Here is a 230,903-nt window from a genome sequence, read left to right as displayed (position 1 = left end):
TTTTTGAAGCTTTCTTTGATAGAGTCGTAGCATTCTTAACTGCTGATTTGGCTTTGCCATTAGACTGGCTGTGGCATGGTGATGCTGTACTGTGACTGAATTCCCATTCCCAGCTAAAGTGCACTAACTATCTGTAGATGAACTGGAGTTCCGGCTCTGAAATTGCCCCGCGTGGGATACCAGGCTTGCTGAAATGCTTTGTTTACAATGGTTGCTGCAGTAGCTGGGTCGACTTAACTTTTGAGTGTAGACCTGGCATTAGTAACCTTTTAGCAGCTTTGCTGCAGGGATGAACTAGTGGGTTGTCTATCCTGGGTATGTTTTTGTTTTGCTTGCATGTCTACTGTCTGGTTCATTTGTCCCTGGGTTACTGTCACTAGAACATAAGAACAGCCGTACTGGATCAGACCAATGGTCCATCTTCCCTAGTAGCCTGTCTTCCATCAGTGGCCAATGCCAGGTGCTTCAAAGGGAATGAACAGAACAGGTAATCATCAGGTGATCCACCCCGTCACCCATTCCCAGCTTCTGGCAAACAGCTATCCCTCTAGTTTCATTAAGTCACCTGTTTTATCTGAAGTATGGCTTCATGTTGTCTGCACTACCTGAAAAAAGTATACCCAGACCATATACGTCTCCTTGTTATTCTGCTTCGTAATCTGCATTGTACTGGTGGTATTATGGTCGTACCACTGTATAATTTTAATTTGACTTTAGTTGGCTGCAATTTTCATTTCTTCTCTTTCATAAGGCTGAGGAAGTCTTTGTAGCCTGGCACATTCACTGATGCCCCACTGTCTATCTATCTGTATTTAGTTTCCTGCTGCTGCCTTGCCTTTGAATCTGAGCTTTCCAGATCATTTGTTTTTAGTGTTTTGCACTGCATTAATATCATATGTGCAAAATCTCATCCTCTCAATCTCTGCTTGCTTCCTCAATATGGTGCATTTTTTTCTTTGCTTCTCTTGTTGGCACGCTTTGGCATAATAATTTCTCGTGCCTCAATTATTGCATTTGACCCCTTCTGCAGGGCATTTTCCATTAGCATGTTTTTCTCCACGGTACCACAGGTCTTCCTTTACTTTTAACTTATCTCCTCTGCTTTGTATTTGCTTTTGTACAACATTTGCTGTATTTTTCCTTGTATTTTCATGCTTTCCCTGTGCTACTTGGGGAATTAGCTCTGTTTGCTCCACTTGTTTGCTCCACTTATTCGCTCCATTTGGATGTGAGCTTGTTCACTAGCTTTGCACCTAGCTATAACTCTTGGTAGAGTGCCTGGGTGCTCCTGAGCATTTGCATTCAAGCTACGGCATCCTTTGTCCCCATTACTAACTGGTCACAAATTAGTTCATCTTCTCAGATGTGATAATCCCGTGACTCAGCCATTTTGTCCAGTTTGCCCAGCTCCGTTCCATCTGTAGCAACTTGGATACCTATGGGCAGATTGTGCATGGCATGTTAGAGAAGGGCCACGAATGGGACATGCATCAGTGCCATTCGATGATCAAGAAGCTGAGGCAGGCGTACCAGAAGGCAAGGAAGGCAAACTGTCATTCTGGTGCGGTGCCTAAGACCTGCCGCTTCTACAAGAAGCTGGATGCCATCCTCAGCGGCGAACCACCTCCACCCGCAAGGAGGTCTAGAGGCAGCAGCCAGCGGCGTCACCCCCAAGGATGACAAGGAAGTGGAGTTGGCGGAGGTTGTGGGAGAGGTAACAGGGTCATCTGGTAGAGTAGCAAGTCAGGATCTCTTCTCAACTCCAGAGGGGTCTAGCCAGTCACAGCACTCTGGCTCTTATGCGCCTGACACAGGAGAAGGGAGCTCTTGTAAGTACTCATTTCGATTTGATACTGCGTGGTGCCATGAGGTGGAGCTGCTCTTTATTTTGTTATATGTTAGACGTGGGATACGGGATAGAAATTAACAAGACTAGCACTGTTTGCATCTGCTTCCCATTCCTCAATTCAGCTACCAGTGGGGGCCTTGAGGAAAAGTTTGTTAATGCAGACCACGATTTCACAGGACTCCTCCAGAGAGATCTCTAGGAAACTTTCCCAGAGGTACTCACCAATCCTCTGTCGAAGGTTCCTTGGCAGAACTGCTTTGTTTCTCTCCCCACTGTAGGAAACTTTGCCGTGCCAAAGGCCAATTACTTCTGCAGGAACCAAAGCGGCGCCCAGACAAGCAGCATACGGACCCAGACTGAAGCCACACGCATGCAGGAGATGCATCCTTGGTTACCTGCAGGAGGGAGATATCGGCTTTGATTACCCCTGCCTGTGGAAAATGGTGCCAGAATTTACAATAGTGTCTCTAGGCACTGGCAGTGATCCCCTTTGGAAACCACCCAGACCCTTTGTCCCATCTTGGCCCTTCCCCTGGGTCAAACTCACCATGTTTAGGGCACTCGCCAAGCTGTGTGCTTGGCATGGGAGAGTGAGAAAGAGGTGTCCTTAACTGTTAGGATTCAAGGCTGTGAGTGCACAAAACTGCCTCTGTTTTATTGTTTCTTGTGCTTCTGCAGATGTGCCCTTGAGGCACCAGCGGCACGCCTCCGTCAGCTAAAGAGGTGAACCAGGAGGAGTCATGAGGCCATATTCAGGGAAGTGCTGAAATCATCTGATGCTGCCGCTAGCAAACACAGGGAGTAGAGAGAGACAACAAATTAACAATTACAAATGGATAGCCAGGAGAGGAAACAGGGGCAGGAGCAAATGATAGAGGGGCAGAAGTGGGTGATAAAGGGCAGGGGTGGATGATGGAGGACCCAAAAGAGACGCCGAGGGCCCTGGTTGCGCTGCAGTTAGAACACGTGTGCGTGAATCTTGCTGCGGCCCATGCAGAACGGCACTCCATGACCTCCCCAGATTCCCCACACACATTCCTTGCAAGTTCCTGGCCCATCGCAGTCCCTGTTGCTCTCCACCCCTAGGGACGGGTGTCAGAATGACAGCTGGACTTACACACAGCGGTGAGAGCCTCAATTCAGAGAGAGCCCCTCAGTGTCATTGCCCTTGTAAGACATGGAAATCTGTGTATTGCTGTGTAATAAAAGTTCTCTCGGAAATAAAATGTATCTTTATTTGTGTCCTTCACATGCTGGTTGCTGCTAGAATCATACACTGTGCTAAGTGGCACATCTTCAGACTACAATTAACCTTTAGGCAGCAATCATTACAGGGGGTCATTCAAGGTGGCAAGTAAACAAAGCCTGGCCAATGCATTACAGAAAGGCACATTACTGGGGATCATTGTCAAAATGCTGCTTCAAAGCCTCCTGGATTTGAATAGACCCCCCCCCCTCTCCCCACCCACTGAGCCCCTCTAATAGCCCAGGTATCTGACTGCTCAAAATCAGCAGCCAGGCAATCCACCTCAGTGCTCCACCCCCCCGTGGGAACTTTTCCCCTCTTAGCTTCACAAATGTTATGCAGCGTACAACAGGCTGCTATGACCAGTGGAATATTTTCCTCATTGAGGTCTAACTTGCCAAAAAGGCAATGCCACGCCCTTTTAATCTGCCAAAAGCACATTCAACAGTCATGCTACAGCTGCTGAGCCTGTTGCTGAAGCGCCCCTGGCTGCTGTCAAGGTTTCTGGTGTAAAGCTTTATGAGCCACAGAAGTAAGGGGTAGGCTGGGTCTCCCAGCGCACGATGGGCATTTCCAGATCACCTCTTGGAGTCTGCTGGGCTGGAAAGAACGATTCTGCTTGCAGCTTTCTGTACAGGCCAGTGTTCCTGTCCCTTCCCTGTCTGCCCCGTGTTGATAACAGCGAAATGAGCCTGATGAGCCACCAGTGCCTGCACTAGCACAGCGAAATAGCTCTTGATGTGTGCTGTCACAACACGGGCGGGGACCAAAACCGGGATGTGTGTCCCATCTATCGCCTACAGTTAGGGAAGCCCATTATCTCAAAGCCATCCACTATTCCTCTCCACATTGCCCAGAGTCACAGCCCGTCATAGCAGCATGCGATTAATGGCCGCGACCCCCATGGTGGCCGGCCCAACTCCAGATTCATGACTGACCGGTAGCAGTCCAGCAGGGCCAAGTGCCACAGGGCTCGTGCCTCTCACTTCACCACCGTGAGATGTCATGTGAGTGTTTTGCGCCACAGGGCCGTGGGCGAGCTCTGCAAGGTCATGGACAGTAGCTTTGCGCAGCCAAAAGGTCTGAACCCACCGTTTAGCAGCCCACACCTGCATAAGAGAACCAACCGTGTGCCCTTGTTGAGGCAGCTGGGTGCTGTTGGTGCCAAGCGGGCTAATGTCATACTGGGCTGCATTAATAGGAGCATTGCCAGCCGATCGAGGGAAGTGATTATTTTCCTCTATTTGGAACTGGTGAGGCCACATTTGAAATAGTGTGTCTAGTTTGGGGGCCCACCGCTCCCCAGGAAGGATGTGGACAAAGTGGAGCAAGGCCAACGGAGGGCAATGAAAATGTTTAGGGGGCTGGGGCACATGGCTTATGAGGAGAGACTGAGGGAACTGGGCTTATTTAGCCTGCAGAAGAGAAGAGTGAGGGGGGATTTGATAGCAGCCTGCAACTCCCTGAAAGGAGGGTTCCAAAGAGGATGGCGCCAGGCTGAGCTCAGTGGTGGCAGACGACGGAACAAGGCGCAATGATCTTGAGTTGCAGTGGGGGAGGTTTAGGTTGGACATTCGGAAAATCTTTTTCACTAGAAGGGTGGTGAAGCACTGGAATGAGGGCTGGAATCGCCATCCTTAGAGGGTTTTTTTAAGGCCCAGCTTGACAAAGCCCTGACTGGGATGATTTAGTTGGGGCTTTGAGCAGGGGGTTGGACTAGATGACCTCCTGAGGGCCCTTCCACCCCTAACCTATGACTCTCCTACGATGCAATCCCAAAACTCAGCACTTGCTTTCTGAGCCCAGTAGGGTCCATCCTGTGCAGCTGCTCCGTGAGTGCCAAAAGCAATCTGGAATTGTGTCTTTCCATGGCCCGCAGCAGAGCAGGTGCCACAGCTCATGAAATACTGCAGGAGCAGCCGCATTGGGTTCAGAATGGTTATCACAAGACTGGAGAGCAGTGCAGGAGCCATGCTTTCAGCCAGAGATGCCAGGCATGAAACGTAGTGGAAGCCCATGGAATGATGGGATGGGGAAACCTGCATTATAGGCTGGTGAGCCCACACCCAAGATGCACTGCGAGCCATTCCCAGAATGCCTAGTGGCAGAAGGTGGTGAGTTGCACAATGGGATAGCAAGCCATGGTGCACTGCTTTCTTTGTCAATGCTAGAGCACCAACTCTGGATGCATACTGCCGATAAAAGGAGCGTTGTGTGAACATGCACAAGCCAGGTAATTATAGCGGTTTAGGAGCCTTGGTGTAACGTGAGGCGACTTAACTGTAGTGTAGACATGGCCTTAGTCTCTGGTTTCGCAGCCCTGAAATAACCGGTGCAATTCTGCTACCAGGTGCTGTAGTGAATCGTGTGAGAGAGACAAGATTGTGCAACAGTCAGGCTCTATTCCTTTTTCCACTGTGGTGAGGGTGGCCTGTTCTTCCCTTTCGTGGGTCATGCACCCTCTTCAGCTATGCCGGCGATATGCCTGGGTGGGAGCATGGGGAGGAGGGGGGGGAGTGGCCCGGTCCCACCCTCTGCCCCGGGCCCCGACCCAGGGACCCTGTGCGGCGTCGTCTCAAAACTGCTCAGTCCGTGACTTACTCCCTTCCGTGGGTCGCCTGTCCTTGGCCCCATTGCTCACGGTCCGCTTCCTGGAACCGGGTGGGGAGGGGTTCTCCCTCAGGCCTGTGTGCCTTGGATCCCTGGCCGTGCCCAGACGGGCACCCCCCTTGTCTCTGGGACCTTTTGGGGTTATGGTAGCAACAGTATTTGCTCCAAGCCCTGTAGCCGCGCTCCGCTCCTCCTCTTAACTCCCTTCCAGCTGCCCCCAGCTGCCTGACCAGGAGGCTTTTAACTGCTGGGGCAAGCGCCTTGTTTGGCCTCAGCTGGCCTAATTGCCCTGGAGTTGCCCCAGCTGGATCACCCAGGAAACAGGGATTTGTTGAGCCTGGGGCTAATATAGATCCCCTCCACTACTCTCCTGTAGCCATCAGGTCTGGCCCTGTCACACCACTTACACAATCTTCTCTTAGCAAATACGTCCCCAATGTACGGCCGTTTCCTAAATTCCCAGACACACGCGTGCGATCAGCCTATAAAGCCCCCTGCTGTGCGTTAGCTAAATCATACCCCACCGAGGTAAACACACACTGTGCTGTGGTGGGCACCTGCAGTGACCTGGTGAGTAGCCAGAGTCGAGCCATCCCGTTACTGGCATGCTGCTGGCTGCTCAGCCGTGTGCAGCTGAAATTTACACACACCACTGCCCCCATTCCCCACCCCCGCCATGGTCAGGAGACCAGTAGCTGGCCAGCTCCCACTCTGGGATTGCTGGGAACATTTGGTTTCCATGATGAGACCATCCCCCCTCCCCCCCCCATCCTTGTGTCTCTACTCTGCCCCCCAAAAACCAGCCCTCTGGCTCGCTCTTGCTCATGCCTGCTAGCTTTTATGCTGGTCTTAAGCTTCCTGGTGCCCCAGTGGGTCTTCTGTGTGGGCCCTGGGCTGCCCTTTGACCCAGCCATGGCCTGCACCTGGCCCTGCTGCCATGGCGGCTGGCAGGTGACAAGTGATAGCCATGCTCAGTGTACACTTACAGGATTGGGCCCCCAGCGAGAGAGGCATTCTCCCACCTCATTGAGTGTCCAGCCTGAGCCCGGAAGTCTACGCTGCAGTGAAACAGACCTGCAGCCCCGAGCCCTATAAGTAGAGCCCTGCAAAGCCGCAGAAATCTGCGGACCTTTTTTTGTGGCGCGGATGCATATCTCAAAGTTGAGGTCTCAAAAGGGGACAGATCTCAAAGGTGTCCACAGCTCATAAACTTGGAGGCTGCTTCCCCACCTCCACAAGCCAAGGGGTTGATGACTGGCCATCGATCAGCTATTCAGCTGTGACTGGCCATGCAACCACTGATCGGTGGCCAAACAGCTGATCGGGGGGGTGAGTGTGATCCCCAAACACCTGATTGGCACCCAGGGCCTGTGGGTGCAGTGCAGGTGGGGATAGATGGCGTGTGGTGTGTGGGTCAGATAGATGTTGATTCACGCGGATGCTGAGCCACATTTTTTTGTATCCACCCAGGCCTCTGCCCATGAGCCTGAATCAGCTGGCACAGATCAGTGTGTGACTGGTGGAGCGTTATAATTATTTACATTCCACGGCAATAAGTGGCCAAACAGCCCACCACATCCTGTAAGCAGGGGTCCATGATCATCCTACAGTTACGGGGGGGTAAAAAGAAGATGATTCCACAAAGGGGAACATGACCGAAAGACAAAAAGGATGTGGAATTTGAAGGCTGTTTTGCAGTTCATTATGAACTTGCAAATGGAGTCACTTTACCCATCCTTTAAATGGGCCCCTTGTTCAATGACTATGAGCCAGACGGCACCAGAGGTGAACTCCCAAATGTTTTCAGCGATAAGCAGACTTTTCTTTTGTTGTGTTGGGGAAACACAAGCTATGGTAAAAATTTTCACAGGAGCTTGTGTAGAAATATTCTCGTCCATTTTCATACTGCGCTAATATGTGGAATTACTGTGTGTGGTTGAGCGTAGCTGTGTGGGCTGCAGGCCACATCTCTGCCACTCAAGACAACTCTAAAACTACAGCACCTGCTTCCTTTCTTTCAGGTATATTATTGTTATCTGTATCACCTAGGAGCCCCAGTCACAGACCAGGACCCCCATCGCGCTAGTCATTGTACAAACACAGTGCAAAAAGATGGTCCTGCCCCAGACAGTTTACAATTGACATATAACCCTTACATGCTTTCTCTGCCTAGTTGTCTCCGTCAGTCCTACAATCCAGCCTGATCCTCTCCTGTATCCCCTGAGTAGTCCTTCCAAGGGACTTTGAAGTCAGTAGTGATATCAACGGACTGCTTGCATGCTTACAGGTTTGGTGCACAAAGTTAGCTTTCTCATGTACCAAGTTTTACTGGTAAGAAGTTAGAGCCCATAGGCTTCATTGTTCTGCTCTTTGTTTTGCCTTGTTACATGGTCTATTTTCTTCAGTTTGCCTCTAACACTCATTATTATGAGGGCCTGCCCAAGAGCCCTTAATCACATGACTTAATTGGACCCAGGTTATGGGAATAAATGTTGCAGGATTGGCCCCCTCCACTCCTTTGTCTGATGTTTACATCCACACAAATGTGGCAGCTGCTGGTTTTTTGCCGTGTTTTAACCAAGCTGCTTTATAAAATACCTTGAAGGATAATATAAAATACAATAAGTCATTTGAAGAATGTCTTGTTCCATATTTTATTGATTGTTTGGAAGCTGAGACATTTTATATTGTCAGTAGCAACTTGTCATAAAAAAATAAAATACATAAAATATATGACAGTTTGAATATATTAACAACTTTTTTGTAATACAAATAGTTTAAATACAGGGAAGAAGAATAAATTATGGCTCAGCACAGGAGCACTTGCTGTATTGAGAAGGCAACTGGAGAATAACAATGCCCTGAGAATGAGGTAGCAGGATTTTAAATACACAGAATTACAAATATATAAGTTAAAATGTAAGATGCAAATTCCAATCACTGGCCTCTTCTTTTAGGTCCCAATTAAATTTAAGCACACACTTACACACTATCCTAAATCAGGACTTTGGTCTTGAGCAAATAATTTTTAGAACATACAATATAAAAATAAGTTACCTTTAAATAAAATACAATAATAAATAAAATCAAGCAATATTGTACCACTGAACTGCTAAAAGCATTAAAGCAGTCCAATAAGCTGTCAATATTTTACACAATCCTGGATTTTTACTATTAATGATTTAAAAGGACACTGTCAATATCAAAGTCATATATTAAAAATTATTTACCTTTTGTACTAACAATACCTAGATTATTACATTTGAAATAATTCCCACCCATCCGCATTGTTTGATGTTTTGTTCAACGCTTCCACTTTGCCCAGCTTGGAGAGTGAAACCAATTTCACTTTCTAGTTTTATCTTGCCAATCGATATAACTGAGGTATTTCTAATATATCTATCTCCTTGGGATTTAAGACATTCTCATGCACGGAACAAACTTGAGCTCACCACTGCCCTATAGAGGAATGCTGACACACCTGAAAATGTTTTCATAGGTTGCTTTCTTAAAACATGTCTTGAAAATATTTCTATTGGACTTTCTAATTCTTTTAACCTAATTTTGGTCCCTTTGTGAGGATGATGAAATGCACAGTTTTTATCAAAGGGAATAACAAGCAGATTGATACACCTACTCTCTGCCTCCAAAAACCAAATGAATAAATGACATCCTTACCCCTGAGGGCTCTGTTTCAGGAGAGCACTTCAACATGCCCTGAAAGTTAAGTATGTGATTAGATGCTTTCCTGAAGAGGGACACTTCCTTGAATCAGACTCTATGCTCTGTGCTCTGTTCTCCCATATCACAGCCCACCTTCGCCTCCTGGGAATATTGCCAGCCAGTTTCAGTATTGCCATAAAAGCATTTTTATGAAATAGAGATGAAATTTACCCCAGTGCAGAGGTCCCACAGAAAGCCCCCTAGAGTTTCCCTATGTGACCTTGACCATGGAGCGGTCATGCAGGGGCTCCACGTCAGCCCGTTGCAGGCTGACTTGAAAAGAGCCGTTGAGGATAGAAGGAGATTATTGGCTCTAGTGGTATAAAAATCCTAAGGACAAGGAGGGGACTGAAGCTACCTCCTGCCGGTGAGCTTTTAGTTGTTTGTTTTAGGTACAGACAGACACACAGATATACAGACACTTTTACATATATATGCCGTGCAATAAGAGAATGTCCCTGGGCATTGAGTGAAAATGTAACAAAACCAACAATTCCAGTGTACTGCGTGGAGGATGCCCCACAGTTACTCCAGTTCAACAAGCCTAACTATGTGCACTTGAGTGGTTCCACTCAAGTCAACGGAACAAGTCACATGCTTACAGCTAGTAGCATGCTAAGTAGCTTGTTGAACTGAGGCGTGTGTGCAGAAGGGGCAACTTCACGTTGGACAAACAGTGTAAACTAATTTTAATGCTGACCCATTTACAATTAAATTGAGCGCTGGCATTGGATGGGTTAGCATACAAATTAACTAACACTAACTTGCCCAAAGCTGAGGAAACGCATGCTGCATTTATCAATTTTACAACCTATTTTAAGAGCTACTAGACAGAGATTAACGGGCACTTGGTTTTAAAATGTCAGCTACAGCCTTCACACCGATAAAAACACTCGTTGCATTCAGTTTCCTTTTAAGTTTCTGAAGAGTCCTTGGGTGTAGTTTCCCAGCTGAGGCAAGAAGTTTCTCAGATAAATCTCATCTCCATTTTCCATGGAGCAGTTCTAAAAAAAAAAAAAAAAAAAAAAAAAGGGCAGGTCAGAAATGGTTAAACAAAGCCAGCAGCAATTTTCAATCTCTCAAGAAACAAATGGCTGTCGTGTTTCTCATTTATTTCTTTTAAGACCCAAATAAGTAAGCAAAATCAATTCTATGAAATAACCACCTGGTGGCAAAGCTGTCTCTACTGACTGTGGAGACAATGACCAGAACTTGGTATGTAAATATTATGCTTCCCAGGTCATTGATTTTCTCTGTCAATAAGATAAAAAGTATGTATATCTATGGAGCTTCACAAATAATAAATAATGCTAGTATGTTATGTTCAATTAAAACAGGTGTGTACTATGAACCTGGAGGTCAGGAATTTTGCCTTTCTAGGAAAAAATGATGAGAGAAGACCTTCAAGTTCAGAACAAAGCAGCCCCTGTCCTATTTATTATATTAGAGTTACTATTATTATCATCCCTAGTGTGCCAGGTGCTTTACTGATAGTAAAGGGCCTGCCTTTTACAGACTACTGAATATGTTTTTCCGTGATCTGAAAAAGATTCAAAGATTGCTTTTATTTGTATTTTGGAGAAGGAAACAGAATATTATTTCATTGCTTTACTTCCATTAAGAAGACATCTTTCTAATCCATCACTGAATGACCTCCTCAATTATGATCTGCCAACAGCTCACAGCTACCACAAATCTGAGCCATTCTTGGATAGGTAGACATCTTGCGTTAAATGTTCCGAGCAACATTTATTTCCATGACACTGACACCACCGAATTGGGTGTGCATTCATGATTATTACAATCCTCATAAAATCTTGTACCTGCCTGGAACTGATTCTTAAGATCTGTACAAGCTTGTTGTGAGTATGTTTGAGGTTCACTCTCTGAGTGCAATTAAATTGCAAAAGAGCACAGGTTTAAAATACAAATTTGCTGTGTAACAAATAGAGATGAGGAACAAGAATATCATCAGAAATGTAAAATATTTGCCTGACAAACACATTCTTAACTGTAATATGGTCTTTCAACAGATACTTACGTTACTTCCATGCAGATTGAGCAAATTGCTTAGGATTGGTTCGTAATAATCTTTACATTTAGTGACGCTCTTCAGAACCTCTGTGGCTTGACATAACTTTTCAGATTCAGGCAGCTATTAAACACAAAGACAGCAGGACAAAAGATTAAAACCTTTGCAATTGCTTTAAATAGTCTAGTTTAAATAGCTAATGTTTTTGGGGTATCTCCTCCCATTGAAATCAATGGGAAATCAACCACTGACTCCCTAAACCACAATCCTTTTAGTTGCCCTTCACAGGGTATTTTTAATTTAATCTATATCCTTCCTACATGATAAATGACCTTGTTTATGCACATATATTCTCTGTAGTCTTATATAGCCACAGAGCAGTTCCACTGACGTGAAGTGGTTACATTGTCAAGTTATCACCAGCAGACCAAATTTGGTGCTGAATCCTGGTCATGTGTCACCTCAGGCACATTGCACATATGCTAAGAAGATCACATGATAACAAGATGCCTTTGATGAGAATTTGTGAATTGTCAGGCCTGGGAACTATTATAAACATGGCCTGTGTTTAAATCAGCCCTGTGCTATATGAAAACTTAGCAGAAATTGCATACTATCTACCAACTGGTATATCTTTTAGCAGTTTTAATTACTGAGGTCTCCCTCTTGGCTCATGTAAAACAAGCCTTCGCTGCAGATTTCTGTGCAGAAATTCAGAAAAGTTGTATTTTTAAATCAATTTAGTTAAACTAGTGCAAATTTGTGTGAAGACAAGCTAGTGGTATGATTCTGATTTCTGTTTGCTGAGTAATACAAATACTGTAAATATATCAAAGTAAAGCTTTAATTATTTCTATGTCTTAAATATTTTTTCTGTATACTTCTATATCATCTCTTACCTTTGGATCAGTGAATGTGACCCTCATCACTCTGGTATTATTGCAGGGTATCTGGAAAAGCAACAAAACAATAGCCATAAGAATGAGAATTTACTCAGAGCGAGTCAAAGCAAAACTGAATATGTAACTGGCAATTTTCAGTAGCCTTGTGAATGTAGCGTAATCCCACTCCCAGGGCGATTAAGCAAAGCTTTGTGAACTATCTATGTGTAATGTATGTCCTTATAAATTCCTGTGGGAGAAAAAAAACCAAACCAAACCTTTTGTCCCCATTCTTTATTATAGACTCTTTCACCCTCAATCTTTGGTGCCGAATCAGGCTCTAGAAGAGCAAAAGTAGCCACTGCTACCAACAAGAATAAATGTTTTTAAGAAATAACTTAAAACTAGAGTCTTAAATAAACTGAATATTTTTCAACTTAACATAAAGTTCTTTTGACAAAGCCCTCATCTATTGTTTAGTTAGTCACATCTGCCTTTCTAAATGATCCAGCTAATGGTCTGGGCATTTGTTCCAAGTCCGACAGATTTCTCAAGTGCTAGGTGCTCTGCTCTCTGGCACCTTGCCTCTTCACTCAGCCTAGGCACCTGACTAGCACACAACACACTATACCGCGTTATGTGTTATTTCTTACATCAGAACCCGCCTTCCTTTAACCTCATAATGGCTTGATATTATGGCTATGATGCGAGTCCTGTCCTCAGTCATATGGGCATAGCTCCTATGGACTCAAATGGATCTAAAACTGACTCCTATACGTTAAACAGTAAGGATGGAATTTTCAAAAGTTTCAGTAGAGCAAAGCATGGCGTGCAGTGATTGTGGGATAAGAGCACTCCTTGGGTGTCTGACAGCAGAAGGATCAGTCACATGTGGTAAATTTAAACACGTCTCTCTTTATTGGAGTGTATGACTTCATCTAGAATTTGACTTTGAGCGATTAAAAAAAGAGAGAGAGAGAGAGAGCTAGACAGGAAATGATTCAAACTGTATTTCAGCATATCATCACAACCTTGATTAGCCAATCAGATTACTCCTTCAGTCCTGCCCATTTTCAAAACATAGATACTACAGACGCATAGGTGACTATTGTAACAGTTGTTACTACCATTTGCTAGAGCGCAAGAGAAAAATGTATCTACACAAGCCACAAACTACCAGCTGTGTAATAACAAAAGCAAGAGGGACAGATTCTGCCGCCCATATTCACAATGAATAATGCCTTAAACCCAAACATTTAAGGACGTACTTAACTGTAAGGACATAAGCAACCCATCTGAAATCAATGGCACTATTTACGTACTTGCAGTAAAGCGTAGATGTTTGCAAGAATGAGGCCTTCCGTTAACAGCCCCAAGGAAGAAAATGCGTGGCAGAATCTGGCCTACAATTATCAAATATATATTATGCACTGGATACCAATAATTACAAAATGCTGATACTTTTCCTTAGATATTATTAATTGAAAACATCCTTTAGACATATTTACCTGAGCTCCTGAAGTTATGTTGGTGATTTTCTTGACTATTTCTTTCATGCTCAATTCCTGACGATGAGTTGGTCGGGAAGAAATATGAGCTATCAGACAGAAAAGAACAAAAGTTGCCTTTAACAAAATGAACATCCTGGCTTGTCTGGTCACAACTCTTGGTATTGCCTGGTTAGAACTGTTTGAGAAGTCCTCTCTGTTTATGCACCTTCCGAGCTAATTGTTTTTATAGTGTATAAGAGGAAAAGTTGGTGACGTAAACTAAACTATTCTGCTGTATGGATTTTGATGACATGCTGAGATTTATTTTTAAACAAACCCACGTCACCCTATGATCTGATAAGGAGTTAAATAGCACAACACGGATACAATATCAATATCATTTTGCTATTTGTTACACGTATTTGCATATAAAAAAAGTGTTTTCCTCTTAATCATTTTTTCCAAAACGTCTACCGGGTAGACCTGGATGAGGAACTCATGATTTGGCATATTTGGTCGGTGTCCCCTTCTGAACCACAATATGAGTTTTGTTTTTATCAGATCTAGTGAATAACTATTACTGGCTGTAAACTTAGACTCTGTTAATAATATACATATATATTAATATGCATAGTAACATGCATATAATATAAAGCCTACATATAATAAACATTATATGATAAACCATTTCCATTATTGTATGTAATAATGTACTCTATTAGCAATACACACATACTCTATTTTTTATTGTTTATAATAATTTTATGTGTGTGTCATCCACCATTAAATAAAAACAAATAACATTTAATAAAAACCCACCCACTTAAATTGCATACACACAATAAATTCCCATTGAGTAAAAGGCTCTGGATCAGAATCATTATTAATATACATATAATATGTACCTTACATTTATATGTTAGATATTTTAAAAAACCAAATGCATTACTCTACATAATATAGTGTATTATTAATATACATATATTCTCTTGTATTATTTATAATAACATTAACTACAAAAAAGATTCCCTCCAAAGTGCTCATGGTTCTGCACAGCAAAATAAAACATATATAATATAATGAAATTATAACCACCCTCTTAAAATACATGGACACAAAACAAGTTACAAATGCTATCACTATTTTGAGCTTCACAGAGCTTGTCTTCAGTTCTCCTGCATGCTAATTATAGGAGATCCGAATAAGACTATTAGAGCTGGGGGGAAATCTTTGGCCAAACTTTTTTTTGATAAAAAAATAAAGATCCGACAATACTGAAATATTTTGTGAATTCATGATGATTTTGCCACATTGTTTTGGTTAAAAAAAATCATTTGGCCATTTATGAAATAAAACATTTTTATTTTTTGGTTCAAAATTTCCTTGAATTGTATTTGAAAAACAATAGAAAACATTTTAAAAAAATGCTCAGAATCAAAATGTAACCAATTTTTTCCAACCTTATTTTGATTTGAGTGAACCATTTTTTTCTAGATTTTTTTTTATATTGCCAGCACACCAAAAACAAACAAACAAGAACAAAAAAACCTGTTATTTGAACAGTGCTAATCTTTATTACTGATGATCATGCATAGTCCAGAAAGAATGCAGGGTTGATTTTTTCAGATCCTAGGCTGAGTTTGCAACGCTGCCAGGTACAACAAACAACTGTTCATCTGTAAGCTAAGTAAAGCAGTGACAGTAATCACAGAATCGCAACTAGACCTGAAGAGCTCTGACTACGTGAAGTGTTTTTTGTTTGTTTGTTTTCTTAATTTTCTGTATTCTATGAACTGGGCACATAATACAAATCTAGCACAATACCTTCAAAAGCTAAGCCAGTGGCATCCACAACACTTGGCAGTGGCAAGAGTTCTGTGGTGGCTAATCTATAATAAATAGTCAGTTTAAAGTTGGAGCATGGTTTTCCCTTTCAGCCTGAACTTTTAATATTATAGGCTAGTATTTGATGGGCACACTAGTCTAGGATAAGCCAAGTTATTCCATAGCAGAAACTTTTTCAAGAACAGACTTACACACTTTCTAACACGCTCTTAGAAAAACCAGGCTCCAAAATGCAGAGGTGCTGTGTTGCTTAACAAGGACTCCTGCTTCATTTTTACATCTGAAGCATTATGGCACAGATCCTCTGTTGCATCTGGTTTACGCTAATACTATAAAAAAGGAGGATCGTGGGTCACAGAGCTGATTATAGCTACTTAGGTCTTTGCCCAACCCTAGCCTGAAGCCCAGGTTAACTCTGTGAAAGCTGCCCCTAGGGATCATACTAGAGCTGACTGGCAATTTTCTGACAAAATGTTCTGCTGCCAAAAATTGTTGAAAATTAAATATTTTGTGGAAACAGATAGGTTTTGATGAAACGTTCTTTTGGGGGGAAAAAATTGAAAAAAAGCATTTTGACCAGGTTGAACTGTTCTGTTTTGACTTTTTAGGAATGTGATGTTTTGATTTTCCATTTTGAAACAACCTTTAGTTAAGTTATATTAATTGTATTATACTGCATAAACTAGAAAAGTCAAAATTGGAATGAAATGGTTTGATTTTTATCTAATGTTTTAATTGACCTAAAACTCAGTTATTACTGGAATTGTGTTTTGTGGGAAACTTAGAAATGTCTTTTTTCATTCCATTTTGGAATGGAAAAAAACCCCAAAAACTGTGGAATTTCCTGCAAATTGGAAAATCCACTTCACACCCAGCTCTAAAGTCAGGGATTGGGTCACTCCTCTACCTGTCCGCCCCACCCTCTCAGCCAGAGGTCACTGGGCCAGAGGGTTAGGGATTGGCCGTGCTAGGGGCATGCCTACTGGGGACTCACAATTCCAGGGATATCACTAACTAAGTAGTTAAGGTCAGTCTCCCCGTGCCGGTCAGGAGGTCCAAAGTGAATGGAGTGGAACAGAGCAGCTGCTCCAATATGATTATTCGTGAAATCCCTGAACAGTGCTTGCAGTGCTGCACAAAACAGATTTAGACAGTTCCTGCTGCCAGGAATGCATAATCTAACAATCCAGCCCCCAATCCTGATGTAAGAATGCAGAAGAAATTTCACCACCTCAGGGAATTTTGTGGTGCCAATTCTGGAACGGTGCCTGTCAGATTTCTTCAATGTGACTGGAAAGTGAGTGATTTGGGGTTGGCGGGAGACGGCCTCCAACGAATTTGGAGTACTAAAAGCATTACAACTAATTGTGGTAAATATGGGTCTATCACCCAGGAGGGAGATAGAATCTTTTACCAGACAAATGACAGAATCTGATTCTAGATACTGTAACAGTTAAACAGCTGGGGAAAGACTACCATACTCATGTCAGTTCAGCCAGTGTGGGTGGAATGCAACAGAGGAGACTGCGGAGAGAGATTCTAAGAAACAGCACTAATCTATAGGTTTAGTTACCAAAACACTCAAGCACAAGGTGGAGGAAAAGAGGTCTTATCAGTTGACCCAGTATGGAGGTGTAATGGGGGGAAGTAGGGGGGGAAAGAAGACAAAACTTCCTTTTACAGATTAGTCTCTGATTACTGAAAGTACTCAAGCAAATTCAGCAACTAAGGGTACGTCTACACTGCAATCACAGGCTGTAATTTAATCTAGCTACTTCAGGTACTTGAGCAGTGAACCCATGGCAGCATAGGCCTCAGCAGGGACTGTACAAGGCTGCCTCTAACCCTGGTTCAGGGATAGAACCCTCTAACTCAGGTTGTTAGCCTGCACTGAAGCCCCTGCTGCTGCAGCTTCACTGCTCCAATTCTGAACTAGCTGGTTTAAAACCAGCTCAGATATGTCTACATGAACTGCAATTGCCCCCCATGACTGAAGTGTGGACAAACACTAAGGAAAATGATGAAGTATAATTACCCCCTACCCCTGCAAATCTTGAATTTGTGCAACAATTTACAGTTCTTTTTTTGTTTCATGGAGTGAGAAGTGTCTGTTCTTTTTTGCTTCAACCTTTGACACTATAAAGCTTAATGTTGTAATATCCTGGGAATATCACGAGTCACTTCCTGTGAAGGTGAACATCCATCTTCCTGCCAAGCTACATTTCCCATGCTTTTCATGCAAATTTGGGTATTTGAACATTAAATACCAATTTGTGCAAGCAAATGCAAGTGCACAAATGCTTGTGCATTGTTGTGCATGCAAACGGGCTCTTTCCTGTTGAAATGGGGCCTTGGATGGTTGATCTGAGTCTTCGCTGTTTTCAGAGTGGGTGAAAAACTTTTGAAATGAAACCAAGCAAATGTCACATGGATTTGGCATTCATGACAAAACCAAAACTTAGGCCATCGTTTATTAACAGGGTATCGCTAATGAAGGAGGGAAGGGGCAGAAAGAAAACATTTGCTTTCCGTTTTGTTGTCGGCGGAAGGTGGGTAAGAGCATGATCAATTAAATTTAAAGCAGTGCAAAAAATGAGCTTATTTTTTAAAAGCAGAGCCAAAACCAACATAACCCTGAAATCTGGGGGAAATTGGAAGCCTTATTAAACTTCAGGGCTGGTCCAACCTGCAGCTCTACAATGGGCTGAGTCAAAATCCAAAGACTCCTGAACTCTGAAGAGGTTCTGATCTGATCCAAACTTGGGAGTTCAAGTCCATTAAAAGCAGCGCTGGGAAGCTCTAAAAAACATTCCATTTAGTGCGCTGTCCAGACCTGTATTGACCCATGTGACATTTATTTCATTGCCTCTTTATTCCTGAATACATTTATGTGAAAACAGGATCTTTGTTTTTGAAGTGTACCCGTGCTTTTGCTCATTCCCAGCTGGAAGGCATCATCGTCTCACAGTTCCCAGAAACCAGCTGCGATATGTCGGAAGGACCGAAGTTTCGCACTGAAAGCAGCTTTGTCTTTAATGAGCCAAAGACCCAGTTATGCACTGGTGTAAAATTGCTGCATTTATCTTTGTTGAAAAGTGCATTCACTGCCCAGTAACACGTCTGAGATAATTGCTTGTTTTAGATTGTCTGCTCTTCTGGGACAGGCTGCCTTGATTTGTAGCCTACATAGTGCCAAGCACGCTGGCAGAGCTTCATAAATAACATGGACCACCTTTGCCTTTTTTTCCCCTGCTCAAGAGAGGCAGCTGCTTGTGAGGGCATGGAACACCATTGAAAGCTACTAGAAAATTAAACTGTACCCACAGCAGAAAAGGTGTTTACCATTAGCATTGAAGCTGAAGCCACTTTACACCCTACAAATTTGAATACTGGACTACTGAAGGCTCCCAATTAAGGCTCAGGATTTCAACGTTCGTGCTTCTGGATGGTGACATTGTTAAAGGGTAACTTGGAATGCCTAATTAGGTCTCCACTGCAATGGAAGCCAGACAACGCCTTGCTGCCCCTTATAAGCACACCAGACTACCTGAGAGCAATGAAATTAACTTCAGCTGAAATAAGCCTTTCCTGTTTAAATAACCCATAGCCTTATCTTATTGCTTAAGATATGTTGCAGTGTGGAAACTAGGTGTGTTAAGCAATTACACTGATAGTAAGCCTTGGTTTGCTTCTGCACAGTAGTCAAAGTTTTACAATGCTGTCACTTCGCACCTCACTAATAATTCTCCTTCTCTACCTGAGTGATTGAGGAAGACCTGCTTCTTCCATGCACTTCTTTCTTTGACCCGTTCTTGATATTAAGCCTGGAAAAAGGACCCATACTGGAATCAGAATAAGAGTTATCGTGGCTTCACCTTTTACTTTATTATAGGCAGGGCTGGGATTATTTCCTGCCTATTATTAAGGTTGCTCACCATTTTCCAGTATAAGACCCTGTTTTCAGTTGCTTACAACTGTGCCAAACTTTAAACATTTGGGCTGAAATTCTCCATGCTGGATATCTGCCTCAGACTGAATTTATTTCTAAAAATTTCTGCCAGAACGGTTCAGTCGTTTCTGAGAACGAAGCTAAGGAAACAAACGTTCTTGGGTTCATCAATTAAAAAATTCTTGAGACATTTTCTTTGAAATGCACTCATGCTCTCATGCCTTGGAAGAGGGACTTGAAATTTGGCAATGGGTTGACCTTTGTTTCAGGGGTGTGCCTTTTGCCATCCCCAAATTTGGCCACGTTACAAGCCTTTTAAAAGCTCAGTCAGTCTAATTGCATATGCTCAATGGAGACTGTAGAGCAGTGTTTCTTAACCTGGAGTTTTAGAGGGGTCGCAAGTGCAGAGCTGGTATTGGGGGTGGCAAGAAAGGTAATTGCCTGGAGCCACAGGGGCGCCATGAAACTAAGTTACATGCCTCAGCCCCGTGGGGGTGGGACTCAGGCTTCAGGGGTACAGTAGTTTGGAAAGGTTAAGAACCACTGCTGTAGAGTTTAATAACTAACATCTTCAAAAATCTGTCCTCACTGATTGTGCTAGAGATTCTCATAAGCTCCTAGCACTGACTGGACTATGAATGCTCCATCCCCTCACAATGCCTGCATGTAGCTGGAGACTGAATGCACCGGCCCAAGAGTAACTGAAAATGGTCTGTCCTCTCACAGCTCCTGCGTCTGTGACCAGCCTGCACAGGAGCCAACCCCCCAGAGCAACTAAGCATGGCCAGCCCAGTGCTACACGGGCTCAGAAGGACTTTCTCTATAATTGCTACTCTGGGCCAGATTGTCTCTCCCTTAAGTGGCCCCCCTCAGACCTTGGCACCTGTACGTGGGGGGCGGGAGGAGGAAGCTGTGTGAGTAGAGGAGTTATTTGCCTTTGTATTTGGCATTGATGTGACCGCAGCCCCAGGAACTCAATCCACAGATCTTAACAAAAAGAAAGTTTAGGGGTGACTTGATCACAGTCTATAAGCATCTACATGGGGAACAAATATTTGGTAATGGGCTCTTCAATCTAGCAGAAAAAGGTAAACACGATCCAATGGCTATATGTTGAAACTAGACAAATTCAGACTCAAAATAAAGTGTAAATTTTTAATAGTGAGGGTAAATTAACCATTGGAACAATTTACCAAGGGTTGTGGAGGAGTCTCATCACTGGCAATTGTTAAATCAAGACTGGAATTTTTTCTAAAAGAGATGCTCTAGTTCAAAAGATATTATTTTGGGGAAATTCTATGGCCTGTGTTATACAGGAGATCAGGCTAGATGATGACAATGGTCCCTTTTGGCCTTGGAATCTAGGAATGGATACATACCAAGGGATTAAATTATGGTTGCACAGGCAACCTTAATTTTTGCATTACATAACTTCTGAGTGCTTGACTTCACAACTTTAATAATGTTATTTTATCACTGTTCTGAGTATGCAATACCAGTATAACTTTCCTGTGCTGACAAGACCTGAGAGTATAGATCCCCAAAGAAGGAAGGATTTTTCTAGAGTTTTTGATTGTTGCACTCTTTACTTTTAGACGATGATGTAGGAGTTAAATTAATTTTTTTATAACGTGAATAGTACCAAATATGAGTCACAATATCTCTCATGTCAGCATGTGTAGTATCTCTTAATCAGTGGTTGATTTTATAAGCCATTTTTGATAAGTATATTGGAAATATACCAGAGTCACATTTTTAGTAAGCAAATCATTTGGCTACGTAAGCAAATGTAAATGATTGATACAGAAAAATTCAAATAGCTATTCATTATTTTAGATAGATCAATTTTGATGGAATTAAAGAAGGATGGACTAAGGAGAATTTGTAAATTGCATCAAGTTTGCCAAAGTTGAAACTTTTCAGTTGTCATGTACAAGTAGATGACAAAATGTTGGTTAGATACATCTTGGCCAAGTAGGTAGCATAGAATTATCATACTGAAGTAGATTAGGACAGATATTTAAATGTTGTTTATTATTTCAATTCCTGTACAATTACAAGGAGATATTAAAAGATCAAACATTTAAAAGTGTCATCTATATTTACGTTAACAAGTTTTGGGTTGTGACTGAGTTTTTGCGAAGTTGCATTTGCTCACGTACAGATTAGCCCTCTTTATTTACCTTATTTGGATATGCAATTCTTAGTTTTAGGGCATGCAAAAACTTGATTGACTATAATTATGCAGGCAAAAAATATGAACTCCCAAGTTAGAGACTATGCTGAGTATTTGTTCCTTGAAGAACAATTGGTTCTTTTCTTTTCTTTTTTCTTTCAACAGTCAGGGAATACAGGTTTGGGAGCAAGGAGAATTGGGAGAATTTCCAACTTCCCTAACTGTAGAACTCTAAAATAAAGACTGAAATCTCTTCTGGGAGAGGACCTTGTCTTCATATCTGTCTGAAAGGGCTTAGCACACTATTTTTGCTACATAATAAATAATAAAATTGATCATGATGTGTATATTTTTTTCCGTACTAATGAAAAAGCAGATTAGAAATACTGTTACTTATTTTACTATTTGGTGTTAGCATGAATGTATTCAATTTATTTATTGGCATTTCTATAGCATTCGTTACTGTAGTATCAGAATAGCAACTTGTTTATTAAATGTGAAGAATTCAAGTAGACATAGGGCATAGCAAAAATAGCAGCTTAAAGTCATTAATATTTTAGAAAACATAAATGATGGCTATAACGGAAACAAGCCAGTTTTAGACCATGTTACCTGATGTATGTTTCCCTTGCTCTTCAGATCCTTGAAGACAGAGTCAACATGGTATACAGAAAAAGTGTTGGTGCAGTATTTAAACTATGCTGTGATGGGTTGCCATGTGTGAGAAATAGTTTATAGAAGTCATCACTGAGGATTAGTAAAAGATTTTGATGTGGAAAAACTCCACCCTGAAAGTGGCCAGAAACCTAGCATTTGTAGATTCTAGGGGTTTCGAACAGAAGCCAGTTCATATATGAGCTCCCACACAGAGAAATTATCTCCCATCCCTTCTACGCAGTGGTCATCATGCAGGAGCAGACCCAGGACCATATCGACCCTGACAAGCTGGAAAGTTGCCAAAGGGCACAGAGGAATCAGGATGATTAGAAGATTGATTGAAGTAAGTAGGAACATGTAGTCTCACAAGTAGTATGATCTCTTCAGGAGGGAGACAGAATACAAATCTCACTGGACAGCTGGCAGCCAGTAGGCACTGAAACAGAACCAGAAAGGGAACCAAGATGTTCTGAGAGATATTCATATTCATATTTTGCTCACAGGACTTGGTAGTTCTGTACCTGGAGTTGGAGTCAGGCAGAAGAGTACTCTTTCAACCCATATAGGTCTAATTTCTTTGTGTTTTTGTCTTTAGGTGTACCCTGTGATGACATGTATTTTCTCCTGGACTATGGACACCACTGAAGATCCTGGAGCTGGTGGATGTAAAAATGTTCAAAACCTTCAGAGGCATCTGGTAACTTTTTTCCACCTCTTTAGATAGGGGAGGAGAGTGGCTGGGTTCTACCAGAGTCCCGTAGCTGCTTCCAGTATGCCTCACTGATGGGGAGGACAACCCTGGCTAGAGTTGTCAAGCTTAAAAACCACCCCCAAAAGCACATGGGGCTTCTCTCATACAACTACTATTTCAACATCCAGGGTCTCTGCAATGTTGGACAGGAGATCCTGGAATGCTTTGAAGTCATCAATTCCCAGGGCAGGAGCTGTTGTTACTGCCGCCTCAGGTGATGACATCTGGACAGTGATGCTGCTGGAGAATGGGATCTCCTCCTCTTCCTGGATGCATGAAAGGGGGATCTGCTCCAGGGCATGTGCAATGACAGTCTCCAGTTAGGCCAGTTATGGCTAAGGTGGCATGGGATACTGATTTGCTTGAGGCTGGTTGGCACAGTGCCACTTATGCCTTGCCTGGGGTAGAGATCTTAGCAAGGGACTTGTGGCACTGTCCTTGGGATTGCTCTCTTAAGGCAGGGGAAAGGCATCCCTCCTTGATGCCAGGAAGGAGTAAGCCAGAGTAAGAGAGAGGAAAAGTAAATTTCTTCAGATGGCAGTGCCACGGATTAATGTGGCCTCTGCACTGGTTGCCATTCTGGAGCGGGGGATGCTGGAGCCTCTTTGGGGAGTAATCGGGCCTATAATCAGCTCAGCCGTCAGCACTAGTACGAGTGCCAGGCTTCCTCCCCCCTGTGCCACATCTTATTTACTAGAGGCCTTGGGAGGCTCAGTCCTTGAAGGAGTTGTTTTACATCCTCCTTGTGGGATGATCCCATTTGCTTTTTGGACCTACATTTGTGCTCTGTGCAGGTTTGTCTCTTGGCATTGCCTTTCTGTGTCAGCGACATAGATGTCAGCTCCATTGTTGAGATTGTCTGCGTCAAAGTCATCAGTGTTGAGGATGTTGGTGCTGAAGTTGTTGGTGTTGACACTGATGGTACAGGTTTTGACTATGGTCCTTCCTTTTTCTGCCTGATCTCAGGACGTGGTGTTGGCTTGGGGGAGTGCTGACTGATGATGGCTCTTTTAGCTCCATCTTGGTTGACATTTCCTTTGGGTCTGAAGTGGACATGTGCTCAAGCAAACCCATACTGGTTCCTTGAGTACGTGTAACTTGAGTTGAATGTCCCTTACATACAGGTTCTGGAGGAAAACAACCTGCATACCAAACACCTGTCTTGGATGTGGCTCTCTCCAGGTAGAAGAGTCAAAGGTTGTACAAATCACTGAGAGGGATGAGTCCATCACAGGATGGCCAAGGTTTTAACTTTGATGGTTTAGCGTCTACCATGCTGGAATACAGTGTATGTGTGTCTGTCTCCTTTTGGGGAGGAATGGGGGACAGTCAAATCAAAGAAAACTTGGAAGAAGGGTGGAGATAAATTTTTTTCAGCAATTTAACTGAAAAAAAGACAAATCTGAAGCTCTGAAAAGTAGAAGGTTGGAGACTTGCTTGGTTCCATCTTGCTGCCACAGGCAGTTAGAAGGAACTGAGGGATGGTTGGATACTCCACCCTTTATGCCCTTGCACAGGAGCTCAAGGAGCCACAGGGCACGTACACAGCCCTGACAGACACTGCTATTCAAAAGAAACTGACCTTGTATGCATGAGACACATGTGCATCTACAATGGAATCCATGCTGAAGAACATGCCTTTATTTATATTTTGAAAGCACCGTGTACATTTATAGTGCTATCTAAGCATTTTGTAATAATTCAAAATCCTCCATATTTTTGTATTTATATTTAAAACAAGAACAGAAATTTGTATCTTCTAGATTTATTTTTTTAAAGTTGCAGAGCTTAACTATTTAACTACTACTTAACTAGAATTTAAACATTCAGCTATAATTTTTTTCATAGTCAGAAAATATAGTTCCTTTCTTCATATCCAGGATCTTAATTTTTGCTGTGTTACTGAGTCATCCCACAATACAAAATTATTTGAAAGTTCTAATGAACATAGGAACCTAAGGAACTGACATTGCTCTTCACAATCTCAGAACACTGGTCAATGTTCTTCTTTATCCTGTAGAATTTCTCCACATATTCAGAACGGCCCAAAAGTTCCACAAAATCTTCATCATGTGTTATCACAAGAAGCTGAAAGTTGCGCTGTTGTGAGCGGCTTTTTATTATCCTATGAAAGAGTTGAAGTTTAGGACGCATTTATGGAAGTTGCAAACTAACTTTACATAAATTGCAAATAAACAAAATAAAAAACTCTGAAACAACATTAATGTGATATTCTAATAAATATTATATTCAATAAAAAAGTATCATGCTAGTTATTATCCCTTCATTTTTAATTTAATTTTTCTTATATGAGAAAATGTGATTAACTACTTGAGTAAAACAGGAATGTATTCGAAACAAACACAGGCTCTCTCTCATTCATCTAATCTATCCATTAGTCAAATGTGTCACAGCTCACACTCTTTGTCTCTGAATATCATGGATGCAGTGAACTCTTAGGCAAAGATAAAAGAATAAAGAGCTTTGACCCATATTAATTGCATGACTAAAAAGTCTTTCACTGTTCCTGTGGTAGCCCTAATGTGGGTGCACCAAAACAAGGGGCATGAATTGTCAAACAATCTAACAGCCAACGTTCATGTTACTTCTTGGCTATGTGTAAAATGAAAGAAAATAGTGATACAATGCTTCTCTTCTCTTCTCTTCCAAATAAAGGAGCAGAAATCTAAAGCTCTCCCTGCCCAAAATATGGTAAGAGATGTACAGAAGCGGCAACCCATTAGGCAAGATTTAAAAAAAAAAAAAAATCATTTCTAACCAGTAGTTAGACCTGATTCTGTTCTCACTTAAAACTGTATATATCAATAGAGACAAAGAAGTGTAAAACCAAATCTATTTGGAATAAAAAATCCACCTTACCCAAGTCTATTAAAACTTAAAAGATACCCATCCCAAAAGACTCCAAATGAAAGCCAAACTTACTCCACCAGAGCATGTGCAAGAGACTCAATGTTCTCTCGATCAAGATTGGTAGTAGGCTCATCCAGTGCAAGAATGCCACAGTTGAGGCAGAACGTTTCTGCCAGAGCAAGACGAATAATGAGGGAAGCAAGCACCTGAAAGATAATAAAAACCCACTGTTCAGTATATTAGAAAGCATCGATGTACATAACTTCAATTTATAACATCAAGAACAGCAGCCGCAGGCGTTTAGAGTTAAAAGGCAACATGCCTGATGTTTGTAAATGTCCATTAACAGATTCATTCATTCCTAACAGGCAAAAATAAATTTAAAAATGCTAATTTAAATCAAATAATTAATTAAAAAAAGCGATGCTAACAGAATGTTGTTAAGGTTGGAAAGTGAAGCACTCAAAACTTAGGAAATAACAGAATTAAGTATGTTCCAGGAACCTTAATTCTGTACCTGTGTAAGAATGGATTATGAAACAGTCTTTAATTAGGTGGGCACGTTATTTTGATCCACTCCAACACCTTTTGACACTGGATGGCTGAGATCTGTGTGCATATCTTAATATATCTAGTTCTTTTTTGGGCTACTGAACCACTGATAATTTTTCTCAGATTGAGACACTTGAATTGCCACCACTCAGGCTGATAGAACAGTTACTTACCTATAACTGCTGTTCTTCGAGATGTGTTGCTCATGTCCATTTCCAATTTAGGTGTGTGTGCACGCCACATGCACCTGTGCTGGAAAAAATTTTCCTCTAATGGTACCCGTACGAGCCGGCTCTAGTGCCCACTGCTGCACAGCACACCTGTGCCCACGTATAGGCACCACTGGGTTCCCCTCCCTCTCAGTTCCTTCTTGCTGGAACTCTGCCTGAGGGGAAGGAGGGCGGGTGTGGAATGGACATGAGCAACACATCTTGAAGAACACAGTTACCAGTTACAGGTAAGTAACCATTCTTTCTTCTTCGAGTGCTTGCTTATGTCCATTCCCGACTTAGTGACTCACCAGCAGTGTCTCCGGAGACGGACAGGAGTTCATGGATGTGACCACTGAAGCACCACTCTACCGAAACCAGCATTGTCTTGAGCTTGCTGTGTCAAGGCATAGTGGGACATGAAGATATGCACCAATGACCAGGTAGCTGCCCCGCAGATGTCCAATATAGGGATGTGTGCCTGGAAGGCCGCAGATGATGCCTGCACTTTTGTTGAGTGGGCTGTCAGGGCCACTGGAGGTGTGACCCCAGCTTGCTCATAGCAGGTCTGGATACAGGCTGTAATCCACTTCGAGAGATGCTGAGAAGAAACTGGCAGCCCCTTCATTCAGTTTGCAACCACCATGAAGAACTGCGTCGACTGGTGAAAAGTTTAGTTCTGTCGATGTAAAATGCCAGGGCCTGTTTCACATTGAGAGAATATAAACGCTTCTCTTCACTGGAGGTGTGAGGCATGGGATAAAAGACAGGTAAGAAAATATCTTGGTTAAGGTGGAAGTGAGAGACTACCTTAGGCAAAAAGCCTGGGTGTGAGCGTAGTTGGACTTTGTCCTTATAGAACACTGTATGAGATGGTTCTGATGTTAACGCCCTAATCTCAGAAACTTGCCTGGCAGACTTAATAGCCACCAGGAAGGCCACCTTCCTGGACAGTTACGTAAGGGAGCACGAAGTCATGGGTTCGACGGTGAGTCTGGAGAGGACCAAATTCAAGTCCAACTGAGGAGAAGGCTCTCTTATTGGCGGGAAAATCCTTTCCAATCCCTTAGGGACCCTGGCTGCCATCTCGTGCGAAAAAATTGTTCTAACCCCTACCAAGGGGTGGAATGCAGATATGGCTGCCACATGGACCTTGATGGATGAGAAGGCCAGACTCCCTTGCTTCAAATGGAACAAGTACTCCAAGATCGTTGGAACTGATGCCTTCATTGGGGAAATGCCACGGTTGGCAGCCCAACAGAAGAAGCCTTTCCACTTAGCTCTATAAGCCAATCTGGAGATGGATTCCTGCTCTCTAAGAGCACGTGCTGAACCTGGGATGAGCAGGCCTGCTCCTCCTGACTCAGCCATGGAGCAGCCATGCCATCAGGTGAAGGGAGGCCAGATCCGGGTGGAGCAGGCGACCTTGGTCCTGGGACAGGAGATCTGGTTGCAGCGGCAGGGACCATTGCCTGGGACCCGCCAGCTCCAGCAGCACCCTGAACCAATGTTGTCAGAGCCACGCTGGTGCTATGAGAATAACCTGAGCTTTGTCTCTCTTCACTTTCAGGAGGACCTTGTGAATTAGAAGAGTTGGGGGGAAAGCGTACAAGAGACTCCCTGACCAGAAAAGAAGAAAAGTGTCGGTGATAGAGCCTGAATAGAGTCCCTAATGGGAACAGAGGCGGTGGCACGTCCTGTTTGTCCTGGTGGCGAAGAGGTTCACTCAGGAATTGCCCCACCTTTGGAAGATTCAGCTCACTACTGCTGGATGGAGGGACCACTCATGGTGAGAGCAGTGAAGATCTCTACTGCTACCAGGAATCAGAGGAGGACACAGTGCCGGGATCGACGCTCGCAGTAGCGAGGGACCCTTCTGAGGCGGGGAGGAGTGGCGGCCTGACATGGGTCTCACCTGATCCCCTTTGGCTTTCTCTGTGGGGGGAGTGACCGCATTCCACACAAGTCTTCTTTGGCCTCTTCTTTGGTACTGGAGACGGTGACCGGTGCCGAGAGGAGGAAGATGGCGCTGGAGGTGCACTATGTGCTGAGGCCATTGTGCTCGGTGCCGAGTCTGATTTGCCGGGCTCCGACACCAGTCTGAGTGCTGACTCAATCAGAATAGCCTGGAGACAAATATCTCAGTCTTTCTTAGTCCATGGGCAAAAACCTTTGCAGATTTTACACTTCTCACTAACGTGCACTTCACCCAAACACTTCAAACAACTCTGATGCGGATCGCTCCGTGGCATAGGCTTTTTACACAAAGTGCAGGGTTTAAATCCCAGGGAACAGGGCATGCCCCGACCCTGGGACTCTAACAACTAACTAACTAGAACTAAGAAACAAACTATGTACACTAGAACAGAGAATAAACCACTAGGTTTAGTGAGAGAACTTGCGAAGGCAAGATACGTTCCAGCACCGTCACTGGTGGCAAGAAGGAACTGAGAGGAAGGGGGAGCTGGTGGTGCCTATATGTGTCACATGTGCACGCCACTACAGGGGGCGCTAGAGCCGGCTCATACAGATACCACTAGGGGAAAAGTTTTCCGGCACCAGTGCATGTGGCATGCACACACACTTAAGTTGGGAATGGACATGAACAAGCACTCGAAGAAGAAGAAACTATGTTACTAAGCCTGATTGATTAGGGTCTCGTGATCTTATGATCACGTGAAAATTATAAACTCATCATGGGAACTGTAGCACGAGTATACTCTTCTAAAGGACACTTTCCAGTGACCATGGATGCAGGCATCCTATTTCCTGATGAAGTAGATCTCAGAAAATGACTAAGAAGAAGAAGAAACTAACATGTTCCACTCTCATTTACAAAGGGCTCCCACGCAACATCCTAGGCTACTTTCAACAGTGTTTTTATTTTATGTTTACACTGCTGTCTGGTAAAAAGTTTTAGATTTTCCTCAAAATATAATGTGTGGAATTTTTATATATATAAAAAAGGACAAAATTGCTTTCAGCAAGAAATTAATTTGAGGGCATTTCCCACACTTATATGACATGTATGCATTTTTTCATAGAATATCCTTCCAATGTATGAGTGTCATGGAACACCCAGAAATATTTTGCATCACTCATTTTAATTTTGCGGTAATTTTTTCCTTTCCTTATCTTCACTTCTAAAGATCCAGAATATGCCTATTCTCCCAGCTAGCCAATCCTCCCACAGACTTCTTGTCCCTCTAATGTGCATTTAAATAAAACGATGTAACATACCTTTTGCCCAGCACTACATCTCCCTCGCATATCGAGAGCAGTATCTCCTTTTATCATTACTACTCTATAATTGTAGCTCCTCCTTTTATCAGATGCTGAAACATTTTCATCTGCATCAGAACGAATTTCTATATATTCAATATCTAATATGGAAAGAAAATGCAATTACATGATAAAAAACATGTTTTAAAACAATGGATTGAGACAGGAAGGTGATAAAATGTGTAACAGTTAAAAACAGTTGGGAAAGTAGAGAGAGTGCTACCGTAGGCAATATAATTATACAAACAATGCATCTTTGACATTGGCAGATTTATTTATCCACATAGGGAAAACTAAAGAAGTGTGTTTAATGGCACAAGGTTTTTCTTTGGAAGGATGCCTGAACTTTGGAAAATATGGGAATGGAATGAATTACCTCTGATTATTCCAAACTCTGGTTAACCACATACTTCATTACTACTACAATCTGCTCACATTTTAAAGTGGGATAGATGCAGATTCTAAAGAACAGCACCTTCTCTATTTTGATATCTTAGCTTTTCATATTTTGAATACACTGTTTTTATTATAGACCATTCTATACCTACTAGACAGCATCTGGAGACTGATACTGATAAACTGAAACTACAAAAAATAATTTAGGTACCTTGCCCTCTGTAGGTGCTTCGCCAAAGATCACGAATGATTTTGTTGATTTCTTCCATTTTCATGCTGTGAAATGTCATTATTGCTCTAAAAAAGGAAAAAAACCCTATTCTATTTGTTTTGGATGTAACTGTGTACTGCAGCTGACTGCAAGCTCCTTGGAATAAACACCAATTTTCCCTCTATGTCTTCCAAGCAAACAGTTGGTACCCAAATACTCTTTAAAAATAGTAATTTATAATGGTGACTAGAAATACCCATACAATAAATACATTACAGACAGATAAGTATTCCCTCGCTTATGCATCCTTTTATTTTTTAATGCTAACATATTTTCGTCTTGAGAGATGTTGGAGAAATGGAAGCAAAATTCTTTGTCTGCTCTTCTTAGGGCTTGTCTACATGGCGATTTACAGCACAGCAATCCAGGATGTGAATCTACAGCGCGCCAGCTTGTGTTGTAGCCACCACATTCTGGGACTTTTACTGCACTGTGGCTGTGATCACATGAGAAGGTACCCCACGGCAAGCTGGTATATTGTAGCTTCACACCCTCACTTGAAGCGCAGTAACTTGCCATGTAGACAAACTCTTAGATTTGCAATCATTCACTGAAGAACAGGGTTACTCACTTGTAATGTAATCATGTCACATGTAAAATCTGCATTTCAAACCTTTCAAAATAAGTCTCCACAAATTTGCAGTGAATATGAAGCAATTCTGACTACATTATATTAGGGTTATTACATTATGTTTAACATTAAAGTGACAAAAACAAATTCAAAGTTATAGACGAACCACATTATTTTAAAAATCTCAGTGAACTTTCACAAAAATGAGACCTACTTAAGATTCTGAAAGTTATGAACAGTAGACTTAGGCCCTGATCCTGGAAACAGTTTTGCTGGTGACTATCTTTACATATGTAAGTATCCTCACTGAGTTCAAAACATGAAGTTACTCAAATGCATACATGTTTGCAGAATCAGTCTTTCTTGGTTTTTCTTTCAGAGAAAATGACATCACAACTATCACAAACAGAGATTTGAAAAAAACTTTCTATTCTAAATTTCTAGCTTCATTCCCTTTTGTTTATGTAGTTGATGTCTGTCATTCTGTCAGACATACCAAGTCTACAGCTCAGATTCTTGAGGAGTTTAGAGAAGTAATTTTTAAAAAGACGGTGCTAGTTACAATTTTATTAAACAAACTTTTTTGTTCCTTTGAGATGTTGCTAACATTTAACTTTTATTTACTTTTTTTATTAAAGGAACAGAAAAAAAAGCACTGCCTTTTACCTTTATGACTGATTCTACATAATGGTTCCAAATTTCAAAGAAGTTCAGGGAATTTAGCTATTCATTTAAAATGAATGGAGGTATATGGCTAAGTACCCTGGACTTCTTTGAAAATCTCAATCAGTATTTCTAAATATTGAAGCACAGAGGTAACTCTTACGCACTGATTTTCAAACCATTCAATATTTAGGCACACCAGGAAGGCAAAGGGATTTCATCAAGAATGGTGGGCTTTGAAACTCCCAGAAATACTTCTCAGCCGTGTCTTGCTTTACAGACACTTGTATGCTTCTGACAGTGTGCATATACATGGCATCACACCTCCTGCCCCATTCTATCTATTTTTTCCAGATACTGATACTTTTGAAGCACTCAGAGAAATATTGTATATTTTGACAACTTGCCCTGTATGCAAAAACAAAGCAGACTAGCAGAGTGGAGAACAACACCATGTGCAAACAGAATGGTATTTTAAGTCACATTTAGGGATTTGTCAATTTTGCAAGTGAACCTTTTAAGAATTTTTTCTTTCTTCACTACAAATGTCCATCTTTATCAAATTTAAAAGTACAGATATGCCTTCATTTTTTAAAAACACAAAAATAAAATCATTTTAGCAGTGAACAAGATCTGGCAAGAGACTAATGGACATCATATAACATATCACAATCAAAGATTGTGAAGCTTGGACTGCAATCAGCATACACTGCTAAAAATTATGGATTGGTCACTAGGCAAACTTATAGTTACAGACTATAGTGGAATGAGCAAACAACCTTATACCAGCACAGGATGGCTCACCTTCCCTGCCTTTTAGCCCAGCCAAAGTATATTAAAACTATTAAAAAAACATGAAAATTAAAATTAAAACCATGGTTGCAACAGAAGCAAAAATGTTAACTCAGTCATCTCCTTTTATTTTAACAAATTCTTACTCTTTTGGACAAGACTGGAAAATCACTAATACTAGGAGGCATAGTAAAATATTTACTAGATAGATACTTGATTGTTTTGGTTCTCTCTCTTAAGGATGGAGAAGCAAACCTTGCCAGAACACACTTTTCATAAATTTTAAGGATATGTAGGACCATTAAGATAATCTAGTCTGATGTCACTAGTAAGGCTATTAAATTCCCAGATTTTTAAATGGTAGTGAATGCAAGAGATGAGATCTGAACTCTTGATCATATGGCTCCCAGAGCACTGCACCTTCTCCTAAACAGTATTTTTAATGCACAGTCCCTTATAAATTCTAATAATTTTCTTCAGAGATAAAACTTGTAGTACAATATTTCCCTGTGGCCAACTCTTTTGACCAAACAATGGTCCTTTGGGTCAAGGATTTCTTAGTTCACACTATTATTTAATTTTTCTTATCTTTGTGTTGTCTTGTAGACAACCTGAAGTAATTTCAGAGATTTTGCAATTATCTATCTATCTTGGTGTTTTATACTGTTCCATCAGCATAGTATATGAGTATCTGGAAAGTAAAACCAATGGCAAAAGCAAAGTCACTAGCAGATCTAATGTAATCTCTGGCATGTTTCCCTTTTCAAGGCAAAACCTTTGCTTGGGGTAGGAGGGTGGGTTTTTTTCTTTTTGTTTTAAAGATATTACTAATTTTCTTTTTATTATTGCAGGTAATTTATTGGGTGGAAGGGAACATCAGAGATGTGAGCATCATTCTTGTGGTGGAAACAATTTTTGTATTAATAGTCATGGATAATAAAAAAATATACATGGGTCTTTTGCTGACGTGTATATAGAAAGGTATGCTCTTTTTCTCCCTTTTAGCTAGAAACATTTTTGCTCCATTAGTATTTTGAAGGAATTAGCTTGAAAAGTCAACTCAGGCACTCATTCTGCAGTCAAGAAGTCAAGTCAATAGCGCGTTGAGCTTCGAAAGTAGCAGATATTCAGAGGAGATAGAGTAGTATCTTCTTGATTACAGAGTGCAGGGGACTCTTTCCTCCCTTCTGCCTCTACCAAGAATACTGTCTCAATCATTTGGAAATGCTTAATTCTAGTTATAAATTCCATCCACCTTGTCCTACAGTACTAAATCTGACAAAGATTTTACTGATTCTCCATCTAATAATATCAAGTATGTATGTTCTTTATGTTGAATCTTTTTTTTTTTTTTTTGCGGCATAAAGACCTACTAAAAGTAAGCACCGAAAGAAAGATGCATTTTTGAGTTGACCTTTAAACAGAAAGCAACGCTCAACCTGGTGCTCTGCTATAATATCAGATAAGAACATGGAAATAGAAGTAGATTGCTGGCTCACGTCATTTACATGAATGTTTCTTTTTTCCTTTTTTAAACGGGCAATAAAATGTGCCGTTTAAAAAAATAATTTTTCCCACCTGCTCATCAACAGGAACATTCTCCATGTGTTGGTGAGATATTCGAAATTCCCAATACCATTAATCAGAATTGCTAAAAATGAATGAAGGAAAAAACCTTCAAAAAATTCTCAAGGATTTTAGGAATTTGTGACTCATCAATATTTATTACCAATGTTCAAATTTTAAAACAATAAAACTAAATGAAGAAGAATGAATCTTATAGCAAAACCTCTGACAGAACAAAAGTGCAGACAAAACGCTGGTTTTCCCAGCCTACATGTAGAGATTTCAAACTCTGACCATTAGAGGCAACATTTCTTCTCACTGATTATTGTAGATTACCAATAAGTGATGCTTATCTGTTTTTTCTTGAAATTACATGACTGGATTTCCTGTATTGCCTTAAACAGACACACAACAGAATCTATACTATGCAAGTGAGTTCTGAACTCAAAAAGGGAAAACTGCAGGGGAATTCCTGGAGAGCATGGCCATTTAGGTTGCAATGTAAAGAATTGTACACTCTAAATTTCAACACTCACCATTTAATGAATTTTGGAGAAGCTTACACTGGAATATTAACAAATCTTTAACTGAAATTAATCTTTTTTAGTAATAAATTTACTTTTGTTTTACTAATTTAGTATTCTGAAAAAAATCTACATGTAAAGAAAGTGGTTTCACTGGAAATCAACCTTTGAACATTGCAGCAAAACACAATGAGGTAAAAGGTACTAAATGCAACTGTAATAAATTTAAATTTTAATCCTTGTTCATCTATAAGCATCTATATGCATCTCTGGTTAAGTCATTATCTATGGAAGACTAACATTTATATGTTCACAATACATCAATAAAAGACTATTATGATTGTGATAATTTACTATTATACACTAAGTAGCTGTGTTCTTTGTGTCTCAGAATCTTTATAAATTACAAAAGAGACTGAAAAATATTTGTTTTGGTTTAAATTCCATTGTAAAGTAAACATGTAGATTACCTTTACAGGTGAAAAATTATATGTCCAGTAGAAATGAAAACTGAGTTTATTGCTTTTTAAAAAAATTATGGAGGAAAAGCAGTCCCCAAGAGCTTGCTTTGCCTTTTCCTTTCACTACCATAGACCCTGGGCATGAAGCCATTAGCCCTTAGGAAACTCCCACTAGTACAGAATGCTTCACCACATCTCTTCAGCAGCATGGGCTACCATAAACACATGCAACCTGTCCTCCACTCTCTACTCTGATTTCCTATATATCAATACAAATTCAAGTTCTCAATCTTTATCTGTAAGGTGTTCAATAGCCTAGACTGGCTGAGCATATCTAAAAGATCAACTAAAGCTTTGGGATGAAGACAGTGGTTAACAGCTCTTCTCCTCAGGGACAATGGAGCTTTCTAACAGAAGGGAAAGCTCATCTGTGCAAGAGAAAAGTCTTTCTTGAGGGGGTCATTCTGAGACTAGAATGAGCTTCCATAAGATGTAAGGATCATCACAAACCTCACCACATTCTACTCTAAGGAGCATTTGTTCAATCTTTTCTTCACTAATAGAAAACACAGCATGTACGTTAAAAAAAACCGTTAAATGCCATCAAACCAAAACACTACACTGCACACACACTTCTCCACTTGATATGAAAGAGAGAGAGCATAAACCACTTGGACAAATGTTAATCATACTTATTAATGCATGATTAGAAGGTGCTAAGATAGTATGGTGATGAGGGTAGTACAAGGAAAGAAAAGATGGGGTTGGCATCCAAATACCAAAACGGATTCCACATTGCTCATAACTGTTATTCTGGACTTTTGTCTTATGGGGCTATATGAAATAAAAACTGCAGTAAGAAATCCCTGATTATCCATAACACACAATTATACCTTGTGTATATTTACTAAGCCCAGAGTCCACTATCCCAAAGAAAAACCTCTGGGAGGTGTGCCAACGATCAGAGGGAGGGATGAAAAAATGAAAACTCTGTGTGACTCTCCTTATGCAGTTTCCTAAAAATTCCTTTATGTGGGAAAGGATCCATAGGAGAACAGGGCCATCTGCATGGAGGCCCTGTGCTTCCATACCACCTTTGGATCCTCTTCTGGTTCCGAGACAACCCTGCTGCTATTGAACTGTGCTGCCTGGGTTTCCCCTGCCTGTAGTTGATCTGGAGAACCTAGCATAGAGAGGTTCCAATGATCCTGTGTTATCATTTAGGTTAATTCATTGTAGAGTTTTGCTGAGTATAATGATATGAGTCTTCTTCTACACCTTCTAACATGTACATAAGGGACCCAAAGAGTATCTTCAAAAAACTGCGAATGGAAGGGGTATAAGACAGTTAAGAAGACAACTTTGTTACTGATTTGTAACTTAACTGGTTCAGCTGCACTGCATATATGAAAATGGAGTGGATGACATGATGACAGATATACCTTAACGTATGGGGGCTTTCTTTATGGTTCCAATCTTGTGCAATGTGCTGAATTACTTCCTTCATTAATAAAATTTGTTTTAAGAAAACAGCTATCTTCATCTCATCTTCTAGATATAAAGAAGTTCTGGTTGCAAGTTTTCAGGATAAATATTACAGAACCATTTAAAAAGAAAACCCGCACATTTCTACAGGAATTTTAACTTAAATAACAGATTTTATATCTGGGAAAGATATAAAATCAAGAATTTTTAAGAATTAATTTGCTCAGTATTTCTAATTTATCCTAGAAAGCTTGAAATTGAAAGCTGTTTCCATACCACAACTCTTTCCCTTCCTGTTGTATTCACCCACTGGTTTGTTTTTCACTGTTGTTCATAAGTGTGGGCTACTGTATGAATAATATATTTTTATAAAACTGAAGAATTTGTTTTGATCAAACCTTAACCAATTTGGCCCAATCAACCTTGGCAATGTCCTTATAAAATTACACCTGAGGAGGAAAGAATATTGATCAGACATTTTTTCCAATGGTTACACATGATAAGTCAACTTTAGTGACATGGTTTGCACTGCAAAAGATAACATTGCATTTCATAAGTTATTTTAGTTTTAGGCTCAACAAAAGAGAGATTTGTGGCATCATTAATTGTAAAACAGTCTGCAAACATTTAGAGGCCACCATCATATTACAATACTCACTGATCAAGTGCCTTGTAGTATGTGTCTAGGTCCTTGTTTACCAGCTCTGTTGTTCTCATAACAATCATCATTTCTCGGTACTTTTCCTCAGCATCTTTGAACTGAGATTCTTGAAGTTCTTTCTTAAATCGAATGATCTCGTCCTCAAATCCACGCTGCCGACCTACTGCCAAACTGTGATTTCTTTTCAATTCCTCTATTTTCTCCTCAAGACATTGTTGTTCACTGTCAAGTAAGAGAGGAATCAAGATATATAAAGTGTTCTGCATTTATGGCTTCACATACAAATGTTTTTAAAAAAATGCTCTATTTCCCTACTTGTGCCAGAAAGTAACACTTTGTATAGAAACATAAGTACTAGAAATTAATCCACCAGGCCTAAAGTAAGTTTATTAGTCCAAAAGATGGAGCTGTACCGTAGAAGAATATTTACTATTAGCAAAACGTAAGAATATTTTTGATAGAACTTGTTTAGAGAATAAGTGTAAAGCCACTATCTACTTAGAGAAAACAAAGTATCAACTTTGGAGGCTCTAATGCTAGAAATACATAAAATAACAAGTTTGACAATAGGGACCTAATTATTCATGATGCTGCTCAGCAACAAGATTATTATTGATTATCTGTTAGGTTTCAATACTATATTTGGCAGTGTACAAACAAATATAATAGATAGCTACTGCTCCAACGAATTTACAATCCAAGGGATTAATACCAAACTGCTGAAATCAATGGAAGATCTGTTACTGGCTTTAATATAAGCAAGATTCAGCATGAAGAAAAGAGACATGAAGACAAGATATAGTTGTCCAGAGAAAGGAATTAATTCCCCCACATACTGTTTGGATTTATTGTGGAAAAGTCACTGAAACCATTCAGAGTGTAGCAACAACAAAGAGGGCAAAGATACTCTCCCAGATACTCTTTTTTAAAATTAGACAATCATACATGATATTTTTAATTTCATATGACAAAACTATAAGAAAAGATACAGTGTTCAGAAGATATTAAGATGTTAGATATGGGATATAATAGAAAATAAAAGTGTTAATATTATTATTTTATAATTCTATCTGATATGATGCTTGCAGGATTGGTCTCCACAGTAGTCATAAAGTATAGATATAATTACATTGGGGTTTGATCCTGCAAACACACAACATCAAATGGACTTATGTGTGTATCTTTACTCGTGTAAGAACTGTTTGTAGGATTGGACCTTTGGAAATTTTGTAAAGCTGCCATCCTCAAAACTGTGTTTCTGAAGTATTTGATGATCAAATGGTGCTGGCCTCCCTCTTAATTCCAGCTGCTTAATGTCACAATAAGACAGGAAAATATTTAATGTTCTTTTAATTAGCACCACTTTTCAATTTAAACAATTATCTTATGCTGTAGCTGACATAGAGATTTTATGCAAGCATGAATTTGGAAGAGAAGTATTCTGTGTAAGAGGGAAGAATGGTGATCCATGAAACAATCTCTCTGTTAAGAAGAGGTCAACTTCTAGAAAACTCCTGCTTAATATTTAAGAAGTTATTATTTAAAAAAAGATTATAAGATAAGCCTACTTTTTCAGTTGTGGGACTTTCATTTCCCCCATCTCCTTCAAATGTTTTTTTCTTTCTTCTTCAACTTCTTTTAGCTCTTCATTTCTTTTTCTTAATGTAAGGTTATCCTCTAGCCATCTTTCCTGTATCTAAATTCAAATAAAATCAAGCAGTTTAACAGATTAATGTATTTTTCAAAATCCATATATTTTTACATAAATACATAATTTTCAACACCTAAATGATAGCTTTGGATTACTTTGAAACATGCATGTATTATACAAACATTATAAAATTAACAATATTTCCTCCAATCAGAGCTGTCAGTTCATTAATGGCTCTGGATAAATAAGTCTTTTGAGATGAAATTTGCCACGAACCATGTATGCCTCAAAATGCCTTTAGGCACTACAATGAATATTATTAATAATAAAATATCAGACATGCCAGTAGGATTTTTGCTTGCAAATAAATAAAAATTTAGATGTAACTATAATACAGTATTCTGATTAAACACACAGTATGGTGGAATAAAAGAGGGATAAATCCAATCTAATGATTGAGTGTATAAACAATTTTTGATAAATGCATCACCAACACATTTCAAGTATTAAAAAAGCACAAGTACAAGCGGATAAACACATTCAAAAAGAGTGACTAGTGGCTTCTGATGCCTTGATTTCCAAGTATCATTAAAGGGCCCTTGTACTTAGAAGGATTAACATTCAAAATTACTAGTCACTTTTGAAAATTTAGGCTGTTAATTACACTGTGTATTTATTCCTTTTGGACTACCATGTAAACTGAATATTATAGACCCAACCATTCAAGAAAGCATCTACTTAAGCATGTGTAAATCATGGACTTTTCTGGGCTGAAACATACATGGTAATTATTCTCACTGCTCATGCAAATTGATCTATGTGGGAAGACTCTTGTGCCAGTGAGGGTCACTCCTGAATCAACACAGCTTTGCATGTGGTGCTAGGGACCACCCTGCCTGGACCTGACTGCAGGATCAAGGCCTAACCATTCAGCATATGGTCTATCATAAACCAAGACCAATACGAACCTACCTTCTGAGTATCAATGTCTTGTCTAATTGTTCCCATTTCTTTACTTATCTTTTCTTTCTGTTTCTCACAATTGGCTAGTTGAGTTTTTACTTCATCAAGTTCAGACTCTTTTTGCTATAGGAAAAGGAAACTTTATTAGTTTAACAAAAGATAAAGTTTAACAGTATTTTTATTCTCTTTATTTTAGAATTACCTTTTTATATTCTTCTTTTCCTCCCTGAATATAGTTCTCAATTACTTTCACATAGTCATGGATATTTTTAACTTTCTCTTTGATCTCATTTATCTGTGGAAAAAATATTTAATGAAGTATAGGTTTATGAATAAGAAGTGTGTGTGTATATATATATATATAAAATTCACAGAACTGCATACATTTTAAGTATAGAACATTTTCAAAATACTGTCATCATAGCTGAAGCTTACTTAGCTGTGAAACAATTTAAGACCGGTATAATCCAGTTTACTTCACATTACCATATTTTTCAAAACACGTTCAAAATCTTATATTCTCTAGCAGTGAGATGCAAAATTGACTTCTATTGACTGTGGTTACAAAGGATTTTTCCCCTTAACAAGGCTATTTATGATATAACATTTTATAGATTTTTAATTAATTGTTATCAGAGTTGTAAAGTAGCCAGCTGCTTTTGCAATTGGTACCAATATAAATTCTAAACAAACAATCTCACACATTTGATAGTTTGCTTCACATTAAGTCTTTTACTATGTAAATCCGCCACAATCCTCAACAAGGCAAACCTCCTTATGATAAGGATCCTCCACCCTTGTCTAAAAAAGTGAATTATTTTAATTGACTGAATTTCTACTATCACAACCTAAGGAAAATACATTTTATTGACGTGTGATAAGCAGTCTAACCTTCTCTTGTGTTACTTTGTTACTTGTGTTCTTTTTGTTGATTAGATCTACTCGCTCCTGCTGAAGTTTTTCTAAAGTTGCTTCCAAAGGAAATAGCTGATCCTTTGCTTCCTGGGGAGGGGGAAAAAAGCCAAAATGCCAATTTTCCATTAGAAATCCATCCTTACCTTCTCAATGCCTTAGAGATTGTTTCCTGTTATTGCTTGTAAAATTGTGAAAAAAGCTTATGTGAACACACCCAGTTTTTCTGTGATCTCGAATGTTTTTTTAAGGAACAGTGTTTATTTTTCAGTGTTAATGAAATGAGATGGAAGGTTGTGAAATATGCAGATAAAGCAAGTGCTATAGGACCCCAAATTTATACAGTGGCAAAATAAACAGGAGGAATTTTTAAAAATCTTAATTTTCATGATAGCTGATAATGTTAAAATAGGACAAATCCTAGTGCACCACAGTTAAATTCAATATTCAATAAATATTCAATATTCAGTCTTTCCACAAAAGTAAAGAAATTACTATTGGATTTTCTTACTTTGATCTCTCTGTATAAAGAATGAACCTCAGTGGACAATTCCACAGTCTGATCCTCCAGTTGTTGCCGGCGCTGCATACTACTGGAAATTTGTAGCTTCTCTGCTTTAAGTTCATTCACTGTACTCTTTAGCTGCTGGATTTGAGTCTGCTGGTCCTGTTTAATTTTTTGCTTTAACTCAATTTTACCAGTAACTGAAGAAAATTTTTTTAAAAATACACATTTAATCCATCTTAGACTAACCAAAACTTTTTATGCTGCACTAACTGAAATCTTACTTTTCTATCAGATGACAGATCATAACATACAAAACATTCAAATGAAAAATGAGAAGCAGTATGCCTGAAATACGATTTAATTAAAAAATATTAAATAATCAACTATTGCTTTAAAACATTAAAAAATATAAATGAGCATATACTTTAAAATATAGACTTTCATAAAAGAAGTTTTAAAATGTTTCAATATTCAAAATGCATTGAGGCTGGCAAACTACCAGTTTGTTTACTTGTTTGATTTACCTGTATCCAACAAGTGTTTTTTTTCTTGTTTTTCCTGGTTTACTTGTAGAACAGTTCGACCTAAGTCTACTCCTTGCAGCTTATTGGCCTGCTGGGCAATTTTTCGTTCAACATCCCTTAGATCAGTCTGAAAATAACAGGAAAAAAAGTTAAGATTTTTGTAGTGTTCATTGCTGTATTTAATAACTTTAAGAATAAATCTTGCACTTAAACTACTTCAAATTCAGAGCAGTTAATTATTATCACTTAATTATGGGGCAAGCCCTGCCCCCACATATGTGGATGGAGCAATAGCAAAGGATGGAGTTATAGCAATGGAGCAATATTTGGAGAGGCACACAGCATGAAGCCCAGATGCAGGAAGAGTTGGAATAGAATGGTAGAAGGTTGGGGCTGTAAAGGACAGTTCAGTCACTAAGTTGGAGTAACTTTCAGAGTGGTTATGTTCCCACCTTAAGGCCTGGAGAACACAGGAAAAGGATCTCTCTCCCACTTCCACCATGGAGTTCCACAAAACCCAGAGATTCTTGTGAATTGTTTGTTAAGCACTTTAGGATCCTCTGTAATTAAGGGCACTATATAAATAGATAATATTATTACCACCCATAATCACCTGTGGTAGCTCTGGGATTTTATTTTTTTAAATCCTCTTTTTCCTTTATTGACTTTGAGATCCTTCAACATTTTAAGGCACTGTGATGTACTGCATACCAAGGTAGTATTAAGGGAGTGTTATTTTATTAATTAAGAATTCTAGTAGACTTACCTGATACCTTTCCATAAGTGTTATATCTTGTAAACATGCTTTGGCACTTTCCTCCTCAGGCATAACTGTACCTAAGAGAGTTTCCTGCTCTTCTACATCACTTTTTAGGCGTTGAATATCTCGGTTTACATTCTGTAGCTTGTTTCTTAAGTCTGGTATGTCCTTTTCTTTAAGTTCAGTTATGGTATGCCTTAACATAAAATATAATTGCCCATTTAAAAATAGTAACATAAGCTCAATATAATGGGTAAGTTGTGCTACGATTTAAAATTGGAACAGATGGAACTATTTTACAGAAATTGTCACTTACTGAAACCTGCCCACCTGATCATCTCATTCATCAACCTCTGGTAACATCCTATCCTCTCAGTCAGCAGAGGTCAGATCAAAGCCAAGAAAACTTATCAAAGCAATGTGCTCATGCTAGTCTCAGATCTTACAGAAAACCACTATACAATACTACCACCTTGTGAAGGAAAAACATTTCAGCTTTTTATATTATGTACTTTTTTTCTCTCTTACATACTAAATCCCATACAACCCCGAGCTCTAAATCCCATGCAACCAGACTCTACTAGAATACGAGTTCCCAAAACTTCTTGAGGCTGGAAACCCTTCATCTCTTTGCAAAATCCATGCTTTTTCCACCTCAACCCCAAATCTTGTTGGTACTGATGTGAAAGCTCAGGAAACTGACCAAGCTTTTTTTTCAGTTTTGTTTTGGGGTTTTATTTTGGGGAAGTGGTGGGGAGAGAAGAAAAGGAGGATAATTCAAGGTGCTCTCTGTAATACGTTTTTTCCCAGTAGAAAAGATGCAGACAATTTTGAAGCAAGGAGATTTAATCTTTGTAGAGATATCTGCAGGGATCCTTCCTATGATTTTTTAAAACATTACCTCTATCTGGTGCCATCTGGCAAATTCCAAAGACAACAACAATTAAACTGTTCCTTAGGAATATCTAATATTAAGGGATAACATTCAATCCATGCAGGAATGGGTTAGCAGTATACAGAGACAAGGACGGATTCCAAAAAAGGCAGGAAAACACACACACACTTGAACCTCAGGAATAAAGAGGAGATGCTGGGGACCCACAAGGAAGTCCCTGCAGACCCCAAGTTAAGAGCTCCTGCTCCAGAAGGCCTGAATACACACAACCTTCTCAGAAACAGAAAGAGATTAATACAAATAATTGATTGATTTTCTCCTGTAACAAAATGTTTCTAAAATGGTGAGCTTGATTAACAGTGTTTTTAGCAATACAGCCTACACTTCAGCATTTATGGCAAACAAATTTAACATGAAACACAATGAAGACATTTTAGTAACAGCATAAATCATTTCACCATTTTAATTATAAGGATGTTAAAAAGTGGGGAAAAAACAGTTTTTTTTATACTGGAAATGACCATGAAAAAGCAATATTTAATCAATTCCTCTGCCTAACCTCCTACAGAAATGTGGAAGTACTGTAACTGTCAAACAATAGCACAGCCTAAACAGAGTAGAGAACAAAGCTCTTGGTTATTATATGACAGTTCTGTGGGTTAGTGTTTTGAGAGTTGAATTATCTACTCCCAAAGTATTTTCCTCATGATTCCTTGTAAAAGCGTGTAACAAGAGGCATAGCATACTCTGCTTGGTACCTTACCTTATTGGTTTAAGCCCCATCATTTCATCACGTTTCTTTTCTCTTCTTTTAAGCTCAGACTCTGTTGACTTTAGTTTATCTGGAGCAAGACGTAACTTGGACTGGAGATCGCTAATTACATCTTGCAGTTCTGACTCTGTTTGAAAGACCCTCTGACAAACTGGGCAACATGACTGGTTCTCATCTGTCAGCTGTGTAATAAACTGTGAATAAACTGCTGTGGCTCCAGCTAGCATAGCTATTTTTAAAAGAGTAAATTAAAGTTTGTCAATTAAAGCAGTGAATAATCAAATCTGCAACAATAAATTGTAGCACTGTAAAGGGAAACAGAGTTGATACCCATGAAATTAGAAGAAAAAGGGAATATTTTATCCTAAATTGCTCTCTTAAATAAATGAATTGTGAAAGTGACTGTAATTTTCTTTGAATACTACCAGATCTTTCTGCTAACATTAGGTATGACAAGCCACATCTGTGACCACACTGCAGTTGCTAGTTTGCACTGATTTGTATAGCTGGCAGATCCAGGGAACGGAATATCCTCCCAGGTTTGACACAATCCAGGATCAGGTCTTACGTATTTACTAAGTCAACACAGCTACCAATAAATTTAGAAGAATGAAGTAATAAGGTAGCAAATTGATTGAGAGAATGAAAATATTTTTGTGGCTGTTTACATGCAATCTAGAACTAAAAGAATAAACCTAAGAAAGACTGAATTTCATTTTATTCTTTAACATGGCATCTTTGGAGTGGGCTGTATATCAAATTTTATATTAACTATTGCTCATCTCCCAAACAAAGATAAGGACCCACTACTGTATATAAAAGCAATTTTACTGTCTTAAGCGTTGGAATTTAAATTTTAAAATAACTTTAGAAGACAGTGAAGAAATACATAAACTTACCTCGCTGCTTTGAAGTTTTTTCAATTTCATCCCGAAGTTTAAATAGATCACTATCAAAATCTTGGCTTCCACAAATATCAAAAAGTTTGTCTTCATAATTGGATAATTGCTCTTCTTTTTTCCTTAGCTCAATACTGATATGATTTTTATTTTGTTCTGCTGAAGCTAGTTCTTTGCTGAAACAGGAATGTGTGAATTCTTGTATTAAAGAAGGGCACCAAAACAAGCTTACAAACTATTATAGCCCAGAAACTATCAGGTTAGCTTGAATCTCAAATTCACATTGGACAGATTCTGCCAGTTTTGTCTGAAAAACTAATCTATAAGGAATACTTTCCAATACTATAAGTATTGGACAACACTGTTTATTTGCTTATTTGAATAATGGGATAAAATGTTGCATTTCAAAAGTCTACTGCCAAGATATTACTTTTGTTTTCTAGCTTATTCCTGGAGTCCATTTCTAGAAATGAAATCTGAATTTCATTTTTATTATTCCAGAGGGGTAGCTGTGTTAGCCTGTATACAGCAAAAACAACGAGAATTTCTGCAGAAATTAAATTTGTTAGTCTTTAAAGTGCTACAGGACTCTCGTTTTTATTTTTATTATTGTTTACTCCACTTATGTACTACACAATTTTAAAAAAATATTTTGAGCCAGCTTTTGGCTTAAGTATTCTTGCGAAAGGGTGTTAAGTCACATAAGGAATATATATCTTTGTTAGGAGTTCTAAAATTAGACTGCTTCCTAACAGTTATAAGCAAATAACGTAAGTCCATTACAGAATGTACCTGGTAAGTGGTATTTCCAATATAAAAAATTCAGACCTATGTTCTTGAATAAAATATTGATTCGACAACCATAGAGGGAAGAAAACCAATCCAAATTGTCTCTCTTCTTCAAGAAAAGTATCTTTCTTGACTGATCATTATGTTTCATGTTTCTGAATCTTGTAGTATCATTATGCTCCAAATCTTGTAACCAGAGCTGCACGAATAGACCCTTATATTTATATGGAGTATCATGAACTTCAACTGGATTCTGCACAGCTATAGAAGGTCTGCCAATATTTATCCTATTGCAGGACTGGGGCCTCAATAATTTTTAAAACAGAAATTATGGGCTTGATGTAGAGATTTCTGGGTGAGATTTTTTGGCCTGTGTTATGCGGGAGGGTAGTCTAGATTAGCATAATGGTCCCTTCTGACCTTAAATATGCATTAATTTTAAGATGATGAGCCGTAGCTGCCTACTACAAATTAAATAGCAGCTTTTGGAAGAAGCATCAGTGTTCATACACTTAATTCATAAACTCTGGTTCAATGTCTTGCAGTACATATCAGGGAAAATAAAGAGTGGACCTAAATTAAATAAAAGAATTGGGGTTAAAAAAAAAAACAAAAAAAACACTGCTAAAACTAGTAGCAGTAAAAAAAATCAAATCTAACCTAAACAACATATACAGTTTATTTTGTTTACAGAGGTGTGATGTATATCATTAGTGTGCTGATGTTACTAAATCTATTTGTCAAATCATTTCACAGAATCAAAATACAATTACAGATACGTAATCATACAAGAGAAACATGATACTCCAGTTAGGAAACAATCAGTCTGTGACATGTTTAGGAAAACCAAAGACTAATTTACTTATTCAAATAATGCAATCAATGACACTCGTTCAGCAGGGACTATATAATAGCAAAGAAGTCTAAAATGTTGCTTCAATGCAACACAGGAAATATTACATGTTGCAAGTGACTTTAATAGTAAGCACTGTTTTATTTGCTATTAGTTATGAATTAAATAACCAGCAGTATATTTTGTTGCACACTGCAACAGTAAACAACAACCATTATAAAACTGTAACTGTAGTAAGGAAACAAAAATAATGGATTAAACTCTCCAATTCCAAAATGAACTAACTTCAGAAATTAATTCTGAATCCAGAATCAAGTAAATGAATACTTACTTAAGATGGGCAAGCTTGTCTCTTGTCTGATTAATCTCTCTAGTTTTAGTATGAAGCCAATCCTCAAGCTGTTTTTTATTAGGAAAATATCCCAGCAATGAGGTCAATTCATCAACATGCCTAGATTTTATTTTTCTGATCTGTTCCTCTTTGTCAACCTTGGGGAACAAAATAGTCTTAAAATAAACTTTTCTATATTCCCAAACTGTTATTTTATTCAGTGTGTAGTACTTATAAAGTTACATATTTTTTTAAAAGGCACAAACAATTTTTATCCTATTAATGATGTAAGATTCTGACAAATAACTGTTCCTCATAAAGCCTCTATGAAAGATATTAACTTCATGTAAGTTTCTTAATAAGGAGATAATATTAGGAAAATAAAAAGAAATACACTACTTTGTCTTTCCTCAACATATCCATTTGGGTGATTGTCGTGGTATGCAAGTTTATCTGTTCCATCTCCTGATCCAATTTCCGAAGAACCTTGTCCAGGTTTGCTTTCTCATTTTGAAGTTCTTGTACCTCCAAATCAAGAGCTTCTACAGTGCTATTCTTCTCAGCCTTATCGAGTTCACGTTCCTAAACAGAATAATAAAATTAACTAAAGATTTATTTTTAAATGTGATTTATAATTATGCCAATTTTGAGGAACAAGACTAATGAAGTCAGACTGACAATGAGGCAAGAGAAAGGGAGTACTTTTCATTACTCAACAGCAATATCTCTGGTGGATAAAGGAATGACAATTACATCATCTAAAAACACTCCACATAATAGGGTGAGACCTATGACATGGGACGGTAAGCAAGGGATGTAAAACAAAGAAAAGAAGGCATTTGATGCTAAGACTCCAAAAAGATTGCACAGCCTCCCCAATTGCTCATCCACTATGTTGATGGGTGCTAATATAAGAGAAGAAAAAAGAGTTTTCATTTCCCTAAGAAGGTGCTAGATAGCTAGAACATGGCTTCAATATGCCTCATCCACATCCAGTTTGCTCTTTGGTTTTTGGCATCCAGTGAATGTTAAACGATACTTAAGAGTTTTCCTTAAAGGAAAGACTACGTGGAGAAATTCCATGATGCATTCAATTCTTCAGTTGTAAGCAAAGAACAAAATATTTTGCTAGAAAGGCACAAATAAGGAGTCAGGAATTGGATAACTTGCTTTTGAATAGGGATGGCTTGTTACAAGCTTATAATTAAAGCAAAGATTTTGTCATGATTATTTTTAGTCAAAGTCAGGGGCAGGGTTCATGGAAACCCATGACCTGCCCCTGACTTTGACTAAATATAATGGTGACAAAATGGGGGGGGGGGGGGGAAGAGAGTTCGAGCCCCGCTTGGGTTGAGGTGGGAGGGCCCAACACCCGCTGCTGCTGCAGCTGACAGCTCTAGGGCCCCTGCTGCCTGTGGCAGTTTGGTGCTGCGGCTGGCAGCTCTGGGTCTGTGGGGCCTGCACTGCCTGCAGCTCAGAGCTGCAGGGCCCCCCCCCACAGCAGCTTGGAGCTCCAGGTCTGTGCGCCCCCCTGCAGCCCACAGTAGCAGGGAGCTCCAGATTCCCACACTGCCTATGGCAACTTGGAGCTCTGGGGCCAGCAGCAGGGAGATCTGGGTCCCCATGCAATGGCAAGAGGCTCTAGCTTTCCCCGCCACCAGCAGTGACTTGGAAGTCCGGGTCCCTGTTGCCCACAGCAGCTGGGAGCTGCGGGGGCCGCTGCTGGCTGACAGCTCCGGTCCCACCCTTACCTCAAACACCCTCCCCCAGGGCTGAAGCACAAAATGTCATGGAGGTCTCTGGAAGTCATGGAATCCATGACTTCTGTGACATAATCTTACCCTTACTTATAACTGTGAAAAACATGGCACCATGTGCACTTCACTCATGATTTTTCTTTGTCCCTGATTCCAACAAGTAAAATATAGTTCACTCAGAGAGAATATAATATAGGTTTTGGGGTTTTTTGGGATGGCAGGAGTGGTCAAGTTTTTTCACTATGTCACTGCTGTCCACATTTGTAATACTTTGATCAGAAGCAGCAAGACAACTGAATATGCTTTCAGTTGTGTATTTGTTTAAATTATTCAAATATAAAAATCTTACAGCCTTGACGAGTTCCTGATCCAGTTCCAGTATCCTGTCTGAAGACCCCTCCAACTTATTCAGTTCATATTTCATATTCTTCAGTTCAAGCTGTTTCTTATTTTGAATGTCTGACTTCAGGTCAATGGTTTTTTCCAGTCCAGTTTTCTTATCTCTTATTTCATCTATCTGTTTTTGTTTCATTGTTTCTTTTTCTGCAAATTCTCTCTGAACAAAGAAGCCATCCAACACGTCACTAAGCAATTACATGCAGCTGAATTCTTTATACATTCCCCCTACATATTTTTTTTCTAAGCAATCACTATGACCAGATTGGCACCTATCCAATGCAACATGCTGAAATATTTTGGAACATTAACTGAGCTGGTTGGAAATTTTCCATTAAACCATTTTTCTGTTGGAAAATATCAACTCGTCGAAATCAAACTGTTTTACAGGGAAGTGTTGATTTTGACAAAATTTTTTGACAGAAACCAGGCAAATTTCCAACAAAAACTTGCCTGATTTCCTGCCAGCTCACCTGTCTACCTTCCTAGCTCCTCAGCTGTTCACCTGGTGGGGAGCTTGGGAGCTGTGGCTCCCTGAATGCCTGGGAAGGCGGCTCCCTAAGATGGGCAGCCCACAGAGCCACCTGTCTGGGAAGTCAGGTATCCTGACTCCTTAGTTCCCCTAGCAAGAGTCAGGCAATCATGTAAGCAAGCTGAAAAATTCCATTTCAGTTCTCCTGCTATGGGATAAAAGCTTTTTTTCAAAAATTCAAAATTTTTCATGGGCAAGAAGAATTTTTTTCCAGCCAACTCTAGACATTCATGTTAAACCTAATTATTATTATTATTATTATTATTTGTATTTCCATACTACCTAAGGGCCCCAGTCATGCATCAGACCACCCCTGCACTAAGCACAGTATAAACAAAGAACAAAAAGATGGTCCCTGCCCAACAGAATTTACAATCTAAGTATTAAATGGGTTTTCACTACATTAGAGCTCGTAATAAATTACATTGTCTTTGTAAATAAAAAAAAATACATATATAAGATGTCCTTGCAAGGTCTTCCTGGCTGAAACAACTTACAATGCCAAACATATTCTAAAGTTGTTGACAGTTGTGTGTAATATTAGAATTGTGAGATTAGGATGCACATAATGGTAATGTAGGTTCCTTGTGAACATTTGACTAGGAAATAAAGAACACAACTCCTGATGACTTCATTGCTGTCAACTCACATGCATTATAAGAACCAATATTATGGGAATTAATTATGATAATGCATTAAGGTGACAAAATCGTTACCATTAACTGACTGGCAGTTTCTGCTTCTCTTTCTTGTCTCTCTTTCACAAGCTTGTGAAAATTGTTAATTTGTCTTTCATTAAAAGGTGCTCGTTCAAAACCATCTAATTCCAACTGTGCTGCCAAAGCCTGGATTAACGAATCCCTGGTCCTGATGTCCTGCTGGTGACGATCTGCTTGCAGCTGAAGACGACCTTCACACACATATTTGTACGCATACATGCACAAACACACACAAAAATAGGATTTACACATTTAGAATTATATACATCAAGAATAGATTATGTTACTTATATCTGATAATGTTTAATATGCAAATCATTTGGGAGGGATGTTTCTACTCAAATTTTTTAAATTGCATGCATCAATAAATGAATTTTAGCAGCTTCTAGGAACTAAAGAAATAAGTTTCATTTCTTATATTATTAATGCCACTTTAGCTTTATTAACACAGGGAATTTAGTTTACTTATCACTATTTATGCTAGCTGTTTACTTTTTGAACTTCCCTTAGCTTGGACAATGAACATAGATTAAATAAGGTCACGTTTATTTTTAGTCAGGTCTGCTCTACACACACAGTTTCACACTAAAAGTGTGATGCTAAATCAATTTAATTAAAATAGGGCAACTTTGTGTATGGACCCTAAAATAATTTCTACATGACTTTTACCAGTTTAGTCTTCACCGGTAAATTTACAGGAATAACATACAGAATACACCCATATTTAAAACAACACAGGTGTGCCCACACAGTGGGTTGCAACAGCTTATCTGAATTAATTTAGTTTTTAAACTGATTTATGTTAAACCAATGTAACCACAGTGTATAAACAAGTCGTAAGGGGGACACAACTGAAAAACAAACAAAAAAATCCAACTCACTTCTGTTGGAAATTTGTTTTTACCCACTATTGTTTCAAGTAATTTATAATATTTCTAGAATTGACAGACATCAGAGGAAAAAAATCCTTATTTTTTCAATTTTTTACTTTGCACATCTGAAAGAACGTTGTCACTTTTCCCCCCAAGTAGTCAACAGTTGAACCTTGCAGCTGAACTCGGTGGGACTATGCTCATTTGCCTGTGAACGTGTTTGCAGGACTGGACCTTTAGTCAGTTTTCCCTGTCCGTGTGGGCCTTTTAGACAGCAGCAGGGGAGAACTCCCTCCTCCTTCCAATTTTTTAAAATAGGAAAACATGATTATAGAGCCACAAACACTGGGATGGCTGTCTCATGTAGTATCCATAACATTTATCTGTATTTTTTTTTTAAAAGACTAGATTTTAAGTTTGATGTTATCCTTTTAAAATAAATAAAAATATTAACTAATTTTTTAAAAAATGCTTCTACAAACAATCTTGTAAATTCCCTTTTTAAAAAAAAAACATTAAAATTGAATTTTGTGTCTAAACTACCTGACAATACCCTTTTAAAGGTCTATTGGTATTGCCATTATTCCCGCATTTTGAACATTTTATCATTTCCCTATTTTAGGCCCCATTTGTAGACCTCAACATGATCTACATTTACACTCCATGAAGGCAGAGTCTGCACTAGTAATTCTTAACGGCAGATCACAGCTTTAACTTGCCTTGCAATGAAACAAGGCATTTCAGTTCTCAGTCTGTATTTTGTACAGACTTTAAAAAAACTCTAAAAGCAAAATGTGTTTTCTTTGACCAATTTAACAAAAAGCCATTTCTTCTAATGCAATAATGCTAATTGGTGGGGCAAAGAAATGCAGTGGCAGATCAGCAGGAGATAAGATGCCACCAGTATTTAGGATTATTTTCACTTTTCTATTGTAAGTGCCTATTTTGTGACCTTAATCATTCAGCCAATTCAAATCACATAATTCTGAAAGTAACATTAAACTGCCAGCTCACATTCACATTTTTCTCTTTCTAAATCCATACAAAATTCAGTATATAGGTTTTTAAATTGTTTTAAGTAGAAAAGCAATAACCTCCCTCCCTTCCATGTGTATTAATTTAATTTATCCTATTAAGGAATTTTGGTAATTGTCTAAACCAAGAACAAAGAACCTAAGAGGTTAATTACCACAACACCAAGAAGGAATATTAAACATTTAAAAGTCATGCTTTTACTATCTGAGTAATCCTGTTCCATTTTATAATCCTTCCAAAGATAATTATTACCTATACCATCCCATATTGATATTATTTTAACTGTATTTATGACATTTTCTGTTTACAGAAATTTTCATAAAACTTGTAATTAATGTACATATCCTGAAATAATTAATAAGCTATACAGAACAAGATCCACGGTATTTAGGGGATGTTTTGTATTTAGGGAATTTTAGAGAAATCACATGAAATACAACCTGCCTGAAAAACAACCTGGAAAATTGAAATTTGAAACTGACAAGCTGCCGCAGAAATTGAAGGAGCTGGCAGATTTCCTGGATGCACACCCTAATGAAATGTGTTGCGCATGCCTATGTATTCGACAATATTTTTGCATTAATTATTTTTTAAAAAATCAACCTATTATACCTTGTTCAACAAGTAATTCTGATTTCTCTTTGTTGAATCTCTGACACTCTTTGCTTGCTCTATCCAGCTCACGTTGACAGTCTGTTAATCTCCTTTCCTTCTCCTTTACTGTTCTCTGATGGTTCTGGTACATATCCCTTAGTTGCTCATCTGTTCCTTGAAAAACCTGTGCAGTCAGTATACAGCAGCATTAAAAAGTTAGCTTTTTAAACCGATTTATAACAAAGCATTTTGCCTGTGCTTATAAACTACATTATGCATTTTCCAAATGTTAAACACAGAATAAAATAAAAAAGGATAACATTATCAGACTTGTAATTTTTTACCATAAGAGGATTAAAAGGTATTTTGGATTAGCTTCACTAAACTTTTTTACTGCAGGAGTTAAGTCACAAGAACTAAGTAAAATTATCTGGGTCCAATAAAGAGATTCCCCTTTTTCACATTGATAAAAAAATATGATATATACTTTCTGTGATATGCGCTCCTGGACAAATTCTTTCTAGCTATCAAAACAATTTAATATATTTAGCACATAATGAAAGAACCACTAACTCTTTCACTGGCTATTTTAAATAGGAAGATTTGAGATGTTAATGGCAAGAGATGCCCTTGTACTTGTAGGTCAAGTTTGGGTTGCTCTACTGCCAATTAACGCAATTCATATATGGTCATGATCAGTCATCACTACTTTATAAAATCATTGATCCCATTGTTCACCACACTGAGCAGTTCATTCTATTCTGTAGATCTTGAAGGGAAAGGTAACAACAGTTTTAATCCCCATCTCTCCACTAAATCAAAAAGTAATACACCTTCATGACATTGTATTCTAACAGCTATTTGCTGTATTTAAGCCATTTATTTCTAGAGACCATTCTGATGATGGTGGCCACTCCTTAATACACATGGTTGTCAGGTTGCTCTTCTCAGTGAGAGCTGCAGCATGCTGAAAATTCACTTTATAGTATCATTGTAAATTGCACAGAAATCATACATGCAAAATAATGTTTATAGATATCTGTATTACTACTTAACTACATTATGCAACAACCTATTGCATCTCACATGCTTGAATACATCAACCAATGCTGGTGACTGATGATAAAACTGTATTGATTAGGAGGGTCAGCCACACTTTAAATTTTAAAACCATAGCCACTATCTCTCATGGTTTCTTTGCACCTTTTTTACTGAGTTTTTATAAACTTTGCCTCCTGATCCAGAAAAACACTTAAGCATATGAGTAGTCCCACTGAACTGAATAGGACTATTTGAATTTTTAAGTGCTTTCTTGGGCTGGGACTTTGCTAGTGGGGGATTTTTTTAAAAAGTATTTTAATTATTTATTTATCAAAGAGTACGCCACGGAGTACATTTAAAACATTCAGATCTTTCTGCATTCAGTTTTACAATTGTGGCCCAAAATGTCTGTAAAATAAAACCAGCAGAACAAAAATACACTGTTCTGGGTATGAGTACACAAGTTTTAAAAAATTTATGGTTCATTCTATAACAAATGTATATTTCACTCTGTAATACGTGACTGCTGCTGATTTTTTTTAGGATGAAGGATGGTGACATGGGATTTATAAGGCAAACCTTTGCCATCTTCTGTTGCAAATCCTGGTTATCTTTTTCCATCTGCCTTTTCCTGCTGTCCAGAGCTTTAATCTCATTGTCAAGTCTCATTACTTTTGCAAGATTCTGTTCAATTTCTGACAGACGGTTCTGAAAAAAAAAAAAAGCTAAAGTAAATTAACTTCACTACAGTTTCTGGATTTTATAATCAATATTTCTGTTTAAATACACTATATTTTAAAAATGGGTCATGTTCAGCACCTACATGTTCATAAGGAGTTTTAAACAGTAGGGCAATGGTTCTCGAATCTTTTCATACCATGCCCCACATGTTAATCAAGACATTGTTTTGTGGATCACCTCCCATCCTAATGAGACAGCATTCCTGCAGCAACTACAGTAGATACTTACATGGAAAAGTAATATTAGCAAATTACTTGAAATCTTAGCCTTCAAAGAATTTCCCCCACTGCTGATCACGCAGGTTTCAGACCAAACCTCAGTGCCTGTGATTAAATGCTGGCACTCACTGAGAATGGCCTTCAGAGCAGGCAGAACACAGCTGCAATATTCCTAGACCTTACTATTACATATGACACAATCTGGTATACAGGCCTATTATACAAACTGTCATTGATCCTACTAAAGTGGGTTGTCATGGCTGTGGAACTATTGCTGAGAGGCTGCTAATTCCAAGTTATGCTTGGACAAAACAAACAAACAAACAAACAAACAAAAAAAAACCCCAAAAGCAACAACAAACAGCTCCTGGAGGTTTCAAAACAACGGTTTACCTCAATTCTAACACCAACACATTTCAATCTCTTCACAAATGACCTTCCCAATACCACTCCACATGTTTTAGCTATGTCATGACATCTGTCTGGTAGCACAGTACCAGGATTCCAATCACCTACAACTCCTGAATGCTGACATAAAAGAGGTGGCCTACTATATTAAAAGATGGAGACAAACCTAGTACCAAAAAGACAGTTTCCAGCTCCTTCCATCTATATCACCTAAAGGCCAACAAACTGTCAACATCCTCCTGAATAGACAAAGGCTGGACGATGACCCAAAGCCTATGTAGCTAGCTGTTCTACTGGGCTGCACTTTGATTTTCAAGGAACACCTTACCAAAACATTGCTGAAAATGAAGACAAGAAACAGCCTAATCAGCAAATTGAATGGTTCTAACTGGGAAACCAATGCACAGCCAGTAAGAATCCCTGGGCTTGCCTTGTGCTATTCTGTAACACAGTGCTGCTCCCTGGTGTGTCTTGTCTCACTTCACACAGGACTACTGGCCATTCAGTTGAATGAAACCATGCATATAACAAGCACCATAAGACAACACTGCTCCTCTTGACATCAGACAACAAGTAGCCTTGCAGAATCTGCTCCTTAAGGTGTAAGACATGCCATATCTACCCGTTTAAAACATTTGTTTAATCCACTGAACCACCATCTCAGTTTAAGGCACCCTGCCTGGACAATTCCCCTATGGATCCTCAATATCACTTCCAGGTGGCATAGTACGTGGTAAGAATAAGCTTCAAACATAGCCAATGCCCATCTTATGACACATCCAACAGTCCAACCCTCTGGTTTTGACCTTCCATGTCATTTTTGGGTAAAGTGCAATCTCTTTAGAAGTGCAGTGATCAGATGTGCTGCTAATGACTATAAGCAGGGCTTCTGTAATTCCCTCCTTTGCTGCTTGGCCAGTTAGAATATGTAGGCCACATACCTACAGGCTGTACTCATCAGCAAGGGCTGCCTGGTTCCCTCATGGACTTGCATAAAAAAAAATGCTCTTCCCTCAGCTACTGAATAGTTAAGGTGCTTAGCACATTTGACTTGATTGTCTAAGTAGATGCAGCACAATATGTAAGCAATGTATTTAATATCTTTAAAAGAAGTTAAAATATATCTAGTAGTCAATTTTCTGCATACTGTGGTTAAAAACTTCTGCACTAGGATGCCTCACTGTACTACTAATGGAAGAGTTACAGGAACAAGAATTGCTATAATTTATCTGTACTGGTTGTAGATATGGAATGTGTCATGGCACCATTGTAAAATAGGCTCTAGGTATTATTTACTTAGAGGCAGGAAGTGGGTTTTGTATAGATGTTTTTCTCCCCATTGCTGATGGCATATTCAAGTGTTAATATATTGTTTCAGGGGAAGTTAATAGATAAGAAAATATGCCACCGTATGAAACTAAAGCAGATACTATAATCAATCTTCCAAAATCAGCTGTTGAATAAATGTTGAAGATTGTGAATTTTTCCAAAAGTTTTGTTACTCAACCAGACATCTTAAGACAGGAAAGATACATGTTCTTTCAAAGTTTGGCCTGAAAATCCCAAACTGGAAGTAAATTAATTTAAATATAAGAAAAAATAAATTGATCCAAGATGGTGTAAAGATAAGATCAGATCATTTCCACCACATCTTTGAATATAAATTCTACTCGTACAATTTCATTATTTGTCATGATGAAAATGACCTCTAAGTTCTGCTCTGAATTTTATGGTTAAATGGGGAAAAAAAATCCCCCATCAAAACAAAACTGATACAAAACTATTCAAGATAGTTAAGTCCAAAGCAGAATTCAAAGAGTTATAAAGGGATCTCACAAAACTGGGTGACTGGGCAACAAAATGGCAGATGAAATTCAATGTTGATAAATGCAAAGTAATGCACATTGGAAAACATAATCCCAACCATACACAACCTGTGGAACTCTTTGCCAGAGGATGCTGTGAAGACCAAGACTATAACAAGGTTAAAAAAAGAACTAGATAAGTTCATGGAGGATAGGTCCATCAATAGCTATTTTAGCCAGGATGGGCAGAGATGCAAAACCATGCTCTGACGTGCCTCTAGCTTCTGTTTGCCAGAAGCTTGGAATGGGCAACAGGGAATGGATCCTTGATGATTACCTGTTCTGTTCATTCCCTCTAAAGCACCTTGCATTAGCCACTGTTGGAAGACAGGGATATTGGGCTAGATGGACCCTTGGTATGACCCAGTATGGTCATTCTTAAGTTCTGATGATAATACAATATTAAGCTTGAGAGATTTTAATCATACAGAAGTCAGGAAATTCCTATAGCAAGCAACCTTTACTCTCTCTCTCCTAGTGAACATGTACAGTATTACAATAAAAAAATTAATTACATCATCATACAAACAAAATTACCTTTAGAGGATTAAGTTGATTCTCAATAGATTTTACATTTTCCTTAGAAGCAGCCAGATGAGCTTCCCTATTACTAAGATGATCTTGAATTTCATGTGCTTTTTCTTTATTCTGTTTTAGATATTTCAGTTCTGTTTGACACTCTTTTACCTTCAGGCTTTGCTTCTTACGTACCAGACGAAGAGTTTCCAATGCTTTAATATACCTTTCAAAAGGAAAGCCATGTGTAAATTTCAAATCCTATTGGCACATGCATCTTTGTGAATGAAATCAACACTGTAGCATGAGCATTTTAGTGAGCATTTAAACAATTAGAATTAAATCGAAGGCATACTTTACAGTAATAATGTTCATTATGGAAAGAACTAAACCTTGTTGCTGAGAAGATCTCATCAAATTTTTGTTTCAGGGCCTTTCCCTCACTTAAAGGCCAGTTGGAGTCTTCTTGATGACAGAAAATGACATTGTTAATCACAGATTTGGAAACACCAAGGGCGCTGATCATCTCTCGGTCAATTTCTGCACACTTGGAACTGAGACTGACCTTCTCTCCAAGCCTGTGTATATAGATTAAGAAAGTGCATAACAATAAGATGACTAGTGGTTGCTGTACAGCTATGATTTTTTTCTGAAATAAATAACATTCTGTATAATTTCAACATTCTAACCCCACTTGTTTTGATACTAAGTCACAAATTATTATTTTTACAACGGTAAATGTTTTTGCCCCTCATTATTCTCACTCCTCTTCCATTTTTAACTCTGAATACCTCATTTCCAACCAAATGGATTTTGATACAGCATTCCTTTGATTTCAAACAATTTTTCTTTAGCTTAATGTCACGTTAGTTGTGTATATAGCATCAGTTTGCTAACTGTGACTGCATAACCAGCAGAGGGAGCAAAAAACATAGTGATTAATGAAAAAGAAATGCTCTTTTTAAAAAAATGTCAGAGATGAGAGTCGAATAAACAGATAGATACTTGGAATGAGTTGCAATGGGACTATTTCCTCACCAAATTACATTAATTGACTTCTTCAGTGCCAACAGGACATAAAGTGAATATAGTGTATAAACAACTCCTTCACAATTAAACTATCACTGAGTGACTTAGGTGCTGAAGTCCACTGAAAATCAACGAGACTTCAGCAATTTTGAAAGTTTTACCCATTAAATCTTGGGATTTCTTGTAATAAATAAAACATATAGACTATACTGTTTCAACCTGTGGTATGCGTATCCCTGGGGGTATGCGAGACACAGGCAGGGGGTATCCGGGGAAAAACAGAGTGAAGGGGAGGTGGGTGGCAGCTGCTGACTTCTGGGGAAGCCAGGCAGCAGCAGCCCACTTCCCACCTGGTCCCAGCTCCAGCTGGGAGGCATGTGGCAGGCCCTGGCTTCTGGGTAAGGCAGGTGGTAGCCCCCACTTCCCTCCCAGTCATAGCTCCCAGCTGGGAGGCAGGAAGCAGCCACTGGCTTTTGGGGAAGGCGGGCGGCAGCCCCCCGCTTCCTGCCAGATCCCGCTCCGAGCTGAGAGGCAGGCAGCAGCCCCCTGCTTCCCGCCGGGTGTCAGCTCCCCGATGGGAGCCCAGTGTTAGCCTCCTGCATCTTCTGAGCTGGGCTCGCAGCTGAGTGGCAGCCACCCGTGCCCCGGCTTGAAGACAAGCAGCAGCTGCCTGCCCACATCCCGGGGTCCTAGCAGGAATGGAAGTCTCCTCTGCCCCAGCTTGGATTGGGTGGCAGTCATCCACCTCCTGGGCTGGCAGCTAGGCGGCAGCTGTCTGCAACTTGCCCAGGTGGCAGCCCCCCTCCCTGGCTCAAAGCCCAGTGCCCAGAAAACTTGTCAATTTCACTGCTCTATGACAGCCCCAGATTTTACCAGTTACCCTCTTTTCCTGACTCTCTATCACCTTCCTTCCCTGTCTCTCTCTCACCCCTTCCTCCTCTCAAATCTATGGCAAAAAATTTGGTACAGCGCTTTATATTCCCCAGCATTGGCATGCCGCTCAAAGCCTCCTAGCTTTGGCCAACATCACCTTTAGCACAGATACATACTTGACTTCTTCTACCTCTGGTGTAAAGGTGGTAGCCCTGCCCACACTAGATCTAACATCTGTCATGTTACGGCCTTATATACTCAGTCCTTCTTCCACCATATGGCTCATTAGTCTGTAAATATAAAATCCTGTGGAATAATGAGTGTTGGGGTATTTATTAAAATTTTCAGAAGTTAGGGGGTACTTGCTTCTTAAAAGATTGAGAAACACTGATATAGACAACGCAATAGGACTACATGTAACTTTTTGTTAATTTAATCTGAAAGAGTAGGTGAGTTTTGATAAATTATCCGCTTACCTCTTTTCTTACATGTAAAGTTACATATAAAACAAATGTATACTCATACTAAGAAACAATGTTTAAAAAACCTACAACTTACTTTATTCTGGTAATGACACCTTCAAGAGTTTTAAATTCTGTTTTCTTGCCTTTCTGAGTACAAACCATGGATCGCTGGACAGCTACAAGCTCTCCATTAACATCACGAAATTGCAGTCGAATCTGAGCTCTGACATCTGTTTCATTAGCAACCTTTGACAGGAAAATAATATGAAAACCTGTTTAACAAAGAAAACTTTTCTGGGCATCCAAGCATATGTTCCAACGTCATAAGTGAAATCTTGGCTCCACTGAAATCAATAGTTTTGCCATTGACTTCAATGAGGCCAGGATTTCACACAAATTCTTTTTTTGACCTATAGTTTATTATCCAGAATGGTTATGCATACCTTGCATTTTGGCTATCCTTATACCCTAAAATGCAAACACTCCTCCACACCCATCTGATAAACAGTTATCAGAGGACCTCCCCTCAAGTAAATAGAACAGAAAAATAACCTCCTTTAAGATTGACACCAAACATTCATGTGCAAGTCATGATCCAGGCCTAAATCATGCAGAGAGTAAATCTCTATACTGTAGGTGTGACCCAGAATCAAATATCATCTCAAATATAGAAAGGCTAACTCATATGCAACACCCATAAAATCTTAGTTATTTAGTTTATCAGTAACTCGGAAGGAATAGCCCATGTTCAAAACACTCTGTTAAAACCATCAATTTACTAATGACTAAGACTAATGACAATGACTAAGAAAATACCAAACAGATATTTGATAGACTTTTTGTATCAAATGGTATTATTTTTATTCTTGTATACAATATTTTCTGGCAACTAACACTTATAAAATATATTGACAGAGAATAAATGACACAGATATTCTCACACTGAAACTAAATACAGTTACAAACATGAATTTAGCAAATTTTTTAAAGATTTAAACAAATAAACCAATTTAGTATCTCAGGTGTTGTACATGCGCATATGGAAACCTTTCATAAAGTTAAATTAAAAGATAAATTTAACTGCAAAACAATCTACAGTTTGTAATGTTAAGATTGTGAGAAAAAAGAGAACCAACACGTTTAAGATTTAAGATTGACAACTCATTTCTTGTAATTTCTCCCTCCCAACTTCAATCCTCGCTTTTGTATTACATTAAAAGGGATGATTTAAATAATTAACACTTACTGGACTACCTCCATTTGGTGGCATACTCCAGTGTTCATTAAATATTTTGTCATATCCAGTACCAGTTAGACATACAAACTAGCCACCGTGATTCCTACCTTTGGATCATGAACAAATGAGTGTCCTTTTGTTCCTGGAGGGAAATCACCAGTAGAAATATATTTAAGGCATTCAATGATAGTCTACAGAAATGGAAATAAATATGTATCAGTATATCAATTTAGAGCTAGCAAAAAGCTGGACTGAGGAGGGAACAGAATAGCAATCCGTAAATACCTGAGAACCAAGAAATAGACATAATGGGATTAAATTAAGATAAAAGTATTCTTTCTGATCTTTTCAGGAAAAGCTTCATGACAATAGCTCTAATTAGCTTGTGGAATAGTCTCTTAAATGGAGATATCCAAGTCAATGGTGGATTAAAATTAGACTGGACGAAACACTAGTAAATGTACAATATGGCATAATTCTGCATTGGCAAGCAGATTGAGAAATACTGCATTAGATCATCTAATCAATCTTTTTGATTCCTGGGATCAGCTTGCTGCCTTCCTAAACTGTGTCAGGGAGTTCTACAGGACTGGTGTTAGTCCAAAGACCAGTCGTCAAGAAACACTGAATAGATCTTTCCATATCTAACTTCTATGGCTAATATCTAGTGCATAAACAGGTATTCGTAAAACAACAAAGGCTCCAACCTTGCAAGGAGCACTGTGCAGGCAGAATCCTGCACCCACATGGAGTTCGTTGTAGAATGCAAACCTGAAAGTGGAGTCCAAATTATGCAAGTGTCACATAATGCAAACTGTTTAGTTTTTATAATGTCATTAATTATAAATTCATATAAACGATCACTTGTTTGTATAAATTTGTGATTATTTATAATGACATGAAGCCTGTCTGCACTGTACAAAAGTCTTACCGTTTTTCCTGCACCATTTGGCCCCACCAAAATGGTTAAAGGATTAAAGAAAGTGATAACTTGTTTGTCTTTGTCCTCTACACCAAAACTCCTCACTCCCAGGATGCTCATCTTCTCAATTTTAGACATTTCTGCAGGATATTTTTTTCTTTTTTTCTGAATCCCAAAAATTAATTTTCACAAATCCTATAAAATAAACAGTTACATTTAGTGATGATTTAGGTACCAAACATTATCCTGTTTCTCCCAAAAAAATCGTGTACTATCAAAAAAAAGTATGTTATGTGTAATTTAAGACAGCAAAGATTCTTTGATTCTGGTTAAAGATGTGGATTACAGAGACTCCTTTAAATTATTTTTTAATTAAAACTTTATTCTTGGTTTAGAGATTTTCTCTTTTACAGTGAAAAGACAACCAAAACACAGAATGGTAAATTAAGAAATTTACTATTTGTTACTTATTCCTCACTGCAACTAAACAACTTAGGTCATCCTAAAAATATCTAACATTCCCTGAGTGTTTAGTAAAAGAAATATCCTGAATTAACTTTAGTAAAAACTATAACTCAATTTTTATGAGCTTTTGCTCAGAAGGCGTCAGTAAGAAAAAGTTATAGAAATTAACACATTTTCTTGAAAAACTTCAAAATTTGCTTTTGCGCAACAAACATAGCATCAAAACTCAAGAACATATGGACTGGCTTTCACGTTGTTCTACAGTACTCTCTCTCCCAAGGCCCCCACACAATCTAACACTTTAATTCACATAAGGCCTAATGCTAGGAGATATTTTTATCTTTGCTAGATTTACAGACCTAGACGCACAATCCTACAATCATGCAGGCTCGCCATGGCAGACACATGGAGTTCACATAGAGAAATAAGGGGAGTGCTGTACAGGCAATAGGGTCAGCCCATGTGGAGCTGTTACAGGATTGCTGGGCATAGTACTTAGGGGCAGGAGGTGTCTTACCTATCAGTATTTGCCAATAAGATTTATTTACAATTTAAGAAAAATAAACACAATACAGAACCCAAGGCAACAATCCAAAATAGGAGGGTAAAGGGATTGTTGATAATGAACACAGAGAAAGGAATTGCTGGATGAAACCAAGATAAGTATTTTAATTGTTTGGCTGTTATTTCATTAGGTGAAGCATGGAGCAGTTTGTCCTGTGCATCATTTGCTGTCAGTGATCACTGCAGTGGGGGGAGGAGGAAGCACAGTATTTCTTGAGGATGAAAGATTATTTCCCATGACAGGCAATTTACTGCAGCAATAGATGGGGAGTAGAAAAAAGAAATTTCTCAGCAATAATAGATCATTGTGCCCGATTCCACATATTATTTATTATCATTCCATTCCACAGATTATGATGTATTATTTGTACTACAGTAGGTCCTAGAAACCCCAAATAAGATCAGGGGTTCATTGTGTTACGCACTGAAAAAACATAGTGAGAAAGTTTGTCCTGCAAATTGCTCTCAATCTAGACAGATAAAATAGACAAATGTGAGGTGAGATTGCAGCACAGACAAGTCAAGTGACTTGCCCAAGATCATGCTATAGGACAATGGTTGAATAACATGCAAGACAGGTTTCCTGAATCCCAGTCCAGTGTCCGATCCACTAGGCCGTGCTAGCAGGTTACTCTGGTGGGAGTGGGCACAGAGAATTTCCTGGAGATAGCAGGATACTAAAATAATAGTAAGCAAGGGGAATTTCCCTAAAATGGCATGTTTCTGTGGTGGGGGTGGAAATTTTCCTGGTATGGCAGATTAAGACACTGGGAGTGGGTGCAGGATATTTTGCAGAGATGGCAGATAACCAGAGTGAGCAGGGGCATGAGACATTTTTCAGAGATAGCAGATTATCAGGGCAAGTGTGGGCATGGTGTATTTTCCAGACATAGCAGATTACGAGGATAAGAGTTGTGTTGGGGTATTTTCTAAGGATGAAGAGTTAGGGGCGTGGGCGCAGAGTGATTTCCAGGGATAGCGGGTTAATGGATGGAATGATTTCCAGGGATGCCAAGTTACCAAGGTAGGAGTGGGCATGGGGCATCTTCTGGGGATGGTGGGTTGGGAGCACAGGGGTGGGCACGGGGCATTCTCCAGGAACGGTGACGTCATCAGCACAGGGCATGTCCAGCGGTGGCAGGTTAGGAAGCTGGGAATCGGCATGGGCCACTTCCGAAGGTGGCGAGTGAGGGGGATGGGCACGGGCCATTTCCGGGGGTGGCGGGTGAGGGGGGATGGGCACGGGCCATTTCCGGGGGTGGCGGTGACTGGGGGCCTTTTTCAGCGATGCCGGAGCCCGGCTCGGGGGCGGACGGTGCTCTGGGGCTGGGACACCAAGGCCCCTTCACAGACACGTCCTGTCCCTCTGCCCGGCGCGCGCCTGAGCCTTGGGCCGGGGAGCAGCCGCCCAGCGCTCCCCATCCCCCGCTTTCCCAATGCCCGCCGCCCCCTCAGGAACAACCGCAGGGTCACAGCACCCCGTGCACCCGGGTCCCGCCGCCCCCCCGGCAGAGACCCGCGCCGGTCACCTCACCGAACAGGCCGCAACTAGACGTAGCTCACACGCTTTGCCCGGCTCGGCTCGGCCCGCCCAGCCCCAGCGGCAGCGCGAGCTCGGCCCCGCCCTCCGAGTCCCCACAGTTCAGGAGAGCCCGGGCCCGGCCCGACCTGACCCCAGCTGAGCTGCCTGCTCTGGACCGTCTGGTCTAAGCGCGTGGGCGGGCGCTGTGCCCCAAGGAGCGGGCGCCTGGGCCGGTAGGGCCTGCTAAGAACAGACATGGGCCGAAGCCCAGCCAGCCACCAATGGTTCCTACACCCATTTCAGACACCCTTCCCCCAGCGACCCCCACATTTACAGCGACCCCCACCTTAGCCCCCCATGCTCATATCCGGCCCCCAGTATACCCACCTCAGACCGCATCCCCCCATGCCCTTGTCAACCCCCACTATAGCCACATCAGAACCATCTTCCTCATGCCTGTATCAACCCCCCATACCCATCTCAGACTCACATCAGCCTGCCCAGTACACCCTCCTCACACCCGTCTGCCCCATATCATTCTCCCCCTATCTACCTCAGCCCTCCCCACCCCCAGGTCCCCACATACCCTCAGCCCTTTCCCCCATGACGGTCAGGACACAATACAAGACACAGCATAAGAGCAGTTGGACCTTTTTTATGAGTTATCCCCCCCTTTTTTTATTCCTAAATTAACTGTTGTGGGAACTTTGTGTTGCTATCCCATCCCCCTTCTCTCCCTTTTTCCTTCACTCCCTTCTTTGCCCCCTTTTTCCTTTGTCCATGTCACCACTGGAAATGGGGGTAGGAGGGAAAGTGTGAAAGGCGAGAGGAAAGAACGACAGAAAAAAAAAAGAGAAATTGTGAAAAAAAAATTTTTTCACAAAGCTACCATTTCTGGAGCAGCTCTCCACAGTAGTTTGGGCACCTGACGAGGGCCATCCTTGGGTTACTGATTGGGCTGCGAGTGCTCTTTCTTGAAAAAAGTTATTTAATCCAACTCTGAAGATCTGTGGGGGAGGTGTATTAAAGCTATTTAAATATCTAGTTATTATTTTAGATCAGTACATGCTGCCTCCCTGATGTCAAATCACCTCTCACTATTTTGGCTTTAGTAACCAAGGCCAGGCAAAAATTCAGGGTTGTCCAAAACACAGCAGCCAGCCTTCTGAGCTGAGCCACAAGGAACACATTGGACAAATGCTCTACACTCTATGCTGGTTGCTATTCATTTTTTTGGGTCCAAATCTTTAAAGTCCCTATTAGGCTGAAACTAGATTATTTTATCATGTACAACATCCCACTCCTCAAGACTACCTCACTCATCAAGGACACCAGAGCAGTTTGCCCACACAAAGACAATTGAGAGGTGAAGGCTAAATGTTATCTACATTTGACTCTAGATATGAAACACCTCACTGGGGATCAGAATATGCTGTAGTCTGTCTAGTTTCAGAACCCAACAGAATCCCCTCCTTTTCATGACAGTTTACCTAAGCTAACAGGTAGTATGCTGATAATTATATATATATAGTACAAGTGATCAAACCAAAGAGGAGTAAGAACACAGGCTTTAGTTTTTATTTTTAAGTCCACTTACTCTGTTCATACTTCAATACCATCAAAATAATTATTCTGTGAAAAACCTAAGATAAATAATGTTCCAGGTCAGTGGGTAAGAGTGCCATCAGAGCTGCGCTATGCATCTTACATGTCACAACAATTCCAATCGTATTCTTGGTAATTGTGCATGCTTGAGGGGACTTTTTTCCACATTCATGGCCTGGGTTTGCATATCCGTGGGAGAGCAGTGGTTGTACCATGACGCTGATGTCAGTCTAAGCCATGCAGCTGCTCTTCCTCAGTGAAAACCTTGAGTCAGAATATGGTTACAGGCTGTAGTCTAAACAGTTGTATGAGTTAGCAATTTATGAATTTGAGTGAGAAGTTCATAAATTAATACAAAAGACAAAAAAAATTCCATTAAAAAATATTAGTGCTTATTGTAGGATTAGGATACAATTGGTAATGTAGCTTACTGTAGGATTATTATTTTTAAATTTAATTTTTTGGGGAAAAATGTTCATTAAATCTACCTGGAAAATAAATAGTGTTTAGAGATTAATGTAGTGACATTAACTTGTGAATCTCAGTGCCATAAGGTATTAATGAAGCTAAGGACTTAATAGGATTCCAAGAAGGATCAAAAGTGTAGATGAATAAAAGCATGGTGGTGCACATAGTATAAGAATCTAAGATGGAATACCTTCAATTACATTATATAGGATAACTAATTACAAGGGATCTAAACCCTCATGTTTCAGTACATGTTTTACATCCTTATTTAATAGTAATCTTTGTATTATTTAGGTGATAAAATACCACTATTGCGGCATGAAAACGTATATAGCCTTTCCTTAACCACCTTTAGAAAAAAAATTTCCCCATAGGCACACTATCATGTAGATTTTACATCTTCCTCTGAAGATGCCACTGTTGGAAATAGGATACCAGATTAGAGGGACCATTTGGTGCTTAATTTGTAATGAAAGAGGTGCTGGGGCTCAAGCAATTTTTTAATATTCATAATGCATGCAGCAAGCCTACAGGTGCCAGGGCTCAGATCTGGCAAGCCCTGGCACAAATTAAGCACTGGGACCACTGGTCTGATTCAGTATGGCATTTTTTATGTTCCTAAATGCTATAATTATGGTTGCATTTTCTCCATCACAAATCCCTGTTTTTAGTTGTTTATAACTTTCTGAAAGTTGTGGGCTGAATTTTTTCAGTCTGAGCCCAAGAGTTTTTTTTTTTTTAATGGAACTATGTTTGAGTTATCGGCGAGTGAAACAAAACAAAAAACCTTAACTTTTTCCACTGAAAAAAATTAAGATTTCTGTTGCTCACCAAGTCACTCTAAAATCGCTGAACAAGAACAACTTTAAACTTTCTATGTGTTTAGTCCTCAATAAAAAATTAGTATCTTTACTTATTTGGAAAACAAACAAACACCCAACTAAATTATAAGAAAATTTAAAACAATTAAAAGTTGCTTCCTGATCTATCCAATGGGGAATTGCTAAATACCTTAGTCAAGACCCCATGTAAGTCTATTGCCACAAAATTTCCCATAGAATTTTGCCAGTGGATCTAAGATGTTTTCTTGTACGCAAACAGCTTACAGACACTTTCAATCTGAATTAGTTATTTTAGATGAACAGAACAAATAAAGAAACAATAGTAAACTCCATATGAGCACACACTGTGTCTCCCCTTTGCTGCAGTCTGTATTGGACTGTCATAACTATGACAGATGGCATAATTTGGATTCCACATTTAGTGAATAAACAAGTATTTATAACACAAGAACTAGAAGCTACACCTAGAGAAGTCATAACAGGAACAACCTGCTAATGTGTTTGTCGATCTTTGGATATAGTGGCAGATGCTGAAGCAGTGAGGCAGCTGGTTACTGATGAGGGTTGCTGGGATGAGGAACTAAGAGTTCAAGTCACTGTCATAAATTTCAGCTCTGACCCTACCCACAATGGAGAGAAAAAGAAGAGATGCATCCCTGCCCCCATTGCAAGGAACTTCAACCACTTCCTTGGTGGATAAAAGTCCCTAGCCACCTCCTGTACTTTTCTGGGTACCTCTGAAAACCTTATATTTTGCATTTGTTGATTTTTTGGTATTGAACTTGTAACCTTAACATTTTCATTAATATAGTTTGTTACATACATTTAATATACTTTTGGTCTGTTCTAGAGATGGAGCTCAACTAAAATCTGGATCTCAACATCCTTTAAGGTTTAAAAGCCAAAGGTGGATCTGAGTTTTGCGACTGGTCCTTACTTCTATAATGGGAGGGCCAACCTTCTACATTTGCACACCCCCAAACTTTCTGAATATGTATTTTCCATCTCAGACTCATCTCTGATTTAAGTGATTGACAGATAAATAACAGATGAAGTTGATCTAGCCCTCACATGAGTTCTGGTCAGAGAATAGTTTTGTAGCTGATAATTCAGGCAATGACTATGAGCCTAGTCCAGTCCACTGATGAAATCATTGTGAGTGTAGTGAACAGGTATTCGTGGAGTTTGAATAAGCTTTGAAGTATTAGACTTTTATTGGTAAATATTGATTTCACCAGACACACACAAACCAATGAAAAATATTTCCATTGATAACAACAACAATTCACAGATAAAAGCAAAGTAAAAAAAAGAATACTGCTTGAGAACTTATTAGAGTTTGATTTAAGGATATTTACTTTGTATGTTTTGACATTTTATGTTGACAATTTGGGTTTTAATGATTATGGCTTTCTGAATTTAAACATCTACTGTCATTAAATAATTATTTTCTGACTTCCCCATTGTTTGACCCCCGCAGCATCTACTGTCATTAAATAATTGTGACCCCCCATAATTTCATACAACTGAACACTGAAATTCATAAACATCTAAAAAAAATGCTGAAAATAAACATTTGTATTATCTGTCAAAATTATAAAAAATAAATAAAAACTGAATTCTGGCAAGCCAAGTGTAAGTAAAAGTCAGACCCATTATCTGTCAAGGGCACGTACAACCCATGCAGAACAGGATTACATGCTGTGTTTTGGACCTGATCCCTTGTGCCTATTTATCATGACTGTCCAGTCATGATCCAGTTGCTACATAACACAATGGCTTCTCTGCTGTCTCTCTGTTTTCTCCCAGGGACATAGTTTTTCCTCATTACTTTTTAATGAGGCTCTGTCTTTAATAACATCCTACCAAGATTTATGTCATGAGAGACTTTACCCATTCTAGCATTTTCTGTTGTTCCTAATGACAATTTATTATCTCCCAATGAACATGCAGCTTGGTACCTAACTCAGTATTGGAGTAATTGAGGGATGAGATAATGGGAGTGCATTGCATTATTCTTGAGCAGTTCCTTTGGCTGGCACTCAAAACAGAGTCCAGATTTCCAGAAATGTTTTTAGTTTAAAAGGGTGAACAGATTTGTAGTCATACCAAGATATAAATGTGGAGTTGTGGCCCCTAATTTCACACATTGCCACAATAATGAGTATGGCCTGAAAGCCATAACACTCCACATTTGCTCTAAATAATATGGACAATTAATGGCTTAGATGTGGATTTCCCCCCTCCCTTAAGATAGGCTAGAGACATCGTAATGGGAGGTGTTCACAGAAACTCATATTCCACAGCTGTCTTTGTACATTTTTCCACACCATCTCATTATGAACCCATAATGCCACAACTCTCTTTTCTTTCAAATTCCTTTTCAAGACCCATTGTTATCATGATGCCTACAAGAAATTGCCAACTGATAGACAAAAGTCTAGTTTATATCTATTTAAAAAATTGCACATTTTCTCTCTTCCCCCCACGTCCCATATAATGATAGTCATCTTAGACTTTAAGGAATTTGGGGCAATCATCTTAAATGTCTGGTAAGTGTTTAGTGCATTGTAGCTGCTACTGTAATCCAGATGATGACAGTAAATAATAAAGTGTGACATAACACATGGTCCCCATCTGGCTAGAATAAACATTTTATTTAATTTTTTTGTTTTAATATTACAAATAAACACCAGTTTCTGTTTCATATCCACAATGTGGGAAAAGGAAATCTTCTCTAATCAGAGAAAATGTTTTTGATTTCTGTCTTCCTCCCCAGTTGTTCAAAGCTACTGCTGCCTCTTTTTGTCCCTCTACCTCTAGCTGAGCCTTGGATATCCTATTTGTGGATAATGGTGTAGGCAATGAGCCCTATCTTTAAGAATTCCAAAATGTCCTTTCAATCAATTGATGAGTTTTCTGAACTTCAGTGGATCTTTATTTTGCTGAATTTCAGGATTAGTTGAGATGGAAAAAACCACAGCTTTTAAATTTAAATATTTTTAGGCACCATATTCTGCAAGACTTAATACATATCTGTTCATATTCATAAAATTAGTATGGTATCCAGAAAATAAGTTCTGCCTCTGCATAGATGGTTGACTTATCTATGTAACATCTTCTGTTGCCTTTACAAAGGCTCTATAAAGTATAAAAAAGTTCAGAATTCTTTCTGTAGCACTGAAACATGATGACTTTTCTCTCCTGTTGTTCAGAGGTATGTGTTTAACATTTTTAGCAAGATTTTTATGACCAATTTTTGTCTTCTAATGAGCACTTGGCAAACATCTTAAGTTAGTTTTTGTTCTTTATGCAGACTTTGCAGACTTTTCAGCACATGCACCTTCCCTTGAAAAATTGAAGGACTTCACTAGATATACAACACATTTTAGGGGACTTTGGTTGCTAGTTTCTACCCTTGTTTCTATCATGGATTAACTAATTGACTTTGGTCAACTCACACTTTCTGCACTTTGGTTTCTCCATCTGTAAAGTATACCTAGTGCACTTCACAGAGGATGGTGAGGGTTAATAAAATAAGTTTGTAAAATGCTCAGAGATTCTTTGGGTGCTTAAAAGTGAGCTATTATTATTTACAAGGGTGAATGCTGTCTTTACAACTTTGATCCAGAAATCAAAACTCCCACTGAATGGAGGATGTCATGTAAAATAAACCAAATGCAAATGTCCAGATTTCTAACAATCTGACGTCCTTGATGAGAAAGTAAGAACGGAATCACACATCTATATTTAACAGTATGAGGAATACTCCCATTTCCTTGGTAAAAGTTTAGGTATCATGTGGCAAAATGACAAATCTTATCTGCAAAGGTATTTTTTTTTATTTGATGTCAGAGTGAAAGGAAACCCCCGTCTCCCCAAGTGAGGCCTCCCACAATGCGTCAAATAATTAGCACTATGTATTTGTACCATTTCCTATATGAGAAAAATTTCCCTTTATCCTACACAGTTAATTTAATATGCAAGGTGTAGGTGAGTATATATAAACACATCCTGATGTCAAAAATGCATCAATCAAATATAAGCTTTCCTAGAAGTGAAAATGCTGCTTCTCTATTTGTGCTTGTTTGGTTGTTGCTTATCACTCACTGTGGGCAATGAGATAGAAGAATTTAAAAAAAACTTGGAAGATGTTTTGAAGTTGACAAACAAACAGGTGGGCCATTAACTTTTCCCCCTTCATTTTCTTTCGCTTTTTGCGTTGTAGGATAAAGTCGATGTTTGTTGCTTTCAACTCTGGTTTACAGAGATGGTTTCTTGTTTGTTACAACTGAGATGTTCAAGGTACTGTGTTGTTAAGCCTTCTCTGAAGTCAGTGCGGCAATTGCTTCCCCAAAGGAAGTTCAGAAATAGACATGTAGATGAAGATGATATGAAGCTAGAGATAATGAACAATGCAATCTATGTTTAAAAATATCTGCTTACAGTATTCCTTTTTTAAAATTTTAGATCTTTCTTCCAGTACCAAAAAGGATTCAGGAGGTAAGAATTTTTTTAGTTTATTTATTGTTATAATTATTGAATTTTATGAAAGTCCATCTAATGCAAATTACTAATATTTATCTGTAATACACTGTTAAAAAAGAAGAGAAAAATAGAAGAGAGTCAAATTATTAAATAAAGCCCCAAATCTGCAAAGATTTAAACATGTGCTTAATTTTATGCATGAGTAGTCCCATTAAATTCAATTAAACTACTCACATGCAGAAAGTGAGGCCAAGTATTAATAGGATCAGGGCTTTTGAGGCTCAGTCTTGCACCTACTGAAGTCAATGTCAAAACTCTCATTGATTTCAGTGGGAGTAAGATCAGATTTTTCATGGTATTGTTTAACAACTTACTGTCCTCAACATTATCGCCATTAAATATGACCCTAGAAGTCTAAAAACATTCAATTAAAATGTAACAGAATTATTAATAATAATAATAATGGAAATTCTTAAATGTACTTATATCTCAGATAGATTAAACCTTTGAAATAAAATGCATTTAATCTATAGTCTTCTATGTTAATATACTCTTTCTACTAAACTACAGTACATATCTGCTACTGTCACTGAGTTCAGTTATAAAGCAGGGAAGATGAAAAGTAATGTTACATTACCTTTCTGAGCCCTCTACACAGATAATAATGGAGTCATTGAAAAATGACTCTGTCCATCCCCATAGTGGATCTCAGCCATGTTAGCAAAAGTTTGTGGTCAATATTATCTAATAAAATCAGCATGGATGCTTGCCTGTTACCCTGTAAAACTGAAGTAACAATGGATTCTGCACCATTTTACAACCATGGTATGTGTGGTGATTTCCTATTTGTCCCACTTTTTTATTTAATTTGTTTTCATATATGCACTAGTTTGCTCTTTCCTGTAGCTTTTCACCCACGAGTGACAGGAATTACAGAAAAACACAAAACATTACAAATGTTTTTTAAAAAAGAAAGCAAAAATCCTGAGCAAAATCATATACAAAATACAAAAGAAGGTAAAAAATAATTCTGTCTAGTATATGAACTGCTGTGCATATAGCTGGTTACTGAGTTGTGTGTGAGTGATTAATATTTAATTTATTTGGGTAGAATATAATTTTCTCATTGTTTTATTTTTTAGTGCAAATGTGCTCATGATTACCTCAGTAATATTGTGAAATATCTGGAAAAATTAACACCAACATTTAATGATGAGGAAAAGGTGAAGAGACATCTTAATCTCATGTATTTAAATATGAAGCATCTGATGGCTAGATTAAAGAAAGGAGATGAAGTAAGTTTATTGATATGTTGCTGATAATGGTTAAGCAGGTGGAAACCTGAGGTTACTGCTACAGGTCTGCTTATTTGTCTGCATTCACAAAAACAAAAACAACTCTAGCCAAAATTCTGGCCCCTCTGAACTCAATGGCAAAATTCCTTGACGACAGTGGATACAGGATTTCACCCTCTGTATGTATCTACAAATTGTGCAGACAGCTAGTCTGTGCAAAATCATATTTATATCGCTATTTGACCAGCCTCCTCTCTCATTTGTTTGTTTCACCTATCTGTTCCATCTTGTCTTAAACTCTTTAAGGACTCAATCCTGCAAAGTACTGAGCGCTCTGGCTCCCATCCAGCAAAGCACTTTTGCACATGTTTAGTTTTAGGCATGTGAATAATCCAATATAAATTAATTGAGTTTGGTTCAGGCCCTTAGTCCCCTAAAAAACGTATCAGATTTTAAACTAAAGGTGCATTTGAGATTAGCTAAAAGACCAAAAAGATGTGTGATAGTCAATCAAAACCCATTAAAGACACATAAAATAACTCAAAGAGAAATATTCCTGTTTTTCCAATATCTTATTTTCTTTGTTCACTTATGCAGATGATTTCTCTCTCTCCTTTTACTGAAAAATTTGCATCGGACAAAATGTCATTCTTAATTTATGCTGCTTTTTTGTTTCAATCAATGTTTCCTTTTCTAAAAATGTTGATTGCTTATAGCAAGTGCACAAATATTAACTTTTTAATTTTTCTAGGTAAATTCATCTAAAAATTGTGGAAAAAGAGAAAAAACCATGAAGAATGCATGGCACTCATATATATTGTTCTTTGAAAGCCTGAATGAATTTAATTGCTTCGAATCCCAATGACCTGAGACCAGCAACACATTCTAGTTGGATGTATGTTTTAGGTAACACTCTATTAAGTATGAAGAAAATACTGCAAAATTACCATGGATATCCATGAAGTCACACACAACATCAATGTGAATATCTAAAACATATCAAATGTTTGTAACTTCAATTTATAGTGCATTTATTTACTTATTTATTATTTTAGAGGGTGCCTTTATATTTATATAAAGCCATAGCATTCAAACTATGTTTCTGAATGAAAGGGGCAATTAAAATAATGAATTCCATTTTATTCTTTGATGAGGTACTATATAATCTAATATATTTTTAAATGGTCAAAATGAAATCCAGTAAATGAAAATTATTTAAAACGCATATTAGATGGTAGAATTTAGAATTCTATCTGCAGACATCTTTGAAAACACAATAAAAACTGGCATAATCATTACAACTCCAAATAATGAAACCACTTAAGAAAATACTTACCTTTAAGTCCCATAGATGTCAATGTATCTTCCTGAATCAGGGCCTAACTGCATTTCTATAGCACCCATTATGAACAGTATATTTATAGTATCAATGCCACATACAGTGGTTTTCAACCTTTTTTCACTTGCGGGCCCCTAAAAAATTTCAAATGGAGGTGCGGACCCCTTTGAAAATCTTAGTCTGCAGATCCACGGACCACAGGTTGAAAACCACTGTTATAGTATATTTATGTTAGCAATAGTATATTTATGTCAATATATTTATTATGGATACAGAATGTATATATTTTATTTAATTCCAGAGTAATATTTATTGTCAAATATGTTAGTTTGTAAGCTCTTAGGGCAGGGATTATGTCTTTATATCTATTCGTACAGCACCTAGCACAATGGGGCTCTGATCCTGACTAACTTTTAGCACTACTGCAATATAAATATTATATCAGCGTAATAACAATAAATAATTATATAAAGTTTAATTTTAATTTGGATGTACTGGTTTTATCTAAAATGTTTGGAATAGTTTTGAGTTAGTATTTTTATAAAAATAATTCAGCATTCATGGTTTATTTTCATAAATAAAGATATCGCTTTTTTATATACACTACAGTGTGAGATGACTAATCTATGGATTTTTTCCTCCAATCATCATTTAAAATATTCTAAATATAAAAAGAAATTGACCACATTTTTACATCCTAGAAAAGATTACTGAAATCAAAGGCAAAGGTATCTTCAACACTCATTAATTTAGATAACTTTTTGGGCATGGAATACAGTACACTACACACTGTAATCTATGCATTTTTTATCATGATAAAGACGTGTAATTTTATCATAATGAAACAGACATGTAATAGGGTGATAAACAGATACAGATAACAATAAACAGACGTTATTTTATCATAATGAAAGAGACACATGTAATAGGGTGGCTGACTGGCACAGTTAGGCCCTAATCCTACAAACACTTACACATATGCTTAACTTTATTACTGTGCTAAAGTTAGCACATATATAAGTGTCTGCAGGATAGAGGTCTTAATTTCCTTAATTTGCTACTCTTATTCATTATGGGGCTATGATGCTGGTAGACCAGATGCAAATTCTTGCCAATTCTGTTGGCGTCAGCTGAGCACTGACATATTCATAGCTGGAAACCAGACCTGCTCACCTGTATGTTAGTATTGTTCAAGATAGGTGTTGGACTTGTAAGGCTGTTTTTAGACTCTAAAATGCTTGTAAGTAGCTGCATACATTAATCTTACTGGTAATGTCTGTATCCCCTGCTATAAGGTAATATGTAAGTTTTACTTTATAACTATAAAAAAGCCTGCTCTGAACTTGTCAACTCAGGCAAGAGGAGTGGTTCACTGGCCCATCAAGAACAACTATCAAAACTAAGTAGGCCATTGTGGAGCATCACGATAAAAAGATTAGGGTACCTAAGACCCTCACACACCCTTAAAAGTGCTACATGCAAGGAAGCTTGTCCCATCAACCTGAATTGTGGAAGAAGAAAATAAAGATAGCTGACATGAAAATTATTAATCTGTTTGCAGTATGAACTCTTAGCAGGCTGGAGCTAGGAAACAAAAGCAGAGATCACTGGAATAAACTTGGGTTAGCCCTAAAAGACATTCAGTGCCTGACAGATTACATCTCTGTCACCTTTTGGAACCACAGACTGTAACTCGTGTATATATGTTGCCTTCTTCAAGCTGTAAATAACTCTCATTGCTTCCTTTCCACTTAATAAACCTTTAATTAGTTTATTACAGGACTGGCTACAAGCACTGTCTTTGGTGTGAGATCTAAGGTACCAACTGACCTTGAATAAGTGACCGGTCTCTTGGGACTGGGAGCAACCTGAATATTCTGTGATCTTTGGTGTAAACAGCTTACATGGGTGGCAAGATAGACCGGAGTGCACAAGGGGACTGTCTGTGACTCCATGATAAATCTATTATAGTTCTTCAGGAGTTCAGATTTGTTGCTGGGTTAGTGAAATCTACTGATAAAACATACCACCAGTTTGGGATGTCTACCCTGCTTTTTGACACTGTCACTTACGGTCATGAACGACTCCAGACAGCATGATAGAGCCAATGAGTACTAGTAAAATGATCTCAAATTTCAACTTTGCTATTTCCATCAGGGGTCATCAAAAAGTAAATCAGTCTTACACACTTTTAATCAATTAAATACCCTTTGGCTAGAATCTGGATTAAATCATTATGATGAAATTCATCAAACTCATCAATGCAGGTCTGAAAAAATCCAATATTTGAAATCTGAAATTTCTGTCACAGGTCACCAATTAGTAATTGCGATGCAAGGCCACATGCATCCCAGAGTAGGAAATGGAAGGACTCAAGAAATAGAAGAGCAAATCCCAATTTAATAGCAACAATTAAAAAAAAACAAAACAAAACCCAACAACTTAGAAACAATCTGTGCCTCTAGCCCAGGCGCCCTTACAGAGGCCTGCGCCCCAAACCTTAGTGCCTACAGATCTTACCAGACTTTGACCCAGACTCCCTCCAATCTGTTAATTCTCTCATTTTATATCTTGGATAGGGTTCCCAGCATCCCCTTGCTCTTAAAGGGATAGTGCCCTATCAAGCTGATCAATTTAGTTTTACAAAAGAAGTCACTCTCTAAGGACATTCTTAAAGAGCCTGCCTAGGATCCAGTGAAAGGCTGCAGGCTTCCACTCAGAATAGGAGTAAAATAGGAACATTCCATAGTGACTGTGGTGAAAATACTCAACAGTAAACACAAGGACATAAACTAAAATCTGAGCACCTTGGAGCACCCCTAGATACGGTGCAGAAAGACTTATGTGAGAAGAATTTCTGAGGTAGATTTCAGAAGCTGCATTTCCATATGTAGATCCCATTCACCAACTGCAAATAAAGAGGAAAAGGTGGAAGATTTAGAAAAGATTAATTTAAAACTGGTCAGAAAGAAAAGCAAAAAGAAGAGGGAGGTTTACTGGTAAATTGCTCATGGGCCACTTCTCAGGAAATTAGGTTAAAACTGATTGTGGAATGAGGATATTGCATAAAACAATTGGGAGGATATCAGCGTTGGAGCAATGAGGGGGAATGTTGGAATAGTGCAGGAAAGAGTGGGGTGGAAAGTAGGGGGTCAGGGCTGTGCAGTGGGGGATTTGGGTGCTTCAGCTCTGTCGTTCCAAAAGCCCCATGGCCATCAATCAATTATAGGTTCTTAAATGGCCCCTTCTCACTGTAGTATCTGAGCACTCCCCAATCTGTAATGTATTTATCTTCACAACAGCCTAAGAGGTAGGACAGTGCTATTATCCCCAATTAAAGATGGGGCTGTCAGGCACAAACAGACTAAATGACTAGCCTATGGTCACACAAGAAGTTTGTCAGAGAGCAAGGATTTGAACCCAGGTCTTCCACTTCCTAACCACTGGTCTAGCCTTCCACTGGCTCTTCTGATTTCACTCTAGGCCCTGCAGCCTCTCACCAGCTCCTCAGCCAGTGGTTCCTATGCTGATACCTGCCATTCCATGGAGTAGATGGCTGTGGAAGGAGAACCAGATTGTACTTTACATCAAGAGATATGGGAGACGATGCAGACGCAGTGAAGGGACTACCATGCAATCAGTGCATTCTGTGTCCAGGGTAATCATTGCCAAGGAACCAAAGGCTGTGGAGGGGGAGAGCTAGGTTGTGGTAAATGAGGGTGCCTTTTAAAAACCACGGAAATTAAATGCTCAAAAATGTAGTTAACACAGAGTTAAGGGTATCTAGTGTTCCGTAGTGGCCTTCCATAATGTGGAGAGTGGCTAAATTTAAAACAATAAAGACCAGGAAATGAAGAGTTAAGTTTGTACAAATTTAAGCCACTGAAAAACAGGCAATACAAAGTTAAAGTACAGGCCAACCTCCCAAGTGGTGGCAGGAGGAGGGCTGGCTAGAATGGGAGGGGAGAGGGCCCACTTGGAGAGGGGGTACAAACTGGGTGGGCCATGGTCATGGGAACTGTGTCAAAAACCTTACTAAAAATCAAGATAGACGTGATATATTTTGATTTTAGTAAAGCTTTTGACACAATCCCACATGACGTTAACATAAACAAACTAGAGAAATGTAGTTTAGATTAAATTACTATAAGGTGGGTGCGTAACTGATGGACAGGCCATACTCAAAGAATAGTTATCAGCGGTTTGCTTTCAAACTGGGAAGGTATATCTAGCGAGGTCTCACAGGAGTCTGTCCTGCGTCTGGTACTATTCAATAATTTCATTAATAGGTTGGATAACGGAGTGGTGAGTATGCTTATAAAATCTGCACATGACACTAGATGGGGAGAGGTGGTTAGCACTTTGGAGAACATGATTAGAATTCACAATGACCATGATAAATTTGAGAATTGGTCTGAAATCAACAAGATGAAATTCAATAAATACAAGTGCAAAATACTACCCTTAGGAAGGACAAATCAAATACACCAATAAAAAATGGGGAATAACTGGCTTGGTAATAGTACTGCTGAAAAAAATCCGGGGACTATAGTGGCTCACAAATTGAATGAGTCAACAATGTGATGTAGTTGTGAAAAAGGCTAATATCATTATGGGGGATATTAACACAAGTGTTGTATGTTAAACACAGGGATGGGGTAATTGTTCCCGTTTTACTTGGCACTGGTGAGGTCTCAGCTGGAGTAGTGTGTCCAGTTCTCAGCACCACGCTTTAAGAAAGATGTGGACAAACTGGAGAGCATCCAAAGGAGAGCAACAAAAGGTTTAGGAAAACTGACCTATGAGGAAAGGTTTAAAAAAATGGGCACATTTAGTTTTGAGAAAGGAAAACTGAGAGAGGAACCTGATAACAATCTTCAAATGTCTTGTGGGTTGTTATACAAAGGACAGTGATCAATTGTTCTCAGCAGGAAAGCAGATTTAGGTTAGATATTAGAAAATTCTTTCTAACTGTAAGGATACTTCAGCACTGGAACAGGCTTCCAAGGCCAACTTTAGAATCCCCATAATTGGAGGATTTTAAAAACAGGTTAGACAAACAACTGTCAGGGATGTCCTAGATCTGCTTGGTCCTGCTTCAGCCTGGGGGGCTAGACTAGATGACCTCAAGTTCCCTTCCAGCCCTACATTTCTATGATTTGATGGCTTGGGAGGTCTGGCCAGAGGGGGGGCAGGGCGCCCAGCTGACGCGGAGAAGCATCTTGGAGCCAGGGCTTGAGCCTAGGTAACCAAGGAAGTGTGAGACTCCAGTAACCAGCTGCTTCTGATATGAGTTTGCAGCAGCAGAGGGCACCAGATAGGAAGAAGCAACTTTTTACATGCTAGCTAATGGCTTCTCAATGGCTTAATGGAACTGCCAACCCCAAAGGGTCAAAACTCTAGTGTCAGACCCCAAAATCAAGGAGATTGGCCCCAAAATTACAAGTTATTTTTGTTTTTAAGATTATATCATGTTTTTTTGGGTCTGCTTTTTGATTTTGGGATTCCCCCCACCCATCTTCAGGGCGTGTATGTGTGTCACTATTAGTATTACTCCCCCTCCCAAATTTAGTGGGAAAGGGCCTCGTGGGCCTCATTGCAGGAGCTCTCACTCCTGTATCTGCCCATCCCCTGCCCAGCAATTAGTTCTGTGCCCTAGTCTCCAAATCAATCCTGTCCCCCACTTCCCACATCAGTTCTGCCCCTCCATCAGCCTAGCCCTCCCGCATCCCCCACATCAGTTCTATCCCCACAAGCCGCACTTCTGCTCCTTCTGCAGCTCCAAGGGTCCTTTCACTTCCCTCTCCCAGTCCTTGGGTGGGGAGCAGCTGCAGCAGGGTTCTCTTTTCCCCCTTCCCAGGGTGGCTGTTACAGTGAGGGAAAAGGGAAGGGGTGCAGCAGAGCGGAGCCTTGCTGTTGCTCACAGGAAGGGGAAGGGGGGCTGGAAGCAGAACTCTGAACTACTGGGCTTTCTGCTCCCTCCTTCCCCATCTCCTCATGTAAGAATAATGTCAGCTCCTGAAGGGAGAGGGAGAAAGCTCTGCCCAGGGGTGGGCAAGTGGGGAAGGCAGCCAATCGGAAGGATTCTCTCCCCCCACCCCCATGCAGGGCTAAAATTGCTGCGTGGGGGTGGAGCATCTCATGTGAAATTCCATGACTTGTGAAAAAATCCCAAATTGGCAACACTAGGACATGGAGGGTAGAGTTATCTGGAAATGTTGGCGGGGAGGGGAGACTATATATTGTGGGGGATGATAGGAGAGAGAGGAGGAGAGACACACCCCAGTCTTCATTCACAGGCTTAAAGTTATTGTAACCATCAGACGTAGACCATGTTGTCGATTTCTCGCACTGGCCTTCTTGGCAACTCCCCTCTCCAAACATTTCAAAGCATGACCCTCACCATTTCACAACAACAGAGTGTATAGGATGATGGAAGATCTCTTAGGAGTCACATAAGCACCCTTCATCATCTAGCTAGCTCTAGTAGCTCCTCCACTGAAACTTATGTGACAACTACAACTTCCTAAATGACTACCAACTTCTACAAAACTTTCTGGCAAAAAGACAAAACCGAAAACTGAACTAGGAAATTCACTGACAAATTTTGTTGACACTGAATTAAGGTTGCCCAGAGGAATCATCTGCTCTTCTGAAACATCAAGTTCAGCAAAACCAAACCTCAGAAAACTAGAAAATAAAAAAGTCATGCGCATGCCCGCATAACCTTAACTCCACCCAATACACCCCTAATAAACATCCTTGCACTCTGCCTTTGCCTGGAAATTGGGCACATGATGACTGGAGAACAGAGTCTAATGCCTTCGTTTTGCTAAAGCAAAACTTGTGTCTAGGTGTTCTGAACAGCATTTACCCACAGCTGTTGTGCACTTAGACACTTAGGCTATGCCACAAAAATAACCCCCTACCTGCTATGGTTTGCAATCCCTTGCCCAGGCTAACAACGTCACCCTTACATACAGGCTTCCATCTAAGACAGCACTTTTTCTCACCCATCATAACATCCCCATCCTACTTTCATATCCCACCTCACTGCTAAAATCCCCACAGAAAGGAAATCCCTGGGTATTGCTACTGACACACACTACACAACTTCGCGCCGAAATGAGGCAAACCGCATCCCTGAGTACACACGCACCTGTTTCCTTTCATTATGCATATGCGGTGAAGGGCAGACAGTCACGCAGACCCTCTTCTCCTGTGAAGCACAGCCCCCCATGTTACCTCATATCACAGCCACAGCTCTGCCAAGCTTCTCCAGTTAATCTCACCACCGTTCAATACAACTACAATTAATACACTGAACGTTGCTGGGTGCATGCAGATAATTCCCAGTGGTAACCACCAGCTCTGTGGGGGGCAAAAAGATGGTTACTTACTTTGTAACTCTTGTTCTTCGAGATGTGTTGCTCATATCCATTCCATTGTAGGTGTGTGCACGCCTTTGGCATGGTTACCAGAACCCTTTTCCCTTTTGCAGTACCTGTAGGGCCAGCTTAGGGGCTCCCTGGAGCCCCGCACACATGCCGCAGTATATGAGGCGCTGCCAGCCCTATGCCCCCTCAGTTCCTTCTTGCCGCCAACTCCGGCAGTGGAAACAGGGAGTAGGTCATGGAATGGACTTGAGCAACATATCTCGAAGAACAACAGTTTACAAAGTAAGTAACCTTGTTTTCTTCTTCGAGTGCTTGCTCATGTCCATTCCATTGTAGGTGACTCACAAGCAATACCTTGGAGGTGGGCCGGAGTTACGGACGAGCTGCCTGCAGCACCGCTCTGCTGAAGCCCATGTCATCCTGCGCCTGCTGGACGATGGCATAGTGGAACGTGAAGGTGTGTACAGATGACCAGGTGGCAGCCCTGCAGAGGTCTTCCACAGGTACTCTTGCTAGGAAGGCTGCAGATGAGGCTTGAGCTCTGCTTGAGTGGGCTGTAACTATCCCCAGAAGCGGCACCTTCGCTTGCTCATAGCAGAACTTGATTCAGGAAGTTACCCACGATGAGATGCACTGTGTGGAAACAGGTAAGCCATTTATCCGATCAGCCACTGCAACAAAGAGTTGTGTAAATCTCCAGAACGGTCTCGTGCGCTCGATGTTGAATGCTAACGCCCGTCTAACATCTAGCATGTGTCACTTCCTCTCCTCCTCCGAACCATGCAGTTGGGAAAAAACACAGGGAGAAAAATGTCTTGGTTATAATGAAATTGGGAAACCACCTTAGGCAGGAAGGCTGGGTGCGGCCGCAACTGAACCTTGTCTTCATAGAACACAGTATAAGGAGGTGCTGAGGTCAGCACCCTAATCTCAGAGACCCTCCTTGCTGAGGTAATGGCCACCAGGAAGGCCACCTTCCATGACAGCAGCAGTAAAGGGCATGTAGCCATGGGGCCCCATGAGCCACAAGACAACCAGGTTTAGATCCCAGGGAGGCAATGGATCACGGACCTGCGGATAAAGCCTCTCCATTCCTTTCAGTAATTTAATTGTTATAGGGTGGGAGAAAACTGATCTCCCCTCCAAAGGCTGGTGGAATGCCGATATAGCTGCTAGGTGGACCTTCAGGGAGGCCACGGCTAGCCCCTGGAGTTTTAGTTGCAACAAATACTCCAGAATCGACTGTAATCAGTGACAACCCTGGGACTCTGCCCAACAGGTAAATCATTTCCATTTAGCCTGATATACGACCTGTGTGGAAGGTTTCCTGCTACCCAACAGGATTTGCTGGACTTGTGCCGAACAGGCTTGCTCGTCTGTGCTCAGTCATGAAGCCTCCACGCCGTGAGGTTTAGGGAGTCCAGGTCTGGGTGCAGCAAGTGACTATGATCCTGGGACAGGAGATTGTGCCATCTCGGAAGCTCCAGCGGGGTGGGAAGGGTGATCGATAGGTCCAGCAGCATGCTGAACCAGTGCTGGTGTGGCCAGGCCAGTCCAATTAAGATAACGTCTGCCCTGTCCCTCTTGATTTTCAGCAGGACCATGTGAAGGAGAGGAATGGGCGGAAACGCGTACATGAAGCTCCCCGACCACTGCAGAAGGATGGCGGCGGAGAGTGACCCAGCCTCCAGACCGTGGAAGGAGCAGAACCGTGGGCATTTCTTGTTCCATGCTGATGTGAACAGGTCCACCTGGGGAGAGCCCCACCATTGTAAAATCATAGGGAGCGTATCTGGATGCAGTGACCAGCTGTGGCGGCGTAAGAACGATCTGCTGAGGCGGTTCACCTCATTGTTCCTTACTCCCGGGACATGAGAGGCTATTATGTGAAAATTGTGCCTCGCCGCCAAGTGTCTCAGATAAATGGCTTCCTTGCAGAGGGCTGCGGAATGGGTTGCCCCTGGCCTGTTGATGTAATACATAACCGCTGTATTGTCTGTCAGTACCTGCACCACCTTGCCTGCAATAAAGTGGAGGAACACCCCACATGCTAGTCGAATAGCCCTTAACTCTCCCATGTTGATGTGCATGCACCTCTCCCTCGACCAGACCCCTTGTGTGCTGAGGTTGGTGCTGATATGGGCCCCCCCACCCTAAGTCCGAGGTGTCCAATACCAGGGTGACTGAGGGGAGTAGCTCTTTGAACATCACACCCCTCAACACTGCCCGGGGGCTCTGCCACCAGTCTAGTGTGGCCAGGATCTGGGAGGAAACTGTGACCACCTCATCCAGGGAACTTCTGCTCGGAGCATAAACTGAGGCCAGCCACGACTGAAGTGGTCTGAGTCTTAGGTGAGCCAGCCTCACCACGTAAGTGCAGCTGCCATGTGGCCTAACAGCTGCAGACAGTGCCTGGCTGTTGTCGTCAGCAGAGGTGCAGGTGAGCAATGATGGCAGACGCTGCCTCAAAGCATGGCTGGGGTAGGAAAGCTCTGGCTTGGGAAGCATCCAGAACCGCCCGGATGAACTTTATCTGCTGCACTGGGGTTAATGTAGCTTTCTGTCCGTTTATTAGCAGGCCCAGCCAGCAGCAGGTGACGCATGTCAGATCTACACTGTTCTGGACCTGGGCCCTGGACCTGCCCCTGATTAGCCAGCCGTCCAGGTAGGGGAACATTTGGACCCCTTTGTGCCTCGGGTGCGCTGGCACCACTGCCATACATTTTGTAAACACCCTCGGGGCTGAGAAAAGGCCAAAGGGGAGCGCAGCTAACTGGTAGTGGGAGCCAACTACCATGAAATGCCTGTGGCTGGGGAAGATAGAAATGTGAAAGTATGCGTCCTTTAGGTCACGGGTGGCATAGCAGTCTCCTGGATCCAGAGAGGGAATGATGGAGGCAAGGGAGACTATGTGAAATTTCAGTCTCTTGAGATATTTGTTGAGATGATGCAGGTCTAGTATGGGTCTTACCCTTTCGCTTTGGGGATGAGGAAGTACTTCGAGTAAAACCCTTTTCCCCTCATGTCCGGTGGAACCTCTTCTACGGTCCCCAGGCTGAGAAGAGTCTCTACCTCTTGCATGAGGAATTACTCATGAGAGGGGTCTTGAAAAAGGATGGGGACGAAGGGTTGTTGGGATGGGTAGAAGCAAATTGGAGGTCATAGCCTGCTGAAACTATGCCAAGGACCCAGCAGTCCGAAGTGACCTTGGCCCATTCGGACAGGAAGGGAGCTAGGCGGTTTAAGAAGGGACAGGAGGGATCCAGAGAACAGGCTGGAATGCCACCCTCAGGCGCACCTTCAAAATGCCTCCTTTGATTACCGGATCGCCTAGACAACCGTCGCTGGGGGGGTTGAGGAGGAACCAGGCGTTGGTTGACGTCTCCTATATCCCCTATTTCTGTCCCTCTGTCTGTAGGGCATGAACTGTTGTGGCTGGTACCTCTGCTGTTGCTGGCCCTGAGGACGGAACTGGCATCTAGAGGTCTGGGGCGTATAAAGACCCAAGGAGTGGAGCATGGTCCTCAAGTCTTTCAGACCATGCAACTTCACATCCATCTGGTCCGAAAACAAGACCGACCCGTTGAAGAGGAGGTCCTGGATGGACTGTTGGACCTTCTGGGACAGCCCTAAGGATTGCAGCCACAAGCACCTGCGCATGCAGATGGCGGAGGCCATGGCTTTGCCCGCTGAGTCTGTTGTGTCCAAGGATGCCTGCAGCGCTGCTCTGGCCATCGTGATACCCTCCTCCAAGATGGTACTAAAGTCCAGCGCCTGGTCCTGGGGCAAAGCGTCGGTAAAGTGCTTTAGTGTGCCCCAGAGGTTGTACCTACTCAGGAGAGCCTGCTGATTGGCAATTCGAAACTGCAGGCTTGCCGTTGAATAAACCTTTCTCCTGAACAGATCCAATTTCTTGTTCTCTTTATTTTTTGGTGTGGAACCGGGCTGTCCCTGCCTGTCCCGCTGGTTGGCCGCATCTACCACCAGGGTTCTGAGAGAGGGGTTGGTGAAAAGGTACTCGAATCCCTTGGCCGGGACATAATATTTTTTCTCAGCCCCCTTAGAGGTTGGGGCCACTGATGAAGGGGTCTGCCACAGGGCCTTCACTATCTTCAATACCCCTCATGCACAGGGAGGGGAACCCGGGCTGGGGCAGCCGCAGCCAGGACATTAAACAGACTGTCCTCTGCCTCGTTCAGCTCCTCCACCTCCAACCCCAAATTGGAAGCCATCCTCTTGAGATGCTCTTGATGCGCCCTGAAATCATCCAGGGGCACTGAGTGTCCCTGGGCGACCACCTCGTCTGGGGAAGAAGAGGAGGACTGGAGGAGCGCAGTGGGAGGCGGCATCGTTCCTGCCGACGAGGGGCCTCAACAGAGGTCCCTTCCTGGGGGTCTGAATCATCAGAGGCCGAACAATGGCCCTTCTCTGATGCCGGTGGTGCGGACTGCACCCCAGACAACCTGAACGACTGCGGACCCGGCCTGACCGGAAACCCCCAGGATCCCCAATATGGCCATTGGGGTGGCCACTGCCCCTGAGGACACCCTGGGGCTGCCTGAGCCGAAGGGTGCTCTGGCATCTTTTGCTGGTGGCGATGACTCACCCGGTGGCCATTCTCTCAAGAGGACATTGACTCATTGTAAGATAACCATGGCGGGGCTGCCTCGTAGGTTCCCACTGTATGGTGCCGAGTAGCGGGGGAGCAATGACCTGATCTGTGGGTGCTCTGGCGCTCTGGAGAATGGCCTCCTGGTGTCATCAATCCTGATGACGAGACCTAATACCGGTGCCGCTACAGGTGCCGATGTGGGGAACCATGCTCCGACTGCTAACTGGAACGCCAAAAGCAGTGCCTGGGCACCGATGACCTCTGGCAACTGGGTTCGGTGCCGCACTGGTGTGGCACTCCTCGGTGCCGGGGAGTGGGAGCAGTGCCGACTTGCCCCTGGGGAGCGGCCTCCTGCAGGCGATCCAGACAGGTGTTGCCTCCTGAAGCAAACTTCGCCTGGTGCCGGGGATCGTGACTTGTGCTGGGAAGGCAACCTCGCTCCGTGCCCTGGCAGTGTGGGGTGCTCCGCCGACTGTGATCTGGAGCAACTTCTGGGGGAGCAGCGCTATGTCGACCCCTCCACCCAGGACGACCGGGTTGTTGGAGATCTTCCTCCCTGCTCTGGGGATCGCCTAAGCCAACCAGGGGGTCCCAACGTGGGCTTCCCCTGCAACACCAGCCCGTTCTGTTTGGGCAGAAGCTGGGGCAGCATGGGCAAGCCAACAAGGTCCGTGCCACCTGCAATGCCTCCAGTATCGACAGGTGCAGAGATGCCTTCCCACTCCCAGGAGTTGGGGGTGGTTCTCTGGTTGGAGACATAGGCTCCGGCAAGCAAGTCTCCACTGTCTGACTTTGGTGCAGCCCCGTGCTCAGCCCCCCTTTCTTGGACAGTGCAAGGGAGTGACCCCGCTCTGTGCGCTGCTTTGGCTGCTTCTTCCTCGACGGAGAGGACGAAGTCTGGTACCAGGGAGGGGCCAGTGCCGATGGCGCACTCTGCACCAATGTCACGCTCGGTACCAAAGCAGAACAGGTTGGTTCGGAGGCTGGTCTGAGTGCTGCCTCCATTAGTAAGGCTTTCAAGCGGATCTCTCTGTCTTTTTGGATCCAAGGTCTAAGAGCCTTACAAAACTTGCATTTGTCCTTACGATGAGCTTCCCACAGGCACTTTAGACAACTATCATGGGGATCACTCAGTGGGAAGGCCTTCCCACAGGAGGCACATGGTTTGAAGCCCGATGACCAGGGCATACCCCACTCCCAGCAAAGTCCCAGCCTGGACTATCCTAAATGACTAACTACCACTATTAACGACACTTAAGGTCTAATCTACCTAACTAAGACAAACAAACAATGATTAAGTAGAACAAAAAGGAATAAACACTTGCGATACAAGCCGAAGCAGTTCCAGCAACCGTCACAGGCGGAAAGAAGGAACTGAGGGGGTGGCAGCGCCTCATGTACCGCAGCATGTGTGCGGGGCTCCAGAGGGCACCGAAGCCGGCATTATGGGTACTGTTAAAGGGAAAAAAGTTCCAGTAACTGTGCACAAAGGCGCACACACACCTACAATGGAATGGACATAAGCAAGCACTCAAAGAAGAAGAGAAGGTTATAGTACATGCCAATGCAAATTTCATTCCTGCTTTCCAGAGGTTTGAGTTGTGCTGAAATCACTATTCTAGAAGGGCACAAGATATCCCTGGGCAACCTTAACTCTGCATTAATTAAGTGTGTTTTTGTCAGTGAATACAGTTTCTCTGACCTACATAACCACATGCTTATCTAGATCAAGTGAGCAAAAACTGCCATACCAGACAGTTACAATTTCCACACAATGATTCCAGTTACAGGTTTTAGGGTTTACATGTTGTCAGGCTACCATGCACTAGTTCCCGTAAATAATTTTACTTCTGTCCCCTTTGTGTAGTCCAAAATTAGTAACTTATGTCATTCTTCATCTTTTCCTGTCCTTTTAATAATTAAAGGGCTTGTTTCTGCGTTCTGCAAGATCAGAGTGCAGTATGTGTAGGCACAAAGGATCAGGAAGGGATAGAACAGAAAGGACCCAGGCCGTGCATCAACAAGGGTGCTGCTTGTGGGTGCCTAGTATCAGGAGTGAGGCTTAAGAGGAAAACACATAGCTAAGCACCTCATTAGCACGATGAGCTTCAAAGTTAAACCTGGCCATCAGAGAAAAAGATAGTGGGGTCACAGTGAGCAGAGACTTTCCACAGCCTACTGATTACACCTAAAACTTAGTTTTACTTGCATCCACATGCATAAAGGAACTGTGCCATGATTTTATCAGACCTGGTTTTCCACATGATGCTCCAGTGTCCCAAGAACTTCCTTCTGAAAAGTCCTGGTTTTTCAGTTCATCAATCAAAGCGTTCAGGGTTGTTGTTGTTGTTTTTTAAATAAATACCAATGTGTGTTGGAGATGTATTGCTTTTGCTTCATACATCCCTGTTCTATTCTTGTCACGTAACAAGCGTGTTTCATGTCAACCATTGCTCAAAGCCAAAGCTTGCCATAGTGTGCTAGGTGACAACATTGCAATAGAGTTCCAACAAATTGATAACTTGGGAGGGGCTGTTCAAAGTCAGGATCCAGAATGAGGAGCACTTGAGTACTTCATGACGCCAAAAAATGTTGCCACAAAAGTGTCCTGATATATTATTTTGAAAATATGACACTTGTAGCTTCCATGCACACTGGTGCTAGAGTGCAAGAAGCTTGCACACCCTACTGCACCAGGCAACAGGGACTTAGAGGGTCAGACCAACATATTAGGGACCAACCATACTTCTATTTAAGCCAAATGGCCCTGCCTTTAATGCTAGCAAGATTGGGCACTTTATTTTTAGCTGTCTTGTCTTTATAGTTAGGGAGTTTATAGTTATAGTTTATCGTGTCAAATTTTAATTAACTGACCTTATAAGTATTTTCTTATTTCAATTATATTTCTTTGATGTACTTCTGCTGAATATCTATTACGTTTGATTCAATGCTGTATCCAAGACTTCTGATCTCAGACCTCAGTTTGCCACAGGTGCTCATACAGCTGGCATCATATTCGTTTAGCAAGCATTTTAAATGCTTTCAGCCCTGTTTCATTTTCTTATTCAGATCATTATCTGATTTCTTTTAAATAATATTCCTTTATATCAGTTGTGGAAATCGCTCACCAGCCTAAGCAGATGTTTTATCAGTTTCCCTTTAAGACCATTTTCATTTGATACCAGTTTCTAAGGTCACTGGTTCATTCACTGCTTCATATAATATCACTATTCATTCAAAATTCTCTTTGGGTCACCAGAGACCAAAATGCCAGCCTCCACTGGTCCCCTCTGATTCTTTTTCTGCCTTTCAACTTGAAAACATTTCTTTTTGCTTCCTATTTCTAGTGGTGCTGGTGCTTAAGAACAGATCCTGCCAACACATACACCTCTGAGTAGCTTTACACACCACTGAGTTCAATGGCACTATCTCCATTTCTAAATTCATTTACATTCTTAAGTAAGTCGGCAAGATCGGGATCTACACTTCCAAGTATTGCACTGTTGTTTATGTCTGTGTCTATGTTTAAGCATTGCACTCTTGTCTTCTGGGCAATGTTTTGACATGTAAATAGTGATTTACAAGTCAAAATATCACAAGAAGGAGTAAGTGAGGTAGTGGGTTGGCTGCCTGAGTAACAAGGGATTCCTTAGGACACCAGCAACAAAAGTCATACTTACCACTACTTTAGAGTCATACTTTCAATCCACAATGTGTGCTGGGCTCAAATTAGTATATACCCGCCTCAGCAGTCCCTGCCAATATGCCTTGAAAGCAGCACCTCTAGCCATGAGAGTGGAGTCCATTCTCCAGTGAACATCTGTTTACCTTCCAGATGCTGCACATTGTTATCTTGCATAAGAGCTCTTTCTGCTTTAGGTGGCATTATAGTTACAAACCAGTGGCCTTCCTTCTTCACATTCTGCTCCCTTCAACACCTCTTCTGATGATAAAGAAGGGCCAAATCTTGGACCATAGCTCAAAGCATGAGTAAATACAATAGGTTCCTCCTTGTCCAGAACATGGGATCACCAAACCAACCACTACTACAACCCTCAGGCTCAAATAGATGGGGCTACTAATTAAAATAATTCCCTATCTCATTGGGGTGTTGTGAGGATAAATTCATGTCTCTAGAGAACTTTGGGATTCCCTCACTGCTCCACTGAAGTTTTTCCATCCCAAACCACCCCAATTTATAATTCACAACCCAAGCCATGGTGGTGCAAAGAATATTGTCCAAGCAAGACAATGCTGAAGCTTAAGGTCTTGAGATGGATCCTCAGCTGTATCCAAGTTGTGCTTGGCAGAACTGAGGAAGTGGGGGCAAAACCATCTTTATGTACTCTGGGTCCTGGGGCCAGTTAACAGTTACTTTGCCCTTTAGCACAACTTGAATATGTCTGCAGGAGCTGCAATCGCACTTCTTGATTGCAGTATAGACATACTTTGACTTAGCTTTTATCTAGCTAGTTCTGGTAGTGATAGCCATTAAACTGTGGCAACATGGGCTCTACAAACCCACCTGGGACACTGAGTAATTAGTCAGGTGGCTAGCCCACACTGAAGCTTGTGCTGATACAGCTTCACTACTCCAGCACAAACTAGCTAAATTAAAGCTAGCTCAGGTATGTCTGTATCAGCTGTGATCACACCCAATGTCTGCAGTGTAGACACATCCCTGTAGTTACTTTAAGTCAGCTCTAAATTGGACTGCTTGGTAATGACCCCAAAGAGATGGTTCCACAAACTCAGGATTGCCAGAACCCAACAGTCTGTGAGCCACACTCCATACACTGAAGGAGCAAGGTGCTTGTTTGGAGTTTGGCTGGTGAAGTGATGTGATTGAAGGCGTGCCCTCTACATATCCCCTCAAGGACAGTCCCGGTGGTCCCTAGGCCTCGGTAGTCCAGACAGTCCCGAGGCCTAAGGAGCGCTGGGTTCAAATCCATACTCCTCCACAGGCTTCCTTGTGACCATGGGCAAGTTACTTAGTCTCTCTGTGCCTTAATACCCCATCTGCATAATGGGGATAATAACACTACCATACCTCACAGTGGTGTTGTGAAGGTAATTACATTAAAGATATTGTGGGTGTGGCCATCTAAATACCTAAAATAAATACACTGGAGCAAGGAGAGTGGACAAAGCTGTATCTGTTGGCTTTATACCACGTTGAGGATTGCCCCACATGGGGAGAATGTCCAGTTGGCCTAGGTACTACAGTAGCTGGAAATTTATGAGGGAAACAGACAGATCAGTCCTCAGATGAAAGGCGCTATATATCTGAATTTCACTTTGCTCATTCACCACACAGAGTGCAGCTAGTATTAATGCACCCACTTTGATTTTTCATATTCTCCCACCCCTTCCAACTTCTGGGCTGTAAATTAATTTTTGTAAAATAATGAGTTTTTATAGATTTTTGGATATTCGAATAGAATTTTGCAGAACTGTCACAAATGACTTTTGCTACCTTACTTTTTTTTTTTCTGGGCAACATTCCATGTGTTTTGCATAAAATTTCTTTTTAGCACAGCCTCTTTACGCATCGAAACCATTGTGTTCCTCTGATCATTACTCAATGGGCTAGCTTTGCATATGAAATTAGCCAGAGTGGCAGCAGCTCAACCACAGGTTGGGTTATTATTTACGGGTAGTAAGTAAAACAAAAAGCTCCAACTCCTGACATTTTACTACTAACTGAAAGTTTTACCTGCATAAGGCGTGACCATGAAGGTAAAAAAAACCCAAAAACAGAAAATTAACTGGAAATCTTTTGTTCCAGAAAGTCCCACCCAATGATTATTTTATCAGCCTCAAAAATCAAGAGAAATTATTCATTTCCTTAGAGAGAGACCATAAAATGGTAAAGGATAAGACCAGGAGCATGCATTTTCAGACCCTCTTTGAGCATTTCAGAACAATGAAGTTGAATGTATATTTTCTTTTGCTAGCTTTGAGTGTCTATGCTACTCCTGAATTGATGACTGCAGTTCAAGAAATTCTGAATTCAACAAAAATTATTAGAAATTTAATAAAAGATGATCCGGTAACTTTCAACTTAAGCCTTTCTAAGAATTGATACATGCAGTCATTTTTATCCTTATAATGTTTACTTTTTTACTGAGATGTGAGGATGTTAACCAACTTACTAATACTATACCACATCTTTTAATCAGTGTTAATGAAAACAATATCTGAAGACCACTATTTTCTCTTTCAGACGTTCAGGATATCAATCCCAGTTCATCAAAATGTAAGTAAAATTTTTGATTAAAATTAGCTTCATGATACTAGAAGAGTATATATTACTATGTTATAAAGTCCTAAAATAGTACAGAAAAATAGGTTGTACTTTCAATTTAATTTTCAAATGAATATTTGCCTTTTTAAGGCAGTTATTACGTTAGTTATCATGAAATTAAAAGCACTTGCTACAAATAAACCTTGAATAAACATTAATTCAAAGAAAAATATTTTGTGATAGGAAAGGTAATCAAGGACAGGAAACATCCTGTTTTTATATTTTACATATACATACACATACATTTTATACAAATGTGATTTTGTGAAGTAATATTTTTAAATGAGTAGATGCCTTGATGCAGCTCCCAGAAGACAACCACATTACAAAACACTCATCACAGTAAAAGGCAAACAAAAAGGGGAAATAAGGATAAAAAAAGTCAGCACCTTTTTTGCATATGCGTATATATTCTGCACACACAAATACATTCAGAGTATAATTAACAGAACTACAGAGGCCTCAAAATGTTTAGTGTAGTTTTAATACTGTTTAGCTAGTGGTAGACAGTCATCTAAAGAACCAAGAGAATGTTTAATAAACTAATTGTTAAAAAAAAAAAGAGAGAGATCAAGTATCAAGGTGTATGCTTATTAGACATTAGCATTTTTCCCCAAGTAGTAGATATGTGGTTTAAAGCCATTTGTAAAACATTCCTAATAAACTTTTTGTATGGAATGTCGTTACTTCCATAGTACTGATTAATTTCAAGAAAATTTAATTCCTCTGTCACACATTCTATCCTTTATAACTCAATGTAATATTTTATCAGTCAGCTTCAATTTCAAATATGTGAAGAGCCTTAAATTGAAAGTGCAGCCGTAAGGCCATACCCTCCAATGGTATAAACTGATGTATCTGCTTTTACTTCATCTGACCCTGAGGCAGTGAGGGACAAGTTTTATTTGCAAACATAATTACAAAAAAATCATGCATGCCAGATCAGCCATTTGCACATTGTACCTAATTTGTGTCTGCAGACTTGCTAAATATGCATATAAGTTAGGCACACAATTAGCTGCCTAAATTACTTGAAAATCTAGCCATTAAATATCAAATCCAATTTCACAAGCCATTTGTCATCCTGCTGTACGAAAACTAAGTCAATATTTCTTTTAACTACATATTTCCATAACAGTTGACAATTCTTGTATCTCATTTTGAATAAATATCCTTTTTCTTTAACTTTTTTCTTAAAAGACGGAATGTGCCAGCATAATCTTTAAAGAGATAGACCGCCTGAAAACATATCCTGAAATGAGACCATTCTCAAAATTTTTTCTCAATCTCAAAATAATAAAAAGTTCTCTCCAAAACAACATGAAAAAACAGGTAGGTTTCTATTTTCTAGCTATGTTTATTTTTCCAGAGATCACACGTTCTTTACAGGCAGCATAGTTTAGTGGATTGATCAAGAACTTTTAGGGGCCATATCATACCACTGATTTTTAGGCAGAACACTCAGTTGCGTTGAATGGGGACTTCTGCTTAAAATGAGATGGTAAATTGTGACTCTGCATTGTGATCACTGTATCATGGACAAGTCACTAAACCTCTCAGGACTCCAGCTTCTGTAACCTCAATGTAGTTTGCTGTCAGACAGAATATTTTGTTATCTCTTCTCTTTTATCTGTTCTTTATCTCTTTCCACTGAAAGTTTAAAGCAGTTCATGAATTCCATTTCTCTTTCTGCTACTGTCTGACTGTTTCTGTTCCCCTTTTTCTACATCTCAGTTGGAGCCTTCTGCAGAAAGAGGTCCCAGTACAGTAGACTGTGAGTTATCTGACTCTCCATTATCCGGCTCTCCGTATTAACACCAGCACACACACAAGATTGTTACACAGTATTAAAATATAGCCCCCTTCTTTATTTACAGCATACATGAACCGTTACGTCTAGTAAAGAGTACAGTACCAGTTTTTTAAAATGCAGAAATGATAAACTCAAGCAACTCAAAAATAGTACAGTATTGCTGTTGTTGCAACTTAAAATGATCATTTCTGCATTTTTAAAAACTGGTACTGCACTCTTTATTAGAAGTAACAGTCCATGTTCGCTACAAATAAAGAAGGGAGCTATGTTTTAATGTTTTTCCGGGAGGGGTCAGTTAGTTTAAAAGCAACTCCGCATCTTAAAACAACAGGTAGAAAGCTCTTTGCTCCTTTTCCGGATTATCCAAATTTTCGATTATCTGATCTGGTCCCGGTCCCAATTAGATCAGATAAACAAGGTTCTGCTATAGTTATGTGCTTACATACATGACTTGGGGGGTTGCAAAGTTTAATGAATGTTTGCCCATAGTTTTCAAGGTGTAAAAAACTGGGTTACAAATTTATTAGGTAACTTCCAATTTTTCGGTTCATTTTGCAGGAAAGTTGTGATACAGAACGTGTGACTGTGAGTGTATTCATACGCAAACTGGAACATTTCATCAAAAGAGAATATTTGCCAGCAAAACATTTAAAGTGATGTTATTAATCTCTAGAGTCAATGCAAATTGAAATAAACAGGGGACATTCACCTTTCTTTTAAAGTTATTCTCTCTGTCTGAAGATGTAAGAGATGTGCATACTATCACTTCCTCAGGCCCTGTACTGATTTGTGTTGGGAATATTACTTTTGCAACTATCAGGATCAAGAATGTAATTTTTGTTTTGAAATGGAATTTTTGATTCTGCAGAAACAGAAAAATGCCAGTGTGGTGTATTACCACATTCCAGCTCAGAAAACCTGTTTTATCTCATGTAATGGGTCAAACCCGTCTTGATAAAACTATGATTTCAGCACAGATACACTGAGGATTAATATGGACTTCTGTGTCTAAAATATTTTTGCTTTCCTTGTATTTTGAAGAGCACTAGTCATGATAGAAATAATAATGTAACTGATGTGAAAGTGGCTCAGAGATGACCACAAATGCAGTATAAAGTCCATTTGAATGTTATATGCACATACATACACAAATGAAATATATTTATACAACTTATTATAACTATTGCATGAACTCGTGTTATGTAAACTACGATATATAAACTTAAGAGTCACACACATGATGATGATGATAAGATGTGATGTAAATATACTTATTTTGCATTTTAATCTTGCAACCATTATTTATCTACGGGGATATTTTTTTGTGAGGGGACCGAATGTAGTGGGTGGTGAGACTTGATTCAGTACCTTTCAAGTTTAAGGCCGAGTCTACATTAGAAACATGTGCCTGTATAGCAAGGTCAGTTAGGGGTGTGATTTTTTGCAACATTTTTATACCAACAAAAGCCCAAGTGTAGCTGAAATTATACCAGCATAAAACTGCTTTTTCTGGTATAATTTATTTTGCCCATAAAGCACTCATTTGCTGATATAAGCTGGGTCTCCATTAGGGTTAATCGGTATGTCTATACCGGCAAAACTTTTGTACTGTACATTTGGCCTTAGTCCCTGGTTTGAAATCAGCTGATAACTAGCAAAATTCATTTTCACCTGCTATTTGTTTTGTGGTCGCTCTAGCCTTGGCTGTAGAGCTATTTTTGTACAAATGACCAGCAAAGAGTAAAAGAGCACAGCTCTCAACAACAATGTAGGTGTTGGTGTAGGCAGTGCTCAGCCTGTTGCAGCACCTTGTCAAGATGATTGGACTACATTAGGTGTTGAAGGTGGTGCAACAGCATCCACTGGTGAAGAGCACGTACAGGCTGTGTGTTAAAGTACATACGCCACCGGATCAACTTACCACCTCTGGGACCAACTGTTGGCCGTTGTCTCTGCAGTCATCAGGACTGAACACTCTCCTTCCCCTCAGAGGAGGTCTTCCAGGAAAAGGATGGAACACCCGAGTTGGATGGGGTAAGGAAGTGAACACTCCACCAATTCCATGGGGAAATGGAGGACTTCAGTCTCCGAAGCCATCAGCTCAACAACTTTCATAAGCACTAAATCACTTAGAGAATTAACGTATTTTGTTAGTATACTATGTAATAATATAAGTGTACAGTTCACTCACATAAGAGAGACTTTTTTTGGGAATTTAATTAAGTTACTTTTTACAGGTATATGTATTTTGTGGATAAATATTTATTCTGTATTTTGCAATTTTTCAGATAGCAAATAAAATTGTTCTGCCTCTTTCAACAAACTTGCTTCTGTACATGTTTACATCTAGCAATGGCAAAAATCACTTATGTGAATTAGACTCTTGGTTTTTGAGACACATCATCCAAGTTGTTGCTAGAATTAGTTTTTAGGGAGGCACAGATTAAGCAACAGGCCACAATGGGATGTACACTATGATGCATGCCTTGCCTGCATTCTGAGGCAGGAGACAAACTGCCTCCAGCTACCAGCAGCAATAGTCCATAATTGCACATTAGGAGAGCCATCCAAGAGATTCTCCATTGGTGGTCCACAGAACATGGACATGTGCTGATGATTCATGGAGACCTGGCTAGTCACATAGTGCTGGCTCCTCCTCCTCTTTTCCTGCTCTTAAAGTGGGAGGGGAAGTGATCCACATGACAATGACGCAAGATGTGCCCTCACCCAGTGATAAAGTTTGAGGACCTTTGGAACAGGTAAGAGCCAACAGCCTAGCTGTTAAACTCAAGGACTGCCAATATTTTCAGGAAGGTCTCTGTCACAGAATGATTGGCATTGGCTCCTTTAAGAGGTAATGGGTCCATCCCTGCACGATTCATTCAGGTCTCTTCCCCAGATGGGGAAAATTAGCGTAGATAGGAAGGTCATGTAGTTAAATCAATCCACTGTGGAGACAAAGAAGAAGCCTCCTGAGAGACAAAGAAGGGACACTGTCTAGAGGCGGCTGCTTGCTGCCAGAAGGGAGGCTATCGGGCTCCAGAACCAAGAAAAAACTTTGCCTGTATCACAGCACAGGCCCCAAGGAGGAGGGCTGTGGGGTTCCAAGGCTGTGGAGAAGGCACCTTGGGACTGACGCCAAAGAGTCCGTGTTCAGAAAAGATTTAACAAATAAGACCTTTGTGAGCAAATTATTGCAACAACCATACGGGAGCTGAGGGTGAGATGCCTGCAGGGCCATGCTGTGGGGTGGCACCCTGCTAGTCTCCCAAACAAATCCCTGAATGGAGTCTTCAGTATATGCCATGTAGCAGGTTTGCAGATGCTACAGAAAGGAGTGAAATACTAGAGAGCTCATTCATTTATTTAAATAAAATGCTCTCTTATACCCACAATAAGGCAAGAGGCTGCATTACTTGTGCAATAAACTCCTAGTAAGTTCACTTACCCAGAAATAACTTCACTGTATCCCGGACAGCTGTGCTCAGTCTGTTGGTAAATTTAACACAGCATCCAACTTGTGTAGCTGGAAGCATGGGATGAGGATGTATGACGTGGGGATTTCAGGGGATCCACTCCTCTGAGAAAACTTGGAAAAATCCCTGCCACTTTATGCCATCTGGTCAATTCCAAGGGCAAAATTTTTGCAGTATTCTTATGAGCCCCAGGGGTGAGTTGGCATAGACAACTAAGTAGCATGCAGAAGGGGGTTGAACTCCACCAGACAAGGACTAGGTGGTAGAAGCTTTATACAAGGCTCCTAAGAGTGACTATCACATTACTGCTTTGTAGCACAAAACAGCCCTATGAATGGGGATTGTAAAACAGCAGAGGGAACGTTGTCTTGGAAGTTAAATTAAGGCATATTGACTATGAGTTTGTTACTTATCTCCTTTCATGCTTTGAAATTGCTGGGATTTGGTGTATGGCTCTGACATCTCTAAAAGACCACAGCAAAGGCCGTCAGAGCACGGCTTTAGACAAGCAAGGCTTGATTTTTTTTAAAAAATACGCTTGTTTATATGGAATTGCAAAAACATGTTTAATTTCTGCATGTACTTATTTTGACTGGGAATACAAGCTAGAATTGTGTGTGCACAAATGGTCACTCTCATAAACATTGCTACCAGAATAGTTCAGAACACGGACATTCATGCTTTCTGTAGAAATGACTTGATTAGATCCTTTGATTTGTTTCACCCAAGGGGGAATAGATTCTCAATATTCTCCTTGAATCGAGACACAGCAAATCCTTGTTTATCTTATCTGTTCTGAGTTAGCATTGGTCCACTTCTTTTAACATTCTGGTTATGTGATGATCTATCTTCTTCCTTGAGGAGATCTGAATTATTCTTGCTATGTGCATAATTTTTGAGAGTCTCTTACCAATCTGAGGTATTGTTATTGTGAAATATAGCATACTCAAGGCAGAAGGTGCCATTTTCACAGAAAGGACCAGAATGAAATAGAGAATGTAATTAGAAAGTTATCAGGCCAGCTCTGAAGTCCTCACTCCAGTACCAGCAACGGTAACAATGACTCAGTGGGAATACTGTTTCCCCCATCTCTATGCACAATATAATAAGAAAGAAAAATTCCAAACACTGCACCGAACCAAATACCCCTAAACCTTGAACATGTTCAAATGGGACTTAGTCCCCTAACTTGCTTATGTGCTTTTGAAAAGCCCATTAGGCCCCCATCTGCATCTTTAGGCACCTAAATCCCTTTGAAAATCTAGCCCTTAGGAGCCCATTTTGACAAGCGACTTAAGCATTTATGAAACTGGGTCACTTAGCCACTTTTTAAAATGTTATCCCTCATCAGCGATTCTTGGTGGCAAGTTTACAACTGTAAGAGAATCATGGGCTGAAAGGCATAGGTAAATTTACCATGGATACGTCTAAGGTGCCATGGTATCTAAACCCTATGGAAGGCAGGTCAAACAGGTGATATTTGTTAAACAATTTGTCAATACCTCCAAAATCATACCAGACATGTTTAAATCCATCGATCATTTCACAATCAGTTCTAGAGATCAGATAAACCAAAGTAACCGTATGTTGATAGGATGCTTCAAAGCGTGCTTTAAAAAATATTTCAAGTGCTTACCTTTCAGTCTGAAGTACCAAAGTCAGTTGAGAACACATTTGCAAAAACCTGCCAGAACAAAGCTAAACTTACCACCACCATTACTTCTGGGGAATCTAACCAGCTCTGTCAATCCTTAGCAAGAGGATAAGGAGCAAGTAAGTTGAGCCTTATCACTTAAATAATAAAATGGATTTGGAGAGTTGGAACAAAACTATTATGGGACAAAATTAAAGGGACAGTGTCAACTTGAACAAATGGACTAATTTAATACATTGCAGTTCCTATCTGAGCACTGTTCTATTGGTGGCCCTGATTCAACAAGTTACTTAAGCATATACCTAACCTGAAGCATGTGAATGGTCTCCCACTGAGGTCATTCAAATTAGGCACATCATTCAGTACCTTGATTAATCTTCTCCTCTTCCCCCCCCCCCTTATATTTAAATCCTTTTAAAAAAGATTTTATACAGATTATTCTTGCTCTGTTGATATTTATAAGGGTCTTCTCAGCAAGACAGAAAGAGACTATTTAGGGGAATCCAATGACACTGACTACACAGAAACTGCAGTTTAAAAAACAAAACACCACTGGAAAAAAATGTTTTGTCATTACCGTCTTTCAGTTATCTTATGTATCACTAGAAGTTTCAAAGAAATGTGATTTTCAAACAGACAGCATCCCTTTAACTTTACCAGAATTAGCATTTGCCCGTGATATATAGTTAGGACAATGGGGAGAATGAGGAAGATGTCTATAATGTTTTTATGACTATCAATTTACCTGCTTGATATTGTTCTGTATGAATGCATAGAGCTAAATCAAAGGAGACTTAGGGGAAAAACAAGTCTGCAACAAAACAATAACAGAGATCAGACACCTCCACAGAGGATACCCAGGGTCTTTAAAAGAACGATGGAAGACCATTAATCGGGAAATGCCCACCTAACTGGCTCCAGCCAGTTAACAGATTTGTTTTCCCAAGGCCAGAGCCTAGATGGCCTCAGCAGAACTGACCTAAAACTTGCAAGGAAAGAATAAGGTTAGGTAAGACCAAGGTGTTTAGAGTTTTTGTAGTTTTATCCCTTTTCTCTGCTTGTCATATTGTTTATTCACCCAAACATATACATATGAGTCACTTTAATCAGGTGCTGGGCACAGGCTCCTGAAGAGAGCTTTCATGCAGGTACCAAATGTAGTTGTCATGTTTACATGGTCTGGAAACAGGGACAGCTGCAACCCACAGATCCCGTCTAAGGTTACGGCTACGCTAGAGAGCTTACAGTGGTGCAGCTGCACCAATGCTCTGCTGGAAACTTTCTAGAGTAGCTGCTCTAAGCTGATGGGAGAGCGCTCTCCCGTTGACTTATTTAGCTGCCACCACGCGTTGGAGGTGGATTATGTCTGCAGGAGGAGCTCTCCTACCAACCTAGCACTGTCGACACCAGCACTAAAGGTTGGTGTAACTTATATCAGTTGGGGGGAGGGAGGGTGGCTTATTCACAGCCAAAGAGTGCAGTTCCACCCTCAGAGAGATGAAAGAAGTCAAGCACTCAAGAGGGACTGAAAAGGTTTAAAATGTAGCAGCCTTGCTCTGTAACTGACACCAGTGTTTTCAATATCAATAGCGCTAGGTACCTATATCTTTACTGAGTTCAATCGGAGCTGCAGGTGTGTGGCACCGTGGAAAATCTGACCAACTATTCAACCGCTTAGAGTTCAAGCAGTTCAGCTGCTTTGAAAATCCAGACCTGAGCGCAATGCCAAAGATTTTCTATTCCACAAAAGAAAAGAGGCATGGCTAGGAGAAAAAGCCCAGTCCTGTGTGCCCCTCTCCATACTATACACCGGCAGGTAAACTAAACTCAGTTTTATTCTTGATAAATTCTCATACTGCACGCATCACCATAGCATCCTTGCTGTGACTAACACCTGTCACATTTGTTCTCTCCTCCTCCTCCCAGGGAGAGGAGTTTATGCAGGGGAGTGTTTTGTTTTAGAATTTTGTTAAAAGAACACGTGTGCTAAAGCTGTCTGGAGACACAGCTGAGTGCACAAGCTAATAATACCTGGCCACAGCACATGTTATCTAGTATTATCTTTAGCAATCAGGAAATGAGCTGCTGTGTAGCATAGAGATTCAGGCTATAGGCTAGATCTGTACCACTGGTTGTGCTCCTCTCATTGCTTAGAGGGACACATGGTGTACGCATATGCCTATCTCTCAGTCCTTTTATTTTCTGTTGTGTCCTCCCTAAGGTAATAAAAGATCCTGATTCTCCACCACATTTCTGGTTTTGTCTCTAGCAACTCACCCTGGGAGCAGATGGATTGGCTTGTGTCTTGACCCCATTTACTGAGGTACAGTGCACTCCTTCAAGGCCCTCAAAACTTCACAGTCTTTAATTCCCTGGTTCTAGACACCCACTGGTTTTCCCCACCAAGTTGCTGCCAATTTTTAAATAAAGGGTTCCCACAATATTTTTCCTCCCTCATTGTGTCCTAAGCTCCAAGCATGCATCTTTGCACATGAACGTATGTCCAGACAGGGCTGGTGAGGGACTGGGAAATTTGTTTACTCCATTTATTTTCTTATTTCAACAAAGCAATGTCAGCAAGCAAACAGCCAGCCTGTTGGTCAGAGCATTTCACTGGAAACAATAATTTGTTCCTGAACGTACACACTCAGAAATCTAACACGAATCCATAGATTCAAAAATCTAATAGCATCAGACTGACAGAACCAATGGAGTGTTGATTCTTGACAGACGCATGAGAAATAAAATATTTTCCAAATATCAATTGATTCACAGAAGGTAAGAGGCTACGTTTAAATCAATACATACAGTATGACTTCCTGGAGCCCTGATGGAAATGGCACCAGCCGGGCTACTGACCAAACACTGCTGAGAGGTGAGAAGCAGGGACTTTCATTCACATATGACAGATCCCAAAACATTTTGGGAGGCCATGGAGACAGTATATGTGGTCCTGGGGATTTCACTAACAAACCCACATGTTCAGGTTAGGTCATTTTTTCCATCAGATAATTTAAAGAGTAATCAGGGAAAATGCTTACAAAGAATTTCCTTCAAATTACTTTATTGCAAAGTTAACTTGGGTTCTTAACTGGAGTTGCCTCTAGCCCCCCTCGGGTCCCCACACAAACCCACTCACCCAAGTCAAGTAGTGTTTCAGCTCAGGCTAGCTGGCCCTGGTTTGCTTACAGGTTAAAAACCTGTGTGCTGCTTTCACTCAGGCTGGTAACATACTCCTTTTGCAGTGAGGACATAGGCAAAATTCTGAGTACTTATAGTCTTCCAAAGCCTTCCTACAATTTCCCATGCCCCCAAAAGGACAGACAAGTTCTCCCATAATTCAATGGGGGAGAATCAGAGCAGCTCAGCTTATTGCAGCACAAAGAACCATGGAAGTCCCAGAAGTCCTAGCAACACACATGGCAAAGCGCATCACTAGTGAGGATATAGTAGGGCACTGCATTGCTGTGTGGCTGCTCACACCTGGGGTACGCTAACCCAAGGGCTCAGACCCAGATGCCAGTCATATGAGTTAACTCTGCATTAAAGACATACCCTATTGAATCACTGAAGAAGTATCTGAAACGAAGTGATCCCCTTTCATTGATAATTATGATTGACTAATATAAATATTATGTGTTTCATTAATCCTGAGCTAATGGCTAATGACAACAAAGCAGTGGCTATCTTGGCCTCAACTCAACTTACTCCTCAACGGAGTAACATACAAATTTTCAATATATATATATATATAGCTATGAATTGTTTCATACTCCACAACTGGAACTTGATGTTAAAAAATAAAACAAATGAACACAACAGTACATCCATTGTGAAATACACATAACAATTTGCTCTGAAATATTCAAAACAAATATTTGCAATGTTTACATTGGACTTGTTAGCCTATTTTGCCTCGTGGTAGCAGTACAGACCCTGGAACATGAAAATGACTTTTAAAGAAAAGATACTAGGAAAGAAAGACGCTAGACATGAGGATTAGAAACGAGGAGAAGACACATGGAGTTGCTATCCAAACTGTATTTTACATAAACATTTGCTATTCTGATTTTGTATAAAAAGAAACCTGAAGCTTTGAAATTCAGTTAGAGTCAAATTTCGCCGAAGTCCAGGAGGATCATGACCATTGTTCTCATTTGTGGTCATCTCTAATAAAAACAATGCCTAGTGATTTAACATGTACCAAATTTGTATTGAACCTTATCAAAGAGCAGGTCCAAGCACCAGCAAAGTCTCCCAGTGCCTTTGCTGGGCTTTGGATCAGGCCCTTGAAGGAATAGAAGAATCTAGTCAGAAAAGGTCAGCAATTGGCCACTGAAACTATTAAGTCACTCTCTTCTTTTCCATCCCCTGGTGATGAACATTGTGGTAGATCCTGCTCCAGTATGAAACCAAATCTATGAGTCAACATTCTTAGAAACCATAAAGGGTAAATCTGTCACTTCCCTGCGCTGGTCCACAAGGTAAGCAAGATAAAGAACTGTGTAGATCAAAGATAAAATCACACAAGTCTGCCATCTGCTGCTGCACATGACTGTTAAACACCTGTTTCCAAACAAGCAGAGCAATGAAGGGAGGCCAATTAACCTGATGTCAGCCTATCACCACCAACAGAGTGTTAATACTTTAGTGTTATCCTGCCCTAATCTGCTAACCGACTTCCCAAACTAAACCTCAAGATATAACCTCCCATTTCTGAGCAAGCTGATCAAGCTAGGAAAGAACAGTCCCCACCATACCCATCAGCTGCCAGAAAGAAGAGGGGAAAGAGGCTACATAGGTCATGCTGATCCAGAATGATCTCCTCTTCTCCATGACCCAGGAATATAGATCCATACTCGTTTTCTGCATAGCACATTGGCACTTGATTCTATTGAACACGAAATATGGCTGTCCACAATAGAGGCAAAGAAGTAGTGAAAAGGATCAAGCTGAAATAGCTCCTAATCTTCCCCTGAGAGTCATTATGAACAACTATTCCGCCCCCTTCAGACCTTTCACCAGTGGAATTTCAAAAGGCTTATTGCCCTACTGAATGTTTCCATGAAGTCACTGGAGGAGACCATGTGGCAACACATACTCAAATACCAGTTACACACAGATAATACCCAACCCCACCTCTTCATGGAAACAGCATTATCTTCCAGCTCATTGCCTGGGAGGTATGTAGCCCTGGACAAAGAACAGCTTGCTGAAACAGAACCTAGACATGTCAGAGGTCACTCTGGTGGGAAGAAGAAAATGTTCTGAAGAACATTCCTTAACATCCCCCTCCATCCAGGTCATCTGCTCTCTGATCATTAAATCAGGTTGCAGCACCTGGGTCCTCCTGGACTCCTCACTGCAATAGGAGTTCAAGGAACCACAACATAATTGTGTAAAATGCCCTCTTCCATCTACGGCTGGCCAGGAGACTGCACCCCATGCCATCGGACTCAGGCACGGCTGTAGTGATCCATGCATTTGTCACCTCCAGCTTTGATTACTCTAGAATGTTATACTGAAGAACGAAGTTGCTCTCTCTGAAAAAGCTCCTGTTGGTACAGGGAGCATTGTCTCACAGGACCCTAAGTCTATAGCTACACTTATGGCAGCATGTAGAGTACCTAGACTTCATGCCCCCCAACACACAAAAATAGCAGTGTAGATGGTGAGGCACCATTTAGGTAAGTGGGAAACAGACACGCCAGAACCTTAGGGTATGTACCCTACACAGCTCTCCACATATCCAAGCCGTGCTGTCATAGGAAAGCTCAGGGCCCTCCTAAATAAAGACTTGAGTGCGTAGTTCTTTGAGGCAGTTTATTATGAGCAGCTCGGAGAAGTGTCAGTCACCCTAAGGCTCCTGAGGACTTCTGCCTTACAGACTCACATCACTAAGTTTTATACAGTATTCAGACAAAGAGAACAAAGAAAAAGACGACGTATTGCAGCACATTTCCATTAGCTCAACCTTTTCTACACTAAGATATACTAAGAAATTCCTCCATATAGCTAATTGAACAGGGCCCCTGATTACCATAACAACTATCTTCTGAAGCTAGCTAGCAATGTCCCGTTATCTACTGACGGCTGCAACAACCTGCAACATCTGCAAAATGTACCTGTTTCAAGGCTGAGAAAGCTACTAAACATCCAAGATGGAATCTGTAGCATACAAGATGGAGTCTTAAAAGCTTAATACAAAATAGAATATATAACTAGGTATAAAAATGGAATACAAAAAATAAAGTATATAAAACTGTTCCTTCCACAGTGCCTCCCCCATCTACATAACTGTTTTTAGCAGGGAAGTGTCCCACTGCCTCCCCGCTGCAGGAGCTTTCCCTGCCGCAGAGAAATATATCTCACAGCAGCGAGGGACACCTCCTGGAACCTGACCCTCTTCCATTACATTACAGCTGCTCTGACTTCAGCTGGGAGTAAAAAAGAGTCCCCCATGAATATTCATTTGGTGTTGTAAATGAATTTGCAAATATGCCGTTTATGTTCACTTTCTACAAATGTTCCAGCAAATAAGACTTGCTGGCACAAACGCTCATGATACGTGAATTTAAAATGTGAGTGGTGAAGAGAGAATAAATGGGTCTGTGCTCTTTTTTCCCCTCTACAATGTAGATAAGCAGCCTGGAACGTTCCTTATTTAAAAAAAAAAAAAAAAAAAAGGTAGTGAGGTTAGTAGGGGAAAGGATTTCCTCTTGTTTTTATAAGAGAAAAAAAGGATTTTTATACCCTAAAAGACTCTAAGGCAACTAGAAAACCACTGAAATAATGACCTTACAAGAGACTGAAGCTGTGCAATTGAGAGAGGAAATTATTTTTAGTTAGACTGTTTAAAACTATTTCTATCTGGGTGTTCTTGTTAGCACTTATTTAACTACAACGACAAATACACAGTTTGGAGAAACATTGTCCTAGTTAAAGATTCAGCAACCTGATTGCTTCATTAAAAACGCTGAGCTCAAAATACACATGCTCTGAATATTCCCCAACTTCAAGAAGTCTTCCTGCAAAATCTGGAAAGACTGGTCTTGACATTCTTAATTTTTAGGTAAGATAGTAAAACTGTAAACAAATTAAATAAACAAACAAACAAACCTTTTGTCTCTCTATACACCACGCAGAAGTAAAATCTCTCTCTCGTTCCCATCACTGTAGCATTTCAGCACCTCACAATCTTTAATGTATTTCTCTTCATTACATCTTTATGAAATAGGGAAGTGCTGATACCCTCCTCTTGCAGATGGGAAACTGAGGCACAGAGAGACCAAGTGACCTACTCAAGATCACACAGGAAGTCAGTGGGAAAGCAGAAAATTGAACCCAGGTCTCTTTTCTCCTTCCTCTCAACATTTAACTTACCTGTTTGAGGACAATATGTGGGAGAGAAAGAAGCAAAAATAAACAGCAAAATTATTAATTATGACTAGTTTGCCCCAACCTAGCTATGTATGACCTATCACTTTATGTACCTACATCCAATCCTTGAATTGTTGAATTCTGGAACACCCTCTGATGTTCCTACAGGTAACTGTGGAGAAATACATAAAACTACAGCAGAGGGTAGTTATTCAAGCACAATGAGAATAGAGTTTTCAGACAGCAGATGGCAGCATCAGACTAGAAATTGAGATGGACAAGGCGGGAAAAGATAATATATTTTATTGGACCAACTTCTGTTGACGAGGAAGACAAGCTTTTGAGCTGTCAGGTTTGTGTAAGAACAAAAGCTTGTCTCCCTCAAATAGAAGTTGGTCCAATAAAAGATAGTACCTCTCCCACCTTGTCTCTAATATCCTGGGACCAATACTGCTACAACTACACTGCATATAAAAATTAAGATTTCTGGCATCAGAACAACTGCACAATGCATTTTCTTGGGTTAAAAACAACTTATATGATCCCCTTTACATGCCCAGAGAAATTTTTTTTTTAAAATGTTTGTGGAAAATCCATGACATCCAATTATCATAAAGTTCGTTCGTTTTATTGGTTTTTCAGTTTTAAAAAAGTGAGTGCCCATTTTGGAAATATACAACACACTGATAGGTGTTAGTATCTCAGTCATTCAACAGGTGTGGGGCAATGCAGCCTGCATATAATCAACCTTAAAATATCAGGTTAAACTAGGTACGATGGTTAAACTTCACCCCAGGTGTAGCTGATTGACTTCAGTGGAGTTCCACCAGGCACGAATTTAACCCAGAGATCTAGGATATTTCTTCAGATTTCACACAATCACACTACTACAGATGCAGCTCCAACCAAGTTAGCGACAGTAGGAGTGCTAATGCAGACAGGCTGCTCACTGGCCATGTCTACACTTAAACGCTACAGCGGCATAGCTGCAGCATAGGTAATCCACTTCTCTGAGAGGCAGTAGCCCGGTTGACGGAAGAGTTCTTCCATCCACCTAATGCTGTCTACGCTGGGGGCTAGGTCAGCTTAACTACGTCTCTCAGGGGATGTGGATTTTTCACACCCGAGAGATGTAGCAATGCCGATGTAACATTTCAGTGTAGACCAACCCAAGTTTGGGTGACATTGTAGCTCAAATGCAAGTGGCCAGCCTACCCTAGCTCATTTCTCGCTGCCGTCCCTGGTGTGCTACACCTGTCGGTGCCATGGTGGAAAATGTGAAGAACAATGCTAGTGCATTCACAGCCACTGTGTCTCACTTAACTCATCTCTTTTACTTCACTTTCTAAAAGCATGTTATGAATCAGAATCTTGGACTTTTACATATTTCTAAATACAGGATCCTGGATGCGCATGGCTGGCAACTCTGAGGGTCCTCCTTCCTCATAATTATCTCACTGTACTATGGGCAACATACAATTAACTCGCCTGAAACTCAGGCCAATGCATCACACAGCCTAAAAGGAGAGAAGTTCCCAGAAAGGGGTCCATCCTGCAAGCAGCTACATGCTCTCAGTCCTATTGAAGACAACAGGAGTAAGTGCTCAGCACCGCACCTGAGCAAGAGCCGTTTGAGCAATACTAACTGTGCCTTAGCTGCTGTATCTGGTTATATAATCTAGTGTTTACCCAGTGTTGTTATAATTTCAAAACGCAGTTGAATTTTATAATTTTTACTACCACAAGAATGGAGAAAGCAATCAGTCATCCACTGTTAGATAAGGCACCTGTCATGTACGTGTTGATGGTTGTCAGCAGTGAGATGGGCATAGCCAGAGCTCACAGCTGCAGGCCATCAGGACAGCGCCTAGGTAGCCATCCAAAGCTGCTATAATTCAGAAGAGAGATAAGATGGGTGAGGTAATACCTTTTATTGGACCTGCTTCTGTTAGTGAGAGAGACAAGCTCTTGAACGTACACAGAGCACTTCTTCAGGTCTGAAAAAGGACTCAGCATCACTGCTAACTGTAAAGTGGAACAGACTGTTTAACATAAGTAATTGGCACATATTCTACGAGACCATTCGAGGTAGAGTGGGACCGACACAGCTACAACTACTCTGCATATAATTTAGAAGGGCCACTCTAAGTTGTGCCAGGCAGGACTCCAGCGGGGCCCAGAATCTCAGAAATATGGAGAGTGCATGATCTTTCAGTACAGCTGGCTGCAATTCAGGGGACGTTCTCTGGCAGCCTCTGCGCTCACCAGCATTTAACGGCACTATGTATCAGCCGATTGTCAGTTGCACAGGCAAGGCCAAGCTAAGGCACCTCAGGTATCGTATGTACTAGCTGTAAGACTGGCAATAGGCTGAGCAATGGAAAATTAAGTACTGGTGGGCGCACACACAAGCCGGCACTAACAGCGTGGGAGCACTGAAAGCTGGCACAGAACCACTGAAGTGAGGCAGAGCCTCATTTTAATACCACAAAACCATTTCTGAGGAGCCAAACTGAACCCACGAGGAACAAACAAACAGGCGGGAGCTGAGAGCGGAATTGGGAATAGAATTCAGATCTCCTGACACCTTCTGCCCTGTTCTAATCACCTGACCATGCTTGCTCCGAAGGGCAAAGAACTTTTCTTACACATAGGCTTTAAGAACTCATCAAGCAGGCTAAGATACCCACTAAAGCACATTTAGGCTAAAAGATGCTCAAAAACTATGGGGATGTTCATGGAATTAATACCTAGATTCAGCAGCTAGATTATGAAACTCCTAAAAAAGGTAAAATGGGGGGGAGAGGAAGAGACTTTTTAACTTCTAAGGGCATGTTTACACATATGGCGCTGCAGTGGCGCCGCTGTACCGATGCAGCTGTGCCGCTGTAGCGTGTCTGGTGAAGAGGCTCTATGCCAAGGGGAGAGAGCCCTCCCGATGGCATAATAAAACCATGTCCATGAATGGCAGAAACTATGCTGGCGGGCCTGAAGAGCCTGAAAGGAAGGTGTAAGCCCTATATCATGCTACCGCTTTAAGGTAATTAGTTGGTTGCGTAGTTGGCTGAGTTTGCAACAGCCTTACGCTCAGCTTGATGGCATTCCTCTGTCTATAACATGATAATCTTTTAACACTGCATCTGATCGATTCCAAAATTTCAGGGAATGTTTTAGGCATTAATGACCAAGATAATCCTACTGATTTGTCGGCAAATCAGAAAACCAAAAATGAAAAAGGGGTGACACACAGAGCCCCTGCTGTCTGATTAGAACAGCTACAGCTTCAAGCACCTCTGCAAATTGATCTATAAATCAAACAACTGGTTGATGGCACCATTTAACAATAATATCCATCTCATCTCTGCTCATTCTTCCAATGAGTCTAAGAGGTTGACACCCTGAATGACTTCTCTCCCAGACAGAAAGAAGAGAAATAACCAAGGAGGGCGGGGGGGTGGGGGAAGAGACTAGGCAGAAATGTGGGACATGCACTGAAGAATGGGGACCACACAGAACCCTTGGAAGAAGGATAAATTGGGGGACCTTGGTAGGCAATGGAAGGAGGGAATGAGGGCACAGGGGAGAGAGAGAAAGGAATGGGAGCGCACACACTGCCTTTGCCATGGGGAAGAAGGACATGGGGGGATAGACAGAGCCCCTGGCTTGGGGGAAAGAAGGGAAAAATCTGACATGGGGAAGAAGGAATGCAGGTGGTTAAGGATGGTGGGAATGGGGGCCCACGCAGAACCCCCTGCCATGAAGTGGAGAATGGGGGACCTTGGACCATGAGGGCACACCAAACTCCTGGCAAAGGGAGGCTGGGGGTGTTGCAGGGAGCCCCTGAAATAGACGGCATTTGGGAGGGTGGCACACTGGGGGCTGGTGGGGTGGAACGGAAGGATGTCAGGAGCCTCTGGTGTGTTCAAAGAGCTTGGCCAACAGAAGTGGGTGACCCCGTAGTAATTTTCTGGTGTACTTTAGCAGAGAAAGTTCCATTGAGTGCAACCCCATCCTGCATTCCAGGAACTGTCTAAAATGCCAGAATTCTGTATTAACACTTGGGTGTGATTTCCCTGCACAGTATTAATGTTTCAATGACATGTCTTTATCAAGATCAACGCTTCAAATTGAACCTTCTGAGTCTGTTCAGAGAGCACAATTCTCGTTAATATTTGAACTGGGTTAGATTATATGGCGTGAACCTGTTCCCACATATTTACTTACTGTGGGCTGTACTTGTCAGCTGAAAACTTCACGCAACTGCCTGGAAAACAGGTGTGCAGGCACACCTCAGACAAATGCAAATACCCAGTCATCTCACAAACATGGTATAAGCTACGCATACAAAAGAACTTCAGGTAAAAGACAACACTTTAGGCATGAACAGGTTCAGTGTGCTACTTCCAGTGACAGCTGGCATATAAAGAAAGAGCCTTGAACAATGGCATTCCCATCTTACAGGACTGTAACAAAAACCAGGAGTAACCAACAACAAATGAATGCAGAATGAAATACCTGAATGAAAAAAGAGCTGTGGTCAAATTAGTATTACGCATTCATAGATTCTAATTGAAATCCATCTACATTAGTCACATAAATCAAACAAGGCAGATCATTTATCTTTGAAGAGTGATAGCTCTTATAAGGCTACATGAAGTATCGGGTTTGTCTGGATTTAACAGAGAGCAGAATTCTGGCCAATTTTCCCCCAGATTTTCACCTCACACCATAATCTACAGTGCACAGTGTAAATAATCACTGCTATATTATACAGGATAACTCTTTCTCCATAAGGAAAGATCATAACAGCTGTCTCTGTTGACCTCTGGTAAGCCCCAGAAGAATTGAGATATCTTTTAAATTAAAGACAAGTGTCACAGCTGCAGGCCAACTGTACCCGTGTTCCCTTGCAGTGGTCCCTTGGGGGAACGAACTTTAGGTTTCCAGCTCCCAGCGTGGAGACTCGTGTCACTCACTCACTCCTGATCAGGGTTTTAAGGCAACACAGCTCCCCGATCTACAGTGTAATATCCCCAGCAAGCCAGACTGCCTAAACAGGCCAGAGCCTGCGCTTTGCTATCTCTCGGAGTAGCATATTGTCTGCAGTCATCAGTTACCACACAGCTCCTTCTAAGCAAGCCCGTTATTTTTAAGGTAAAAGCATTACAGAGAAAACACGTAAAAACAATTCCTAAACACAGGCTAAAAGCTTCATGAGGTCAGCCATTAGCCTGATGGGACCCTAGTAGGTCAAGTCCTTCCAACCCTTCTGCAAGGATTGGGGTCCCACTTGGATAGAAGGTCTTGGCCATTTGCTGGATCAAAAAGAAGGCTCTGAGTCAGTTTAAATTCAGGCTATTTATCCAAAAATCTTTTCTCTGTCTGTTGGTCTCGCAGCATCTCATCTGAACTACCCCCAGGAGGAGGCACCTCTGTCTGCAGAGGTTACAACCTGGCTGATTTGCCTTTATCACCACCAGCTGTTTTTAGTTCCTGGAGGAGCTGCCCCTCCCATTCCAGAGCCATGGAATAGAACACGATCATACATAAACCATAAACCCCAAAGACACTGCCTGGGGTTGCGATATCGGTCACCTCTCTCCCCGTAGAGATCCTGGCCCACAAGAATACACACATTTGATGTGATAAGATCTTTCAAGGATATTACAGGAAAACGCCATTTCTGTCACCACATGAACAGTGTCAGCTATTGGGTTTTGATAGTAAGTGAGCGGAGATGTCAGACAACCAGGATCAACTGATGTATTGATCAAAAGTAAAGTCAAAATACAGAAAGGTTAGTATGTTTGCCCAGATTGGTAACAACAACACAACACATTTTTTCAGATCCAAGGGTTCTGCACATGCCTATCATGATAGGTGGTATTCTTCATCCAGTGCACTAAATGCCCCAGTGACAACTCTGTGGGTAAACCAGACAATCACTGCGCTCTCGAATGAACTCACACAGGAAAACAATAAAAAACAGATACCATATCACCTGTGGGCGAACACTTTTCAAAAAGCGATCGCTCCACATCTGACCTCTCAGTCCTCGTCTTCAGAAGAAACCTGCACAACGCCTTCAAAAGATGAGCCTGGGAGCTTAAATTCATAACTCTGCTAGACATTAAAAATCATGGATTTAAAAAAAAAAAACAAAACAAAAAAAAAAAACACTGGATTTAGGGTTTATTACAACAATCTGTAAGCCACTATCCTCCTTTTTTGTCCAATGACTGCAGAGGTGCTAACTGGCCATGTCACTTTGAATGGTCCCTCACAATACAGTAGAACCTCAAAGATACGAACACCTCGGGAATGGAGGTTGTGTGTAACTCTGAAATGTTCGTAGCTCTGAACAAAACATGATGGTACAGTACCCTGCAGTCAGTGTCTTCCAGCTGAGGCTGGGAGAGATCTCTGCAGAGGTGGCACCTGGCAGCACTGCCTAGTTTGCAAGCAGCTCCCTGCCCTGTTCATTTCTTGCCTTTGGGCTGAACTGGGGGGGCCTGCCCCTCACCCTTGGCGCTACAAGCTCCAGTCCTCAGACACCTTTCCCCAGGGCTCGCCCTGCTCAGTGCACTACTTGCCACATGTCAGAGGCAACACATGGCAGGGGGTTGGTGCCAGCCGGCTAACAGCACCCTTCCCTACCCTGCCCCCCCTTACACACCCAGAGGTGCTGGCACATCAGTGCACAGGCTGTGGCCCTTTAAAACTCCTCCAGAGCGCAGCTGATTCCCACTCCAGCTCCAGGCCAGACTTTGGTTACAACCTTCAGTTTCTTGCAGCAGCATCAGCAGGGAGCTTTCTTACCAGCTGCTTGAGCTGCGGTGGGGTGGAGGTGGTGCAAACAGCTTCCCCCTCCCGGTGGGGTGGGGTGGGAGGGGGTGAAACAGCACCCTTGGCTTACAGGAACAGCACAGACCCTGGACTGTTTCTGCTCTGCATGTCAATCTTGCAATAAAGACACAGTATTTGCTTTCCTCCTCTCCCCACCCCCACTGCTGCCTGATTGCTTACTTCCTGTTTCACAGGGTGTTCGGCTGACTGGGCAGTTCGTAACTCTGGCATTCACATCTTTGAGGTTCTACTGTGCGTGGCAACAACTCGTGTTAAACAATCTGTTCCACCTTGTATTTCGCTGTGACACTCTGAATACCTTTCCCTGACCTGAAGAAGAGCTCTGTGTAAGCCCAAAAGTTTCTCTCTTTCACCAGCAGAAGTTGGTCTAATAAAAAAATATTACCTCACTCACCTTGTCTCTCTAATATCTTGGGACCAACACTGCTACATCAGCACTGCTAACACCAATCTATTGAACAGTCTTGAAGCAGTTACATCTTCATTCTATATCAGATTATGAACTTAGTTTTACTTGTATTTATATTCCCCTTGTTTACAAGAGGCAGATTATTTTACAGATTCCAAAAACCTTACACACCTTCCTTATCTAAATTTGTACGCAATATTCCAGATGTTAACCGTCCATAGAAACACCTACACTAACTATACTGAGCATACAATTCATATTTGGCAAACCTTAAAGCATGTATCTTGCTTCTAACAAATTCTGCAAATACAAAAAAACAAAAGTTACAGCAATTTAATTGCTAGTAACCACCGACACTCATGATTTTATAATTGATACTCATCAGCATAAACCATTCATTTTCAGAAAGATATTCCATAATTATTGTATCAATACAGTGACATATAGGCAGGTAAGTTTTATTATTTAGAAGAACCTTGTCTTCTCCCTTGTCTTCCCCTGCAATGTTGCCTCCATCCACCTTAGTTATGCCATGCTTATTCAGGATGGTTATTCAGTTTTTGTTGTTCTGAAACTTCCCAATTTCAAGGTATATTAAAAGGCTCAACTTTTTCAGCTGCTTTTTCTCACTAGCAATGGCCACAATATCTGTCACTACATAAGAACAGCCATGTTGGGTCAAACTAAAGACCCATCTAGCTCTGTCTTCCAACAGTGGCCAATGGCAGGTGTTTCAGAGGAAATGAACAGAACAGGTAATCATCAAGTGACCCATCCCGTCGCCCATTCCTAGCTTCTGGCAAACAGAGGTAGGGACACTTCAGAGTATGGTTTTGTAAGTTCGCTGCTAAAAACACTAGAAGGAAAAAGTTAATGTTGTCATTTAAATTGTCATATTTCGGCTTCAGGGTTAACACCCAGTTGAGCTGAATAGGAGGCTCTCACTCTTCTCTCAGTTATTACTGCATGCTGTCTGCAGAGGTAGGCAGACATCACTGTAGCAGTAAAACTAAGGCCTGGTCTACACGGGGAAATTAGGTCAGTATAAGTATGTCACTTGATGATGCGAAAAATCCATACCCTTGAGTGATGCAATTAAACCGACATTACCCCCAGTGTAGACAGTGATACGTTGATGGGAGAATTCTCTGGTCAACCTAGCTACCACCTATTGGGGAGGTGGATTACCTCTGCTGATGGGCAGGTGTGTGGAACAATTTTTTAGCGGGGGTACTGAGAACCATTGAACCAAAGTGCATATAATGGAAACCACTTCAAGCCAGGCAGTGCGGCAGCACCCCCAGCTCCAGCACTGATGCCAATGGGAAAACACCTCTCACCAGCATAGGTTGTGTCTTCACTGAAGCGCTACAAAGGCACAGGGTTGCAGTTGCACTGCTCTAGCAGCTATGTGTAGACATATCTCCAGGTCACATTTCAAAGTTCATCTTTGTAATCATGAGGCTAAAAGGCTTAAATTGAAGGCCTATGCCTTGTCTACGCTAGCACTTAAGCCGGCAAAACTTCTGTCGCTCGGGGATGTGAAAAAAACACCCCCCATGAGCGACATAAATTTTGCCGGCATAAGAGCTTGTGTGGATTGCATTATGTTGGCGGGAGAGCATCTCCTGCTGACATAGCTACCACTGCTCGGTTAGGTGGTTTTATTATGTTGGTGGGAGAGCTCTCTCCTGTCGACATAACACGGCTACACGGGAACTCTTATAGCAGCACAGCTGTATAATTGTGTCACTGTAAGTTTTAAGTGTAAACTAGCCCTTAAATTCTGGAGCACAATGAGGCAATCTTGAAATATCCAGAGTTATGCAGCAATTTATGACATTACACTTAGGGTCCCACTCATAATTATATGTAGTTGCTCTTTTTTGAGACACGGTATTCATTTGAGGAGTTCAGGGCCATCCAAGACAAATTTCAATTAATAATAATAAAACTTTATATTTTTAAAACACCATCTCATATGAGTCTCTCAGAGACCTTCCAAACAATTAAGTAAACTTCATAACACTCTTATGAGGTAGGCCAGCATTTAGCATTCCCAAGTTACAGATGGAGAAACCATGGCACAGAGATAAAGTGATTTGCCCTAAGTCACAGAGGAAATCAATGGCAGATTTTTTTGAACTCCATCAAACTGTCTCATAACAACACAGACAAGACAGACTTCGATCTAGAGAAGAAGATAACATGTTCAGTCTGGACTAATAGCAGCTGCCCTTAATTTTTAGTTTGGGGAAAATTTGTTTTCATGGGAATTTTTGTCAAACTGGATACAATTTTGCCAAAATATTCAGTTTAACTAAAACAGGATTTTCCAATGAAAAAACTGTTTTGACAAACATTTTCTGGCCAGCTCTACTGCTAAGTGCGAACATACTTTCTCCACCAGAAAGTTAACAAAATACCCTCAGGTGGGATTATTCCAATTCTGACAAACCCTTTTGGCTTGCTGTGATACCAATGACAAAGCACTCAGGAACCATTTGGATTTCTGGAGTCACTTCCATATCTAAGGTTATATATAGCTGGTGAAGACCCGCTCAGTCGATCCAGAAATCAACGTACTAAGACCACCTTCACAAGTGGCATAGCGCTGCGTCGACGGGAACTTGGTTCCTGTTGGCGCGGTGCAGTGCAGTGAAGACGGTGCGCAGAAGAGGAGCAGAGAAGTCGATGGGAGTTACGCAAGTTTTTTGCGTAGCTTGCGTAACTGAATCTCGGAGGTAAGCGTAGACAGGTTCAGAGACTCTTGGATGAAAGGAGCCACGCGAGTGCCCAGAAGTGACAGCAGAAACACGGACGTGGTTAGTGGGAGAATCCTCAGCAGCAGCACAGAGAGAGGGTCAGGATTCGATACAGATTATTCCAATGAGGGAAGACAATGGTAAACCCCAAAGAGAGCCCTAACAGGTTGGAGGAAGCCAGTTGGTTGTGAAGACTCACTGAGCATAGATTTGAGAAAGCAAGGGATCATTATTTATCATGATTTGTTAGCTTATATAGGGCCCTACACAAGCCCCAAGTTGCTTTATGGGCTGTACACAGGCAGGTCTTGCTTCACTTCACCCATCACCAAGCAGCAGCCACATCTCATATGGGATGCGGCATCCATTCTCACGGATACACTACCACAGGCATTGAAAAATACCTTGGGCTACTGAGACAGCAGCGTACACACAAAGCTGGAATCTGACCAGGGCCCTGGCCTCAACAATACTCTGATCTGAACCGAAAGTCCCCATCTTTCTCAATCCCAAAAGCCTAAGGCCTGTTTTAAATCTAATCCAAAATTTTTCATCGGGAGCTGGGGAACACAGCTGGGGCATTGATTCAACAATGCCTGATGAAAAATAGCATTTAGAGAGAACAGTATTAACTACTGAAACTCCATTTCCAATTTTTGAACACCCGGGCTTTTCCTACAAGGTCTTCTAGCCAAACCCTGACTCAACCGGAAGATACCAAGCTAATGAGATTTAGTAAATCCACAGCCCATGGCAGAATAGCTACAGAGCATTATTCAATTATAGAAATCAGAGATTGGAAAGATGTATTAGGTCATCTCCCTGCCCATGTAAGATTAGTCCAGAGAAGGAAGGCTCCAAAATAACCTCAAATGCAGTTCAGCTGCAATGGGGCAGGCACCATAAGGCAACCTGAAGCAAGCAAATATTTAGCAGAAACAAGTTCAATTATGCTGGTCACAGATTACAGTGGAACAGTTTATTGATAGAGATTATACCTCTGAGACATCTACCATAGGTATGGTGGTTACATGAATGATCCTGCACTCACCTATAATTGAGGAGTAGAGGGATGTCATTTTAAAATCACGGATTAGTACCATGAGTTTCAATCTGACAAGGAGGTGTTTCTGAGTGAACAGGTCCAACCTGGGGTTGCTCAAGAGACAAAAGCACCACAGTGAATAGAGAATCTAGGGATCAACGTACAGGACTGGAGCAAAGGCAGCTAGGTAACCTACATGGGGTTAATTTTTTTCCTTGTTTGCAAAACATATGCACACAGAGACACTGTGGCTGCACACCTCACATTTGTGCATGCAAAAGGGGTACCCAGGTATTTGTATGCTATTTAAGCTTGTAACTCCTCGGCTCAAGGACCGTCTCTTATTTATGTTTGCAAAACAAAGTGTCATGTAAAAGTATCACGTTTACTGATAATATTACATGCTGGAAATAGTTTGGGATTGGGAATCCTTTACATTAGTGTGCATAAAAACACCCATTTTTCTACCTATGCATTCCATCAGGAAACAAGTTATTTCCATCGATTTCAGTTCCAGGGAAGCTTGCATTTCACCATGACTCATTTCACACCGCCTCCACCTGCTCACCCAGACATTCTCCAACGATTGCAAGAGAGTCTCTCGTGACTCCCGCAGACGGCTGGGAGCGATCAAAACTGCTGGTTGGTGACTCAGCACAGCCTTTACTGCCGGGTGCAGTGTAAGAATATAAACAGAGCAGCTCCGCTGGGCCTCCTACCCCCTCGGCAGCTACCTCGCAGGGATGTCGTGAGGCGCAATGATCGTTAAAGCTCCTGCAGAGCCTAAAATGAAAAGCACCTGCCGGTTACAGGGAGGCGCTGCAGATGCACAGGCCCCACAGCCAGACAGCCGAGCAGAGGGGCCAGTTCATGTTAAAAAGGCTGGGTCAGCGTCCCTGTTGCACCAGCCCGTCTCGGTGCTGGTGCCCGTCTGACCAGCAGTACCCCTTGTGCCTGGACAGGCTGGCTGCAGCCATGCAGAATATCCCGCATCCTCTCCTAAATTGCCAGCGCCCGCTGCACGGACACAGCTGGGGGCTGCCTAAAAGCTGCGCCCCCCTAGGTGGGAGGAGCCTGATTCTCCGGCTGTGAAATAGCTCCTCCCTGCCCCCCCCCCAGGCAGCAACAACCCCTGGAAGGGGCGCGCGTGGAGAGCCAGGTCAGCCGGTGCATCGCGCACGCGGGGCTTTTCCCGAGCGAGGGGCTGGATTTTCCCACTCCCGGCGCTGGAAGTTCCAGCGCTGCCCGGGCTGTGGCCCCGGATTCCCTAGCGCCCGCCCCTTCCCCCCCCCCCCGTGACTCACGGCGCGCGAGTCGCTGCCGCTCGAGGGATTCCCCGTCCCTCGGGCTCTGCTGCAAAGCACCTGGGCGCCGAGCCAGAGCCAGAGCCACGCCGCAGGCTGCCAGGGCAGGAGGGTTTTGCTGGCGGGGGATTTTCACTGAGCTAAGCCACTGCCCCCATGCCCGGCCGGGACAGCCGCAGCCACAACCCCGCTCCCGCAGCTGCAGGCTGACCCGGTTTCCTAGTCTGCACGGAGCCAGGGGCTCGCCCGCAGCGAGCCTCACCTCCGAGGCCGGAGCTGGTGGGAAAACGGGAAATACAAAGGCGGCGGCTGCTGCCGCCCAGAGAAACGCAGCCGCGGCCGCCTTTCCAACGCGCAGGACCTCGCGCTACCGCGCGGCGGCTCCCTACCCTGAGCCGGCCAGAGCCAGACACGCGGGGCGGGGGGAGGGGCAGGCGCCCGGCTCGGCTCCGCCTTCGCTGCAAGCGGCTCCGGCTGCCGCAGAAAAGTCCCTACCCTGACCTCTCCTTCCCCTCGCTGGCGCTGTTTGTCGGCGGTGCAGGCCTACTCACCCCGCAGTGACTCCGCTCTGCCGCCCTCTGCCGGCCTTTGGCCGCTATTACCAATTCCCGGAATCTCCTCGCTTTTATTCACACTACGCTCCTCTGGTAAGAAACCGAAACTCAAGGCCAGGCTGACGGGGAGCGAGCGGGCAAGCCGGCCAAGGAAGCAGGGAGGCAAGTTTTGTGGGCAGGGCCGGTTGGGTCTTGCCCTGCCTTTAACCCAACAAGGAACCTACAACTCGTGAGCGCTGCAAGTGTGAATAACTGAGTTTTTAGAAACACACAAAGAAAGAGGAAGGAATAACTGGCCCCAGGGGATCAGGGATCAGTTCTGGGTCGGGTTCTGTTCAATATTTTCATCAGTGATTTAGATAATGGCATAGAGAGTACCCTTATTAAGTTTGCCGGCGATACCAAGCTGTGGGGGGATTGCAAGTGCTTAGGAGGACAGGATTATAATTCAGAATGATCTGGACAAACTAGAAATTGGTCCGAGGTAAATAGGGTGAAATTCAATAAGGACAGATGCAAAGTACTCCACTTAGGAAGGAACAATCAGTTGCATACGTACAAAATGGGAAATGACTGCCTAGAACGGACTGCAGACGGATCTGGGTGGGGGGTCATAATGGACCACAAGCTCAATATGAGTCAACCGTGTAATGCTGCAAAAAAGAGCAAACATGATTCTGGGATGTATTAGCTGGCGTGTTGTACGTAAGGCACGAGAAGTAATTCTTCCGCTCTACTCCGCGCCGATTAGGCCTCAACTGGAGTATTGAGTCCAGTTCTGGGTGTCACATTTCAGAAAAGATGTGGACAAATTGGAGAAAGTCCAGAGAAGAACAACAAAAATGATTAAAGGTCTAGAAAACGTGACCTATGAGGCAAGACTGCAAGAACTGGGTTTGTTTAGCCTGGAGAAGAGAAGACTGAGAGGGGACATAACAGCTTTCAAGTACATCAAAGGTTGTTACAAGGAGGAGGGAGAAAAATTGTTCTTCTTAACCTCTGAGGACAGGACAAGAAGCAATGGGCTTAAACTGCAGCAAGGGAGGTTTAGGTTGGACATTAGGAAAAACTTCCTAACTGTCAGGGTGGTTCATCACTGGAATAAATTGTCTAAAGAGGTTGTGGAATCTCCATCACTGGAGATTTTTAAGAGCAGGTTAGACAAACACCTGTCAGGGATGGTCTAGATATTACTTAGTCCTGCCATGAGTGCAGGGGACTGGACTAGATGACCTCTCGAGATCCCATCTAGCCCTATGATTCTATGTAGGGCAGACAAAGTCAGGACCTGTAAAGCGGAAGTAGGACATTAAAACTAGCAGGTCTCAGGCCTGGCAACAAGTCACAAAGCTGGCATTGGGAAGAAGCTTGGAGAAACACACTCTACCTAGGCTTCTCTACAGAGGACAGATACAGGAGTGTTGGGTAGAGTCCGCATTTAAAGCACTATATTTATACCAGCGTGGGCTTGTCTACTCCTAAAACACTACAGCGGCACAGCCACAGCTGCTGGAATCAGTTGTTCCAGCAGCACTGGGCAGAGCTGTATCACTGTAGCGCTTCAGCTCATGTCTCCACTACAAAATTATATCGACCTAACTTATGGCAGCAGACAGCCGCCACAATTATTAATTCACCTGTGTGTGCGCACCCTTGGCTGCTTGTGTTGGTGGTGCGCGCCCTCACCAGGAGCACTTGTATCGATTGTATTGTCAGTGTGGGGCATTGTGGGATGGCTCCTGAAAGCCAATAACAGTCAACTTTTCAGCAACGCAGTGCCTAATTACATCAACCGTGACTCTGCATCACTCGGGGAGGTAGTGTCACTAAATCGGCATAGAGAGACTCTCACGTTGGCTGGAGCCAAATGTAAGTGAAGACACTTCCACAGCTAGGTCGGCACAAGGCAGCTTACATTGACCTAACCCTGTGGAGTAGACCAGGCCACAGTGTAGATATCTTCGATGCCACTAGGAAGGGTTCTCCCGTTAGCCTAGGCAATCCATCTCCCCAAGAGAATTTAGGTCAGTTTACTACACCGCTCAAGGGTGTGGATTTTCTAGTTTAGACCACGTCTTAGCGCAAATCTCTTCCAAAGCGACATAAGCTAACCTAGAAAAAGCCACTCATTTCAGAATGAGGCCTGCTCTACACTAGAAAATTAGGTCGGCTTAACAACATTGCTCAGGGATGTAAAAAATCCAGCCACCCGGAGCAGCATATTTAAAATGGCCTAAATCCTGCTGCAGACTGCAGCTTTCGGAGAGGTGGATTACCTCCACTGACAGGAGGCCCCTCCCGTCACCATAAGGAGCTTCTACAGTTACGCGGTACAGAGACGCAGCTATGCTGCTATGGCGTTTCAAATGTAGACAAACCCTAAGGCCTGGTCTTGGATCAAAAGGCATAGGGTGAAACATTACCCAGCCGGGTCAGTAAGGCATGTGGACAAAGCCTGATGATGACTAGGAGTGACCAAAAGTGACGCCAGAGCTTTTATCATCTAATAGTGATACAGCAACACTCATGCCTGTTATGCTTTGCAAAGTGCACAAAGCGCGCTGGGCCAATGCTGGAACTTCAAATCCACCCTCCTTTGTAGGGTTCAAGTTGGGAGCTAAAGGATTCACAATCTACCCTTCTCCCATCTGAACTAGCCCACAGGGTTTTGGTTTACAGTTATACCAAAAAGCATGAGGTGACTATTTTCTGGTTTGAAACAGCCAAATTCTTGCAAGAATAGCTGATCTCACAGGTTTTCCACCATTTGAGGTGGAAATTTCATAAGAGCCACTTGCAAAATGTTGATGTCCTTGAATGTGAATCCAAACCTTAGTCATGGTTTGGCTTTGAATCCTGAGCTCCAGCCTAACACTAATCTGGATCCAAATCCAAATACTATTTCTAGGATTTAAAAACAGTGGGTAAATTTATGCCTGGGGAATTTGACCCGGAGTTGCTGCCCTGAAGAATTTACTATCTGAGGCCCTTTCTACACTGTGCTTGTTGCCACGTTCATAGAGCTGGTTCATGCTAACTTGGCTGAACTCTAGTGAGACTGCCCAATGTGAACAGGACTAAATTTGCTAGCCAAGCCACATTTAAACCATATTAGCTTGAATCTCTTTAAAACCATGTTTTAAACTGTTTCAGTGAGTACAGCTTGAGTCCCATTACAGGATGTGGCACTCGCAACACCATGCCATTCAAAGGAAGTTTCCATCCACAGGGAAGGTGAATGACCAGCAGAGACCAGAAATTGCTGACTCAGCAATGAGCAGTTGAGACCAATCAGGGTCCTTCTGCTAAATGCCATATCATCCATCAATCAGCTCCCTGCTAAATGACAACTTCTCCATTCATTGTAGATAAGCCAGCAATTTTGAGATGGAAAAAGCTGGGTGATCAAGACCACTCCATGACAAATTCAGAACATAGTGATAGGCACTCAGACGGCACATGCCTTCAATATTAAACTGATTAAAACTTTTATGAGGGAATATTTAAAATGATAGAACACAAATTGTTGAATACACATTATAAATACCCCAACTATTACAGTTCAGGTTTGTCAAAATCTATGTTATAACCATGAATTGCAAATGCAGAGAGAGAGAGAAAAAAAGGTTTTATGAGCTCAGAATTTTCCACAATAGAAAATATAGACAAGGGTTACTGGTTAAGCATATAACATAGAAAGAAAAAGTACACTAGTTAGTTAAATCAGTTCAAAGACTCTTTCAGTCTTGTCACTTCTGAGTTAGTGGTCTGAATCATATTAACCTCATATTGGTGGTGTCCAGCAATGTATTCAATATAGATGTCCCTCAACCAATGGATGGTATCGGAAACCATCAGCTGCCTCATCAGCTTGGTGTAGTGTTTGGGCACCCTACAGCCCCAGGACACAGTCTCATTCTTGGGGTCCCAGGCACCCAATGCTCTGACAACCAATGTGTGAACGGTAGTGGAGTATCCCCTTCTCTCAAGGTATCAAGCCAGGCTTGATCTTAGCCAGAGAACTCAGGAGAAGTGCAGATGCCTCCAGCCCGCATAGTAACACTTGATTGAGATTGTAATCCAGGGGAGGGAGAAGCCAACAATTGCAATTAATGTGCATCAGAGGACGTTTTTAAAAAATGCTTTACAATATCTGTTTTAGCAAAAAGCTTAGACCAGGTTACAGGCAGCGGAGACTTTCTGTGATGGGATTGTATAGGGGTAGTAAATGAAAGTAGAATGGGCTCACCATCTTTTAGGACATTTTCCATGATGGAGCCCCTACAGTAGAATTCACCTCCCTCCCTCCAGAAATGTGGTGGATTCAGATTCAGATTCTGGTCTTCAGAGTGTTCTGCAAGACTCCTTTATTTTCCATCCTTTTTCAGCTAGGGGACCAAGTGTGATTGAAGCAGAGGGAAGGAGAGAAGTTTATTTCAGTGGGCTAGGCAGGTTTTTGGACTTTGTTTATTTGTTTATGACAACTGCACAGCTCTTGGAGACAGTAGAGAGCCTTAGAGAGGTGCCTTTTCTCTCTCTGCCTTCTTTAAATCTTCAGGGACTATCATCTGCCGGAGCAGACAACCATTTTGCATTCATTTCACTGCAGGTTGTTATCAAGGGTATATTGTCATGTGATTGCTGGTGGCGAATGCACTGCTTTATTTTGCTTTTTCTCTTAATCTCAAATCAAAGGTCATTCTTACCAAAAATATCTTTGTGTTTGGAAAAATATTTAATTAGAGGAATTCACTGGAGTACTGATTCCTTGGTACATATTACACTTATATTGGTCTCAGCAGTCACTCACTGGATAGCAAATTTATTGTCTTTTGAGAGACAGTCCCTTGTTTAGTATGTCTTGGTTTATTGTGAAGTGAGGAGATAGTTCTGCACATTCCCTTGAAGCTATAATGTGTAAGTTTCCCTTCTGTCACTTATTTGGGTGCACTAATACCAAGAATATGGAAATTGACCCTCTAGCCTCACATGCTGCATGTCTGAAGCCAAAAGAAGTGGGACCCTGTCAGCTTCAGCAGAGTGGAAGTGAATCATTATCATCCTCCCTTTCCTCATTGGAAGGGGATATCCAGGGGATTTCTATTTATTTTGCAGCAATATTTTATTTATGCAGGGGATAAAGCCTGAGTCAGAGAGAGTCAGGAACTGGATTTCTTGTTTGCCTTTCTCACATGACATATCCCACTGGAGCAAGTGAGATTCCATAAGCAACCCCATAGAAAAGCATTCCTTGTATATAGCCTGATTCAGTGCACACTGAAGTCCATAGGAGTCTTTGCATGAACTTCAGTGGGCCTTGGATCAAACCCTTAAGGTCAAATTTTCAAAAGAGCTCAGGCTCAGATTTCCCACTGCTTGGCCACCATTTTCAAAGCAGCTCAGCTTCCATTTAAGCCCCTGAATAAGGTGCAGATTTTCATGAGCATTCAATGCTGAGCAGTTCCCATAGCCAGATTTTTCAAAAAATCTAAACACCCAGTGTGCATCCAACATGGTGAGCTGTTGAAAATAAATGTATTTATTTACCATTTCTTTTGGTGCCTAAATGGGAGCGGAGTTCGTTTGAAAATTTGGCCCTGGCTGAGGGAGCTGAGCTGTCTCAAATTTCTGGTAATAATGCCCGAAGTGTGCTAGACACTGCACAAGAAGCTGACAGGATTCTTATCCTTGGAAATATACCTTTAAATCAATATTGGTAAGTTTGCCATTGGCAATTTTATACCAAAGCCAAGTCCCATTTGATTGCATCTCTTTTTGCCATGTAAAATGACTGGGAATACTATGGCAATGAATTGCAGTTGGCACTAGCTATATATACCAACTGGCATCAGCACCATGTTTTGCTTTAGCAGCAAGCAATCATTCAAACGGTTGTTTGCAAGCTCTCTGGTGTTCAGTTGCTTAGTTTACCCCTCCCAAGAGTCTTTCCCCCTTACCTCTGAGGAGAAAACCAGCCTGGACAGCAGTCTCCTCATTGCACTGACTGAAGAATGGTGTTTGTTTAGCAGCCACATCTGCAGATAGCTCAACGGCAGCTCTACAGAAATGGGTTTGTTAATATATTGTGGACTGTCTTTGTGCATGGAGACCAAGCTACATTAATCCCAGTGCTGAAACATTCAATTAATACAGGCTGTCCCTTGTCCCCATGAAGCCAGTCAAACTGCATTATCAACTGGTTCTGCTGCAGCGAGGTTTGATCCGTGCTGAAACTTGTGTTCTGAGCACAGCCATTCGGGGTCAGAATCAACCAGCAAGTTAGTGGGAGAGCTGGAATATACACCATTTTTCTTATATATAGTCCAGGGCTCCATCACTAGGAGGCCAATCTCTTTATTGCACCCTCATTATCAGGGTCACAGACATAAACCTACTTGTTCCTTGGCACCTAGCTGCATTACGAAATTACCTTAAAACTCAGGACACAAATTTGCACTAGCTGGCAGTCATGTCATGCCCGTGACACCATATGTTCACCTAATGCAGGCTAACAAAACAGTCATGAAAATTTAATGGCCTCGATACCAAAGCTACGCATCTGCCCTTGACAATATGAAGGATATTGTACCTTCTCATCAAAAAGATTCACTCGCTGTGCAGCGAATGGGTGAGTAGAATTTTGCAAGGCTGTCACACTGCCCACTAAATACATTGGTCAGATCGTTTACTTAACACAACTGTAAACACCATTATGTAACAGGAACAGAAACATTTCTGATTCTTCTCTTTGGGAGGTTAACAGCAAAATGCCTCATGAGCTAGTACTGTGTAAAGCATTTTGAGATCCTTGAACATAAAGTTTACTTATATGTTATTACAATGAATACACTCCAGACAGAGCCTTTCTAGGGGAGTGTTCACTTCATTGTATCAGGTCTTACTGATTCAATTATACTCATTATTTCCAGCTCTCCAGTGCTTGATTCGCAAGGCTATGCTTCTTTCAGATCAGAATGAGAGGGTGCAATAAAGAGGATGCAATACAATAATCTCTTGAGTTGATCAGATCTGCCTTTTGGACCCACAAAACCATGAGCTCCAAGTTGTTTAACCCTTTCCGTGCTGTGCCCTAGCACCCTATTGCAGGCTTTTTCATTTGGGCCAGCTGGGTATTTCTTGAGCTATTCGTACATTGAGGGTGAGATGATGACATATGAGTCACTGCTTGTGGTATGGGAGGAGCACTGACCTAACAGAAGGTCCTGGACACATTGGCTGGGCCTGATTTTCCTCTTGCTTAGAGCAACGTAAATCAGGAATGACCTCGCCAAAGGCAAGGGTGTTACACTCTTGCAAAAGCAGTGTAAGAAGGGAATCAAGCCCACTGTGCCTGAGTCAGATGCAAAGATTCCAGGAGCACAGGCCCAGTGACACGCCTTTTTCAGCTAGCCTCACTCCAAGAACAAGTGAAGACGGGCTGCATCCCCCCACAAAGAAGATAATACTGCAACCTTTTGCAGGATCTCTGGGAAAAGGTGACCCTTGGTGCACTGTCTCCTTCACTACCCCCTTCTGCTCCAGTGCAGGAATGACCACAGCCTCCCCTTAATTCTCCGCAAATAGCAGAGGAGTATGAATGTGGCTTTTAGGGTGGTGCAGACAGGAGCAACAGGTCAATGACCTAGCCTTGTAAAAAAGTTAGAGACGTAACAAGGCAGCTCTTTTGCAAACAGCATGACAGACAGGGATGGTGGAGCCTTGCTTATGCCCTAAGTCATAGTTTCTCAACCTGTGGAAGAGGTACGCGAGACACAGGCAGGGGGTACCTGGGGAAAAACAGAGTGAAGGGGAGGCGGGCGGCAGCCCCTGGCTTCTGGGGGAGGCGGGCGGCAGCTCCCGCTTCCCACCCAGTCACAGCTCCCAGCTGGGAGGCGGGTGGCAGCCACCACAGTCCCGGGAAACTGGGCTGCAGCTGCCCGCTTCCTGCCCTGTCACAACTCCCAGCTGGGAGGCAGGTGGTAGCTGCCAGCTTCTGGGGGAGGCAGGCAGCAAGCCCCCACTTCCCAGCTCTTAGCTGGGAGGCGGGCGGCAGCTGCCTGCAACTTGCCCAGGTGGCAGCCTCCCTCCCTGGCTCAAAGCCCGGTGTTCAGAAAACTTGACAACTGTGACAGCCCCAGATTTTACCAGTTACCCTCTTTTCCTGTCTCACCCCTTCCTCTTCTCAAATCTATGGCAAAAAATTTGGCACAGTGCTTTATGTTCCCCAGCATTGGCATGCCGCTCAAAGCCTCCTAACTTTGGCCAACATCACCTCTAGCCCAGGTACATACTTGAGTTGTGCACCTCTGGTGTAAAGGTGGTAATCCTACCCACACTAGAACTAACATCTGTCATATCCTGGTCTTATATACTCAGCCCTTCTTCCAACATATAGCTCACATTAGTCTGTAAACATAAAATCCTGTGGAAAATTGAGTGTTGGGGTACTCATTACAATTTTCAGAAGTTAGGGGGTACTTGCTACTTAAAAGTTTGAGAAACACTGCCCTAAGTGACCTCTGGCAGCGTGGGCAGGATTCAAATTCAGACCTGCAACCTGAGCATGCAGATTGCTAAGAGCACTCAAACTGCACTGAGGAAAACGCCAGCACAGGGTGCTCAAAATCTCACAGGATCAGACCCCTCGGCGAACTTCCTGCTGCAGACATTCAGAAAAAGATTTGGCCCTTCCTGTGGAATTGCCTTAAAATTCAATAGAGCCAATATTCTAGTGGAACTGGTAAAAATCTCAAAATGTTCTAATTTTTTTCCAAAACAGGCAAAACAGCTAGTTTTTAAATTACTTACTATTAATTATTATTATTAAAGTAGGAGTCTATTGATGTTGATGGAAAGACTCTGGTAGATTTCAATAGACTATGGCCCTAAGATAAGGTTCAGAATCAGATTCTGGGAAATTGTCACCACCCTTCCAGGATATATTTACTACAACTTGAATATCTCAGCCATCAGGAGTATCATCTGGTGCCAACTGGGCAGCATTTCAACATTCTTGGAATTATTTTTCTACATGGGCTGTCACTAAACTTCTTCCTTGTACAAGACGGTTTTATAAGAAATGGAAACCATTTAAAGCTACCTTGCTGCTGGAGGGAAATGTTAACCCTTTGTTTTTTGTCTCATAAAGAGGTCTGTGGACAAAATTTTGCATTGACTTAATCCCACCCAGCTCTGTTAGCACGACGGGCGGCACATGTAAATAGTTGTGGGTGACACTGGGTCCTAAATCTGGGAACAATTATTGGCTGCTCAGTATTAGCTGAGATTGAAGATAGCTTCCAGTTTTTGTATTCCCAGCCTAACTTCTCTAAAAAGAAACAAGTGCCCCTAAATTGGTGGGAGTGTGGGGGGAGGGAGAGAAGCAGAAATGCAGAAGAGTAGGAGTCTGAAGGGTGAAGGGACAATAGAAGATGGGGGACAAAGAACCCCAAGAGAGGTGGGAACTGAGGGTGGGCACGTGGAGGGTGGCATGGAATGATGTTACCTGGACTCAGGATGGAGGGCTCTTGGAGAAGCAGAAGAGGGGTGCATGCAGCAGTTGTAGGAGACTTGGTGAGCCTGGAGAGAGTTAAAGGCAAGTCAGGGCACACCAGTGGCATGGGGGCAGGCAGAAGGAGGGCATGAAAAAGGTGCAGGGAAAAAGGGTGTGTGTGAGAGGACTAGGGAACCACAAGGGGAGAGGGCAGGGGACCTGAGAGGGGTGACAGGTGGACTGGGGAAGACAGACAGGTATGTAGAAGGAGGGGGCAGAGAATAGAAAGCTGGCTATGGAAAAGTGCGCGGGGTGTTGGTGAGCATAGAAATGGTTGGGTGATGTGGAGGCAGGAGAAGGAGAGAGGAGGGTGTAATTTGGGGAAGCTATGTATAGTTTAGGAATTCTGTTTGATATTATGATATTGTTATTGTGAAAACTGCTTTATCATGAATGTCCGCGTGTATGTGTGTGTTTGTTTTTCCCCCATTGCTGACAAAGCTGTGTCATATCTTCCCCTGACCACAGCCAATGGAGAGTGGCCTTATGACTGTACTCTGCCCATACGATAGTTATGCTAAAGAAAGTGCCTGAGTAGGAAAACAAGTTTGGCCAAGTGATCTGCAGTGGTGGGGCTTTGCGGCATGGAAGTTCTCCAAGCAGGACAGAGATAGGTGATCAGAGCTGGAGGTTATAAAACAACGCACTGTGGGAAGGCTCAGAGACATGCAGGAAAGGGAATGGGACGACAGGCCAAGGTCAGAGAAGAAGAGCTGGAAGGAGAAGGCATGATGTTTCAGAACACAAACAATGCATTGGCAGAGAGGACTCTGGAAGGCCCAAAAGGAGTCTGACCCCAGCCAAAAGAATGCTCCAGAGTAGGGAGGAAGTTGAGGCAGGGACAGCTTTGTAGCGTTTATTTATGTATAGATATATGTATTTCTCATGTGGTTAAATAAAAGACAATAGTGCTGTACCTTCCTGTGCAAAGACAGGGACAGTGCCTGTTAAGACTTGGGTGGCTTAAAACACACAGGATCCAAGCAGTTAGCTCATCTCACAGCAGTCTGGTGACTGGCGTTGAACTTTTCCATGTGGATAAAAGCCTCTCTCCCTAACACTATCCTCTAACCCTATGTCCCACCCTCCTGTAAGTTACTATCCCCACCGAAATCACACAGACACGCAGGCCCCTTCTACGGACTTGTTCCTTACGTAGATACATATAGATTGTATGAGGTAATTTTATTTTTATTTGGTCAACTTCTGTTGCAGGCCGGGACAAACTCTCCAACTTTGCAGAGCTCTCTCTCAGGACTCGAGAAGGTAACTGGAATGTCTGAATGAACTAGAAGGTGGGTCAAATTGTTAAGCACAAGAGGTTCATGCGTGCTCTCAGAGACGATTTATAAGGAAGTGGGCAATTGAGGGTCAGCAGCCAGTAGGGTGTGTTATGGGTTCTTGCAATCAGCCACCAAACCAGTGTCTCTCTTAAGTCCATGGTTTTTAGAGTCTAGCAGAGTTATGAATTTAAGTTTCCAGGCTCATCTTTTGAAAGTGGTGTGCAGATCTCCTTTGAGAACGAGGACTGAGGTATGCTGTTGGTTATTTACTCAAGAGACTGGCCCAGTGGTGAAGGCAATAGCCTGCAACTTAAGAGCGTAGTTCAATACACTTCTCTGCTACAGACTGCCTGTGTGACCTTGGGTGAGTCACTTAAGGCTAGACTTTTAAAAGTATTTGACACCTAACTGCCTTTAAAAATCTGGCCTTTTTGGGCCTCAATTCTGCATCTGTAAAGTGGGGATGATACCTCTACCTTACCTCACAGTGGTGTGCAAGGAGAAATACATTAGAGATCGTGAGTCACTCTGATATTACAGTAATAGGAGTCATACAAGTACCTGAACCAATGAAATGAACAATGAAGTATGAGAAAGGAATGTCGTTCCTGGGGACATAAAGGAACGTGTGAATTCATAGATCTTCTCCCTCTCTCCACTATGTGCTGCTCCACTATGTGTAGCAGAACATTTATTTATTAATGAGCCACTTGTTTCTTGAAATGTGCTTACACCGAGTTTTCTGGTTTGTGTAAATATACAGTGTACAAGTTTGTAATTTTTTACTGTATTAACTATCTTGTTCAGCAACCTCCATAAGCAGTTTTGTTTGTTTGTACTAAGTAGGGTTGTTAATGTTTTAGTATATAAATGGGAACATGAAATAGGATATTAGTCCTTTCTGTGTCTAATTAGAGCACAACATACAAAGGTGGGAGCAGGAGTCTGATTTTTACTTCCTGGTCCAGGCATGTTATGTCAGAAAGGAGCAAACAAATGAAACAAAAACAAGTACTGCCTGACTGGTATAAAATTATTTGCAGGTCACTCTCAGTGGCAGCCTGCAGCTTGAAGCTGGGGGCAGAAGTTGGATCTATGGGCCAAATTCTGCTCTCAGTTAGGTTGCATTGCACCACATAGAGTTACTGCAGATTTAACTCTTTATAAGCAAGAGCAGATTTGAGATTATGGTGCTACTCTTCCTTGGTGCACACCTACTCTGCATTTATTTATTTTGATTCCCAATATAAGCACCTACTCACAGCTCTAAATGATTTTACAGATTTAAAATACACAGCAAAGATTACATTATACAGCCCACATACCAAACAACAGTGCAGCTGCTCAAAACACAGTAACATAGTACTGAAGAATACTGGCCCATCAGACCAGAATGGCCCAGAATAACCTCTCTTAAACTGATGTGCAAAAAGGAGGAAAAAAGTGATTTGGGCCCCGGCCTCAATCTTTGTGTACAAAGAAGGCTTGTAATGTTTTCCTATATGATTATTGCATGAAATCATCAGATCATAGCTACCTTTTCCCACCCCTGAAAGACTATTGGATGACTGGACAACTAGGATGATTATGACATAAAATCCACTATGCAAGTGAACCCTAATTAGTTCAGATAATAAGTGATTTATATTTACCCAGTTTAAAGCTCTTGTTTTGAATGATAACCTTTGTTAGCATCTATTAAATTGAAATGTCTAAGAAATAACTGGGAGAAAAGATGTCTTTGGTCGAAGTTCGATATCTTCACCCCTTCTGTTCAGAGATGAGAAAAAATGGTACAATAGTAAGAATTTAAAAAATAATTTTTGGAAATGATATAAGCGCTCATGATTCAAGGCAAAAAACCAAACCTCTTATGGAGTAGTTATCAAGCTGTGGTCCATGGACACCTGAGGTCTAAGCTTTCCAAAGGGGTCCACACCGCCATTCGAAATTTTTTAGGGATCCACAAATGAAAAAAGGTTGAGAACCACTGCTCTAATAGAACCTCTAGGAAGAAATTTTCCTTGCGGACAGATTATTGCATAACTGCCACCTGTAAGTTTCTTGTAACGTCCTCTGAAGCAAATAGTACTGGCCATGGTCGGTGATAGGATACCGTCCTAATCCAGAATGTCAATTCCTGTATATCGAAAACTTGTGATCTCTCTCTCTAAAACCTCCAATGAGTCCTGCAGCAAAGCCAGAGAAGGTCATACTCCACATTCTGATACTTCTAAAGTTTAGAAATGAGAAAAAAAACCAGGGCTTTAAAATAAATCTTTCAGGCCAGCTTTACACAAAACATATTAGTGAAAAAAATGTAAATAACCTTTTTCTCCTCCTTTGCAGGTCACCTTTAGAATCAAATGTTACAGCTTTTCAGATAAATTGTAATTGATTGTCTAGAAGTGGAAAGTGTGTTTGTTGCCCTTGATTGGTGAAGAATTACACACATCCTATTGTTTTTGCTACCTTGTCTCCCTGTCTCTATATTGACGTGCTTACTTGTCTCATCTACCTGTTATGCATGGTCTTGTAGACTATAAGCTCGTTGGTGCAGGGACTGTCATTTTCTGTGTGTTTGTACAGCACCTTGCACCTTTCTGACCTGGCTGGCACGAGTGTCCTACCATAGTATAAATGTTAAATAATATACAATAAAATCATAGCTTAAAAAATTAAACAAAATGAGATTTCTGATTTTTGCTTCTTTCTTTAGAATCTAAGCTTTACTTTTAAAAGAGTATGCTTGTGTTTTTTCATCATAAAGACAGCTTCTCAGAGCAGGCAGATGCTGTTAACCTAGATTTGCCAAAAAAAAAAAAATCCTACCTTACCTTAGATATGAACTTCATGCCTCGTGCCCTACTTGGGGACCATTAAAATGCTAGCATGAAATGACTAATGACATTTCAAAATTACCTCACTCTTTGCAAGTCACCTTTACAAAACAGAGAACCCAGTTCTGCTCTCTCAGGACCCAATCCAGCTCTATTAAAATAAATGGAAGTCTTTCCGGTGACTTCAGTGGTGTGGATCAAGCCCTCACTTACCCCTGTGCATCCCCAGAGGCATACATGAGGACAAAAAGTGGTCACAGAGCATGGTCAGGTTTTGTCTACATTACCACTTTTCACCACAGTGACGAAACCAGATGGAGATCTGTGTTATAAGCAGCTCTCCTGACTTAGTTATTGTAACAGTGTACACAGAGACTTGTTTGGTGCCTGTATTCACAGAGGCCCCTTGCTGCTTCTTTTAGACCCAACTGTGCATTCCCTGATCATTCAACACTGCTGGGTTTTGAGTTCTCAATTAATACAGGACCAGGCCCTTACTAAGATGGATTGATGTATCTGCTTATGTCATTTTAGAGACACACCAGAGACTTCATGTTACTTTGACTCAAGAAACTGTGCAAACAGGCTCTTAACTATCACTATACGTTACAAAAGTTTAAAAAAGAAAATCAGAGACATTCCCCACAAATTTTCATTTTTCCTGCTATTTTCCTTTGGCTCGGTTTCCATTGGTCATCAGAGCTGCTTTTTATTCCTGGTTCTGCTACATACCTTCTTACATCACTCTCATATTGAATAACTATATACATGGTTACAAGGTGCACCTTAGGACTCATGAAATTGAATGGTGTTATTGGCGAGTCAGCAGGTGCCAGTCTTTCTTTCTAGTTTGTCTGCCCTAGAATGGTGTTTCAGGCAGTCTTTTGGATAAGACATTAAAACAGCATCAATCCTTGCAGTTGGCTATAGTCTCTCAACACATTTTGCAAGAGTAGGAATGTTAACCCTGGAGTCCTGGCCAAATATGTTTTTCTCCAATATCAGCTGCATACAATATTTCCCCACTCATTTCCTGTACTAAATTGTTAGTGTTGCTATGTGCTTTCAGACAAGCTGCTCCTCTTCCCTGGCAGAGATTGCCATATTTCAAGGGTAAATTTAAAGATCTCTGTGTGCAGCATGTGTGTCAGTCTGTTAAGTGCTTTAGGAGCCTATAGAATGAAACGCAATATTGGAGTGCAAGATTTTATGAAAGGAAGCATCTTTTAGCAGACTGAGAATGGGACTAGGAGCCAAGTTCTCTTGATTTCTGGTCCCAGCTGCGCCTCTCTGACCTCACACAAGTCATCTAACATTTTTGTGCCTCAATTTCTCTATCTGTAAAGTGGAGATAACACCCGTCATGCAGGAAGGTTCTGAGACTTAATTCATTAGTGTTTGTGTAGTGCATGGAGATCCTCAGATGGAAAGCACCCAGTGCAGAGTATGGCTAGTAATGTAAACACGCCTTGCACCTTATAACAGTGAGGAAGAGAGAAGATCCCTGCTCCAAAGATCATACAAAAGGGCCCCAGAACTGAAGATAGGCCACAGCGGCCAAATCCCTATTTGGATTCAAGTCACCCAGAAGTTCAGGGATGGATTTTGACCAGCCAGAGAAACCCGGATAGGCGGCCCCGGACCCTGATTGTCTCTCCCCCCAGGATGCGGTCAAGGGGTGGGTGGCCAGGGGGTTGGGCTGGGACCCAGCTGCAGTGGGACAGGACCCAGGGGTCACCCACTCACGGGAGCCCATGACACTGGTGCGTGCACGGTGGGTGGGGAGGCAGCTTGAGAGAGCTCCTAGGGAGCCTCTGACTTCCCACCCCATCCCTCGGCTCCCACGCCCAGGCAGGGAACGGCGGGCGGGCGGGCGAGGGGCGGGGGGAGCCGTACTTCCCCTTCAGCCTCTGGTGCTACAACAGCCTGATTTCCCCGAAATGATGCTCGCCAGCCACCCAATGAGCGGCGGGCGGAGCCTAGCCAGGCCCGTGGGCGAACGCTGATTGGTCGGCAGGAGAAGCTCTGGCCGGGTAGTGGGGAATCCCGACTCCGGTAAGGATATACCGAGACTCCGCTTCGTCGCCTGCAGAACCTGCGGCTCGTTCACAGGAGGCGGATCTGCCGGGGCGCGTAGGTGTATCAGCGGCTCGCTCTGCACGGGGGACGGGAGAACAAGGTGGGTCATGCCCGGTGCTGCTAAGAGCGCTCGAGCCAGAGCCCTGCTTTTCCCTCCGGCCGGGAGCGCTCGGAACTGGCGCTGAAGCACTTGGCCGGAGGGATCTTAGCAAACACGCAGCACTTGGTCCTGTAACCAGGCAGGCAAACGAGGAAAGAGCTGGGAAGCAACTTGGGTATGGAGGCTTGGCCCGGCAAGCAACACACTTAGTGTTCGGTCCCGCCACTGAGCGAGGGACAGAGCGCAAAGACCAACTGCACTGAGCTTGCAGGGCAGGCAGGATGCAGCAAATAGCTTTACTTCTGCAACTCAGCTTCTGACCTGGCAACCGCGGAGTTCAGTAACTTTGCAGAAACTTTAGCTGCTATGCACGTAAGAAGTTCAGCCCCATTCTGGTGCTCGAGTTTATCTTGTTTGGGGGAAAAAAACAAGGTTTTTTGTTGTTGTTGGTTTAACTTGGATGAGGAATTGCGTGTAATGCAAAGACAAAGTAAGCAGCACGTCTAATTCTGTGCTTGTGCAGCAGGTTTCTTTCTGAAGTTGCGGGGGGGAAGAGATGGTGACAAATATGAGCAACTACATGACAACAAAGGGTGCTGTTGCTGCTTTCTGATACACAGGAAGTAAAGGCTATGAAAGACAAATAAAGTCATGCTTTTGGCTTCAACACTAGCGAGCAGCAGAGCAGCGTCCATAGGCAACAGAGAGAATTAGAGCATTTGAATGCACGTTGAGAAAAACCTGGACTATTTTTTAGCCTATGCGAAAAGATCTGTAGGACCAACCAGAAGAGAGTCAAATCTTCAGGTACTTGTAGAAGTGGCCACACAGGACGTGACTGTTGTAGTTTATGATTTAGTGAATTTGAGATTTGTTCAGATGAGCCATGTTGTAATCTAACATTTAAGTATGTGAAATTCAGGTGTGTAATTATTAGCTAGAGAAATTTAAGAACAGGGGATGTACTTTGAAAAGTACTTTGTACTTTGGAAATTTATATATGCATATGTGCATGCATTTATATTTATAGGCATATAACTTTAAACTGAAAAATCATGACAAATTTTGGAGTTAGCACAGTTGATGGCATCTTTTTAAGTCTCACTAAAGCAATAGTAAGTAAAATGAACACATGCAAACTGGGCAAAATTAATGGCAAAGCTCTAACTTTACACCTACCAATGCAAAGAAATGCTGAATTCATGCTGTCCTTCATTCACCCATCTGAATCTGACTAACACATGGACAGTATTATATAATTTACCCAACAGAGTGAGGCAGTGAGTGCAGAAGTCACAAACCTGAATAGATTGACTGTTTAGGAATCCGAATTGTTGCATAACATTTCTTCCTGTTAGCATAATCCATTGTGTCAATGCATCCCTGAGGACCAATAAGCATACTGGAGCAAGACCCATGCCTTCCTGCATGTGTGTACAGAGGGCCTGATTGTGATTGAAGCCTCTGGATGCCAGTGTTAGAGGCATGACATCATAAATATAATTTGCTGTACAATATTGCTTGCTAAGGTCTAGTAATGCTATTTTCAGTCACAAACATTGCATTCCTGTTTCAGTTTATATACGTCATTGACTATGAAGGAACTGCATATGCCAAAAATCATCTCAACTGAAGCTTTTTTAGTCAAAGTCAAGAACTGCTACTAGCTGGAAGTTGTCTAATGAGCTGTATTTTACAATAGGACTCCAAACATCATTCCTTGAGTTCAGTTTTGCAGCCCTTCTTTAAGCCTATCTTAGCACCAAAGCGAAATGCTAATGTCCACATAGAGGCCATGCAGGTAGGAATGTGTTACAGGAAAATAGGAAACCAGGGTAAAAGCTGCATGTTAATTTGGAGAAAGTGTTTAACGGATCTCTTCTCCCATTGGAAAGGGGGGGTTGGGTTAAGTAAACCTAAACACACGGTTAGCCCACTGACGCTGTTGAAGAAAGTCTATGGTGTGTAAAATGCTGAATTCTATTGTTTTGGAAATGCTGATATTTCCATTTAAAAAACAAGACAGGACATATATTTATGCCAGTAGCTCTTAATGTAAGGAGAAATTTGTAGCAGAGTGCAAAGTTAAATAACAAAATGCAATAGATTAGTCTAAGGTAAACATTAATGGTAGGGAAAACTTGGCACTAAAATAAGTGGCAAATAAAAGACAAGTAACAGACATGCCCTAAGAAAGAATTTCTTTGCTGGATTAGAATTCATCTGAAGCCTAGCACACTTCACACACACATCCCATTTCCAAATTACAAAGATTTAAAGAATTTTTTTTGAAAAAACTTGTGCATGTCGTGTTCATGAAAAGCGTGGGCGTGTCAACCTTGGAGACTTTGGTATGGCACAGGACAAGTGCTACACAGAAAGTGGCACTCCACACTGCCCTGCCTGTGTGTCTTGGCCATAACCTGGAGTGATTAACATTAAGGGTGCAAAGGGAGTTCAGAGTCCATGAACCTCTGAATCCTTGCCTTCTGCACCGAGACTGGGAGGAAGAGTATCAGATGTGTCGGTGGCTTGTGAGGTGTGGCTGTTTGTTCACTGGCTAAAGTTGGAGAGCAAACTCTTTTCAGGGAAGCCATCAAACAGCACCTTATAGTACTACTTCTCTCTCACTACAGGGCTGAGTATTGAATGGTATCCGAGAGGTGAAGAGCTCTGCATCCCAGTACCAGTTTTCCAAATTCAATCATTTTAGTTATCTACTTAAGTGATAATGTAGCCAGATTAGAACTAAAATTGCCATTCAGAAACAGACACGCGCTGCTGGAAGAGAAATTGTTTATTGATTTTGGGCCAAGTTTTGGTTTTGTTGAAAGCACACTGCCCATTTGTAGTAGTGTGAGAGTAAGCAATGAGGGATGTCATTACAAAATGACCAGCGTACAGAATACTTACTCTTTTGCTTACCTATATTTATTATTTTCCTTTCACAGACAACATGCCAGTCGCAAGAATGCGCATGAGGCCCTGGTTGGAGTTGCAGATTAATTCCAATCTAATACCAGGACTGAAGTGGATCAACAAGGTGGGGTTCTTTGTCATTACTTTTGTATCTTTAATCATCCTCATCCTGCTATTCTTAGCTGATGTTATACGCAAATCAAGGTCACATAAAAGAAAATGGAAAGAGTTGACACATGCTGCATAAAACAGCATTTTTGTTTTCAGAAAACAATAGCTGTAATTGATCAATGATGAATGGAGTAGACCTGATTTTTGTTGGAGAAGTACTGGGGGACGGGGGAACGGGAAGAGCAGCCTGACTATAATATTGGGAGCCAAGAACATCTGAGATCTGCCTCTAACTGTAACTCCCACTTGGGCCAAGTTACTTTACATCTCAGTTAAGGAATCAGTGTTACACCCAGTCAATGGGACTTTAGGTCAAATCTTGAGAGATACTGAGCATCTGAACCACTAACTTCAATACTGTATACGCATCACTTCACTGAGAATTGAAGCCATATGAAACTCACATACATAATAAGATTATTTAGGTTTATCCTCATTGATTCAGGACTTTTTGCTTCTTGACTACTGAAAATTGTAAAGTGTTTTGAAGTGCATATGAAAGGCGTTATCGGAGCTAAATTAGTGTTGCACTGAAAAATATTTTTCTTATGGTGTACACAGATCCTTATGGTTAATTTTAAAATAAGATTTGCTGCAGACAGAGAAAGACACATAAGAACTTTATGATAAACATAAGGATCAGAGACAAACCAACAGACCAAGGTAGTTCTGAGATGAGACTGGTAGTGTCCCTCATCTGTATTGTACCTTGTTCTATGGCTCTCAAACTCAGAATCCTCAGGAAACCTTATATGGGATGTAGTATGTACATGGTACTAAGGGAAAGCTCAATTAGAAATATGGTGGCAGCTTTAAAGCAGAGTTTCCTTGTTTTGGCCGAATGATCTTGGATTAGGTCCATATTTAAGCCATGAGTGGATGTATTCAAAACCGCATTGTTTAACTACAGGATAAGATGATGTTCCAGATCCCATGGAAACATGCAGCTAAGCAGGGCTGGGATATAGAAAAAGATGCCTGCCTTTTCCGAAGTTGGGCCATTCATACTGGTACGTGCTAGTTTTAAAATTCTATCTGTTGTATAAACAGATAAAGCCTAATTCTGCCCTAATCTGCATTCTATGCAACTATATTGACTGCCTAATATGATTGAAAAAGAATTCTTTTGGGAACAATTACTGCAGAGCCGTCTGAAATTCTGAATACCTACACACCATCTCTTATTCATAGGGAGATACAAGATAGGTGAGAAAGAGCCTGACCCCAAAACTTGGAAGGCAAATTTCCGCTGTGCCATGAATTCACTGCCTGATATTGAGGAAGTGAAGGACAAAAGCATCAACAAAGGCTCCAGTGCAGTCCGGGTTTACAGGATGCTCCCACCCTTAACAAAGCATCAGAAAAAAGGTATGTATGTTATAACCTGTCCTCAATATACTTTGCCTTAAGGGGACCATTACTACAGTTAATACTCTGTTTAAATTTCCTGTTCTGCTTGTGAATATGTACTGTATACATTCCTTGATAGAAATAAAGTATTGTTGAGAATAGGCAATGTTATTACTATTGCTAAATACTACTTTGGATGTATAGCTCCTTTCATCCCAAGATCTCATAGCAATATTTTGAAAGTTAATTCATTCTTACAATACCCCTCATGGGATCACTTCATCAGCTACAGAAGTGCACTCCCCTCAGGTGTGGAATACAGCAGCTGCTTAAGACCTGAACCTGTCATCACTGAAATCAATGGCAAAACTCCCAGAGCATGATAATGCCCTTGCAGCGCACAGCATAACTACACACAGCAATAGCACTCATGTAAAATTGGAGCCATCAGAACTGGCTGCAGGCTTTTTCTCACTGTCACCTTATTTTTGCTTTCACAGAAAGGAAGTCAAAATCATCTAGAGAGTCAAAAAACAGGAGTAAGAGGAAGGTATGTATTGATTCTGGCAGTTAAAGAAGTTAGAGGTTTGCTTTGAAGTTTTGACATATGGAACAAATATATTTGAGACCATCTTTTGGTCTAAGAGACCTTTCATTCGTTGCATGTGTCTTTATAGTCATATGAAGACCTGAGGACAGAGGAGGCAGTAGAAGCACTGAACAGCAGTAGTCTACCAGATGACCACAGCAGTTATACAGCTCACAGCTATGTAGAGCAGGAAGTGGAGATTGAGAACGCATCCATCACATTAGGTGAGATTCAATTTTAGTTCTTCAAACTTAGCAGAATGTGCTGCACTTACCAGACACCGTATAGGAGATCTCAGCATCATAAGCCAGGGGTTTTTCCTGGGCAGCTATATAAAAAAAAATTATCCAATGTGCTGTAGCATGGGCAGGGAGGGATTGGAAGCTGTTCTGAGTCAGAAAGCCTTTGCATTTCCTAAAAACTTTAACTCTTCCTTTCTGTGCGTTCCACAGATCTCTCATCATGTGATATAACCAGTGCACTGACAGAATGGCGATGCCCAATGGAAATAGCAATACCCGACAGCACAAATGACCTTTACCAGCTTCAAGTGTCACCTCTGGCTTCATCTTCTGATGGTTGGTATTTTATTGGTTGAAACCGCAGGTTAACCAGATGGAAATAGTCCTAGCACTGCTGGTTTCAGGGATATAAGCGGGATGTGAGGCTGCACGGGGTACCAGAGAAAACAATAGGCCCTTCGTACAAATGGCAGGTGTTCCAAGGTCAATGGGATCTATTCACCTGTAATCAAATTTATTACAAAAATAAAAAGCTTTAGTTTATTAAACTTGAGGGAGCTTACATTACAGCTGTTTATATGTACAAAACTCCTGCTGAAGTCAGTGGGAGTTTTGCATGCATGAGGGTTGAAGGTTTGGATGAAAAATATTTACATTAGTCGCCTGAACATAGTGCTGGGTATAACATTCCTGAAACTCCTCACTTCCGGGTATAAAAGTGTCACCATCAGGAGGAAGGAAGAGATCTCTGATCAGGATGCAGTGTTGCACAGTAGTGTATAGAGAGGGAATGGATGGACAGTGTCAGAGGCAGGATGATACAGACGTAGATGGCCATTGGTAAAACCAGTCTCGTGTGTCACCTAAACCCCTCTATGTTGGTCCTCAGTGATTCTAATTGGCAGATGTGTCATGAGAGTTAAAGTCGCCTGCTGTTTAATATTTGTTTAAACAAGATGCACATTGTGGTTAGAGTCAGGAGGTAGAATATGGAAGGGGTTGGGTTTTCTTACTTTTAAATAAAATGGGAGACTGCCATTTCCACATGTCTGACCTATTTCCCATTTAAGGTGCAATAATAAAAGGGATTTGTACGGAGAGCTACAAGGGAAAAGATTTCTTCCCCCAACTTGCTGGCAAGGTGTAGAGCAGATGCACAGCCAACCTACAACTGTCACTGAAGTTTATGACCTCTAGCAGTAACTGGGTTTATAAGAGGAGGACAGGGGAAGCTTGAGTGATGGAGGCATCCAGTTGTAGATCAACTGTCCACTCCTCTGATGTGATCTGCCCCCAAAACCATGTGTCATGTCACTGCATGAAGAGGGGATACAAGGGGCAGAGAAATTCTATAGCTTGCAGAAATTCCTAAGGCTTCACATTACTCATAGAGGTGGCAGAAGTGACCCCGAATGAGCTGGCTTATAAGAAGTTTTAGTACTATTTTGTGACTAGAAAACGTGAACTCACTTGTGGTGCTAATTGAAAGGAAGAGCAGGGAAGTTGATCTTATGTGATTTTTGCCAGTGAAGAGGCAGAGTTAAAGGAAACATGTTTTTTTCTTTTCCCCATGTCTTCATGAAACCTAACAGTAACAGATGATGATGCAGAAGACAGGACAAATGAATTTTACAAGGTAAAAAGATGATCTTTTCTTTTCAGAGTAATACTGAATAAGTTGCTATTTGTATCAAGGGAGGAAGAGAAAGCAAAACATGTTAACAGAGTTAGGTGTACCTGAGAACTTGTAAATAAAAATCTTACGTACAGCCAGGATTTGGAGAACATACACACGTGGAAATACTTAATATTCTTCTGTCCCTTTGAGAGCACGTGTGCCTTTTTAGAAACAAACATTGAAAAGCTGAGTGATGGATCAGAGACTGAGAAGACCTTTACACTCTAGAAGGAATCTCTTCTATTTCTCCAGCTACTGTGGCGTATATAACCGATTTAGCTATATATTTAGGCATGTATCACATTAATCACTTAAGTGTAAGCACCTTCCTTCTGGGAGTGTTCTGCATTAGCCCTACTTAAATTAATAGGAATTTTACATATATGAGCAAGGGGGGAAGGGAGTTTAGCATTTATGAAAGTGAGGGACTATTAGCAGTAAGCATAGTATGAGCAGGCTTTGTGCAAGCTTCCCTATAAGGGTCTGCAGTCCTGACCTGTGGTACTTATGTTAGTTGAGTGTGAGCCCTCTTGTGTGAAAATTGACAATCCCAGCAAATTGTGAGGTGATTTTGTGATGTGTAGTTGTAAGAATTAAGACCTAGTTAGCTAAGTATCTACATCATGAAGAAATCTGCCCTTAGTTTTAATTGCAATACCAGATGATATCATCATAGAATTGTAGGAGTGAAAGCGACCTTGAGAGGTCACTCAGGGAAGGGCAAGTATTAGCTAGACTATCCCTGACGGGTGTTTGTCTAACCTGCTCTTAAAAATCTCCAATGATGAAGATTCCACAACCTCCCTAAGCAATTTATTCCAGTGCTTAACTACCCTGACAGTTAGGAAGTTTTTCCTCATGTCCAACCTAAAGTGCCCTTGCTGCAATTTAAGCCCATTGCTTCTTGTCCTATCCTCAGAGGTAAAAACAATTTTTCCTCCCTCCTCCTTGTAACAACCTTTTATGTACTTGAAAACTGTTCTTTTGTTCCCCCTCAGTCTTCTCTTCTCCAGACTAAACAAACCCAATTTTTTCAATCTTCCCTCATAGATCATGTTTTCTAGACCTTTAATCATTTTTGTTGCTCTTCTCTGGATTTTCACCAATTCGTCTACATCTTTCCCGAAATGTGTCACCCAGAACTGGACATTAGGCCTCAAGTGGAGTGTTATCAGTGGCGAGTAGAGCAGAAGATTTACTTCTTGTGTCTTGCTTACAGCCCTCCTGCAAATACACCCCAGAATGATTCTCATCCCATCCGGGCTATGTAGGAAATATTATTGCTGCTGATCAGTTTGTCCCAATGAGAGATTTGATTTGTGCCCTTGAACGTTCAAGGCCTGCACATTTCAAACCTTCTCCACCTCCCCTTTGTCTCTTACAGTTCCTTGAACATGACTGGCATGCAACCAGTGTTGGTGGGAAAGGATATCTTACCAACGAGCCCGGGACACAAAACATCTGCAGCAACTTCGGCTACAAGGAGCAGGATTCTGAAATAGATACAACCTCAGGTACAAATGCCTTAGTTTCTGAAGCAGAGTTACTCAGAATACAACCACGAGCAGAGGGAGAAGCAGATTAAGATCTTTATGCAAAATGGTTTAAATCGGGGGAAAAACAAAAAGAATAGAGCAATTCATGCATTATTGTGTTTTATTTGAGATTTCTGACCAATTGAAGGAGTTTGTTGGGAATTTTTTTAAAAGGTGATTTTTACTAGAAAATGTACCACAGATTTGTTTAAAGGTTATATATTTAAGAAGGCACTGCCTGATTAGTGGGAATTCAGCACAGAAATCTGTGGTTAACTCAAATTCCATTTTAGCTTTACAGATTAAAAGTAATCTGTGTCAGTTTCCAGAGTGAAAGTTACTTAGTCATATCATCAGTCCAGTGAGAATATTTAAAAATAGATAGTTGTAATAAAGATTACAGCAAATGTAAAGCATTTTTTAAAGATAAAAATCTTGCTAATATATCAAAATTTTAGACAGAGCATTTGAACAAGGTTTACATTTCACTATAGTGTTATTAGTATATGTTAACTATTTTGCTGCTGCACATCGTACATTTTTTTTATTATTATTTATTTATTTATTTTTTTTTTTTTTAGGGGAAATAGAGTTGAGATTTTGTACTGATATGAAAAATAGTCTAGAATTCTCTTGGCTGGACACAGTTCGATCTGCTGGTATGCAAGCCATTCCGTGTAGCTTTTAAGCCTCTCTTGCTTCTTCAGACTGTGAACTGCTTTACTTCCCGCTTTCCTTGTGAAACGGAACAACGTCGGAGGCGTTGTTTGTTACTGACTCTGAGAGAAGAAAGAACTGCTACTTGCCATTTAACTTCTGGGACTGAAAAGATCAAGATCAAGGAAAACTCCATTATTAAAAAGCCTTCTTAGCAGAACTGTGCGCGTTGAAGTTGGCTGACTAAGCCATGGTCATATAAAACTTATAATCGCTTCTGCTGTGTAGCTGTTCAGACATTCATGTGAAATGGGGTTCTCACCATTTTGTTGGGATACAAGTGCACGGTGCCGTGTGTCAGTAGAAAGGGGGCTAGGGGCCCCATTTCTCTTGTCTTTCATATTATAACTTAAAAGCACTGCTTTTGGATGAGCTCATCTACAGTTTCAATGACTGTCCTTGACTAATGCAGTGTTTAGGGGGCACAGTGCAAATGTGCCTATTTGTTAGTTCTGGTCGCCACACACCTGTGCGGCACTGCTGCTGTACTTAGGAGCTTGATGACAATCATTACATATTTTGAGATTCAACAAAAATGCACTAATTGATCCTCTTTTGATTACTTCAGCACACAGCTGATCTACAAATCAGATCCCTCACTCCTGTAAATATGATTGGTCCAAGAAAATGTGAAAATCAGCTACATGCTTTGCTTCCACGTATTACCGTTATTCAGAGGATCTGCTCATAGGACATTATCCTGTTGTAATTATGTATGACGTATATCAATGTTTCCATTTAATAATTGTGAAAGAGCTGTCACACTTGGGACCCATACTTTTTTGCACTGATGAGCATACCACTTTATTTATACCGTGCCTTTCATGGCAGCCAACTTAATGCTCTTCACTTCAATTGAGTACATAGACTACCATGTACAGAATATGCCCAGTGAGCTATAGAGAAGATCTTTAGAGAACCAAAAGATAGAAGCCTAAGCAGAGTAGTACAGAGAACAGAAAGACGGGAGATCTTCTGATTTATTTTTAAATATCTGGAAATCCATCAAGTCACTAATTGTAATTGAGCATTTTCCTGTACATATTTGTATATAAAAATGTTGTACATTCGTTTTTAATAAACATGTTTTATATATGAAATGTATTTGACTTATTTGAAAGCGAATGAGAAAGTGTATCCTGTATTTCTGAGAGTCAGGTTGCTAGCAGAGATACTCCTAATATCACCATGTTTAAACAGGGGGTCGGTTGTGATCCTGACTGTTTGGAACGCAACAGACTGCAGATTGATATTCCTTCCACACTTTCAATGCATGTCAGGTGGAGCCCCGCCTGGTCTGCATTGGAGACAGTTTTAAAAAATTCTCACCATTGGGACCAGTAGCTCATCTTTACCAGTGTTAGCAACATTGAGAAGCCCTAGTGTAGGTGGGCCACTTGTTGTCAAGTAATATGTTTAAGTACTATGCCAGTTAGACTTGAGCAGCGTTAGAGGACAGGGTACTTAAAAGAAAAAAGCACCAGTTGCCTATCCATGCTTTGGCGCCCAATATTGCTAATATGAGTGGAACCAAGCTGGTGTCAGTGAAAGTGAGAAGTTTTTAGAAGTGTCCCCAGTGTAGATATAGGCAGACAGGCTAGACCACTCAAAGAAGAAAAGCAAATAGATACTTAGTTGCAAAAAAGAAGCAGAAAAACTTGGTACTTGGCTGTGTTTTTCCATATTCTGGATTGCAGTAGGCATTACATTGCATTAGAAAACCCTCCTTCTGGGGAGGGTGGAGAGAAGGGGTGGCTGGGGGCCTGAGTTAGAGACACTGAAATCTGATACTGCTTACAGGATGGTGTGTGGTACCATTGATTACAGTATTGGTGTGCTGCTGAGTTTTGGACAATGAAAATTCAAGCGCCAGTCGAGGAAGAAGCTGGGTCAGATCAGTTTCTGGGGCCAGTGACATGTTTGAGGAATAGCACACTTAGCCTTAAGTGAGAAGAGAGATTGGAGAAGTCAGAAGAGAGCTGATAAGGATGCACAGACAACCAGTAAATAATGCTTCTACCTCATGGCAGCCGGCCTTGATGTGCAGTGATATAAGGTCATTCTCTTGCTAAGGCCTGATTCTTCATTCCTTACTTCCACAGGCAGGATTCCTATTGATTCAAATGGGAAGTTTTGCTTGAAAAAAAAAAAAAAATACTGCAGCATCAAGCCCTTTAAAGAAAGGCCAGGATAGAAAGTCAAGGCCAAGAAAGCCCAAGATCTAAATACTCATGGCCTGATCCAAAGGCCATTGAGTTCAATAGGAATCTTTCCATTGGACTTCAGTGGGGGTTTGTCTCAGGCCCTTACTGGGCATGAGATACAGTGTAAAGAAACACAGGGAAGTATACCCCAACAGCCAAAAGTGGGTCGTGTAACTCACCACTAATGGAGACACGGGGGAAAAATAAAATAAAAATGAAGCCATAAAAATTAGGGGATTTACTGAAAACCAGCATATTTGTGCAAGATTGAAGGCATCAGGAAGCGCAGGGAATGAAGTGGTAAAGAAAAATATTTAATTATCTGTCCCTAGGACCAACCCAGGCATTAACTTTGATGTAAACTAAAGTGGAAGACAACTGTGGGCAGTGGAGAAAAGCACCTTTCCCCCAGTTAGGTATCAGAAATGGGGAAAGCCTTTTGTGGAATTATTCTGTCATTGCTTTGGTATAGCCTGCTGGAGGGGATATTCCCATTAACTCACTACAGCAATCACCCTCTGTGCTTGCTGGTACCCAGTAGTAGAGGTAAGCATTTGAATGGTGTCAAGATGGATGTTCAGTAGTTAGGTGGAATCAGCTGATCCATGTATTCATGGGTGATGGGTTTTACTCAGCTGGAGAGTACTTGTTCTCCGCTCCTTTAAGCACTGGGTTCATTTACATGGTCTTAAATGCAATTGCTGCTCAGAGCAGATAACATCTCACCTTCTTGATGTGAACTGTAGTCACCAATATCTACTTCGCAGCTAAGACATTGTGTTCCCCACAAAAAGGGGCTTTGCCACTTGCATGGTAATGAAGCACTCCCACAAGGTACACTGTGGAATCCTAAGAGAAGCTACTGAAGAGAACAAGCGAGCTGCACGCTAGCTTAGATCACAAGTAGTACTGGCCGTGAAGAAAACATTTTTGCTAAGTGTAGAGCAGCACCCATGTCCACTTAGAGAGAGATTAGGCTTCAGCGTGCCTCAGCGTAAGGAAATTGATTTCCTTTAAAAAGCAAAAAGCCTCATTAAAAATTTCTTATGTAGCAGGAAAAATGAACTATATTTATGCAGATTTTCTTAAGAGTCGGTGTCAGCCCATAATGGTTTCTTCAGTTGGGTAAATTCATCTACATGAGAAAGTTTCTCCAGGTTACAGTGACACAGGAGGATGGACGTTTGGGAAAGTTTTTGGAGATTACAGGCTGCAGATATAGATTTGGGGACAAAATGAGCAAGGTTGAAAGGTGGAAACTGCCTTGCCCCGGATCACAAAAAAGACCTTTAACATATCTTGTGATTGTCTAACAAGGCCCCCACTTTCCTGCGTGGCTTGCTAAATTAGTGCATAATATAGTTCAGAGCAGCTTTTCTAGGTTCTGTTTGCCAAACAAATCAGCTTGTATGTGAAAGAGCTGGAATTGGATGTAGTGACTACTGGAAATAGTGCAGCAGGAGCTGGTGTGCAGCTTATTTAGCTAGGCTTTCACTTCCACTATCTCACCACCTTTCCTATGCCTTTACCAGATCGCTCCTCAAAAATGTTTCCTTTGATGTCACCAATTTCTTCCCAGTACATTTCTGGGAACAAGCCCATGCTGCTTGAGCCTTTCCTTCAGACAAGCTTCATGCCATTAATATAAAAGGAGAGCAAATCCAAACACTTGATCCGGGAAAGGCTCAGAAGCTGCACAGATAAACACAGAACTTGCCTGACTTGAACATTAATACACACTTTGTATAGATCTAATTATTAAATATTATTTGTATTGCAGTAGCGCCTCAGAGACCCAGTCATGGACTAGGACCCACTGTGCTAGGAGATGTATAAAACACAGAACAAAAAGATGGCAAACTGCTTGGGGCAGGGGACTATCTAATAAGCCCCCCATGTGACTTTCTCCTACCTAAATGAGAGCCAGTGCGGCTGTGAAATTCTCATAGGAGTTGCGCTGTGCATACATTTGGTGTGGGGCAGATTCCTACGTAAGAAGGGGAGCACATAATTACAGCAAGTCCAAGCCTGCTCCTATCCCAGTCAGAGTGGCTAGCTGGACATCTTTGGCTAACATGCGAATACTTTCCGATCATTGTGCACGGTTTGCAGTAGTGGAGGTGGTTCTCTTAGTTCCCCAGTAAGGTCACAGTTTAAAGTAAATAAAATAAATAAATAAATAAATGGACCCCTTCCCTTTTCTCCCCTCCCCTCCCCGCAGGACAAAGCAGTGTCTAAAGTGTTCTGTGCCAATTGTCTCGATGTAATCAATGGACGTTTTGCCACTGCCTTCTATGGGAGCAGAATCAGGCCCTCCCTTTCCATTTATATGATGGTAATTTTCATCTGCAGTTGTTTACATTACATTTTTGTTGCTGAGGATACACGGCCATGCAGAGATTTTCTAGATCTGCCTTTGGATATTATTGCATTTTCTAGAGAGATCTTTGAAATAATACAATAAAAGGGTGTCGCTTTTCCCTGTGTTTTAACCCAACTTACTCATGCAACTGTACTGGCCAGGATTAAAAAATGGCATGTGCATTTCCCCCCCTTCACCCATCTAAAGCCTTGTTAACCAAAAGGGTTTGGTGAGAATTGTACGGCCTGTGGAACACCCTCCCCCGCCTTGCCCCTTGCTCCTCAGTTACACCCATGCAAAGGGAGTGGACAGCATTACTATCCACTTTGCACAGGTGTCACTGCTCCAGACAGTGGAGACTCAGTGCCTATAAATAACTTTGTTTGCAGTATTTACTGAAGACTGAATACTTTTCCAGTTAGTCACGTGACTTGCCATATCAGGTCCCATAATGGCTTATGATTCTTCAGACCAAAGGTGTAATGTACAGTGGGGGAAAACAAAGGGGAATATTTTACCATGGAGCTGCAAGACTAGCTATTTAAACAGCAACGTATTGAATGTTTGCACTCTGAGTCCTCTTTGCAGTGCTGGGCCTTCGCACCAGCTGATGTAATCTAATAATTTACTCATGCTCTGTATTGAATCAATGTTTTCATTGCTTTTTGCTCCTTCTGCAGACTGGTACATTAAGTTCCTAGATATTATCGTTTTTACCATGGAAACCAACTTAAAAGAAAAATGCCTTAATTACTTAGATTGTGAATTCTTTGGGGCAGGGACCAGTTTTTGGTTCTGTTTGTACAGTACCTAGCACAGTGGTCCCCAAACTTTTCACTTTGTGCTCCTCCTTATCCCCGTCCATGCCCCTTTACCCCTCAGCTGTGGTGGGAGCCCAGGCTGGGAGCCGGGGGCCAGAGGTGAAGGCTGCAGCTAGATGTGGGTCAGTGGCCAGGCGTGGAGCAAAAGCCAGGCCATGGTTGGGGCCAGAGGCTAGGGCTGTATCCAGGAGCGGAGCTGCAGCTGAGCTGGGAGCCAGGGCCGAGGCTGAGGCCACAGTGGGGGGTGGGGCCAGAAGTGGAGCTGCAGCAGGGAGCCCAGGCCACAGCAGAGCTGGGCTGTGCTGGGGGGCGCTCTCTTCCCACCCCCCTGTGGGTGCTGGCCCAGCCCAGGCCCTGGTGTGCCCCCTTGAATGGTCCTCTGCGCCCCCCACTTTGGGGACCTCTGGCCTAGCACAATCAGGTCCCAGTCCATGACTGAGGTGTCATAGTAAAAACAAACTGTCAAATAGAATTCTGCAAAGTGAATTACAGAGATTTATTTTAAAGAAACACTTGATACAGAAGTCTCATTCAACATCTCCTTACTAATGCAAAGAGAAATTACAGTTCAGTTCGCTCAGATTCCCAATGGTTGGGTTTTGAAGTGTACCTATGGTCTGGATATTAGTTGTGGCAATTGTGCACAAGAATTTCACAGAAGAAAGTGATGGACAGAGCAGAGTGAGGACTGGAAGGTGCCAGAACTCCCAGGTTCCACTCACCGTGCTGTCGCTGACTCCTTCTGCCTCAGTTTACCCAACAGCAAAATGCTAACAACATTAACTCCTTTCACAGGGGTGTTGTGATTGTCTATAAAATTAATAGTCTAAAAATGCTAATTAATTAGTTGCCTATAAAATGCTATAGAAGTACCAGGTTTTTTTAACATTGCAAATAGTTTTAGGGCAGAGGGGCAGGTTCCCATAAGCTTCTCTGCTGAAATGACCTGCATGGGACAAATTCATTTTAACTGCAAGCACTTGAAAATTCAGCTGTAATAAGCTATGTTAAAAATCACACTCATATTTTAGGGAAGATCCCCAGCTTGTGCAAGTCAGCATTCCAGTCGAGTGGGAACTGGATTTTCTGTTTGTGGGAAAGGCCACAATTTTGAACTCCAACTACTCCCCATTCCAAAATTGAACAAAATAAAAAAAAAAAAAAAAAAGTGTTGAGATTTTCCCATGTAACAAAATTCTGTTAAAAAAAAAAAAAATTGGATCAATTAAAAAGTTGTTCTGCTAAGTAAAAATTGGAATGAAATGTTTTGACTTTATCCAGTATAAATATTTTTAAATGAAATTTAAAAAATTAAACAAAAAAGTTGCTTCAGAACAAAAACGAAACATTCCATTTTGACCTTTTCAAAATGGAACATTTTGATTTGATGGGAACGTTCTGTTCCGATTTTCCCCCCCATAGTGACATTTCATCAAAATTTGTGTTTCCACAAAACGTTTTGATTTTGACAACTCAGCATTTTTTTACCAAATATAAAAAAAAAAAAAAAAAAATTGGGACCAGCTGGAACTGGCACTGATCCTTTGACTTCAGGGATGGGAGGTCCTGACAAATCTGGCTCTTGTTTCCAGCTTCAGGTGAGGACATCTGCTCTCCTGCTCCACTGTAATTCAACTTGGCTATAAGAGATCAGAAAATAAACCCAAGCAGACTGGAACCATAACACATCTAATATGCAAACAAAAAGAGAGTTCATCCCCTGCCAAGCCACATCATTACCAAGTCTCAGAATCCCAGAATGCCTGAAGTGTTGCAGAGTCGTTTCTAACTGCTGGCAGGTGACATGGCTGTTCCCTACCCTCATTGGTGTCATACAGAGGCCAGACTGGCTGACACCTGTGAATGCGTACAGCTACTGGCAACTGGCTGTGCTCACTCCCCATCAAAGGCATCCCTACTGATGGAGAAAGCACCATTCCAAATGATCTAACATTTGGTGCATCTAAGGAGGCTGACCTTTTGCCATGTGCACAAAGAGTGAGGATGACTGAAAGTTACACTGGGCCATAGAATAGCTGGGGGAGTGCAGACAGACAACTAAACAACTGATCTTGTCAAGATACTCACCAGCAATTATCTAAAAAAACCTCACCACTACTGCGGGATTGGGGGGGGGGGGGGGAGGTTACGAGTCACAGGGATTAATTACTACAAGTGATGTGAAAATGATCCCTCACCCAGCCCTTTGCTGCAAAAGGGCCAGTGAAATACCCCCATAAAAATGGTTTCATCCTGGGTAACTTGGATTGGAGAGATGAAAATGAGTTTCTCTTGAAAAATGACAGGCTCTGTTGGCACAAGCTGCCCTTCTCATCTTCTCCCATTGCACAGGAACTAGGGTGAAATATGCTCAAAGCAAAGACAGACAACATGAACTGCTGCGGTGGTGATTTTCCTTTCAGAAGCCGGAGTATGCCTACACTGCAATTGACTGCCCATGGCTGGTCTGTGCTAGCTGAGTTGGTTGCAGGGCGTGGGCTAAGGAGCCGGTTTAATTGTGATGCAGAGATTCAGGTTCAGGCTGGGGCCAGGCTTTAGGACCCTGTGAGGTGGGAGGGTCCCAGAGCTCAGGCTGTAGCCCAAGCCCAAATACCTGCACCTCAGTTGAACCGCTCCTTTGCCATAGGCGTGCGTAGGGGTGGTGCCGGGTGTGCCCCGGCACACCCTAATGCAGGGGTGTCAAACATACGGCCCGCGGGCCGGATTCGGTCCGCGAACCTTTTTTTATCCGGCCCGCGAACCTTTTTGATGTGGCCCATGGTGCCATCTCGCTGTGTTTCAAGCTGATGCTGGAGGGCAGAGCTGCTGCCGAAAGAGTGGAGGGCGCGCGCGCAATTTCTCGGCGGACGGCAAGACACAGCGAGCTGCCGCCGAAAAAGAAGGGAGCCGCGGGATTCTGCGGCAGATGGGAACACGCTGCGGTCTGCCGCCAAAATACCGTTCCTCGCGACATTTCTCGGTGGAGACGAGGACGCGGTGAGATATCCGCCGGCGGGTAATTCAAATGTGGCCTGCCGGTGGAATTGAGTTTGACACCCCGATAAAGATCATGAAAATTCCCTGGGTGCCCATGCCTATGTCCTTTGCCCAAGCCCCACGAGTGATTCAGCTGGCATGGACCAGCTGCAGGTGTTCAGCTGCAGCGTAGACACACTTGAGAATAAAGGAAAGTAACTGAAAATGACGGGCCTCTCTTCCCCCTAACAGCCAGGCTTGCCCTAGGCAGTCTCCTCCCAGAAGAATGGTGAAATATGCTGATACATGCTCTTCATCTCACTCATGATTCATAGAGAAACTTCTTTATGAAACGTAAGGAAATCCACATAAAAATCAGCACCACAGCACAAAGTCAGGGCAGGCACGGCATCCACACATCCCAGCTTAGCTGACCTGCCATGCACATCCTTTGAAGAAAGCTCTAGATTTTCACAAGGACTGAGAAGAGCCTGAGCGGAATTAACAGCTGTGCACTGCACCCTGGAGTTACACCAGCAACAAATTTGGCCTCAGAAGTCCAGCATCTCCGTGAGTTGTCTTTTTTAGATACAGGACCACTTGTTAGAATAAATTATTGGCAGGTCACTTTTCACATGCACCTGATCTGCAGGTAGTTATTTCTTAACCATCAATATCAGATTCTGATTTCAGATTTTGGATTCTGCACCAGTGGGATGGAATTACAGTTTCAAAAAAGAAAAAAAAAGGAAAAGTTTACCAAGAACAAAGAAACTTTGCCGATACTGATACAGTATAAAGCATCAGTTATTACCTCTGCAGGGAGCATACAGGACTATATGGACTAACAACCTGCTCTTGTATGGCAAGTCCTACGTCCCTACCATGTGTCTCCAATGCATTTTGTTCAATGTTTGTTCATTTAAGAAATCTTTATTCTGTCATAAATGACAGGTCATACATTGCCATATATGTGAGGGCACAGAACCTTGTTAGCAAACTCGGACATAGGCACCTCCCCTTATGGATTTTAGGGGAAATCCAGATGTTTTTATATAACTATTTTATCAGAGGCTGCTGCTTGTTCTGCTACTGCAGATAATGGCCTTGCTTCCATTACTGCAACTTATCCCATGAGAGAACACATGAATCAACGGTCAGAATGCGAGTTTCAGTGCTAAGAAAAGCTGTAATTGGTTCTATAGCTTTGAATTTGAGCAACAGGAGAGGATATGGAGGTCTTGCTCATTTCAATCAAACCATATTTCTCCAAAGGACAGTGTGGGAGACAAGACTGGGCAAAGAGCAGAACGAGACCAGCCATTGTTCCGAGTTCAACAACCAGCATCTCACACGTTAGTTACATGCAAGCCTTTGTGTTTAGCATGAATCCCATTGTTTTATGGAGCCTGGAGCATTTGAACTGCCAATGTTCTACCATTCAGATAATGACAAAGGTATATTTCATGGTGGTGGTTTCATCAACCACCATGTGATACTAACAAGGTCCTGTCCACAGAGTCCTTAAACTTTTTAATAGCACAGTGTGTCAGCGGCTACATATTCCACAAGTCTACCAATGCCAGCTCAATTGTCAAGTCCCGCTAGGGGCATCTGTGTTCCTAGATGTTTTTTGTTTATACTATGGACAGGCCAACAGTCCAAAAACAGCACTTGGGAGCAGACATAATGTAGCTACAACAGAACAGCTACACAGCTGACTCCTACTCAGTCTCAGGAGCAGCTGGGTTTGGTTTTTTTAAGATAGATTTTTTTTTCAAATCACAAACAAAAAAATTATGTAAACACACATCATCCATTGCGGGGAGAAGAGGGAAGGGAGAGGAAACAAAATATCAATTTGTAAGTGATAGATATTGAGACAGGCAAACAAACCATATTAGCAAGTCTACATATCATAGCCCACATCCACCTGGAATCAGGAAGCTCAGCCCTATGTAAATGTTCGTTTAGACCTTTTTTAAACAAAAACTAAAATAACTGGGTTTTTTTTTGGTTCTTAGACTATGTAGCAGTTACGTAGCACTGTTCAAAGCCTGCACCAACTTGAACCTTCTGTAGATTGTAGGCACCTTACTAAAACTGACATTACTGCTCTATTGTGAATAAGTAGGTGAACGCTCAGAGTTTTGGGTCACATTCAACCCTAATGTAAGCCCATTTGCTTCAACAGTTTTACACCAGGGTTGGATTTGACCCAATGTAATCATTGACCAGGCTACTTTCTCAGCAGGTTTTAATTATCCTTGGTTTACTCATCATGAATCTAGAAGTATCTGCTCTGAGCCCGTCCCTTTTCAGGAAGATCCTTTGCTCATCTAGAGCATTGCAGACTGTGCTGTATCTCCCTTGGGAGATTGGATCATTTTGATTACAAACAAGGTTGTTTGCCAGCATACAATGACTCACCCAGCCCTCATCACAAAGTGTCTGGCATTGGAGCAGGTCTTGCATTGTGCACTGCAACTTGTATTTACGGACACGTGTAGGCTACATAGCAAGTTCTGGCTAGTGTAGTCTGTTTGAAGGACAGGGAATTCTCTCAGAATTGTATTTCTGGTGTGCTCAGCCTTTTTGGAGAAAGCCTCCTTCAAAACACTCAAAGTGAGCCCTGTAGAAGAGGGGAGTGAGAAGAAGGGCTCTGATGGGACCAGACAGCAATACAAAACTGTGCTTAAAAAGGCATCTTAAATGTTACCTACAGAATACTATTTATTAAACAGATTGTTAATGCTGCATGACAGCCACTGATGCTAGAAACAGAGGTCCCCTTACAAAACAGGACCACATTATTCAGCAGCAGGGGTCCAAACACAACAGCTCGTACTGTTGTTTTGCAAGTGTAGTAACATCCCCTTCCTGTGTGTACACATTAGTTGTTCAGATCAGGAAATACAGATGCTGAAAATCACCAAGTTAATAGTGAGTGAGCAGACTCACTACCCTGGACTACACTTACTTTGTAGTACCAGATTGTACTGACCAAGGGGGCGTCTACTCAGCCGGCTGGCCCATGCCAGCCAACTCAGACTCACGGGGCTTGGGCTGCGGGGCTGGTTCCTTGATATGTTGCCTTCTGGGATCATGCTGGAGCCCGGGCTCTGGAACCATCCAATCTCGCAGTACACCAGAGGCCGGGCTCCAGTCTTTGCTATGCAGACATACTGCAAGAGCCCTCAGAGGGACAGAGAGGAAAAAAAGAAATACTTTGATTTAAAGAGGCCTAGGGACCATCCCTGCCACATCGGGACATATGTCTTATGGGCTTGATCCTGCAGTGTGCTGAAAGCCCCCTACTGCTGCTGAAGACAACTGCATCCTGTCCTTACTTCACGTCAGTGTAGCTCCACGGGCTTCACACATACACACAGAGCTGGGCCAGATCCTCACTGCTGTTAAAGTGGCACAGTGGACTTCAGTGGGAGTTGAAGGCACTCAACACCTTTCCACAGCTGCTCATCACCACCTTCTGGTAGCAATAGTTACCCAATGAGGCATACTGGAGTTTTGTGCCATGCCCATACTACAGGGCATCTTTGCAGTTCACAAACTTTAAAGGGATGTTGTCAGCAGAAGAGTTCCCAATCTGTCTGCTTTTCTTCTTTTTTATGAACTATTGTTTGCATGTAACACATAATTACTATAAGTGAAACAAATTAAGGGGAAAAAAAAAAGTCTGTTATGCTTCACAGCATACAAATAGAGAAGTTAAATAAAAACAAATACGTTGCAACATTCCAGCAAGAGTAACTACTTTATTTCTTCAAATTCAGAATGATAACACAGGAACTCCAAACAGAGAGAGACAAAGCAAGCTGTTTCCTAAAAAAGAAAGGCACATTTCACTCCTCTTTACTCTAGACTGGCTATATGCAGACTGAACTGATGGTAGGCTCAGATCACAACTTGCTTGCCTAAAGAAACCCCTAGCCTGCAAGTAGGATGAGGAAACCCCCCTAAGCATTTAAAGGACAGCCAATTTCAATACACCACATTCTTTTTAATTGGGTTTGTTTACTTGGACATTTGAATGTATAATCTGTTTCAGTGTTTTCCCTTGTATGGCCAGTTTGTTTCCCTTGCTCTGCGTGTGCGCGTCTTTCACGCTATAACCAGAGTGAAGAAAACAATTTTAAAGCACAGAGCAATGAAGAATTAAACCATGATGAAATAGTAGGTCCAGTACTTAACACTACTGTTTAACTTGGTTCTTGCAACTGAAAAGATGTCAAGTTGATTGTGTCCCTTTACTTAGAGGCCACTGATGTGACTTGTAACATCCTTTCTTAGTTGATTTAGTGTTATCTTCACCTGGGATCTGAACCTGAGCCCACTGAAGTCAATGGGAATCTTTTCATGGACGTTAATATACTTTGGATCAGGCCACTAGAACCTGCTCCCATTCTCTTTAGGGGACAATTTCACTGTAGAAATAACTTTGAATTCTGTTCTTGGTCAAATTGAAAAGCACAAACAAAAAAACCCTAAAACATTCTTCGCAGACTTCACACCAGAGATGCACCAGGACCTTGGTGGCAGCTTCCAGCCGACCAGCTGCATGCTGGGAAGACGTCCTTTTGATCGCCAGTCTAAGCAGATGGAGTTCTGTACTGAAGCTGGAGAAGTGCAGTTGCTGGTACTAGAAGCCGTGTGTCAATGTGGGGTTCAAACTAAGACCTATTTTTGGCAGTGATTCCCTCTGCCTTCTGTCTGAGGGAAACTAGGTATGGCGCAGACAAATTAATGTGAATGCAACTCACCCTGGAGTAAGCAACGACTCTGTTTTGTTTATTTGTGGTTTTTATTTTCACACCATCTTCAAGTAGTCTCACCATGCTGATCTTTATTAATCACATTATGTATGATAGGTTTTTAGAGTCTGAGCCAAATAAATTCAAAGGCAAAATTCCCCACTGATTTCAGTGGAAATAGGTTAGGTGCCCTGAGGGTCCTATTTCCTAATCCTTGTACAAGTAATTCTTACTCATGCACAGAGTCTTATTTAAAAGGTTGCAGGATTGGGCCCTTACTTTGCAATCTAGGCATCTGGTCGCCTTAACAAAAATAACTGCAGACATGGGGCATGATTCTCATCTCTCATTTACAACTGCATTGAAGCATAATGCTGGTATGAGAGCAAAAGCAAGTTTCAATCAAACTGGGCAACAGACCCCAAACAAATGAATAAATAAAAACTAATACAGGAGGCACAAGCCATTTATCCCCCTGCTAGTCCCTGAATCCTTTCCTACTATGTGCAAGGTGTGCCCCTAGGAAGCTCTGGAGTTGAAGAAGCTAATGAATTTCATTCTCTTGCACAAAGAGGTTTGAGCTCCTATGCCACATCCGAAATACAAGAGGTATTAGCTCCCAATGGAAATACACAGCACGGAGCAGACTCGGGTTTTGGGTACCCATCTAGAGACGCTGTGGTCTGGTTTCCAGAAATGCATCTCCAGCCCTCGCTGAAGTCAGTGGGAATTGCAAATGATCAGCACCTCTGAAAATTAGGCCCAAGTTTAGCTCCCAAGAACTGAGATACCTAAAACCAGAGGCCACTTTGAAAGTGACATGTTGAAAGTTGCATATTGAAATTGTCAAGTTCCCACCTCACAGCTCTAGTTCAGAGGCTCGTGTTCTTTTCCCAACTGGATCACATCCTAATAGGGAGATTGTCATGTGGACACAGACTCTCCCATTTGCGATGGCATAATACTCCCGTGGCAATGGTTTACGTGGAAAAATAGTACTAGGAAACTAATGTATTTTTAGCTTTTCTTAACGTGATCCAGCAGCTGGAAATAAGGAAGAGAACCCATGCTATGGGGCCAATCTGCTCTCAACAGGCCACAGTTTGAGATCTAGACCATGCTGCCCCAAAGGAAGCGTTCATTTAATGAGAGTCACGCTTTCGGGTAAGATTCTTTGAGGAAACTGCCTCTGAATTTCTCAGCATGAGAAAAAAAAACTAACTTCCTCTCTATCCCGTCAAGATTTCCCATGGGTCTGAGTGGCACATGAAGTAATACCTTCTTGGCAAAGGAAATAGTGAGGGAATCTTGGATAGTTAGTGAAGATGTAACAACTGATAACAGGTGATATCTGCTGTGATAGCTCAAGAAAAGTAGGTTTAAACATCTGTAACATATGCTGTGTAAATGTTTATCTCAGTCTTTTAATAAGATTTTGCTTTTAGAGAGTGCTTTGCTTTGTTCGAGCACTGTAGATCCATTGAACACTTCACTCTTGTGAATCCCTAGGAAGGAGGCAAATTTTATAGAGAGGAAAAGTGCAGCACAGACAGGTGAAGTAACCTACTCAAGGACACACAGCAAACCAGTGGCAGGGCCTGGATTAGAGCTCTTGATCTACTGAGCCCCCTCTCTGGGCGCATGCTTCCTGACCACACTGCCAAAAATTGCTCAGTGGCGGCCTAGGTGAGATGAATTTGTTGGCTACACTAAAGTCTCTAGTGGTCATGTACTTTCCCCACCCCAAATAGTGAAGGATGTTGCACCACCGGTAATCTTTACACAAAGACAAGCATTGATAGAGGATGTTCCTCTCCCCAGCCCCATCTAGAATCATGTCTCAAAGAAAGAAACTGGCCCTTGGACGGACACACACACACACACACACACACACACACACACACACACACACACACACACACACACACACACACACACACACACACACCAGAGAAATCTCAAAATGTTCAGCAAACCCACACGTGCCATCTTAGAAACTAGCAAGGGCATAAATCATTGGCCCTATTGGGTGGCCTCAGCAGAAAGAGTGAGGCTTGACCTGAACGAGAGGTAGTTTTTAAACAGCAGAGGTGCACTGGTGAGAGGTGAGCAGCCCGTGAAGGAAGCAGGAACTGTATCTGCCATAGAAGCAGATGACCTAAGTCTCCTGGGACCCCTAACAAAGCAGGTAGAGGAGGAAGGAGCGATTCGTTTTTGTTTGTTAAGCAAGGGAGACACTTTGGGCATGTCTACACTGCCATAAAAGACCTGCGGCACTGAGTCTCAGAGGATGGATCAACTGACCTGGGCTTGTGGGTCTTGGGCAGCTGAGCTCAAAATAGCCATTTAGGTGTTCAGAGGGCCAGAGCCAGGGCTCTGAAAACCCGGGGAGGGGAGGGTCTCAGAGCCTGGGCTCCAGCCCAAGCCCTAACATCTACATGGCTATTTTGAGCCCCGTGATCCCGAGTCAGTTGATCCAGCCTCCGAGAGTTGGTGCCCCGGGTCTTTTATGGCAGTGTAGACATACACCTCCCCCACACTCCCCCTTCAGGTTCTGACAAGCAGCTTCTCAGTTTCCCCAGAAATAGAGTAATCCGTTAAGAAACAAGTAACTTGAATGTTAGCAGCCAAGAAACCGAACGGTTATACCTGATAGCAAACTCCAATACCTGGCCAAGAAACGTGTGGGTCTAGGCCTTAACAAGGTCTCTTAGCTACACAGAGCTGCAGTCACCTGCTTCATCTGATTTCTCAGTAACTGTCTGAAAGGAAGCTTACTTCAGCCTGCTGTACATAACAGAGGCTCATCAGTCAGCTGGAGTTAGGGTTTCAGCACCGTTTCACAATGTTGTGGTTTGCGTGACTCTCACGTTACAGGCGTGACTCATGTCACACACAGAGGAATAAGAACCCCCGGGTGATTTTATTCACCAGAATATAATTAATGAGTGCCTAAGCCATATTTGTAGTATTCAGTTTATCCGTCTCCACAATAATAAAACCAGAAAATATTTTAACAAGAACTTTAGCTCCTTTTAGACATTTCTAGCTCGAAGTAAAGTATGTGGCAAATGGGATTCCATGCAGATTTCCTGAAATATCAGACTATCTTGTTCACAACGATCTTGTTCTTCTCAGTGTCTCCCTGCAGATCCCAGCACAGCTCTTTGCTTTGGAGGTGACAGATTTAACAAATGGTGGAGGAGTCATGAGAAGGGCCAGTGTGACTTTTGATAACACTTGCTGCCTTCTGTACCTCTGCTGAGCAAACCACAGTGTTTCCTGAACTGAGGCGTGAAGCATAAAAAAACTTGACATAGGCATAGTAGTGCAACCGTCACTGGTAACAAACACAACTGCGATCATTTCCTGGTATTTAATGTATAAATCAGGGAGCACTGATGCATCTGTTTGCCGTTGCATGAGCCTTATCACTTAAGGAGACATGTCCAAGGAGTTTTACTCAAGTATGGATTTGTCTAATCCCTTTTCTACCCTTTTTAATCTATTGTCTACCTAGGCATTTCTAGTGTGTCCATTACCGTGGGGCCTGAACCAATAGCTACTGAAGCCAGTGGGAATCTTTCCAGTGATTCCAATGGGTCTTGGATCAGATCCTGACTACAGAATTAAGACTCACCTAACAAACTGTCTGCAGTGGCATCCTCTTCCCTCCCTCTTGTGAGGTTTGTGACACTGGCTGACCAGGCCTCAATGAACACTGACAGATGCATAACTGGAAACCAGTCTGTCTCACCTGCGTATTAGCATTGTTAAAATAGATGTTAAGTCAATAAGAATGTGTCTAAGACTTTCTGAAAGAGCAGTAATATTTTTTTTTAAATCTCCTGGCAATGCCCAAGGAAGAACAACACTTTTTTCCCCCCCTACAGAGCTCCTGACAGTACCACAGCACAGCAATAATATATGTAGATCCTTTGTCATCCTCCAAAATGCTTCGCAGCTATTCATTGATTAATTCTCACTACAGCTTTGAGGTAGGGCATTGTTACTTTACAGGAAGTGTGGCAGAAAGGTTAGTTGAGTCAATGCTCAGCACCTCAGAGGGAGTAAGTGTTAGAATAGGGATTAGGGGGTGAAAGCCTGGCCCCACTGAAGTCAATGGGAGTTTTGCAATTGAGTTCATTGGATCCAGGGTTTCATCCTAGAATTAAAAAAAAAAAAAAAAAAAAAAAAAAACCCCAACTTTCTGTGCCGTGGGTCCTGTGCCCAGAACACCCTCCAGCAGAACTCATTAGCTCTCTTCCCTTTAGTTCACTCAATCTCTTCAGAACCCAGCATAAAGATTTGCAGAAGATATTCTGTTGCATTCTTCCAAATACAGTGGGGAAATTACCACAGGTGATATGGTTCATGAGAAAGTATCCTGCTCTCTTCTCTAGGTAGAAGTCAACCTCCAAAGATGATGATTTAACACTAACCAAGAATGGTGTAGCCATTGCCTTGTAAAAACGATTTTATTTTGAGCAAAAGCTGGGCAAGGCCTCTCCTGTCTCTTCACATCTTAATAGCAGAGGGCTATATTTATCAACAGGAATCTGTCCTTCTCTGTGTGATGCACAAGCCAGACACAAAGCATCTTTGTTGCCCTGCACAGAAAAGAACATATTTTGAAATAGAACAGAACATATTACACAGAGAAGTTTGTTTGGTTTTTGAGGGAGCCTCTGGGTCCCATATGAAACTCTCTGTATAAATTGTAATAACTGGTGTGAGTCATTGCCGGTTTTCAGATATACAGCTTTTCTAGCAAAAGCTTTCATGCTTAGCTAAGGTGTTGATGAAACAGAGACACTCTTAAATGCGTCACATTGTTGTTGTTGTCAAGTATCATGCAGAAGAAAACCACAAATCCATCATCTAAAAAGCCAATGAAAGTTGCTGCAGCATTAACAGGATCCATATATTCCCTCCAGTTAGGAAATGCAAGGTGGTAGATCTCCATAAATTGCAAGCAATGTCTCAGTTATGGGTTAGTCTTCTCCAGTACTGCTCAGAGAATGTAGAGGGATAAGGCCATCCATTGAAATTAAAATTTCCCTGTCATCCGCACAGGTGTCGGGGAAGGTGCAGCTAGAGATTTTGCCAAGTTGCAGCCTCTGTTTATTAACACATTTGGGTTGTGTTTGCCGTGCCACTAAGCATAGGTTTCCTGGAACAGAAATCCTACCAGTTAAAAATGATCCATATAACTGAGAATTAAAGTCCCAAAGAAACTTTGCTGTCTGCGGTTGGAGGGTCCCGAGGATGGGCCTTGTCTACCGTATTTTGAGCCAGATATAGGGGCCTGATCCTCCAAGGTTCTCAGTGTCTTCTGTTCCCATTCAAATCTATAGGCGTTGAAGACAATCAACACATGCAAGTAGAGACATGGGGGAGACATTCAGCACCTTGAAGAATCAGGGCCGGCATACTTTGTCCATTTGTGTACATTGGCTTTGCACATCATTTTTGCCTACCTGCAGCAGAACTTAGTTGCAGTTAATTTTTTTCCCCTATCAGATCAAATTATGTTACAAGCTAAATATGTAACTTGAAACCTAATGGAGGTTAATTGAAAACTGAACAAACCTGAAGAACTATGGCTCAGCAGAGCACAAATCATTGCTAAAAGACTAGTACCACAAATACAGAAATCCAAAAGGCAACCAGCAATTGAAGACTGGAGTACAGACATTGCTAGCATGGCCGCCATGGAAAGAGTTGTATACTATACACAGAAACTTCCAAGAAAAGCTCTCCGAAATACGAGATGTCATCCTGGAAGTAGCTGAATGATCTTATACATGAGTCCCCCTTTACCTTCTTCTCCTCTCTACCTGTTTCCTTCCCTCAATTTCTCTATTCCCCTCCTCTGAATTTTTGCTTCTATTCTTTCTCATTTTAATATTTTTAAACAGCTGGATTTTTATAAACAAATTTTGTCTGTACATTGTGTAATACAAATTGATTTATATTTTAACCATTCAGATTATCTATAATTAATGGTTTCAAGTATAGCTAAGGTTAAGTAGCAAATGGTTAATATATGAAAAGTTTATGCATTATGAGATGTTTACATATACACAGAAAATATAAACAATGAATTTTGATATTTTTAAAAATTTATGAAAAGTAGGACTTTTTTTTTGGCCTAGGCTGTCAGATGTCACCAGCCTCCATTGACCTGCCACTATTCAGGGCATGACAACAGAGGGCCCTAAACAGATTGAAGAGAAACAGGCTAAATGAAGGATCATAGGGGAGTGGAAGACAAGTACAGCATGAGGGGTGGAAAACCCAGGCCCCAGCCTGAAAATGTAGCCTGGAAAACCACAGAGAAACAAGCAAAACAAATACCAGATTTTCCAAGCATTTGACTCATCTGAGCAAGGCCTCACAGAGCACTCAGAGGAAGAAAAAAGCTGCTTCTTCCCCTCACTATGTTATACAACACAATGTTTTGCATGGGTTAGAAACACACCTTGAGGTTTTTTCCCCTTCCCTTGCTCAAGGCACTCTGTAAAGCTCTCCTCTCAGATTGGTTAACAGCACAGTATTTCATAGCACTTCAGCTTATCAGTCTGTGCCCTAAATCAGCCACTATTCTGCCAGGCAGCTATTACTACAGGCTGTGTCCCACCAAACTCAGACATCTGGGATTTACTAGTCATCTGTAACTCCTACTAAGGAAAGCAGAATTAAACACACATTGCAATGTTATTGTTAATGTAAACTACAGGCAAAGAGAGTTAAAGATACAAACATTTACTTGACACCATGTTATAAAAACTCCAACATAGCCAATTAAAAAACCCACAATCAATTGCATTACTAAAACCAGGGCTGAGACATGACCAGGTTTGTGCCATTAGGTGACTGAAAGCCATGAGACAAATCTTGAAGTAGCAATTTGCAGGAAGAAACAAGTCTGACCCAGGGTCCTACAACTTTCCTTACTCTCCCTACTGCTCCTCTCCTTCCCTGTGCCTCTCATCCACCACCCCAGGCATAGGAAACACGTCTACAGTGCATTCAGTACACCCAGGTTACCTTTCTAGTTGTACTTAGCAATTTGTAGCCTCAGTGAGCTAGTAATTATGTAACATTCAACATTTAAGTGATGTCAGAGTACTTACTGTGAATGGCAGCATACAGGAAGCAGGCCCTTCAAGTCTGTCTTTGTAGAGGCAATCACCAAAATCCCAAGAGATTATTTCTCAGTTAACCCACAAAGGAATAGCGTGTAAATTACTAATGGAACTACACAACACCACAAGGGTAAACTGTTGTTTGCCATACACAGCAAAGACAAGCTCTCACCCAACTGAATAGCTTTATTGCTGTGGCCTTATATAGCTGGCCCAGCTATCCCAGAATGCCCTGCATTAGGAAAAATCAAACTGCTGGCTCATGCCTACCCCTACTTAGTGCTATGTAGCATCAAACTGAAGCCTCTAGTGATAATAAGACATAAAAGCCTCTGGGGACTCTCCATTACCAAAAAACTCTAAACAAAACACAGATGAAATATGTATGAAAATAGTCAGCATGTGCTGGACTAACACCGAAGGTAAAGAGACTCACACTCCCATATCCATTGATTACTACATTCGCATAGGAATAGAGACAAGAAACACTCTATAGCATAAACACCACTATATTTCAACACACAGTGCCCTGGCCCCAAGTAAGACTTTATTGTAGCACTCTCCATCTAATTACAGCTTCCTCACAACTTTAAGAAGAAAAAGAAATGGGACCTTTAGTCATGCTTGAGTGTTGACATGGGTTCATCTGTGGTAGTGCCCAGAAAGGGACTGCTCGGGAACCACCGGACAAATGCTTTCTTCACATTATTTTTTAATATTTATATTAAGTTAGTGCCCAGAAGTCCTGATCAGAATCAAGGCCCCATTGTATTAGGTTCTTGACAAACATAGGGGTACATGTGGTCTCTGTCCCAAACAGCTTTCAGTCCAACATCCCAGTCAGTCTCTTACCAGTCAGTGAAAGTCTTCACCGTGAAAGATCACTCAGATCTAGCAAGTGCAATAAGTTCAAGTGAAGACACACCTTTTCCTTGTGTTCAGCAACACAGTATTCCTGAATTATTTGGTCCTTTCATTTATGGAAAATCAGGCCTATGGCTGTGTGCTGTAGACCAGTATAACTGAAACCATCTGACAAACTACGTGCTTGGGCAATAAAAGACAGAGAGAATGATGCTGCAGTAGTATAATCAAAAGCATATCTCCCTTGAACTCTGAATTGACTTTATTGCCAGTCTCCAAACAGTCTTCTAATGCTCTAGGACTTCCAGTTTGTACTGGCTGTTTTGGGGTGGGAGAAGCCTCACTGCAGAACTTTAAATGGAGATTAGGAGGAGAGACACAAAGGTTTTAGAGGCAGGACAGAAAGAACAGAGAAAGGGTGCAGGCAGCAGAAACAGAGCATGAAAGAGGGGAAGTGGGGCCTGGCCATGTAGTGAAGAAGGTGCGGTTTTATTTACCTTGCTGGAGAGACACAACTGCCAATATCCTGGTGTTACTATCTCACTCAGTCTGTGTGTATAGCTGATCCAACACTTGTCAAAACTAAACCGCCCATTTGAAGACATGATGTAGCTTAACTCAGAATGGAAGGACTGCAATTAAAAAGACTAAAAGACACTTCAGTCTAACCATCAGGAAGCAAGTGAGTGAGAGGGAATGAGCTGAAACAGCCAGTGTCAGGAAAAGAGAACTGAAGCAGTAACCATTGTTGGGAAAAGAGAAGTCCCTGCGCCTGATTCTGATGTTACTTAGCCAAATTTGACATCAGTGTAACTCTGCTGATTTAAGCATGGCTATTCCCTGATTCCTAGTGGTGTAAGATCAGAGTCAGGTCCCTGACTACCAAGGCCAGGGAGCAGCCCGGTAACATTGGGGAGTCCACAGCACTGTATAGAGATGGACTCTGTGGCATTGTATTTTTAATCCGTTATTCCTCTTCTCAGGCAACAAGATCCCATTGGAAAGTAACCATTTTAGTCAGAAAGCCAGTGTGACAGCACGCTGAGACCCTGTCTACACTTACCTTTGGGATTCGGCGGCAGCTGACAGGAGTTATGCAAGCTACGCAAAAAAATTGTGCAACTCCCGTTGACTTTTCTGTTCCTCTTCTGCGCACCATCTTCACTGCACTGCGCCAACGGGAACGAGTTCCCGTCTATGCAGCGCTACGCCACTTGAGAAGGTGGTCTTTGTATGTTGATTTCTGGATCGACTGAGCGGGTCTTCACTAATCGCTCAGTTGATCCAGAGAAATCGATCTTTGTAGCCATAACAGTGTAGCCATAGTGTAGCCATTGTCATTTCTTACACCGGGAAGGCAACGCTACAAATGAAATGTTCTTTACTCCTAAAGTGTTTCATGGATTGTTTTTATTTGGTTGTGTAGCGCTGTGGATGAACACAGTGCTTCACGGCAGCACAACACACATTAAAGAGTGTGACTAGGCCAGACTTACAAAGGTATTTAGGCACCTAAAGATTCAGATAAGCACTGTGACACTGGGCCAGAAAAAACTACGCAAGTTTGCAAGTTGCATGGTTCAAACCTGATTTTTAAAGACATATTATAGGAAAATACAATGCTAACGAGGGTCATTCCTTACAAGTAGACTAGAACTTTCATATGCAAGTGTATTGTTGATAGTTATTCGATGTTGTTTACGTATATCTTGGTAGAGGTTAGCAATGTAGATAAACTGCTTTCCTGTCTATTACTGTTATTTTATTTGATTAGGAGGTCAAAAGGGAATATTAACATCTAGATAGACCTTTGGTGTAACAACATCATTTGCCTGCATTAAGTTTTGAGTACTGTTAACAGTGCTAATGCAGCTAATTACCTGTGTGCACCTAGGAAATTAAGGTTGTACTTCAAAGGACAATATACATTGCTATTCCCCATTCAAGGAAATATCTGTGGACTGTCTTGATAGTTTAAATGGCTATTGCTGACTGTATTGTCTGAGGAAAGATGCGTTGAATAAAGATCAAACGGTTGGTTTGCTGTCATCAAAGCCCATGTGAGGGAATTACCCGCAAGTGCCCACCTTGCTTCAATTATAAAGGAAGCTTCAGGCCTGATCCTTTTTATCTCAAATCTGTCCAAACTTGTCAGGGAAAGTTTGGATCGCAAGATTGGGAACCCAGCACCAGCCTGAAATCACCCTGCTAATTCTCATGGGAGAATTTGAACAAACTCTGCACACGGACTCTTTAGTCTTCATTTCTCTAGACTGGATTGCTAACAAAGAAGCTCTAAATAAAGATTGATGAACCCCAAGCTGTTAGGTACTTTGCAATTTGCAGACTTTGCAATTTAAGAACTTTGTAACTCAGTTATCATCTCTACTTTGAAACTGACCTAAGAACTTATTTTCATCTGTGTATGTATACTGACCTTTTAACCATTACTCTCTTTCCTTTTTTTAAAATAAATGTTAATTTAGTTAATAAGCATTGGCTTTAAGCATGTATTTGGGTAAGATCTGAACTATTCATTGACCTGATTGGTAATGTGTCCGATCCTTTGGGATTGGTAGAAGTTTTTTCATATGATTGATAAAAATAAAGATAAAGATTTTCACTAATCCCCATCATATTTGACTTGGCTGTCTGGGTGTTAACCCAAGGGCTGGATGTGTATCCATATCTTATGGAAGAAAAACACCAGTAGTTAGGGCTTTGCCTGCCCCATTCTTTCCAGTTTGCCCTGTTTAAGCTATCTCAGCATGGTTCCCCTAGAGGCCAACATCACAGGCACCTACTAGGATTTTTCAAAAGTACCTAAGCAGGTTAGCACCTAACCCTGAAGTCAATTTCAAACAGCTTGGCTCCTTATCCCAAGAACTCACCCAGAGATATTATAGTAAACTGAATGGCCCATACAGTTGCTTTGGAATGTTTGTACCTATCGACTTTGGCTTTCCCATGGAGACAGTTTTCTAAAACTAGAGGCACAGTAGCCCTCGCTCTCGGGACGCATCCCAAACTAGTAAAACATCAGGGATTGGTAGGACAGCAGCCTAATGTCAAGCTGAAGGAAACAACAGCAGCCTTTTGGATTTAAAAGAGTGTTGCAAAAATGGGGTTTACCCATGTCACAGTTTGCAGGTATGGGGTTTTCAGAGGAACCCAGTTCAGCACACTAGAGTTAATATTTCTGGTTCTGTGTATCTACATGCAAATCAAACCCATACATATGTTCTAAGAGTGTAATACCAAACCACATACAACCAGCTAGCACGCTTTAGCTCTACTAATACTCAGAAAAGGCTTTGTCTCTGGTTTAGTTCCTTTAGATCTCTCTCCAACTGGGAAACTTCTCCTTCTATCCTTCCTGCCCAAGGACAAGAAGATTTATGTTCTTCAATATACTAGTTAACATGGAGAAGGCTTGTTTATCCTAAACATCCCTTTCATAGTAATTTGAAATGGGTTTTTTAGCAGCACATGCTTCATCTCACCCCAGTGATGATTTTGTGTGTATATTTGTGAAGCCTGGGTAAAATGGCTTGGCCAGTTTTGAGTTGTGAGACGTGTGGAGGGAAAATACACTTTGTATTTTTAAAAGAAATAGTTAAAATAACAGAGAGGGCTGTATGGGTCAGGGGATTGGAAATGAGAAACAGAGACGTTGGTCTCTAGTTTACCGATTCAACTCCACCTCAAGTCGGCAGAGAATGAAAATCATTGCCATCTAATAGCTATTGGTGGACACAGTGGCGTACCATGGGTCTCTGGTGCCCGGGGGTGGTATTTCCTGCTCTCCCCCACTCCCCCTTCCACTGTGGGGGCAGCAGGGAGTGGGAATGACAGGGGTGGATGCCCCTGAGCTGCCTGGCAATGTGGGGGGGGGGGGGCTGCCTGGCCCCTGAGCAGCCGGGGTTCCTGCAGCTCCCTCATTGCAGGGACGGAGGGACTGGGAGATGGAGGGGCCGGGTTGGCGTGGCTGCCGGGGATGTCAGCGGGGGGCAGCTCCTCTGAGGAGGGCCTACCCGGTGCCCCCTTCAGGCCGACATGGCCCCCTCCGTATGCCACTGGGTGGACTGCATGAAGTGGTTTGTTCATCTCAGTTCAGTCCGTACACAGCACAGAGATTACCATCATAAATAACCTTGGTTAGCACCCTTGCGGGTTGCCTCAAAAGACAGGTGAAAGGTCCAAATGGGCACAGAGACTGATCTACCTCTAAGTCTCCAAGGGAGATACACACTGATAGTGCAGGGTGATGAAACCAGCGTTAGCAGTATCCTGGGCTGACTGGAGAATGGCACTGTGACCAGCGGTGATAGTCCGATGTGGTCCAGGATCACTCGTTCACTGAAAAAATCCCCGGTATAAAGGAAAAGAACGAAGTGACTGGAAATGGCACTGCTTCACCATTAATCTATAGCAATTATGTTCCATCTACTGCAGCAGCAATAAGCAGAATGCACAGGGATTTTGAATGTCGACTGCGATCGATTAGAAATAAATCCACTGCAAATACAGAGAAAGGCTCTAATGCAGGTTAAAACACAGTAAAACGTTTGGGACTCACTGGTTGAAGGTGACCCACCAACTACATTTTGTCTTTTTCTGTAAACCAGCCGGGGTTTGTGTGTGTGTGTGTGTGTGTGTGTGTGTGTGTGTGTGTGTGTGTGAGAGAGAGAGAGAGAGAGGGGGGGGGCAAAACCATAGGCCACCATCCTTCACCTCCCTCTCCGCTGGCCATCAGCAGCAACACTCGCTGTCCTGACACTGCAACTCTAATACCAGCCTGCTGTGGAGGAGATTTGGCTCTGCTGCTCTCTGTCATGAGGGAGTGGTGGCCAGGCCAAAACTGAGTGACAATGCAGCTCTGTGTGTCAGGTCATAATGCCCAGAGTGGGAAGATAGGCCCAGGCCCGCAGGTCAGGAGCCACCACTGTGGGGTGAGTGCAGGGCAGGATCACTCTCCAATCCCTCCTCAGTGTCTGATGGCCTCCCCTCTGCACCAGGACTGGGGCCCTTTCAGAACCTTCCTACAACCCACCGTTTGAAAGGCTGACAGCCAGCTATTTGTGCCCTCCCATCTCTACGGTTTTCAATAACACGGATGCTCCAAGACACTGCAGATTCATTTCTCATAGCCTTTTACCAGAGTCATTTAGAAATGATAGCAAAGCCTACGGAAAAAGCGACATGAATACTGAACTCACATTCACCTTTGAGCAGCCTGGGAAATGTTAACCACAAACGTGAAGCGTACATATCCAAAGCCACAATCTTTTTTTTTTTTTTTTTTCCTTTTTCTACTCAACATCGGCCCTGTCATTTTATGTGAGTTTATTACATTACAGAAAAGAAGAAGTGAAAGGTTCAAAGGTGCATTTTAATGCAGTAGGAAATATAATTTCCCTCTGGCTTCACAGCTTGTTATTTAGGCCATGCGTTCATTCCTATGTGATATTTAGATCCAGGTAAGCTCTCATCTAGTGAGAATAAATTACATGTGTAAGAGACAAATCCATCCCAACAGATTTCACATGAAAGATGGCCAGAAAACTTTGAAGAGTTCAAACTTCAGTGAAGACCTGGGAAAAAAATGTTGCGGAATTTTCCACAGAACTTTGTAGTCCAACCCTAACTAGCACTTCTAGTTTCACCTTTAAAATATAGTTGTCACATTTTTACACACTAATATAGCAATTTTCATCTACCAAGTGCTTTGCAAACATTAGCTAATAATGATGCAGCAAAGTCTATTGGCTAAGCTCAGGACTGAAGCTATGTCTACAGTGCCACTTATGTTGGTGTAATTTATGTCACTCAAGAGTGTGATTAAACCACCCTGAGCAACATAAGTTACACTGACATAAGCTCCAGTGTAGACAGCACTATGTCGGTGGGATAGCTTCTCATGCTGACATAGTTACCACTGCTTCTTGGGGGTGGATTAATTAAGTTGATGGGAGAGCTCTCCCCCAGTGGCATACAGGGGCTACAACAGAGAGTTTACAGCGGTGCTGCTGTGCTGTTGTAACCTCTCTAGTGTTGACAGAGCCCAAGAGCCAGAGTTGGGTTTTGCCACCAGTTCTGGCGCAGAGTTCCTGTGTGACCTCAGCTTCCCCCATTATCAACTGGGGATAATATTTCCTTAAATCAAGAGCCGTTTGTGAGGAGTGAATCATCATCGTTTGTAATACCCTTGGGATCCAGTGAGAAGGAGCTATATACATTCAAAGGATTACAGTATGATTAAAGAATTTCATATTCATTCTATTAACAATTTAGGATCTAAAACAGTTTAAATTGTTTTCCAAAACACATTTCAAGTGAAAACAGAAAGAGGAGAATCCATGTTTTACAAATCACATGCTCAAATCCTTAACTCTGCAATCTGTTCTGCTCTAGAATCCTGGCAAGGCAAACAACTTAAGAGAAGCTGGGTGAGCTAATGAGCCCATTTTAACAATCCAAATGTGATTAAAAAGGCCTCCTTTCAACCAGCCTTTCACCATGTTACACTCGTGTTCACGAATTACGGGAAAGGAAACTCAGAAAAGGAGCAGGAGCATGGATGGAGTGTTGCAAACATAATAGTGATTCAGTGTTTTCGGGTTACCATGGTTCCTGCTATGCTCAGTCTGGTCTACAGCCTTAGCTGGTATAAACCAGTGACGACTAACTGACATCGGCTGAGGACCTGGCCCTCAAAGTGTAGCTAAAAGGAAGGCTTTGTCAAGCTTCGATGGCAGCAGTGAGGTGTTGGGAAATCTCTAAAGTGGTGCCTTTGTCCCCTAACATTTCTCTCAGTGGTTCAGGTCTGGTGATAGTGATGGTCAGAGACGCTGGTGTCACCCAGTGTTGTAATGCCTGTGCGGTCTACCCCTGGGATTTTAAGAATCTCATAGTCTTGTGACAGTGACACACACAGCGATGCATGCCCACTCACAATGGAGTGCTTGTCAGAGAATTAACTTTGTTCCCTGGGCCTAGTAATATCAAACAGATCAGTGACCACTGTCTCCAGTAGCTACCGTTACCATTATGAGCCAGATACTTAGCATAGCTTCATTACAATTAATAGAGCTGCAGCAATTTGAATGATATTAATATGTGGCCAGTTATATCTATAGCTACAAGAATTACCATAAGTCAGTATGGGAAAAGGAGATCTCCTTTCTATGGTTCAAATTCACTCAACAGACAAGTGTCTAGTTAACAAGGTGGATCACTGAAGGCAAAAGACATTTCACAGAGGAACTAAAATGGGAACATTTAATTCAGGGCAGGTCTTTACTTTGTTTTGGGCAGGGAAAGGCCTTGCTAAGTGCTACTCCTTTTACCAACACTGTCCTAAGACCATGTCTATACATTACAACATTTGGTCGACGCAAATTACATCAGCATACAACTGACAAAGTTTGTATATTGCTTGGGCAGGTGGCTACTTGGCTGCTTGTGTCTGTGCTGCACCTACTCACCAGGAGTGCTTGTGTCAATGAAAAGTGCAGTGCACCTTGGAAAGGTATTCCAGAGTGCCCCGTGCTGCTGTCTGGGGCAATGCCTTTTGAACCATTTTTGCAATGTGTTTTGGGATAGTAATGACTCCCCCAGGGATCTCAGAGAGCTAGGGCTCAAGTTCCCAGCAGGTAACTTTCTCCATCCCATAACACCATCCATAGCCTGTAATTTTCACACCTTTTTAAAAAAAATCCCACAAACTCACATGGCACTTTTTGGTCTCTGCCATCTCTGGCTGAAGCCCAGAGCCCACAGAGCTCTATCCTGCAGATACAGGACACACACTTCTCCTGTATTTGCAGACATTCAGGAAATACAGTAACCAGGAACATGAGGATTTCTTTGAGGACAGTTTGCTGAGGGGCATAGTGAAAAACAATTCAAGATTGTTGGTGACATTCACGGAGCAGCTACAGATGGTGAAGCGTTGCTTCTGGACCTGAGAAACAAGCACTGAGTGGCGGGATTGTATCATAATGCAGGTTTGAGACAATGAGCAGTGGCTGTAGAACTTTTGGATGCACAAGGCCACATGCCAGGAGCTGTGCACTGAGTTCACGCCAGCCTCCAGTGCATGGACACCAGAATGAGAGCCATATTAACCATGGAGAAGGAAATGGCGATCACACTCTGGAAGCTTGCAACGCCAGATTGCTACTGCTTAGGGAGCAATCGTTTTGGAGTTGGAAAGTACACTGTGGGTCCATTGTCATGCAAGCGTGCAGAACCATTAATTGCCTCCTGCCATGCAAGATTGTGACTCTGGGCAATGTGCAGAACACAGTGAGTGGATTTGCAGCAATGGGGGCTCCTGAGCAGTGGAGGAGCGATAGACAGCATGCACCTCTCTATTTTGGCACCAGTCCATCTTGCCACAGAGCACATCAACAGAAAAGGCAACTTTTCTATGGTTATGCAAGTGTTGGTGAATCACTGGGGATGCTTCATCAATATCCGTGTTGGTTGGTCAGAGAAGGTGCATGACGCTCACATCTTTAAGAACACCAGGCTGTCCAGAAAGCTGCAAACAGAGACATTCTTTCCTGGCCAGTGGATTACCACTGGTGATACTGAAATGCCACTAATGATTCTGGAGGACCCAGGCTACCTCTTGCTCATGAAGCTGTAGACTAGCTACCTTGACAGCCACAAGGAAAGATTCAATTACCAGCTCAGCCGATGCAGAATGACAGTTGAATGTGCTTTTGGAAAATTGAAGGGATACTGGCAGTGTCGATTGACTAGTTTAAATCTCAGTCAGAAAAATATCCGAATGGTTATAGCTGCCTCTTGTGTCCTGCACAATATCTATGAGACCAAGGGGGAAAAGCTGTCGCCAGGGTGGAGGGCAGAGGCGGAACAGCTGTTTGCTGATTTTGAACAGGCAGACTCATGGGCCATTAAAAGAGCCCAGTATGGAAGTTAACAGTTGAGGGCAGCTTTGAAAGAGTACTTTAACTGTCAGCCACCATTGTGTTCTCTGGGCCCAGCGCTTTGGGTGCTGCTAAGAACGCTGTAGTGCTTACTGCACATTTATGAATATGACTGGGTGTTTTCCTGTAGCTATAACTTCTATGGCGCTAGGTGGGCATTTACAAATACTGGCTGCTTTGAGCACCACTATACATTCTGCAGTGTTTGTTGTGAACTAACAGAGGTAATTTGATTCTCCAAAAATATAACGTTGAGTGGGAAAAGACGCTGCAGAAAATCAATGTGCAAAAAATCAAGAAAGACAGAGGCCAGGTTACACAAGTTTTTAACATAACCGGGTGAAAATGTAAAATTATAAAGGAAGTATAAACATTTATGGCAATTTGAATAACCAACCATAGTCCATTGTGGCTACACACACAGGTGCCGTGGTTCTCACAAGTTGGTGTATGTGAAGCTGTGGTTTTCCTTGCTGTCCCTGGTGTGGAGGGTTAGGGGTAAGGATGCCATGTGGTATATTAGGGGGTGTAGGGAGCAGCGACCATGGAATTCTCCAAGGACTAAAAAGGATGGGGCAGGTCTGGGATTTTTGGACTTGTAGGTCAACCAGGGTGTACAGCATTTGGGCTTGCTGCCTGAGAAGCCCTGTTACATCCTGGTACATTTCCCACTGCTTGTCCTGCTGGGACTCCTGGGTCTCTTTCCTGTTCTCTCTTCCCTTCTTCATGCTGCTGGTCACATTGACCCTCCAAGCCCTTTGTTCATGCTCCGACGCAGCCCTAGCTTGCAGGGTCTTGCAAATCATGTCCTCCCTCCTCTTTTTTCCTCCTCCTCCTCCGGGTCAGGTGTTCTGCTGGTCTGGGGGGGAGGGCACCCCTCACGGTCCCCATGCCAAAAGCCACTGATAAAAACAGACAGACGTGCCACTGGATTTACAGTCACAAGGGAATAGGAAAGATAATTTTCAAAACTCTCTTCCCATAAACACTTTTAATAAGACAAGCTTATTGACTCTTTAACTACGGAGCAGCTCTGCAAAGCCCTGCTCTCCAGTCCCAGCCATGGTGAGTTTGCAGGGCTCCCACATGGTGGGAAAAAGGATACACTTTACTGGGGCCTGGAGGCCCTGGGGGTCCCGGCCCAGGCTGCAATCCCCATTACCAGGAGTTAAAAATTGAGGCTAAATTGTAGATCATGCCTGAGGATATTTATAGACACTTATTTCCCTGTATCTATTGTCCAGATCTTGGGAGACTGGAGCCAAGCAGAAGCAGTTTAGAGCAGTCTCAAGCAACATTCTCAACAGTGAGTTGCTGGGCCTGCTGGCCAGCCCAGGCCCTTCTCTAGAATAGAGTGTGTGCTTGTTCAGTTCAACTAGGACTTGTAGTTTGAGACTGAGAGTCAGAGAGATTTGTGCTCCTCTCTGTGATGTGACATGGTCGATCATCTCAAGATCAAGAACTACCAGTCCCAGAGTTCCTTCTGCATAGGCAGGAGGGAGGGACAGCTGGTGGAAGGGGCAAAGCAAAGCACCATAAGACAGTGGGAGCCAGTGCTGCTGCTTCTTCTGGTAGGATTTGCAGGCCCAAAATATATGTGAGTAAATGTCTAATTCACTCACAGTCACACACACACCCCACATACTGCCATATAAATACAAATCAGGCAGCTATAAATACAAATGGTGGCTATAAATACAAATTAGGCAGCCAGAAATGTACAGTGGTAAAAGAAAGGGAACTAAAAGAAGCTAAAGGACACCAATCTATTCTCCAGTTTTCCAAATCAGACAAGACCTTTCTGCAGTCAGGCAATATACTAACTAGGGAAGCAGATGAACAAAATCAAGATGAAAATGATTTCAATATAGAGACTGTGTCTGTGGCACTGGCAATTGATGACAAAGAAAAGCTGCCAGAACATGCATCATGTGACTCCAATCTAATGCTTGAATATAGTCAGGTAGTATCACCATTAGCACCACCACATTCAGCAGGTTTACAAGAAGCAGGAGAGAGTAGTGCTACACTATCTGATTCTTGACTTTTCAAAGATCTAGGCTTGTGGCCTGAAAACATAACAGAGTCTATCCGTCAAAAATTGTTCTATCTGGTGTGCTGACTTTTGAAGAAATGCGGAAGCTAGCAAAGTCAATGCCAAAAGATGTTGATGGGCATAATTTTCCTGAATTTCTTCTCAAATGTAAGACTTTAACAAGAGAGAAAAGATACCAAGAGACTGGATTGTCTGGAGTGCTACCAACCAAGCACTGTATTGTTTTCCAGGTCGGCTATTTTCTGAAGGGAGACTTAAACAACACAGTATGCTGGCAAAAAATGAAGAGTATCCACCAATTGTGAAAAAAATGGTGTAAACAATATAGTAAACTTCCTGAACATGAAAAGAGCATTGAACATAAAACTTGCTACTGCCAGTGGAAGCAATTACAGCAGTCATTGTGAGATGGACGTGGAGTGGACAGTGAGATCAAAAAACAAATATCAACAGAAGCTACAAGATGGAAAGAAATATTGGAAAGATTGTTGGATGTTACCTTATTTCTTGCTTCATGAGGTTTAGCATTCCAAGGAGATAATAATCTGATAGGTGACCCACACACCTGGGTAACTTTCTTGGACCTCTTGAGATTATAGCTTTCGGGGGGGGAGGGGGGAGCTAATTCATAATTTAGCAAGGAAAAAGGCCAGAAAAATAAAGCTTTCAAGTTAATTGGCCTAATTATAAAATGTTTGCAGTCACAGTGGTCCATTAGAATAAAAAAATCAAGACATTGACATTGAATATCTTTATAATAACCAAAAAGTTACAGAATAGTCAGCAAACTTGTAGGACTCTCAGGCTGGGTGTTAAAAATAGCAAAGGCATTTTTCAGAAATGTAGAATATGTAACAGTAATTTCAGAATTCAAACCTTTTTCATGGCTCATGAGATTGTATGTATGGGATGAGGGATTGTGGTATGTGTGGGAGGGGGCCTGTGTTACAAGTTTGTACTGGGCCCAAAAATGATGCTTGGGCCCTGCTCTCAGGAGGATAAAAGGGACATCCCTATGTATATAAACAAAGTGCTCTGCATGCCCTCTCTCCACACCTAACCCAATAAGGAAATGAAAAGCAGATGCTGATGCTACCTTTGTTGTAACACTGCCTTTCTCCTAGGAGTAAAACAACAAAAAGTTGATGTTTGTCTTGTTAACTAGGGGCCAGGCTAAGTGCCATCTTTAAATTTAAATGCTGTAAGAAAAAAAAGTATATGCACACACTTACCTAAGTTCCCTTCCCCTTCATTAGGCTCATCTGCACTTGCCTGGTGGGACTTGCTAGACTTTGGCAGATTCTCAAACAGGTCCTGGCTGACAGCATGGCTGGAGTCCCCTGTTGCGTCTCCCCCATCCCATTCTCCTCCTCATTGCTGTTCACAGCAGGGGTCTCTGTCTCAGACTCCCATGAGATCCACAGTGGTCTGCAGGTTGCTGGGGGGGGGGGGGGGGAGGAGGGGAAATCTCCGCCAAGTATGGTGTGCAGTTTCTTGTAGAAATGGTAGGTTGGTGGTGCAGCACCAGATCCATCATTGGCCTCCCTGGCCTTGTGTTATTCCTGGCAAGGTTCCTTTGCTTTCACACAGCTCTGCCACTGGTCCCTGTCACCCGCTTCGCCTGCATCCCCTGTGCAATCTGCATGTAGATGTCCACATTTCTACAGCTGGTCCGTAGCTGTGCCCAGGAAATCAAATACTTCCTGCCTACTTCAAGCAGGCCTGTGTCTAGTGCCTCTGTGTGCGTGGAGCTGGCATGGTCAGTTGGGCAATTGCATGTAACAAAAGTGAGCTGCGAGGTGTGTTTGCCAAGCTGGGCAATCAGGAAGAGGCATTTCAAAGACACCCAGGGGAGTTAAATGGAGGGCGTGGTTTGCAGCCTCTGTGACCCATGAACAGTGGAGTATAAAAATGTGACCAGGTTGGTCACTGTTGCAGCAAATGAGACATTGTGGTACAGCTACTGGAGGGCTTTTGGGGTCGACCTAAGTCATCCAGTGTCTACACTCGCTCTGCCTTGACCATAGTAGGTTAACCATGGCTCTATGCCATTCAGGCAGGTGTTTTTATTGTGTCAATATACTGGGGCGCTTACATCAGCCAGAGACAAATTTGAGTGTAGACACATGCACCAATAGGTCGATGCAAGATGACTTATATCGACTTGACTTCGTAGTGTGGACCAGGCCTAAGTACTCAGTGCCAGACAATCAAATTCACTTCACCTTGAAGTCACTAGAAGTTCTCACATTGATTTTGATGTTAATCATGTAAGAGGAACGCGCCTTGCAGTAGAGTTAAAACCAATGATGTCGGGAAGGTCCAAGGGGAAGAAACGTCTTCATCTCTGTTGTAATTTAGCTGCTTGCAGGGGTGTACACCAGGTTGTTCAGAAATCATTCACCACAGCATACAACCTAAAAAATACATGACACCCTGACATTATCCTGTCCGTTTCACAGTCAACCCTTTTTTTCAAAGCCCGGTTACTCTTTGGCAGGAGAAGACACAAAGACATGGCAATAATAAGGACATGGGATCTTTACTGGATTTGAATGGAATAATATCACTTGAGTGTGAATTAGTGAAGATTATAATTCACCACAGAGTGCTGACTGTCAAGGCAAAGTCTAGGGGCCTCTGCAGACAAGTCTCTCAGCATATGTTTGTTTGACCTCTGCACCCAGTTTTTAATTGCAGTTATCCAAGCGATAGCCTGAGATAAATTCATTCATCCCGTTTCCAGCGTAATCTAGATGATTGATATGTGGAGGGATTAGGAATGCAGGAGCAGAAGGGGGTCACATATTTTCCCTTACAGCTCCCCAACTATATGATAAGAGCATTGCATCGCTCAAGTGCTCTCTCAGTGAATTATTCAATTCCATTGCAAATATCTTCTGCATCCCTGCTTCCATGATGGCAAATTTTCCAGGCCTCCATCTCACGCTTCTGTATATACCTGAATTTTATACTGAGCAATGTAGCCAAGTTAATGGACCAAGTTAGTGTCTAATGACACTCAGAAAACTGAAGTGTTTCCAACTCCTTCAGCGAAAACAATACTCTTGCTATTTCTTTCTTTGTTATGCTGCATTCACTTCACATGCTGGTTTCTGTTCTCCCTGCACAATACACATACAGCCCCATTTGTTTTCTGTACTGTAGAGGAGAACTCTGTCTTTGCTATGATTCCTGTTTCTGCCTAGGTATTTCTGCATCCAATTACTATAACTGTGAAATCAGTGGAAGTTAGGCATCTCAACACCTCTGAGAATCTGAGTGCCTCACAAACATTAATAAATTCATTCTGAGGAGACAAGTACTATTGTCCGCAAGAATCAGAAATCCCACAGTATGGTATCTACAGAAAAGAACATGTTGCAGATGGGTTCTGAATATCCTTGGATGGCAGGCTACTTCGGGGGGACAGCCCTTTGCTAATGGCTCTCCACTGAACAGGTTTTCTAAAGCAACAAATTCTTCCCTCATCCTACCCACTCTGGATGCTGAAATCTGTGGGAGAGTGGCCCTATTGTCTGAACTGCCGAAGGCCCCCTGGAATGGGGCAGGGATGATGATTTCTCAGATGCCAGCTCCACGGTCACGGAGCTTTCTAGAGCTCCCTGTGTTCTGAGAACCGGTCAATCCCACCCATACTTAGTTAACCAGCAATGCAAATATGTGCCTCAGGATTTAGGGACATTGCCCTCCCCGCTAGTGTTATTTTGCTGTCAAAGGAGATTTGCTTTGTCACTGGCCTGTGTTAAGGTTTAAAATACCGAAGGGAAATGGAGACATTTCACACACTGTCCAGCTTGTAAATAAAAACCAGCCCGTGGCGTCCGACTCCATCTCCTACGCTTCCCACCAAGCTTGTCTTGTCTAACAGCTTGGAGTGTCATGAGGTGATTAATGGAGAGTTTATCATGTGGTAGAAATGGAGCGGGGGAGGTATTGGAGGCACTAGATCCTGGTGCTTCCATCTACAGTTATGTAGTCCATGAAGCCCATTCCTTTCTCTGTGAAGAGGAATATCAACCCACTGGGGGAATTCTTCACTTCCTTTGATCTGAGCCTGAAAGCAGCTGCACTTGCACCCTAGCTGGGGCAGTACCCCTGACATAAGGGGCCTCTCTGACAGCTTTTTAACCCCTCCCTCGCTGCCTGTAAAGGCCCTGATGTAGGAGCCATTTTAGGGGCAAGAGGGACTATGCCTCTATCTCAGCTATTCTGTAGTGCTGCAATGGCTCTAATGAGCCACTGCAGCAGGGGGCACAAGTTAGAGTAGCTCTCAGAGCTGCTATAACCCATGCCAAGGGCTGAACCAATCCCCGGCAGCTCCAGGACAGGGGAGGCACATTGCCACCCTGCACCAGGCTCTGTCCCGGTGCAGGAATAAATGTAGGCCTCTGACTGCATCTGTCTCAGCTCTTGCTCAGTTGCAATTGCTCAGATTCTTTACTAGAAGGTACCGATACAAAAGCACATTTGAAACAGAAGGCGCCTGTGTGACAGGATATCATATTATGAGAGGAGAGTGTATCCTAAGTCCTGACTCCCCCACCAGGAAATCTCATGTGGTAGAAAAGCAACACACTATGGGGCTGTCTGAAGCCTTCCTCTTAATAGCTCTGGCGGTTTCTTGCAGTTGTACATCGCAGGAACTCCCACCTCTAATCTTCTAGAGAGGCTGCTGCAGCTCCTTATAGAGACACTAGCTATTTATCTAGCTCACGCCTTTCCCACAAGCGTCTTCCTCTCGAGGAGCTCTTTAGTTGGTAGGGTGTGCAGAGTTCAGCTTCTGCTTTCAACCTAGCACAGAAATATCACGTTCCCTTTGACACACAGCATGAATTAGCATGAGTTTATTCCAGCTAATACTGCTGGGAAGGGCACCAAGGTGGAGGGAGGTTCAGGAATTTAGCCAAAGTCACATAGCATGTCAATCTGTGGTAGAACTGGGAACAGAACCAAGATCTCCTGATTCTCCCGCTCCGCATTATTCATTAGCTCACATTTCCTCTCTCTACAAGTCATTACAAATTTGGTAACGGTACACCCAGCCAGAAGAGAATACTAAGCTTGAATAAACCCCCCAAATAATGGGGGAAAAGGGCATCCCCGAAATAATGGGGAAAAAGGAAGCACAGAGCACCCTAACAAATCTGTTGAAGGAGAAAAAAGGACAAAAAACAGTATGTCCCTGAAGAGTAGTAACTCTGAAGCCATCCAAAACAAACAGTTTTAAGTTGTTGTTATTACTACTTATCACTTTGTGTTATGTGCAAGCCTGACAAGAAAGAGCTGGTCAGAAAAAAAAAAACTTCAACAAGAAAATTTTAACAAAAATAATTTTCACTGAAAATTGACAATCAAAAAATTGAAAAACAAAATTCTTTAAGTTTTCATTTGCTGAAAACTGAAAATTTTTTGTCTGAAAAATGAAAAAATTGAACACAGAAAATCCAGTAAAAAAAAAAATTAAAAAATTGTGGAAAGCAAAACAGTTTCCACAAAAAAATGTGTTTAGTTGAAAACCCGGTTCTCCATTGACATTTTTTTTTCCAGCCAACCCTACTGCAAAGTACTTAGTGGGAAACACAGGTCAGGTTGCCACTCCAATGAGCTTACAGTCTGAATAGTTTTAACTCTGATTAGTCCATGATGAAACACACAATATGCAAAAATGATGCAAAAATATGGAGATACAGAATACTTTATCAGTGCTAATAGGTCAAAAAATTAACCAACCAAACAATGACCCATTTGAAAAGTGCTACATCATAGACTGCAGCAATGTTTGTTGTCTGAGCCATGCTCCATCCCAAAATAGACCACAACTCTCTCAAACTGGGAATTATCATTGAAGGTAATTTTGAAACAATGGTTTCAAATGGTTTGTTGATAGGCAGTCCACGGTGCCACTGTTACCATTCCTTCATCTTGAATCCTGCATGGAAAAAACACGGAGACTAAACTGGATGTATCAGGAACACTGTTGCACTACCAGAGGGGAATAATCAGAGATCTCCTCACCCACTTTGGAACATCCATCACTTCGTACAGTTGCAGAGCAGCCCCCTAGTTTCTCCCCCCCCCCCCTGTGAGAAATGTGCTTTCACATTTGCCCTGCATTTGATCTGACCCAACCTAGTTCACACTGAGCTCTATGGGGTTCCACATCACTTCTCCCCTGTTCATTACAAAGTATAGCCAATCGCTTGATTACATTTGTAGAAGGTTATTAAGAACATTTGAGAGCCCAATTAACCAAACTTAGCCAACTTTGACAAATAAAAGACAAAGGAGTATAATACAAAAAGTAAAGAGTTCATACTTCACCAGTCCTTCTGGGAAGCAATTCTGGCAGTATCCAGTTCACCTTAAACAGAAGGCACGCTCTGAAAATATGCATTTACACTATTTAAAGTATGGTTGTTTACAAGTTAGAGAGCACGCTATACATCACCCAAAACTAAAACCCACCAATCAATTTTGGCCTTGCTTTTCTTGTATCAGCCTATATAGTGCCTTCCTTATCTTTTGTTCTGGATACTGCATTCCAAGTAGCAATTGGGCCGTGGAGGTACATCCCAATCTGTAGTAGTACACACCACTCATGCATCCTTGCCTTTGAATCTGCTACAGCCAAAGCTGACTTCGGCTTTCTAAAGTGTTATGGCTGAACAGCATTGTGGGAAAGGCATAATTTAATTTGGTTCACATAACTCCCACATGCTCTGTATGATACAATATTAATGAGGTTTGCACTATGCCTAAACATATTCGTAGGGCCTAACAGCATCTTTCAAGCACTGCACCATGAGCCAACTGGAGTCACTTTGCTTTTTGTCGCAGCTGAGAGCAGACTGCTTTCAGAGAGATACCAAGATGCTAATGCTATTCTGAGGCCAGTTCACAGGGAACTCTAGGTAGGTGTTGAGCAGACATTGCTGTCTCACATAAACACATTCACTAACCACATTCACACACCAGCTACTAACTATACCTGCACTACTCTAGCCCAAGAAGTGAAAGTCTCAGTCTCGGGTCTCCTACATCACATCTTATGGTGCTGTAGCCAGAGGATCAGGCCAGCAAATCAGATCCTTTCACATCTCACTACCAGCATATTAAAGTGGATTGACGCTGTCCTGAGCATTCCTAATTGACCAAACTAAGCAGTTAAAGTATAATTTCAGTGTGCAGAAAAATGTAACGGGCCTAATTCTTTCCTCATTTACTCAGATGTAAATCAGGAATAATTCCACTGATGTCAACAGAGTTCCACCAGCGTAAGCCCAGTGGAAGTGAGATCAGAACAGGCCAGAGGTCCCTTGTTACTCAGCTTTTCATATCCACTCCTGTGATGAGTTATGGTCAATAGAAACACATTTTCTTAGTGAAAAAGTTCTAAGCTCTGTTGAAGGAAGCCATGAACCTCTTCTGTTGCATAAGATAAATTTCATACTTTGAAGAACTGGTGTGTGAAATATAGCAAGAGAACTACTCAGAGATATGAAGAGATGAAACTGAACAGAGAAAAAATAAAAAATTGGGGAAAAGACAGTATATACTAGTAATGCTTCTCTATCACCTTATTCTTACCTGACTCACCTAAAGTTTATGTGCTTTGTTTGAGATGTCTGGTACTAAAACACTCTTTCTTCATCAGTGATAAGCGATAGCATAGGACAAGAGTTCCGTGCTGGGAGAACAAATTGGGCGATATCCAGAGAGATGGTTTCAGCTTGTTCCACAATCATAGCACTCTGCTGTAGGCCCAGGAAGCTACAATACAGAGCCACAGACAGGGCTGATGAAACATGTCTTAACTAGCCCCTCAAAATAGTTAAACAGCTTTGTAACAGCTGCTGAGCCAATTGCACAGGTATTTGCAACAAAGCCTTCCCTATAGGATTTAATGCCAGCCTTGTTCTGATGATGGTAACAAGCAATTGAGAAAAAGAAAGTCATGTGTCTTCTTTATGTATACAGTAAAGCAAGGAGGCTTTTTGGTGCTTTTAAGGACATATGCTGGGGTGGAAAGAGCAGTTTGATGGGACAAAACTTGCATAATTAGAAAGGATTAGACAGCATAGGCAGAAACAATGGGAGGGCTGCTACATGTGAATGGTACTGGAAACCACAGACTGGCTGTGGGCAATGGGAAATTACATTAAGGGTCACATTACCTTCAATGTGAGTCTCATGAGTGGGACTCAGGGCACAATTTGACCCTAAAAGGAGAATGGAATTTGAATGCTGAGACACTTACATGACCGTATCACTTACATATTTGTGGGGGGGAAAGCCACCTTGAGAGTTTGACCACGCTCCCATTTTTTTTTTTTTTACAAAGGCAGAGTTAACTGAGTCATTGGGAAAACAGAACTGCAAACATAAGTTTCACTTTTAAAAATCCTCAGGGCATGACGCCTGTGATTCCAAAGCAATATGAACACCATAGCCAGGGGTCTCTAAAATTAGGGTTCTAAAAACAGTTCAATAGTAAGTCCTCTTGAAATCATCACCAGTCTGTGCTAAGCCAAACGGCAAAGCCAGGCACTTCCTGAAAGAAATGAAATGTGTCCTACAGTTCATACTGTAGTCACTGCAGAAATTGCTTTAAAATACTTACTGGTGTGGAAGACAAGCCCAGGCTGATGTGTGTACATTCTCCTGCATATGGGGTCTGTTGGCATAATGAAGGTAGCTGAATGAGATGAAGCACCTTGCTCTCCTTTACCAAACCCCAAAGAGCTCACTAAGAAAGAAAATGTTCCAGTTTTGGCTCATCTTTAGCTATCATGAGAGCTAGAGCTCTGTAAAACTATAGTTAAAATAGCTTGTGTGGAGAAGGGGCACATGTAAAACACTGGCTTCACTTTCTGTTTATGGCAATCGAGCAACACAGCTCTACCTCACACCAGCAACTTGGGAGATCAACTGATCCCCTTACTGCTGCACTATTGTTAGTTTGCTTATGACTTACAGGTTGTGAAAGGCATGAGACAACTCAGGAGACACACTGGTGGGACACAGAGCTTCCTCTGAGACTCACAGTTCTTTCATCTCTTTTGCTAAGAACAGGCAAAATGTGAAAGGGTCAGAATTTGAGCTTGGGTAAACAAAGCTCTAAAGTTTACGTTTAAAACAGGGCCAGACACTGCACAGTAAAATGCACTGCAGGGACCATACCAGCCCTGGCCTAGAGGCCATGCTAGATGTCAGGAGGCCTTTACCATCTCCAATTTCTGAATTTTTAACTTGAGGATGCAAAACTGAGCTTAAATCTCACAAGAACAACCTCTCTTGGGATATTCTCACTCCCTACCCTCGATGAAACCAAGATATGGGAAGGGACATGGCAATGACAAATAATAGGTTGGGGGTGGGAGGGGACATAAATCAACCTATTGTGAGCCTCCACAATCCTTGGTTTTGGGGTTTTGTTTTATCCAGCCCAGCCTCACTCTTTGGATGGATGTGGTCTGTTTCATTTAACAAGGCACAGCCTAAAGCCATCCTGGTAATGATCACACTGAACAAGTTACTCTAACACGTAACACGGCCTTCCACTGAGGGAAAATTCATTCAGCAACATTAAAAAACGACAACCGCCACACAAAGAAAGACCAACTTTCTTCAAAATCTGCAGACAGTGATGTTGGCACAGTTTGACAGATGAGAGGCACAGAAGGGACAACTCTGCTCTACATCAAGTCTCGCAGCCAGGACTTGTTTTCTTGGCCTCAGTCCTCGATTTACTCCAGCCAGGCAGAACATCGTGGAAATAATTTCATTCATTCTGCTTTGCCGGTAGTGGCACACTGGGAGCTGAAACCTTACACTTGCCATGTCCGCCAGTAGATATCAGTTAAAAGAAATTCACTGCTGTGTTAATTCAGTCTAATGGGAGAAATACTTTACCCTCATGATGGGGGCAGGACATCTCTAACTAGAACTTGGTGGAAATATTTTAATCAAAAACTAATTTAGATTTAAAATGGCTTATTGTCCAAAACAAAACAAAGTGGAAATTTTTATTTTTTGACGAAATTTTCCAGTTTCCTGAGGGAAAAAGTGTTTTTGATCAAAAACACTTTTGAAAAATTGAAATTTTTTGCTGAAACCCAAAGTTTGTTTTTAGCAAAAGCAGTTTTTTGAAAATCGAAACGTTATTTAAAAAAAAAAAAAAAAAATTTTGTGGGGGGAAAAGGAAAGAAAATCTGCCCCACTTTCTCATCAAAAAATCTTGTGAAAATATTGCTGCACCACTGTTCCCTTATGTCTAATATGTTGTGAAAGCATTTTCCCACCACTCAGCGTAGTTAGTTTAAGCACAGAAATGGAAGGGACCTCAATAAGATATCCAACATAGTAACATCCAGGAGTTAGAACATGAGCCACGTCCAAGGACCCATGTAGTTCACTAGGTGTTTCCAAGGGGCTAGCCTTGTCCTGAAGACACAGACCAGTAGAACTAGCTGCTCCATGGAGGCTAATTTATCCCAATTCAGCAGATTCAAATACCAGCAACGCTGAGTCAGCCCTTCATTCTTTGCAGGAACTTATTTTGGATAAAATGTTAAAATCCAAAGCCTTGGGCGCACTTTCATGACAATATCATACAGAAGATCCCATAAAGTGTGTGTTCTCCCTTTGCCAAGATTTCTTTTCCCCTCTACTACCATGAAGGCTGCCACCTTCCACCCCCAGTGTGGCTGTATGTCATTGGTGAGTTATCTATATAAAGTACTTTGAGATGGAAGAGAAGATAACATTAACATTACTGCAAATAATTATCTCACTCAAGTTCAAGGCAAACTGTTATAAAAGCAAATGTTTACATTAATTTTTTGCTTGGCTCATTTTTGTTTAAGTAGTTGCTTCCTGTGTGTGTTGGGAATTAATAATTTGTGAAGGGGAAGATGGTGTTAATAGAGAGCTTAAAATGAATACAGTGATGCTTAGCTATTAGTAGTTGAATGCCTTTGCCAGAAACCAAAAGCACAGTTATCCACACTGTAGGGTAGTACCAACTTATATACTTCAGGACAGGAGTTTTTAGAAGCTTGATCTCAATTCAAACCACTTGTATTGATTGGGATTGAACCATGAAACTTGTATTTATATTGGTTATTTATTGGCTATCAAATTATGTTTAGGCTGATTTATCATACACAGGACTAATGTCTAGTGGGTTTCTGATTGTTTATACAGCTAATTGAGAGTGTTGTTATTGCCAAGAAGGCTAATAGCATATTGGGCTGCATTAGTAGGAGCATTGCCAATAGATCGAGGGAAGTATTTATTCCCCTCTATTCAGCATTGGTGAGGTCTTATTTGGAGTACTGTATCCAGTTTTGGGCGCCCCACTACAGGAAGGATGTGGACAAATTGGAGAGAGTCCAACGGAGGACAACAAAAATGATCTCATGAGGCTGGAGCACATGACTTATGAGGAGAGGCTGAGGAAACTAGGCTTATTTATTCTACAGAAGAGAAGAGTGAGGGGGGATTTGATAGCAGCTTTTAACTACCTGAAAGGGGGGGTCCAGAGAGGATGGAGCTAGGCTGTTCTAAGTGGTGGCAGATGACAGAACAAGGAGCAATGGTCTCAAGTTGCAGTGGGGGAGGTTTAGGTTGGATATTAGGAAAAACTTTTTCACGAGGAAGGTGATGAAGCACTGGAATGGGTTACCTAGGGAGGTGGTGAAATCTCCATTCTTGAGGTTTTTAAGGCCCTGTTTGACAAAGCCCTGGCTGGGATGATTTAGTTGGTGTTGACCCTGCTTTGAGCAGCGGGTTGGACTGGATGACCTCCTGAGGTCCCTTCCAACCCTAATATTCTATGAGAGCCATATAAACTGTCAGAGCTCTAATTTCTTCCATCAGCTGACACAGATAAAACAGAAAGGGAATTTCAAGGGACTAAATGCAGGAACTAACAGTAAACCAGGCCTTCATGCTCCTGCTAAGGCAAATACAACAGTGTAATTCAGCTACAGTTAAGACCCAAACAAACACCTATGCATTTGAAGTAGCATTGGAGTTACCAGCCCTGTACCCTTGAATGTCTAGAACAAATGTTTGGTTTAGAACTGATTGGGAACTTTCTCTCAATCTTTTTTTATGTGGTTACCATAAAATCAAAACTTTTTGTGGGTAATTTTTGATTTTGCTGAAATTTTTTGATTTTCCATTGGGAAAATAAAAATGAAATATTTTGTTTCCCAGCTCTAAACAGTTTGGTTTATTGAACTGTATTTAAATGTTTTGTGTCAGGTCAGTTACACAGAAATCTGTGTCCACAGGAGCTACCATAGTGCCTCATGGGAGTTGTAGTTCAACTGCCTTATGACTCTATTCATCTGTTGGCCAGGCTCCCTGGAAAGACTACATCTTTCATAATGCACTTCCATCTGACCTCTGCTGAACCATCATAGGAGTCCAATGACTGTGATGTGTGTAGTCTGGCTACAGAGCCTTACCCCTAGAGGAGAATAGGGACATGCAGCACCCGAACTCAACTAGATCGCCTGAGAACTTTGGCTTTTAATGTTCCCTTTCTGCGCTGCAAGATTCACCAGTCCCCTTTTAGCTACATGACTTTTTTTTTTCCCCTTGTAAATTTAACATGTTTATAAATAAAATAAATAAATAAAATTGGGGCCCACAGTTATCCAAAATTAACAAGTAGAGGGGGTTGAAAAGTGAAAAAAGAAAAGCATATCAATTTTGGGGTCTTTTGGGGTCTTTATTTTTCAAAATTTTGATGTAAAATTGAGTATACTATCACCCTGATTAATGCAGCTCTAAATTGGGGTATTGAATGTGCTACAGTCTATCACTGGGCAGTTGTCAGAGATGGCAGATTGGAATAACAACCTCACCTCCTGGGCCAATTCTTTGCTTAGCCCATCCGTAAAGCATTAGAAATGCTGCAACTAGATCTTGTAAAGCACTGAGCATCTTTATCTCCCCCTGGCTTCAAGAAGCACCGAGGGTGCTGTCTGCCGCATTGTTTTCAGTACCCGGCAGGTTCATGCTTCAGACTTCTAAGGTACCTCAGCTATTAAATCATATCATTTTTATAAAACTGAAGTATGCCAAAACCTGGTCATTTATTTATTTATTGTCTCCTACATGGAGGAAAAAGTTGCAGTGATCCCTGGTAAAACATGCTCCCTCCAGAAGAGACAACAGCTGCTCAGTTTCTCAGCTATTTTCAGCACTGCCTCTGTGTGGGAGTCATGTTCTGAGACATGTTTATGTGGTTTAACACTTTCAAGTAGTTCTTGTTCCACACTAGGCTCAGCGGTTCTACAGTTCCTAGGGTCAGTAACTACGCTTCTTATTTCTGGCACCCAGCCTATCTGTTCAGCCCAGTTGCAGACGGTTTTCATGAAAGGCCCTGTCCCACATAAAGTGTCGGGGGAGGGGTTTTTCTGGATTATTGGCTAAAAGACAGTCAAAAGCTCTCTCCTTAACCAGATTCAGATTCTTTGGCAGCCAAATGAGCAGAGATGTTTCTCCCTCTCCAATGATGGATATTTCTAAAAATATTCAAATGTTTATGTAAGCCCTGGGAATTAAATAACATTCTTAATTTATCATTATATCATAATATAATAATAATAAAACAGATGTTTAGAGAACAATGCATGTAGTAATGTAATACGTGAACAGAGAAATGTTGTGTTGCTAAGTTACTGGTGTCAGACCCTGGATTCAATTCTCACCTCTGCAACAGACTTCCTGATGATTGCTTGGTCAAGTCACTTGATTGCTCGGTGCCTTGGTTTCCTGGTCTGTATGATGAGGATAATTCTTCCATATCTCACAGGGGTACCATGAGGAGAAGTTCATTAAAGTTTGTGAGGTGTTTAGATATGATGGTGATGGAGACCATCCTATAAGCACCTTTCTAGAGTAACCCTAAAAAGGTAAATAGAATCCACGTGTCACCAACAGTTCATCAGATAGGCCAAGAACTAAATGAGCCCTGGAGACTGATGTAGCCTCTTACCCTGACATGGTGCTTCCAGGACAGCTTTGTGCTTTGTTGGGGCAGCATGGAGGAAGCTGGCTGCCACGTGCGCTGTCAGAAGAGGTCTCTAGGGCTGTATATCAAATACCCGTTTAAAGAGCATTCTATTCTCTTATAATGGTACATCCTGACATTTGACGTGCCTGAGTAATTCCTGTTCTGAGTGACTAGCTGCCGACAAGCACATCTTAAGGCAAGACAGAGGCCAGCACTCCTCCATTTTCTCAGAGATCCACCCTACTAATGGGCTGGTGGGAAGCATTCTCTTTGGAGTTACCCAGCTCAGCATCAGTAGAAGCTGGGATGAGAGGGATGGAGGCTAAAAATCTCCCTGAATTTTTCAGACCTACTCTCAAAGAGTTTGTTGAGGCTCCTTACATACACACTCCTTACACTGAGCCATTCCTCCCCAGTTTGCCTTGCTTTGCAGTGATCATGCTTAAAGACGGCTAGAAAACTCGATACTGCGAGCTAGAAAAGGTTTCTGCAGTATAGGCAGTATTTTCCAAGGAATCCTGAAGTACCATAACCAGCACAGAACTGCCTCAGAGCTCTGAGTATTATGACATTATGCAATTGCACAAATGGCCATGTAATTGAATTAATTTTAAACTATCACATCACTTTGCACAGGTTCTAAGACAGTTCCTCAGCTGATGCAAATTAATGTGGCTTCATTCACTTGAGCGCAGCTACTGCATGGTAATTTACACCAGCGAAGGATCCGACCCTTTAAATCTCTAGTCCTAATATGGTGAAGAAAACCTTCAAAATAGGAGCCAAATGTACCCAGATACATATTGAGGTCTGCTTGAAGTCAGATGTTCTGGTTCATCTCTATGGGGGTCTTTCTCTGAAGCCCAGTAATGACAATTCAAATGGCCACATTATTTCACTGTTGATCTATTTAGGGGAAATGTAGAATCCACGTACTTATTTGTTGGTTTTGGATCCCTGCCCTGGAAAACCCATTGTCTAATTCAAGGTAAGAAGTAATTAATATAACAAAAATAGAAGGAGTGAGGGTAGGAGTCATGGGAGCATGCAGTCAAATCAGACAATGCACAACCTGAATGCCCAAACATTATTTTACTTTAAAAAAAAAAAAACCTCTCGGGCCTGCTTCTTTTCTTCTTTGCACACCATTTTTATTCCCTGATTGTTCCCATTTCTTTTACCTTTACATTTTAGTTGAACACATGCCTGTTCCTAGGTCAGGTGAGCACAATGAGCCGTCTCAGAGCAAAATTATCCATAAGCTTTTAAACTGTCCCAACCTCCCTTAAACAGGCAGATGCTGGACAGCTCACTCCTTCACTGCAGGGCTGTGGCCCTGAAGGTAAGAAACGACTTTTCAAAGATAAGTGGTGGACACAAATCCACCCGCACGCTCCAGGTGCTGCATCCTTTATCGGCTGCTACTAACTACATTCAAGCACTAGAGAGTACACCCTGGAAATCCGCTAACCTGGCCCACCCTTGGGCCTGTCTGCTTCTGCCCGTTTCAGAACATCCGCAGACCTCATAGGAGCCGGATGTGGCTTCTTGTTTTTGAGGTAGGTGGTGAGTGTGTCCAAAGGTCTCAGTTCAGTTAACAGCGCTGCCTGCTTCATGAGCACATGAATCAGTTTGCCAGCTGCAAGCAGTGTCCTTACTTGACTAAAATAGCTCACAGTTACTCCCCAAAGGGCTACCCAGCACAGACCCAAAACCAAACACACACACACTTTCCAGTTCAGCAGTGCAGAGACTGGCTAATTCACACAATCTTGCTCTTGGCCACAGTTCTCATAAACCTTCATTTCTTAACAGTGCGCCCACTCTCACCTCTTGGGTTTTCCCATACGGATCATTTTTTAAATCCATTATTTGCCCTTCTCCCTCCCCTATTTGTCACTGATTTACACCTTTAAACACTGGAGGGTATCGAATATTTTTAACACACTTTGGGTGGGGAATAAGAAATAGGAAGCAAGCACTGAGGAGAGACACATGCAGATGATTGGATACTCTTTCCTCAGATCACACCGCCAGTGCTTGTTTATGGTAGATATCTGGATCTTTAGGGCACGCAAGATACTGCTATTATTATTTACCCCTTATTATATGTAATCAATCAATACCACTGTGGGGTAGGGAAGTATTATTATCTCCATTTTACAGATAGGGAAACTGAGGTAAGGGGGGGCATTAAGCGACTTGTCCAGTGCAAGGGCAGGAGTCGTTGTTAGGGTCTGTTAGAACTCTGTAGTTCCTCTTCCCTGTCCTTTTCTCAGGGCCAGACCACTAGCGCACGTTCTGTAGTGACCATGCTAATGTTAAGCAGAGTTATGGCAAAATGATGACTAGAAGCTGAAGGAGAAGCCTCCTGGGCATCGTCTTCATTCCCCACTTCTGTACTGGCACTGCTTATACAATCAATACCTAGCGCAAGGAAAAACAAAGCAACGTGGCTCCAAACCAAGGGAGACGCGAATAAGGACTAAGCCAGCAACAAGCCAGAATAAAGCGAGAGAAGCCAAGACTAAAACGATCTCTGCTACAATGCTAAGAGGGTTGTGAGTCTGAGAAATTGGCAAGCAGTGCTAGGAGTACATTCCTGGTCTACCATAAATGTACCTCTTTTCAAAGATAATGTCTCCACGTCTTTCCCTCTTCCACCCTGCCCTTCCCCTCCCATCTCCTTTCTGCCAAGTGGGCTAAGGCTACAGAACCTAGATGCCTGTGTGGAGAATGAGGGAGTTAAGTGCAGTATTTTTAATAAACATCACATATCCCCCAGGTTCTGTTTGGCTGGCAGGCGGGATAGTCAAGAGGCTGTTAAAGGAGGAAGCAAACAGGAAAAGACAAAACGGCGAAGATAAGGCTCCTTAAAGGAGCAATGGGGAGAGCCTCTGCTTGGTTCTCAGGAGGCTGGCATGGTTTACTATTCCTCAAAGCCCCTGAGAGCAGTGGATCAAAGGGGAACCTGAGCCTTAAAGCAGCGGGCCTCAGGAAAGAGGGATGGAGGTGCTTCAGGAGCGTCAGCAAGAGCAACCAGGCTGGCAAGGAGGCATTCAGAGAAAGAGGGCATGCTGCGAGCAGGACAGTTTGCTCAGCCCAGCCACAGATGAGGTGAGACGGAGCGAGAGGAAACTTACAAAAGAATTCAAGAAAAGACTTAGGGCAAGTCTACACTACAAAATTAAGTCAACCTAAGTTACATCAACGTACATCCACCTCAGCAATTAAATTGCTTTTGCACGTCCAGTCCTTGTGTCGGTGGTGCACGTCCTCACCAGCGGCACTTGCACTGATTTACCCCCGGGTGTACACAAGGGGGAGAGGGGGGCAAGCAAATGCCCAGGCCCCTCCAGTAACGGTCGGGGGCACAGAACAACTCCAGCCCTGGGGTGGTGGGGAGTGATCTTCGCCCGGGGTGGGGGCATGAAGGGTGAACTCCTGCTGGGCTGGGGTGGGTGGGAGGAGGGAAGAGCAATCTCCAGCCGGGGCAGTGGGAGAGGAAAGCAAGCAGAAAGAGTGAGCTCCAGCGGGGGCCTTGGGCACAGAACATGCCCCTTCAAAAGGGGTCAAATTTAAATTTCTCTGCACACCCTTGGATTTAACGGTCAGTGTGGGACATTGTGGGATTGCTCCTGAAAGGCAGTAACAGTTGATGTAAGCAATGCAGTGTCTACACTGACACTGCCTCGACTTAACCACATCAACCTCAGCGCGCTACACCTCCCGTGGAGGTGGAATTATGAAGTCAGTGGAGTGGGCGAGTTACATCAGTGGGAGATACATTTTAGGGAGATGCTTACAGAATGAGGTGGACATAAGTTGCCTTACATTGACCTAACTCTGTAGCATAGACCAGGCCTAAGTGGAAATAAGGAGAAATGCGCTCATAGAACTTTATGGTTTTATCCCCTTTGTGAAGAAGCTGTGTCTGAGTCACTTTACGCAGGGTGCTCTCACAAGTCTCTGGAGATAAAGGCCTTCAGGGGCCAAACTCGGTTGGGTCTGTGGGGTTAACCTGGTTGGACACCAGTGAGTGCTGCCACCCAGAGATCCAGTTCGAGAGTGGTGGGACCCCAGAGTTCTACCGAGAGGGAAGCCACGGCCTGTCACCTGAGGGGTGCACTTAAAATGGAGTCTGAAGTGCGGCTCACCCTATAACAATTACACAATGAAATATCAACCCCCAGGATGGATTCTTGTCCTCATCTTGCTTGCAAGCCTTGATCATCTTCTTAACTGAGGTAGTCCAGTTGGCCCAAACCAGTCCCAGAAGATGGCCTTCCAACAGCAAACAGCTATGAGGTGTCTCCTCTCTTTATGCTAACCTACACCCTCCTTTCACCACTGATTTTCTCTCTCTTTCACCTCTCTCTCTCCACACTTGCACCACCGGATTTGCAAATATGTGCGTAACCTTACTACATTATTACACACAAACACAACTCATTGTCACCCCTAAAACAACCCTGGATGCTGGCAGGCCACATTTATGCATGGACTCACTGTCAAGCTAGCAGCAGAGAGCCAAAACTCAGAGGTGATAAAAGATACCCAACATTAAGGGGTGTGACTGATGTGTGTGCATGTATTTAAATTATATGCCCCTGGGGAGGAAGGGTAAGGCCTATAGCAGGAAAAAAAACGAGAGTAAGAAGGTGCGAGATAAACCAGAACCCCCATACTTTATGTTAGCAACCTACAGAAAAATGTCTCTTCTGCCACAACCAAACTCTTCCACCCTTTCAGAATGTGTACTACACTAATTTGCATCCACAAATACTTGCTTACACTATCCTTTATGCCATCTCTGAATTGAGACCAGAGCCGCATTATTGCTATTCATTATGTCCAAGCTGCATTATTGCTATTCATATTGCTACAGTACAAGAATTATCCAACCATTCAGTAAAACAGCGAGAGTCCTGTGGCACCTTAAAGACTAACAAGTTTATTTGGGCATAAGCTTTCATGGGCAGAAACCCACTTCGTGAGATGCATGAAGTGGAAACTTCAGTTTGGGAGGCCAGTTCAGTGTTTGTTCTGCCACTGTACAAACGTCTCCCTCCCATTCAGCATCTGTTAGAAGCGCACACACTCTCTGAAGCTTGGGTCAAGTCACACACACTGCCATTTCTAACGCAGCTCGGAAGTGATGTTTACCAAGTTACTGTGTAGCAGCAGAGATGTAAAACTCAAGACACACAAAACTGTGGTTGAGGCAGGGAAGCCCCAGACTTTCCTGTTCATGCTAAATTCCTCTGCTCAGCAACAGAAAAATGTTATTAATCAGTGGAGTCTTTGAGATTGCAAGGGCATGTAAACACAGAAAGACTCCCTCTAGCAGTGAAAACATCAGGAGTCTTTCCAAGAGTAACCTAGTTACCAGAGCCCTGAACCAGGATTCAGAGGACACAGGTTCTATCCCTGGCTGAGCCACTGGGTTATCCTGGGCAAGTCACTTCACTTTGCTGTGCCTCAATTTCTCCATCTGTAAAATGGGTCTGATGACACTGACCTCATTTGTAAACAATGTATTTCTTGGGGCTAAATGGAAAGAGTCATGTAAAAGTGGCGTTAGGCGATGCTGCACTGCTGGAAATGTGATTTTTTTTTTAATGAGACAGAACCAAGGTTTTCGCCTCAGTTGGTCACTACAGATCCATATAGCATTTTCCCTCCCAAAAGCAGGGGTCTGAGCCTCTGTTTACATTGAGATTTCTGGCCCAAACTTCCAGCATTAGTAACCTTAAGATCAGTTTCAGCTGATGACAGGTTTTCTGCATCATGTTGATGCAAAAGTGTTAGCTGACCCAGCATTGATAATTAAATCAGGAGTTACAATGCTGTCTGCACTGGCCTCTCATTGTTAGCATTTCTAAAATCAGTTTAACTCAACTGATGTTAGCAACCATGGGGATTTTTCATATGGTTTCCCAGCATAGACAAGGTTTTAGTGCCAAGGCTAAATTCCAGCTTGAGTAATTATATTCTGCCTGCCTACATTCCCTTGCAGTTTCAGTATGTGATCCTTCTAGCCTGAGCATCTGACAACAGTTGCTGTGTGCTGTTTAACAGCTGGTGTGTTTCACCCCAGAGGTGGCTATGTTTCAATGGTTGGTGAAGTGAACCTGGCATTGCTCATCAACACCTTTACCATCAGTTATCAACTGGATACTACATATTTTTCTACCCCGGGAATAGGGAATATGCTGCAATCTCAGTGACTGTGCGGGGACAGCCCTTGGTAACTCTTTACCTTTTAAGAGTGATCAATATATATTGCAGTGTATGCTACACCAACTAATGCTAGTCTTAGCCTCTCTAAATAAACTTTGGGTCAGATCCTTACCGCACTGAGATCCACAGAACAAAGGAGTTTTGGGGGGAGGAAGGGAGAAAGGGGCATTGGACAATTGGTTATAGCTCCCTGTTTCTTCGGTCTGACCTCCAATGGCTGCAGCTCCAGCTGCTGTAGATTATGCCATTTTAGTTTGGTTCCTAAGGGGTGACTACACCAGCTGAAAATTGGTGGACCTCCACCGCCTGACATGCCCCCTACTCCAAGCGTGTGTATGCGGGGGGAAGGGCGGGATGGAGGAGGAGGAGGGAAGGGGTTGTTGAGGTCGGACCAGGATGAATTGTCAGAATTCCCAGCTATGGCCAGATTCCAACTCCTTTGTACTGACACTCTTTCTTAAAAAGTGGGATTTTAATACATTTTCTAAAGAATAAACACAACAGACCCCTTCCAGAGTAACAACAAAGGTTAAATGGCTCGAAAATAAACTCCCCCTCTCTTGTAAATCAAGGAAAACACTATTTAGTGTCTCTCCCTTTTCCTTGTCTCATCTCTGGCCTTCAGCCAGCTGGAGTCGTTCAAGGAAAATTCAAGGGTCTTGCTATCAAAACACAGATAAATATTGTGTAGACAGAGAATTGTTTACAGAAAGGCTATATAAATAAGTTAAAGAACTGAACATAAGAATGGCCATACTGGGTCAAATCAATGGGTCCATCTACCTCAGTGTCCTGTCTTCTGACAGTGGCCAGTGTCAAAGGCCTCAGAGGGAATAAACAGAATAGGGCAATTTCGAGTGATCCATCCTCTGTTGTCCAGTCCCAGCTTCTGGCAGTTGGAGGTTGAGGGACACCCAGAGCTTGGGCTTGCGTCCCTGACCATCTTGGTTAATAGCCGTTGATGTACCTATCCTCCATGAACACAGCTATGCTTTTGGCCTTCACAACTTCCCAAAGCACCGAGTTCCACTGTTGACTGTGTGCTATGTGAAGAAGCGCTTCCTTCAATACCAAATATCACTGACGTTATTCAGTACTAATACTAAAAAGGACATTGTCCCCACTGAAGGTCTATATTATTTTTTAAAGTTTAGTTTAATGCTAATCCTATGGTCAGGTATTGTCTGAACTAACTAGCCCACTAGAAATGAACTTGAAGGGGGGCTGCCCTATCATGTTTTTTATAGTTTGAAAAAATGGCAAAAAAGTTTGCAACTTTTTTTCAAGATTAATTAGTAGTTTTTCAAAATTTTGTTAATTATTTTTTTAAAATTGACATGTTCAAACCAGGTCTACATTTGGTCAAAAACTTTAACAAAAATAAATAAATAAATAAATCCGTATAAAAATTTAATTGAATTACTTTTGAGTTCCCCTGCCCACACACATCTAAAATCAAAACTGAAAATGAAATGAAAAATTGAAACGTGCAGGATTCCAACAAGTTCTAGTGAGTTGTAATGAGAGATCAAATAGATTTTTCAGGATGGAAATTGTATTTGGCCATAAAGGAATACCGTAATTCTGAGACAGTGTTTGTTGCAGCATAAAGCAATAGGGAAGGATTTTATTAAACAGATTCCTTCAGGGCCTTCAAGGTGCTAATGAGTTCCATGGTAAGATTTTCAAAAGAGCTTAAGTGACTTACAGGCCTAAGGGATATCTATACCACAGTGGCTGCAGAGGCACAGCTGTACTGCTGTAGCATACATCAATGGAAGGGGTTTTTCCTGTCAATGTACTTAATCCTTCTCTCCAAGAGGTAGTAGTGAGGTCAATGGAATTCTTCTGTTGACCAGCTGCACCTGCAGTGGGGATTAATTTGACCTAATGACAACATACAGGCACAAAATTTTCCATGGACCTGAGCAATGTAGCTTGGTCAATCTAATTTTTAGACCAGGTGTACAGGTATGTGTCCACTACAGAGACAACCCCATAGCTAAGACACAGCCTACATGATGGAATGGGCTTTTCCATTGCTGTAGGAACACCATCTTCCTGAGCAACAGCAAGTAGGTCAACAGAAGCATTCTTCCACTGACATAACTGCATCTACACTGGGGTTAGGTCAGCATAGCTATTATGATGAACGGGCTGTAGCTATGTCTACCTAACCAGGTCAGGTAGACCAGGCCATAGACCCATTTTCAAAAGTGATGTAAGTGTTAGGGCCAGATTTTTAAAGGTTTTTAGGCACCTTGTGGAATTTTCAAAAGCATCTAGGCACCTAACACCCATTGAAATCAAGGCCCAGATCCTCAAAAAGCGTATAGCACCTAACTACTATTGATTTCAATGAAAGTTAGAAGCCAAAACAGCTTTAAGGACTAGGCCTTGGGAAAGTCTCACGGGAAGTCAATGGGACTTGACACCTAAGACTTCATTCTGCAGTGTAGACATACTCTAAGTCACTTCTGAAAATGAGATGTGGGTTTCTAAGTCACTTAAATTTTTTTTAACCTTAGTCCCCATAATTTAAATAATCTGAATACTTGAACCATGTTCTGTAAAAATTGCATTGCTTCCTTCTTGTACATGTCCAGTTTATAAACTCCAGGTATCTAGCAAGTTTTTTCCTCAGGTTTGGCTGGAGGGAGATGAACAGGGGAGGTGGGTGGAAAATACAAGCTTTTTAGCAATGAATTTGAAAAACACCTCCAAGTTCCTATTTTCAGAAGTAGCTTTTTTACAGTGACACAGCAGTTTAAAATATAAAGATAAGTATCTCCAGATGGAGCTCAGGAAAAGCATGAAAACCAGCAATCATAATAAATTTTGCAAAGAACCACAAACCTATGTTCTGGAGGAGATGCTCTCCAAATGCCACGTGCATTGCAAGCAACATTTGCCCTTGTTAGGATTTCCAGATGATGCAATAAATTCTAAGTATTCACACTTCACTGTTAGTGTGATTGTTCTCCAAACCTCCCTCAACTGCCTGGCATCCAACCATCTCAATACCCAGCCCTTAGGTCTCCTCTTCTCCTTTATTCTAAGGCCACTACTTATCTCCCTACACCAACCACAAGTGCCACACTCACCTAGAATGCATACCAATGTTGTTCCACGGCTCAGCCAGCAGAAAGTGCTCTTGCAGGGGGAGGATGGTCTTGAGGATAACCCACTGGAGTCAGGAGACTTAACTTTTATTTCTAGCATTGCTACAGAAATCTTGTATGATCTTGGGCAATGTTTTAAAAATTGCCTTAGATTTTGGGTGCTCAGGTGTAAACGCTTAGGCCTGGTCTACACTTAAAAATTAGATTGACATAGCTACATCACTCAGGGCTGGAAAACAATTTTTCACAACCCTGAGTGATGTAATTAGGTTGACCTAACCCACTGTATAGATGCAGTGCATAGCTCATAGGTTGACCTAAACCTACTGGATAGATGCAGTGCATAGCTCATAGGTCGACCTATACTCACTGTATAGATACAGTGCATAGCTACTGTCTATCTGAGAGGTAGATTAGCTACCTCAACAGAAAAACCCCTTCTGTTGAGGTAGGAAGCTTCTACACTATGGCACTACGGTAGCACATCTGCACTGCTGTAGCTGTGCCGCTGTGCTGTAGAGATACCCTGAGGCTAAAATGTTCAGACATAGGCGCCTAAGATTAGTCACCCAACTCCATCTTCAGTGGTGTTAGGCGGGTAGGCCCGGATCCAAAGCCCACTGAGGTAAATAAAAAGACCCCAATTGATTTCAGTGGGCTTCAGATTGGACCTTTCTTGAAACTGGGGCCTGACAAAACCCTGCATCCAAGTGTCATTTAAGCTTGGAGAAAGGTCTTACCTAGAGCCCAGTGTTGCAGATCTGACAAAGCAGTTGCTTTCACCTGACTTCATTTTCCTCTCCAGCTACGAAGGTAGCCAGGCAGTGCCAGACAAAGACGTACGTTACATTAGGATTTGAAAATAAAACACTTAGGGCTAGATTCACTAATTGTCACTTTAGGTGCCTAAATCCCAGATTCAGACCTTCCTGGGATTCACAGAAATGTAGCTCAGCTGCCCACAAACACTGTAGGTACCTAAACTTGCTCGATACCTATATTTTTGTAGTAAAAGTTCCCTAGGAACCCAAGTTCCTGCTTTTGAACCTGCATCCCGCAGCCCCACGCCAGACATCTGGACACCTAAGCTCCAGTGTGATGCACAAACTGGGAGAAAGATAGGAGTTCCTCTGTTTAATTCATCTGCAAGGCCCAAGCCAGTAGGCGTGCTCAGAACTCACCTACTATATCTAGCCCCGTTAGGTGAACTCACATAAAGCAGCTGGAGAAGAAAAAGACCCTCCCTCATATCTTTTAGTCCAGTGATTAAGGTACTCACCTGGGATAAGGGAGACCCACTTCAAGTCCCCATCTGAAGGGAAGAAGGAATTTGAACTGGGATCTGCCACCTCTCAGGTGAGTTCCCTAAACACTGAGCTATGGGCTTTTCTGTGGGGCTCCCTCAGTCTTTCCGGCTGAAGCTGTTCTACTTTGGATAAAGAATGAATGAATCACTGGGCCAGAGAGAGAGAGAGAGAGAGAGAGAGAAAGTGAGTGCACGCACGTGATAACGACTCTGATGCCTGGTGGTTAGAACACTCACCGGGAGTGGGGGGGATATGGGGGTGTCCAGGATCCAGTCCCCCTGTTCCAATGACTTTTTAAAATTATGTATTCAGTGTAACAGCATCAAGAGGAAACACTGAGGAAACTCCTCAGCATATTATCCTGGAGTCCTATGATTAGGGCACACACCTGAGAGGCGGCAGATCCCACTTCAAATCCCTTCTCCCGCTCAGGTGGAGAGTGTCCTGTGTCCCAGGTGAGTACCCTAACTATCGGGCTAAAAGCTCTGAGGGCCTTCCTCCCTCCCCCCAGCTTCTTGCTGAAACAGCACAGGCCCCTAACACCAAGAGCGGGTTTGCAGTTGCGAATCCCAAGCACAGGGGGCTGCCTCCCTGCACGCCTGATTTAGGTGCCCATCTCTGTGATGGGGCCAGCCTTAGCACACACCCCTCAGCTGGGCTTCTCCCTTTGGCTAGTTAGGTGAGAAGCTGTCTCAGTGGCTTTTGTGAATCCCGTTCTGAGGCACCTCTCTCTCCCTATTCATTCTACAGGGGGCCTAGGCGCCAAGCCCAGACTTTGTGAATCCCAATGATTTTCTAAGCATCTAAAGGTTAGGCACGCCAATGCCCAGCCTCATTGCACCTCTGTTTCATTGGGAGTCTAGCCCTTAAAGGGTATGAAACCCTTCTGCTTCAGAGAATAAGGCAACACTAGCTAATAAGGGTCAGGAAGAAACTTTCCCTATAGACAGGATATTTCATAACTTCCTACTGCAGGATTTCCTGCCTCATCCCCTGAAGCACCTAGTACTCCCTACTACAGGCAGGATACTGGACAACAAGGACCATTATTCTGATCCAGCCTGGCAATTCCCATGTACCAAAATAAATTGGGTAGATGCTACTGTATCCATCTTTTTTCTCCACAATATGATATATAGGTGTCTTTTGCAATGCTACATAACATCCTGCCCAGTCAGTACTTACAAGAGTTGTGAGGAGAAAAATATGCAATCAATTTATGCCACTTGAACAGCTAGATAAATAGCTGCCAGGGAGATCATTTTTAGGAGTCGATGATACTGTGAAAGTGTTGCTCGCTTGTGGCGAGGTGTGGTGTAGCAGCTTTCTGCCTCCTCCTCCTTCCTTGGTGCACCTGCTCTGGCCCCAGGGAGGTCTGTCTCTTCCTGTGGCTTGAGGTACACCAGCCAGGTCACTTTTAGTGTTGCCCCTTCTGGGGAAACTCAAGTCCAGCATATCAATGGTCAGGCAGCTTCACAAACCCCAACTTCAGGGTTTTGGTACCCACCAGTCCTTGACTCTAAGGTCTTCCTGCCCCCACCCTAGGTGGTGCAGTAGGGGAACCCACACCAGCCCTCACCTCTGGCTTCCAGCCCAGGGACACTGCATGGAGCAGAGGAGGTCTGTTTGTTCACAGTATTGTTCATAGTTTGCCCACTATAGTCCTGGGCTCCTTCTTACCATAGCCTGCAGCTAGGCCTGCTGCATAGTCTCTGCTCTGGCTGACTCTTCTGCAGGTCCCAAAGCAAAGGGGAGCCAAACTAGTTATGAGAAACAAAAGGGCCTGTCCCAGACCTACCTGCCCCAAGGAAGCTCCAATACTTAGGAGTCTCCAATTAGCCCCTAGCCCTAGATGATCCTTCCTCCCAGGCAGCATCAAGGCAGTCTCTGATAAGGCACTAACCCCAGCCTGGCTTTCCTTCATAGAGCTAGCTTACAAAGCCTACTCCCTCTTCCTGCCATCTACCAGTAAGCTGGGCTTGTCTTCATTTATCTCTATCCAGGCTTAACAAATTACACAGGTGTAATGGCCAGGGTGGGGCTGATTGGGACCATGTCCTCTCATTAACCCTTTTCTGGTCAGTCTGGGGTCTGCGTACCCTATTACAGACAAAAACCAAGACTTCTGCCATTGGGGGCACTATTGTGGGTAAATAAGCAGGCATAAAACGAAAATGAATTTTAAAAAAATCACCAAGGAAAAGGAAACTTTTTGCACAGGTGAAAGCACAGGGAAATTGGAAATCTGCCACAATTCTCTTAACCTCTCTGGTCTGTACTTTCCTCTTCTGTAAAATGGGAATATTAATACTCGCCTACTTCACAGGGTTGTACTTAGACTTAATTCATTACTGTTTATAGAGTACTTTGAGAGCATCAGATAAAAGCAGCCACAGCTACGCAACAATAACAAATAAAGATTCTAAGCAATTTAGAACAGAAAGATGCACTAGGGAATCATAGGGCGCTTTAATCCTAGAGCTACTGTCAGGGTTATTTGCAAGATTCCCTTGTAGCCAGGTTCGTAGCACATCTCAAAGGTTCGTAGTGTGACTGACTTTTAAATAGATACTTGAACGGGAAGGGTAAAGTGTTCAACTTAGGAAACAAAAGCGTCCCAGTAACACGAAAAGGAAGGAAGAAGCAGCTGATCACTTTTAAGGTTTCCTAGCTAACTACTGCTGTTTACTGTGTTACAGTGCTGTACAGTAAGGGAGCTGGGGGGCTCTGTTTCGCCAGCACTGCCAGAGGCTATGTCTATACTGCCACTTATGTCAATATTTACTTATGTCACTCAGCAGTATGAATAAGCCACCCTCGCAAGTGATATATGTTACACCAACCTAAGCGCCAGTGTGGACAGCACTACATCAGTGAGAGAGAGCTTCTCCTGCTGACATAGCTGCTGCCACTCGTTGGGCGTGGATTAATTAAATCGACAGGAGAGCTCTCTCCCATCAGCTCGGAGTGGCTATACTAGAGATCTTACAGTGGCAGCTGCGCTGTTTTAAGCTCTCTAGTGTAGCCAGAGCTGAAAGTCACACTCACTCATGTTACTGTTTCTCACACTAACAGAGTCTGGGAGAGGAGAAGTCTGGGCACAAGAAAAGGTGCAGGGTCAGTATAAATAAAGGGAAAATGGAACTAAATCACAGTAAATAAAGTCTTGCAAATATCTGCAGTAGCAGGAGTAGAAGGATAAAGCATCAAGTCAAGAAAGCTGTGGCAAATTGTCCCTTCTAATTCAAACATTTCCCTCTTCAATAGCGTTAACAACTTTGTATGCTTATAATGGGTTTGCTTTAGCAACACGGTCCAATTCACAACTCCATTTATGGGTGTATTTTATAGCACTTAGACATCTGAGTAGTTTTCAGAGGCGCAGTCAAGCATTTGACATCTAAGTGCTATTAGCCTGCAATTAACTGTGCCTGCCATTTTTTTGTGAGCTCATGAATGGGAAGCTACTCTTGGGCTCCGTAGCTGTTAAAATTGCTCTGTGCTGTGTGCTAGGACTGGTCAAAACCTTTCTATCAAAACTGCCTTTCCTGGGAAAATTGAGTTTTTGACAGAACATTTTTTGAGGCAAGTTCCTGCTTTCCAAGGGAATTTCGACTTTTCATCCAAAATAATTTTTCAGTTTTTCAATTAAATGTTGACATTTTCTGCAATAAAATATTGACAAAGACAATTTCTTTTGAAGTTTTTGTCAAAAAAAATTCAGGAAAATAAAACATTTTCTCAGTAGCTGTAGTATGTGTGTCTATGAAAAGTGCAGACTGTGGGACTCCCAGTTCCTCACACGTTATTTTCATAAGTAGCCCGAAGTTGCAGCACACAAAATGAACAACATCATCAGTGCTAGAAATTCATATTTAAATTACTATGAAAATCGGTTATGTATAAAACAATGTTAATTAAGAAAGGCATAGCACTTAACATGCAATCGGTGTAGTCAAAATGAAATGGAGCTTGGATATTTTAACCATGAACTCTGAGTGAACCCTGAACTGCACAGATAAGATTTGTGTCATGTTACCGGTTGTTACAACCTGGCCCAGTCTCCTACAGTCGCTGGTCTGCTGTGAGTGGACCCAGTCAGTGGGTCTCTTGTGCTTCCAGCTGGGTCTGGTTAGAGTCTAGTCAGTGCTTCTTGCTCTGGGGTTTATAGGGTTCTTAACTCACCTGACACCCTTCTCTGGGGCATGGGCCACCACCCAGCCATCCTAGACCCCAAATATAGCGTCGGAGAACCCCTAGATCATTGGGCTCAATGGGTAGTGAGTAACAGCTCTGTCTAGTTGACAGCGGTAACAAGCAGCATGACCCAGAGGTCAGTGCTGGGGCCAGTATTGTTCAACAACTTCATTAAGGATCTGGAGGATGGGGTGGATTGCACCCTATGCAAGTTTGCAGATGACACTAAGCTGGCGGGGAGTGGTAGATACACTGGAGGACAGGGATAGGATACAGAGTGACCTAGACAAATTGAAGGATTGGGCCAAAAGAAATCTGATGAAGTTCAACAAGGCCAAGTGCAGAGTCCTGCACTTTGGATGGAAGAATCCCATGCACAGCTACAGACTGGGGACTGACTGGCTAGGCAGCAGTTCTGCAGAAAAGGACTTGTGGGTTTACAGTGGACAAGAAGCTGGATATGAATCAACACTGTGTCCTTGTTGCCAAGAAGGCTAATGGCCTATTGGGATGCCAGCAGATTGAGGAAAGTGATTATTCCCCTCTATTTGGTACCGGTGAGGCCTCATTTGGAGTATTGTGTCCAGTTTTGGGCACCCCACTTCAGGAAGGATGTGGACAAATTGGAAAGAGTTCAGCGGAGGACAACAAAAATTATTAGGGGGCTGGAGCACAAGACTTATGAGGAGAGGCTGAGGGAACTAGGCTTGTTTAGCCTGCAGAAGAGAAGGGGGGGGGATTTGATAGCAGCCTTTAACTACCTGAAAGAGGGTTCCATGGAGGATGGAACTAGGCTGTTTTCGGTGGTAGTAGATAGCAGAACTAGGAGAAATGGTCTCAAGTTGCAGTGGGGGAGGTCTAGGTTGGATATTAGGAAAAACATTTTAACTAGGACGGTGGCAAAGTACTGGAATAGGTTACATAGGGAGGTGGTGGAATCTCCATGCTTAAAGGTTTTTAAGGCCTTGTTTGACAAAGCCCTGGCTGGGATGATTTAGTTGAGGTTGGTCCTGCTTTGAGCAGGAGGTTGGACTAGATGACCTCCTGAGGTCCCTTCCAACCCTAATAGTCTATGATTCTGTGGTAGACAAGTAGCTGAGAGTCATTCCAAGTAGATGTTCCTAGATGGCTCTTAGCAACAATTCTTCAATGAGGTGTTAATCACCTTTTCTGGGCAGGGCAGCTGTCTTGAATGTCATACAGTAGCTTGTCTGGGGGTATGTCCAGGCTAGTTTTCAACACTTAATTCAAAATGGAGTTCATAATTAGATGCAGACGTATCCTATGCATCACACCAGCCAGTTTCCAATATTGTTTTTCTCCAGCTACTCATTTCCAAAACTAACAAGTGTAACGTGCAGGAACCTGTCAACAAGTGACATCTACTGTGCAGTATCACCAACCCCAGATGTTAAAAAACCATAACTGAGCACCCCCAAAATCAGGAGATTTTAAAAAGTAATAAATGTTGGGGTCTTTTTATTCGCTTTCTGGGTTTGAGATATTAGGCGTCACATTTTCAAGATATTCTCTGTAATCATGAGGGCTAGAAACTTTTAAATCAAAGCTGAAATTTGCATGTATTCACATGACTCCAGGAGCAGGAACTTTAAGGAAAATATCAAATATCATGAGCCATGCAATAAAATTACAAGAGCTGGCACTATCTCACAGGGACATTAGCAGACGTCTTCAACATTATCCATTCCCAGTGATTACTTTGTATGTGGATGTAGTTTCCAAAATTACACCATAGGACATCTTTTAATCCCATGAAATCCAGTGCATCAGTCCAGAGAAGCCCGTTGTTAATTCCTAGCTTACAAAATTGCACTGGTTGTTCACCCATACTAATATGTTTGAACACTGAAATATCCTGAAGAAATAATTTCCTTCTAAGAATTAGTAGCTGCTCATACATAGAAAATATTTTAGTACAGTAATGTACACTGCTTTTTTTTAATAGGTTAAATTCCTAAAACTCCTGGTCAAACAATAGTATTATGTAATCCAAGCAATGGGCTTTTCAACTAAAGGTCAGAGGAACAAAGCCTGGATTACAAATTTGCGATGAAAGAAGTCACAGACAAGGTGATATTCTGAGGAGAGAGATCTATGGGATAAAAATGAGGAATTGCCCATCCACTAGTGCAGCTTCCCTTTTGCCCTAGAGGCAGATGCTGTTTAAACTGAATGGGCCCTAAAATTTAGTGTTGGAACTTTCCTCTCTACCCCCTTCCAGCTTGCCTAGCGCAAACCCTGATATAGTTAGACAGCATTAAAGTGACTTTGATTTTCATGTGACCTTTCCTTGCTCAAAGAAAGCACACAAACCATCACAAGACTTTGTCTGTGAATTCAGCGATATTGTAGTAAGCAGCAATAACCTTTTGAACTTCATATGGTCTCTGACCTTCCCCTGGAGTCTGCAAAAGCAATTTTTAAATGGGGGATCACCTGTGAAGTCTTTGAGAGGAGCCACAGCTAAGCATGAGAGTAGCAATTTAGGATTCTCTATACCCACATTATACAGCCATCCAGTTAGGAGGCAGAGCATAGCCACCGGTGGGCCTGGGCTACATCCACTATTTAAGTAAACATAAACTTACGTAAATTTATTAACAGCCCTTTTAAAAATAAACACTTATTAAAGGGATGTACAGGGGTGATATTCAATATATTTGGAGTTTTAATTGCTTTAAATCATTTACAATATAAATGATTTACTGAGACGTCAGACTATAGGTCATTGCCCATCCACCATAGCCACACCACTGGTAAGAAGCTGAATAAATCCTGAGTTATATTCTGTTCTTTCCAACCTAGATGTGGGGGACTAACATAGCTAAATGACCGTGTACCATAGGGCTATACGCTTGTTCTATATTTGTGACTCTTTTTCACCAGTCCCTTTCAGTTCAGAAAAGCAGATCAGTGAATGGAACTGTACAAAATTTGGGATCATTAGGGGTATTCATCCAAGATGGAACTCAAATCCAGTCTGACCAAAATCTACTAACATTGAGAGATTTAAACCATTGCCAGCCCACACCAACTAGACACAGTGTAGACACTGAGAATCTTGGTGAATTCTCTCCCACCATTGGTTTAGCACTGGTGCAGCTCCATTGACTAGTATAGACTGGGTGCAGGTGCTTTTACCACTGTGTGGCCTAGACTTGCTTGGCGCAATGACTCAAGAGAACTGTGCGGGAATTATATCAGAATCTACAGTTTTTCCAAAGGGATGGGAAAGAAAAATAATGGAGATGTACAAACCTTTACAAGGCTTTTGGAAGGCTGGGCTGGTTGAAAAATAAAAAAATAATTTCACAATTTCAAAATTTTAAAGTTGTCTTTGTTCTGCCTTGTTTTTTATATTTTCAAAAACGGTTGTGACTTTTTTTTTTTTAAAACCATTGTTAAAAATGGAAATTTCTCCTCAGAATTTCTAGTTTCAAAAATGATTGGGAAACCAAAAAAGAAAGATGCAAAAGGAAAAACAAAGGAGGCAAAACCAAATACTGAAAAATGATAAATGAAAAATGTTGATAAAAAATGTTGTTAGAAAATTTTCAAAACATGAAAAACCTTAGTTTTTGTTTAATACGCTATTTTTCAACAATAAAACTTCTAATTAAGACAAAAATTAACCAGAAGACCAGACTGTCTTCTTATTAAGTCAAAAAAGAATAAATAAATAAGCTGCACTTGCTTGGAAACAGGACAAAGCTAAAATCCTGGGGCCAAATTTGGATTGCACCCATTTATGTCAGCAGAGCAGTTGGCCTCTGTGCTGGATGAAAAAGCAGTTGGAACAATGACATGAAGATTAGTCAGCCATAAGCTGCATATATAGGTTTTGGCTGCATTAATCCTTCGACAGCCAATGGAAATCACATAGTTAAATTTCCACACGACTCTGAAATTTTACTGTGTTAGAGCCCAACCCTCAGTAGTCACTGAGAACCTATGGAAACTCTTCCTAAATGCTTGCCACATTTGCATCATGCAAAAAGCAAGCTAGAACACAGCCAGGTGCTGTTGGGGAGGCTGGATATACCTGGTTTGGGAACATCTGTGTTTCAGCTATTAGAAAGTGCTCAGGAAATTCTGCTGATGCAGGCCAGGAAACTAGTTTGATGTATAATAGCGGTCAAATCAATCAGGGTTATAGCCTGACACCAATGTGTCTCTCTTCATGGATGATGAGCCAAGCCCATGAGAGCAGACTGGAATCACTTCAGATAATTGTAGTACCCTTATGGGTTTGGGATGGGGCTTCTTATGCTTAGCTTCACTAGCTCAGGAATTATTTGCCTTGTTTTCCCAAGGCAAACTCCTTAGCTTGTCTGTAGTTAATTTTGCCTTCCAATTTTCTGCTTTACCCTGATTTCCTGGAAACATAAACTATGTTTACCAGCCTGATAGCACAAGATTTATGGAGCAAATGACATCTGCAGATCTATGGCTAGATGACCCTGCCTACCTGACTCCAAAGATAACACAATACTATATCCTTTAATGTTTAACTACACATTTAAAGGAACAGCAGACACTTTTCTTCTATAAGCCCTTAAATCACTGCTGCCAGCTATGTCACTGCCTGCTGCCTGACCTCATTTGAGTTTGTTCTTTGAAATCACATGTTTGCTATCAGGGTGTCAAGTTATTGTTTTAGCTAAGTTCTTGTAGCCATGGTTATAAAACATAAGAACGGCCATACTGGGTCGAACCAATGATCTAACTAGCCCAGTATTTTGTCTTCTGATAGTGGCCAATGGCAGGCCCTCCAGAAGGAATGAACAGAACAGGTAACCATCAAATAATCCATTCCATTGCCCAGTCCCAGCTTCTGGCAAAGAGAGGCCGCCAGGGACACTTCAGAGCATGGTTTTGCATCTCTGCCCACCCTGGCTAGTAGCCATTGATGGACCTATCCTCCATGAACTGATCTAGTTCTTTTTTGAACCCTGTTATAATCTTGGCCTTCACAACATCCTCTGGCAAAGAGTTCCACAGGTTGACTGCGTGTTGTGTGAAGAAATACTTCCTTTTGTTCATTTTGAATCTGCTGCCTATTAATTTCATTTGGTGACCCCTAGTTTTTGAGTTATAAGAAGGAGTAAATAACACTTCCTTATTTACTTTCTCCACACCAGTCATGATTTTATAGACCTCTACCGTATCCCACCTTAGTCATCTCTTTTCCAAGCTAAAAAGTCCCAGTCTTATTAATCTCTCCTCATATGGAAGCTGCGCCCAATCCTTAATTATTTTTGTTGTCCTTTTCTGTACTTTTTCCAGTTCCAATATATCTTTTTTGAGATGGGGTGACCAGAACTGCAGGCAGTATTCAAGATATGGGCATATCATGGATTTATATAGAGGCAATGCAATATTTTCTGCCTTATTATCTATTCCCTTTCCTAACTTTTTCCCAACATTGTGTTAGCTTTTTTGACAGCTGCTGCACATTGAGTGGATGTTTTCAGAAAACTATCCAAAATGACTCCAAGATCTCTTTCTTCAGTGATAACAGCTAACTTAGACCCTGGCGTTTAACAAGTTATTCCTGACTTTTCTTTTAGCAGCGTTGATTGAACAAGGTTATATAAAGCTAGGTTTCTCATATTGCACACATATCAGAAAGTAAGAATAGACCAAAACAGCCACAAGAATCATGCAAAGGTTTATAACTATTTATTTTTTAATTACAAATAGTGAAAGCTGCACTGTATAAAACATTCATATAGTCTGACATTAAAAAAGGGATTCAAAGAGTAATTTCACAGACTTGCAGTGTAAAAAGTGGCTTGTGCTTTCTTTGCAAATCAGGCATAAATCAACTGCCAGCCATTCCTATTATCCAGGTAAATACTCGGGAGTGTCCCACTAAATCAGCTTTTAATGGCTATTTAGTGCATTCTGTGAAATCAGTTCCTGGCCCCACATTCCACATGAGTGGCACTGACTGTGCAGGTTACATTTTTACACAGCACAAGCTGTTTTTATTAACATGGATAGAAGGCAGCCATCTAAGAATAGATTCCTATACTGCAGGTCAGGTGTAAGAAAAGGTTCTTTTCAAGGGGTGATGGGAGATCTTTCGGGGCAGAAGGAACTGAGCCCATCTTGCAGAGTGGGCAGGATGTGCCTCCCACATTCATGCTTGTATTGCAGACTTGTGCACATATTATTTTTATTAACCACTATGCTTGTTTAGAGGAAGGTTATGCAACTGCTGCATAGGAAGTTTGAACTGTATTGTATAACATTGTTTACTGTTCAGAAAAGAGGTGCTCAGAAATCTGACGTTTGCTGCTCTGATTGCTAACCTCCTAGAGAGAGCCCTTGTCAGTGGCTTTTGTTAGCTGCTCACGTATAAAAGTTTCAGGGAAAGTAGCGTATTTGGGTTGAGCAGCAGAGTGAGGAAGAACCATCGCTGTAGCTTGCTACCCTTGATCCCTAACCCTGTGCAAGCCCTTCCCTAGGGACTGAGCTCTGGGAAGAACAAGAGATGGTCCTTTTCCTCTGCATCATTTCTTCCCTGTTGCACCTTCCCCACAGGGGTTCCCACATAAGCTCATTCAGATTCCATCAGCATTAAGAAATGCAGGTCTCTCCCTCCTCAGTGAAACATCCTTTGCAGGTAGCAGCAGCTGGGGAGAACTTTCAGGAGTTGTGCTGCCATGGGACGCAGAAGGAACTGGGAAACGCAAATTAAAATGGCCAAGTCAGACCCTCAAGAATTAGTTGAAAAAAGATACTAACAAACACCTAGCAACAGAATCACTCTTAAAGCCCAGTGCATTCAAGGACAGGCAGGCCTATTTGTGCGTTTCTCTTAAGTCATAAAGTAGCATGTCGGAAGTTCAAATCAACAGGGCATCATAGGCCACAACTGCCTATTGTAAAGAGCATGCAAGATGGAGAGAAAAGAGGGCAATTCAGTTGACAGACACACCCCGCTTCCATAAACGATGGGTTAATAGTGTAAATAATGTAACCTTTCCACTGTACAGCCTACTTATGAGCTCCTTATCATCACCTGGGAATCATTAATCCTACAACTGAAAGTTCATCCTAATCCTAGTTGGTAATGTAGTAGATGGAGCTAGACAATACCCACTTTCCCCCATAGTATACTTAGAGTTCACTTCTCAGAAGGCTGAAGCCTAAGGTCTGTTTATGTTTGAGTTCGTGCAATTGCATAGCTACTCAATTACTGCCATGGTTCATGCCAGTGGTGCTAAATATCCATTTGTACATACAGTGCAAAAGCATTATTTGCATTAGCAATTGTGGTGATTTGTACTCAGATGTGTGTGGCCTCTCATTGAGCTCAATGGGAACGATGTACACCCAACAGCAGAATTTGGTGACAGACAGACAGACAGGATTGGACATTTATGTGAATGATAACATTCCATTCCAGAGTCATATTAGCAAGGATGAAAAAGCAAACAAACAAAACAAACAAGCCTCACCCCAGTCCACCACCATCACCAAGAGTTTTGGAAGGGCTATAAACTAGGGCAGACCAGAGGATGACTATTCCATGTGGCAGACATTTCCACACTGGAACAAAAACAAACCTTTTGAATGTTTCCACAAAAACCCAGAATTGTGTCAAAATGCCTGTTTTTGGATCAAAACCAGGGTGTGCACACATATATCTGGTTAGGGACACTGTCCTGGGAGAATTTGCCAGATTCAGAGCATCTCTAACTTACATGCACCCAAGAATCACCTTACCCACCCCTGAAATACAGCAACCTCTGGGGAGAAATGTGGCAGCTTTTAACAGCTTACAGCAATGCTACACAATGGCTTTGGACAGGAAGTGAAGAGTATCACATTCGATTGCCACTACGGAGGGAATTTTAGGTGGACAATATACAATTACCCAAATTACTGAACAGTAAGAACAACACAGAGAAAAGAAAGGTGTTCCTTGTGCCAATACTCTCATGTTCTAAACAGTCATGACATGATGTAAAGGCAAAGCTTGTTTGATGTGTAAAACCATGAAGCAAACAAAACTGCTGGATGGAAGCCAGGCAAGGGTGGCAGCTTGCTAGTCAGATAACTCTGCCTCCTGAGAAACGTATTAGAGACTCTCGTCTTTTCTGTAACAGGCGGGCAAGACAGGTTTTACAGCACTGCAGGTCAGGTTACCCTGTGTGGTGGTGGCCCAGGGCAGATAATAAACCTGGAGTTTATAGCACTATTGTGTTCCGGAGAGAGCTTTATTCGAGTTAATCACGCATCTCATTCTGATTAGTTTTCACACAGGAAGAGCCCGGTTGTATAATTAGGGCAAAGCTTCCTCAAGCAGGGCTCACTCACTAAGAAATGCTCCTCCCCCACAAGACCCTTTTGGCTCAGGTGGGTGTAAATATCACTCTAAACATCTGACAAGTCTTTTCTTTGCGGAGGAAGAACTCTCTGGCCTAGTGTGGTTTTTCTGTCTCTAACCGCTGCGATCTTATATGAGGCTGTTATTTGGGACATGCCCATTAAGGTCAATTCTCTTGAGTAGCTTGGCATCATCAACTTCATTTGAGAACGCAGACCCCATTCGATTCCCTCTTTGGGCTTCTAAACCAAGGAAACGAGAACAGCAATGTAAGTGGAAATTGTGGGTCATGCATCATCTCAATAAATATAAAGGTTGTACAAGGTGGCTCTTGTCTTCGCCTTCTTGCAGGATTTTCTCTTTTGCCCAAGGCTAATGGGAGAAAACTGTGTTCCCCCCTGTGTTTTCATCAGTAGTTCCTCAGGCATCTGTCTCTCGCTCTCCTTCCCCCCCACCCCCCAGCATCTCCCCATGATGGATTTAGACGCAGACTTTCTCCATGGTGAGGAACTACAACCATTTAATTCTCTCTTTAAAGTCTGACCATATGATTTCTGTCTGTTTTTTCTTGTTCTCTCTGAGTTGCCAGAGGCTGACCGCCAGTCTTACTGTCTGATTTCGAGCCTCCTAAGTGCAATCTAACCAGCGTACTCTCTCCCAACGAGCACCGGAGAACCCCCACTACAATTCAGCCATTATTATATACCCAGGAAACCTGCTTGAGTAGGTAAAGAAAATCCTGGTTGCCTTTGACTGGTAGGTTTTTTTTTAATTTATTTATAACATACTCTGTAGGTTTCAGCTACGTGGTTGAGGGCAGGTGGCAGAGCAATAAATTAATAAACTTATATTTTGGGGCCATTACTTATCATAAAGATATAACTATTATTTAGTGTGCACGGCATACAGTGTAACAATGCGACACAACCAGCAGGACAAAGAGCAACCAGCTGATATTTAACTGGAAAGCAAGTCGTTAAATCTGACCCTGCTTTATAAACAACACACGGCTGGATTCTGCCACCTCCTCCCTAATGCTGAGTGGAACCTTATACTCCGCAAACTACTGCCATTGAAGTTAGTTGGACAGCTCACCAGATAAGGTATTTCTTCATAAGAGTAACGATGGCAGAATCTGTCCCATAATAATAATACGGCAAGAACACGACCATCACAAAAACACTCTGTCAGCCACTGCAGCTACATATTTCATTGCTGAAGAAGATGGACACAAACATTAGCGCCGTAGACAAAGTAAACGATCCAGGAGGCCCACATTAGGGATTAAATAGTACACATCATCTAAAATCTAATGCTAAACCAAGGCAAAGCAGGTTATTCTATGGCAGGAAATATCACAAAAATATTCCCATTTGCTTTCCCAGAGGTAAAATGAGCACCAGTTTCTCCCTGGCTATGTAAGAACTCTCAGCGTGTGACCATTTTGAAGGAAACCTTCAAACAACTCGCTAAGCTCATAATCAGAAGGACGCTGCCCACAGACCACGACCCACCAGCTCAAAGCAGCTCCAGACACAACACCAGATGCAAAACCTGCAGACATATCGCCGCTGCTACGGTGAGCTTCCTGTGTATGGGCTGAGATACAAACCCGGCAGGGAAGATTCTGGCTGTGACAAAGAGGGTAATCCCACTAAACAAATCACACTGAGAGTCCTAAACTCTGTTGGAAGCACCTCCAGGGTAGTTTGTTCTCCATGCTAGTCATCTGACCGCTGTGTAGCCTCAGTGTTTAGGATGCCAGCAAGAGGGAGAGTCGTGATGTAGTGATATGAACACAAAACCGATTCATTTTATTACCACACTGAACAACCACTTGATCGTGACCACCACTGACCTGCACTTAAGTTGAGCCACTGACCTAGAGATGAAAGGCTGCATATCCTATATAGCACCTACCCTTTCTTTCCTGCACTACTTGGTGCCAGTCAGGATACAGAGGACTTGAGATAAGGTATGGGGGAGGACCCCAGTTAGACTTAAAGTCTCCTTTGTCCTCTCTCGCATCCATAAAGTCAAAGACTCCTCCCTTCCCCCTCCCCAGCAAATCCCCTTTTCCCTGCCAGGACTTATCCCCACAATTGAACATGTCCCCTTCCCAGTGACATCCCATTTCCCTCACTTCCTTTGCAAGTTCACCTCTAGTCCTACAGGGAATTGCTTTCTCCCCTGGCAGCAGCCCTCAGGCTTCATCGAGTCACTCTCCTGCAACGCTGAGCAGCTTTCGCCATCGTGCACCACAGCAGCCCCGGCATTTGCACTCATCTTTGTACAAAGGCTTCCCAAGAGTACCTGACAGCTGGCACACGAGGCGCATGATGAAGTCAGCAAGGGAAACCTGCTCGACGGAGCACAGGGCTGGGCCGCTAGAAAACACAGGTGAGGAGACCACCTATGGGCCCTCCAGTGAGTCATAGGACAACCTCCCTTGCTTTGAGTGCAGCGCTCCCAGCCCCCTGTGTGTTAGTGGAGCACAGGACCAGAATATACACAGTGACCTTTCCGAGGGATTTCCTCCCTCTAACACATGCCTAGAACCTGGCAGGCGAGCAGCAAACGTTTGAATGTTTTCTCGATGACTCTCATTGCTCAGTGACAACTACCACACAGGAGAGAACTGTGGGACGGAGCCTGCGTTTGGCGAGCGTCCGTAGCTGCTGTGAAGTGATAAGTGTCACTGCTACAAGCTTGCTTTCCCCTGCAGAAGCGCGTGATGAGACAGGAAAGGGTGGGGTCGGGTGCCTGCTTGAGAACGAGTTGCAACTCTGTGAGGTGAGAGACTCAAACGCCTGAATTCTCAGAGAGACCGAAAAGGCACTGAATTGCCCAACACAGTGTATTAGATGCAGTCCCACCTAGCAACCGCTGGAATGTGCTGTTGTTGAACTCAAGAGTGGCACACGCCCTAAGGCAGTTTGCTGTTTTCCTCTGGGCGTGACACACCATGCAACATTCGTTGTATTTTCCAGAAAACAAGGTGCACATTTCAAGTGGGTTTTGGCCCGTGAAATGACACATGCGGGGGGCTAGCCCGGTGGCGTGGTGCTAGGTTCCTTTGCCCCCTTGCTGGAGAACTTGGGTTGAGCTCCAGTCCTGAGGCCAAATTCATCTCTGATGTAAACCCAGTGGCTTCACAGGCGTTATCTCAGGAATGAATCTGGCTCTCTCGTGCTGAGCTACAGTGAAAGCAGCAGGGAGGGAGTGTTCAACACAGGAAACACAATAAAGGCGTTAATGTGGGGACAAACTTGGTGGTGGTTCAAACAGTAGCTGGAGGGGCAAGCTCAACCTCAACTCCAAATTAATCTGCAGCGCTGGTTTCCGTTGTGTGCAACAGCTATTCGTACAAGGTGAAGGCCAAGGAAACATCCCCTGTGGGGCACGTCTGGGGCCTGCTGCAGAACATAGGCTGCACCTCCACTAGAGAGGAGAGGTAAGAATGAGGAGATGAGATTCAGAGGAGAACACCATCCGGGGCCAGATTCTGATCACAGCTGCTACATGAGTGCAAATCTGGAGTAAATGGTGCCACTGACCTCAATGGATTCATTCCATGCGGACGCTGGGGCAAGTGATGAGAATCTGGACAGACAGTTTGGCAGGCACCCTGGTCCAGAATCCCCACCCCACCTGAGGTCTACTTCACGTGGGGGTGGAGGCTGTGTGTGTCTAGGGGTGGGGGATGATGATGGCCATTAGCCATCTTGGTTCCTTCCCTTCTGGAGGCATCCTGGAGCTGATGCAACTTCCAACACGACTTACCACAGCCTGTGCCCGCTCTCAATGGAAATGGCTTTGTAACAGCTCCCCCAGTGGCTGCTACACTGGCTCAAAACCACACTCTCCACCCCTCCCCCTTCTCACCCATCCCCTGCCCCTCCCCCACAACATGCCCTGTGGAGGAGATGGCTTGGGAGGCAGTGTAGAGCCATTCTAGCAGCTCTACTCCAGCCAGAGATTTCCCTGGCTACAGGGGTATTCCCCTCCAGGGCCTGATTCCCTCAGCCCCTTCAGGCTGCCAGAACAGTGTAATGGGTCTACAGTGGAGCACAGAGTCTGGGATACTGCATGTTGTCTACCTGTAGATAGTAGGTTCCCTGAGGCAAGGGGTGTGTCTATTTTAGGTCAGGAGGGTGCCTAGCACACTTGGGAAGTCTTCGAGAATGAACAAGCAACAACAAACATGACCAGTTTTTTCCAAAAAATTCCCTTGCAAGTCATCTCTGATAAAGCAAGACAATGAGAACTGAGTGATAAACTAATAAAAAAAAAAGTAAGGGCACAGACAAGGACACTCAATGATTGCCACTAAATTTCAACATTAGGGACACCAGAGAATAAACACAAAGCCAATAAAAAGCCTGAAAATTCAGAGACCCAACATTACAGGCTGGAGCTCAGACTGTTACAAGCCCCCTGTACATACAACACACACACACACCTCCATGCCAGTTAGTTCTTGACTGTCCTTTGTTTCTTTCCTACGACCTGGTTTACTTTGAATAAGGATATTCTTGCAGGAGCTACTGCCCTCTACAGTTCCAGAAGTGACAGTCATCACTGGAAAATGTTACAGCTCATTGTAACCATGCAGTAGCAATACCACACAAGATGGTGTGTCTTTTCTTAACCCCTATTCTCAGTTGCTTATATCTTTCCTTAAGAAATCCTCTCCTGAGCAGACACACCTCATGGTAAGTCTTAGCCCAGGAGAAAATTTCTTATTCCTGGACAATTTGAAGAAAATCCATCTGGCCACTTTTGGAGTTATCCCAGCATGAAAAATTAAGTTACGTGATAACCCAGGGTCCCTGACTCACAAACCCCTGCTCTAGCCAGCAGAGACACTGCCTCACCCAGCTGGGATCCTTGTTGAGACAGTCCAAATGTATCAGGAAAGCACTTGCCAATTTCAATAGCCATAGAGTCAGCCTGGTCCCGTACTCAGGTGTCTACTGAGGGGGAGAGCACAAAGACCCTTCCCCCTCATGCAGCCCCCATCGGGACTATGCAAAATTGCAGCTCTTGTGCTTGAAGCCACTTTGTGCACTCTTCATGGTGCATATAACGTCCTGAAGGGGTGGGGAGGAGGCCCAGTCAGAGCCTGGCCCCTGGAACAGGAACAGGAACAGCACAGAGGGTGGGAGAGGCTGCATGCTATAAGGGGGTGTTGAAGGAGGCAGGTTCCCCCTATACACAGTGGCGCTCCAGGAGACATTCCGCCTCCTGCTCTTCCCTCTGGGATGGTGCTGCCTTGAACTATCCCTTCCTCCGGGTGGCACTCACAGGCCCACGCTAGCCCTTGTATCAACAGCAACACAACAAACACAGACGACTGGCCAAACCATTCAAAAATCCAAGTCTCCTAGAGCATCAGACACGTCCCCTTTGGGTCAGAAGCAGCAAGGAAGCTTGTTTTTCTCAGTCCATTGCACGGATCAGTACAGAATTAGAGACATGTTGGGCCAAGCTGCACCCCAACCCTTGGAGAAAGCCTTCAGGCTTCTGTTTGGCCAATGGCTTCATATCCCAAAGCCAGCTACCAGTGCAGAGACAAACAGGTGTCCAGTGTTGTCCTGCAGCCTTAACCACCTTAGCCCTAGTGATGCTGGTGGGGAACAGATGACTTAATCAGCTCCCTCTTCCCCCTCCCTCCTTGGACAGCTACACTCCTGTTGCAGAGAGAGCTGGTTGGAGCTCTGCCGCTCAGTGGAGTTTGCCAGGTCAAGACCTGGCTGGGAGGCTGCCAAGAAAAACGGGGGGTGCTGCAGGAAACAGCGGCAGTGACTCAGTGGGTGACACCAACTTAGTACTGAATCAGTGCCCCGGCATCAGGGTGCTGCTGTGCTGAGCCTGCCGGGTACACAGCAGCCTCCCCCAGCATGGCTGCCTCCAGGAGCTGCTCTCCCTTCTGCTGCTGAAGGCGGCCTGCGGAGGCAGTGACTCCTCCTTTGGCATGAACACGCTGGGCAGAATCTCACCCACCCTGACCTGTCTTGTCTGCCATTAGCCTCCCTTCCTCTGATACACGCTTGCACCAACGCCCGGAGAGAGGGGTGGGACAGCCCTCATATGGCTCCTTGGGCTGTGTCTCATTTGCTCTGCAGAGAGTAAAGGTGTGAGTGACAGGTCAGAGTCCACAAAGGAGCGTCTTGCGGTTGAGGCACTAGACTAGGATTCACGTGCACGGGGCTCAGCTCCTGCAACCCTGGGCACGTCACATCATCTTTCTGTGTCTCAGGTACCCATCTGTAAAGTGGGGGTAATCATTCTTCCTTCGTCTGTCTTCTTTAGTTACTCTGGGTTTATACAGCTCTAAGCTCAACGTTGGTGCTACTGTCATGTACATAACAAATGGAAATAGAGCGAGGGAGGGGCTCCTAAGGGAAGGAGGAGGAGGAGCAACCAGGGCACAGGGCAGAGGAAGGAGGGAAAGGTTGAGACAAGGAGACCCTGAAAGTGGAGGGGAAGAGGTGGTTTAACATAAAGTGGAGGGGAAGGGGTGGTTTAACAACATAAAGGGGGGCGGGGAGAGAGAGCGTGTGTGCACACATTGCAGGGGGAGGAATGGGAAAGGAAAGAAAAGAGGTAGACTGAAAAGATTCCCTAAAGAAGCAATTCAGTTCAGTGGAAGAGGAGGAGCGGGAACAGCAGAAGCAGAGGGAGTATCATTACACTGCAAGATTATTAGAAAAGTGTATGTTAAATACTACAAATAAAATCCATACAATATCAGATGTGGTCTAATGACAGAAACAGAGCATCATACGTCTACAAATGCTGGGTGAGAAACACCTTGCACTGCGGAGGCAAGTTAACAAAAATCAACACCATCCCCAACTGAAGAGCTTGTCACCTAGAACAGTGGCTTTCAACCGTTTCTCATATGTGGACTCCTAAAAAATTTCAAATGGAGATGCCCCTTTTGAAATCTTAGACACAGTCTGCACACGCCCAGAGTCTGCAGACCACATGTTGAAAACCACTGACTTTGAAGCACCAGCAAACACAGCTCTCTACAGTTCTATTAAGTATGGAAATGAAGGGGGCTGGCGAGAAATTTTCCTGCCCCTGCTGGGGTTTCCCCCAACTGTGTGTAATTCTCAACCCACCCTGGTAAGCATGACATACCTCTGTCTCATGAACGGAAGTTTTCTCTTCCTTTTGGAAAACATGAGATTGTACCATATCACAAATATTTCTAGAAGTCTGTGCTGAAGGAAGAGAGTTGCCCTCTCCCTTACAACTTTCTCCAACTTACTGAAGATCTGTTATTTTGCCCAAAGAGAGCTCACGCAGCCTGTTCACATCTGCCCAGCCAAAGGAACTAAGCATAGCCAGAGAATTTAAAAAGAGAGTCCTATGAAAGCAGCATGCATCTCACAGCACGGTTCAGTGCTAAATGAAAGTCACAAAAAGCATGAGAAAAAGCACTGTAGGGAACAATCGTGAACTGGCCAGGGAGATGGAATAATAATTTCTAATTTCTGTTGATGCAGTCCTTAAAGCCCTCAAAGTCAATACATTTTGCTCAGTACAAGGACCGTGGTATCTGGTTTTACCAATATGCAATGAGTACGGCTTCAGAAATGTACAGATTAATGAGGAATGGGAAGTATTGCCTTATTGTAGGGTGGGGAGGGGGGGGGCCCTAAGCCACAAATGTATGCAGAATTTAAGAGGTTTTTTATACAAATGTACATTATTGGCCCTTACAGTTATGAAGGCATCCTAATGTGTAGAGCCCTGCGTGAATACACAAACACAGATCCACATCTAATCCGCATCTGCCCCAATCGACTTTCCTCCGAAGGCCATCCGCAGTCTAAGTCATCCACACCTGCACGCACCACAGCTCTGGGGGTCCCCCAATCAGCCAGCCCTGCTGCATCCTCCGCCACTGATCAGCTGTTCGGGGGTCAGTCCCTCCAGGCAGCTGCCCAACAGCTGATCAGCAACTGGCAGGGGAATCCTGCGGAACAGCTGATTGGTGGCCAGACCCCATCCCCATCTCAAAGGCAGGGAAGCGGCCTTAAAAGCTATGAGCTGCAGACAGCTGCTTCCCTGAGCCGCATCCAATCCACTACCCGTAAAAATACGATCCAGGGATATATAGTGGATATCTGCAGATTTGCAGTGAACGGCATGTAAATGTAAACGGAATGTTAACGGCATGTAAATGGATGTCTTCATGAGTCTGCAGACAGCTGGCTCCTGTGCCTCTGCTGCTATTCATAAGTCTGCCAAGCCATAGTAGAGTGCAGCTAAGGTAATGGATCAATTTCATTGCAAATCCTATGGAGATATGTCAGTTTCATGCTGCTCCTTGAGAAATCACTGAGCAGCAGCAAAATGGAAGGCTAGATTAATTCTACCCTGCACTAGCCTGTCCCAGATTAACTGTCCACATGAACTCTGCTGTGATGTATTAGTGGTTCTTTGGTGTTCTTTGATTAGTCCCATTCCAAAGAGGACTAGATCAAAGTACAGGAAGGAACAATTAATGCATGTCAGCTGTGTCTATGTGGACAGTTAGTCTGGGGCAGGCTAGTGCCCAGTAAATTCACATCCCCGTTTGCTGCAAACTAAACGTTTGTTTAGACAAGCCCTGACTGTGTCACACACTAATTAATTTCTCTTCACAAAACCTGTCCTGGGGAGGGAATCCTGATTCCTAATACAATTTAACCTGGCAACTAAACATCCGCTTCACCCTCATCTGTATCAGCCCCAGGCAGGGGAAAAGAAACTGAAGATGTCAGCAGGCTAATAACGAGCAGCCCCAGTTCCAATGGACAATGGAAATTAGCTACAGGGACAGTTTGCTAGAAACAACCCCCCCCTTCCCTCAGCCGCCCCTCTCAGCTCCTCCATTCTCTCTGCCCCTTCCCCCCATCCCCTCCTCTTTCCCTCTGCCCCTTTGGGCCCTCCTTCCCATTTCCTTTCTCCCCTCAGCCTCTCTTCCCACCGCTCTTTCCCTCTGCCCCCTCTCCTTTCCCTCTGCCCCTTTGGCCTCCCCTCCCATCTCCCTCTCCCTTCCCTCTGCCTCTTTCCACCTCCCTTCCTTTCTTCTGCCCTCTCGGCATCCCTTCCCACCGACTCTCATCCTTTCCCTCTGCCTCCTTGACCTCCCCTCCCTTCCCTTTCTTTTCCCTGGCACCCCCTTCTCCCTTGGCTCAGTTCCCCTGTAGGGTCAGTGGAGGATACAAACCCTCTGAGCCGAGTCTCAGGTGCATGAGAGCTCCCCAGCTCTGCCCCCAGTTGGAATCATGTCAAAGAAACACTTTACCTGCACAGATAGCTCCTCTTTTCCTCCTTCAGCGTAGTCTTTCGGGAACCACTTTGACCAGGAGCTGGGGGTGGGAGGATGGGACAGAGCTGCCAGAGGGGCAGGTGCTTAGTCTGATCCAGGCTGCACCCACAGGTTCACTGCTATTTCCAGATGCGTTCCCATTTCCTAGCACACTCTTATTCATTCGGAGGCCGTGTCCTGGTGCTTGCGTTTCTGAGGCACAGGCCATCGGCTCTGAACCCCCACTGCGCTGTTTTGCTCTGCAGTCAAAACAAAGGCTGGTCACTTTCACTTTTCCTTTAGGCAGCATCCTCCAAAAACATACAGGGGGAAAGGAGGGGGAAGGGAAGAGAGAGCTGTGGCTGGGGAAAGTGAAAGCGCAGGACGAAGGAGGTGGAGCAAAGGCCAAAGATCTAATCCAACCCAGTACATAGAACCTTCCCAGGGATTATTCTATCTACTCCGTAATGTTCGAAAGCAGGGACAGGCAGAATTGAACTGGGGAGGGAGAGAAAAAAAGACAAAAGCATGTTGGGGGACGCTCAAACGTTGCGGGGGTGGAAGACTGTATAACTAGAGCGATTCAGGCTTTGTAGTGGGAGAAAATCTCTTCTCCTAGGTCAGAGAAATGTTCACTTGATGGGCTGCATATGGCCTTTGACCTTATTGCTCACTGTGCACAGTGGCCCGATTTTGACGCAACTTTGAGACCTCTAGGTTTCCAGGCCTCACAACTGGCTCTCTTGTTTCTGGCCTGGAGCATTCAGACTGATTCTCTTCTCTTTCTATTTAGAACGTTCACAGAGAGAGATTTCACAAGCATCTCCATGCAAAACTAAATCACCCAATAATTAAAATTCTTATCGTCCTTATTAACCACCCTAAATAATATCTTTCTGCTGCACTGCTCTGTTCATTTACATATGACACAGAAACATTACTGAGAGCAACTGCAAACATCTCTTTTAGGGATGGGCAGGTATAACTCTGATCTAATGCTCCCAGCCCCTGGAAACTAGGGACCAACGAGTTGCAGACAGAAATTTGGTCCATGGGAAGGGGGAGGAGTTAGCAAGGAAGGAGAAGGCATAAAACAGGAGAGAGAGGGACAAGCAGGAAGCGAGAGAAGTAAGTCTTGAAGTGGACTGGGCAAAAAAATAAAACAGACCTCCAAAGTGGGCCTGAGATAAGATGATCACTGAGCAAGGGGTGCTATAAATATAGAGAACGTGCTGTCTGAGCCCTAACATTTCCTCATGATCTAAAGCAGTGTTTCTTAACCTGGGGTTTTAGAGGGGTCGCAAGTGCAGAGCTGGTATTGGGGGTGGCAAGAAAGGCAATTGCCTGGAGCCACAGGGGCGCCATGAAACTAAGTTACATGCCTCAGCCCCGTGGGGGTGGGACTCAGGCTTCAGGGGTACAGTAGTTTGGAAAGGTTAAGAACCACTGATCTAAAGGCATGGCATTGCCAAGGAATGCAGCCATTTTTTAAACCCTGAAGGTGGTCATGGATTGTCACAGCTAATCCCTCCTGCAATCATCTTCACAACTACAGAGGAGCCAGAGTATTGAACTCTTGAACAAATGGCGAAACAGCGAACACCACTGATTGTGTCACAATAGCACATCCACAACAGCCCGGTCTACCTTAGGCTTCTTGCCAGAGAATCCACCATGGTAAGCGTGCTAGTGCGGGCCTGGAATTGGCTGTCGGTGGGGTTTTAAACACCATGTCGGGAAAGGTTACCCTGAGTAGGGTTAAATGACTCTCCCTGAAGCCCTGTTTGTTCTAGCACCTCCTGCCATTGGTAGCAACGGGGCTGGTCAAAAAATTTCCATCACAACTGTTTTTTGATGGAAAATTGGGTTCACAACTAAATGAAGTTTTCACAACAGATGTCTGCTTTCTCTGGAAAACTGCATTTTTTTTTTTGCTCAAAAAATTAAATTTTGCAGCAAATTGCTGATTTGAAAAAAACACCTTTACTAGGCATCTTCCCCAGCCCCCTTTTTGAACCAGGTCTTGAGAAAAATTGTTGACCAAAACAAAACAAAAAATCTTAGCACCAACCCCTCCCTCCCAATGTGTATGTAAATATGGTAAAGGGACTCGCTCCTATATGGGGATATGTGATTTAGGGTGTGTTCAGTGTGAATGCAGGGTCATTTTTCTATGGAGAAGAGGTACCCTGGCCCTCAGAGGGAGGGGAAGTGACAGTTGGACGAGACGATGGAGGGACAGAGGGGGGCTGTAGGGAGCCCTAGAGAGAGAGAGCCAGGGAGTAAATGGAGAGAAATAGGGGGGAAAAAGAGGGCAGCCAGAGGGACAGAGTGAAACTGAGACTTGAGAGAAACCAAGAGTAAGTGGAGAGACTAAGGCAGAGCGGGACAGACAGACAGGCAGAAGAGGGTCCCTTTAGTTTCAAGCTGGCTGGTCAAGTCAGTCTGTGTTTGGTGGCATGTTCCTGAGTATCTGTTCCTATCATCGGTTCTGGTCCTTGATTCATGTGGTCCTGGAGATCTGGAGCAGGAGAACCACAGATCCTTTAGATCCAGTGGGTCTGGTCTAATGTGCACCCCACAAGCAAGTACTGCTGGAGTCAAGTCAAGTCAAGAGATGTGCTTGAGGCTCAAAGACCGACTTGGGCGTGAGACAGTACTCAGTGAGAGATCTGGGAAAGGGGAACCTTGAATTAAAAAATAACAACCTCTAAGATAATAGCCTGTTCCCACAGAGATAGATAGATATATACGTATTTCTTTATTTAGTTAAGTACACTGAGGAGTAAATTATGTGTGTATATTTGTATATATATATATATATATATTTTCTCAAACTGTTATGTTTTTATTATATACATTCTTCTTCTATTTAATGTTGTTGTAGGTAGGTGGAAGCTAGTTCTGTTTGTTTCAGTTTAAATAACATCCCCGTTGTTCGTCGTTGTTTGACAACCAGTTGTATTAACTTGGCTACCGTTAAATCACCTTTTATCACAGTGTAACACTTCCCCCAGCTCTCACCTGCCAGATAAATTATCTCACCACCATGATGGACCATTACTAAATCTTAGTTTTGGGGCAGGATGACCCTGAAATGTATTTCAAATTATAACACAGAGACCTTCCTCAGAGATCTGTTTACACGTATATAAAGCTCTGGCCTAATCATTAGGAAAGAGTGTGCGAGAAAATGATCCCTACAAAGGGGTGAAGCCTGGTTAGAAGCAAAGCTAATAGACAACAGTGAGAGGGAGGAGAGCTGTGTGGAGCTGCAACATAGTGACGACTGCCCGGCATGTTCTGGTTCCACCCCCCGAATTACAGTGTCCATTTAGAATTCCTAAAACAAACCTGTTCTTTAATTGCAAACTTGATTAGAGCACCTAGGCAAATTGCCCTCCAAAGAAAAACTACCTTTCAGACAAGGGCAAGTGGCTTTGTACATGGCTGAAATCTGCACTGTATCATACAGCTGCAGATAGTAACTGGGCATGATGCAGAAGGCCCTTAAGATAACATTGTAAAACACATATGGGATCCTGGATGTGCTACCGAAAGGACTTTATTCCCACCCAAGCCATATAAAAGCCAAATTTCTCTTGTTACTTTCAGCTTTACAATGAGAGGCACAAACTCCACGCTAAAGAGACCAGAAATATAAAAATAAAAATACATGTACACAGGGCTTGCCCCTGGAAGCACTCCTGGAAGATACTTGTAATACAGAGAGCATGTGCAAAATAAGTCTCAGGGCTTAAAAGGAAATGTTTCTATCCTGTAAGTGTAAGATAAGACACCATTTGAATCCTTGTGGCTTAGAGAACAATGTTAAGAGCCTTGAGATTGTTCATGGTTCAAGACCGTTAATAAGTAAATCAAAAGGAAATGAAGTTCACCCCAGGGTCAAGGACCACTCTGTACTTCCAGATGGAAGCAATTAAGATACCTTCATAAACCAAATTTTTAAAAACTTCAAGACCAGACAGAAAGGGAACTTCTCCCTTGCTTGCTGATATCACTGACTTGGGAATGTTTGAAAAAACAAAACTGGAATTTTAGGTAATAACTCAGACTTCTTCTATGCAAATCACACACTTCTTAGGGTTTTGCTTAACTTCTCCTACACTGCCCTGTATCCAGGAAGCACAGCATCATTACCCAGGGAGTTCATTTAATGGCTAGGTGCTTTAAAACCATTTTATTTAGTCTGAGGGATTAATCAATCAGTCAGTCAGTCAGTCTCCCTTGCACTTCCTGCTAATCAGTCATATCATCTACCTAGTCTCTAAGTAAAGATATTTGAGGAATTAGAGACAGTGACAATATTAGCAAACTGAGACTGTCTAGCTTTTAGATATGCAAGCAAAGAGATATAAATGACAGGGCTAAGTTCTGTTAGCAAAAGTGATCACGGGGCAAGACACTGGTAGTCTGGAAAGTGATTTCCCTGGAGACATGTACATTCATCTCTAGGATCTGGCCTAGCTCAGAGAAGTAGATTTTCTGTTGTTCTCACTCTCTCTCTCATGGGCTGTGACATCTTCACCTGGATTTTCAGAATGCCTCTTGCTGGTTTTATTTTGAGGAATTACCCACAATTCAAAGCAATAAGACCTCTCACAGCAGGTAAGCTGATGTAGTGATACCAACCACATCACTTTCCCAAAATGTGGGCTCTCTTTTCTTTCAGGGCCAGAACGCGAGGCTACAAGTCACAACTTTGTTTGGTCCGTTCAGGCAGCTCTTACAACAGGATGGCTCCTTGGCCAAAGCTCTCACACTTTGCCATCAGCAGCTGTTTATAACTATTCTAGACTCTTTTTAAAGTAACCGTTGCTGTTTTGCTGTGTACAGTCGCCCAACCTACAGATGTATCTAGTACAAATAGAGAGAGCAGAAGCAGGGTCAGTGTATAAACATTGAAACCTCAGAATAAAATGCAAGAGGAAAAATATTTTTAAAATAAATCCAAAGACCTATTTAAAGCCCATAAATCATTAATATGCTAAGTAAGGAGGCAATGTGGTTTTTGGTTAAGGCCATAGACAAGGGGTAATATTTTCAAAAGAATTAGGCGCCTAAGGCCCATTTTCAAAAATGACTTAGGCTCTTGGGCCTCACAGTAAAATTTTTAAAAGTCTCATTGAGACTTAGGTGCCAAGTCTCTAAGTGACTTTTGAAAATGGGGTAAGGCTCCTAAGTCACTCAAAGCCAGAGTTTAATGGTATTTAGGCACCTAACTCCCTGTTTCCTGAGCTGTCCAGTCTCTTCTACTATATGAAGGACATCAACAAAAGCTAACCTGACTTCTGGTAGTTATTTTTGCTTTTCCAGAAATGTACAATATAATATAGCATGAGTCAGACAGACAAATGATGGGGATCTTGGCCATTCAGTGAAACAACTTCCATTTCAGGCTGGGCAAAAAACAACTCTCTAACTTTGACCCATACGTTATGGCAGTAGCAGTTCAGAAAGACTTTGTATAGTGCTAGAGATCTGTGGCGTTTATAAGCAAATTAGAATTACTGATGCTCTTGCTGCAAATGACAATACCAATGGCCTAATGGGGAAGCACCCGTTCAGGACCCTAGCAGTGGGAATAGGAAATAAAGGGGGTTGGGAAAGGTCTGAGCAGTGGACAAAGAAAAGCAGAAGACAGGTGATGAGGGAGAAAGATTTATCAGTTCCAAAGAGTTATTTATGTCCCACTATAGAGTTACATGGTCTGATTCTCAAAAGGTGCTGAGCACTTGCCCCCTCATTGACTTCAATGGGATTTCTGGCTGCTCAGCACCTCTGGAAATCAGGCCAACAGATGTGCTTGCCTATGTGAACCTTGAGTATAATTCTTGATTTCTGTGGGTGCTATGCCTAGAATGTCTGAAGGATAACAGAAAGACATAATGGGCTGAGGGAATGCTGCCCCCTGCTGGTGAAGAATATACATATCTGACAGGGTGCTCTAGCTTTGTAAGAAACTTCCTTCCTCTTTTAGGGTTTGATGGCATGTCAAGCTCTCAGTGTAATTTGCAGTTCGAGGGGATCAAGCCAGCATGCTACAAACGGAGTGCATCCCCAGCGGATGTACCCATCTGAGAAACAAGGCATGTACATGGAGCGGCTAGCCCCCCTCACTACCGTGACTACTTTATTTTTAGTATACTAACTTGGTTAAAGCTAGCATGGGTAGGGCTCCTTGACCTGGGAATTACATCCCAGGCTCAAAATGTAGACATACCCTTGATTAACTAGCATCTATGGAGGAAGGGCTGGTTGGGAATTTGCATGGCAAAGTTCAGTTGCTCGCTATTCCTT

At 42.3% G+C, this 230,903-nt stretch overlaps 3 protein-coding genes and 3 long non-coding RNA genes across 8 annotated transcripts; 3 read left to right on the top strand and 3 right to left on the bottom strand.

Moving 5' to 3' along the window:
- Positions 1 to 24,830: 24,830 nt before the first annotated feature.
- RAD50 (RAD50 double strand break repair protein) lies at positions 24,831 to 120,974 on the bottom strand. Its single transcript, XM_067566431.1, has 28 exons — positions 120,469 to 120,974; positions 119,471 to 119,685; positions 62,599 to 62,784; positions 62,375 to 62,438; positions 61,775 to 61,858; positions 60,525 to 60,676; positions 58,457 to 58,642; positions 58,086 to 58,290; positions 54,896 to 55,024; positions 53,294 to 53,459; positions 50,772 to 50,965; positions 49,477 to 49,683; positions 47,770 to 47,952; positions 47,371 to 47,528; positions 45,398 to 45,573; positions 44,490 to 44,727; positions 42,838 to 43,027; positions 42,072 to 42,198; positions 41,551 to 41,744; positions 41,019 to 41,129; positions 40,330 to 40,422; positions 40,137 to 40,250; positions 39,082 to 39,209; positions 37,511 to 37,735; positions 30,731 to 30,816; positions 30,082 to 30,224; positions 26,153 to 26,286; positions 24,831 to 25,334 (listed from the first exon to the last, which is right to left on the bottom strand). The coding sequence occupies exons 3-28, from the start codon at positions 62,613 to 62,615 to the stop codon at positions 25,148 to 25,150; spliced, it is 3,891 nt and encodes a 1,296-aa protein (XP_067422532.1). The 5' UTR covers positions 62,616 to 62,784; positions 119,471 to 119,685; positions 120,469 to 120,974; the 3' UTR covers positions 24,831 to 25,147.
- On the top strand, positions 64,906 to 65,328 carry LOC137165938 (uncharacterized). The gene has a single exon (XM_067567473.1). It carries the CDS (start codon positions 64,906 to 64,908, stop codon positions 65,326 to 65,328), a length of 423 nt encoding a protein of 140 aa, XP_067423574.1.
- Positions 120,023 to 134,217, top strand: LOC137165251 (uncharacterized). The gene is made up of 3 exons (XR_010923309.1): positions 120,023 to 120,061; positions 131,529 to 131,608; positions 133,946 to 134,217. It is a non-coding gene; the product is annotated as an uncharacterized lncRNA (long non-coding RNA).
- Positions 134,218 to 136,501: 2,284 nt separating this feature from the next.
- IRF1 (interferon regulatory factor 1) lies at positions 136,502 to 146,902 on the top strand. Of its 2 annotated transcripts, none has more exons than XM_067566756.1 (10): positions 136,502 to 136,615; positions 139,567 to 139,658; positions 140,616 to 140,715; positions 140,897 to 141,073; positions 141,556 to 141,605; positions 141,733 to 141,868; positions 142,097 to 142,222; positions 143,479 to 143,522; positions 144,949 to 145,078; positions 145,807 to 146,902. In XM_067566756.1, the coding sequence occupies exons 2-10, from the start codon at positions 139,572 to 139,574 to the stop codon at positions 145,839 to 145,841; spliced, it is 885 nt and encodes a 294-aa protein (XP_067422857.1). In that variant the 5' UTR covers positions 136,502 to 136,615; positions 139,567 to 139,571; the 3' UTR covers positions 145,842 to 146,902. The 2 variants fall into 2 exon arrangements, with proteins under 2 accessions (XP_067422857.1, XP_067422856.1); XM_067566755.1 differs by having other exon boundaries at positions 145,681 to 146,902.
- Positions 146,903 to 176,235: 29,333 nt separating this feature from the next.
- Positions 176,236 to 224,598, bottom strand: LOC137165311 (uncharacterized). 2 transcript variants are annotated; one of them, XR_010923325.1, is made up of 3 exons: positions 224,580 to 224,598; positions 179,215 to 180,399; positions 176,236 to 176,828 (listed from the first exon to the last, which is right to left on the bottom strand). It is a non-coding gene; the product is annotated as an uncharacterized lncRNA (long non-coding RNA). The 2 variants fall into 2 exon arrangements; XR_010923326.1 differs by having other exon boundaries at positions 180,208 to 180,399.
- On the bottom strand, positions 183,454 to 185,740 carry LOC137165312 (uncharacterized). Its single transcript, XR_010923327.1, has 3 exons — positions 185,603 to 185,740; positions 184,323 to 184,386; positions 183,454 to 183,935 (listed from the first exon to the last, which is right to left on the bottom strand). It is a non-coding gene; the product is annotated as an uncharacterized lncRNA (long non-coding RNA).
- Positions 224,599 to 230,903: the final 6,305 nt, after the last annotated feature.

This window comes from Emydura macquarii, unplaced genomic scaffold, assembly GCF_026122565.2.
Source record: "Emydura macquarii macquarii isolate MOO-44397 ecotype Brisbane River unplaced genomic scaffold, CSIRO-AGI_Emac_v2 contig_2768, whole genome shotgun sequence".
Lineage (NCBI taxonomy): Eukaryota > Metazoa > Chordata > Testudines > Chelidae > Emydura > Emydura macquarii.
The sequence above is the reverse complement of the archived record's forward strand: the minus strand, read 5'-3'. Positions and strand labels throughout refer to the sequence as shown.

Coding starts and splice junctions, on each gene's coding strand:
- RAD50 (XM_067566431.1), bottom strand. Junction 55,025..58,085: donor ATCAACTTAATCCTCTAAAG/GTAATTTTGTTT, acceptor TTTTTTTTTCAG/AACCGTCTGTCAGAAATTGA. Junction 47,953..49,476: donor ATCAGGAACTCGTCAAGGCT/GTAAGATTTTTA, acceptor TATTCTGTTTAG/GAACGTGAACTCGATAAGGC.
- LOC137165938 (XM_067567473.1), top strand. CDS start 64,906: ATGCCGGAGCCCGGCTCGGGGGCGGACGGTGCTCTGGGGCTGGGACAC.
- IRF1 (XM_067566755.1), top strand. CDS start 139,572: ATGCCAGTCGCAAGAATGCGCATGAGGCCCTGGTTGGAGTTGCAGATT. Junction 141,606..141,732: donor AAAACAGGAGTAAGAGGAAG/GTATGTATTGAT, acceptor GTGTCTTTATAG/TCATATGAAGACCTGAGGAC. Junction 141,869..142,096: donor GAACGCATCCATCACATTAG/GTGAGATTCAAT, acceptor TGCGTTCCACAG/ATCTCTCATCATGTGATATA.